The sequence below is a fragment of the Papio anubis genome, chromosome 10, assembly GCF_008728515.1.
Source record: "Papio anubis isolate 15944 chromosome 10, Panubis1.0, whole genome shotgun sequence".
In the NCBI taxonomy this organism is placed as follows: Eukaryota; Metazoa; Chordata; class Mammalia; order Primates; family Cercopithecidae; genus Papio; species Papio anubis.
The window spans coordinates 65134563-65419206 of record NC_044985.1 but is presented as its reverse complement, the minus strand read 5'-3'; the positions used below and the strand labels follow the sequence as shown (position 1 = coordinate 65419206).

The 284644-nt window shown below is 37.6% G+C and overlaps 3 protein-coding genes and 1 pseudogene across 6 annotated transcripts; 2 read left to right on the top strand and 2 right to left on the bottom strand.

Moving 5' to 3' along the window:
• Nucleotides 1-41896: 41896 nt before the first annotated feature.
• On the bottom strand, nucleotides 41897-44173 carry LOC101006806 (annotated as a pseudogene).
• A 12346-nt stretch (nucleotides 44174-56519) lies between these two features.
• NEUROD1 (neuronal differentiation 1) lies at nucleotides 56520-60921 on the top strand. The gene is made up of 2 exons (XM_003907683.2): nucleotides 56520-56961; nucleotides 58534-60921. The coding sequence occupies exon 2, from the start codon at nucleotides 58545-58547 to the stop codon at nucleotides 59613-59615; it is 1071 nt and encodes a 356-aa protein (XP_003907732.1). The 5' UTR covers nucleotides 56520-56961; nucleotides 58534-58544; the 3' UTR covers nucleotides 59616-60921.
• Nucleotides 60922-78911: 17990 nt separating this feature from the next.
• Nucleotides 78912-206591, top strand: CERKL (ceramide kinase like). Of its 4 annotated transcripts, none has more exons than XM_021923762.2 (14): nucleotides 78916-79250; nucleotides 132276-132518; nucleotides 163977-164108; nucleotides 171621-171684; nucleotides 179051-179193; nucleotides 186241-186315; nucleotides 187067-187244; nucleotides 187322-187381; nucleotides 188116-188141; nucleotides 188237-188345; nucleotides 191468-191564; nucleotides 196996-197168; nucleotides 198003-198070; nucleotides 202458-203312. In XM_021923762.2, exons 1-14 carry the CDS (start codon nucleotides 79013-79015, stop codon nucleotides 202487-202489), a joined length of 1638 nt encoding a protein of 545 aa, XP_021779454.1. In that variant the 5' UTR covers nucleotides 78916-79012; the 3' UTR covers nucleotides 202490-203312. The 4 variants fall into 4 exon arrangements, 3 of the variants coding, with proteins under 3 accessions (XP_031507250.1, XP_021779454.1, XP_003907730.2); XM_003907681.4 differs by lacking the exon at nucleotides 202458-203312 and adding an exon at nucleotides 206143-206591 and having other exon boundaries at nucleotides 78917-79250; XR_002516183.2 differs by lacking the exon at nucleotides 202458-203312 and having other exon boundaries at nucleotides 78912-79250; nucleotides 194916-197168; nucleotides 198003-199911.
• Nucleotides 197576-278410, bottom strand: ITGA4 (integrin subunit alpha 4). Its single transcript, XM_031651389.1, has 28 exons — nucleotides 277786-278410; nucleotides 277322-277443; nucleotides 260799-260905; nucleotides 260577-260706; nucleotides 257024-257091; nucleotides 255596-255725; nucleotides 254186-254271; nucleotides 253447-253509; nucleotides 253218-253355; nucleotides 249859-249970; nucleotides 243173-243267; nucleotides 241764-241854; nucleotides 241153-241198; nucleotides 240633-240787; nucleotides 237795-237949; nucleotides 226657-226806; nucleotides 224676-224752; nucleotides 214002-214152; nucleotides 212779-212874; nucleotides 212048-212127; nucleotides 211016-211105; nucleotides 208926-209016; nucleotides 206700-206807; nucleotides 205704-205829; nucleotides 204581-204700; nucleotides 201761-201859; nucleotides 201190-201309; nucleotides 197576-200675 (listed from the first exon to the last, which is right to left on the bottom strand). Exons 1-28 carry the CDS (start codon nucleotides 277980-277982, stop codon nucleotides 200580-200582), a joined length of 3099 nt encoding a protein of 1032 aa, XP_031507249.1. The 5' UTR covers nucleotides 277983-278410; the 3' UTR covers nucleotides 197576-200579.
• Nucleotides 278411-284644: the final 6234 nt, after the last annotated feature.

Below are 284644 nucleotides of genomic sequence, written 5' to 3'. Positions count from 1 at the left end.
GGCACATAACTGTGAGTCCCCTTAGTGTGCAGGGGGAGAAACTGCCTCTGGGATATACACTCCCACTGGGAGACCTGGCAATCCAGTCCCCAGAGGAAACCCTCAACCCTACCCAGAGCTGGAACTGATTTAGTGAGCATCGGGGAGTATATGAGAAGGAGTGGCATTGGGACATGCTTTGGCTCCCAGATGCCAGTGGGGACAAAGGGAAGCCATTTCTGATCCTACCTCACAGTGGACCTCATGGAAGTTGGCCAGTTAACTCAGGCGGTGGTCACAGGTGGAGAGAAGCTCCCAACTGAGATTCGTGATATAATCTCAACTAGGAACGAACCCCCTAGACCCCAGGCAGAAAGTGTGCTGTAGCCACAGGTGCAGAAGCTGGATGCCCCTGCTTCGGGGCCAGACTGGGAGAGGCATGACCTGAAAGCTGTGGTTTCTTTCTCAGTGGGGAAGGTTTACGGCCTGGGGCAGTTGTGGGTTCTGAGCACAGGCTGTCTGGAACGTAGCTAGCTGCTGCTAGTGGAACAATGTGGTGCGAGACCTGCTTTGCTAAGTGCATGGGAGCTGTGTGGGGCTTACTGCCACCTGCTATTCCCCACTCCCTGTGTGGATTCTTATGTGCAGCAGAGGCAGCTGCACTCTTCCCTGGAGTACCACCCCGGAAGCCAGAGAACTTCCCTCTGATCCCCACTGGGGCTGTTGCTTGTGCGCACACATAGGGAGCCAGAGCACAGACTTGCCTGACCCAGCCCCCACCTGGCTTTGCCCCTCCACCTGCCCTCGTAGCTTAACATAAAGAATGGGGACTTTGGGGAGCTCTATGGCCCTTCGCATTGACTGAGACATTAGAGTACCTCCCTTGGATAACATAAAGCCAGCACAAATCCCACCGCTACCGCCATAGCTGATGCTGTTTTGCAAGTATCACCTCCTTGCTGAAGGCCAACTGACACAATCCGTTACAGCATCTCCTGGTAGAATAACACAGCACCAGGGAAGAATAAAATGTATGAGTGACTTCAGCTATCACAATTGCCTGCAACATCCTGCCTAACCAGAAGGTTGTGAATGTGCTCATGTGACCAGTTTATTACTACTACAATGGACGTTTGTGAAAGCCAATAGTAAGGCTATTTATAACAAAGGAAATCTCTCAGCATCTATGTTATTCCCCTGCCACCTCCATCAGAGCTGGTGCTGGTACCTGCGGCTGGTCAGATCACATCACTGGATCCCTTTCAGATATTCCCCAGCACCAGTCTGGAGTGTGGCAGCCCCACTGGGTTGCTAGACCCAGAGGAGCACTAGGATTCACAGTAGTCTGGCCCTCAGGGACTCCTACTCCTAGAGGAAGCAGGAGTGCACCACATCAAGGGAGCACCCTGTGGGACAAAAGAATCCAGATGGCAGGCCTTGAGTCACAGAAATGTCTGCTTGTGGGAAGTGTCTTTCAACAGAGGTACAGATGCAGTGCTGGGCTCAGTAGGGAAAGTCTGCTACTCTATCCTAATATCAAGCAGCCCTGGTGCTCATTAAGGGTCATGGAGAAGGGGACTTCTCCCCCTTGCCCACCACCGCAGACACACCTAGGGCTTCTCCCATGGGAGTTTGGTGTGGGTGCACCTGTACATAGCCTTTGTGTGACATTTCAGCATTTCTACATCCACACAGGAGGAGTGCCCTTGAACAAGGGGTAAAGTCACAATCCCTCTCTACATGGAATATCAGAATTACAGCGAATGAAAAGAGGTGCCTATCTGATCTCAATACCTAGAACACTCAGTCGGGAGTGTGACTGGGAGATGGATCGCTTTCCTGCTGGCCTTGTAGGGGACTTGGGGTGGCTCCCTCCCTTCTCCCTGAAAAGACCTCAAAGTGTTTCACTTAGAGCTTCCCCAGCCACCACTGCCAAGGCTAGGACCTCTGCCCACCATTGGGTATTGCATTTACCACCTGCTTTAGCCACAACTGGCTTTTACCCGTGAGCATCTCCTGGCCTGAAACCTGAACTGCTCAAACCAATGAATAAAATACTGGGGAAAAAATAAATGAAAAGGACACCACTGGAGAATGGGATAAGCATCATGAGACCTCTGCCATCCCAACCCCACAGTATACAGTAAACCTGCTTACACACTCAGCACATCGTTAATACAACCAGCATCTGAGAAAGCCATCAAAGACTTCCTATAACCAAGGAAATCATACAGCGCCTTCACCACTGAAGGCACTCAGAGCCAAATAAGGTTACAGTAAACTATAACCTTTGAAGTTACATCCTTGAGGGGGAAAAAAAGAAAAGAAAAACACAGAATTTACTCTCCTTCTATATGTGATTTACTGCATACCTATCTGGAAACATCCGACACTGCTTCACTCTTCACATCCTGTTTTCTGTCTTTATTTATATATAGATATAGATATATACACACACACACATATACTTTAAGTTCTAGGGTACATGTGCACAATCTGCAGGTTTGTTACATATGTATACATGTGCCATGTTGGTTTGCTGCACCCATTAACTTGTCAGTTACATTAGGTATTTCTCCTAATACTATGCCTCCCCCGCCCCCCACCTCATGATAGGCCCTGGGGTGTGATGTTCCCTGCGCTGTGTCCGTGTTCTCATTGCTCAATTCCCACCTATGAGTGAGAACACGTGGTGTTTGGTTTTCTGTCCTTGTGATAGTTTGCTGAGAATGATGGTTTCCAGCTGCATCCATGCCCTTGCAAAGGACATGAACTCATCCTCTTTTATGGCTTCATAGTATTCCATGGTGTATATGTGCCACATTTTCTTTATCCAGTCCATCATAGATGGACATTTGGGTTGGTTCCAAGTCTTTGCTATTGTGAATAGTGCCACAATAAACATACGTGTGCATATGTCTTTATAGTAGAATGATTTATAATCCTTTGGATATATACCCAGTAATGGGATCACTGGGTCAAATGGTATTTCTAGTTCAGTCCCTGAGGAAACGCCACACTGTCTTCCACAATGGTTGAAATAGTTTACACTTCCTATTTCTCCACATCCTCTCCAGCATCTGTTGTTTCATGACTTTTTAATGATTGCCATTCTAACTGGTATGAGATGGTATCTCGTTGTTTTGATTTGCATTTCTCTGATGGCCAGTGATGATGAGCATTTTTTCATGTGTCTGTTGGATGCTTGAATGTCTTCTTTTGAGAAGTGTCTGTTAATATCCTTTGCCCACTTTTGATGGGGTTGTTTTTTTCTTGTAAATGTGTTTAAGTTCTTCGTAGATTCTGGATTTTAGCTCTTTGTCAGATGGGTAGATTGCAAAACATTTCTCCCATTCTGTAGGTTGCCTGTTCACTCTGATGGTAGTTTCTTTTGCTATGCAGAAGTTCTTTAGTTTAATTAGATCCCATTTGTCAATTTTGACTTTTGTTGCCATTACTTTTGGTGTTTTAGTTATGAAGTCTTTGCCCATGCCTATGTCCTGAATGGTATTGCCTAGGTTTTCTTCTGGGATTTTTATGGTTTTAGGTCTAACATCTAAGTCTTTAAACATCTCAAATTAATTTCTGTATAAGGTGTAAGTAAGGGATCCAGTCTCAGCTTTCTGCATATGGCTAGCCAGTTTTCCCAGCACCATTTATTAAATAGGTAATCTTTTCCTCATTGCTTGTTTTGGTCAGGTTTGTCAAATATCAGATGGTTGTATATGTGTGGTGTTATTGTGCCCAGAATTGGTGGGTTCTTGGTCTTGCTGACTTCAAGAATGAAGCTGCGGACCCGTGCAGTGAGTGTTACAGCTCATAAAAGTGGCATAGACCCAAAGAGTGAGCAGCAGCAAGATTTATCGCGAAGAGCAAAAGAACAAACCTACCACAGCATGGAAAGGGACCCAAGCGGGTTGCCACTGCTTGTTCCGGTGACCTGCTTTTATTCCCTTATCTAGCCCAACCCACATCCTGCTGATTGGTCCATTTTACAGAGAGATGATTGGTCCATTTTGACAGAGTGCTGATTGGTGCATTTACAAACCTTTAGCTAGAAACAGAGTGCTGATTGGTGCATTTACAAACCTTTAGCTAGACAGAAAAGTTCTCCAAGTCCCCACCCAATTAGCTAGACACAGAGTGCTGATTGGTGCGTTTATAAATCTTTTGCTAGACACAGAGTGCTGATTGGTGCATTTACAATCCTTTAGCTAGACAAGAAAAGTTCTCCAAGTCCCCACCCATCCCAGAAGCCCAGCAGGCTTCACTTGTTACTGGCACTCGTCCCCGGGACTTTGCAGTGCCTAACCTGGGCACTCTGGCAGCCCAGAGGGAGCTCATCCCAGACAACCAAGAAGAAAAGAGGGGAAGGAGAAATAGATGGAGACCTGCCATTGTGGCCAACAACCCCGTGAAGAGGGAATGGCAGTTCACGCACAGGAGCCAGCCTCTGATCAAGCCCAGCAGGTGCCAGCCAGCCATGCCAAGTGTGGGGCCTGCCAAGCCCATGCCCAACCAGAACCCGGGCCAGCCTGCAAGGGCCACGTGCAGCCCCGGCTCCCGCCCACGCCTCTCTCTCCACACTTCCCCACGAGCAGAGGGAGCTGGCTCCAGCCTCGGCCAGCCCCAGAGAGGGGCCCCCCACAGCGCAGCAGCAGTCTGCAGGGCTCCTTGAGCATGGCCACAGTGGACACCAAGGCCGAGGAAGTGCCAGGAGTGAGTGAGGGCTGCTAGCATGTTATCACTTCTGATTATTTCTAAGGACTCTGTTCTGTTCCATTGGTCTATATCTCTGTTTTGGTACTAGTACCATGCTGTTTTAGTTACTGTAGTCTTGTAGTATAGTTTGAAGTCAGGTAGCATGCCTCCAGCTTTGTTCTTTTTGCTTAGGATTGTCTTGGCAATGCGGGCTCTTTTTTGGCTCCATATGAACTTTAAAGTCGTTTTTTCCAGTTCTGTGAAGAAAGTCATTGGTAGCTTGATGGGGATGGCATTGAATCTGTAAATTACCTTAGGCAGTATTGCCATTTTCACGATATTGATTCTTCCTATCCATGACCATGGAATGTTCTACCATTTGTTTGTGTCCTCTTTTATTTCATTGAGCAGTAGTTTGTAGTTCTCTTTGAAGAGGTCCTTCACATCCCTTGTAAGTTGGATTCCTAGGTATTTTATTCTCTTTGTAGCAATTGTGAATGGGAATTCACTCATGACTTGGCTCTCTGTTTGTCTGTTATTGGTGTATAGGAATGCTTGTGATTTTTGCACATTGATTTTGTATCCTGAGACTTTGCTGAAGTTAAGGAGCAAAGTCAGCTTAAGGAGATTTTGGGCTGAGACAATGGGGTTTTCTAAATATACAATCATGTCATCTGCAAACAGGGACAATTTGACTTCCTCTTTTCCTAATCGAATACCCTTTGTTTCTGTCTTTTGCCTGATTGCCCTGGCCAGAACTTCCAACACTATCTTGAATAGGAGTTGTGAGAGAAGGCATCTCTGTCTTGTGTTTGTTTTCAAATGGAATGCTTCCAGTTTTTGCCCATTCAGTGTGATATTGGCTGTGGGTTTGTCATAAAGAGCTCTTATTATTTTGAGATATGTTCCATCTATACCTAATTTATTGAGAGTTCTTAGCATGAAAGGCTGTTGAATTTTGTTGAAGGCCTTTTCTGCATCTATTGAGATAATCATGTGGTTTTTGTTGTTGGTTCTGTTTATGTGATGGATTGTGTGTATTGATTTGCATATGTTGAACCAGCCTTGAATCCCAGGGGTAGCCGACTTGATGGTGATGGATAAGCTTTTTGATGTGCTGCTGGATTCGGTTTGCCAGTATTTTATTGAGAATTTTCGCATCAATGTTCATCAGTGATATTGGTCTAAAATTCTCTTTTTTTGTTGTGTCTCTGTCAGGCTTTGGTATCAGGATGATGCTGGCCTCATAAAATGAGTTAGGGAGGATTCCCTCTTTTTCTATTGATTGCAATAGTTTCAGAAGGAATGGTACCAGCTCCTCTTTGTACCTCTGGTAGAATTCGGCTATGAATCTGTCTGGTCCTGGACTTTTTTTGGGTGGTAGGCTATTTATTATTGCCTCAATTTCAGAGCCTATTATTGGTCTATTCAGAGATTCAGTTTCTTCCTTGTTTAGTCTTGGGAGGGTGTATGTGTCCAGGAATTTATCCATTTCTTCTAGATTTTCTACTTTATTTGCATAGAGGTGTTTATAGTATTCTCTGATGGTAGTTTGTATTTCTGTGGGATCAGTGGTGATATCCCCTTTATCATTTTTTATTGTGTCTATTTGATTCTTCTCTCTTTTCTTCTTTATTAGTCTTGCTAGCGGTCTACAAATTTTGTTGATCCTTTCAAAAACTAGCTCCTGGGTTCATTGATGGTTTAAAGAGTTTTTTGGGTCTCTATCTCCTTCCGTTCAGCTCTGATCTTCATTATTTATTGCCTTCTGCTAGCTTTTGAATTTGTTTGCCCTTGCTTTTCTAGTTCTTTTAATTGTGATGTTAGGTGTTAATTTTAGATCTTTCTTTCTTTCTCTTGTGGGCATTTAGTGCTATAAATTTCCCTCTACACACTGCTTTAAATGTGTCCCAGAGATTCTGGTATGTTGTATTTTTGTTCTCTTTGGTTTCAAAGAACATCTTTATTTCTGCCTTCATTTTGTTATTTACCCAGTAGTCATTCAGGAGCAGGTTGTTCAGTTTCCATGTAGTTTTGCGGTTTTGAGTGAGTTTCTTATATCCTGAGTTCTAATTTGATTGCACTGTGGTCTGAGAGAGTTTATTGTGATTTCTGTTTTTTTACATTTGCTGAGGAGTGCTTTACTTTCAATTATGTGGTCAATTTTGGAATAAGTGCCATGTGGTGCTGAGAAGAATGTATATTCTGTTGATTTGAGGTGGAGAGTTCTGTAGATATCTATTAGGTCTGCTTGGTGCAGAGCAGAGTTCAAGTCCTGGATATCCTTTTTAACCTTCTATCTCGTTGATCTGTCTAATATTGACAGTGGGGTGTTATGGTCTCCCATTATTGTTGTGTGGGAGTCTAAGTCTCTTTGTAGGTCTCTAAGGACTTGTTTTATGAATCTGGGTACTCATGTATTGGGTGCATATATATTTAGGATAGTTAGCGCTTGTTGTTGCATTGATCCCTTTACTATTATGTAATGGCCTTCTTTGTCTCTTTTGATCTTTATTGGCTTAAAGTCTGTTTTATCAGAGACTAGGATTGTAACACCTGCTTTTTTTTGCTTTCCATTTCCTTGGTAGATCTTCCTCCCTCCCTTTATTTTGAGCCTATGTGTGTCTCTGCACGTGAGATGGGTCTCCTGAATACAGCAGACTGATGGGTCTTGACTCTTTATCCAATTTGCCAGTCTTTTAATTGGGTCATTTAGCCCATTTACATTTTAGGTTAATATTGTTATGTGTGAATTTGATCCTGTCATTTTGATGTTAGCTGGTTATTTTGCCTGTTAGTTGATGCAGTTTCTTTGTAGCATTGATGGTCTTTACAATTTAACATGTTTTGCAGTGGCTGGTACCAGTTATTCCTTTCCATGTTTAGTGCTTCCTCCAGGAGCTCTTATAAGGCAGGCCTGGTGGTGACAAAATCTCTCAGCATTTGCTTGTCTGCAAAGGATTTTATTTCTCCTTCACTTATGAGGCTTACTTTGGCTGCATATGAAATTCTGGGTTGAAAATTCTTTTCTTTAAGAACGTTGTATATTGGTCCCCACTTTCTTCTGGCTTGTAGAGTTTCTGCCAAGAGATCCACTGTTAGTCTGATGAGCTTCCCTTTGTGGGTAACCTGACCTTTCTCTCTGGCTGCCCTTAACATTTTTTCCTTCACTTCAACCTTGGTGAATCTGACAATTCTGTGTCCTGGGGTTGCTCTTCTAGAGGAGTATCTTTGTGACGTTCTCTGTATTTCCTGAATTTGAACCTTGGCCTGCCTTGCTAGGTTGGGGAAATTCTCCTGGATAATATCCCGAAGAATGTTTTCCAACTTCCATTTTCCCTGTCACTTTCAGGTACACCAATGAAACATACATTTGGTCTTTTCACAGAGTCCCATATTTCTTGGGTGCTTTGTTCATTTCTTTTTACTCTTTTTTCTCTAAATTTCTCTTCTCGTTTTATTTCATTAATTTGATCTTCAATCACTGATACCCTTTCTTCCACTTGATTGAATCGGCAACTGAAACTTGTATATGAGTCATGTAGTTCTCGTGGTATGGTTTTAACTCCATCAGGTCATTTAAAGTCTTCTCTAAACTGTTTATTCTAGTTAGCTATTCATCTAATCTGTTTTCAAAGTTTTTAGCTTCCTTGCAATGGGTTTGAACATCCTCCTTTAGCTTGGAGAAGTTTGTTATTGCCGACCTTCTGAAGCCTACTTCTGTCAACTTGTCAAAGCCATTCTCCATCCAGCTTTGTTCCATTGCTGGCGAGGAGCTGCAATCCTTTGAAGGAGAGGAGGTGCCCTGGTCTTTAGAATTTTCAGCTTTTATGCTCTGGTTTCTCCCCATCTTTGTGGTTTTATCTACCTTTGGTCTTTGACGTTGGTGACCTACAGATGGGGTTTTGGTTTGGATGTGCTTTTTGTTGATGTTGATGCTATTCCTTTCTGTTTGTCAGTTTTCCTTCTAACAGTCAAGTCCCTCAGTTGCAGGTCTGTTGGAGTTTGCTGGAGGTTCACCTATGACCCTGATTGACTGGGTGTCACCAGCAGAGGCTGCAGAACAGCAAATATTGCTGCCCAATGCTTCCTCTGGAAGCTTCATGCCAGAGGGGCACTGCCTGTATGAGGTGTCAGTCAGCCCCTACTGGGAGGTGTCTCCCAGTTAGGCTACATGGGGGTCAGGGATCCACTTGAGGAGGGAATCTGTCCATTCTCAGATCTCAAAATCTGTGCTGGGATAACCACTACTGTCCATTCTTTGAGCTCACACACCATGCTGGGAGAACCACTGCTCTCTTCAGAGCTGTTAGCCAGGGCCATTTAAGTCTGCAGAAGTTTCTGCCACCTTTTGTTCAGCTATGCCTTGCCCCCAGAGGTAGAGTCTACAGAGGCAACCAGCCTTGCTGAGCTGCAGTGGGGTCCACCCAGTTTGAGCTTCCCCAGCTGCTTTGTTTACCTACTTAAGCCTCAGCAATGGTGGATGCCCCTCCCCCTGACAGGCTGCTGCCTCACAGGTCAATCTCAGACTGCTGTCCTAGCAGTGAGCAAGGCTTTTTGGGCATGGGACCTGTCAAGCCAGACACGGGATATAATCTCCTGGTGTGCCATTTGCTAAGACCATTGGAAAAGTGCAGTATTTGGGCAGGAGTGATCCATTTTTCCAGATACCATCTGTCACGGCTTCCCTTGGCTAGGAAAGGGAAATCCCCCAACCCCTTGCACTTCCCGGGTGAGACGATGCCCTGCCCTGCTTCAGCTCACCCTCCGTGGGCTGCACCCACTGTCCAACCAGTCCCGGTGAGATGAATCAGGTACCTCAGTTGGAAATGCAGAAATTACCCATTTTCTGCATTGATCACGCTGGGAGCTACAGACCAGAGCTGCTCCTGTTCGGCCATCTTGAAAAGGAATCTTTATCTGTCTTAAGTAATGTTTTCTCTCATATTTTACATTCTCCCATGGGGAAAATATAGATGAATAACTAGTTTGACATATCTAACCCAGAAATCTGAAAAATTAAGCACATAATGCATGCTTACAATGAGAATTGTGGCAAGTTGTATTGAGGTAAAAATGTTGCTACTCCCTGCCAAATCTTTCCCTTAAAGCCTGTCTCAATGATAAGATTGTAATTATTGCCCAAAGATTTCAGAATTAGTCATATGACTTGATTCTCCAATTATTTTTGAGCAGAAGTGACATAGGTCACTTCTGAACAAAAGATTTAAAAGCCATTGTGGGGCCCACCATTATTCTTTTTCTCCCCCCATTTTTTTTGAGATGGAATCTTGCTATGTTGCCCAGGTTGGTCTTGAACTCTTGCGTTCAAGCAGTCCTCCCACTTCAGCCTCCTGAGGAGCTGAGATTACAGATGTGTGCCACTATGCCTGGCTCTTTCCCCCTTTTGCCACAGGAAAGTCAGTGTTTCAATAAAGAGGTTCTCCTTCACCTTAAATACCCAGTAGAGAGAATCCATAGCAGATATGTAGTTTTAGAAATAACCCTTTGCTTTTACAAAGAGATTTTGGATTTGATTGTTCCTAAAGCATATAGAAAATGTTGATCATTCACTTATAACTCATGGTTTGTTGTGTAATAAAAAGCATGGCAATGGTGTTGCTTTACTAACTGTAAATGATTTCAGCTTCCTGCTTTTCTGGGTGGAAATACAGTAGGAAACAATTAGTGAGAAAGATATTCATGCAAGCAAGGATTGGGCTTGTATACATCTATTTTCTTTTAATTTAGAATAAACACAAATGTGGATGCAAATAAGATATATTCCTGAATACTGTCAAGTTTGGCACCTTGGAATAAGATATGTATTTGTTCTGTTTATTGATTAGAATATATAATTCTTGTTTTTGAGGCCTTGAATACATATAAAATAAGAGACTAAGAAAAGAAAATGCATAACTTATATGCTACAGCATGAGAAATATCTATTTGTAAAGGTTTTTCCAGGCTCATTTCATAGTTAGGGCATATGGTGTAGAGAGGCCCTGGACTGCAGGACCCATATGGTGTAGGACCAAAATTTGACTTAAAATGGACAGTGACTGCATTACAGACACATTTGGGGGTGCATTTGAGAAACAGTGGAGAGGAAAAAAATCTTCCCATTGGGCACAGCTAAGAGCAGTGTACCTGATTATTCTTTTGATATGCAAGGAGAAGTGGTTCAAGGTGAGAATATATAAAGATTCCTAGACAGTGGCCAATTGGTAGGGGCTTGGAAGAAAAAGGACTAGAAAATAAGATGCAAGAAGTTGTCAGGAGAGGCATGTGGGACATGTGGGAGTTGCACAAAATGTGTTTTTGTATTACATGTTAACAGCCACTAGAAAGCATCTACCATTGAAGAATTATTGAACAACAAAGTCCACAAAATGACTTGCCTGGTTGATGTTAGCTATTCTTTCTCATTGGCCACTCCAGCAACAGCCTGTGAGTACAAAGGCTGTGTACAAGTCCATCAGCATAGACTCCTATTTACAAGGTCAACGTAATTATCTCTGCCTCTGAATTTCAATACTGAGCCCCTGACATGGTACTATATTTGATAAGATCAACCAGCTACTTCATGGCAAATTGGCTACACTGGACTCCATCCATTCTAGAGAGGTCATTGGTTCATCACCACAGGAAAAGATACCCATTTCAAGTATAGATTTGCCTTTGCTTCTTACAGAGCCTTAGCCAGCTCTGCTATCTGGGGACTTATGAACTTCCTTGATCCACAGGCATGGATCCTGTGCAGCATAGCATCCAACCAGGGTTACCACTTCAAAACAAAGCAAGTACAGGACTGGATACACTGGATAGGATACACTGATCTTATCATATACCACCCAACTCAGAATGCTAGATCCATGACAAGACCGTCGCATCCACTGATCTTATATACCACACATGTGTAAGCAGCCAGCCTTAGAGAGTACTTGGATAACCTTTTAAGACATAGATGAAGCTTCAGCTCAGAGGCAATTCTCTGAAAAGATAGGGTACCATTCTTCAGGATACAGTAGGCGCATTAAATCAGAAATTTCCATACAGTGCTGTGTTCCTAATAGGAAAACTACATGGATCTGGGAACCAAGGAGTAGAAGCAGGATTGGTCCCATTTACCATCCTTCCCAATGATACAGTAGAGGGGGTGGTTCTCGTACTTCCCACAGTTATGAACTCTGCAAGCTTAGAAGTACTGGTCTGCAAAGAGAGAACTCTCATTTCAGGAGCTACAGAAATGTTACCGTTAAACTATAAGCTCTGGCTGCTACCAGGGCACTTTGGATTCCTTGTGTCCATGGACCAGCAGACCAGTAAAAGAATAACCTTTCTGGCAGGGTAATTTACCGTGATCAGTGGGAGGAGGTAGGGCTGCTTTTAACCAATAGGGCTGGGAAGGAGTATGTGTACGACTCAGGTGATCCAATTGGGCACCTCCTGATACATCTTTGGCGCACTATAGTGGTTAACAAACACGTAGAGCAATCTGGTCTGAGAAATGTATTATTTTCAGAAACCCAGACACCTTATAAATAAAGATTCAGATGATACCACCAGGTAAGGCAATTACACATGCCAAGGTGGTAGCTGAGAGTAGTAGCTGAGAATTTAGAATTCATAATAGAGGAGGAAGGGGATGAATACCAATTATAGCCCTGAGACCAACTGCAATGACAGGGACCATAATGTGTTCCACTAACTTCCCTCTAAGATCCTCTCATGAAGGGAGGCTGATGGGAGCCATGGAGAAATTCTCCCCCAAACCTGAATGGAGAAGTAGATGCTCGCAGTGCAAGCGCGGACTGTGGCAGATCTGCTGTGGGGAGCATAGTTGACTGATGGCCCCAATTCCTGCTCCTCTACATCCCTTACTGTGTTCACTCTGAGGCCACATCTTTCCCATGGAGCTGCCATCCAAAGACTGAGTGGAATGAGGGTAGTATTCCCAACCCATTCCCACTAGACACAGAATTCCTGTGACTGGCCATTTTGATTTGAGAACTCCCCAGCTTCTCAAACTTGGCCAAAACTTTCTTAAAACTCCATTGAACCTGAGACCCTTTCTACCTGACTCTTCTGTTTCCCCTCTCTTTCACAAGTGTAAGACCTGCATCATAGTCTGAGTGCTTTCCCTACCTTCTCCCCCTCCTTCCCTGCTATCCTTCATAAGTTTTTCACCAAACATATCTCTTGCCGGTCTAGTCTCATCTTGGTGACTACTTCACAGAAGACCTGAATGAACACAGGAACCAAATCTATTGGAACATTCCTCACTGTTGTCTCTGGCCAGAAGTGGTCAAATCACAATTTTTTTCAACAATGCTAGTACCCTGGCTCTTTCCACTAATGATAGGAATTGGAATATCCTCCAAAGAGAACCAAAACCCATTTTCCAATCTTTTCTTATAATTCTAATAATTATAAGGCTGGATCCGTGACAAGACCATCACATCCACTGATCTTATATACTACACATGCATATATCCTGCTAGTCTAAGGCAGCTGAAGGTGGGGGATGGAAAATAGAATTAAATTGTTAAAAATTTTAACCTAAGTTTTAGGCCTAGCTAAGTTCTTGCATGTCCACAATCTGTATCAGCAATGCCTTCCTTGTCTATCATCCTGTCTGCAAGTCTTCGACAAATATTTCTTAAGTAAATCATTGTATTGCTTCCCATATCACCAATTAAGGACTTCAAAACACTTGAGGTCATATATACCTGACTGCTTCACTTCCTTCATGTTCTCACATAGGAGAATTCCATCAACTAAATCCAACACTGTGCTCCGGCCATCTCCTTCCATTCTATCCCCTCATTTGGGACCCTCTCCTGAGGCACGCTACATGCTTTTCCTGGCTTGTCCTTTTCTGCGTGTAAAGCATACAGTGTACAGAAGTAGAGCAATTGCTCAAGTTCTCTTTCTGAAACTTATTCTGAAAATGTGGGCCAACCATTTAACCTGAGCCTCAATGTCCTCACTCATAAATGGAAGCAATGCTATCTCCCTCAGGTGGTTGCTAAAAGTATTAAATAAAATTACAGTTATAAATTTTAAGAGGGCACTCAAATGTTAGTTATTATTTATTACTTTTCTCCCCCATTGAAATGGCTCCTAAGCCACAAACTTTTCCTTCACAAACTTTTTTCAGTTTGATAAGATGGAGACCACTTTCCTCTATTTTGAACACGAATAAAACAATACTGCATACTTATCTGGAAACATTCAACACTGCTTCACTCTTCTCATCCTGTTTTCTATCTGTCTTAAGTGATGTTTTCTCCCATATTTTACATTCTCCCATGGGGAAAATATAGATGAATAACTATTTTGACACATGTAACCCATAAATCTGAACAATTAAGCACATAATGCATGCTTAAAATGAGAATTGTGGCAAGTTGTATTGAGGTAAAAATGTTGCCACTCCCTGCCAAATCTTTCCCTTAGAGCCTGTCCCAATGATAAGATTGTAATTATCGCCCAGAGATATCAGCGTTGGTCGTATGACTTGATTTGTCTAATCATTTTTGAGCAGAAGTGACATAGGTTACTTCTGAACAGAAGATTTAAGAGCCATTGTGGGGTCCACCATTATTCTTTTTCTCCCCCTCTTTTTTTGAGATGGAATCTTGCTATGTTGCCCAGGTTGGTCTTGAACTCCTGGGTTCAAGCAACCCTCCCACCTCAGCCTTCTGAAGAGCTGGGATTACAGATGTGTGCCACTATGCCTGGCTCTTTCCTCAAGTTGTCACAGGAAAGTCAGTGTTTCAATAAAGAGGTTCTCCTTCAGCTTAAATATCCAGTAGAGAGAATCCATAGCAGACAGGTAGTGTTATAAATAACCCTTTGCTTTTACAAAGAGACGTTGAACTTGATTGTTGCTAAGCTAACTGATACAGTCATGATAGCATAACCTCTTCATACACTATTCAATTTTAGTGTATCTGCCCACAAACTTAGAAGTGCAAGAAAAAATGCATGTCTTTATTTTTCCTGATATTAACTGGACTCTTTTCTTTGAGGCTTAAATTTTGGAAACCAAATTTAGGGTGATTTATAGCTGTTTGTGCCCTTCACTCTGATATGTACCTCCTCTCTAGTAGAACCACAGAAACTACTGCTGGAGTTAATACAGAAAAGAGAGGTAAACTTGAAAATATAAGGGTTAAAGCAAATGAAAATCTCAAATCATTATTTAGGCATATTATTAAAACATGGCGTAATATAAAGTGAGAAAGAAATACAGAGCATACTGAAATCAGATCAGTGTGATTTTTTAAAATTATAAACAATTCTTCTTTCATTAAAGCCCTAGGAATTCTTAGTTTACTACTGCAGACATACTGAAAAGAAATGTAAAAATAGTATTACTACATTTTGCTTGATTTTTGGTTTTATAAACTAAAATATGCTTGTAATTTCCAGTAGTCTACAGTTTTCTACAAAATGAAAGTAGAATGAAACATATGGATGAATAAAGAAAGTTTTATTTGTTGCCAAATATCTTCTTTACATAACATCTGGATACTTAGAACATCTGCATGACTGACAGTTTTTCAACTTTTCATCTGGATGTTTGGCAAATATGGAGGAAATGTTTCCTGTCTAAATCTAATTCTTATTCTCATCCAGTACTATTCTAATAGCATATTTGTTAATATTCCTATCATCCTACCATTTTATCAAATAAAATATGGATACAGTTTTGGAGCAAAACAATAAATTGTTTAATTTTATGGTGCATGCTACGATACAAGCTCTGAGTGTTAAAAAGGAAAATTTTGGGTGAATTACTTCTCCACAACAATCACTCTATTTCAAGAGAGATTAACAATAGAATATATCAAAGCACTCGCTCCACATTCAGTGGTCTCTATTGTATATGCCTTTTATGTGAGACAAGAGAATTATATTCTTTGGCCAGATGCTGATACAGTCCTATAGCATCTGCATGGATGTCTGTTTGGCACTTGGAGTAAAGGAGGATATTTGATTGTACTCTTGAGGTTATGAAACATGGAGACAAGCATCATAATCCTTTGCAAAAACTCTGAGGGGCTTAGTTACATGCTTTCCCCTTGTCAACATCTGTCAAGAACCACATGTCAATTACTACTCCATCTTTTCTCAGGTAATAAAGAAATAGAGAAGTCCCAAAAGAGCAGTTTTTATCTTTCCAACAATATGCCCACAGGCCTTTGCTTTTGGATCTAACCCTCATAAATGTTTGTCATTATCTGCTTACAGGGATCTTGGCAAAGAAGGAGGCTTGAATGGAAAAAAAGGTGTTACTTCTAGTACAGCAAACCATATGTGAATGCATGGTTTTGGATGTCTAGTGCAAAGAAAGATAAGGTAAATTTAACCAAGCTGTTTCGCTTTCACAAGGGGCATCCCTGTGTTTTACTGAAAAGATTACCCAGTTGCTGATTCCTATTCAGCCTCATAGTTTTATGCTTGTACAACTTTATCATCTTTTATTATTTATTTATTTATTTATTGGCTTGTACATGTGTGTGTGTATGCCTTACCTAGAAAAAAATCCCTTATAAAGTAGTGAACGATTAAGGGCTGATGCCATACTCTGTAGTCAAGAGTATCATGCCTAGGGTGAGCCCTTTTAGCCATCTGTGCTTGAAAATAGATCATGTGAGAGCCAACATATTTTTTTTATGTGTGCCCTAATCAATTTTGTTTTCTTCTAATAGACAGCCAACAAAAAAGGACATCATTTTAGCAGGATCTTTTCATGGCATTGTTAGTTCATTGTGCAATGTGAAATTATCACTTGCCCCAAATTCCAAATGTACCATTTTTTTGTGATTTTCACATGCAATCAGTAGACAGGCTCCATATTTCAGCTCAGACAAGTAGGTGATCAGTGAGCATCTAAGAGTAGGTGTGCACAGAAGCAGAGAACCCATAAAGGGATGTAGGTGCATTTCCACAGTTTCTCTGGAAAGAAAATGATGGGAAGGATTTATTTAACAAATTCCACAGGTGAAAAGCCTAAGATGTCCTGAGGGTCTCTGTTCTGTTGTGAGTGTTCTAGCTGCTTTTTCTCCCACTGAAATTTAATCGATTATGGTTTTTCTACTTTTAATTTATCAAAATGTTTTAGATCCATTGTGTGCAGAAGAGCATATTTCTAGCTGTTAAGAACCAATTGAAACATCAAGAAGTTCCAGATGTTCCCTTCAGGAGTTTAGTTGGATGACAGTGTCAGATGTTCCTACAAAGAATGGCATGTGGTGGATTAAAGGATGGCCACAAATTCTTTGCTGCTTCTTCCACTGAGCAGTGAAGCCTCTTCCCCACTCTTTTAATCTGAGCTAGCCTCATGACCCTGTTGACCAATAGAATGTGGCAGAAGTGATGCTGAGCCAGTTCTGGGCCTCGCCCTAAAGAGGACTGGGAGCCTCTATTTTCTTGCTGTTGGAAGACAGCCTCCATGCTGTAAGGAATTCCAGACTATTCTATTAAAATAGTGCATGTGGAGAGGTTCTGGAAGAGGAAAAGCTATGAGGAGAGACTCCACATGAAGGAGAATTTAGGTATCACAGCCGATAACACAAGGGCCTCAGGCATGTGAGAGGGACTTTCTTGGACCCTCCAGCCAGCCCAGCCAGCCACCAGTTGGATGTAGCTTCATATGTGACTCCAGCCAATCCCAAGTGAAAGAGAAAAACCATCCAGTGAACTGCAGAATCTTGAGAAATAACATCATTCTTGCTTTAAAGCTCGGTACTTTAAGAGTGTTTGTTACACAGTAATAATTGACCAATACAGCTTAGAAATCAACAAACATACCAAAATTTGCAGAGACATATAGGAGCATCAGATGGGTATACACAAGGATTTCTGAATAGAGGAATGATTAGAAGTTACAAGAAGCAGTAGAGTCTGATGGCTTTGGGAGCCAAACCTGCGTTTGCATTTCTATTCCACTTCTTTTTTTTTTTTTTTTTTTTTTTTTTGAGATAAAGTCTCACTCAGTTGCCAGGTTAGAGTGCAGTAGCCCCATCTCGGCTCACTGCAGCCTCTGCCTCCCGAGTTCAAGCAATTCTCCTGCCTTAGTCTCCCGAGTAGCTGGGAATACAGGAGCATGCCGCCACACCTTCCTAATTTTTTTGTATTTTTAGTAGAGATGGGGTTTCACCATGTGGCCAGGATGGTCTCGATCTCCTGACCTGGTGATCTGCCTGCCTCAGCCTCCCAAAGTGCTGGGATTACAGGCATGAGCCACCGTGCCCGGCCTCTATTCCACCTCTTACTGTCTCTATGATCTTGGGCAAGTCAGCACATTTCTTGGATGTTGTCTTTCTTGGGATTCAGTATAAAATAGAAATTCAGTATATAAAATAGAAGTAATAACTCCTACTTCATTAAGGTATAGCAGCCGTAAGTAAACTAGATGAATGTGTAAAGCTCTTAGCACAGTGCCTCATCCAGATTAAGAATTAACTGCTAGTTTTTGTTCTTGTAATCATGAAAGAGCTTTCCAAAGAAATTGAATTTTGATTTGCATAAAAATTAATTCATAGATCTTTATTCTGTAGTCATGAGATATATTGAGTTCAATCGTCCCTGAATCTCCAGATACAATTCAGTTTTCTCTTGTTCCTAGTTAGATTACAAATTTGTGTTATGGTCCCTATTTTAAAAGGCAATATAGTAACTTTATTCAAAAGTCTCCGGGGCAGAGACTAGGATCTGTTTCAAAACTCATGTCTTTTCCTCTTAGGCACACAATTAGACGTTGTAAGGTCATAGATTCTGACTAGTGGAATGCGGGTTAAAATGATAAGTGGCACTGCCAGGCCTGGACTATAAAAAAAAAAACCTCCCGCCTGCAGTATTCCATGTGATGTCCTCTTCCAGTTGGTTGGAATGGAAGTCCTCAAAGAGTGACTTATGGGATCTACATGTGGAAGATGGTGGATCTACAAGATGGCAGGAGATCCTGAAATGCAATGTAGGAAGAGAGTTACCTAACCAGGAACTGCTCTACTGGGCTCTGACGGAATTAGAAAATACTGTTGTGTTGAGCCACTGATATTTCAGCATTTGTGTATTATAGCAGCCAGCATTACCATAACTAATACAATTTTAATGCCATTCTTGCAATAGCCCACAATTAAGTATCTTATTATTTTTCTACCCCAACTATCCAAACTTTTTTCTTCAAAAGTAATCCTCCTTACCTTTCATTTCCTTCATTATCCACCTCCTCACCTTTGCGAATTCTTGTCTTTCTTGTTTCCATTAAGACCACCATATTATATATTTTCTCTCCTTAAGAGCTGTGAAGATTCTTCCCCAGTGAGCTTTCTCTAACTAAACGGAAATAGAAACCTGCTCCATGCCTCCTTCTTAACTGCCATTTCCACTCATTTTCAGACATATGACCTAACATGCATGGCAGGAGCTCTGGATATAGGTGATGTTTAAGTCTCTGTAAAATGGTAGATCATTTTTAAATGCTTAAAAATAACGATAATTTACAACTATTAATAGGTATTATTTATTGACTAATTATGCCCAAGGCACCATATATTTGACATCAATTAAACTGTATAGTCATCATAATAAATCTATGCAGTAGGAATCATTTTTGCCTCCATTGTACAGATAAGAAAACCAAGACTCAGAGTCTTTAGCAATTTGGCAGAATTAGACATCTGGTTCATGGAAGAGCTGGACAATGTGAAGCCAGAGGCTGTACTCTTACCATGCCCTCCATGGGTTCTCAACATGTGGACATAGACATTATGTCTTTTTAACGTATATCACATGAATGTATACAGGAAATATATAGGTTATGAAAAAAGAATATATTAAAATGCTTGTTTGTGAGATAGACCAAATGTCACTGGCATATCCAATTGCATACTAGGTATTAGCCTAGGCCATTAGTTGCATTAGTTCCCATGTTCTCTTTGACAGGAATTTTTGTTCAGTCATAATGTAACATCCTCTTGTCCATAGGGTCAGATGCCCTGCTTCCATGTAGTTGATCAGTGCTGGTGATCAGTTTGCCTTTTCACTGTGACTGATTACCTTGATTCTGACTCCAGTGGTGACAGCATTCTATGCCTTTTCAGCTGAGACTCTCTTTGCAATGCTAGCTATTTCACAGTCATGATTTTAATTATGACTTGGAAAAAACACTCAGAAAACCTCATCATCATGAAGGCTAGCATGCATCAAGCATTTATAATGTGCCAGGCATTATGCTAATTACTTTACATTTATTTCATGTAATCCTCTCAGCAACCCAATATAATTGGAATCATTTTACCATACTTTCAAAAAAGAGAAAATTGAGACGAAGATATTAAGTAATTTACCAAGTTCACGCGGCAGAGAGGTGACGTAGCTGAGCTTTGAACCCATAGTCTGCCTTTCTAACCAATAGAATGTCTCAAAGCACAATCTCCAGGAACTTGATCTGCAGATGGCACCTGGACTGGTGGATACTGATCCAGAGAACATTTTGCATCAAACTCTGAATACATCTTAGCCTCTGCTGTTTGTCACTGGGCAGCATTCCTGAGTTATACTGGCAGTGTGAAGCCCTAAATTTGGTGGCAGGAAGTTAAAAGTATGTAACTGAAATTAATGCACATACATTTTAAGGGATATTAATAGTATTGTAGTTTTCTTCAAAAGACAAATACCTTACGGGCACTAAACTGAGTTGGGTACATATGAATTGATCTTTATACTTCCTCCCTACAAACATACACCTAGGAAACAACTTCTCCCAAAATATTAATACCACTTGTTAGCAAACTTCTTTGATCTGAGATACGAGCACTCAAACTCCTGAGAATGAACAGGATGCTTTTTCTACATATATTCTAAGAAACAGCATTATATTTGGCCAAAGAGGAGGCCCCCTAAATGGGGGAGAAATGTGTTATATTTTTCAGGCTTTTTTTTTTTTTTTTTTTGAGACAGAGTCTCTGTCACCCAGGCTGGAGTACAATGGTGTAATCAAGGCTCCCCACAGCCTCCGCCTCCCGGTTCAAGTGATTCTCCTGCCTCAGCCTCCTGAGTAGCTGGGATTACAGGCGACTGCTACCACACCCAACTAATTTTTGTAATTTTAGTAGAGACGGGGTTTCACCATGTTGGTCAGGCTGATCTGACCTTGTGATCCACCCACCTTGTCCCCTTAAAGTGCAGGGATTACAGGAGTGAGCCACTGTGCCTGGCCATTCTTTAGGCTTTTTAGGACGTAAAAAGAACATGTACCAAAATCTCAAAAAAAAAAAAAAAAGATGTATGTATACAAATATACTTAAATTTTATATATATATATGTATATACATATATACACTTATATATACTTAAATTTTATGTATAAATTTATGTAGGTCAGTGTGCATTTATTTCTTTCTAATAGAGACATGGAACTTTGTCTTTGGCCTAAGTATTCAGCCAACATCTATGCTTTCATTTGTCTTTGGTCCAGGATTTTGGAAGACCATGAATAACCAACTTCACTGTCATTTCTGGCATCCCAGGACTTGTATATGACCAGTGAGATTATTGGGAAATTACTATCATATCAAATTGGCTTATCAAAACCAATAACATAAACAAAGCATATAATTTGGAACCGTTCATATCCGAATATTCACTTTCAAATGTAGGTAATCATTCTAAACGCAATCTGGAGTCTAGACCTCCTTATGGATTTTTGTTATTGTTTTTGTTGCTATCTTCTCATTCAATTAAAAAATTGATGTACAGTTGTTTTGCCTTAATGCAACAAATGTATTTCTTTAAAAAGAAGTGAACTCAAGTCTACAAGATTATACACTAAAAATAATAGAGGCAAAATAGTATCAGGGTGAAGTCACTCTAATTGTATGCAATTCCACTCAAAACATACAAACTTTATAATTAATGTGCTAACAGACATGATAATATTCCTAGTAAAAATGCCAGCACAGCTTTTGAAAAGTTAAATGACTATTAAATAAAGAAATACTACTGTATAAATAGGACTTTGCAAACAATAACAACAAAACCCTAAAACTAACCTGCGGAAGAGAATATGATGAAGGATTGGGGCTGCTGAGTTATGGAGATGAGGGCAAAGGACACAAACATCAGGGAGAACCATGCCATAAGTACCTCCAGGAAAGAGCATGTTGCCAGAAAGCCAAGAGGAGGATGGTGAATGAATGGGCACTGTGCAACCCAGCTCAAGACATTCAGCTGGGTTAGTGCACTTTGCATTCAGATGCCATTACACACTGGTACAAAACATTAATATGCTGGAAAATATCCCATGTAAACCAATGTGATCTCCAAGATAACACCATCCTCTGATCCCAGTGCACATGAGCTGATTCACAGTGCAGAAATACATATTGTAGTAGAACAAACTGTAGGTGTAAAATATGGCAATAATGATGATTCTGAAAGCTATTAATTATGTACAAAAACAATTATTAAAGACTTTCAAATTGTTACGGTGGAAACTAGATTATAATTAATATGGCTTTTAAGAGAGAATGTAAAGCTAGTAAACAGTTAAAATTGTAAAGTACGCTATATGTAGATCTTGAGTCAACAAATATTTATAGAAATTTGTATAATAATATGAGATATAATTAGTGACATTGTGAAGAAAAGATTATAAAGAAAAATCCTGTATCTCAAAATATCTTTCTCCTCCATCAACAGTAATGAATCCAAAGTGATCATTTACTTAGAATCATCAATATGCAGTAGAGCTGCTGAGATATTATTGCTCCTATACTATTACATCAAACTTTAGAAATTTGACTACTAAAATTGTTATCATAGATTTTATAATAAATGTAGATAAGATTTCATATTTATTCCCTTGTCCCAAAGTTTCTATTAGAATAGTGATATTTGGTTGTGACCTCAGCTCAATTTCCTTTTAATGTTGTTAAAAACAGCTTAAGACTGGTTGCGGTGGTTCATGCCTGTAATCCCAGCACTTTGGGAGGTCAATGCCAAGGGATCACTTGAGTCTAGGAGTTCGAGGTCAGCCTGGGCAATGTAGTGATACCTCGTCTCTACAAATAATAATAAAAAAAAAATTAGCCAGATGTGATGATGCCCACGTGTGGTCTCAACTACTCAGGAGGCTTAGGTGGAAGGATCACTTGAGCCCAAGTGGTTGAGGCTGCAGTGAACTGTGATTGAGCCACTGCACTCCAGCCTGAGCAATAGAGTGAGATGCCATCTCAAAAAAAAAAAAGTCAGCTTAATATTGATTTTAACACTCAGTAATATAACTTATTTACCTCTATCCTTTATTTTAAAAATTATTAAGATGACTTGTGAATAATGAAACATAGTTTTAAATACTCCAAAGCTGCACTGTCTAATATGGTAACCACTAGCCACATGTGAATTAAATTAACTGAAATTAAATAAAAGTAAAAATGCAGTTCCTCAGCCACACCTACCACATTCATGGGCTCAAGTTACTTGTGACTTGGGGCTACTATACTGTACAATGAAGATATAGAATATTTCTATTATCACAGAAAGTTGAACCGTTAAACAGTAGTTCTACTGACCGACAGCTCTGCCTCATTTCTGAAAAAGCACAATGATTCATGAGTCAAAGTTGCCACTAGACAGCATTAGCATACATTTAAGAACCACCAATCCACACATCTTTTTATTTCCTGCCTCTACAGTGTTGTTGAAAAATTCTTCTCTCCAAGTTTTGCCTTGGGTGCTAGGGAGAGATGGAGCCCACCCAGGCACATGTGGACGAATGGGCCAACCTTTGCAGATGCTGTCAGCACCCTGCCCAGTCCCTGGCTCTTTTGACATCAGTGTGCACCAGCCCCTTTCCAACTGCCAGTATCTCCATGTCTTTGACCAAGGCCCTTTTCAGAAGCTGCTGTGAGATACACTCTGCCCGGACACCTGGCAGGCCAAAAGTGCCTGGGAGTTGACACCCAGTCAAAGCAGCCTTCTATTATTGATGAATGGAAATTGGTATAAAAATACTCTAGCCCCCCGCTGCCTCAAGTAGAAAATCTCTGAGTTGTGTGTTTCGCAGTGTTTTCCAGAGTGGCATGTCATGGTAGTGGACTTAACGGTGCACCCTATATTGGCGATCTTGCCTCTCCTATGTCACCTTTTCTCACCTCATCTGTTTATTTGCGTCTCCAAAAAACCCCTTGTGTGCAGGTCCTTGCCTAAGGGTCTGCTTTTGAGAAAACCTAAACTAAGACAAAATCCAAATTAAGGGGATGGGGGAGAATTAGAAAGGGGAGGGTCTTACAAGAATAAAAATAATAACATTTACAGTGTGTATCATTAGATTGCAAACTTCTTCAGAGGAAGAACTGTGTCTTAATTTTCTATTCCTAATGTGTAGCACACACAAGTGAGTATTAAAGCTTACAGTGTTTCACATATGTGATTTCTCTGATACCCCAACAATCCTATTTGGTGGCTATTACAGCCATTTTTCAGCTGGGTAATTTAAATGAATTGCCCAGAGTCATAGTCAGTGACAGTGTTCAGCCTGGAACCAGCATTTCAGAGTCTAAGCCCTATGCTTGTCCCTGTTGCTGGTGCCACCCACGTGCTGGTCATCCCATTGACCTGCCTGCAGGCCTCTTAGCTGTCCTCAGCTACCCCTACCTCAGGGGACCATTGCAGCACCACACTCTATGTACCCACCTCTGCTTGAATGAATGGAGTGAAATATGTCATTTATTTCTGTTTCTGCTCAGTGTTGTTAAGTTTGTGTTGTCAACATTATTTTCAGAGACCACGGCTCTTTATCTCTAGGCTTGATCCTAAAAACATTGTGAAGAGGACAACAGTAAATTCCTGGATTCCTCTAGGCTCATCTCTGGCAGTGCCAATCTCTCCCAGACTCACCCTCTGAAGTCTCAAGGACCTGTGTTGTCATATGTGGCCCAAGCAGTTCCAAGATTCTGGAACCATTAAAAAGAACTTCTACACTTCAGAGGATCATTCCGGGTTCTGCCCTCTGCCCTCAGTTCCAAATCTTTTGCTCTCTGAGTGTTCTACCTGAATTATTGGTTTGATTCTTGATTGGAGCTTTATGTCAGGTCTGTGCCATAAGGATATTTTCCATGTAAGAGGTAATATGAGGTTTCTATCAAGCTTGTCGGGTTTAGAGGGAGAATGCCTGAGTTAGAATTCATTTCCTTAAGTTTACTTTAAAGGAGAGTGTGAGACCTTGGGCAAATTATTTCAGATTCTCTGTTTTTGTTTCCTGGTCTGTAAAATACAGATATTAAAAACACTCATTCACTTAAAAAGTGCCCATAGGTTGTTATGAGGATTACATGAAATAACCCATGTAAAGCACCTGGTCTGCTGTAAACATGTAATTACTCTAAGATACTATACCTTCTGTATATTCCCTCTTTCTGCCCACCTGTCATAAGCCCTGTTCAGACTCTAGGAAACCCAAACCCATCATTGATGGGGCGGCCCCGCCTCAATTTATATAGAAATGGAATTTAGATTAACATGTTACCTCTTTCAGGATTGAAAGGAACTCTGGAATTTAAGATTCCTCAACCCAAGGCATACATTCTAATGAAAAAAGTTTAGAAAGAAAGCCCATTTGTGAGTGAATGCTGCAAGATGGTAGAAAGCATTTGCCTCTATGTAAAAGCCAAGCAGTTTACCTCCCAGTTATTCAGCGAGGTCATGCCAAATGCTCAGTGTAGGTTAAACACCGCATCCAGTGCAGAAAGGTGGCAGATACATTATGACAAACACATGTATGGGTGTGTGTCTTTATAGCCCAACTCTGCACAAAGAAAAGGTAGAGCTTATTCAAATAGAATAATTAAAAGCTAGAGGACTTGAAAAATAAAAGTCATCTAGTAAGCTCTGTTTGTCTTTCTTATGTGGTCAGCTATGGTTCTACTATTGATTTCTTATTAACAACCTTTTATTTTTAAAGTGGAGACTGTATAAATCTATAAGACTGCCTTCCCTGAAGCAAAACCTTGAGTACAAAATCTGACAAATGTTTTTCCACCCTACTTTTTATATTCATGCATTTGTAAAGCATTGTGAATGCTTATAAGTTAAATTCCACTTGACCACATATTTAATGAAGCACCTAGTAAAGAACAGAACATAAATATCTAAAATCGGAAAATCTCCAGAGAATCTGAATACCAAGCCAAAAACCTGAAGGGACAGTGCTTTCATTTCTTGTTTGTCTCCTCCACAGCAAAAACTCATTTTCCAGCTCACAGACACTTTCAAATTGGAAGGATTTTGAAGAAAAATCTGCTACCATCTTTTCTATATCCTGTGATAAACTACAGTTCTCATGAAGACAAAGAATTTGGTCACACAATTGGACCTGGCAGAAACATTTTTTTCAGTTCCTTATTACCAAACAAGATGGAGTCAGTCTCGCTGGATATAGAGAAGTGTTGTGTCCTGAGAAACTTGCCTTTCACTCTGGTTGGTTTATACGTTTTTAACAAACTGTCCTGAAGATGGCGCCACGTGCTTAGCTATGTTTTCTACCTGTATCATTTGGTGATTTCTGAAATCACTGTCTAAGGAATAGATACACAGACTTGGAAGATCTGTAGGAAATGCCACCTTGAAATGATATTCCTGTGTTAAGTATAAATGTAAAACTAAGTCACCCAAGGAACAATATGATTCAGTTATCTCTAAATTTTCAGTTAGGAGATGGAATTACAGAAAAAAAAAAATACAGTCAATGCTATTTTGAGTTAGATCAGTGGCGTTTTCTGAAAGCCAGATTCCATCTCTAATCTTGTTATTTCTCCTTTGTTCCCTATTTGTAGTCAATGGCACCAGCCATCCATCAAGCGATCCAAGCCAGAAACTTGAATGATGTCTTTGATCCTTCTTTCTATTTTAACCTTCTGTACCAGTAACTCCGCATCCCAATCAATCACCCAGTCCTATCTATTCTAATCCCTAAATGTCTCAAATATGTCCATGTCTCTCCATTCCCACTGCTACCAGTAAAGTCCAACAGCACCGTTACCTCCTCCCTGCAGTACTGCACAAGTGGGTTAACTGTTTCCCCTTTCACACAGCTTGCTCCTCTCAATCTGCTCTCTTCATCTAGAGTGATCTTTCAGAAAGATAGACCTGAACATGTAATGCACCCCCCACCCATTTACAATCTTCTATGGCTCCCTAGTGCTTTCAGGTAAAATCCACACTCTTTTGTAGCCTACAAGGCTTTTTTAGAATCTAGCTGTCCCCCACTTCTAGAGCTTCATCTTGCAATAACTACTATCCCACTTGTTGTTTAACCTCGGTCATAAGATTTCTTTCCAGTTCCTAGTATGTTCACATCAGGATTGTTTATTTTTCCTGATCCTGCTTGTGCTCCAGCAGCAGTTGCAATTTGCTCTTCTTCCGTAGGCCCAGTCACCACACCTCCATCTATCTAACTCTGGTTCACGCTGTAGATCTCAGTGAGAACATTATTTCTTAATAGAAGGAGTTCCCTAGAGCACATTAGTACCCAGCACTCTATGACTCCATAGCATCATGTACTTTCCTAATTTTAATAGGCATCTCATCTTATCATTATTGTTTATTTTCTCCTCTACTCTATTATAAACTCTGTGAAGGCAGGGACGATGTTCTTACACTACACTCTTACAATGTCCTATAAGGTCTTTGTATTAGTCTGTTCTCACACTACTAATAAAGACATACCAGAGACTGGGTAATTTATAAAGAAAAAGAGGTTTAATGGACTCACAGTTCCACATGGCTGGGGAGGCATCACGATCATAGCAGAAGGCGAAGGAGGAGTAAAGACATATCCAATATGGCAACAGGCAAGGGAGCTTGTGTAGGGGAACTCCGCTTTATAAAACCATCAGATCTTGAGAGATTTATGCACTATCACTAGAACAGCATGGGAAAGGCCTGCCCCCATGATTCAATTACCTCCCACAGGGTCCCTCTGATGACATGTGGGAATTATGGGAGCTATAATTCAAGACAAGATTTGGGTGGGGACACAGTCAAACCATATCAGCCTTATATCAGCTGCCTCCCTCACCTTGCCTTTCTGAAAATGAGGCAGATGCAAAACTGGAAACCCTTGATAAACCATAAGATTTTGTGAGACTTATTCACTACCACAAGAGCAGTATGGGGGAAACTGCCCCCAGGATTCAAATTATCTCCCACCGAGTCCCTCCCCTCCCACAACACATTGGAATTATGGGAGTACAATTCAAGATGAGATTTGGGTGGTGACACAGAGCCAAACCATATCAATACACTTTCATAGTTTATTGTCTGTCTCCCTCCACTAAAGTATATGCTCCATGAGGGCAGGTATTTTTGTCTCTGATCTGTGTACCTGGAGTAGCACAAAGTAGTCAGTGGAATTATTCATCCTAGCTCTGTCCTAGTGCTTTCATGGACTCATTCTTTTCATCTTTCTTGGTACTAAATCATTCTAGTTTATGAGGGGTGGGGGAGAATTTTATCTTCACCTGAAAAGTCTTCCCTCCCTCTGATTACTTTAGTTTCCTATTTCTAGAACAAGAATGTGTTTTTGGAGGGTGGTAGTGGGGCAGAAAAATCAGAACTGAAAATAAACTTTCCCATGAAAATATAAAAGCAGAAATTTACTGAGGCCCTGTAAGTTTTAGCTGCTTCCAAATAATAAATTTCCTGAAAACTAACTGAACATGTGGCATGAGGCCAGAGCTGCCAATCTTATTTTTAAAAATCTCCACCTGGATAGTTCCAAGGGTCCCTTATTTTTCTGCTATTTGATGAGATATTCAGAGAAACTAATTCCCTCAAGTCACTGGGGCACCTCCTGTACTGAAAGAAATGTGTTTGCCTGGCTGTATGACCAGCTTGATCATTTGTATAGAAATGCGAGGTTTCTAAACACAAACCAGCTATGCATTTAGATGTAGCCCAATTTCCTAACGAGGAAATGGCAAAGAAGAATCAGCTTAAATGACAGCAATATAGGTATGTAGTCATTTTGAAAAATTCCAGCACCCTACAGTGATCTAGGGAAAAACAACATTCAGTCTTACCATATGTAAGACTGATTCATGGATAATGATTTATCACACATGTTTGATTCAGCTTCCACTTTCAGAGTTATAAGATAAGCAAACAGATGTTTAACACCCTTAATTTCAAGGAAATATCATATTGGAACTGCAGTTAAACACAGTTCTATTGAATATGTGAAATACTGTTACAGAGAGATCTGAGAACAATCATTTATAATACAAAATAAAAAAAAAAGTAAAAGTAAGTATCTTTATATACCAAAATTTGAATTTTTGATAGAAGATAAATATTTTAGTTAATTAAAGTCAAAAGGAAAAATCTAATGCTATGTTTGACTGGGTGTATGAGTACAAGATTTGAAAGATCAACTCGTGCCTTTTCATCTTTACATCTTTTTGTTGCAAGACTTAACAACAAAAAGAAGGTCATGGGATTACAATTTTAAAAGGAGGTTGAAAAGTCTGCTATTTAGAGACATTCTAACAATTATGAAGATATGGGTGACAATTAAGCTGTAAATGATCAAGATAAAGCTTGAGCCATAATTTATCATATCATTTAAAATAGTTAAAGGAAAAGAATTGGAATGTTCCCAACATACAGAAAAGATAAATGTTACAGGTGATGGATATCTCAATTACCCCAATTTAGTCATTACACATTGTATGCATGCATCAAAATATCACATGCACCCCGCAAATATGTGCAAATATTATGAATCAATTAAAGAAAGATAAAGTTTGAGGAAAGGAACAAGAGAACAGCAGCCATCAGTTGCTGGAGTGAATTCAACAGATAAGAAAATGCAAGTCTACGTGGTAATCTAATTAAAATAGCACCCAGGCCCACAAAAATGGAGGGGAAAGAGAGGGAGGTGGAAACACAAAGAATGACTTCCAGAAGAATTCTCCAGAGTCAGAAGAGGTCAGGATGAAAGGGTAGAGAGGTATGATCAAGGTTCAGGAGAAAGATGAAAAACGTGGCCAAGGGATGAATGAAATCATATAACTAAGATGTATAATTATCTTCTTTACTCTAAAGGAATGCTCTCTGGAATTGGTTAAAGGAGTTATATTTTTGGAGATTCTTCATATTAGGAGAAAGTTAAAGGCCAGGCAGAATGAAACAGAGCTTCTGTAACAGGGGTGTTACTTAAAATTCCAGTGGAGATTCCACTCAATAGAAGCCTAAATGATAAAACTAGAATTGTAATCAATGACAGAAAATTCTGCAATCATTTTTATTTGGTCTTGTAAGTGATTATCTTATATATTGATTGGAAAACAAAAAGCATATATGAGATCCACACTTGGTTCAAAGACAAACTGGGAAGAAGTATAAATCCTGGAAAAAATTGCCTGTCTGGTCCCGTGTTTGAAAAACTCTCCCTTATATTAATAACATTTTTTAAAAATGAAAAATAAAACATGGAGGAACCTAAAGTCAAAAACCCTGACCCACTTCCACTGTGTGAAGTCCAAAACTGTAAACAAATGGAAATTGACTTTCTCAAAATATGTTCCACTGAATGTTGTTGTCTAGTCAAACATACTGGGAATTTCTGGATTAAATAACAGTAAGTACGTTTTGTTACTGTTAGGAGAAGAAATCTCGTATGGTTCCAGAGCACCCCTGTATATTCTTGCCAGCTATGGCACCATTGTAAGACGCTGATCACTCTTTTCCTAGCACATGTATCATGGATGTATTGGCAATGGGTAACCATTACAGTGAATAATGAGGTAAAATCTCTCTCTGGGATAAAAGCGGGCTTGCTAAAAAAAGAGTTGGATTCCCCAAGCTTAAAGGTGAATTCCCTGGCTGCAACATAAACCCATTGCATGAACAGCATCCAGTGGGTCCCCTCTATACCTCCTTGTGGGTCTTAGAAGGCAAGGAGAATCAAGATAAGCATGATGCTCATGCTACATGCTGTGCCATCATCATGTTCTTTATTTCTGACCCAGGAATCTCGTGTCTTCTGCCAGCATCCATGAAAAGGTGACAGACTATCTTGTTAGTTTGGAAGTGAAGTAAATTCCCTAACCCTAACAGTTACTACAGGATTTCTTAGGACCTTTGCTTTGTCCTTGTGACCCTCCAAGGGGACAGCATGGCACCAAGCATTTTTTAAAAATTATCCTTTAAGTTCTAGGGTACATGTGCACAACATGCAGGTTTGTTACATATGTATACATGTGCCATGTTGGTGTGCTGCACCTATTAACTTGTCATTTACATTAGGTATATCTCCTAAGGCTATCCGTACCTCCTCCCCACTCCCCACAATAGGCCTCGGTGTGTGATGTTCCCCTTCCTGTGTCCAAGTGATCTCATTGTTCAATTCCCACCTATGGGTGAGAACATGCAGTGTTTGGTTTTCTGTTCTTGCGATAGTTTGTGGAGAATGATGGTTTCTAGCTGCATCCATGTCCCTACAAAGGACACGAACATAAAATGCTTGGTGCCTAGTATCACATATACACCATGGAATACTAGGCACCAAGCATTTTATTGATCATGCAAATTCATTCTCCTATACAGCAATTCCAAGTACTAATATTTTGCAACACATACCTTAGGAAGCCCTATTCTAAGAACACTGGTGTGGGTCCAGGTGGAACATGTAAAAAATTTGGAAAGATCTACTTTCCCAAATGTATCTTTCTATGGCCTGTTATACTACCCCAAATTCCCACCATTTGAATGACTCCTTTGGTAAAATGCATTATTTCCAGAAGGCCCTTATTTTAATGCAAACATGTTGCCTGGAGGTGTAGTACAGGAATATACATAGATTACATAAGAGGAGATTGAGCAAAAGTGAGAGATGGGCTCTGATAGAATGTGGAAAGTAGGTTCTAGGTTAGGAAATGTCCTGGAATTAAATTTGTGTCTGGGTAGAAAAGGAAAAACTAAAGCACTACAAGGATGGATCCTCTTTTTTTCTCTTCTCCAAATACAATACTTACAGCCAGGATTTATGTTCAAAATGAATTGCAAAATGTTTTTCTTACCCCTTTATTTTCTCTTTATTAATTACATCTTTCTGGGTTTTTTGTTTTGTTTTCATAGGTAAGGTCTCTGTTGCCCAGGCTGGAGTGCAGTGGCATAATCATAACTCCCTGCAGGCTTGAACTCCCGGGCTCAAGTGATCCTCCCGCCTCAGTCTCCCAAGTAGCTGGGTCCACAGGTGAGCACCACCATGCCCAGTTAATATTTTAATTTTTTGTAGAGATGGGGTTTCCCTATATTGCCCAGGCTGGTCTCAAACTCCTGGCCTCAAGCAATCTTTCACCTTGGCCTCCCAAAATACTGGGATTACAGGCATGAACCACCATGCAACACCCCCCAACACCACCACAATCCACCCACCAACCCCCCGCTCCAGCCAAGTCTTCTCTTTCTGTTTGAACTGGAATGTAAATTAGTCCTTAATCCCAAGTGAGTAGTTAACAATTTGAATATTAGCTTTGTTTCAAAAGGAGACTTGAATCATCATCGTTTGGGAGAGCAGGAGGAGGAACAGATAGGCCGTATGGCAGATATTTTCAAAACAAACTTCTCATTCCCTTAAGGACACATTTGGAGGTGTCAAAACAGGACAAGTAAGGTGCTGAACTTAAGTCTTATATTTCCTGACTCTGCCTAAGCTAGCCATCTGATGTTTTTATTTACATTTGTTTTATTGCATTTTGGCTTAGGCTTTTTTATTAAAGCAGGAAACTTAGAGATTTATAATAGATATGGCTCAATAATACATTCAATTATGACAATTTCTGCTTGGAAACAATGCGTATTCTAATGTTCTTACTTGAATCACAACTTTTTTGAAGCTGTTTATCACAGTTACTTAACTTGTGCATGATTTTGCTATGTTCTCATCACCATTTGGGAAAAGTTATTCAGAGAGAATGTACTAAGAGATTTTGTATTTTCTCTCTCTAAAAAAATGTTGTGTGTACTCAGCATGCAGGGCGTTGTGCTACAAGGAACTAAGATTTCCCCATTAAAAAAGAAGTCTTTCTCTTAGGTGTTTACAGTGTGTTCTACACACATCCGGCATTAGATCAAAGCCAGGACCACCACCGTGTTATCCTACAATGGTGTTTCAAACATCACCCTGCAATATAAGCAATCACAAGAAATGTGTGAGATGTTTCAGAATAACCAATTAAATTTCTTGGGCTTTTGTAGCCAGTTATAACATAATATAATCTCCTTCAAATAAAGTGTACATGGATCAACCAACTTTCAGTTCTTTTGTAATGGTCAGGTTTGGCTGCATTCATGGGAAGCCTCCGAAATGTCAGCAGAAAAGCCTGACCTTGGGGATAGACAGCTTATCAAATACTGGGTCATTTGAGTCTGATGTATTCTAAATCATCAGGGCACATCAGCCGTCCTTTAGCATAAGCCTCTTTTGGATTCCCACATGGCAAAATTTCAAATTCATTGAGAAGTATGACTACATATAGGTTATCAAGTTATTAAAAACAAACTCCACAAGCAAACTGTGAAAATCAGACTGCCAGCAACATATTTTCATCTCTGATTACAGATGTGGCCCTCCTTCATTTCCATATAATTCACATCACAATATACTAGCCCTTTCAGGAATTTAACAGCATTTTCTGGCATACAAATGTCAGACAAAAGATTCTAGTTCATCAACATATTGGCATTGAACCTAAGATAAGTCACTCACTAACGAATTATAAAAATAGGAGTACTTTCATTTTATCTTCCAAAATCTCGAAAGAATTTGTATTGAGAATGTTCCTTCCACTAAAATAGATGGAGCAATTTTTTCCTGGTTCGGGCTTGGGAGGGTGTACATGTCCAGGAATGTATTTATTTCTTCTAGATTTTCTAGTTTATTTGCAGAGAAGTGTTCATAATATTCTCTGATGGTTATTTGTATTACTGTGTGGTGAGTACTAATACCATCCTTCTTGTTTCTGATTGTATTTATTTGGACCTTCTCTCTTTTCTTCTTTATTAGTCTAGCTAGCAGTCTATATGTTTTATTAATATTTTCAAAAAAACAGATCCTGGATTCATTGATCTTTTCTTTTTTTAATTTATTTATTTTTTATTTTATTTTATTTTTTTAATTATACTTTAAGTTCTAGGGTACATGTGCACAATGTGCAGGTTTGTTACATATGTATACTTGTGCCGTGTTGGTGTGCTGCACCCATCAACTCGTCATTTACATCAGGTATAACTCCCAATGCCATCCCTCCCCCCTACCCACTCCCCATAATAGGTCCCGGTGTATAATGTTCCCCTTCCAGAGTCCAAGTGATCTCATTGTTCAATTCCCACCTATGAGTGAGAACATGCAGTATTTGGTTTTCTGTTCTTGTGATAGTTTGCTGAGAATGATGGTTTCCAGCTGCATCCATGTCCCTACAAAGGACATGAACTCATCCTTTTTTATGGCTGCATAGTATTCCATGGTGTATATGTGCCACATTTTCTTAATCCAGTCTGTCACTGATGGGCATTTGGGTTGGTTCCAAGTCTTTGCTATTGTGAATAGTGCCACAATAAACATACGTGTGCATGTGTCTTTATAGCAGCATGATTTATAATCCTTTGAGTATATACCCAGTAATGGGATGGCTGGGTCATATGGTACATCTAGTTCTAGATCCTTGAGGAATCGCCATACTGTTTTCCATAATGGTTGAACTAGTTTACAATCCCACCAACAGTGTAAAAGTGTTCCTATTTCTCCACATCCTCTCCAGCACCTGTTGTTTCCTGACTTTTTAATGATCGCCATTCTAACTGGTGTGAGATGGTACCTCACTGTGGTTTTGATTTGCATTTCTCTGATGGCCAGTGATGACGAGCATTTTTTCATGTATCTGTTGGCTGTATGCATGTCTTCTTTGGAGAAATGTCTGTTCATATCCTTTGCCCACTTTTTGATGGGGTTTTTTTTTTTTTTCTTGTAAATTTGTTTGAGTTCTTTGTAGTTTCTGGATATTAGCCCTTTGTCAGATGAGTAGATTGCAAAAATTTTCTCCCATGCTGTAGGTTGCCTGTTCACTCTGATGGTAGTTTCTTTTGCTGTGCAGAAGTTCTTTAGTTTAATTAGATCCCATTTGTCAATTTTGGCTTTTGTTGTCATTGCTTTTGGTGTTTTAGACATGAAGTCCTTGCCCATGCCTATGTCCTGAATGATATTACCTAGGTTTTCTTCTAGGGTTTCTATGGTTTTGGGTCTAACATTTAAGTCTCTAATCCATCTTGAATTAATTTTCGTATAAGGAGTAAGGAAAGGATCCAGTTTCAGCTTTCTACTTATGGCTAGCCAATTTTCCCAGCACCATTTATTAAATAGGGAATCCTTTCCCCATTTCTTGTTTTTCTCAGGTTTGTCAAAGATCAGATGGCTTTAGATGTGTGGTATTATTTCTGAGGGCTCTGTTTTGTTCCATTGGTCTATATCTCTGTTTTGCTACCAGTATCATGCTGTTTTGGTTACTGTAGTCTTGTAGTATAGTTTGAAGTCAGGTAGCATGATGCCTCCAGCTTTGTTCTTTTGACTTAGGATTGTCTTGGCAATGCGGGCTCTTTTTTGGTTCCATATGAACTTTAAAGCAGTTTTTTCCAATTCTGTGAAGAAAGTCATTGGTAGCTTGATGGGAATGGTATCAAATCTATAAATTACCTTGGGCAGTATGACCATTTTCACAATATTGATTCTTCCTATCCATGGGCATGGTATGTTCTGCCATTTGTTTATGTCCTCTTTTATTTCACTGAGCAGTGGTTTCTAGTTCTCCTTGAAGAGATCCTTTACATCCCTTGTAAGTTGGATTCCTAGGTATTTTATTCTCTTTGAAGCAATTGTGAATGGAAGTTCATTCATGATTTGGCTCTTTGTTTGTCTGTTACTGGTGTATAAGAATGCTTGTGATTTTTGCATATTAATTTTGTATTAATTTGTATTAATTTTGTATCCTGAGACTTTGCTGAAGTTGCTGATCAGCTTAAGGAGATTTTGGGCTGAGATGAAGGGGTTTTCTAAATATACAATCATGTCATCTGCAAACAGGGACAATTTAACTTCTTCTTTTCCTAACTGAATACCCGTGATTTCTTTCTCTTGCCTGATTGCCCTAGCCAGAGCTTCCAACACTATGTTGAATAGGAGTGGTGAGAGAGGGCATCCCTGTCTTGTGCCAGTTTTCAAAGGGAATGCTTCCAGTTTTTGCCCATTCAGTATGATATTGGCTGTGGGTTTGTCATAAATAGCTCTTACTATTTTGAGATACATTCCATCCATACCGAATTTATTGAGCGTTTTTAGCATGAAGGGCTGTTGAATTTTGTCAAAGCCCTTTTCTGCATCTATTGAGATAATCATGTGGTTTTTGTCTTTGCTTCTGTTTATATGCTGGATTACGTTTACTGATTTGCATATGTTGAACCAGCCTTGCATCCCAAGGATGAAGCCCACTTGATCATGGTGGATAAGCTTTTTGATGTGCTGCTGGATTCGGTTTGCCAGTATTTTATTGAGAATTTTTGCTTCAATGTTCATCAGGGATATTGGTCTAAAATTCTCTTTTTTTGTTGTGTCTCTGCCAGGCTTTGGTATCAGGATGATGTTGGCCTCATAAAATGAGTTAGGGAGGATTCCCTCTTTTTCTATTGATTGGAAGAGTTTCAGAAGGAATAGTACCAGCTCCTCTGGTAGAATTCGACTGTGAATCCGTCTGGTCCTGGACTTTTTTTGGGTGGTAGGCTATTAATTATTGCCTCAATTTCAGAGCCTCCTATTGGTCTATTCAGGGATTCAACTTCTTCCTGGTTTAGTCTTGGGAGAGTGTAAGTGTCCAGGAAATTAATTAATACCCTGGGAAAGGTACTGACTGACTCCAATTTCACTGACTGATAGAAATTGGTCTATACACAGGTCAGGTCTCTCATACTCATTTCACATGATTGTAAGTTTCCTGAGGCCTTCCCAGCCATGTGGAACTGTAAGTCAATTAAACCTCTTTCTTTATAAATTATGCAGTCTCGGGCATTTCCTTATAGCAGTGTGAAAATGGGCTAATACATACACCATGGAATACTATGCAGCCATGAAAAAGAAAAAGATCATGCCCTTTGTAGGAACATGGATGAAGCTGGAGGCCATTATCCTTAGCAAACTAACATAGAAACAGAAAACCAAATACCACATGTTCTCACTTACAAGTGGGAGCTAAATGATGAGAACACATGGACACAAAGAAGGGAACAACACACACTGGGGCCTATTGGAGGGTGAAGATTGGAAGGTGGGAGGAGTGAGGGGATCAGGAAAAATAACTAATAGACACTAGGCTTAATACCTGCATGATGAAATAATCTGTACAACAAATCCCCATGACACAATTTTACCTATGAAACAAACCTGCTCATGTACACCTGAACTTAAAATGAAAGTTAAATTTTTAAAAAGTACAAAACAACTACAAGAAGAAAAACAAGATGGAGTGAAATATTTTAGCAGTGGACAGAGGTTTTGGTTGCTTTGTTTCATTTTCTCTCAAGGACTGTTCTTTTTTAAGATGGGAAAATGTAGTTTTAGTCTACTGAGAATTAAGAGTTAGTAGTAAAAGCAGGAATTACTTTTCAAATGCCACCAAAGTTGCAGTTTTGTAGCATAGTGTTCCTTAGGTCTCTTCTTGCTGATACCCAAGATGGCTGGAATAATCTGAGTCACTGTAAACACCTTGTTACCCAGGATCTCAATCTCCTGCCCTTGTGATCTGCCTATCTCGGCCTCTGTGCTGGGATTATAGGCATGAGCCACTGTACCCAGCCATCTTAACCATTTTTAAGTGTGCAGTTCACTAATATTAAAAACATTCACATTGTTGTACAATCATCACCACCATTCATTTTCAGAACACTTTTCATCTTGCAAAACTGAAACTCTCTACCAGTTAAACAATAATTCCCTTTTTCTTCCCCCTATCCCTGGCAACCACTATTCTACTTTCTGTCTCTCTGATTTTGACTATTCTAGGTACCTCATATAAGTGGGATCAAATGGTATTTGTCTTTCTGTGATTAGCTTATTTCAGTTAGCATGTATCAGAATTTCCTTCACTTTTAAGGCTTGAATGGTACCCTATTGTATGTATGTATCATATTTTGTTTACCCACTCATCTATCTGTGGATACTTGGCTAGCTTTCATGTTTTAGATATTGTAAATAATGTTGTTATGAACATGGGTGTACAAATATCTCTTTGATCCTTCTTTCAATTCTTCTGGGTATCTATCCAGAAGTGGAATTGCTGGATTATGTGGTAATTCTATTTTTAATTTTTTGAGGAAGTGTCATACTGCCTTTTACAGTGACTGCAACATTTTATGTTACTAACAACAGTGCACAAGGGTTTCGGTTTCTTCACATCCTCACCCACCAATGCTTGTTCTGTTCTGTTTTGTTGTTGTTGTTGTTGTTGTTGTTTGATAGTAGCCATCTTATGGGTGTGAGACACCAGACATTGATTATCTTCTAAACTTTTTCCATACTGTAGTCAGAATTATATTCAGCAAACATATCATAATCACGTAACCTTCAGTTACATGTTTAAATCCTTCAGTGGCTTCTCATTAACTTCAGGATAGTCTGACCTCCTTTAACATGTTTCATAAAAACTCATTCATGATTTTCTCCCTGGCTAACTTTTCTAGCCTTGCTTCTCAACTGCTCCCTATTCCACCTCTTCCCCTATAGCTCATCGTCCACTTCCTATATACACATATACACTCTATGCATCAGTCACTCTGAAATTTATTCAGGTCTGTGAAAATGCTATACTTCCCCTCATCCCCAACACTATTCCTTCTGATAGATGCTCTTTCTCCCTCATCACCTGACCAGCTCCTGCTTATCCTTGAGGTCTCAAGATAGCATTTTCTCCAGGAAAATGTCCTTAATAAATTCCCTCCACCAAGCTTCATTAGTACCTTTACTGTGTGTTCCCAGAGCACTCAATCTTTGCCCTAACGCAGTACTCTGTGTCAATCACACTCTGTAATTGTCTGCTTACTTATCACCTTTCCTCTAATCCCATGCTGGCCTATGTGGCTCTTGGACACTAAATTGTAACTAGTATGACTGAGGAACTGAATTCTTAACTTCAATTTTTACAAATTGTAAATTAACGCCGATATCTGAATCAGTTATAGTAAGACTTTTAAGATGTTTGGAACCAACTTGGGTATGTGAGTCTACTTTTTCAACTGTAAGTTTATGAGATCTAAATACAGATGAGAATTAAGCATCTGAATTGAGATGTGCTGTAAGTATAAAATATATTGAATTTTGAAGACTTAGTACAAAATAAGGAATATAACTTTTTAGATAGGTTACATGTAGACATAATATTTTTGACATAGCAGTTTACATAAACTATTTAAATCAATCTTATTTATAATTCAGTCACTTTTTAGTATAGCCACTAGAAATTTTTAATTACATATGTGGCTTACCTTATATTTCTATTAGACAGCACTGACCTAGACTATAAATTCTGTAGACACAGGAATCACAACTGTCTTATTTACTTACTTTTAAAATTTTTATTGCGTTCACCATGTGTTGGGTGTTAATCTATGCATTAACTAGGAATTGCAAACATTAACTATCTTGATCCTTATAACAACCTTTTGAGCTAAGTAGTATCATTAACCACATTATACATATGAAGAAATTTACATGAAAAGATTCACTTAACTAGCTCTAGGTCACAGAGTTGACCCTATGGAGTTAGACTGTAGAGGGGATACATAAATTATACTCCCAATAACTTTCTTATACTGTTTCTTGTTTGTTCTCATATTACAGGTGTCCAGAGAAACATTTACTACTCAACTTTTTAAATTAACAGACATCATCATTCAATTACTCTTTTAAAATTAATCAATCTGTTCATTCCATAAGTATTAATTGAACTCTTAGTGCCAGGTGCTGTGCTGGGTAATAAGGACTCTAAGTTGAATGAAACAAATGCTTTATTTATAAAGAAACTCTATCTGATAGTGGTGACAATCATATAATGAAATAATAATACAATATTATACTGTACAACACAAATATACATGAAGGATCACAAATATACATGAAGCCTGGAGAAGAGGAACAGGAGGGAAAAAGTGACAGAACATCTTGAACAATGAGTAGGAGTAAACCAAAAGTGGATGAGTGTAAGGGGAGAGGTAGCTGAAGCAGGGGAGAAGGTGAGCAGAGCTAAGAAATAGCCTGGTGATGGCCGGGCGCGGTGGCTCATGCCAGTAATCCCAGCACTTTGGGAGGCCGAGGTGGGCGGATCACAAGGTCAGGAGATTGAGACCATCCTGGCTAACATGGTGAAACCCGATCTCTACTAACAATACGAAAAATTAGCCAGGCATGTTGGCGGGCACCTGTAGTCCCAGCTACTCGGGAGGCTGAGGCAGGAGAATCGCTTGAACCCAGGAGGCGGAGGTTGTAGTGAGCCGAGATCGCACCACTGCACTCCAGCCTGGACGACAGAGCGAGTTTCCACCAAAAAAAAAAAAAAAAAAAAAAAGGCAAATTTTATGTCATGTGTATTTTCACAAATCTTTTAAAAAACAAAAACAATGACTGGGCATCAAGTTATAAAGGTTATTGCTGAGATGCAGGCAAAAGAAAGATGGCAGCTGAAATGAGATGAGAAATATTGATGAAGAGAAAATAGGTTGAATTAAAAAATATTAGGGGTGCAACTAACAAGAGTTTATTGGTGATTAATTTTAGTCTTGGGTGAGGGAGAGTAAGGAGTTAAGTTATTTCTTAGATTTCTAGTGTGAGCAACTAAAGTGGATAGTGATGACATGCACTGAGATAGAGAACAAAGAGGAGATATAGACTTGGCTGGGGTTGAGGGTGGAGGACATAAGAGGTTCACCTTCAAACCATTGATTTTGAGGTATTTGCAGGGAATCCAAGGGGAGTTGTCTTGTTAGGGAACATAGTTCATAATTTCTGGACAGATCTTGGAGCCTTTCTCATGTGGAGGTTAATTAAACGTACAGGACAAAGGGTAGTTCGTGCATGTTTATAGTCTGTCTGCCAGCACATTCTCCTTAATGTTTTTGAGTATTTTGCATTTCTTCACCAATAATCTGTGATTTGGATGGGGCTCCACCCAAATTTGTCCCCAAGGATAGAATATGAAACACACCTGGCCACAGTGATTGGGGTGTAAGATTGGTAGCCTCAACTAGTAAAGTAAGTGTCAGTCTAAGGATGTGTGCAGGAGTTGCTGATTTAAAAATGAAAGTCTACTCCACTCAATCCCATTAGACTAGGAACTAATGAAAAATATGAACCAAAAACCAGGTTTTCCTAGGAAACAGGAAAAATATGAAATTAGAGTTGTTGAAGCCACCTTGCCACCATGAGGATGAGTGCAACTGCAGGCCATCACATTCAGCCTGAGAAGGAATCTAATATATAAGTTTGAGATGAAGGGTAATTGAGTTATTTTTATGTCATTTCAATTCTAAATCCAGCCATGCCTGAAGCAAAACCAAACACTAGACATTTCAAATATGTGAGCCAATGAAGTGCCTGCTTTTCTTACACCAGTTTGAGTTGTATCCTAATGAATATAGGCAGTCCTAGCTCTGCATAGTAGTGTAGAACCATAAAAAATGACTTTACCACCAGGTGCGGTGGCTCGTGCCTGTAATTCCAGCACTTTGGGAGGGTGAGGCAGTGGATCACTTGAGGTCAGGAGTTCGAGACCAGCCTGGCCAAGATGGCAAAACACTGTCTCTACTAAAAATACAAAAATTAACTGGGTGTAGTGGCACATGCCTGTAGTTCCAGCTACTCGGGAACTGAGGTGGGAGAATTGCTTGAACCCAGGAGGTGGAAGTTGCAGTGAGTCGAGAACATGCCACTGCACTCCAGTCTGGGTGAGAGTGAGACTCTGTCTTAAAAATAAATAAATAAATAAATAAAAATGACTTTACAAGCTGAAACTCTGAAGAGTTATCTTAATCAATGGGAAAAAATACAATTGGTCCAAGACCTTTAGATTTTTTTGTTAAAATATTAAAAAGACTCATTTTTATAAACTAAACAATTACAAAACTGATATTTATTTAGTATACTAAAATTTAAAATATTAGATAATTAGGCATTCAGGTGTTTTATTTCTTTGTAAAAATGTATCAAAAGTAGTTTGGACAAGCACTTTTTTCTGTCTTAGTGAATTATTATACTCCTTTATACGTTTGGATCACCTTCCAACATTTTGCCTTTTGCCCTTTCAATGCTGTAAAATATCTCTGAGATTTCCTTTAATTTGAAGGGTTTTTGTCTGTTTTTCTGTTGCTTTTTTAAATTACACACATATATTTAACAGTACAGTTTTACATAGAATGCTAAGAGCACTTTTCTTCATATTTTACAAAAAGGCTTGAAACATATGGACTTTCTATTAGTAATCATACAATAGCACATCCAAATCTAATTCCTCAATGGATGATGCATTATAATTTGTTTAGAATTCAAAGGCTTAATGACAATAATCCGGGGAGGAAAAAGAGTAAGTTTATTTTACATAACTGACCAAAAAATAAATACAAGAAATAGTAAATAGAATTTAATATGGCCTCGTGTGCCCTGAAGGAGGTGGTGCTCGATGTGGAGGGATAATTGCTATGTCCAAGTAACCTATCTGGAACTTCTGCAAGTGCAGTGTCATGGAATCATCAGTCCCCTTTCTGCCAGACATGGTGCTGCCAACCTCCTTGACTCGATAGCCAGGTCTTTCAACATCTGTAAAAACGATTGCAAAATTGAAGTGAGCGCCCTTCTTTCTAGCTTCTGGGTAGACTTCTTTTACTAAGTTTGTCAGTTCTTTCAAGGTTGCATCCATCCAAGCGTAGATCTACAACTCTCTGAGCGGTACGTTTCCCTGGAGAACTCGTCCGTTCGGTGGTGGTGGCCATTATTGGTGGTGAAGATGCTCAGCAGCCGCAGGCATGTTTTCTCACGGTCGATAGACTTCTCTGGCTCCTTCTTAATTTCCTCCTGGGTAATGCGCGACTCCACCACCATCTTCCTCCGATGGCCCGCCTGGTTTTCTTTACTGTGGTTACTTCCTCTGGGATATTGTCATCCTTTTTGTCACAACCACTTTCCTCTTTTAAGTCTATACATTTGCCTTCATGAAGTTCCTGTGGCTGCAAGCCTACAGTCTTTTGAATAGCAAGTGTCAACATTCCCAGTCAGCTATTTCTTCTAAAGCCCATTAATGTTCAATTCAAATACTGTGAAGTCATGCCAGTTTCTAAAACACTAAAATCTGCCTTCACTGGCAAGGAAATATTTATCTTCAGTCTCCTTGTAATTACTGATTCCTTTCAATGCAGCACCTGACTTCAGAGTTTGGCCTACATGGTAGTCGTTAAGCTGATTGGGTTTTTGTTTTCATTACACTGTTCAATCCTAAGCAGAAGTAAATGCTCCATTTCTACCCTAAGCAGCTTTCTGTTCTGAGTGCAACTTAAACTAAACAATGTTGAAGCTACATTACCTTGTTTTTGAATGATCTGACTTCCTCAACATCATTTGTTCACTAGCTTCAGGCAGGCCTAGGTCTCATCCTGTCTTTACTTTGCTGTCTCCATTTTCAAATCTCCTCATCACATTCAATTTAACTTCCAGCATTATTGTTTTTATTTGCTGCACTTTAATTGCTGTTGCTCACTTTTCTCTAATACTCACTTCTTTAATGTCATATGGGCTTACTACTAGGAAAGAAGGAGGCAACTCAGCTAAGGCTTTGCTCTCTATGCATGAACTGAATAACAGATGGGCAGTGACCAATCACTAACAGAATTTGAAACAACTGATGCGATTGGTCACTGATCATGATACATGTCTGTTATTTACATAGAGATTCATGTACCAAAGAGCTAGCAGTGAAGCTTATACTTTAAGCAATTACTCACAATATACACTGTGTAACTGAAATTTAAACCATGTTACTGGGGTCTAGTGTCATTTAACTGAACAGTAGTAAATTTGTGCATATGAAAATTGTTCAAAGCATTGACTGCCTTACTAACGAATGCAGAGATTGTGTAAGAAGAAAACAAGAAAGCCTAGGAGACAACCCTGAGAAAAACCAAAGATTTAAGGGATGAACAAAAGAGAAATCTGCACGGTAACTTATAAAGAGTGGTCAAAGAGGTAAAGAGGAAAACCAGAGCATATGGTGTCATACGAGGTAAGAGAAGACTTATTGCAATTGCATTTCTCACTCATATTTTTTTTAAAATAAACTCTAATTAACATTTCATAAAACTCACCATTTTGAAGTATATAATTCAGTGGTTTTTAGTATACTCACAGAGTTGAGCAGCCATTACCATTATCTAATTCCAGAATATTTTCATCATCCCCCCCACCCCGCCCCAGAAAGAAAACCATTACCAACTAGCTATTTACTCTCCATTCTTCCCGCCTTCCAGTCCCTGGAAATCACTAATCTGCATTCTGTGTCTATGATTGTAACTACTCTAGGTACCTCATATAAGTAGAATAATACAGTATTTGTCCTTTCGTGATTGGCTTATTTCACTTAGCGTAGTGTCTCCGGTGATTGTTTTTGTTGTAATATTTATTACTTTTTATGGCTGAATAATATTCTATTGTATGAATATACCAAATTTGTTATCCATTTATCAGATGATAGATACTTGGCTTGTTTCTACTTTTGAGCTATTATAAATAATGTTGCTATGAACATTCGTGTACAAGTTTTTATGATAATATGTTTTCTAGTTTCTTAGGGATATTTCTTCCCTATTCTTAGGGATATACCTAGGAGTAAAATTGCTGGGTCATATGTTAACTCCCACGTTTTGAGAAACCGTGTGAATGTTTCTACAGTGGCCATACCAGTTTACATTACCATGGGAAATTTGTGAAGATTCTTTTTCAAAAACCTTACATATAAATATTTTTACTCATTTTATTCTTCTAGTTTCTCATTTTATTTAACTATGCACATTTCTTCCTTGCATCTTTGACTTCCTTATTTCACATTTTTAAAGTTATCTCCTAACTATCTATACAATAAATTTTCTTCACACTGCAAATCATTTGTGGCTTTCCTATCCCACACTGTATAGAATTTATTCAAACTATGAACAGCACTAGGTCTCTCATGTTTCAAGCCATTTATCCAGGCTGTTTATAACCGCCAAAAAAAATCAAAAGTTAGTTAGATGTGGATAAGAACAGTGACTTTATTTAGCCTCCTTTCTCTTCAATTACATTAATTTAATCTAATTTAATGGTTTTTGGAGGAAACCTCTGCAAAATATATTAGTCATAGATGGTGCAAAGTGAAGTAAATTGCTTCTTATTTTGGAAGAACCTCAGTTTGCCCCATTTCATTGGATCCCCAGTATCTTCACTGAGGTAGCAGGACCCTAAATTTTCCTTGAATTTACTCCTCACTCTGTGTCAATCATGTGCCTTTCTATTGCAATTAGGGTGTCTGCCACTTCTTATATTACAAGGAGTGAAAGAGTTGGTATACCTGAAATAGAATGTCTCAAAGCAAAACTACTTCTTGTGCTCTTTACTTACTATGATTTTTCAAAAAGTTTTTAGTTTGGCATTATGGCTCAAGCCTGTAATTCCAGCTACTCAGGGCAGGAGGATTGCTTGAGGCCAGGAGTTCAAGACAGCCTGGGCAACAGAGTGAGACCCTTTTGCTCTTATAAAAAAAAATTGCCAGAACAAACGCTGAATGTCATGTGTCAGGATTTTGTTGATTTACTCAACTAAAAGATATCATGTGGAATAGCACCTGCTTTAAAAATCACCACTTGATTGGGAGGCCGGGGTGTGCAGATCACTTGAGGTCAGCAGTTCAAAACCAGCCTGGCCAACATGGTGAAACTCCGTCTCTACTAAAAATTAAAAATTAAAAAAAAATAGCTGGGCATGGTGTTGGGCGCCTGTAATTCCAGCTACTCTGGAGACTGAGGAAGGAGAATCTCATGAGCCCAGGAGGTGGGGGTTGCAGTGGGCCAAGAATAAGTTTACAGTAGTTCTATTGACATTCTCCAAGACTCTCATCTGCACAAGGCAAGGAAAGGGGTTCTATAATGGAGATGTGACAGGGGTCACTACCTATGTTTGCTAGCATATGCATTCAGTTGCTGGAGAGAGATTCACAATGATACAGGCATAAACAAAATAAAAATTTATTTCTCATTCAAATGAAAGTCCTTGTGTAAGCAGACTAGATCTAGTATGGTTATGCTATCAATGACCCAATTCCTTCTATCTTATTGCCACATTGTCTCTATGGTGGTGCCTTGGGTCTGCATTTCAGCCAACACAAAGGAGAAAGAAGAAGGGATAGACACATCACTTTATTTGAATGACAAGATCCAGGAATTGTTCTCATCACTGTCACTCACATACATTGGCCAAAACTTAGTCACATGGTCATATGCAGCTGCAATATGACAGGAAATAGAGTCTTTCTTCAGAATGGCTTTTACCCTAGGTAAAATTTGGAGATACTATTTCTGTGAGAGAAAAAGAGAATACAGATACTGGGGGACAACTAGTGGCTACTGTCATATCACTTCATGTCTTTCAAATCTTTGATGCTGACGAATCTCTGCAATTCCCCCAGTGTGCAGTTGTACTTTTGGTAAGAAGAGGAAGCTCAAGATTTGACCTTTTCTCCGATAATGACCCTATTCTGGGGGTCAGAAAGGAAGCATGGACATTCACTCATCTCTATATGAAGGAAATGTGGAAACAATCACAGGATGCTTTTACAGACCTGTAAGTGCCATTGTGACAGAATTAGGCCCGCAAATCCAATTGTCACCTAAACTGCATGTGTCCCAGATTCTGCCAGATACACCACAGTGACATTCTGCATTGTGTTCATTTATGTTTAGGAGCCAATACTCCCTGAAAGATCTGGCTATTTCCCATCTCCCACTACAGTTACCATGGTAAATGACCAAAGATACTTCCAGAGAAGGCTGGGAGAAAGATTTACAGGAAGTACTTGTGATGATATCACAAGGTCCTTCTTCAGGTTACCTGACTTCCTCTATATTCAATATTTGGAAATAAACTGAAGTTTCAGAATTGAGTGAGCAGCTATCATGACATCATGGTAATTCACGACAGGCCTTGATCAGGTTTTATCATCCCACGTGTTATTGTTGTTATGATTCAGACTTCATACAATTATATGAATCCCATGAAAGGTTAAGACACTGCCATAGGTTTTCCTGTGTTAGATCATCCCAATCACTGTGGGTTATAGTAAAAAATCCCACTTTGTCTCTAACTCTTATGTGTGCCCCCTGGACCATCATCCCAGAAACCAATTATCCCAATTTCTATCAGGGGTCCCATTCAACAGTAACATTGTCCACCTTCCTTCCCGGCCTGAAGGGGATTTTTCAAAGATACTGTCCCTCCCAAGTAAATGCACATGTGTTGGGGATAGTTAGGAGGTAAGTGAGAAGTTTGCCCATAATGAATTCACTCTAACCTTTTCTGTCTAAAACTTTGGGTTGCTTTTTCTACATCATATTGAGAAATTTTGGGTATTTAAGCTTCATGCAATGTAAGTCAGCTTCGAATGTATATTTTATTCAACCTTCTGAGCAGACAATGAAAATTATACCGAGAGGTTTCAGCAGCACTTGGAATCCAGAATTAACAACAATTACAACAGTATTCAGAAATTCAGCCTGATCTAAAGTAATATTCTATCCCCCCTAGGCTGGCATCTGCAAAATCTATACTCACACATTTGCCCCCACATTTAGCACAATAAAAATGAACAAAACCTTGCAATTACTTATTAGCCTTCTTCTAGGTACAAAATTGTTCTTGTCCTACCTGAGCCCTATTAGTCATAGGTTGGAAGCAATGGCAAGGGGAAGTAATGGGGTATAAAGAGGGTTTATATCCTCTTGCTACTTGAGTACGCTAGAGGAACCTTCAAGCAAACCAAGATCAGCCTCATTTGATATGGCAGGAGGGAGTGCTTACGTTGTAAAAGAAGGCTTTCAGTACAATTTGAGTATTCAGAGTAGCTGGAGCTATTTAAATCTTCCCAAATGTTGTCATTATAATTCTCAGTTTTTGCTCCTTGATATAAGAGATCAGAAGGTAGGTGTGGTGTGTTATTGAGAACCATTAGGAGTTTTCAAACTTTAGTGTGCCTCATCACCTGGAGAGCTTTACAAGAAATGTGTTAGGAGGCTTGAAGAAACAGACTCTAGCCTGAGATTCCAGGAATAGTATCAAAAACCATACCACAAAACTAGGCTAAGAAAGCTTCTACCTTTGCTTGAGTCCTGATCAGAAAGCTGTCACCACACTTGCTAGCTTTAATACCTTGCACTAGAATTTGTGTCAGACAAATAAATCTTCTGTCTCCTGGCTCTCTCAGGTAACTGGTTCTGAATAAAAGTCTAATGCATCCAATTAGCAGAATGTATACCACAACTAGGACACATAGGAAACTTTTAATTAATTTATTTGTTTTAATTTGCCAGACTGTTTACTCTAAAAAGGCATGCGAGAAGGGAGTGAGATTGGGTATTGAGTACTCCTGCACTGTTTGAAGTCGGTTAGGTACATACTTACTTGTGAGTAAACCTTGTTAAAGTCCATCTCTCCCACTAGAAAGAAAGCTTCAAGAGAGCTGAATCTAATGTCTATTTACTCCTGTGCCCCTAACACCTAGCAGCACAATGCCTGGTACATAATGGCACTCAATATAGATGTGCCAATATGCTTATTGTCCAATGAATCAGCAGTTTCTTAAAGGAGGGGAAGGAGGAGACAAGCTCTCTGAAGAAAACCTGAAGCAGTTTTATAGCCTTTGCTTGTGCTCAGCCCTGGTGCTCTCCATAGTGTCTACCACTGCAGCCTTGTGGACGAATATAAAAATTTAGGACTGTTATTTTTGTTTTGTTTTTTGTCTATTTGTTTTTCGTGAGAGACTATTAATCTAGTCCATGTGATTCCAGAAGAAGCAGGATCCAGGGTAAATTCAAAGGAGAAAGAGTATATTTGACTTAGCTGCTTTAATTTTTATGTTCTTTCCTGACTTTCGGGTTAACTTCTTTAAAAAACTGCCAGGCTGGGCGCAGTGGCTCATGCCTGTAATCCCAGCACTTTGGGAGGCTGAGGTGGGTGGATCACCCAAAGTCAGGAGTTTGAGACCAGCCTGACTAACATGGAGAAACCCCGTCTCTACTAAAAATACAAAAATTAGCCAGGTGTGGTGGCGCATGCTTGTAATCCCAGCTACTAGGGAGGCTGAGGCAGGAGAATCGCTTGAACCCAGGAGGCAGAGATTGTGGTGAGCCGAGATCGTGCCATTGCACTCCAGCCTGGGCAACAAGAGTGAGACTCCTTCTCAAAAAAAATAAAAATTAAAAATTAAATAAATAAATAATTGCCCACATCAAAGACAAATAAATGAAAACATCACAAAATAAATGACCTCTTCCTTTCACCACCTAAGTTTGAAAGGGTTAGTAAATGATGTCTAGAGAGAGAGAGAGCCTCCCTAGAGGCTGCACAATCCCCAGCCGTCACATACCCACCTGCCTCAGGACAAGTCATGAAGGAAGATGGAGGCTGCCACCTGCGTAGCACAAACTGAACAGAATGTCATGCCCCAGTCTCCATCAGAAATATACCTCTCTCAGCGTTTATTAATCTCGGAATGTCAATATTAAGTGTTTAATTTTTTTTTCTTTGTACCATGTGATTCTGCAACCTCCCCAGGTATAGGCGTCAGATTCAGCATCATTCTCAACCTCTTAAGATGCAAAAATTTCCAGGTTCCTTGCGACAAGCAGCAGGTATAGATTGGCAGGTAACAGAAAGAACATAAAGGTGCTGAGAGCACCTGAGGGGTCTCGGAAATGCGTCACTAGTGATTAGAAAACAAGGGCATGTAAAGGGTTAAGAGAGCACAGAAAACACCTGGGCCTAATTCATTATCTTGGCAAGATTGGTTGTAATCTGCTTTATCAAATTAAATAGTTTTCGAGAGAAAGAAGTTGTGTAAAAGTTTGTGCAGTGAACAATGGGAAAGGAAGAATTTGCCTCACATCACTCAACTGTGGGTGTCTGGCCTCACAGCTTCTCATCTGATGCTAGGATGGCAGGGGTGCCCAATTCCCTCTGGGAGGGATCTTAACATTCATATTCCTCTCCTTGATGCTTTTGTGGCTCTTTTCCTTCCAGAACTAGCTTGCCTGCCTGGGGAGTGGGTAAAGTCAATGAGTGTGAGTTATGTGAGAGTCTCAAAATATCAGATCATCTCACAAATGAGCAAAGATGTTACAGGAGGAAAATAGGCTGAGGTATTTATTGATAACTTGGGAAGTTGTTTTTAAACATCTAGTCCCATTACAAGTAAATTATCTGTTATTACATCATCGTCTGCAAAATGTGTCTAAAGCTTAGGCACATTTGTGTCACATATGCATGTATGTGTTTAACTATGTGTTTATTATTAGGCCTAACCTCATAATCAAATTGTTCTGTTGGAGCCCCTAAAGTGGCTTGTCACTGAGTGAAAGTAATTTCCCATGGCAGGTGCTCCCAGCAGGTGGCTGCTCACAGTACCTGCATCCGAAAGGTAGATTTAGTCAGAGATTTTATTTTAATAAGAAACCCGTATTGCAGCCGAGCCACCACTGGGTGATGTGCCAAAATTCATGTCTACAGCATGATTTATTATGTGAAAATACCACAGAACTAATCAGTGGAGTTACTAATTAATACAAATCTGCATTTTTTGCATAAGCAATTAGTGCAAGGAGAGAGCAGTGAAAGAGGAAGTTTGACTCCTTTAATCTCAGTGCCTACTCAAGCGGAAAGACCCACCAAGGCCAAACTCCGAGATCTACGTTTGGAATTTTCCCCCTTTGATTAGTTAAAGACATAAAAGGTCAAATTATCAATATTTAATTTGAGAGAAATGCATTTGTTATAAAGGAAAAAAACATCTTATTTAAAGAAGGTGAGACTCCAGGAATGAATTCTTTAATCAAAAATGATTATATTTCTCATTACGGTGAAGTGTGAATAATACTTGATGAGGATTTTGTTTACTACTAATGATGTTTTGAAAATTATATCAATAAGTGTGTGTGGTGGGGAGGGGGATATGGTATTTATTTCTCAGATGTTCAAATTGCCAAAGGAGCTTTCTCTTCTCAGTTATGTCTTTGCTAGATGTTTCCAGTATATGTTGGATAAGTTATGAGTACTCAATATGTAATATTTTAGATCTGGCATGATTTAGCTAATTGTGTGGCTCACTGAATCTGAGTGAATAATACCATTTGACTTCTGTTGGCTTATTTTTTCATTAATTTATCAGAGATTGTTTACAGTATGAAATAACTGAAGTGTTGATAAAGTGATGGTGAAAAAGATTTTAGATTTTCAATAAAATTTATACTCCATAAAACACAAGCAAAATCAAAAACATTTTGAGAGATATTTTATTATTTCTGTGGAGAGTAAACAAGAAATTCATTTTGGTTTTGAAGCTGTGTGGCAAATAAGTACAAATATTTGAATAATGACTATCTTTTTGAAAGCTATTCAATTTATGATTTCTGTCTTTGTTTCAGACTAGCCAGCTCAAATTATAGTTTAAGCTCTTTCCTTACCCCTAAATCTAGCTATCTAGTTTTCCAGGAAACTTACTGTGAATATTTGGCTAATTAGATGCAGACTTACAGGACTCTTTGACTAAAAGCTCAGTCATGGTGCCCAGTGTTTTTTGTTTGTTTTTGTTTTTGTTTTTGAAACAAAGCAAACAGGGAAGAGCGGAAAGGAGGAAGGGAAAGAAAGGAGGAAGAAGGGGAGGGAGGAAAGGAGGGAAAGGAGGAGGAAGGGGAAGGAGGAAAGGAAAGGAGGAAAGGAGGAAGGGTCGGAGGAAAGGAGGAAGGAAGGGAGGAAGAGAGAGATTTTGCTGAATCTGGTAGGCCGAAGGTCAGGGCCTTTGGAGTGGGAATTGTCCACGGTGCTGATAGGTTGCGGAAGTCGTTCCTTCTACAAGTCGCCTGGGGCCCTAAACCTGGTTTGCCCGCGTTCCTCCCGTGCCTTTAGGAACTTGTACCGGTCTCCTCTCCCAACCCACTGCAGCAGCCATTGTTATTGGGACGCTCCGGCGCCGTCGGTGTGTCTCGGCTCTCCACTCCCGAAGCTACACACAGCTACCGAGGATTTTTGTTTGCTTGCTTCTTTCTATTAAGGCAAAGGTTGGCAAATAGCGTGTGCTTGTCAGTTTCCTAGCCCTGCGATCCCCTTTGGACAGCAAGCTGTTCTTCGATCCCCGGGAAACAGGTGTGCGCCCTCTGCTCATGCTCCTCTCCCGAGAGCAGGTGCGACCGTGGACATACACTCACGGACACTCGCACACCCATCCACTTATGCCCACACTCACATACACATTCACATTCATTGACACACACCTGCACACACTCATATGTTCACATACACACTAACAATCATTTATATGCACACACGATTTGCACACACATTCACATAATCTTGCACACACACGGATTCACACACGTATATTCAAGTGGAATCACACACTTTTGCACACACAGGGCATCGGACGCACGAGGCCTTCAGCAATTGTGCCCGTGACCCACGCCTGCCAAGATGCTCCTACTGAGTTGATTTTACGTTGTTGGTTCTGCGTGTTAGATCGTTTAAGGAAAGCCTCTCGATCCTGACAGGGAATCAGAGACAAGTCCTCCCAAGGTCTGTGGGAGCCGAGAAAGGAGCCACCAAGGCCCCGTCGGGACCGGGAGGGCATAAATAATAAATAAAAAGGCCCAGGCAGGCCGAGCTGGGGAAGCCCGGCACTAAATCACTCCCCAAATCACAGTCGCGTCGTGCTCCATCCAATAGCTCTAAGCAATTTGTGGGGTTGGGGGTTGAAATCAATTTTTTCCGTTCTCGCAGGTGCAATATGAATCAATTATCTTAATTAAGATTATGCCGCAAGCCCTGGAGATTTGGGGAGGATGGGTTTTGCGCTCGGGGCGACGGCGAGGCATTTTAATAGCGTCTCTCGTTGCTCTTGACTCTCCCGGGTCGCCTGCCTGTCGAGCCTGGGCAGCTCCAGCCTCAGGCCAGGACCTGGGAGCCCAACTGCCTCCCCCGGGGCGCAGGCGCCGCGTCGGCGGTCTGTTCAGAACCCGCATCAACCCCCCTCCATCCCCCGAAGCTCTCAAGAGCCTCCAAGCTACCCGGCCTATGTAGGACCTGCAGCTCTCAGTCCTCCGTTCCTGCGGCCCCTGCGCCCCACGGTCTCGCGGGCCTCTCGGCCACCTGGCCCCCTCACCCCTCTCTCCCGCCCCTGGAACGCGCCCAGGCCGCGACATCCCCCTCCTAGTTAGGGCGGGAAGAGGACGCGGGAACCTCTCGAGGTCGGCCGGGCTGCCCTGGCCACACTTGATCCTTTCATTGAACGCAAACCTCCCTTTGCAAGAGCTAGCATCTGTTTCCCTGAGAAACAGGTCACCGCCAGGGACGCCGGCCCGGCCCCTGCTCTTTATCTTGGCCCTGTGAATGCTTCGCCCCCCACCTCCCGCCCCCCCCACCCCGCTTTCGCCTCCAGCCACAGGCTTCCCACCCCCTACGTTCGGGCCACACGCCTCCATCCCTTCCCCACCCCCATCCCTCCACACGCCTCCCCCTTCCCCTCCGCCCGGCCCACTCCCCTCTCCCCACCCCCGGCCACACGCCTCCTCCCGCCCCCCTTCCCGCGGGCGCTCCGGCTGCCGCTGTAACGGCCGGGACGCCCGGCCCTCGCCGCGCGCTCAGAGCGGGGACCCGGGAGGCGGCAGATTTGGGGCATTGCTCGAGGGCAGTGAGTCATGAAAGCGGCTTTTGTTGTCCGCGCGTGCGGTTCGCGTGCCGCTGGGTAGCCTGCAGCGCCCAGTAGGGACGGGAGCTGGGGAAGTACGGCTAACTGGCAGCGAGGGGAGAGAGAAAAAACTTAGGGAATCAGGAGGGGGAAAAGTGTGCAACCGTCCAAACAAGTCCAAAGAGAAGAAAATAAGGAGGCGGGGCGGGGCAGCGGAGACGGTCCTCAGCACTAAGCCCCGCCGCGCCTTCAGCTCTGTCCTCTCCCGGCGTCCGGCTGACTCTTCTCTCGCCCCAATTTCTCGCGCCTTCAACCCCAAACAAAACGCACCTCAATCCAGGCCGTGGTCCGGGCTCCTCCCTTTAGGGTCTTACTACCCTGCATCTCCCGGGAGCCTCGCGGGCACTGGCTGAGAGTCGCGATGCCGGCGCTCTGGGTCGAAATTATCCGCGCGGAGGAGGGTCACATCGGAGCGCTGCAGGCTGGAAAGCCCAGTGACAGCCACCGTGAGACCCAACCTCAGCCCGGTCTCTGAAACATCTTGGAGTGGCCTTTCCTTTGTAAAAATCCCCAGTCCTGAGCGAACAACGCGCAGTGGGATTAGAAATGAATTTATCAAGGGGAGAGGAGGAAACAGACTAGTAATTCCCGCACTTTAAGCATTTGAGTCTACTTCTGGCAAAATATTCGGGCGTCCCTCTTGCCCAAGAACATCTGACTCCACCATAATTCTCCTGTATTGCACAGGATGTCGCGAACTGGAGAAGTTTCTGCTTTCTGGGGGTGAGGACAAGAATTTAGCAGAGGGACCACTAGGCTACCACTGACCTCGAGGTTAGATGGAGTCCTTTCTCCTACTCCATCCCCAGATCTCCTCCGGAGCTCCCCAAAGTTGGAAAAATGAGAGCCTAGGCACGAGTTCCATATGCCTGCAGCACGGTGTGCTGCCAGTCGAGGCAGCTGCCGGGCGAGGGGCAGCACTTAACCTGGCCCTGCCGCAAATGTCCTCAGACCTCAGGCTGTGTACTACCTTCTAAGGGCTAGTACTCTGACGCCCTCGAGTTTTAGCCCAACACTGAAGATACATAGAGTACAGGGGTAAATCCTGGGACCAGGCCCCTGGATGACTTATTTTATCCTCCCCTATGTGCTTTGTCAGCCGAGTGAATGTAGAAAAGCAAGCAAAACTCCGGAACCCCACAACGATTCACGCCACGCTTCGGTGGCACAACTCCTTTCTTCCTCTTTTAGATTTGTACTGTACAGGGAAGGCTGCACCTGCCACCTTCAGACACCGGCGATCTGGCTAGGACCCTCTTCCTCTATCCCCACTCTCTCCTCCTGTCCCCACCCTCTTCCAGATGCGCCCCAGTCCAGCCGCTCAACCCTGACACTGTTTGCAAACTCGAGGGATATTTAGTGTAATTGCCTTTAAATAAGCAATTCACGTAAGAGGTATTTATTGCAGAGGGCTTCAGGTCTGGGAGGGGGTAAGGAGTTAGTTAATGAAGGATTAGGGGCAAAGCTGGGAAAGAACGAGTAGATAGGCCAGTTTCTTTCTTTTTTAAAAAATCTATTCTGGAAAACGCTTATTCGAAAAGAGTAAAGAATTGCTATTTAGGCAACTGTGGCTCCTTCGGAACTGATCGGGAATTTCTGTGGTCTTTGCTTGACCTACAAGGTGGGAGTTTCAAATCAGAGGCTTTGAAGTCTGGAGGAGTTCGCAGCCATTAATCCTTCCCAGGGTTGTGCTAAAGGCATTTCTAGAAAGAAATCAATCGGAAAGACCCGTTCAACACAGGCCCATTGCATCTTCTCTTTGAAAAGGCTTGTCTGAATCAAGTATCTTATACAGACCCGAGATTGAGGGGAGCAAGAGCGCAGGTCCGGCTGTGGCGAGGTGTCCACCACCGTACTCATGGTCAATGCCTGGACTAGAGAGCCGAGGCCATGCAGGGCGGGCTGGCCAGGTAACTGGAAGCGTCCCTGGACTGGCTGAGAGGAAGTGCCTTTTGCAGCAACCCAGTGGCCATGGCTGAAAGGCAGAATCCAACCGTCAAAGAAGCCCCCAGCTCCCACATAAGAAAGCGCAAAGGCTAATGGAGCCAAGGCCTCCTCGAGAGAACTAGCTCGCTTTGAGGACAAGATCCTGGGGATGGAGGTAGGGACTGACGTAGTGAGAGGGTCTGGAGGGACAGTGGTAGCTGAGAGTCAGGACACGAAGGATTGAACGTATGGTAGGGATAGAATGGCAAGTACAAATTTTCTGTACTTAAGGAACTGGGAGAGGACGATCCGGTTAGGGAGGTTGAGGAACTAATCTCAACGCTGCGTTTACAGAAGAAGCCGCTTTTACATGGCGTATATGTTTGCTTAGAGGGGACGAAGGAGATTAGGAGAAGCCATCCTTTGGCGCCAATGATCAAAGCGTCTGCCAAGGAGAAGAAGCCAAGGGATGGGCCTTTCAGACAGGGCAGGGAGTCATGCTGCTCTGGATGCCAGTGCCAGGACAAGAAATCGAAAGGAGCGAAGACTCTTCACTGCGTGCCTCAGTCTCCCCGCTTCTGCCTCTTTCACCTCTGCCCTACTTCCGGCGTGAAAGCAGGCCACTCTCTCTGATGTAGACCTACTCAACATTAGCTTTTCCCTTCCTTCCCTCAAATCCCCTCCCCCCTCTATCCCCTGTCCCTTCTGCCGCCTGAAAGGGTTAATCTCTCCTGCGGGTAAAAACAGGTCCGCGGAGTCTCTAACTGGCGACAGATGGGCCACTTTCTTCTGGCCACAAAGGGGCCGGAATGGAGCGCTCCGCGGCATACAAATGGGCAGGTCACGTGGTTCCAGGCTCTTGGCTGGACCGGGAAGACCATATGGCGCATGCCGGGGAGGAAGGAGAAGGGGCGGGAGTAGGGGTGGAGGGTGAGGGGAGCGGTTGTCAGAGGAGGGCGGGAGACAAGCAAGGCGTGGGGAGAAGTGGGGAGGAGGGGAGAACCGGGAGCGCACAGCCTGGACGCGTGCGCAGGCGGCAGGCGCAGAGACCTGCTAGCTCCTCAGCTAGCAGCCCCGCCCGCGCTTAGCATCACTAACTGGGCTATATAACCTGAGCGCCCGCGCGGCCAGGACACGAGGAATTCGCCCACGCAGGAGGCACGGCGTCCGGAGGCCCCAGGGTTATGAGACGTTCACTGCTCAGGACCTACTAACAACAAAGGTAATTACAATTCTTTCATTTTTTTGCCCTAGAATAGAAGCAATAACTGAAGACTGATGCACCTACATATTCTGTATGTGTGCGTTTGCGAGCGTGTGTATGTGTGTTGAGACCAGCATCCCTCTCCATAATTGCCCATAAGTACTCACACATAATGAGTCGTGTCACTCAAGTACCCCCTGCAGGCTTTCTAATTTAAATTTTAAGAATTTGGGTTTCTTTTGTGGATAGCATAGGAGCTTGGATTTTTTAAAAGAATACACAGTAATTATGATTATCTGCTAGTGCTGATTTTAAAGTCCTAAAAGCAATAATGACTTCATTTTCTCACTTCTTACAATAAGAAAAAAAAAAGCTGTGTTATCAATATATATTTTGTGTGCATGTATTTTACGCATATTAGGAGTGTCAAGCTGTGTTTTCAGTGAATGAAAGCGACATGGATACCTTGAGCATTCACACCATGGAAAATAAATCAGGTTCAGAGATAGTTTAGTTGAGAGGGGGGAAAGTGAAGAAAGGGAGAGGGACTCACTCCTGCTACCTGTTACCGCTCCAGAGGCGGCCAAGTCCCCAGCAGCCACTACTGGAGCCAGAAATGCAGTTGTTTTACTAACGGCTTTTTATTTTCCTTATTAGAAGCAGCAACTTCGCGGTTGCCAATCGCTGACCATTATAATTACTCAATTTTTTAAAGGGAGGTTTGAGGCGAACTTTGAAAAGCCTCAATAAAGAGCGGGCGGCCCTTTCAATGGGCTGTTTATTAGAGAGGAGCCTTCCGCACCTGATCCCCGGCGCGTGGGAGAGCGCTCTGCGCCGCGCCTCCAGCCCTCGCCCTGCAGCTAGCGCTTTTGTACAAGGTGGAAATTCAGCGGCGGGCCAGAGATGGAAGGCAAGAAAAGAAAGGCGAGGGAGGGGTGGAAGACCCTGTCCACTTTTGTTGCCAAATGTTACATTGATGGTGGAACAATTTGGCGGAAACTATTTTTCCTCCTTTCTGCATTTGCTCTTCAGTATCCCGTCTGTGTAATCTTCTTAAAAATCGCTGCCAGTATTAGTAAATTACGCAATGGCTCTTCAACTTAAATCGCTAAGTACCTAGAAGCCAGGACAAAAATGGAAGCAGAATGTGTGATTTTTCAGCTCATTTGTGTGTGTGTGTGTGTGTGTGTGTGTGTAGTTGTGAGTGACTTTGAACACATTTGGATAAACATGAAGTCACTGAAATGTACAGTCATTTCCACACACATTATCTTGTCGGGCAACCACCATAAACACATTTAAGTTAATCACTAGGATACAAACACATATGCGTGAGTGGTGTACACATATACATATTCACTGCCTTCCCCCAGTCCTGTCCTCACTCCTACGTACCAGCGGGGCACACGCACGCGCCATTATAAAACACTGCATTTAACTTTTTCTCGGAGGCATTCATTTTGTAATGGGCAGGTACTTTTCTCAAGCATTTGTACAGATTGAGGGAGTGGAAGCTGAAGGCGTATCTGGCTTTTGAATATAGCGTTTTTCTCCTTTTCTTTCTGTTTGCCTCTACCCTGTTGAATGTAGGAAATCTAAACATGACCAAATCGTACAGCGAGAGTGGGCTGATGGGCGAACCTCAGCCCCAAGGTCCTCCAAGCTGGACAGACGAGTGTCTCAGTTCTCAGGACGAGGAGCACGAGGCAGACAAGAAGGAGGACGACCTCGAAGCCATGAACGCAGAGGAGGACTCACTGAGGAATGGGGGAGAGGAGGAGGACGAAGACGAGGACCTGGAAGAGGAGGAAGAAGAGGAAGAGGAGGATGACGATCAAAAGCCCAAGAGACGCGGCCCCAAAAAGAAGAAGATGACCAAGGCTCGCCTGGAGCGTTTTAAATTGAGACGCATGAAGGCTAACGCCCGGGAGCGCAACCGCATGCACGGACTGAACGCGGCCCTAGACAACCTGCGCAAGGTGGTGCCCTGCTATTCTAAGACGCAGAAGCTGTCCAAAATCGAGACTCTGCGCTTGGCCAAGAACTACATCTGGGCTCTGTCGGAGATCCTGCGCTCAGGCAAAAGCCCAGACCTGGTCTCCTTCGTTCAGACCCTTTGCAAGGGCTTATCCCAACCCACCACCAACCTGGTTGCGGGCTGCCTGCAACTCAATCCTCGGACTTTTCTGCCTGAACAGAACCAGGACATGCCCCCGCACCTGCCGACGGCCAGCGCTTCCTTCCCTGTACACCCCTACTCCTACCAGTCGCCTGGGCTGCCCAGTCCGCCTTACGGCACCATGGACAGCTCCCATGTCTTCCACGTCAAGCCGCCGCCGCACGCCTACAGCGCAGCGCTGGAGCCCTTCTTTGAAAGCCCTCTGACTGATTGCACCAGCCCTTCCTTTGATGGACCCCTCAGCCCGCCGCTCAGCATCAATGGCAACTTCTCTTTCAAACACGAACCGTCCGCCGAGTTTGAGAAAAATTATGCCTTTACCATGCACTATCCTGCAGCGACCCTGGCAGGGGCCCAAAGCCACGGATCAATCTTCTCAGGCACCGCTGCCCCTCGCTGCGAGATCCCCATAGACAATATTATGTCCTTCGATAGCCATTCACATCATGAGCGAGTCATGAGTGCCCAGCTCAATGCCATCTTTCATGATTAGAGGCACGCCAGTTTCACCATTTCCGGGAAACGAACCCACTGTGCTTACAGTGACTGTCGTGTTTACAAAAGGCAGCCCTTTGGGTACTACTGCTGCAAAGTGCAAATACTCCAAGCTTCAAGTGATATATGTATTTATTGTCATTACTGCCTTTGGAAGAAACAGGGGATCAAAGTTCCTGTTCACCTTATGTATTATTTTCTATAGCTCTTCTATTTTAAAAAAAAATACAGTAAAGTTAAAGAAATGCACCACGAATTTGGTGTAGCTGTATTCAGATCGTATTAATTATCTGATCGGGATAACAAAATCACAAGCAATAATTAGGAACTATGCAATTTTTAAACTAGTAATGGGCCAATTAAAATATATATAAATATATATTTTTCAACCAGCATTTTACTACTTGTTACCTTTCCCATGCTGAATTATTTTGTTGTGATTTTGTACAGAATTTTTAATGACTTTTTATAATGTGAATTTCCTATTTTAAAACCATGCAGCTTCATCAATTTTTATACATATCAGAAAAGTAGAATTATATCTAATTTATACAAAATAATTTAACTAATTTAAACCAGCAGAAAAGTGCTTAGAAAGTTATTGTGTTGCCTTAGCACTTCTTTCCTCTCTAATTGTAAAAAAAAAAAAAAAAAAATTGCACAATTTGAGCAATTCATTTCACTTTAAAGTCTTTCCCTCTCCCTAAAATATAAACCAGAATCATAATTTTCAAGAGAATAAAAAATTAAAAGATGCATTCCCTATCAAAACATATCAATTCAACACATTAGTTGCACAAGCTTGTATATACATATTATAAATAAATGCCAACATACCCTTCTTTAAATCAAAAGCTGCTTGACTATCACATACAATTTGCACTGTTACTTTTTAGTCTTTTACTCCTTTGCATTCCATGATTTTACAGAGAATCTGAAGCTATTGATGTTTCCAGAAAACATAAATGCATGATTTTATACATAGTCACAAAAATGGTGGTTTGTCATATATTCATGTAATAAATCTGAGCCTAAATCTAATCAGGTTGTTAATGTTGGGATTTATATCTATTGTAGTCAATTAGTACAGTAGCTTAAATAAATTCAAACCATTTAATTCATAATTAGAACAATAGCTATTGCATGTAAAATGCAGTCCAGAATAAGTGCTGTTTGAGATGTGATGCTGGTACCACTGGAATCGAGCTGTACTGTAATTTTGTTTGTAATCCTGTATATTATGGTGTAATGCACAATTTAGAAAACATTCATCCAGTTGCAATAAAATAGTATTGAAAGTGAGAGCAATTGTTGCATTTCTTCTTAAAGGGATTTTGTTTTCATTTCTGGGGAAAATAGTCGCTTTTTTGCTGAGTTAAAAAATACTAAACACTACATGTAGAATAAAAGAAAAGAAAAAAGGTTTACCTTGGCATATGTTCTTGTCTGTTTATCTTGCACAGGGAATCACCAGCTCTTTGTAGATAATGAAAAGACCTAATTGATATTTCATTATTTGTAATATGGGACTGGACAGAGGTACAAACAGTGTGTTTTTTCTCTGTTTTAGGTAGCTTAGCCTTTAGGCTTTTTATTTCCATTTTAAAAAATGATTGTTACATGTTTTCTTCTATTTCTTTCTTTAAAAAGGTGGATTTTATTAATTATTAACAAACAAGACATAAACAAGTATCCCAGCATAGTTTGTCTATACATTTAAGACATATAAAACATTACTATTTTCTTGGTGTTCTGTTATCTGCACATTTTTCTGAACTAAACAGTTTTATCTCGCAAATAACACTGTCCCAGAGAAATTTATATACTTTTGGAAAGTACCAAAGGGAAATGAGTTAAAGAAGCCAAGAGAAGTAACATTTTATAATTGTTCTATAAACATCTTGTGATGATTTCCATCATTTTTCCATGAAAAAGCATAATGGATTATTTGTACTGAAGAACACACTATTTGTACTGTATTTTAGGAAGGTGTAATTATTTCCTCCCCCCTCCCCCCACCCTTTGGGGCACTATTCTGTTGTTTCATGAACACAACTCACTGGAAAAACTTATGGAAGATTCTGTCTATTGTTATGTCCACTTCAAAAAAAAAAAAAGAGTTTGGCATTTCTTTTCCTCTGGATGTACTGACTGACAGTCATGATTCCTAGGGAATATCATTTTGGCACTTGTGCCCTGGCTCTACCGTGGTGCTCTGATTACTGTCATTAGTAACTCCATTGTTTCTACTCTGATTCGGGTGCCACATTGGATGACTACCCCCCTTCCCAAGCTTGTTCCTTTAATCTCCTTCTCATTGGTGATTTAGGGGTTCCAGAAAGCTGACCTCATTTAGCAAGCTGCTCCAGAAAAATGTGAGTAATGTAATGGACAGGAACAATTAGCCATACTAATAACATTGCCAATGAGGCTGTGTCAAGCTGTGACAGTAGCAGTAAGGAATACTTCGACGTTAAAAAAATGTTTGAGAGCAATTTAAAATATATTATTTTAACATGTTTTCTATCAGCCTTCATCACATGACAGAAATACTTTTAAGTTAGTCCCAACTTTATCTAAAATGCAGCAATCTCATTCCAACTGAATCAGAGTTGTTATTTTGGAATCAAGCTGTTGCTTCTATATCCTGGATTGTTCTCACTGTTCTTACTTTAAGAGACATAATACTGATATGATAGTTGAATACTACCAGTCTTCCAGCATAGGAGGTAATGAAGTGAACATTCAGATCTGATCTAATCTATTAAGTAGCTCAATTTCACCTGCAGTTAAAATTAGACATCTTCATGCAAACTAAAATCTGTTGCTGTAGTGAAGAGAAGAAATAAAAGAATGACATTTTAGGAATTCCAGCTTTCAAAATAGCAAACAGGAAAATCTAGACTGTGATCTTTTGTAAGGTAGAAACGAACACTGAAAGTTAGGTTTTTGTTTTGTTTTGTTTTGTTTTTCCATTTTGCCAATAGAACTTCATTCTAAAACATAGGGATTCTTTCAGTCAGTCAAGGAGTAACTCACATGCCACCATCTTTTATTCAAAGGCAGGCACAGATGTTCCTTCTGCAGGGGAGGATTTAATTTATGAAAATGATATTGTTTATGCATGAATGAACTGCATGCACTCTGCATAACACATAGCACTTCCATCTGATCAGAGAAATGCCACAAAACCAGTGCCAATGTCAGAAACATATTCTACAAATTTACTCACTTAAATGTTTAATGAATATTTGGAAGGCACTTTCAAACCATAAGAAACATTTTAAATTATCTTCTTTTATGAATTCCTACCCATATTTAAAAAAGACTCTTACAGCTTTTGTAACTGGCTAATGATTATACCCAGTTTGTAAGAAAAGAACATATTTTACTAAATGAAAACCAACCAAAAAAAAAAAAAAAAGAAAAATGCTGGCAAGTTTGGCTTCACTGGAAAACATATTTCTTTTAGTTTTGCTGTTTAATGCTTGTCATGAATAATATTTGGGATTCTATGTGTTTCTTCATCTTGAGCCATGACTATTCCTATCAAATAAGATGCTTAGGTATACTTGTTTAATGTGAAAATCCTATGAATAGTTATTTCTAGAAAAAGCTGGTATGTAAAATCAAGGGGAAATTTCATAGTCTAAGATGAAATTGAGCTAAATAGTGTAACTGGTGCATAATTACTGTTGAATAGGAACACTTCACATAACATATTTTATTTTACATAACCAATTGCAGCTATATAGTATGATCTATATACTTTTAATACTTAATTATAAATAAATTAAAATGAAAGATTATAATGCCTTAAGAATGTTCTACTAATCTTAGGTTTATAATATGTTATAGTAAAATAACATCTGAAATACATTTTGTGTTCTAATTTATTAATCTTAAAATCCCTGTTTTTACATTTGAAAGTCCTTACATTCTTACAAAATTAATGCATTTTCTGAAAGAAGCTAGCAATTACTAAAATGATATAAGGATCATTAGCTAACAGTTTGAATCAAGCTGTTTTAGTTCTATAATTATACAAGAAATTTAAAGTGAAAATATCTATTAAGCAATTAATAAAACTAGGTTTCAAAATATTGGCTGATTTTCTCCTAATGGAAAATGTAAAACAGCAAAACTGTTTCTTAAACTACACAAAAACCTCCTCACTTCTCTTTTTCTCTCCCTCTAACACCACTTATTTCTTGAAAATCACCTAAATAAAATCTTTAATTCCAGGGTCTGATGAAGAATAAAAGAGCCAAAGCAACATCTTGTAGAACACCAGGACTGAGAACTCTTGTTGTTACCATTGCAAAGAGGCATTCTGGCGTCAGATGCACAGTGATTTGTATGGTGGCATAATCATTGGCTGCTGGCCAGGCATTATGTTTCAGAGGACACTATTGTCAAGAACCATTCAACCAGAAATCTGCACTGTATGCACTCAAAAGTTGAGATCATCTGCCTTCCTATGACAGGAAGAATTTTGTGCTGGCAATTGACTCATGGACTCTCTTCACACACACTAAGGCTTGGTCCAATGGCTCTGATGGAATTAACTGTGCAGCCAAACTAGTGGCATTGACAAGACAAGGCCACAGTCTCTGGGGACTTCTGGTTAAATTGCTAATTTTAAATTGCAGAGTATTATGTTAATGCTGGATTAAATCTTCAGATACATTAAATGTGGATTTGGCCATCTAAGCATTATTATGTTATTTGCCCAGTTAATTTAGAGGTAGATGGACAGTGACAATAACTATCTCTACAGATCCACAATTCTAAGAGATGGATCCAATTGTGAAATGACATGGAGAGATAAAGAGTAAGTTCCATCTAGCATATATGAAATAACTTGGTAACTGACTTTTCTGTTAACAAGATGAAAAGCTAACCTGCTTTACACTTTCACATCTAAGGACAGACAACCAGAGAGGTGGCTTCACACACTAGGCCAGTGCTAACTAAGTGCTTTTCATTCACTTGCGTATTTCATCATCAAAGCAGCCTCCTGCCTTGTTTATAGATGGGGAAACTAGGAAGTTGAGATACCTAGATATTTGCATTTCTGTCTTCCCTTCTTCATTCAGGTTTTTCTTTCATTGCCACTTCCTCAAAGAAGCTTTTACTGATTCCCATTTAAAATAGCAACTGACTTCAACTCCACCAAAATCACTATACTGTCCCTCCCTCTTTCCAGAGCATCTGCCTGTCAAATGTTATCTTACGTATTTACTTGTTTAGCTTATTTTTAAACTATTTGTTTATTTTTAAACTATCTATCTCTAGGTCTTCTAAGCACCTGAGAAACAGAGACAAAGTTGTCTCTTCTGTGTGTTGATGTTCCTCTGGTGCTTAGAAGACCTAGAGGATCCTAAAAAAATATTAACTTTCCAAGGGAATTGAAGAACACTAGGCCGGGCGTGGTGGCACGTGCCTGTAATCCCAGCACTTTGGGAGGCCGAGGCGGGTGGATCACGAGGTCAGGAGATCGAGACAATCCTGGCTAACACGGTGAAATCCTGTCTCTACTAAAAATATAAAAAAATTAGCCGGGCGTGGTGGCGGGTGCCTGTAGTCTCAGCTACTCGGGAGGCTGAGGCAGGAGAATGGTGAACCCAGGAGGCGGAGGTTGCAGTGAACCGAGATCATGCCACTGCACTCCAGCCTGGGCGACAGAGCAAGACTCCGTCTTAAAAAAAAAAAAAAGAAGAAGAAGAAGAACACTAATGTAATGCTAAAGCCTATGCTATAAGTCAAGTCAGTTGAGAATGGAGAGGACCACAGATTATTTTCAGTCCAGCAAATGTTATAAACATTAATTCTATGACAAGAAAACAATTGAAACTAATTTCTATCATACTGCATGGCACCAAACTCCCCCCACTTCCTTTTTGAGGATCATGAGTTGTCAGTTATTATTTCTTTTATTGATATCAATTGGTTAAATATAATCTAGAATCGGAATAAAAACAATTATAGGCTTTTTCCAGACCATGTATTTCAATGCATGTTCTTTTTTCCTTTCTGTTCATTATTCTTTCAGTAATTGTTTTTGTTCTATTTTTAGTGTTATGTAAAATTACTCTAGCTCATAATTTCTATTTTAAAGTGTTCAGTGCATAAACTTAGCACATCAATACTATCTTTTTAGTGTTCGCTCTCAATGATATCAGTTAAGAGATCATCATCACTTTTGGTGACGTCAGTGAAGGGGTATTACAATCTTAAGAGAACTGTTAATCCCTTTCCACTGGTGTCACTAACAATTGTAGTGCTTGTTTACTCATAGCAAGTACGTGACTAAGTAATGTTAACATCAAAGCAGAAAGAGGATAATAAAGTGTTCTAAAAAGAAAATTTGGTGGCTGGGTGCAGTGGCTCACACCTGTAATGCCAGCACTTTTGAGAGGCCGATGCAGGTGGATTGTTTGAGCCTAGGAGTTTGAGACCAGTCTGGGCAACATGGTGAAACCTCGTGTCTACAAAAAATACAAAAATTAGTGGTGCATGATGGCATGCATCTATAGTCCCAGCTACTCGGGGGCTCAGGTGGGAGGATCACCTGAGCCTGGGGAGGTCAAGGCTGCAGTGAGATGTGATTGCACCACTGTACTACAACCTAGGTGACAAAGTGAGACCCTGTCTCAAAAAAAAAGAAGATGATGATTTGAGATAACGTCACTTGTTACTGTTAACAGTTAACTGAATAATCTTTATTCTAGTCAGTGCCTAAATACATAATAAATGATAGTACAAATGCATAGAAATTATAACTAAACCTAAGTAGTGATATTTATCACAATATTTCTTTACTAGAAGAACTTCTTTGTTAATAGAGGCAAGGCTACTTGTTTAGATATCTTAAAATATCAACATAAGATTTTTGGATAAATAAATGAATGAATCCTTGACTCTGGCATATTAAAAATATTAAGCAAAGAGATCTTTGCTTCCCAAAGTTTTATTTTTGCCTAATTAACTACTGGTGCATTTATATTAAAACATATTGTCATATATATATATATATATGATACGTGTGTGTGTATATATATATATGCTATACTTGGCTGAGTAGTATCCCCTTCCCTTGCCCACCTCTATCCCAAATGTATGCCCATCTAAAACCTCAAAATGTGGCCTCATTTGAAATACTGTCTTTCCAGATTTAATTAAGATATAAGATGTAAATTGATATGAGTTCATGCTGGATTAGGGTGGGCCCTAAATCCAATCACTGATGTCCTGATAAGAAGCAGACAGAACACACAGACACACAGCATACAGGAAGGATGGCGTGTGAAGGTAAAGGCAGAGACTGGAGCAATGTGTCTACAAACCAAGGGGCCCCAAGGATTTGGGGCAAACATCAGAAGCTGGGAAACAGACAGGAATTCTCAGCTTCTCCTTCTGAATCCCTAAGAAGGAATCAACCCCGCTGATACCTTGATTTTAAACTTCTTGTCTCCAGAACTGTAATACAATACATTTTTGTTGTCTTAAGCTACGCAGTTTCTGGTGATTTGTTATGGCAGCCCTAGGAAACTGATAGGTATACTAAAATCTCTAATGAATTGATGTTAAATATATATAAGTATAGGGGAGTTCATTTAAATTCTTCTGAAAATGTCTTCTTAAACTTTTAATGATACAATATATAACAACCAGTATACTTAGCTGGTATCAGGTGTGATATTTAAACAAGCTGACAAACAACAGCTATTTAATAAACATTTGAATTATATAAAAGTTGTATTGTTTATTGTTCATGTAAATGACTTCAACTGACATCGACATTTAGTGAAGTGCAAATGGGCCTAGCCAATAAACTATGGGTAATTTTTTTAAAGTCTCATTTTTGAATTGCCAAAGAAAGTATCAAATATCAGCTATTATGTATTCTTCATGTGAAGAAAATGTCATATTTATTTGATTTGTGGAGCAGCATTATATTAATAGAGCTTCTGAAAGAACAAATGTAGCATTTTCCTGATTTTGCAGACACTCATTTAACACACAATTTCATATTTTAAAGTACATAATTTTTTAAAAAAATAATTCTAGTCCAGATGAATTTAAGTGCCATGACTTCTAAAAATTCTGTCTCTATTTTTGGGTTTTATAGGACCTTGAGCCAGTACTGTTCTGGTGAGCTTAAGAGGCTAAGACTTCAACTTTAGTTATATGGGGCTTTCATCTGGTTGTCTATTTTGTTTGCTCTAAATACAAGTAAGTGTTTATTTCATCTGAATGTATTTAAAGTTTTGGTTTTACGTAGATCTGGGGTTCTGTCTTGTTTTTAATCTTTATTGGTCTGTTTGTTTGGGGATAGTTGGTACTTTCATCTCTTATGCTTGTTTCTTTTTCATTTTGTGCCCACCCTTAGTCAGGTGAACATCAGTGAGGAATAAAATTTTATTGTTTTAAACGTCTGAAAAAATTCAAAAACCACATCATAATTCTGCCTCTGCCAACTGATAAAGATGCTAACTTATTAAGACAAAATGTTATGCAAGAAGACTTTATTGGAATAGAGAAACTTCCTTTTTTATGTAAAAAATACGAACAGAGACATGTGCCTTTCTTGTGACAAGTGTGATATGTGTGTGGATTAGAGGTCTGGAATGTGGCAGCATTTGGGTACTTGGAGGAGAGAATTTGAGTAGGGTAGAAAGATAGACAGGGAGCAAAGGATGATTCTCACCCAATAGAAAGCAGAGTGAAGAAAGAAACGGGAATTGTTTTTTGCATTTTATTATTTGAGCTGTCGGATCAAGTCTTTCCATAAGCCATCCTTACACCTCTAAGTACGTTTTATTATTCTAAGCTGGTTTGACATGGATTTTAAGCCACACACAAGAATTGCCTGATACAAGAGAGGCCTTGATTTTGTTATTGCTTGCTCATTTTTATACACTAAGATGGAGAAAACCCTGGACATACTGAAGACAAAATTGAGGAAGGTGTTGGGTTGAGTGGAGGGTAGAAGATCTGTAATATAGGTATAGAATTATATTAAACAGGAAGGACACTTATATCCAGATATAGGAGTCAGGGTACAAAAAGAGAATTTTAGGAGTAAGGGTAACAGAGTAGCAGAAGTTTATTCTTATCAGGTCCTGGTATATGACAGCGGAGGCATGCTGACCCTCTGAGTAGGGGAGTTAAAGGAGAACACTGAAGGTTTAGAATAACTTCTCTAAGGATAGAAAGAGAAAGTTTCATCAAGACTAATCAATAATAGGGCAGCAGGGCTTAGGGTCAAGCAAAGTTCAGAGACCATGATAATATAGTAGTTTGTAGTAGCCTCAATCCATCTAATTCTGCAACATTTTCTCAATGGCCCATACTTAGCAGTAGTAGTGTTTTATGGCATTTAGACAACAGAAGTGAAAGCACTGGTAAGAGAGAAGTTGGAGTGAAACACCATGGGGCTCAGAAAAGCAAAGTTGATCCATCTGATACATGGGCAAGGATGTTCCTGAACAATTCTGCAGTAAGTTGGAAGATAGAAAAATTACCTAATGAAATTGTAGATCTGGGTAAGGAGATTTTTGGTAGAATATTGTAAGGCTAATTGTCTTCTCTTAACCATATGAGATAGGGTTTTACAAGGGAGGGAGATAAGCAAGCATAATTTAGAAGAACTGTAGGGGGTCCCAGGCAGACTCTTTGGCTGGAAAATTACTCTGATAGCAAGAAATTAGCCCCAAAGCAAAGATGAAAAGTAGGATGCTTCCAATTAAACATGTGATAAGGTCAAACCTCAATCAAGAGTGTGGCTAGAAGGCACAGCTCACCTGGACAAAGATGCTTGTAAGAATATTAGGAGCATATACCACAACAACCTGACTTGGACCCAAAGTTGAGAGAGGCCAGTCTCAAAAAAATTTGTGGGAATGGCTTTTGCATAATATGATACTTATATACATATATGTTACATATCATATATATCATATTAAAAAGAAAAAAAACCCTGTTTTTTCTTCTGTTCTTTCATATAACACTTCTGACAACAAATGTGTAGTTCTTCCCACACCAAGAAATTCTCTAGTTCTTGGTGGACATCTCCTGGATGTCCTACAATTCAACTCAATTCTCACACAACTGCTCAGAGTCAGTGCAGATCCACAGAATAAAAGCTCAGTCCCGAAAGACTATCCCCCACTTCAGATGTCAATCACAAGTCTCGACTTCCTTTATTTCTGACTTACCAGCTATAAATTGGAGGAAACCCCTCTTTCATTCAATAATTTGCTAGAATGGCTCACAAAACTCTGGGAAACATTTACTTATGGCTACCAATGGATATAACTCAGAAACAGCCAAATGGAATAGATACAGAGGGTGAAAAATGGGGGAGAGACCACAGCACAACTCTCTCAGCATCTCCATGTGTTCACCAACCCAGAAGCTCTCAGAACTCCTTCCTTTAGGGCTTTTATGGAGCTTTATCAAGTAGGAATGATTCATGAAATACTGGCACTGGTGATTAACTCAACCTCCAACCCCTTTCCCCTCCCTCAACACGGGGGTGAGGCTAAAAGTTCCAACTCTGTAATCACAGGGTGAGCTTCCCTGGCAACTAGTCCTCTTATCCTTAGGGGGCTTGTGAAAGTCACCTTATTAACATAAATTCAGGTGTGGTTGAAAGGGTATTGTTTTGAATAACAAAAGATGTGCCTTTTTTTTTTCCTTTATCTCTCTGAGTTGTTTCAGGAGCTAGGGACAAAAGCCTAATACTATAATAACAACAATAAAAATTCAACTTTTGCTTTTATCTCTTGGAAATCACAAGGATTTTAGGACCTCTGTCCAGAAGCCAGCGATGAAGATCAAACTACATATTTCTTATTATATCACAATTTCACACATGTACATGATATCTGTAAGATAAGTGAACTACATAAAGTAAGTTCATAAAGTTTCTGTAGGAGTTTTGTCCATTTACAAACAGTTTGTAAGCTAAAAGTATCTGTGACAAGGCTCAATCAATTTAGAAGTTCATTTTTCCAATGTTAAGGACATGCCTGTGACACAGCCTCAGAAGGTCCTGATGGCATGTGCCCAAGGTGATCAGGCTACAACTTGGTTTTATACATTTAGGGAGACATAAGACATCAATCAATACATGTAAGATGACTATTAGTTCAGTCCAGAAAAGCAGGACTACTGAAAGTGGGGGCTTCCAGGTCATAAGCAGATTCAAAGGTTTTCTGATTGGCAATTGGTTGAGTTATTATCTAAAGACCTAGAATTAATAAAAGGGAATTTATCATGCAGATGAAGCTTTAGGTAGCAGGCTTCAGAGAGACGAGATTGTAAAGGTTTCTTATCAGACTTAAAAGAGTCTGTTCTACTAGAATTAAGGTCTCAGTGTTGATGTTAATGCTGGTCAGCTGTGCCTGAATTCCAAAAGGGAGGGGGGTATAATGAGGCATGTCTGAGTACCCTTTCCCATCATGGCATGAACTAGTTTTTCAGGTTAACTTTGGAATGTCCTTGGCTGAGAGGAGGGTCCATTGAGATGGCTGGGCAGCTTGGAATTTTATTTTTGGTTAACAAGTTCAACATTAAAAACCTCTGTACCTCCAACTTTGTATGGATAAAAAGAAGGCTGAAAAAGCTACTTGGCTGTAATCATGGGCCATTTCATTTTTCTAATCTGAAAAGGAGGATAAAATGGAGGGCAGAACCAAAAGCCCAGCAGCTGGAGCCAAGAGCTGCTGAGAATGATGAATTAGCGAACCACTCTCAGAGAGCAGATCTGGTTGTGAGATAGGAACATTCTCTATCTTAGGGTCTATGAAACTGGCAACACATGCCTCCTGAATTTCAGAATTGCTATGGACCATTTACTGTGATGTGCTTTCTATATTTTTCCCTTTTTGATGGGAGCATCTATCATGATTATCCTCTCCCTGTCTCATTATTGTATGTTAGATTTGTGTGGGAAGATAACATGTGTTTTTAGTTCCTAGGTTCCCAGAATAAGAGGAGCACACTCAAAGAGCCACATTCATGAGATACTGGATTTTTCACTTGATATCATAATTGGATGAGACTTAAAAGAAAGTGAGCATATTTTGCAAATGGGAGGGATGTTAACCACTGACAACCACACCCATAGGGTCCATTGTATTAGCCCGTCTGCAAAGATGGCTGCCAACAATTCCTTCTGTCCATACATATATTCCCCTTTTTAATGTGACTATTTCACCTGCCAGCTACTGAAGGGCTTTATTTCCATTTCCCCTTGTGACTTGTTTGACTAACAGCAAGAAGCAAAAGTAATGCTATTCCAATTCTAGACCTGGGCCTTAAGAGGCATGACAGCTTCTGCTTTCACTCTCTTGAAACTTAATGTCATTTTTTTAAAGCTTAGGCTAGACTACTCATCATGAGGGACCACATGAAAAGGGATAGGCCCAGCTAGTTTCCACCCATTCCAGCCACTCCAGATGAGATGCCAGACATGCAAATGAAGCCATCTTGGATATTTCAGCTCCAGCTGAGCTTCCAGCTAAATGCAAGTACATTCAGTTGATACCTCATAGAGCAGAACCACTGAGCTGACTTCACGCAAGTCACAGAATTGTAAGAAATAACAAGTCATTGTTGATTTAAGTCAATACATTTAAGGGGTTTTTTTTGGTTATCCAGTTGTAGATGAATTATACAGCCTGGGGGAAAAAGAAGATAGCACACTGTTAGTTGCCTCATCGATATTTATCCCCAACTTCTTTTTCCTTGTTAGTAGGTCTCATCTCCCACCTGGAAGCTGAAAACACCTTTCCCAGACTCTCTGGAAGCTACAGCACAGGCATGTTGCCCAATTCTAAACAATAGGACATGAGAGGAAGTCTGCTGGGTGGAATATTTGGAAACAATTTTTTTTCTCGTTAAGAAAAAAGAAATGCCCAAGGAAAACCTTGAAATGCCCCTTCCATTCTTGCTTTTGGACATTTTTTGGGAGAGGATATGATGCTTAGCACTCCTGCAGCCACCTTGGGGCCAACAATAGAATCCTTGTTGCTACCTGGTGACAGTGAAGTAGAAAGCTACAAAATTCTTGATTTCTAATGACATCATATGGGATGAACCAACCCAGTAACAGTCTGACTCTGGACCTCTTTTAATGTTAGAAATAAAATCTTATTTGTAAACCACTGTTAGTTGTACAGGTTGTTGACATAGGCACTGAAGTGTCCCCAAATGGTGATGAATAATGAAACAAAAGTCAAAGACAGCAAGTCTAGTGCCAAATTTTTTGATGCCTATGGGTAAGAAGCTGAACACAGTGAGCTATTTTTTCTTTTTTTATTTTTTATTTTTGTGGGTTATATATAGATGTATATATTAGTCTGCTATTTTCAATAGTGAGAAGGGATGTTGCCATTTAGTATAATGCCTTTTTCACAGCTATCGTAGAAACTGTATATACATGTAGTACAGAAAATGAGGATAGATTTCTGACTTAAACTGCCTATTTCATTTGTGTGCCTGGTTACACCTAATTTAAGACTACAATACAGCATTGCTAGCAGTTACTGTGAAAATATTTCAAGCTCCCTATTTGGTGGAAATACATTTCATTTTTTTGTTCCAAGTTTATGAATATTAGAACCTACCTAAAAAGGAGCTTTTAAAAATTTGAGGAAAGGAAAAGGGAGGGCCTACTCTTCTTGCCTGTGTTACTTCTTGTTACTGCTGATTGAGATGCTAGAGATCACATTGGGTGAGATGTGTCTTAGAATACAGCTGAGCAATTCACTTTTAACAGTTTCCATCTGAGTACAAAAAACTGGCATGTGCAGAAAATTCGATATTCTGACTTGGTGGGATTCTAGGATTTGTTCTATTTTTTTATTTCTGTAATTGTTGTAGGGACATATGGCCCTGTACCTTTTGGGCAGCAGGAGCCAGAATAGCAGGAACATTCAGACAAAATTCTCACTCAGCATGAGAGGGAAGCAGTCCCCTGACACACTGATGAAGTGCCCATTTAGCATTACAAGTGTTTGAGAGGTGGACACACAACTAAAACTCACCTCACTCAAAATATATATTGACACAGAAAAAGTAAATACAATCTGCTGTCATTAACCTTTCTTCTCACCAATGAGATATGTTAAATATCTGAAATTAATAAAGGAATTAAATTTAAAAAGTTTACTCATTCATGCATTTAACACATTTATTGAGCATCTGTTATATAAATGCACTGTTTTAGGCACAAGAGATAGAGCCATAAACAAGCAGATTCAATCACTGTTCTCAACTGAGGTACTACTCTGATATAAGAGAGGAGACAGAAATAAGTAAACATTATAAATCAACTACTTTTACACAGTGTAAAGTGCAATTAAGAAATTATTATTGAATAGAGGTCAATTTTGGAATGGTTGGGCAGGGAAGACCTTCGGAGGTGACATGAAGTTGGCCTGGGCACCATGGGAAGCTATGCCATAGTGAAAAGTGTTCCAGACAGAGTAGACAGCAACAGCAGAGGCCCTGAATGAGAATGAACTTGGCTTATCTGAAGAGTAGAATGAAGGCCAGAGTGGTAGGATACATACTAATAATAGAAGAAAAATGATAGAAAAGAGAGGGTTTGAGTAGGTGGGCAGGAATTGGACAACATGGTGTCTCATATGTCATAAAAGAAGTTTGGATTTTATTCTACCTGCAGTGAGAAGTTGTTAATAAAAAAAAAATCTATATACTGGAGTTTGAGAAAGAACTATGTCGATGATAGCATAAACCCTCAATCATTTGTCACATAAACTCCAAACTTCAGCAGAGACTTAGGGAGATCAAAGGGACTATCATAGGATTACCCACTGGCTAAAATTCAGATCCATGGCAGTTGGTCCTGACTGGAATTAGACTTCCTTGTCTGTTGCCCTCATTGCAGTGGGTCTGAATGTCTCTGTCGACTGTGAATTCGTCTCCCTCTATCTGTGGCATTGAGAAGGTGGCCCAGACTTCTGGAGTCTGTCCCATTGGCCTATTACCTGGGGATTTGCTGCCTTTCTTCTGGAAGTTTGGGTATTTGTTTTCAGGACATATTTAAAGGCCTCCTGAAAGCAATGTTAACAATAGCAGAATGTTTTTTATGGTCTTCTACTCAGACTTGGATTTCTAAGAACCAGGGATGGAGACTGTGTTTCCAGATCTAGTCAAATCCCTTCCAAACATAAAGCAACAAAGTGCCTTTTAAACTAGGACTTGTACTGTTTAATGTTCTGGAAACAAATACCCAAGCTTCAGCCAAAGGAGGGAAAGCAATGTTCAGGAAGCTTCCTGAAAGTTTTTTGAAAGCAATTTTCATGCATTAGTATTTTACACACACACACACACACACACACACACACACACACACACACACTGCTAATGAGACAATTGATCTTCAGGAACTAACATGAAATAATTGGGGTCTCTTGGTATTATTGTTATAGATAAATATTGAAGAAGTTCATTCATTCTTTCAGACATTAATTGAGCACTTACTGTGTACTAGGAACTGTGATAGATACTGGGAATTTAATGGTGAACAAGATAAATTCTCTGCCATCAAGGAGCTTATATTCTAACAAACTTAAAATTTACTGAGTGTTCTCCGTATTTCAGCATTGTTACTAACTGCACTAACTCAGTGGGGAAGCTAGACAATAAACAAAGAAGCATGTAATAAGAATTAATAGTAAGTGCTGTAAAGAATACTAAAGCAGGTTATGGTAGAGAGATTAATGGCAGCCTGAAGATGTCCATGTTTCAATCCCCAGAACCTGTGAATATGTTACCTTACAAAGCAAAAGAGGCTTTGCGAACATAATTAAGGGTTATCTGGGCAGGCCCAATATAATCATAAGAGTCCTTACAAGATGAAGGCACAAAAGTCAAAGACATAGGAAAAGAGATTTAAGGATAGAAACAAAGAGGACAGATGTTACACTGCTGGCTTTGAAGATGGAAAAAGTGAACACGAGCCAAAACAAATAAAACATAGAACAAAACAAAATCCACAGGTGACCTCTAGAACAGGGGTCCCCAATCTCTGGGCCATGGACCAGTACCTGTCTGTGGCCTGTTAGGAACCAGGCCGCCCAGCAGGAGATGAGTGGTGAGTGGCAGACAAGCAAGCATTATCACCTGAGCCCTGTCTCCTGTCAGGTCGGTGGCAGCATCAGATTCTCATAGGAGCCTGAATCCTACTGTGAACTGCATATGCAAGGGATCTAGTTTGTGCCCCTTATGAGAAACTAATGCCTCCAAAAGACTCACAACGCCAAACTGCCCCCATCTGTGGCAAAACTGTCTTCCACAAAAAGGTGGAAGTGCCAAAAAGGTTGGGGACCGCTGCTCTAGAAGCTGGAAAAGAGGAGACATATTTTCCTCTAGAGCCTACAGAAGGATTACAGGCCTGCTGGCACCTTGATTTTAGTCCTGTGAAACTGATTTTGGATTTCTGACCTCCAGAAATATAAAACAATGCATTTGTTTTGTTTCAAGTCACTAAATTTGTGGTAATTAGATACAGCAGCAGTAAGAAATGAATACACAGGTTTACAGGATGGTGAATTATGGAGGGTGCTCAGGAGTGGCCTCTTTGAGGAGCTGGCCTTCAAACAGAAAAATGAGCAAAGTGAAGGAATGGACCATCTGGTGAGGAGAAAAGCGTTCCAGCCAGAGGGAACAGCAAAAGCAAATGCTCTGAGAAGGGATTCCTCTCAATGTGTTTGAGGACTAGCAAGAAGGCTTTGTGTGAATGAGCAAGAGGAAAAAGTTGGTAGGTGATCTCAGAGACATAGCCAGGGTCCAGATTAGGGAGGACCTTTCGACTTGCTAAGCATTTGGACTTTATTCCAAGAATAATGGGAAGTTATTGGAAGGTTGTGAGCCGAGTTATACACTTTTGTTATTTTTAAAAGGCACAATGTAACTACAAAGTGGAAAATCGGCTCTGGGCTGTACATATCAGCACAGGGGAAAGGGAAAGCAGAGAGATGGGTTGGGAGAGCTGAGACTGAAGTTATCCAGCTGAGGGGTGCAGAAGTGCGGACTGCAATGACAGCAGGCAGAAAGGACTATCTGTTCTAGACAGAATGGACAGGAATTTGCTGGTAGATTGGATTGAAGGTATGAGACAAAGGAGACATGGATGATATCAAGGATTTTGATACTATAGATTTGAAACATTCTGAGAGGGACAGGTTTGTGATGGAAAATCATGAGTCTGGTTTTAGAAGCTTATTGGACAGCCAAGTAGAGATGTCAGGTAGGCAGTTGGACATAATACCTGAAGTTCAGGACAGTGGTTGAAGCTGGTGTCATCATTTGCAGAACCCTGGATAGTACATAAAGCACAGGACAGCATGTGTGGATAGATCCTAAAGACAGAGCCCTAGGGCATTCCAGCCTTTACAGTCCTGGAAAAAGGCAGCTTATCCAAGGAAAAAAAGAAAGAAGCAAACACAACTCTCATTACTTCCATCTTCAGGACAATTCAAAGCCACTGTTTTTGACTTCCTAGCTTGAGTGAAGCTTGAAAAATGGCAACTTGCACCTTTGCAAAACTCCTAATGAGTAGCCATTGGCTTGGTCTGTTTGCCCTGGCTCTGGGTGAGCTTTTAAAATGCCAGTGAGCTCTAATTGTGTTGATTGCCTAACAGCTGTGAATACAAGATGCTGACTCCAGAACTGCAACTCATTTTGCGAAGGGCACCATCCTTTTCCCACTAATGACTGCTGAGCAGAGCCACCTGAAGCCTGCATGGGGTTTAGCAGCAGCTGCCTTCTGCTCTAAGAAATAGCTCACTGCAGTCAGATCAAACTGAAGCTCTTCCTTGCTTTTCCTCGAAGCTTGGGTACTTATTGTTGGAGCATTAAACAGTAAGAGTCCTAGATTAACTGGTGCACAGTGCTTTATGTTTGATAGGGATTTGGTTAGGCCTACAAACCATCTGAACTAAGAACCTTGAGAAACTCCTGCTATAGTTAGCTCTTTCTGTGACTTTGCAGTGTGACCAGGAATGAGGAAAGAATAAGAATTTGCTGCCTCTATGATAGAACTGTTTAGGCACTAGAACACTGGAACTAGATCTACAACCCATGCATTTAATTTCCTCTTCAACTCCTCTACTCCTTTTTTCAATATGATGGTAATGACCTTGTTTAAAAAAAAAAAAAAAAAAAGCCTTCTGCTTTACTTCCTACTCTGCTCCTCTTCCCAGGCACTCACTTTCTTCCTGACTGCTCCCGCATTATAAATACTCAGCTCCCTGTGTTATCACCCTGCTTAGAGCAGCCATTATCAGCCTTGGCTGAACATTGGAATTACCTGGGAACCTTTAAAAATCCGGAAGTCTGGGTCTCGCCTCCAGAGATTCCAGCTTAATTGCCTTGAGGGTAGCCTGGATATTTGGGTTTTCAAAAGTTCCCCATGTAATTTTAATGTGCAACCACTATTGAGTATCACTATCCTCCAGACTCTCTTGTGTTTTCCAAATTAACGAGCAGCTGATATTAGAAATCTCACTTACCAGGAGAAAAGGGTGAACACCCCCCTCCTAGCCCCCGCGGGGTCGTCTCCTTTTCCAGGTGACACTTCTTTATAGCAGTGCGTGAAAGAGAAGCCCTGCTGCTTGTAATCTCCCTCAAGGGAGTGTAAGATCTAGGCAAAGACAAGATTGCAGAGGAGATACCTTGGGGGAAAGGTAGGATCCTAAATACTTACACCTGGAGGCACTTACCTTTAATACTGAATTTGTCAGATGCAAATTTGTCTATGCAAACCAGGGCCTTATCTCTAGCTTCCCCTCAGGCGTTTTGGGAAGTGCGCTAGTACTCCGTAACAGGGTTGTAAAGCACCACCTCTGCTCGCCAGGGAACCCTCTGGAAAGGAGGTGGAAAAAGAGGCTTCCACCCTTGCAACTCAAAGTGTGTTCCTTGGCCAGCGGGATCCATTACCTAGTATTTTCTTAGATATGTGGTATTTGGGGGCCAGTCCCACACCTATTCAATAAGAATCTCCATTTGAACAAGACGCCCAAGGGATGATATGCAAGTTTGAGGAGGGCTGGTTTAACTTGAGGGTAACGAAAAGTGCGAAACCGTACTTTGCAGGAGAAGCTAGGCGGAGGGAGCCACTTATTCTTCCTCTTGCAGCTGGGTCTTTTTGTAGTGAGTGGCGAAGCGGGACGCTGGCAGGCCAGGGTGCTGGACTGGGTCAGGCGCGGCCCCGCCTCCCTCCTGGGTCCTTGCCCTGCGCGCGGTTGCTGTGGCAGCGCAGGACGCGGCTAGAGCTGGGGCTGCCGCGCCCTCCACCTCCTCCTCCAAAGGCCTCCCCGTACCCCTGGCTCGGGCCCAGCCTGCGGCTCCGCCATGCCCTGGAGGAGGCGCAGGAACCGGGTGAGTGCCCTGGAGGGCGGCCGGGAGGAAGAGGCGCCCCCGGAGGCTGCCCCTGTGCCTTCGGCGCTGTTAACGTCCCCGCAGCAGACGGAGGCGGCGGCCGAGCGGATTCTGCTTCGGGGCATCTTCGAGATCGGGAGGGACAGCTGTGACGTGGTACTGAGCGAGCGAGCACTGCGGTGGCGGCCCATTCAGCCCGAGCGCCCGGCGGGTGAGTGTCAGGCCCCAAGCGTCTTCGCTTCCCTCCACGCCTCCTCCCTCTCCCCGGCCCAAGGCCTGCCACCCGCGCGCTTTCGCTCCACCCTCTCCTTCTCTCTCCTCCCCTCCCCGGGCTCTCCTCACAGCCCGGACTCTCCTCACAGCCTGGACAGGTTACCGAGTCCCCAAGTCGCCGCCGCCTCCTTCCCAACCGGGAACTCACGCCCCTCTCCCCACCCCAGAACCCCCAGGGATTCATTTCGCTAACTAGCCTTCTCCCGCCTCCGGGACCTTCTCCGGACAAACGTCACACTCAGCTTTTGTTCAGCGTCTCAGCAGAAAGTCTTGAGCCCCAAAGGGGAGGTGATTTACAAATGTGAGAAGGTCACCTACTCCGCCCCTCCAAGTTGAAAAAGTTTTAATCCATCAACTTTGATGGTACATTGAAACTATAAACATTTTACAGATTATGCATACACAGGAGTTCTGAATCCAACTCTCATTTTGCTGACTTGAAAATGTAACCCCAGAGCTTTGGGAGCGTTTCTGGATTTTTTTCTGCCCCTCACCTTCCTTGTCATTGTCAAGAATTAAGACTTCTTCAGGCTCAGTCTAGAAACTTTTGATTTTTAATATTGACCCTAGAATATTGGATCACAGTTTTGCGATACTTAGTTACGTCAAGCGGTTTGCTCACGTTTGCCTTTAGTGACTTAAAATTTTAGTTACCTAAAAAAGTTAGAATGCTGTAGTTTACAACAGAAATACTTGGAGTCTATTTTCACGTCTTAGTCAAATGGCTTTATAAACTTACAGATAACTTATAAAGACCATTTTACAAGTCTTGTAGACTTTCATATAGTCTTAGAAAGTCCAAACTCGAGAAATACTCCCCATTGTTGAATTAGCTCAGCTGTGAGTGGTGAAAGAGATGAAATGGGGGAGGAACTACATCAAGGTTACTCTACTTGCTAGGAGATGACTTGTGGGAAACGGAATTTGGTATTCAACCTCTTTTAGCTAAATACAAACTTATGAAATTAAAAAAATTTGCCTTCCCCTGTTGGAAAACAAGACACAGTGTGCTATTTATGTTACAGAATAGAAAGACTCACTGTCTTCAAGTTTCTTGCTCAAAAGTCTAACGAAATGAAACCAACTAGCCAGGGTCTCAGCACTGGTTGCGATTGTGAATTCTGCCTGTGCTGCATGTGCCATGGTCGCTCACTTCATGAAAACAGTCTTTGGCCTTAAAGTGTTTTCAGGTGTTCTAAAAGCCAAGGTGTAGTATTTTCTTGAACCTTTTAAGTTAAAAGCTAGGCATATAGCTATAGAATTATTTGTAAGTCTTTCAGGCAATTCGAGTTATGCAATATAGAAGTTTATAATTAGAGTTTGGATTAGCCCAGAGAGTCAATTTAACCTACAACGCAGCTGAAATACTATAAAATTAAAATGAGACATTGTGCAATGAGAGGTCATACAAACCAATGTTGCAGTATTTGTGTACAAAAAAAGCAAACAATGACATGAGAAAAATGCTGTTTTTTATTGAGTGGTGATTAAGGAAAAATAGGTTTAATTAGCGCACCCCTGGCAGTAGAGTTCTAAAATACATCTTGATAGATTTGTAACTTTAAAGGTTGTAAGCACTGATTCTTTGTTTAATTATGCCCTAAAATCATTTGATTGTCTCTTTCCTTCAAACAGGTGTACCCTTTTTTCTTTGTAATTAAGAGCTGGTATTCAAACTACTTTGGGCCTCTAAAATTGGGGACACAGAAGCCTAGAGCCTTAGTAAGTACTTCTATTTATGGAAAAAAACAAGAGATGTTTTGTTTAGGTAAAATATAGCCAGACATGGTGGTGCGTGCCTGAAATCCCAGCTACTTGGGAGGCTGAGTCAGGTGAATCGCTTGAACCTGGGTGGTGGAGGTTGCTGTAAGCCGAGATCATGCCACTGCACTGCAGACTGGGCAACAAGAGTGAAATTCCATCTCAAACACAACAAACAAAAACAAACACTGGGAAATAAAAAGGAGATATTAAGAGGTGATATATTTAAATATTAGAAGTACTCTCTGTTGTTGAATAAGCTTAGATGTGAGTGGTAAAAGATTAAATGGAAGAGGAGCTACATCAAAGTTACTGTACTTGGGAGGACGTGATATGGTAGGATGTGGTGGGGAGAGAGCATGTCCATTGCTGGTTGGCAAGTGACTGGCTGCCTCAGAAAAGGATGAGGGTGGGTAGAGGAGGTCACTGGAGATTATTTTAACATACCTATATTTTCAAGACTGCTTAGTTTTTAAACCTCATAGTACCTTAATTGTTTTCACTGATGAAATAAAATACTATGTGATCTTTTTCTAATTTTCCATCTTGAGTGATGAGCAAAGACATTAATGTATTTTATGAAGACTTTGACTGCCAAAATTGGGACAAATTGATGGTCTTGTTGGCAGGGTAAATGAGCATAACTGTAGTAATTGTAGTTCTTTTTATTGGGTTCAGGGGTGACCTGGAATAATGGATGTGTTACCCTTCCCTGTAGAAGTGAGGCTTTCAAAAAGAGGCTATAAGTCAAGTTGGGAGGCACAAAAGTATCAGCACTTTTTTGGGATCTTTTTTAGGTAGAAAAATATTTAAAATCAAACGTGTGATGTTATGCATGTGCTTCTTAAGCACGTTAACTCAACCAGATCCAACAGCTGGTCTAATAACTTTTTAATTGTTTAAAAAAATTTTAATTGACACATTGTAATTGTACATATTTATGAGATACTATTTGACGTTTTGATATTTATGTTGTGCAGTTATCCGATCAGAGTAGTGTTTCCTTCATCTCACACGTTCATCATTTCCTCACACGTTCATCATTTCCTTGTGGGTTAGAACATTCAAAAGACTCTGTTCTAGTTATTTTGTAATATACAGTATTTTACTGTTAACCATAGTCACCGTACTATGCAACAAAACCCCAGAATTTATTCTTCCTACCTAGTTACAACTTTGTGTCTGTTGACTAACCTCTCTCCATCCTTCCTTCTCCCCTCCCCTTCCCAGTCTCTAGTAACCACTATTCTAATCTCTGCCTTATCTGTATCAACCTTTTATAATAGAAAAAGATTCTACATGTGAGTGACATCATGTGGTATTTGTCTTTCTGTGTCTGGGTTACTGCACTTAACATGATGTCCTTCAGGCTTATCCATTCACAACTGACAGGACTTTATTTTTTTATGGCTGACTAGTATTCCATTATGTTTATGTATCACATTTTCTTTATTCATCTATGGTTGTATGCTTAAGTTGATTCTATATCTTGGCCATTGTGAATAGTGCTGCAATAAACAACGGGAGTGCAGATCTCTTCAACATACTGATTTTATTTCCTTTGGATGCATATCCAGTAGTGGGATTGCTGGATCATATGATACTTCTATTTTTGATTGTTTTAGGAACTTCTATGCTGTTTTCCATAATGACTGTACTAGTTTACAATCATACCAACAGTGTGTGTCCCCTTTCTCCATATCTGTGTCAATACTTATTTTCTTTTGTCTTTTTGGCAATAGCCATTCTAACTGGAGTGAAGTGCATCTTCTTGTGGTTTTGATTTGCATTTCCCTGATGATTAGTGATGTTAAGTATCTTTTAAATGTACCTGTTGGTCATTTGTGTGTCTTCTTTCGAGACCTGTCAAAATCTTTTGCCCATTTAAAAAATCAAGCTGGCCAGGTGCACTGGCTCACACCTGTAATCCCAGCACTTTTGGAGTCCAAGGCAGGCAGATCACGAGGTCAGGAGATCGAGACCATCCTGGCCAACATGGTGAAACCCCCGTCTCTACTAAAAATACAAAAATTAGCTAGGTGTGGTGGTGCATGCCTGTAGTCCCAGTTACTTGGGAGGCTGAGGCAGGAGAATCGCTTGAACCCGAGAGTTGGAAATTGCAGTGAGCTGAGATGGTGCCACTGCACTCCAGCCTGGCGACAGAGGGAGACTTCATCTAAAAAAAAAAAAAATCGTTATTATTTTTTCTGTTGAATTAAATTTCTTATACATTTTGAATTTTATCCCTTTGTCACATGTATAGATTGCAAATATTTTTCTCCCATTCTGCAGCTGTTTTCACTTTGTTAATAGTTTTCTTTAAGGTGCAAAGGATTTTAGTTTGATTTAATCTTATTTTGTCTGTGCTTTTGAGGTCTTATTTTTAAAATCCTTGCTCAGCTCAGTGTTGAGAATAATTTCCCTTTTTTCTTCTAGTAATTTCATAGTTTCAAGTTCTACATTTTAAATCTTTAATCTATTTTGATTTTTGTATATGGTGAGAGGGAGGGGTCTAATCTCATTCTTCTGCATGTGAATATCTAATTTTCCTAGTACCACTTGTTGAAGAGACTGTCTTTTTCCCAGTGTATGTTCTTAACATCTTAAAAAAATCAGTTGGCTATTGTAGGTGCAAAAATGTATTTCTAGGTTTTCCGTTTTATTTCATTGGTCTGTCTGGTTTTATGCTAGTTCCATGCTGTGTTAATGTAGTTTTATCGTATATTTTGAAGTCAGGTAGTATGGTGCTTCCAGTTTGGTGCTTTTTGCTCAGGATTGCTTTGGCTATTTTTTTTTTTTTTGTGGTTCTATATGAATTTTCAGATTGTTTTATTTCTGTAAAGAATGGTGTTGTTCTGATAGAGATTGCATTAAATCCGTAGATCACTTTGGGTAATATGGCCATTTTAACAATATTAATTATTTCAATCCATGAACATGGACTATCTTCCCATTTATTGATGTGGGAAGATAATTTCTTTCATCAAAATTTTATACTTTTCACTGTAGAGATTCTTTCACTTCCTTGGTTGTTTATTTCTAGGTATCTTTTTAAAAAAGTACTATAAATGGAATTGTTTTCTTGATTTTTTCACATAGTATAATATTAGTGTATAGAAATGCTACTGATTTTTATATGTTGATTTTGTGTTCTTCAACTTTACTAAATTTATTCTAACAGTTCTTTTGTGGAGCATTTTGGATTTTCTATCTATAAGATACTATCTTCTGCAAACAGGGACAGTTTGACATGCTTCTTTCCAATTTGGATGCTTGTTATTTCTTTCTCCTGCCCAATTTATCTGGCTAGAACTTTCAGTAGTATGTTGAATAGAAATTGTGAAAGTGGGCATCGTTCTCGTTATTGATCTTAGAATTGATCTTATTATTGATCTTTTCCCATTCAGTATGACGTTAGCTGTGGACTTGTCATATGTGGCCTTCCTTGTGTTGAAGTGTATACCTTCCATACCTAATTTGTTGAGTTTTTAATCATGAAATGATGACAAATTTTGTCAAAGGCTTTTTCTGCATCTATTAAAATGATCTTATGGTTTTTGTCTTTCTGTTAATATGATGTATCACATTTACTGCTTTGTGTGTGTTAAACCATTTTTGCATCCCTCTGATCCCTCTGATGAATCACACTTGAACGTAGCAAGTTATCTTTCTAATGTGCTGTTGGATTTGGATTGCTAATATCTTGAGAATTTTTTGCACCTATGTTCATCAGGGATATTGTACTATAGTTTTCTGTGTTGTATTGTTATCTGATTTTGGAATTAGGGTAATGCTTGCCTCATGAAATGAGTTTGGAAGTATACCCTCTTTCAGTTTTCTGAAATATTTTGAAATGAATTGATACTGGTTTGTTAAATGTTTGGTTGAGTTCAGCAATGAAGCCGTTCGTTTCTGGACTTTTCTTTGATGAAAGAGTTTATTACTGATTCAATTTCTTCACTTATTATTGGTCTGGTCAGATTTTATATGTCTTCCTAATTTAATCTTGGTAGGTTGTAAGTGTCTGGGAATTCATTTTTTCTGTGTTATCAAATTTGATGAAATTTGTTGAAAACTAACTCTAAATTTTGTTCATCTTTTGAAATTATTTTTAGTCTCTATTTCGTTTATTTCTCCTCTGAATTGAATTATTTCCTTACTTCTACCAACTTTGGGATTAGTTTATTCTTTTCTTTTTTCTCTTTTTTTTTTTTTTTTTTTTGAGACGGAGTCTGGCTCTTGTCAGGCTGGAGGCAGTGGCTGGATCTCAGCTCTCATTGCAACCTCCGCTTCTCCCGGGAGCTTATTTATTCTGCCTCAGCCTCCTCGGGAGGCTGGACTACAGGCGCCTCGCCACGCCGCCTGCTGTTTTTTGTATTTTTAGTAGAGATGGGTTTCACTGTGTTAGCCAGGATGGTCTCGACCTCCTGACCTCGATCCGCCCATCTCGCTTGAGCCATCACACCAGCCAAGCTTCTGCTCTTGTTGCCCAGGCTAGAGCGCAATGGCTCGATCTAGGCTCACTGCAACCTCTGCCTCCCGGGTTCAAGCAATTCTACTGCCTCAGCCTTCCTGAGTAGCTGGAATTACAGGCATGTGCCACCATACCTAGCTAATTTTGTATTTTCAGTAGAGACAGGGTTTCTCCATGTTGATCAAGCTGGTCTCGAACTCCCGACCTCAGGTGATCCGGCCACCTCGGCCTCCCAAAGTGCTGGGATTACAGGTGTCAGCCACCGTGCCTGGCTGATTAGTTTGTTCTTGATTTTGTAGTATCTTGAGGTGCATCATTAGGCTGTCAGAAATCTGTTGTCTTTTTTGATAGAGGCATTTATTGCTATAAGCTTACCTCTTAAAACTGCTTGTGCTATGTTTCACTATGATGTATTTTCATTCTCACTTGTCTCAAGAAAAATTTTATTTTCCTTTTTAATTTCTTCATTGACCCATTGGTTGTTTAGGAGCATGTCGTTTCTATGATTTGTGAAGTCGTCAGTTTTTCTCGTTGTTGATTTCTAGTTTAGTTCTTTCCTTTTCTTTCTTTCTGAGACAAGGTGTTGCTTTATCTCCCAGGCCCAAGTGCAGAGGCACAATCTTTGCTTAGTGCAACCTCTGCCTTCTGGGCTTAAGCAATCCTCTCACCTCAGCCTCCCAAGTAGCTGGGACTACAGTTGTGTGCCACCGTGCCTGGTTAAATTTTGTTGTTGTTGTTGTTTTATTTTGTTTTGTTTTGTATTTTTAGTAGAGAGGGCTTTCACCATTTCACTGTGTTGCCCAGGCTGTTCTCAAACTGCTGGGGTCAAGCAACCTGCATACCTTGGCTTCCCAAAGTGGTGGGATTACAGCCGTGAGCCACCACACCTGGTCTGATTTCTGGTTTTATAATGCTGTGGTCAGTAAAGATACTTGATATTATCTTAATCTTTTACAATTTGTTAAGACTTGTTTTGTGGCCTAACATGTGATCTGTCCTCAAGAATGTTCCATGTGCATTTAAGAAGAATGTGTATCTGCAGCTGTTGGCTGGAATGTTCTGTAAGTGTCTGCTAGGTGCATTTGGTCTATGGTGCAGCTTAAGTCCAGTATTTCGTGATTTCTCTGTGTGTGTTTGTGTATGTATGTATGTCTAGATAATTTATTCATTATTGAAAGTGAGCTGTTAAATTGTCTTACTATTATTGTATTGGAGTTTATCTCGTTAGATTGAATATTTGCTCTATGTATCTGGGTACTTAGGTATTAGGTACATGAATGTTTATAATTGTTATATCCTGTTGTTGAAATGATCCCTTTATCATTATATTATGACCTTCTTTGTCTCTTTTTACGGTTTTTGAATTAAAGTATATTTTGTCTGATATGAATATTGCTACTCCTGCTCACTTTTGGATTCTGATTGCATGGAATATCTTTTTCCATTTCTTCACTTTCAGTCTGTCTTTAATGGTGAGGTAAGCCTCTTTTAGGCAGCATGTAGTTGAGTTTTTTGTTTTGTTTTGTTTTCCAGTCATGCAGCTACTTTATATCTTTTAATTAGATAATTTATTTACATTCAAGATTTTTATTGATAAGAACTCATATCTGCCATTTTGTTAATTGTTTTCTGGTTGTCTTGTAGATTCTCAGTTCTTCTTTCTTTCTTGTTTACCTCTGTGGTTTGGTCATTTTCTGTGGTCCTAAGCTTTGTTTCCTTCTATCTCTTGTTTATGTATCTCTTGTAATTGCTTTCTTTGTGAATACCATGGGGCTAACATAAAGAGCCTTGTAGTTATAATAAACTGTTTTAAGCTGATAACAAGTTAACTTTGGTCACATAAAAATACTCGACTTTTTTCCCCCCATCCCTAATTTATATTTTTGTTGCCTTTATTTCTTTAGCATGTGTTCCTTAGCCATTGTAGCTGTTGTTGTTTTTGACCAGTTTTACTTTAAACCTTCATCCCAGAGGATTGAGAGATTTACATAGTAACATGATATCACTGGGACATTCTGAGTTGGATTTATAAATTTACCTCTATTGGTGAGGTTTATACTCTCACATGTGTTCATGATAGTTACCATGTTTTCATTTGCAGCTGTAGCACTCCTGTAAGCATTTCTTGTAAGGCTGGTGTAGGGGTGATGAATTCCCTCAGCTTTTGCTTGTCTGGGAAGGCCTTTAGTCTCCTCCAGGATAGTTTTGCTGGATATAGTATCCTTTATCCTTGGCTGATAGTTTTTTTTTGTTTTTCTTTTAGCACCTTGAATAAATTATCCCTTTCTCTCCTGGCATAAATCAGTAATTTAAGGTTACTGATGAGAAATCTACTGATAGTCTAATGAGGATTCCCTTACATGTAAATTGATGCTTTTCTCTTGCAGATTTTAGAATTCTGTCTTCAACTTTTGACAGTTTGTCTATAATGTGCCACAGAGAGAATCTTTTTGGGTTGAATCTAATTGGGAATCTTTGTGGTTCCTTAATCTGGATGTCTGTATCTCCCCCAATATTTGGGAAGTTTTTAGCTATTATTTCATTAAATAGGTTTTCTGTGCCTTTCTTCAACTTTTCTTCATCCGCTAGTTCTATAATGCAAAAATTTGTTTACTCCTTTTTTAAAACTTTGTGTTATTTCACAAAACGTATTCTCGGATTTTGAAATTCTTTCTTCTGCTTGATCTGGTCTATTCTGGAAGCTCTCAATTGTGTCTTTTATTCACTGCATTCTTCAGACTTCTGTGTTTTAAATGATAGATCTTGTTTTAATTTCTCATTTTATAACTTTCCTGATTTCTTTGGGTTGTTTGTATTCTCTTGTATCTTGCTGAATTTCTTTAAGATCATTATTTTTAATTTTATAAACACCCTTTTCTTTGGGGTCTGTTACTAGAGACTTACTGTGTTCCTTTGGTGGTGTCATGTGTCCTTGCTTTTTCATGTTTCTTGTGACATCTGCACATCTAGTGGAATAGTCACATTTTCCGGTTGTATGCAGTAGCTTTCATAGGGAGAGACTTTTCTTGTAGGTGGGTCCTAGAGTGTTGGTTGGATATGGTACATTGGCTTTGGTTTGGGGTGGATTCAGTAGCATGGTCTCTGTGTAGTTTCTTCAGCTGTAATCTTCATCAGCAATGTCTGTGATTGCTTCAGTGGCCTAGGCTGCAGGAGTTTTTGATGGTGGTATAGTTTTGGTCGGGACAGGCGTGTCATGATAGTTGTCAGGCTGGACACTTGCAGGCTGGGAGGGGAGACAGGCTGTCTTTTGGGCTCCCAGGGAGGAGAAAGTATGATTTTCCAGCTTTTTTTCTATGTTTACTTAAAACTTTGTTGTCTGGCTCACAGTGTTCGCTATCTAAAGTCTGGCCAGTGGTGGTGGTCATATTGCAATCATTACAACTTCAGATTTTCTAGACCTTTTCCATTTTAGTGACTTTCAGCCTTCATTCGCTTCCATTCATGACCACAGAATAGATGTCATCTCTATTGAAGGCAAACTCATCCCATCCCTTCAGTTTCATCTAGAAATTTGTTTCATCTGTTACACTTTCTTTCTTCGGTTTTTAGCCTTCACTTCTACCAGCTTTTTCACTTAAGCACAGAGATATGTTCAGGACTCTCCCATTCTAACAGTCTCTGCCTTGATCCTACAAGATTCTGTCTCTAGCTGCTACCTTGCTTTTTATTTTTATTTTTTTCTTACTTGCTCTGATAAGCTGCTAGAAAAATTGGCTTACTCTCACTACCTCCATTAGTTTACCTCTTAATTATTCTTCAACTATCTGAGACCTGGCTTTGTTCTTTCTCTGCTGAAACTCTTTAGGCAAAGATTAGCAGAAGTCTTCTAATTGCTCAATCAAGTGGGAACTTTCAGTCCTTATCTTTCTGTATTTCTCCTTCATTTGACTTTGACTTAACTCTCTTGGTTTTTGTAATACCACCAGCACCTAGTTTATCAATCTCCCATGGGGACTTCATTCTATCTGCCTGCCAAATGGGAGAGTCCCAAGGAGTGTGGTCTGATCTGCTGTTCCTCATTACATGCTTTCTGGTCAGCATTGCCCACTGTGGTTCTCATCTACCATCATCCACCTCCAGGAGTGCCATAAATTTAGTAAATATACAAGAGAAGCATTTTTTTATTGCTCCATAGACTAACTCTGATCTTTTGTTCCCTATCATGGTTATGGAACTCACTATTCAGCATCAGCTGTCAAACTATTTAACTTTGCTATTTAGGTTTGTGTAAGTTATGGGACAATAATTAGGATAACTAGAATTAGCTTGTAGCTTATATAGGATAGATCATAGAATTGCATATGTAAATAGTGAATATTTTGGCTTAATATGTGAAGGAGTATTTAGGAAGCTATCTGGAATGTTATCTAAGCCAGGATTCTGAAGGTAACTCCAGCTTCACTGTCCCTTACTCACTATTTCTAAACACCCACCAATCCTGCCTACTTTATTTACTTAGTATTTCTCCAATCTACCATCCTTCTCTGTTTGACCAATCACTGCCCTAACTCAGGCCTTTATAATCTCTCATTTGACCTACTCCTTCACCTCCTTTGAACCTGTGCACAAATATTAGCTTCTTAGGCTTTCTCTGATCACCTGTATAAAATTCCCATCTGCTACATACATCCTGGTTCCCTGTACTGCCTTATATTCCTCAGTGGCATTTATCTTGTATATTATATAATTTCTAATCTCTGTCCTTTATATCACCACCCCACTTCAAGATGGCAAGAATTTATCTGTTATATTAGTGACTGTCCTAATAGGAAAAAAAATTGGCACATTTATATTAGGGTAACTTGAGAAGAATTTTTAAAAGTTAGTATTTATAAAGGTGTAGATATAGAGATAGTGAAGTACTCTTGGGACTAGTAATAATTGGGCAGTTGATACCATTTTTAAGCCCAAAAGGGCATAGTGAAGGAGCAGGTGCCTGAACCTGGATTCAGAGAGACTATGTAGAGGAGGCCACTAGGCAGGAGCTGTGGCCTTTGCCTCAGCTTGGCTGATTACCTCCCTAATCCTCACTAATCCTAAATTACCCAAGTTCCTTCTTTTCTGGCCCATTTCACAGTCCAAACCCAACTTTAAGCCAGAGGACAAGGGGAGCACTTGATGTAGTCCATGCAGTACGGCCTCCCAGTGCACAGGGCAGGTGGAGGGTGGAAACTAAATCTACATAGAGGAGAGGGAAGGTATTCAGAATATCTTTTTTCTTTACTGTCAGCACCTTGAAGAGTGCCTGGCATATAGATAATATTTGTTGAATGAATGAATTTGTTACTGCTTTACTGGCCGCATGAACTTTAGTTTTGTCTATTCTATTATAACTTGATGGCTGCATTCCTACATACTTGATATCAACTCCTCATCAGCTACAAAAGCAGTATTCCCCTCTCCCCCTTTTTAAACATCAAAACTCTTTTAAAAAAACATTCATAAATGCATCCACAATATATAACAGATAAAAGTATAGTAAACAATCCCAAGTCTGTCTGCTTGGGTTCCCTCTTTGCCTATCAGGAATATGACTGTCTTGTTTGAAGCCCACTGAAGTAGAAAATGGGATGAGAGACACATTCTTCAATGTGGCATAAGATTTCCATGCTTGGCTCCTGCCTATCTCTGCATCCTTATTTCTCAGTAGTTTCCTTATGTTTTACTATCCTGTAATTGAAAGAATTACAAAACTAGTTCTCTATACACGCTTTCTTTCTGTTCCAGCTGCTGGGAATTAGCTTCCTTTGTGCTTTTTTTAAATTTGAATGATTACATGTTTACATTCATTAAAATTAATAAAGATTCATTACAGTTGTTTTCTCTTTAGGCATAATTGGATCTCCTATACTGAGACATTGAATGAAACTTTGTTTTTTCCCCATTATATGTTAAGCTCCTTGAGGTTCTTTTCAACTTTGCATTATTTCAGGATTTCTATCGTTAAGAGTTAAGGTTGGCCCACTTCTCTGATGTGAGGTTCACGGCAGGAAGGTTCCATGTCGTTCAGCTGCAGAGTGGAAAATACTGAGCAGGGCATAAATTGGGATGCTGCCATTATAATATAAACTGTGTTTATAAAAGGACATCATCAATTCAGAAAATACCTTTTTCATTGACTGCAATGGTGCCTGGTGATCTTTCTATTACAATGTTAAATTATGGTCATTTTAATTATAGAATCATACATGAGTTTATTTATGTTAAAGTAATTATCAAGCTAGCTGTGACCTATGAGAAAAATCCTGAAGAAATGACAAAGGGATCAGGTGAGTGTTTTTGAAGTCAAGTGTGAAAAGTCAGACCACTCCGGGTCATGGGACCCTGCCAAGGCAGAGCAGGTCAAGTGCTGTGCCCAGTGGGACCAGCCCCCAGTATGGTGCCAGGGACTGGGTGTGAGAAGCCAAAAATTGAGAATACACCTCAGAAAGGGGACATGGGCAGATACCACAAACTAATTTGCATATCTCATGATTTAGCCCTAAGGTTGTGCTGATAATGGATCAGATATTTTCAGAGTTCAGTATTTTCAAAACCATCACTGATCACCTGTTGGCATTGTTTTACATCTCAACCAAGGACACACTTTTGGGACATTTGTTTAACAAGTGGTAAGCTTTTATTTGAAATGTTCGATTAAAGCAGAAGAGTCAGGCATTTTTTGTGCCTCCCCAAAGAAAGGTTTGTTTACTGTCCTTTGTGAATAAATATAATGTCATTATTTCCCATAAAGGAAAAGCTGATAGGGAGAGTAATGGGTAAGGTTAGGCAATGTTAAGCTCGTATATTAGTATGTTTAAGAGTGATCAGTTTAGGGATCTCTGTGACAGAGATGCCAACGCTCACAGTACTGTCTCATGTTGGAAACATGTGTCTCCTCCACTTTTCCTCAGTCCTCTGAAATGATGGCCCTTTAGGGATTGACAGATACCATGCTTATTTCTGTGCTGATATGTGATTTGTCTAAAACAAAAGTTTCACAAAATAATTCTTACCATTGCCATTTAAGAGTCACTCTGATATGTTCTGTTTTCATTACAAATGCTCATTATGATTTGTGAAATTAACTTCATAATTTCCTAATGGATAACACCTTGAAGTATGAAAAGTGCTACAGGATCTTTTATAGCTTTCCTCCTCCAGCTCTCTGTAATCTGCTAACATCTGTGGTGTAGGAAAGATTTCAGCAGTGACCACTGAAGGCCCTAAGATCTTGTCTCAACAAATAGCAAGTATGTAACGGACTTTGGACAGGTTGTTTAACATCTCTGAGTTACAGATTATTCACCGGCAAAATGAGGGGCTTATATGATATTGTCTCTAAGTACTATCAGTTCTGACCACCTGTGAACTTTCATTTTAAAGAAAATACCTATTTCTATGGCCTTTAGGCATTAGGGAATTTTGTCAAATTAAATAAATCTCAGTCAGGTTTGATGGTCAATGGGGCCCACTGTCTGGTGTGTGTGGAGGGGTGTTGTATTTTACATCAGGAACTTCACAGCCCCTGGGAAATATAGGTCAAAGCCCTTTGCTCCCCTTACTCAGCTTTAGGGCGCAGTGACTAGAGGTGGGCAATCGCTTTGGGGTAGGTATTGTCATTGGAAAGGAAGAAACCATTTTCTGGAAGAAAACAATTGGTTGAGGCTAGCTTTAAGCAGCTGTTTCATAATGGACAAAATAACTAGCTCATCCATTCTTCGTTTATTTCTCTGTATCCTCTATCAAATTTCTGAGTAAAGATTTTACACTATGCTTGATTAACATTCAAATATTATGTTTCAAATATTTTTTAAAAATAAAACTAGGCTTTCAAATCATAATTATGGCTTATAACTCTCTATTTTTCATATACTTACTATGTCAAGTTACCAATTTCATGTTATGTTTTTTCAAAAGAGTATTCCTGCCACAACTCAGAGCTCAGCTGAATCAGAGCAGTGACTAGAAAATCTGAGAAAGCTGAGCTTCAAAATAAGGTCTGGAAAGTGTTTCTTATTGTTACAAGAGAATCAAAATGATTTTCCTGAGCTTTAAGTCTATATAAGTATTTACTTGAAACTTAGCAGTGTAAAAGATAATGTGCAAAAATGTGAAAATGAGAAAAAACAGTTTCAAAACAAGAGTTAGTGATTATGTGAGACTTAGCAGAGCAGAATATAGTCTAAGTATTAATCTGTCTAAGCTGTTTGGGAACAGATGTATGTGAAACAGATACCCGGTGTTCTGTTGTGTACACCCCAAGTGAGACATCTGTTGGTAGACCGTGTGGTCAAAAATAATGGAAGCAGGGGTTAAACCCCAATATGACCTATTACTCATGTGAATTATTGAAGGACTAATTACTCAGTAAAACATGATGCTTTGATTCATCAGTCTACACATTAAGAAAAAATCCTCTTTAGAAAAAAATTAATTCTGTTCCTAAGCTGTCAAATTTGAGGAAATTTTTAAAAGATGGATGCATAGACTCAAATTTCCATAGTAACTGCAAATACTATCTGCTTATAAAGTTTTAAAATGTTTTGACAGGTCTACTAATTTATCATAAAAATAGCCTCAAAGGTTTTAGCTTTTTGTTAAGGTAGGTTGGGTCTCACAGAAAACAAATGTAGAGTGAATTTTCTAAAGCAGGGCTGTCCAGTTAGACTTCCTGAAATGATGAGAGTGCACTGTATCTGAACTGTTGAATACAGTTGCCACCAGCTACATGTGGCTATTGAACAGAAGCATGGCTAGTGTGACTGAGAAACTGAATTTTTAATTATATTTAATTTTCATTCAATGACTGCATGTGGTAAGTGGCAACTGCATTGGACAACACAGCTCTGACACATGAAGAGTTGAAAATGTTTACTTTATTCCCAAGCTTTCATTTTAGTCTTTGTTTCTACATAGAAAGGAAGATATAGCTTTCAAAAAATGAACCTGAATGTAGAACAGGTATGGTTATGCAATCTGAACTGCCTATTTAAAGATAAAGCAACTGAGTTGAGAGATTTCAAAGTGTCAGAGTCCTTTAACATATTTCGTGGGCTGGGCATGGTAGCTCATACCTGTAATCTTAGCACTTTGGGAGGCTGAGGTGGGAGGATTGCTTGAGCCCAGGAGTTCGAGACCAGCCTGAGCAACATAGCAAGACCCCATCTCAGGGAAAAAATGTGTGTATATATATGCATACATATATATACATATATATACGCATACATATATATACATATATATACATACATACATATATACACACACACATATAAACATATTTTGTGTGTACAAAAATATTTTATGTGTAGATTAGTTGGTTACTAGTAAAGTTGAAGTCTTGTCTATAGAAATCATTGTATTTTTCATGGTCATTGTGCTACATTGTTTGAACTGAAATTTGGCAAATTCAATCTGTTTCTTACTGCAAGAATAGTACATAGATTTGAAATGGCACGTCTCTTAGTCTGTGTACTCTGACCCTGTGAACGTCTGGAAACTAATGTTATTCCTAAATATACTGGGACCACATGGCACCATCTGAAGGCAAACACTTTTTAAAACTGTTCTACTTTTGTGGACCCGTCCTCTCTTTCTTTCCTGCACCCCACATGGGGCCCTTTGGGGCTGGAACTGGCACAGAACTATTCCCCTAGGAGTGGATTCATTGAAGCCAAGGGACATGCAAATTGAGAATCAGATAGACTGGACCAAGGTCATTAAACCAGAGAGGTCAATCCAGATGGGGTTGTCCAAAGTAGGAAGTTCTGAAGTGAATTGCAGGGATCTAAACACGGTAAAGCTAAAGGAATAGAGAACCAGGGCAATGGATATAGAGAACAGAGCAACTGAGTATGCAGGAAGATGCTATTGCTTCGACTGGACGTTTTTGTACCCTCTGTAATTTGAGAAAATGGACCATCCTTGGCTGGGCACGGTGGCTCATGCCTGTAATCCCAGCACTTTGGAAGGCCAAGGTGGGTGGATCACGAGGTCAGGAGATCGAGACTATCCTGGCTAACAAGGTGAAACCCCATCTCTACTAAAAAAATACAAAAAAAGAAAAATTAGCCAGGTGTGGTGGCGGTCGCCTGTAGTCCCAGCTACTTGGGAGGCTGAGGCAGGAGAATGGCCTGAACCTGGGAGGCGGAGCTTGCAGTGAGCCAAGATGGCACCCCTGCACTTCAGCCTGGGTGACAGAGCAAGACTCCACCTCAAAAAAAAAAAAAAAAAAAAAAAAAAAGAAAATGGACCATCCTTGTTGAAATGGTCAGGGATGTAGTAGATATAATTCATTAAAGTTGTGTAATCTCAGCACTATGCATAACCATATCGCTTGTTATCCCACCTAGCCTGCCACTTGACTGGGTTATTAGATTACATTTCAGACATTGACAAGTCTACAAGCATCATTAAAATCCTAAACACAGACTTCTTCAAAGCCTTCTGACTGTATTCCTGCCCAAGTTTTAGAAGTACTGTGCCAATGATGGTGGTAGTATATGCTGAGGAAGTGAGTTTTGATTGTGTGTGTTTGCATGTGTATGTGGGTGTGGTGAGCACCAGGAAGGAACTCTCAGCCATGGCTCTAAATGCTCTTGTGTTGGCCAAAATCGGTATGAGCTAGGAGGAGAAAAACAAAGGAGAGAGAAGCATGAAGTTGAAGGACATTAAACCATTTGCCAACTTTTGACATGCAAACCAGAATTTGAGGAACCTTAGTGTAATGGATGACTGAATTCAGAGGTAGACAGGCAAGCAGGAAGGTATAGTTACCAAAAATATTTACCATTGGTGAGCATCTTTGTCATTGGCATGGTGTTATGAACTTATATTAAGCCTAAGGGTAAGTCTAAAATGATGAACCAGCTGGCATCAGGGAATTCCCGTGTCCATTCCTAGATTTTCATTAGAAACAGTGTTCTGGAAACTAACACTACTGCTACACAGCAGTGCCCAGTGCTTGACTGAAAATAGTGAACACTTATATTTGTTTACTCTGCTAGGTTCTGTGCTAAGTATCTTACCTTGTTTAATCTTAGCAAAGAAACTATATAGTCTAGATAGGATTTTTATCCCTAGGGTGCAGAGGTATTAAATAACTTGCCCAAGATCATAGTACTAATGCAATTGCTGGGGTTCAAAGCTAGGCAGTCTGACTCCAGAGCCTGCACTGTCCCCATTGGGTTATGTTGCTTCCGAAGTCAAGCAAGCAAGAATTCTCCCTAATGCCAACAGGAGTCCGTCTGACATCTGAGTTGGTGGTAGTAAAGCATCATGGTCTGAACCAAAATAATAAAAACCTTTGAAACAACATTATCTGACTTCTTTCAGGCTTTTAAGACAGTTCTGTCATCAACAGCTTATTCCATTTCTCTGGCCACTTCCAATTTCTGAACAAATGAAGAAAATGGGAGTGATAAATTGGAGTTTTTAACAAGTTTTTTAATCCAATATCTTTTCATGGAAACCACCAAACATACCCAAATATAGAAATAATTATGTAATAAGCCTTCCTGTTCAACCCTAAGAGGGGCGAGGCTCTATGTGACCCATTACTGAGTTTAAACAGTTTTCAATTTATGGCCAGTCTTATTTCATCTATACTCTACCCACATCCCTTCCTCCCCTGGAATGATTGAAGTAATTCCTAGGCATCATATAATTTCATCCATAAGCATCTCAGCATGTATCTCTAGGAGATAAAGATTTTCTAAAAAATCATATTACTACTCTTCAAATTTAAAATCATCTTTATAGTTTTACATATCCAGTTAGTGTCCAGATTTTCCTGATATTTTCTCTTTTAATATGTCAGTGTTGAAATGAGGTCCATATTATAGTTGATGGCTATGCCTTTTAAATTTTCTCATCCACAGATTCTTCTTCCTTTTTTATTCCATTCAATTTATGTTTTGAACAAACTAGCTTGGCCTGTAGTTTCTCATGGGCAAGAATAACCTTCGGACTGGGATGCCCATCACGCTGATACCTGTAAAGGGGATGAGGCAGGCTGGGGAAGGGAGAGCCTCAGAGCATGATCAGATATCACAAGGTCTTTGCTTACCTAGGGTGAGGACTTGGGGAAAAAATTGCCCATTAGGAGTCCTGCCTTGGGCGAAAGTTGCCAAACTTCAGCTGTGCTGTCACAGGCTGTGGGCTGCCTTGGAAATGTAGGACTTCAGCTCCTCTGAAGTTGAGGTGGAGCTTGAGGGTACCAATCCCTGGTGGCCATTACAATGATAACTACACTCATTGCCATGGCATGGCAAGTTTCTCCTCAAAGGTGGATCCTAGCATCCACCATGACCAGTGAGGGTTTTTTTTTATTGTTATGATCACTATAAACTCAAGGATTTAAACCTATTAAATATTTTTCAATTCACAGCAATGAATATGTTTACTGATCTTCAAATTGTCACAATTTTGGATTTTTAGACCAATGGGAGCCCCTTCATCTTGACTTCTGAGTTCTTTTGACATTACCTCAGCTGTCTGATAGCTTCCCTGCTTTCTCGAATGGCAAGATAATCCAGGTTCATCCTGAACATTTCATGCTTGAGATACGGAATCGAGCTCATTTTCAGAGGGGCCTGCTTGCTTTTACTGGGTAGTGGTATTAGAGACCACAATTTGAGAACTAAGCAACATCATTGCTAAAACTTCCCCTATGTGTACCTTGTTACTTAGGTTTCTCAAAGAACAGAGCTAGAAAATATGTTGGGCTTTTTTGTTTTGTTTTTAAAGAAAAAATGTATCATAGGATTATGCTGATACTTCCAACTCAAGTGCAAGCCTAAGCTTTTCACATTGTCTCTTTTCTCCTACCCTTAAAGTCCTGATTCCTAACTGTAACAACATCATTACTCATTTGCTTTCTTTACATTATATAGACACAGTAGAGTAACAACACCAGAACTGCCAATCAAAAGTATAATTACTGAAACCCACTTAAGATAGTTCTGCAATTTTTTTTTTGTTCATGGAGTGTACAGTACTAGGGAGGTGTAGTCAAATTAGTATGTTTTAAAGACACTTGGAATAATTCATATCTGTGAAGTTATACCCCCAACTTATTTGTTTTTTCTACTGTTTCATTTTGCTTTTGATGTTTAGGCTTTTCTTTTTAAAAAACAATTTTATAATTACGTGAAATACTTATATGGTTCCAAAGTCAAATCTACTAAACAAACTATATTCTGGGAAGTATAGCTTTTATCTGTCTCCCTTCTATGCTTTTCCTCCTTCCTGTAGGGAGGAAAGCTTATTTGTTCCTCAAAGCTCTGGGTTGTTCTTTTATTTTATATAAGTGAACATGTGCATATATTCTTTTCGTCACCCCCACAGTACCCACCTACTTAAACACATGTACCATGTATGTGTTTTTCCACGTTGATTTCTTTCTTACTTAACAATATGCCCAGAAGATCACTCTGTAGTGCTTTACGTCGGCACCAAAATCCATTATGTACTATCGTTTATTGAACTCTCTGTTGGAGAAGTTTGGATTGTTTCTAGTCATTTTTGTTATCACAAATAGTGGTTTAATAAAGAACTTTTACTTTCTGTTTTTTTCAATATGCTTTTAGGATAGATGCCTAGAAGTGAGATTGCTGAGTCAAAGAACAAATGTGTTAATAATTTTGCCCAATATTATTAAATTCTTTCAAAAGACTTGTGTAGCTTTGCTTTTTAAAATCATTATTGTAGAAGGGCATCTATCTTCTGAAAATTTCTCCAGGAGAGTTTCTTGCCAAAGTTTAAAAAAACAACCTGATACATAATAAATGGTATCTCAGCATAGTTTAAATTTGCGTTTTTCTTATTAAATCATTCATGTTTTTAGCCTATTCCTCCTGACATTTAGGGGGCACCAATTATGGGGTCTCTGGAAGGTTCCAAGATGCTGTAATCAATTTGACATGATTTCCGTCTTAAGATATTCACAATCTTCAGGAAGATATATTGACAAAAGAATAACTACATGATCTGTTTTGTGTGCAGCTTAGGTAGTACTTACAGAGCATTATAAATGCACATGGAGAAATAGGTAAAGGAGAAAATCATTCTGTTGGGTGGGCCAAGGGGGAAGTCAGGAAAAGCTACAGAGAGGTTCGAGAGTAAACTTGAATGTGGGCCTTGAAGTATGATTAGGAGTTAGCAAGACAAAGGAGCAAGGAACCCATTCTAGAAAAAGAAAATTTTGAAAAATCTCAAAAAAAAAAAAAAAAAAAGGATGCTTTGTCCTATTTGGAAAACAAGAACATTGTCTTGTTTATGGGGGAGATGACAGTGCTTTGTTTTTAGTCAGTAGTTTATACAGCATTTTGAAATGCCAGGAAATTGGCGTCTCAAACTGAGAGTTGGGGAAGGTGTGACAAAGGCTGGGCATTAGGTGAGATCAAGTATTTTTTATTTTTTATTTTTTTTGGTAAGGTAGGTAGCAGGATAGATTACAAATGGGCTCCACACTGAGGAGTCCAGTGTGATGGCTGATCCAGCAGATCAGGAGGCAGTGGCTGCAAAGCAGGGAGAAGGGTGAGGTAAGCCTAGATGCAAGGGATATTGTCAAAGACAGAATTTGGAGGATGTGAGGCTTAAAAAGGAAATAAATAATAGTGATGCTGAGATTTCTAGCTTGAGCAGTGGGATAGTAGACACTGTGCAAATTAATTTTTAAATCAGCACAATGAGAAGCATCTTATTTAAAATATATTCGACCAAATCTTAGCATCAGATGTGCCAGTGACTTGCAAAATGTGTGAACAGAAGAGAAGTAGCTTCAAAAGTGCACAAACTGGAGAAATTGCTCCTGAAGGACTGTAAGTTGAACCCTTTTAAGCCTATGATCTGTGTTTTATGAGCCCTAGGCTCTTTCCTTCTGTATCCTGTTTCTTATTAGAGTAGAGGCTACTTAAAAATAATCATAGTTTAAAGCTCTCTATTTTCAGAAAATATTATTCATTAGATGTTAGTAAATAATGTAATCTTTGTACATTCATAATTCTGCATTATTGGAGTGTAAAAAGTCAGTGGAATAGTAATTTGTAAATATGTCAATTTTTATCTGTGGAAAATAACTGCTCATACCATTTTAAGCTTGAAAGTTCATTTACTTCTTAAAATATCCATGTTGATATTATTTTGTCTAGTACAAATAATTAATATTTACCCCAAATTAAGCTTTTAAGTTTACTAAATGTTACAAACATAATTCAAAGCACTGTTTAGTGTCCATCTGTGCAGGAAAAATAAGATCAATACAATTGAGCAGCTGTTAGCATGTATTGGTTTCCTTATATTTTAAGTATGTTTTCATGTTTTGAAGGTGTAAAGGGATGACAGTATGTTTTGTTGTGGTTTTCATCATACAGATAAAAATTTACTACAGTTGAAATCTTGGTGAACATAATACATTTTAAAAGTTCCATTCCTCGCCCATTTATCTGGATATTTAAACACAGTAAAATAAATAACATGGATACATTTTTGTCATGTGATTTGATTTATGTTTTTTAAAAAGTAGAAATAAATTTCTAAAAGTTATTTTTATTTTTTTAAATTTAGCATTTTTCATATTTGAGGAACAAACACTATGTCTTGGTACCCTAGCTTCTGTACTAAAAACACATCTGTCATGTTACAGGTTGTTTTAATGTTTTTCATTGGGATCAGACCTACTCTGGAAATATCTCATGGGTGAGCTTTATTTTTATGAAATGTTCTTGGCACTTGAAGACCTTCGTAGGTACATGCTTGACTCATCTGCATCCAGTTCTTCTGCATGGAAAATATGTGCATTGAGATTCTAAGTGCCTTTTCAAATTTGGCCTTCTTAGAGAATAATATGAGTCCCAACAATTAGGAAAACTATGGAATGCCTTTTGGCTTTGACTTTACAAAGATTTTTAGTCAGTAATGTTTAATTAGCATTCTCTGTGTACATTGTACATTTTTGTGTGATATGACTAGTTCCAAAGGAATATTCTAGAATATCTCAGCCTTCTGCTTTTGAAGGTGATAATATACTACTAAGTTATGCGTTGCTTTACATTAAAATAATGTTACAGCCGTTACTTATTGCTTAACTAGTGGGTATAGGACATCAGGTTGAAATAATTGATTTTGAAGTGAAGAATTCTTGTTTATATCTTAAACTAACCAAGTATGTTCCTTAACTTTGAGAATAACAATGATCTTTTTCATTATTCTTGAGTAGACTGGATAAAACAGAAAACCCATGTTAGAGTTCCCTGTAAAAACTTCAGTCTTATTTGGTAAGTGTTCTTCCTTTATAAGAGTTTCAATAAAATCAGGTAAATTTAAACTCTGAAAATTCTACGTACTGTCTATCACGTTCAATTTACTGTTAAACAATACTATGCACTGGAAAATTTTTTTTCACCTTAATGAAACCGCTGGTCATTACTGCTGCTACTGATGCTCTTTTGTCTGCACATACTGTTGCAACATAATGTGTTGTGCATTTGATACGGATATTATCATATTGCCATAAGGAGCTGCTATTATTTTAGACACCAACTGATTCCATGATAGTGTCAGATTTCTTTAACATATGCTTATGTTTTTGTACAAATGACCCCAAGAAACATCTGCTAGTTTTGTGGTGGTATCTACTGTTTCTTTTTTAGAATTTGACCTGTCAGTCACTTTTTAACGTGAATCTACAATATTAGAGTTGTATTCCTTTCTAGTTTTTATGCTATTGATATTAACAAAATTGAGTCAATTTTATGGCATAATGCAAAGAGAAACTGAAGCTGTCTATGGATGTTATTTTAAAAATACCCTTTTCATGATTGTGCCTTTAAAATTTTATCATTGGTTGACACTTTAAAATTGAAAAGTGCCCTTTTAATGGATCTTTTAGGTTCCAAAATCTTAAGTCGAAAATTTCTGTCTATTGGTCCTGAAATTACTCTCTGAATTTGATAAGTATGTAGTACTTGTGGTATATCTTTGGTCAGTTTATATCCTGTGCTAATGGCTAATCTTACTTAGTTTCTTCGATGGGTGTGTGAGGACAGGCAAAGAAAAAGGAAGTGTAATTTCTATAAAACTGAAATCTTTACTTCATGGAGATTAGAGAATTTCCTAAATAAAAGAAGCCACTCATTCTGTTGTAGTTAGGATCACTTCTTTTACTTGCTTTTCATGATCTTGACTGAGAAGCAACAATTGAGATTTCCGTTGCCCGACACTTTCTCTTCTGCTTTTCTTTTTGTTTCTCTTACATTTTTAAAGATAGCTGTTTATTCAAAAACAATGTGAACTTTTATTTATCGGACTTAAACCTGGAACATCAACAAAACAAAGAACAAACAAAACTCTTTCCAACTTTGTTTTATTAGAGGATGCTATCAATACAATTTTGTATTACATTCACACTTGATACCAAACCTAAACCCAAGAAAGTGTGTCCTGTGTTGCAGCATATCCCTCTGTTTAAGATAATAACTAGAACAATTTACTTTTATTTTCTACTCATCTGCTCTCTGTGCATCAGCTGTTGTCCTCCCTCAGCCTCGAAGCATGTCATCATTTTCATCTCCATGCTCATTCAGTCATCCTTGCTGCTCTTAGTCCCCTTTTTGTCCCTTGGGTGACTTATGTCATTAGGACAACCTTCTGTCCCCACTTGGCTGAAACTGAGCTGAGGCCCTTGCCAGTTGCATTAGGTGTGGCACCTTTCATGGCTCAGTTTGGGTCTCTGTGATATCTGTGTGCCTTATACTCCAAAACGCCATTCTGCCAGAGGTGGCAGGGTGACTGGAAGCTTTAGTTATGGTGATAAAACCCAAGCGTGGCTATGCTGAGTGTCTAAGTAGCTTTCATTTAGGCCTTAGATGAAATAGGAGAGTCAGGTGCCTCTGTGACCCTTGAGAAAGAGAGATTTCCCGCAGCTCTTTGGGCCCAGCACTCAACCATTGAAGTGAGCTGGTTAGTATAATTTCCCTAAATTGTGGTTTAGTTTCCCTATGTGTAGGACTGGAGTAGGAGAAAGTAAGGGGAGTCCCTAGTGACCTTTCTGCCTCCTGAGGAGCAGGCCATTTACTTTCAGTTGTAGCTTCCCATCTGTCTGTCCCTACTACGCTATCCAAGGCCCTGGAGGAGCCACAGGATAAGGGAGGAGATTCATGGAAAAGGGCCTTCAGGTACTAGGTATATCTGGAGTAACATTTAAAGTTTAAAAGACTCTTTAACAATTTTCCTCTGACACTTATTACTGCCTATACTGGTTTAGTTTTAGTACAGTAAATTTTGTCTATCATGGGGGTGAAGAAAATAGAAATATTCACATTAACTTTGTATGGTGCTTGGTATGATACTCTGAACAGGTGCACCCATAATTGTTTACTTGATGTTCTTTTTAATAAGTCAATTATATCATGGGAAATTGAAGAATAGCAAAGTTAATTTGTTTAATCATTCTATGGGAAATCTTGCGTGCTCGTTTACTAGAGGAACATTGGGTTTCTTCCTTAAAGGACAAGGCTTTGTTTTGTTTTTAATAAGACACACTCTTTATAATTAAAACAAAATCCCAGTGTTAAGGGATTACTGTTTTAAATAATTGGATTTCTTTCCTTTGTTTCTCTGATCCCTATATATGAGAAAAAAATCTAATGGTGTCTTAGGATAATAAATATTTCTAGATTAAAAAGTTCTCTTAACCACTGACAGTTGATAATACTTCTCAAAGTTTATGGATGATACAGAATGTAATGTAAGGTTGAGAATTTTAGATTTGGAAAAGGCAGGGATACAAAAACTAGTGAAAAACAACAAACTGGAAACACTTTTAAAATAGTGATGTATTTATCTTTGCAATAAATTATTCAGAAATATAAATAAACTCACTATTTACATAGTTTTATTTAAATTTGTCCTCAGAATACTAAATTTAGTACTATACATTTTCTTCTTTCAGATCAATGCTTTCCTGAAAATGGTATTTTAATATCTGCAGATGGTTTAGTTTAACAGTGGTTGCGGTAAAGATGACATAGGGAAGCACAATGTGACAGCCCAGTGCTGTTACCTTTAGAGAAACTCTCAGAATAGACTCTATTCCCCTTTCCTTCTCTTTCCCCTTTCCATACTCAAGAGCCCTTTTCTGAGTCTCTTAAGTCATGTGTGGACCTTGGAGAGGATAAATAGCAGGGTGAGTGCTAAGAGGGGAGAGTGCTTTGCTTGAGGCAAAGTTTTCCTCCATATGGGACCTTCCTCAAGCCCTCCCTTCAAACCCCTTAAATGAGAGCAAGAACTCCTAGGACAGAGGTCATGTGGAAAGCGGCATTAGCACGTAGGAGGGTGGTGTGGAGGGATGAAAGATGCAAAAAGCAGCATTAGCATGGGGGAAGGTGGGGTGGAGGGGTGTAAACGGAATGAGAAGTGAAGTGGTTGAAGGGCCATTTTTCTAGTTGACCTGTGGGCTTTGATGAACCTTTTCCAATGGACCTATTTCTCCACTTAGCCCTGGGCTAATCTTGACTCTTAACTTTCCAGGTATATGGTTATGCTGATTTCTCCTGGGTTTGGAAGCTCTGAGGAGCGCTGGTTCTAGTTCAATCACAAGACTTAAAGAACAAGAAAAATAAAACAATTTTTAAAAATAATAAAAAAAATACTTTTAAAGAACCAGTGAAAACTTGGGAGTAAAAATATCGAAGACTTGAGAAATTTTTATCTTTACCCTTTGAGTGGGCAGCATGAGAAATTATTGTAAATGGTGCTTTCAAATCTTACACAAGGTTCTCAGTTACCTTCATCTGTATTCCCTAGACCGTATTGCATCCCTTGCTATCTTGACTAATTCCCACCTACAATAATTCAATGGTCTCCCAATATAATCTGGTATTCTAATTAATAAGCTAAGAAATTATTTGTTTTTTCTCTCATTGGCGTTAAATATTCTTCAGTGCCCACATTTGGAAATATTGGAACACAGAAATGAAAAAAGATATGATCAGTTTCTCTGCTTGCCACGTTTTTCTTGATACGGCAATATGACAACAGGTCACTCTTTGAAGAAAATTCAGAGATGCTAAAATAGAAGTTAAAACTGAAGACAAGTCAAGGCAGGATAGAGTAGCAGTCTGCTAGGGCTGCCATAGCAAAATACTACAGCCTGGGAGGCTTGAACAGAAATGTATCTTCTCACAGTTCTTGAGGCTGGAAGTCAAAGATCAAGGTGCCATTGGGGTTGGCTTCCGAAGAGGGTTCTCTTCCTGGCTTTCAGGTGGATACCTTCATACGGCATCCTCATGTGGACTTTTCTTTTTGCCTGCATGGGTAGAGATCTCTGGTGTCTTCCTTGTAAGAACACCAGTCCTATTGGATTAGGACCCTACGCTATGACCTCATTTAACCTAATTACCTTATTTAAGGCCCTATCTCCAAATACAGTCACATTGGGGGTTAGGGCTTCAACATATTTTAGAGGAACACAAGTCAGTCCATAACAGGTGGATTTGCTATAGTTCTTCTTTACCTAAATCTTTCTTTTCCAACCTTGAGAGTGGGTTTTCACCAGGTGTGGTGGCTCACACCTGTAATTCCAGCACTTTGGGAGACCAGGGAAGGTAGATTGCTCAAGCCCAGAAGTTCAAGATCAGCCTGGGCAACATGGCAAAACCCCATCTCTGCGGGGCGGGGTGGTGGGGGACGGGGAAATTAGCTGGGCTTGGTGGTGCTCACCTGTAGTCCCACCTACTCAAGACGCTGAGGCTGGAGGATCGCTACAGCCCAGGAGGCAGAGGTCACAGTGAGCAGAGATCGCACCACTGCACTCCAGCCTGGGTTGCAGAGTGAGAACTTGTCTCAAAAAAAAAAAAAAAAAGTGGGTTTTATTCTTCCCCTTAAATTCCTATTAATAGCGAGGTGAGGCTTTTTGTGTTTTTTCAATACAATGGTTAATGTATGATTACTTAAAAATGATATATAACACCAAGAAATAAAGAATTGTTAGCCAAGTGAGAAGGAACATAAAGGAACACATTAAAATGGCTTGGAAAGATGGGTAAATTTTTGCATTTTAAGTAGGTTTTCTCAACTACAACTCTGCAGAACTTGGTCAATCTAATCAGTCTAAATGTAGCATAAATAATAATCTTAGTTACATGGACAGGAGAAATAGCAGTAGTAGCTCTCAAAGTTAGTGAAATACATCTGAATATCACTAAGTGTCATGAATTTGCTTGTCCTAAAGTTTTCTGAAAGTATGAATTCATAACTGAGATTTTTTTTTGTCTGTGACTACTGATGTTTGAGGAGAGAGTAGTGTCAAGCCCCCCCATTTATTACATGTTTATTTCATATTTTGATATTGAAATCAGTGTTCATTTTGTGTCTTCCTGATAAATCTTGCCTATAAGTAATTACCAAACATATTGAAAAGTTCTTAGGATTATCAGGTTGCTGGGCGCAACCTTAAAAAGCCATGCAGAAAAGTGACTTCGGTGGCTATTACCCTGCTTTATTTAAGTCTGAGCATTTACTTTCCTAGTACAATCAGAAATACTGACCTACATTTAAAAGTGCAACACTGCCCTATCTGTTATCTAAATCCATTGTTTTCCTGAGAGGAAATACCAGAAAAGAGGGCACCAATATTATTTTTCTGCTGTTCTTGATCATAAGTGATTACCTTTTTTTTTGGTTAGGCATTCTGCTTCTGAAAGATAACTGAGGTTGAAGTTGGTAGAACTAAGATTCTTATATAAAATCATAGGAAAGATAATTTTCAGGATTATTGAATCATATTAAAAATGATATGACCATGTGAAACGATGATAAGGACTAAAATGAGTTAATTCAATTAGGAAATAGTTATATTAGAATTTGCTTCTGTTTTTGACGAATACTGCTTTTTGAAAATTCTGAGTATTTAAGCTTTTACTACAGTCATTCTCCCTAAAGTAGACATAGAAGCGTGTTCTTATCTTGATTTGGTAAGGCTCTGAAAATGCAAAGCAACAGATGTTGTACCCAGCATAATTATATGTATCCTGGAAACACATCTTTATTGAGTGGGATTTGTTCTTGGGGAAACAAAAATTTGGCAAACAAAGGGCATTAACTTGCTGATCTCAGCAGTAATTACTTGGGTTAGATTATAATAATCTTGTGTAGGTGGTAACTGCATGCATGTATTAAAAAATAATATAATTCTAAAATACGTACATTAAAAGGAAAATGAACTTGTGTAAACTTTAGCTCATTTATCCCCTTGAAGAGCAGAAAATATCTCAATTTCATTATCTGAAAGTTCTTTGAACAGCTTTTTGGAAGAGGTTTCCAGGATTCCAAATCCTAATATGTATATTGATACTAAGGTTTTGGACTAATCCTTTGGGGGTTACTGCCTTTTTTTTTTATGCCCACTGAAAATAGAGCATTTCAAACAAATGAACTGATGTCTGATCTTTAAGCATGCCAGTAACTCTGAAACAAATCCATAGTTATTTTTACCAATGACTGTATTAAAGCAGTACTTTCTGTATTCTCTCTTCCATTTCAAGGCCATTTTAAAACACCCTCTTTCTTCTCTCCCAATAGGTAAAGTAAAGCAGAGCTGCTTAGGTCTGGGTTATGGAGGAGTTATCTGGAGGTCAGTTTGAGAACCACTGTGCAAACCATTTCTTAAACAAGTAGCTACAAAGTTGTGAAGGCCTCACAAAAATTTCTGAAGTTGGTGGTGTTGGTTTTTGGAGTCTGAAGCTTAAATAAGAGTTTGTCAGTAGTCCTGGTCTAAATAGCTGGTTGCTACCAAGGCCATCTAATATTTTTTAAAACAAATATTCTGAACACAAATGAAACCTGCAGGACAAGGCATTTATGTTTTGAGAATATTCTGAAATGATTCCTGTCATGTATCTTATTTTATATATCTTAATGATGAGCATGTATTTTTTATTGTTGATGATGATCTTATAAATGAGCTATCACTTAGTTTCTAATTCCGAACAGCTCCTTCATCAGTAGAATATTGCTGTAGCAGTTTTCCCATCTGTTAAGAAAAAATGATGACTAATAAAGAGTGGCACATTTCAGGGCTGGTGTGCTATTGCAACATCTAGTGTTTTAGTACTGAGGACAGTGATGTATGCAGTGTTCCTTACGGTCATGGAGTGTGGGAATGTTTTCCTCTTCGGCAAAGTCTGTGTATTTCCACAGCTGAACTCAGGATCCAAAGGAAAACCACAAGATGATGAAACCAGATGGTTGTGTTCAAATTTCTATTCCCCACTACATGATCATTAGTTTTCGTCAAAAGAAATACTCATCTTATCCTGGGTTGAAATTGGTAAAGAAGTTTGCATTATGAGTAGGACACGTAAAACTTTTTAGGACGAGTACAAATGGAATTTGGTAGATTTCCCCAAAATGTTTGGGAACAGATTTATTCCTCCCTAGGAACAGCAAGAGTAGCAGCATCACATGAGGCAACTCCTAGCAATTTTTTCTGCTTGCTCTTATTTCAATTATACCTTTTCATTTTCTGTATCTCTCAATTTCTGTTTCTCCTCTTAATGTATCCTGTAAATTTCTTAGTAGAACCTTTTTACCAATTAGGATTTCCTAGTTCGCTTTAGGAGGCCCTCAGGATGCCCCCTTTTGTAAGGTAGTAAGTTGGAAATAAGAATTTGGTGAAGGTCCACATGACAGTTTGTTTCCATTCTCCGTTGTACCAAACTGCTACAGGGAAAGAACCATATTTAATCAACCTCAAATCCTCAATATTTAGGTCAGAAAACACTTGGCATGGAAGAGACACTCAAATTTTGCAGCTACATAGATTACTGATAGAAAATATGTTTCTCGCCTTTACAAGCAGTATGAAACCAGTGTTATCTCTAAATATCTTCAGACTACTGGGGCAAATACTGTATTATAAGAATAATTCTTCAAAAAGGAAAATCCAGCTACTCTTATATCACCACTCTATGTTGAAAGCTAGGGAAGATAAACTGGCTTCCAGACAATGCGAGTCCATGTGGACCTAGTGCTGGCTGGAGATCCCTGGTCCAAAGGCAAGAGCCAGATACTGGTTGTCTGCTGAAAATGAGAAGATGACCTCTCTGGTAGTAAGGCCAAGTGACTCATCCCTGCATCTTTTCTCCTCTTCTGGTTTCTATAAGGATCTCACCTTTTTCCCCAGTACCTACTCTCAAGAACTGCTTTCCCTTTTAACATGATCATACCAAAAAGTATCAAACGGTACCTTGATTTCCTTTCTGAGGTATTTAGGGAGCATATTTACTTTGTCAGACTCATTAGAAGTTTAGCTTCTTGGTAAGGTTGTTAAATGAACAACATGTTTGGGTGATTCGGGAGAGAATAGGAGAAGCCAGTCTCCTCTGATAGAGCAAACCTGGGGAGCTGTAGTTGACCCACCTGCCAACTGTCCTTTACAGTTAGGCGTGTGGCATCAGTGGGTGACTGACCAGAGTCACCATCTCAAGGGCGGCTGTTCTTTCCTTCCTGTGCCTTCTCAGACCTTTTTTTTGTTCTTGTTACTCCATTATATTGGTTTCTCTTGAGTTTTTTTCAAACGAGTATCACTGTTCACTTCTACTGCAGTTCCTCTTTTATCGTTCGCTTTTTCTCTTAGTCTTCATTGTTTTCCATTTTGAACATTCAGAGGTCCATCAAAAAACAACAAAAAGCAAAATAACAGAAAGGGAGAGGTAAACACCAGTCAAATGAAGTATTATCGTAGTATGTTACTATACTCTTTAAAGTGATCGAAGGGTGGTTTTTTGGAGCCAGAATATGTTAGAATTTGGAATTTGCCACTCTTGAGACTGGGGCAAGCTATTTAAACATGAAGCTTATCTGTGTCTCCTCACAATCTGTAAAATGGATCGTAATAATAGTACCCAGTTTATGGTGTAGTGAGCATTCAGTGACACAATGAATCTAAACTTATTTGCACTACATAGAACAGAATTTTTGTCTATTATTAAACAATATAGCATTTTAGGCATGAAAGAAACTTTAGATTACATTGAATATTTATCATTTTTCTTACCAGAGGGTAAGTTTCTGTTTTGTTTGTCCCTGTTTCTCTAACTCCTAGAATAGTTTCCAGCACATAGAAATTCAACAAATATTTGTCGAATGAATGAATGCATCTATTCTAATCCTCATATTTTAGGAATGACCTGTCAGGCTAAAAAATGAAAGCATTTTACTCAAGATTGGTGACAGAGTTTGGGACTAAATCTAGGGCTTTCTCTTCCTACACCAGTGTCCTTTCTGGGAACACGATGCCATTTTCTCAATATTTGTTTATTTTTATGGTGAATTGATGGGAAGCTGTGTGGTAGTATAAGAGGATAAACTTTGATAATGAGGTATACTTGCTTATCAGATTCTAAATTCTCATTTAAAAAATGGCACACCATTTATCTTCTACATTTTCATATGTAAAGTGAGGTGATTTCTACCTTATAGAACTATTGTGAGGATTAACTGAGATAATCTTTGTAGAGCACCTGGTGCCCCCCACCTTTTTTTTTTTTTTGGCTCACCCCACCCCCCAACTTTCTAGCTAGACGACTTATACATTCACTTTATTTTTCATTCCTTCTTGAATCTCCTGTGGTCAGACTTTGACCCCTGTCACTCCACAGCTCACTCATCAAGGTCAGTCCTCATCTGATTTGACCTGTTAAGAGTCTGACAGGTAGTCACACGATGCTCCTTGATACAATTTTCTTCACCTGCCTTCTTGGATGTCATTCTTTTGGTTCTCCTCCTATCCCACTGGACTTCTTTTTCCCGGTCTCCATACTTGGGTATTCTCATTTTCCCATGTCTGTCCTCTGACTTTTTTTGTCTCTATTTCTGTTCTTTTTCTGGTTAGACCTCTAGTTTCTGGCTTCAAATACTATCTAAATGCTCATGTCTTTCAAATTTATATCTCTAGACCTCGCCTCAGAATTCCAGTTTTATAAATCTTCTACTTAAATATTAGAGGTCTAATAAACTTCTTAAACTTATGTTCTACAACCAACTCCACATTTTCTCCTGTACTCTCTAAATATGTACCTCCTATAGATTTTCCCATTTCAGTAAGTGGGAACTTCATTATTCTGATTGTCCAAACCAAAAACACTTGGAGACCTGCTACATTCCACTCTTTGTCTTTCATTCTACATCCAACTCATCAACAAATCCTGTTGCCTCTTCCTTTGAAATATATCCATGTTTGAGCAGCATCATTGTCACCACCTTGGTGTTATACATTCTCATTTCTCACCTGGAGTATTGTATTTCTCATTTGGAGTAGTGTCTGTCCTCCATGTAGCAACTTTGTTTTTGTTTGTTTTAAGATCGGGTCTTACTTTTGCCTTGGCTGGAATGCAGTGGTGATCATAGCTCACTGTAGCCTTTAATTTCTGGGCTCAAGTGATCCTCCTGCCTTAGCTTCTCCAGTAGTTGGGACTACAGGCACACAACCGCACTTGACTAATTTTTTTTTTTTTTTTTAACTTTTACTAGAGATGGGGTCTCTCTTTGCTGCCCAGGCTAGTCTTGAACTCCTGGCCTGAAGTAATCCTTCTGCGTCAGCCTCCCAAAGTGTTGGGATTATAGGCATGAACCACCATGCCTGGCCCAGATGTTAATTTAAAAGTGTACATTAGAGCACATCATTCTTCTGCATGTTCAGCTTAAAATCCAATGTCCTTAATGTAAGTTTATATCACACCACATGGGCTACTTGTGCCTGACCCCTCTACTCTTATGTCTTATCCTCCAGCTTTCTTACTAGCACCAGCCACATCTTACTGTTCCTTGAACACACCAAGTATGCATTTGCCACAGGACCTTGATGCTTACTGTTCCCTTTGCCCAGAAACTCTTGGAACCAGCTATGTGTTAAAATTCAGATATTTACTGATTTTAGAGAGCTAAAATGGGGTATATATATTACATAACACAGCTGGTTTGTGGTAGTGTTTCATAATTAAACAATATTTCTGAATGAAACATTAAGAATGCCCATGCTAAGAGGGATGAGTAAAGACTCAAATCTCATTGTCAGTTCAGCTGCAGAATGAGGTCAGCTCAGGATTTGCTGCCAAATGACTTAAGAAAAAAATGTTTTTGGAGCTTTGGGGATTTCAGAATTGCAGATGAGAGATTCTAGACCTGTACCTACACAGCATGCTCCCTTATTTTGTTCCAATCTTTGTTCAACGATTATTGGGTAGTCAAGGAAGATCTCTGTCTAAAAGGCTTCTCTGCGTAGAACGAGACTGGCATGTGGAAGGTTTCCAATTAACAATATTAAAAGAGTGAAGCTCAAATCATTTTTCACTCAAATACATACTATTTAGACCAAGACAATGGCCAGTTTAAGAATAGTTAATCATTATTGGAAACAAAGTACTATTTGATTAGGGATAGTTAACACAAACACTTGTTAGTTTTAGGGATATGTGAAATACTTAATGGATGAGTCATCTGCTGACATAAAACCCATTATCCATTTTAGTTCCTGGTAGCCTACCTGGTTGAACCTTGTTTTATTGATCTGTTATTGATTTGGCCTGTAACTTCAAGTTACATTTTAATGTAATTTCATCCTTTTCTGATCGCCCTGTGTCTTCAAGCATTTTTAAACAGTTGATAGATAGTTGAAAGATGTTATCACTATTTCAATCTAAAAGATATTATCACTATTTCAATCTACTTAAAATTTTTAATACATTCATTTTAAGTATCACTTATGGAACTAATCGAAAATACAAGATAGTGAAAAACTTTTGTGAAGATCACCTGAAATTTTAACAGTCGTTTATTTTCCTTACATAAAGGAACTTAGTCTCTCTGAAGAATTATGAGTAAAAAAGTATCATAATGATATTTGTCTAGTTTTGGTTGAGTACACTCCACAGGAGAAAATTAGGCATGAGCAGGAATGATTGTAGTCCCACATTCTCAACAGTGCTCTAGTAAGAAAGATTTTATGTATTTCCAGAAATCATTTTCCTCCTCTTTAGAGCTTCGGGACCATAATTGTATTTAAATTGCTAATCTGTTTTAAGGAATCATAATAAATTGTTTAACATTTATATTCAATCAACTTTGTAATTTGTGTGATTTTTTCAGGGCAACATTTGGAAAGTTTTTAAGAAAATGGGAAATATAGAAGTATTCTTAGTTTTACTATATTTTTAAAAAATGACATCTGATCTGACTGAAATACTTCAATCATTTTTGTTTTTCTCCCCAAGATTAGCTAGAATGGATGTGATTTTATTTTTTAATTTGCATTATGCAGAGTACTTTTTGGGGGGTTTTATGAAAAAGACTTCATTTATTTTGTTAGTGATACTTCAGTTGCATAAGAAAATGTTCTTTTAAATATAAGTGGTCATTTACGTGCAGCCTTAAAGTTAGCAAACATGCCTATGAGTAGTCACTATTTTTGAAGGTCTATTTATATCTGATTGCAATGGCTTATATTCAATAGTACTCCTACTAAATGAAATAAAAATGGATGCCTCTTCTGCCACAGAGGCACAGGTGGACATCTTGGTAGCAAGCCCCATGCGGTGTGACACATGGCACAGCCCAACATGGGGGCAAAGAGCATGCGGCTTGAGCTAGGAGTCATTTTATGGCTACTTCACTGTAGATTTGTGTTTTTCTGTGGAACAGCCATTATTGAAGACATTTATATAGTATGATGTTTGTTTTTCATTAAATGCTTATTATGATTTCTTAAAAATAGTCAAGACTTGATTAGCAGAACCTATTTAGAAGCCAGAGTTCCCCTGCTCCACCCCTTGCTATCTATATAAATGATATTTTTGACTCTGTCCTTTATAATGTTGGCACCCTGTGCATATTAGATGTAATCAGGGCTGAAAGGAAACTTGAATCCATCTGGAAGCAATAAACTTTTCTAAAAGACTGCACAGTGTTATTTAATCCTGTGACTTCTTACTGTGAGTGAAATTAAGGTTTGATGCAGTTGTGTCACATCGTATTGATATCAAATTTATCTTTCTAAAAAAAACCTGACAGTATTACAGCACAGAGAAGATGGCTTGCTGTAATCCTATAAGCTGTTTTACATTGATTACATGCTACATAGTATACCTAAGTATATAAAATACTTGATCTAGAATTTTTTCTCTAAAATTTTCTCATCAGGTAATACTTTCTCAACTTCACCTTTAATTTTGGCTTCTTATCATAGTACTAACTATGCGGTAGTAATTGTGTTATGATGAAAGGCATGGAGAAGAAATTATTATTTTAAAACTATTATAAAATGGAAACAACACTTGTATAACTACCATCTATGTAGAATGCCAAGGTATAAACATTTAGCTTATTTTAGTATCAGACTGTTTGAATCAATTTTCAATAAAATTGGCTTCCTCTAATTTCTACTCCAAAATGGTTTTTAAAATTTTGTTTTACTTCAAATATGTTGGTAGCGTATCATATTTCATGTGACTAGGAGCCTAAATTATATCAGCTGACTGGCATAATTTGTGAAGTATATGTGTGTTTATTAAAATTCAAAGTTTTTACTAAGACTTAAAATTTTATGAAGACTTAAATTTTTTCCTTATATTTTGAGTAAGTCCAACTGAAAATAACTTATAGACTTAGGAAATTTGACTACATTTTATAAGTCATTTCTTTGTAATTTTTCTTTCTTGTGAAATCAACTCTATCTTTCTTCAATGGCAGAAACGAAAACCAAATATATTTGTCAACTATATTCTTTTAATTGGAAATGAAAGGTTCGTATCCCCCATTTGCCTAGCATATTAAAAATAAACATGACCTTTGTCCTGAATGTTAAGTTGGATTTTAGAAATCAAACCATGATAAGCTATATTAAAATTGCTTATCACCTTCCCTTTGTCTCCAGTAAGTCTAGGCCTAAAAATACTCATCATATGAATAACGTTTTACAAATACTTTTTAGAACATCTTGAATTATATGTGTGATTGAAGCTTACTTTTGGATGTTCAGTCAACAAGGCTTCTGACAGTTTCTTTTTATCTTCCCTTTCTTCCCTGCCACTGTGTACCCCAAAGTGATCCCTGACCACAGTGGTCCCATTGCTGGCGTCAGGAAGGTGGACTGAGGAGTTCAGGTGTCCTAGAGGCTGTTAGGTGAATCTCTTCCACCTCTTTCCTGGTTCTAGGACCAGTCTTCAAGTAAAAATAACAATTACTTTAATCTCTCAGGTAAAGGTTCTTCTCCTTTCCAGCAACACAGATCTGCCTGTGCCGAGTTCAAATACTCTGAACTTTGAACAGTTGTTCTGAATACATTGTCATCTTATGATTAAGTAATGAGAGCATTGAGGGGAGAACCGAATGGGCATGGTATAAAAGTCAGACTTTAGTGTTTCTAAGTAGCAGAACCCTTTGGATAATTTAGAGGGCTGTGGATATCCTCACCATGACTGCTGGGAAGTAATGGGATCTGACCTGCAGTGGTACTACATTGGCTGACAGTAATGACAGAGGTGAGAGCAAAGTACATATGACTATCCTTGAGGTTCCCAGGAAAAAGAGTATTAGTGAGTTGAACTGTGAGATGTAAGGGCCTTTACCAATAAGGAGTCCCATGACCAGACATAATCCTTAGACGCTGGCAATAGAAGCCATCATTGTGCTTTAGATCTCATTCTGTTCCTGCAGTCCAGCAAGTTCAGGCCACAAAAGGTTTAAGCACCTTTTCCTTTGTTCTCATAGAAACAGTTGCCCATGGAGATTCAGTTACATTAATATTAACATTTTAATATACACAAAGAAGTGCCTGGAATGCAGTAGGTATTCAAACTTGTTAAATTTAGACTTACCTTGAACTACTACAGTTTTATTCTTTCTCTAACCCCTCCCACTACCACCATCTTAAAACCACCATTTAATTAGTATTTTATAACAAGTTATTAAAGGCTTTCAAAGACCTTTGAACCTTCACCCTCTGGTAAGTTAATAACTTCTGATATGCGATTAAATGTTAACTGAGTAGTAGTGGGCCTTAAGAGTTCACAGGGACTGAGAAATGAAGGTTATTATTTAGAAGAGTGGCTCAGTGTACTTTGACAGTTGGTTAATATTTGAAAAGACTGGAGTCAAGAAGGCCTTCCATGTGCTAGGAAATGAAGGAGCAAAGGTCCAGAGGTGGAAATGCATACAGTGTGATTAAGGGATCTTCTGATTGACAGTAAATACAGTCAATAACAAACTTTTATTGGAAGCCTAGCCTGTGTTTGAAGCATTAAGCTAGGTGCTGGGATACAGAGATTAGAGATGAGGATAATGATGAAGATATTGTTGAAGTGAATTGCTGAGACACTGGAGAAAGGACCAATTACCATAATCTGAGGCTCAGGAGGAATTGGTGCAAAGATCGTCTGGTATGGTGTATATGAACTGTATATACAAACTGATATGTGTAGCTGAACTGATAATGCCAAAAAAAAGACTAGGTTTTTTATTAAGATGAATCCATTAAGGTCATATTTTCTGTTGGTGCCATTCTTGGAGACCTTCCCCAACCCTGTACATTTATCAGTGTTTTTCTTGAGGGACTGAGATGGAAGTGGACATATAAAAGAAAGATCTGGGCAAATACATAAGTAGCTAGTAAAATCAAGGAATAAATGATCTCAACAGAAGTGCCCTTCTTGAATGAAAATGGTGAAAGCCAATCACATTGCATGATGAACTTGGGGTATAGAATATTAAATATTTCAAATTGCTTTATTTCATGATTCAGATGTAATAGGAACTTACTGCACAGAAAGTGTAAAAATAATCCAGTAATAAAATCTTAGGTATTTAATACAAGGTGATCAAAGATGCAATGCATAAATCATGCCATTTTAGGCTTAATTTTCATAATGGTATGCCTGTCTTTATAAGACTGTATACCAGAAGTTCTCAAGTTTTTTGGTCTTGGAACCCCTTTATACTCTTAAATGATTGAAAACCACAAAGACCATTTATTTAAGTTATAACCATTTATATTTGTTATATTAGAAATTAAATAGACATTAAAAATATTTACTATTTTAAAATAACAGAAAAGCTTAGCATGGTGGCCCACACCTGTAATCTCAACACTATGCAAGGCCGAGGTGGGTGGATCACTTGAGGTCAAGAGTTCAAGACCAGCCAATATGGTGAAACTCTGTCTTTACTAAGAACACAAAAATTAGCAAGGCGTGCTAGCGGGCACCTGTAATCCCAGTTACTCGGGAGGCTAAGGCATGAGAATTGCTTGAACCCGGGGAGATGGAGGTTGCAGTGAGCCAAGATTGTGCCACTGGATTCCAGCCTGGGCAACAGAGTGAGACTCTGTCTCAACAAAATAAAAATAAAATAAAAATAACAGTAAATAAGTTCATTGCATATTAACATAAATATTTGTATTAAAAATAACTATTTTCCAAAACAATAAAAAAAGCAGTACCACCCTTCTATTTTAAATTTTTTCACATTTCCCTTTTCTAAAAAAAATATTGTGTAAGTTTAAGGGGTGCAAGTGCAATTTTGTTGCACAGACATATTGCTTAGTGGTGAAGTCTGAGAATTTCACCCAAATAACATATGTTGTACCCATTAAATAATTTTTCAACACCCACCCCCCTCTCACCCTCTTGAGTCTCCTTTTTCTATCATTCCACACTCTGTTCCTATGTATACATTATTTTGCACCCACGTAAAGTGAGAACATGTGGTATTTGACTTTCTGAGTTTTTTCAAGTCTAGCTTAATAGAAGACAGCTGAAATCTCAGAATGCTTCTTCATTCGGTCTGTTGTGAATATGTTGCTTTGATTGAAGTATGTAAGGAAAAATCCAGTTTAACACAGATGTGCAGCTGAAAAGGAAATGTCTTTTAATGTGTTCAGATAATTGTGGATATTCTCCTTTGATACTATAGCAAAACTTGTCAAGTGCTAATTCCTTAAAGGCTGGTTATAATTTGAAATCTGAAAACATATCAATTTAATTGTAGTCTGCTATTTGAAAATGTATTGGTCTGTCTTGTACTTTGAATGGATATTTTGCCCATGTATGATTTTGTAACATTCTGTATTGGCCTTTTTGGAAAATTTAGTTTACTAAATGTTGACAAATCTTATTATAGAATATTTTAAAAAGTCTAATATCACTGCCAATCTCATCAGAAAATTAAAGATTAGAAAGCTGTTAAGATCATCATTGCACTTACAAGTTTTACAAAATTCTAATTTTACTCAAAACCTTATATTTTATCAATGACAAAGTTCTCAGTTGCTTTCCTTTAGTTACTGCCTCACTTTGTTCATTTTCCAGAAAATGTTTACCAAATGCTGCTGCCTGAATACCAGAGTCTGTATTGTCAGTTGATCTTTCAAGTAAAATGGTGCTCTATGAAAAACAGCTGGTTCAGCTGCAACTGAAATGGTATAAGTGTTTCTCCTGGAGCAAACCACCATTTCCATTTGTGGCAGAAATGCTGTATATATACTTTCCATTGTTATTACCCATAACATTAAAAAAAATGTACTCAAGGGTAGAGATTTTTAAAAAATAAGTGTTTTAAAAAATAAATGTTTCGTCAAGAACAGTTGATTTTTTAAACTGAGTTTTTAAACTGAGATTTTTAAAACTGGATTTTTTAAACTGAGTTTGAGTTAGTGAAGAATGCAGCCATTAGTAAAATGTGGTGCCCCACCTTGCTTCACACTGACACTCCAGGAGTTTTACCCACTGTTTCTTTTGCACCTTTAGTGCAAATGTTAATATGGTAGGAAAGGTAAATGACATCTTTAGTATTATTATAAAAATCGTTTTTACCCTGTATACTCTCTGAGGCTACACACTGAGGATTGCTGATGAAGGTGTTTTAGTTTATCATAAGCATTGAAAAAATTTACTTAATTCACCAATTTCTCCTGAATGTTTATATAAAACAAAACTATACATATAGACCTACCCTTTTGCTAATGGTAGAGATCTAGGAAAATTAATTTCTAAGAACTAGCCAGGATATTTGGAATGTGAAAAATATATATCAAGAAAAAAGCTTTAGAAGATTGTGATTGAAAGTCAAACAGTTCTCATTTTCTATTATAGTGTTCTTTTTCAAAGAATTTACCAATTTTATGTAGTATTTATGATTAAACATAGACCATGTAATGTAACATTGTTAATGTCACTTTGTACATCATAGGTATTAAATGTTTTGAATAAAGATTAGCATTTTTATTGTGTATATTTTAAAGCTCAAAGAATAACATTTAGGCCGGGCATGGTGGCTCATGCCTGTAATCCCAGCACTTTGGAGGCCGAGGCGGGCAGATCACGAGGTCAGGAGATCGAGACCATTCTGGCTAACACAGTGAAACCTTGTCTCTACTAAAAATACAAAAATTAGCCGGGCCTGGTGATGGGCGCCTGTAGTCCCAGCTACTCAGGAGGCTGAGGCAGGACAATGGCGTGAACCTGGGAGGCGGAGCTTGCAGTGAGCCGAGATGGCGCCACTGCACTCCAGCCTGGGCAAGAGAGTGAGACTCCGTCTCAAAAAAAAAAAAAAAAAAAAAAGAATATAGATTTTGACTGTTTCATTAATTCATTTTAGACTTCATGTGAAAATATCTGTATATCCTCAAATGCTTACATTCTTAAGTATCTCAGCTGTTTACACATGAAAGAAATAACTACATGGAAAAAAGATGGAAATTCAGTATTTTTTATTTGATCTGATAAAAATGTGACATTTGCGTATTGGACCTGAATTTTCTGTCTTTCTCTCTGAAAATAAGTTGAAAAATTTCTCTCTAATTCTTTTACTAGATAAGAAGCCTACTTTGTTGTAACTCTTGATATATGTATGTATTTAGGAACTTATGCTTTTCTGCTAACAAATGTTTTGTCATAATTCTTGAGGATAGTAATATATTGTGATGAGTTTTCAGTAAACTACAGGAGCAGTCCTATTTGTTTAAACCCTAGTTTAACCTGATTATTAACAATTAAATTGTGTTTTCTTCTAACAATTAAAGTGTATTTAAATTTATTGGTCCCTTGCTTCACAGATTTATCTCAGTATGTGGTGTATTCAAACAGAATTTTGTATTTTTAATTAGGGGATTAGATAACTAATTCTGAAGAGCCAAAAAAAATTGTTAGACATCACATTGCTTAACCATCTAATATACCATAAGTGTGTGTATACACTATGTTGTGGGAGCCATCTATCAGGCAGGCCTGTTTTTCAGGCAGTATTTTAAAAAGTGGACATGTGCAGAAACTGTGAGCACAATTAGCGCCAAGCAGATAAATCCAGCTCTAATCCTGTTTACGGTCTACATCAGACAGATGTGCCAAGATTGATTTAGACAAGCCCAAGGCTTACAGTAATATTTTTAAAAGTGCCATTCACTGTTCTATTTTTGTTAAACCTTTGCTAAATATTCTTAAGTCTTGTTGGTTTTGCTCTTCTTATTAACCACTGTAACCTACTTTAAGCAGGTCCCGCTTTGCTCTCATGGTGACAAGGTAACCTGCCAGGAGAGGTTATCTTTATTCCCTGTAATTAAGTTGACTTTTCCCCCCAAGAAAATACAACAATAGGAAGTGGGTGCTGAATTAAATAAATAGCATGATACCCAGTAGATATATACTTAAATCCCTTGCAAGAACAGATGGTCCCCAGTATCTCTGTAAGTAATGTGAGAGGACAGTTAATGTTCTGAAACAACTAGCTATAACCAGTATGATACTAATGAACCAGTAGATTTCAAATAATAAACCACATGCCGCCAAGCAAAATTATATATCATTCATAAGGATTTAATTATCATAACTTGCAAAAAAGTGTCAATACATGATTTCTATATTTTTATCTACCGATGTCAAATATCAATTTATGAAGAGAGTTTTACTTCATATTTTTTACCAATAAAGGTATGTTTTAACATTAAAGTAGAATTAAAGTTATATTTAAAATACATGCCCCAAAGTATGTGGTGATTTTTTTTTTTAACTCCTCTTTTACTATACGTCTGTATGTATTGGGCTGTATATGGAAATGTAGCTTTTACATACAATTAGGAAAACAGTTGCTTTTATTTCTGGCAGAAACTTGTACTATAACAGAAGTGGCCAGCGTGGGAGTCAGAATAGTTATCTTCTAGATGAAAACTGGAGCACACATAAAAAATGTAATATTTTTTCAGCACTTAAAAATTTATAAGTAAAATTTTATAAACAAAAAGCAGTATTTTTCTGATTCATATAGAAAATAAAATGAGTCTGAGTCATTCTTAAGGTGATACAGCAAAGCTGTATAAGCAGTACATTTTTAAATATACCCGAAAAAACAGTATTTTCTCTCAATATGGTTTGTTTTCCCTTTTTCTTCTTTAATCTTGTTTCCCATAAGTATTTGTATATTCTAAGAATGTCCAAAGAGTAAGTGTTTTGGAGTGGGGGTTGAGGAGAAAGACCTTTTTAGATTTCAGCTGATCCTATCAGATGATCTCTAGAACCTTGAACCTTCAACCTTCGCTGAGGTTACCTGGAGGGCTTTTCACCTGGAAACCTGAGAAACCTTAGAAACCACTTGCCCTAGCTCTCTCAAGTCTAGGAAGCCAGTGGCCTGCGGCCCCACAGAGCCAGCTGGTCCACTCTTCATATAAGAACTTCAGTAACAATACAAAGACATAGCAAAGCACCATCTGATCTGATAACTGATTAAACAATATTTAGATGGCTCTTTTATAGGATACTAACAAGTTTTATTCTCGAAGACTATATTCAGAGTGAGAAAACAATTTTCCTTAAAACTAATACACATGTTCATATATGTTAGGAACTAGTTATATGCAAAATCAAATGAATCCTGTGATTGGAACTGGTCAGATTTACTCATGTAATATAAATGGTTAATGTTGTCAAAATGAGTAATAGATCAGATTTTCTATGTGAGATATTGACACCTAAGAGATTTACAGTGTTTCACTGTTGTGAAAAATGGAGTGCCGAAGAACATTTGTCTATTGTTATACATTTGTAGAAGAATTCATAAATTAGTAATTTCAAATAATAACAATATTTCTTCTAAGCCTGTAGTTTTTCTTTTTAATTTCTTCTTGTAACATTAGCACAAAGACCATTCATGTGAAAACCTCAGATTTTGATCTGTACACAAATGCAGGAGTAGAGATTAGAAGCTTGAGCCGGAAAAGCGGGAAATACTGCTCAGATCCTTACAAGGATTTTTAGAATTTTCACTTCTGGGTCCTGCTGGTTGCTGTAATCTAACCTCCCATCTCCTTGAAGGCAGCCTCAGTTTCTGATGAAATACTACTCAGTTAATTTATACATATACTGTCTTGCTGTTTTCCTAAGGACTACAGGAAGAACTGTGATTCATCTACTGTTTTAAGTTTGGCTAGATTTAAAAACAGATTATCTCACTTATATGTAGAATCCAAAAAAGTCAAACTTATAGAGGCAGAGAGTACAATTGCAGTTGCCAAGAGCTGGAGGGGAGAGGGAGACAAGGGGATGATGGTTAAAGGTACAAAATTTCAGTTAGAATGAATAAGTTCTGGATCTGTTGGATAGCATTGTGACTATGGCTAATAATGTGCTTGAAAATTGCTAATACCTCAAAATCACTGAGAGACTACATCTTTTTTTTTTTTTTTTTTTTTGAGATGGAGTCTCGCTCTGTCGCCCAGGCTGGAGTGCAGTGGCCGGATCTCAGCTCACTGTAAGCTCCGCCTCCCGGGTTCACGCCATTCTCCTGCCTCAGGCTCCCGAGTAGCTGGGACTACAGGCGCCCGCCACCTCGCCCGGCTAATTTTTTGTATCTTTTAGTAGAGACGGGGTTTTACCGTGTTAGCCAGGATGGTCTCGATCTCCTGACCTCGTGATCCGCCTGTCTCGGCCTCCCAAAGTGTTGGGATTACAGGCTTGAGCCACCGCGCCCAGCGAGAGACTACATCTTAAATGTTCTCACCACACCAAAAAAAGGTGTGAGGTAATGAATATGTTAATTAGCTTGATTTAATCATTTCACATTGTAAATATGTATCAATACCTCACGTTGTACAGCGTAGATACAATTTTTAGTGGTCAATTATATTGTAATATATACATAAATATATGATTTTTATTGGTCAATTATACTGTAGTAAAACTGCAAAAAATAAAGTTGTAATTTAAAAAACTGGAAGAAAAAATTAGCAGGTGATTGGAGATTGAGAAAGATGGGACCAATAAGTCCTCCAAGGAGAGACATACATTCGTTGTTTTTAAAGTCCATTATTAATCTTATAATTTTTAACATGTATAATTTCTTGACACTTATTAATCCAATTAAGTATGAGAACACTGTGGATAAATCTAAAAACCTTAAAGTTGAGTAAAATAAACCAGATACAAAGAAACACATGCTTTATGGTTACATTTATGTGAAGTTCTAGAAAAGGCAAAACTTAGCTATAGTAAAAATCAAAATCATGGTCCTGAGGGAAAAACTAGAGAGTGGCATGAAGGAACTTCCTAGAATAGTGGGAAAATTCTTTATCTTTATTGGGATAGTGATTATGTGAGTGCATGTACTTAACAAAACTCATGGCATTGTACCCTTACAAATATGTAATTTTTTTTTTGGTAATTTATACCTTAATAAAACAGATGAGAGGGTTAGTGATTGTTTCCTTGAAGAAGGTCTTTACATGGGTCTATTGTTAACGAGTTGCAGTAAAAGCCATCCAAAATGCTTGGATTCAAAGCTTGGATCTGTTCCTACCAGATGTATGACCATAGACAAGTTACTTACATTCTGTCTTCAGTTTCTTCTCTTTTAGGAAAAAGCATCTACTTTTTGTTGTAGACATTAAATTAGATAATAAAGTGCAGAGGGCAGTGTATGGTGTGTAGCACATGTTCATTAAGTATTAGCTACCCTTATTTTTTAGGAAATGGAAAATTTTAAAACTAATCAAACTATTTTAGGATAAGCAAGTGAAACAATCTTTTTTCAATTGATCACAGAAATATTTTCACTGAAGACAAATTAGACATTTATATAAGCAAACTACAGTCTCATTACCATTCAAATTTTCATATGCATATTCATACTTACATGCATATGAAAGCATTACACATATGTATTCCATAAATATATACAAAACAGTAATGGAAATGTGCTGTACTACTTTGAACATCTTTCTCGTCAGCTCTACATTTTATTTACTTTTGAGACAGGGTCTCACTCTGTTGCCCAGGCTTGAGTGCAGTAGTGTGATTTCAGCTCACTGCAGACTGGATGTCTCAGGCTAAACGAATCCTCCTACCTCAGCCTCTTGAGTAGCTGGTACTACAGGAAAGCACCACCATGCCCAGCTTATTTGTTTTTTTTTGGTTTTTTGGTTTTTTTTTTTTTTTTGTAGAAATGAGGTCTCGTTATGTTGCCCAGGCTGGTCTCAAACTCCTGGGCTCAAGTGATCCTCCTGCCTCAGCCTCCCAAGACACTGGGATCACAGGCATTAGCCACTGCACTGACCTCTATATTTTAATAGCTAAGTAGCCTTCTATTATATGAATATACTTTTTTTTTTTTTTTTTTTTTAACAGAACCAATACTCTATTATTGTACACTTAGATTGTTTCTAAGTTTCATTCAAATAATGCTTGGGTAAGTGTTTTCATTTATCATTATTTTTTTGAGATGGAATTTCACTCTGTTGCCCAAGCTGGAGTGCAATGGTGTGATCTTGGCTCACTGCAACCTCCGCCTCCTGGGTTCAAGCAGTTCTCTGGCCTCAACCGCCTGAGTAGCTGGAATTACAGGTGCACACTATCACACCTGGCTCATTTTTGTATTTTTAATAGAGATGGGGTTTCAACATGCTGGTCAGGCTGGTCTCAAACTCTTGACCTTGTGATCCGCCCACCTCAGCCTCCCAAAGTGCTGGGATTACAGTCCGTGAGCCACCGTGCCTGGCCTGGATAAGTATTATTTTAGCTAAATTGTGCATATTTATTCCCTTAGAGTAAATTCCTGGAAGTAAATTGCTGGATCTAAACCAGGTATACTTTAAAGAAATTTCCTTTTCTACATTAAAAATAATTATAATTCTGATTACAGGAAAGGGAAATTATGGAGCTTCATAAGAAAAAATTAGTCTCATATTTCATGCCTCATATTGCATATTTAATAGGTAGCCAGTGTTAAATTTGTTGTGTGTTTTCCACTGGGATTTCTTTCTATCTCCTTTAATAAAAGCAGGATCAGATCCCTCAGATTACTTTGTAACTTGCTTTTATTCTACTTTTTCATACCTCTTAGCATGAATGTCTTTCCAGACCAGAATACAGAGATTTCACTCATTTATGAGCTGCAGATGACTATGATTTATTCAACCATTCTCTTATTGAAGAACATGAACATTGCTTCAGATATTTTTGTTATTATAAATATTACTGCAATTAACATTTTAAAGTCTTTTGATACATATTCCCAACTTGTTCTCCAGCAATTACCATTTTTCATTCCCACCAGCACTGGGGCTACTTCCCTTTAGTTGCACCATCATTTAGCATTATTTTTGATCTTGTGCCAATCTAAAAGGCAAAAAGTGGTATCTTGTTGTTTTAATTTGCATTTCTTTGATTACTAATTAGATTGAACTTTTTCATATGTTCATTGGTCAATTTGCATTTCTTCTTTTGTGAAATGCCTGCTTGGGTCTTTTATGTACTTTACCATTAAAGTGTTTTTCTTGATTAAATAGATTATGTAACTGTCATGTTGCAAATATTTCTGTCCATTTGGCCTTTGCTTATGACTTTTTATGAGTTTTTGGGACTTTATAGGTCTTTATTAGGTATTAAATAATTTTAACGTTAAATATGTTGATCTCTGTCTTCCTTTGTGTCTTAGGGTTTTTCTATTTATGGTTATGTAAATTTCTAATCTACAAATATTGGTGTATATTATGAAATAGGGCCCTATTTTTCTTTACAAAAGATTACTCAGTTCTAAATCATCCTTTGCTATTTCTAGCTGAGCTTAGATGCCAACATTATCACATCAGTGAACTTTTAAATGTGTAATTGTTTCCTGATCTATTCATTTCTCTATTCCTAGATATTTTTATTGTAATAGCTTTACGAAATGTATCTGATAGGGCATGTACTCCCCCTCATTACTTTATTTATTTATTTATTTATTTATTTAGAGATGGAGTCTCAGTCACCCAGGCTGGAGTGCAGTGGCACGATCTTGGTTCACTGAAACCTCCACCTCCTGGGTTCAAGGGATTCTCCTGCCTCAGCCTCTTGAGTACCTGGGACTACAGGTGCGTGCCACTACATCTGGCTATTTTTTTTTTTTTTTTTTTCGGTAGAGACACGGTTTTGCCATGGTGGCCAGGCTGGTCTCAAACTTCTGATCTCAGGTGGTCTGCCCTTCTTGGCCTCCCAAAGTGCTGGGATTACAGGTGTGAGCCACTGCACCTGGCCCCCTCATTGCTTTTAAAACATTTTCTTACTGTAATAATTACAAGATAATTTTCAAATAATTTCATGAGATTCCTTATCCATTCCTTACATCAAAAAATACCACTGAGATTTTGATCGAAGGTCTATTATAAGTAGTTATTAATAAAGAGAATACTGGCATGGAAAATATGTAATCTTGGAACTTGTTGTATGTCCACTTATTCAGTCCTTTGTCTCTCAGTGGATTTTGAATGGCTCTTTATCCCACATGAGTCTAGAATCATTTTGCTAGGTTTATTCCTAGACATAATATGGGAATTTTTTTTCTCTCCATTATACCTTCTTCTTGGGTATAGACATATTTGCAGCCAGCTTCCTCACTGCATGTTTTTATTAAGCCTAATCACATTAAGTTTATTATTTTGAATTTTACAAAAAAAATTATAACACCTTTAAATAGTTACAGTTTCCACTCCTCCTTTCCCCTTAACTCCATCATTTACTGTCTTTTGTTTCACTTTCCTTATGTATTGACTAGAATGCCTACAATAATTGAATGGTATGAGTAATAATAGGTATTCTTGTCCTGTTTTTGGAAATCCTTCTGGATTTCAGTAAGCGTGATGTTGGCTCTTGGTTTAGTATCTTTAAATTTGCAATTTGCAAGATACTTTACACTGGAATAGTCATTGAATTGTTAAGTAAAGCACAAACATGTTAAATTCAGACTGAAGCACAGGACTTCAATGAAAACTGGAAAGTTTATTTCATTGCTTTCCTTTTTTTCTTTCCCTCAGTGGCTATTTGTCTCCACCCCCAATCCCAGCTTCCTTCCTTTGTGCTGTTATTGTTCTAGGTTTGACTACATAAAAGGAGACTCTAAATTTATATGTGATACAAGAGCATAACTAGTATTATAAAATTAGCCTAGAATAAGTTATTTGCAACGTATATAATAAGGGACTAAATTCAAGATTATTTGAAGGACTTTAAAATTTGGTAAGAATAAAATGGACAACCATTTAGAATAAGGCAAAGCATGTGTAGAGGCAACTCTTAAAAAAAAAAAAAGTGAGCTGGGTGTGATGATGCACACCTGTAGTCCCAGTTACTAGGGAGGCTGAGGCAGGAGGATCACTTGAGCTCAGGAGTTCAGGGCTGTAAGTGCACAACAATCACATCTGTCAATAACTACTCCACTCTAGGCTGGGCAAACATAAGAAGACTGTGTCTTAAAGAAAGAAAAAGAAATGAAAAGATATTCAGTTTTGTCGTTTGACTAGCTGATTTTTGGAAAATACCCACAAATATAACCAAGCCCACAAGTTTCTTTAGGTGGGTAAGAGATACATCTTATCTGTATGCATTCACCCATGTGAAGCAGACACCTAGTAACACCCCTGTGTAGAAGACAAGCTTCCTTCAACCTCATAGGACAGTATTTTCCATGTAGTCCGTCATTGGGTGAGGATTTTTCAGGACCTTTGGTAAGCCTGCTTGCTTTCATTCTTGAGGGTAGAGGAAGGGTGCAAGACTTCCCTGGTCTCTCCCAAGCGTTCTGGGGACCCTGACCATAAGCCTATTTGCTCAACAGGTGCAAATGACCGGTAATATGCTGACCAGATGCAAGTGTACCACCAATGATTTCTGTGACTGAGTTTGGTTTCCTTTGCATATAATATCATACTCTCCAGCTTTTCATTTCTAATATATTCTTCCTTAAAGGAACCAGGACTTCTTGGAGAATCCAGATGGCTTGAAACACTGTTTTTATAAGAGAAAGGCTGTTTTCAAAGACATCTAAGTTCATAACAAAGGAGTTAGATTGAAGGGACTCTCACAGTTCAGTCCATGACAAGCATGGATATTAAAATAGAGACAAGAATTTTAGTTAATTGGAATGTTGAATATGTAAAAGGCTATAACTTCATAATATGATCAAGAGGAACAAACAATGTAAAATAACACTTTAACACAAAGTAGCATTTTCAAAGTGCGGTCCAGGGGCTCTCAGGGTTGGTGAGGTCACAACTGTTTTTATAATATTGCTAAGAATGTCTTTCACTCGCCTTCTCTCCAAGGATACGGTGGAGTTTTCCAGAGGCTATGGGATATGTGGTAATAGCCTTGCCCTAATGGAGTGTGTGCTTTGTGCTTTGCGTTTTTGTCCTTTAAAAATGTTTGGTTTTAATTTTGAATACAGTAAGAATAGATAGATATAACTTACATAAACCAAAGTTATTTGTGGCCCTCAGTCTTTAAGGGTGCACAGAAGGGCCTGAGACTAAAGAGTTTGGGAACTGCTGTTCTAGAGAAAAGTCAGTCTTACTGATGGGGGGAAATCACTAGAGAGCGATGGATTGGGTTAGGTAGTATCGATGGAGAAGATAGAGATTATTTGTGTGAAGATGACGATGAAATTGTTGTGGACAATATCAGGATTTCGAATATCTTAGGAGAGATCTGATCTTGAGCTTTTTCCAGAAATTAAAGACTTGTTAGGCTTTTATGAGAGCATTTATCCCATGATTATTACATTTTTAGGTTGTTTTTCTTGATATGTTTTTCCTTTCCTCTTCTCTTCCTTCCTTTTCCTTCTTTCTTTTTCTTTTCCTTTTCTTTCCTTTTCTTTTCTTTTTCTTCTTCTTCTTTCTTTCCTTCTTTTTCTTTTTCTTCCTTCCTTCCTTCCTTTTCTTTTCTTTCCTTTTCTTTCTTTTTCTTTTTCTTTTCTTTCTTTTTCTTTTCTTCTTCTTCTTCTTTTTCTTTTCTTTTTCTTTCTTCTTTTTCTTTTCTTTTCTTTTCTTATAGGAATAGGAATAGGAATAATTATTAAATTGCCAAATTTGACTGGATCATGATGCCGCCTTATTTTATTTTTCTTTTTATGCCGTGCGCATTTTATTTTGATTCAACTTTTTGATTTTCTTCTTTTTCAATTTTCACGCCCATCACGCCGCCGCCGGATGCCGCGCCGTCGCCGTCGCCGCCCCAGCGCCGCGCCGTCGCCGTCGCGTTTTCTTCCTTTTTCTTCCTTCCTTCCTTCCTTTTTCTTCCTGTTTTCCTTCCTTTCTTTTCCTCTGTCTTCCCATCTCCCCTCCTCTAGTCCCTTCTGTGTGTCCCCTTCTCTCTGTCTTGCTTTTCCTTATGTCTTTTTCTCTTTTGCTCTCTTTCTTTCTCACTCTTCCTTATTTTAGACTTCTCTATTTATTTCTGCTTTCTTTTCTTTTCTATTCCTTCCATTTGCTTTTGTTTAGTGGTGTGTATGCTTCGTGAGCAATCAGACTATAGCTTGCAGAATAGTTGGGAGAGGCCAAAAATGCCCCTGAGAATGCAGACAAGGAACTTCTTAGTGAGCATATGAACATCCTCACTCCAATCGGAGGATAACATTGTTTGTACTTCAAGGGCTAAAAAGCTGAGAGAGGGTCTCTGCTTTCTGTTACTTTTAGCACTCGAATCATTTCTGCATGTGTTTCTATTGATTACTTTTTCTCCTATTTTGGTTCATATGTTTGCTGCTGCTTTGCATGTCTAGTGATTTTGGATTAGATGAGTGATACTGTGAATTTTACCGTGCAGAATTGCTGAAGTTTTTTTTTTTTGTTTTTTTTTTTTTTTAATTTCTGTAAATATTTTTTTGGCATTGTTCTAGGATGTAGTTACCTGGAAAAAGTGACATCCTTTTGAGAGGCTTGCTTTTAAGCTTTGTTAGGTGGAATCACAGCAGTCTTTAGTCAGCTCACTAAGGACCAATACTCTTCTAAATACTTACCATAACATCATATGAATTTCCATGTTTTTCCACTTCAGCTGGTAGGAACACCTGTGTCATCTCTAAGCATTGTTCCGTTAATTCTTCTAGTAGTTCTTACCTGGCTTCACACATCTGCTGATCAATACTTTCAGCTAAAGTCTCAAGGGGACCTCTGCAAATCTACAGTGTTCACGGTTCAGGCTTCTCTTCTGTAGTAAATTGCTCAGTGAACTCTAATTCCCTTAGTCTTCCTGAACCCCCAATTCTCCTTAACTCAGGGAGACCACGAGGCCCCCAGGATTCCCGTATCTGCCCTGTGACCTGGAGACTCTCTGCAGGCAATAGGTTGGGGCAGTCATAGGGTTCACTTTGTTTTCCTCCTCTTCGGCTTCACTGCCCTGTGTTACCTGATGTCCAGTGTCTGAAAACTACTATTTCACATATCTTGTGTGCTTCTGCAGTTTTAGGTGAAAGGTAAAACTAGTTTCTTACTACCCCATGTTGGCCAAGGCAGAAGTTTTGGAAGTCTTTTTAATGTCTAAGACACTTCTACCTTGAGAGTCAATTGAAATAGTCTTTTCCACAATAATTATTTTCTGACCTATGGTTTAAATATAAGTCATGAAAATTTTATGCCACTATTTTTTTTAAGTCTGATTACAGATAAATTCGGGGGGCTATCTCCTCCTTGATTGACAGAGTTTATAATGTTTCCTACTCGCAAGTACTTCTGCTTCCTCTTTGCATGTGTTACTATAATGGGAATGTATATTTCCTTTTTGTTAAAGATGCCTTCAACAATTTGTCATGAAGTCACTTCTATTAGTGAATTCTATTTTTTCTGTTACGTTACTTTATCCTTAGTACCAAAGAGCTCCTTGTGTGAAACCAATTTGTTACTAAAATGTCGCTTTGTTTATGTTCTTGGAATTCTTCATACATTGACTATCCTCGGATGTTGAGTGTTGTAGGCCTGTGTGGCAGGGTCTCTCTTCCATTCTATTTTTAATCTGATTATTGACAAAATAAACCCCATTTTTGTTTTCATCCCCTTTCCTTCTCATGTAGGGACTGGCATAAATGGCAATCCATAAAATTACAAGTGAAAAGTTTTTTTGGTTTTAACTATTAGTTAGATACGGGCACAATTATTTTTTCTTTCAAAATAAAATGAATATTCAAAATAAAATGAATAAAAAATTTTATTTTTTAACTTTTAGGTTCAGGAGTACATATGCAGGTTTGTTATATAGGTACATTTGTGTCATGAGGGTTTGCTGTACAGATTATTTCATCACCCAGGTATTAAGCCTAGCACCCATTATTTATTTTTCTTGATCCTCTCCCTTCACCCACTTTCTACCTTCTGGTAAGCCCCAGTGTCTGTTGTTCCCCTCTATGAGACACAATGGTTTTAACTGGAAATTTTAATTTTTTTTTCAGGTGATTCTCAGTATGACTTGCTATGTAAAGAAGAATTTATTGAACTCAAAGACATATTCTCTGTGAAACTGAAACGGCGTTGGTCTGTTAAACAGCAGAGAAGTGGTACTTTATTAGGTATCACACTCTTCATCTGCTTGAAAAAGGAACAAAATAAACTAAAGAATTCTACACTTGATCTTATTAATTTAAGTGAAGACCACTGTGACATATGGTTTAGGCAGTTCAAGAAAATATTGGCAGGTAAGTACTTCTTATGGGAATTTTTTAAATCAGCCCAGTTTCCTTAATATAGGTGATTAATCTAGACATGTTTTGAATAAAAACAACTTTTAGTGATGTTGAGGTAGTTTCCTTCTGTTCCTAGTTTCTGTGTGTTTTTGTCATGAGAAAGTGTTGAAATTTGTCAAATACTTTTTCTACATTAATTGAGATAATCATATTTTCCCCTACATCCTGTTAATATGGTATCTTACATTAATTGATTTTCATATGTTTAACCATCCTTGCATTACAGGAATAACTCCTGCATGGCCATGGTGTATAATCTTTTAAAGATGCGATTGAATTTGGTTTGTTAATATTTTGTTGAGGATGTGTGCATCAATATTCATAAAACATATTGTTCTGTAGTTTTTCTATACTGTTTGACTTTGGCATCAGGGTAATACTGACTTCATAGAATGAATTAGGGAGTAACTCTTGAATGACTGTTTTCATGAAGAAGCTTCAATAATCTGAAATGAAATAAATAATTTAGTTCACCTAAGAGTTGTTTTTAAAAGCATATTTATTTTTCTATTAATGTCTCTTTTGAACTATATAAGAATGTATTCTCCTTCCACTCATACATTGATGGCAAGTGTGTAATGTACTCTGTGGCCTGAAAATAAGAATTTTTTGAATAATCTTAAGAGGCCATGCTTTATACTCTGGTAATTGAGAATTACCTGTTTCACAGTAGCTTTTTCTAAAGGTTAATTTCCAGAGAAAAGAGAACATGTTTATTAGGATATATCTCTTAATGAATTCAGTGTATATGAAATTTCTAAATGACATTTTCATATTTTGCATACTAAATAAAATTCATAAGTACAAATATGCAATTCCTAAGTACAAATATAATGCAATTTGGATTTCTAAAAGTAATCTAGTTAAAATATGATCTTAGGATTGATTTTTTTTTGGTCTGAGATTTATGAATCTTGCTTGTTTTTCTGTTAACTCATTTCTTCTTGTTTGCCACATCTATCAGATCAGAGTAGAGGCAACTTGTATAGTTGATGGCACAGTTTAGGGTTAGATGGCACAAGATAGAAATGGATGCTAGACAAAGAGCAGTCACAGAGCGATGTTAGAAATTTCCAGTTCCAGCATCATTGATCAAGAAAACCATGAGAACCCAAGTTGATCAAAGGCAGCCAGCCAATAAAGTTCTGCTCATGGGAGATGAGCTGACGTGACATTACGTTAAAATTGGAAGACCCTCTTACTGAGTGGCTCATGCTTCCCTGCTACCCTCTTTGGGACTTCCAAGATGACTTGATTATTTCAAGAAGGCAAGAACCCACAGAGGCTGTAGTTGAGTTGATCTCTCTGGAAACATAGAGAATATGTATAATTAAATAAAAACACTTTAATAGTGAATCCTTTACAGTGTTATTTCAAATTTATGTCAAGTGATTTAAAAAGTAAAAATAAAAATGAAAATAATTTCAGTGGAAGTAAATTTATTAACATGACCAGATATACATAAAACTTGCATGGTCTTGTCTATAAAATAAGAATATGTCATTTAATTAGAGAGTCAAAGCTCTTTCTTAAACTTAAGGTCTGAGGAACTCTTCTCCCATGGGGCTTATGAAGGGCTAGGCTGAGGTAACTTCCTCAATATATCTTAGTCATAAAACCAAGAGAAAGTAAGAAGCAGAGGACATCACAACAAAGCTCAATTCAGTAAAAGCAATTTTATAGGAGTAGAGGGACTTGTCAAAAACAACAACAACAAAGAACACTGTCCAAATATTTATTCAGCTTAATGAGTGATGTTTTGGTTCGATCTAGGGTTAAAATCTAGACAAATTACAGAGATGAATAAACTACATATCCTTTAGTCTACCATCCTCTGAAAATGTTACTTTTCGAAACTTTGATTTTCATAAGAGCTGGAGGCCCTTAGGGAGTCATTCTCTGGCCTGATCTTGGAGTACAGAGTGATTTTGCTGATTAAAAGCAAATAGATTGACTTTTAAAATCAACTCATACAAACTGTTAAAATCCTCTAATGAGAGTGAAGAAACCTAACCAAGACTGATTGATACATTACTGCTCCATCTCTATACCAAAATGGACTCAGGGAGGCCTATAGGAGATGCCAACTCCTTATCCTACTCCCCACAAAGACGGTTCTTGGCTATCTTCATCAGACACAAATGAATGGTTGAGGCTCCAAAGCTCTCTACCAATTCTTGTGTTACACTGGCACTTTTTAAACTGTTTAAAACATTTTTAATTTTTTTTTGAGACGGAGTCTCACTCTGTCACCCTGGCTTGAGGGCAGTGGCATGATCTTGGCTCACTGAAACCTCCGTCTCCTGGGTTTGAGCAATTCTGTCTGCCTCAGCCTCCTGAGTAGCTAGGATTACAGGCACCTGCCACTACACCTGGCTGATTTTTGTATTTGGTAAAGATGGGGCTTCGCCATGTTGGCCAGGAGGGTCTTGAACTCCTGAGCTCAGACAATCTGCCCACCTCGGCCTTCCAAAGTGCTGGTATTACAGGCATTAGCTACCACACCTGGCTGGCACTTCTCTTTTAAAATTAATATCTCAAGAAGTTTTTTCTTTAAGAATCTTCTTTCAATTACAGGTCCATGTAGTTCTGGTATTCATTAAAGTGCCTATCCCAGGGGTTTTGGTATGTTGTGTTTCAGTTTTCATGTTTCAATTTTTTTTGATTTATGCATTAATTTTGTTTATTCAAAATTTAGGTGCAAGTTGTTTAGTTTACATGTATCTGTGTAGTTTTGAGAATTCGTCTTGTTCTTCATTTCTAATTTTATTTCATTATGACCTCAGAAGATGCTTGATATGATTTTGATTTTTTTTATCTTATTGAGACATGACTTACGACTATGTGGTCAATTTTAGAGAATGTTCCATGTACAGATGTGAAAAATGTATATTCTGTGTTGTTGGGTGGAATATTCTGCAGATGTCTGTCAGGTCCATTTGGTCAAGAGCCTGATTTAAGTCCAGAGTATACCTTTGTTAGTTTTCTGCTGTGGTGATCTGTCTAGTGCTGTCAGTGGGGTGTTGAAGTCCCCCACTATTCTTGTATTGCTATCTTTTTCTGTAGGTCTAGTAGTATTTGTTTTATGAACCTGGGTGCTCCAACATTGAGTGCATATTTATGTAGGATAGTTACATTTTCTGGTTGAATTGAACCCTTTATCATTATATAATGCCCTCCTTTGTCTGTTTTTGATGTTGGTTTAATGTCTGTTTCTTCTCATACAAGTGTAGCAACATCTGTTCTGTTTAAATTTTCTATTTGCATGCTAGATCTTTCTGCATCCCTTCACTTTGAGCCTGTGGTTGTCATTACATGTGAGATAAGTCTCTTGAATTCAGCAGAAGGTTGGGTCATTTAAAAAATCTAATTTGCCTCTCTGGGTCCTTTAAGTGGAGCATTTAGGCCATTTATGTTCTAGGTTAATATTGATATTTGAGGTTTTGTTCCTATACATTTGATATTTGAGTATTGTTACGTAGTTGCTTTCTAGTCTCAATTGCATAATTGCTCTATAAGATATCTGAACTTTGTATTTTTGTGTGCTTATATGGTAGCAAGTATTGTTTTTTGGTTTCCATGTTTAGAACTCCTTTGAGTATTTCTTGTATGGCAGGTGTGGTGGTGACAAATTCCCTTAGTGTTTGCTTGCCTGGGAAAGACTCTATTTCTCCTTCATTTATGGAGCTTAGTTTGGCAGATTATGAAATTCTTGGCTGGCTTTTTTTTTTTTCTTTAAGGAGGCTAAAAATAGGCCCCTGATCTCTCTTGCTTATAAGGTTTCTGCTGAGAAGTCATCTATTAGTCTGATGGGATTTGCTTTGTAGGTAATTTGGCCCTTTTCTTTAGATGCCTTTCAGATTTTTTCTTTGGTGTTGACCTTGCATAGTCTGATGGCCTATATTCCTTGGGGATGGTCATCTTGTATCTTGCAGGTGTTTTCTGAATTTCTTGCATCTGGATGTCAACCTCTCTAGCAAGATTAGGGAAGTTTTCCTGAATTATTGCCTCAAATATGTTTTCCAATTTTCTTACTTCTTCTTCTTCTCCATCAAGAATACCAATAAGTCATAGGTTTGGTTGCTTTACATAATCCCGTATTTCTCAAAGGCTTTGCTCATTTTTCAGATTCTTTCTTTTTGTCTAACTGGGTTAATTTAAAAGGCTGGTATTCAAGCTCTGAAATCTTGTCTTCTGCTTGGTGTAGTTTATTATTAAAGCTTCAAAATGTTGTTGTTTTTTGTCTTTGTTTTTTTTTTTTTTTTGAGATGGAGTCTCACTCTGTTGCCCAGGCTGGAGTGCAGTGGCATGGTCTCGACTCACTGCAATCTCTGCTTCCTGGGTTCAAGTGATTCTCCTGCCTCACCTTCTGGAGTAGCTGGGATTACAGGTGCATGCCACCACATTTGGCTAATTTTTGTATTTTTAGTAGAGACGAGGTTTTGCCATGTCATCTGGGCTCGTCTCGAACTCCTGAACTCAGGTGATTCACCCACCTTGGCCTCCCAAAGTGCTGTGATTAAAGGTGTGAGTCACCATGCCTGGCCTGCTTCCAAGTGTATTTTGATGTTCCCTTTAGTGAGTTTTTCAATTCCAAAAGTTCTATTTGGTTTTATATTAATATGGCTATCTCATGTTTCATATCCTGCACTGTTTTCTGGTTTATTTGAGATGGATTTTAAATTTCTCTTGGATCTCACTGAGTTTCCTTGCAGTACATATTTTGTTTTTTTAATCTGTCATTTCAAAGTTTTCAATTGGTTAGGGTCCATTGCTATAGAGCTAGTGTAATTCTTTAGAGGTATGAAGACACTTTTTTTTGTAGTGTTGGAGTTCTTGGGCTGATTCCTTCTCATCTAAGGGAGCTGTTGCTTCTTATTTTTGAATTTCCTATTGGTTGGACAGGACTCAAACGTTTTTTTTTTTTTCCTTGAAAGTATGACTATGGTGTATGTTGTGTGTGATCATTCGACTTTGTTTCTGGGTGCTTTCAAGGGGCCAAGGCTCTTTATGGATTCCGTGGGTGTGGTAGCTTTCTTAGATGCTGCTTGTTGTAGCAATGTATTGGATATATGAGCTGACACACATATCCAATATCCACATAGCCCCATGTGGGGCTGAGGGTGCAGAAGTCTCAGGAAGCTTATTTTGTGGAGTAGCACTAAGCCTTTCTGGTAGTGGGCTTTTTATTTGATAGTACAGTGCAGGCTGCAATACAGTAGGTGGCACTTAAAAAATAAGAGCCAGCTTGCCCTCAGTTAGGCTGATGTCCAGTAGAAGCACCTGTCCTGACAGGGGAGTGGCAGGAAGAGATTGTGCTGAGGCCTTTGGGGTCACTGGTTGGGGGGCAGGGGGAGGTGCACTAGCTCCTTATCCAGTGCTGGCAGGAAAGTGATCTGCTTTTCTATCATACCCCATCACAGGGCTCATGACCTTCAGTTCATAAAGATTTTATCCTTTGGTTCCTAGCTGTAGCGTGGCTGTAGGTTATGCATATGCCCCTCTGAAGACAACCACCAAAATGGTCTTGGGGCAGAGCCTCTTCCCCCAGTCTAGGCAAGCAACTCCATGACTCGTATGTCCTCCATTGCTGGGACGCTGCTGCTCTGTGTAGGGATGGGGAGTTGGGCCCCACCCTTTATGTAAGCCTAAGTAGCATTGGCTCACTTTCAGCAGGGGTGGAGCCATCTTGAAAAACATGAAAAACTCTTTCTTCAAGTACCTGTGCTGGCTCCCAATGGGAAGAACCACTGCTGCATCTTCAACAGTGTATGGGGTGGGAGGGTATTGCCAGAGATGACCCCTTCTCCGTATCCATTCCTTGACATGGTGTTGCCCCCTTTAGCGATTGGCACTGTGCCCACCTTTCCTTTGTCCCAAAGAGGTTTTGGCAAGTTGTGCCCCTCTCCCTTATAGGTGACCTACACTGGGGGTTAGATCTTCAGAGGTTCCACAGCACCCTGGGAACTTGCACCCTGGGCTTTCCAAAGTCAGAACAGGTTATGGGGTTTGTTTGCAGGGGATCTGGTGCTACAGAGATTCAAGGGTGGAGAATCCCTGGGCAGAGCAGAGGCCCACGACTGGTGCACAAGCAATATGGTGACCACCATCTCAGTTTGGGTCTGAGGGGAGTATGGGAACACCTGCAGGAGCTGGCCACCCAGTTCTCTATCCCTGGGAAATTCCCAAATTGCCACCAATAACATTGCCCTGGGTCATAAGGGTGGGGCCCTGAGTTCTTTGGGGGTTGATCTCTGCCAGACTCTAGCTGCTTTTCCTTTCTGCACCCCAGCTTCTTCCCATGGGCACTCCAGAAGGTCCTGGCTCTCTTTCCCCAGTTTTCCATTAGAAACTTGTCCATTTGACAGTAACTTTGATCTTCTTTCTAAGAAGAATTGGCATCCAAGGTCTGTGGTCAGCCATGTTAGAAAAAAGAAAAAGAAAAAAACTAGTTTGTATTAAATTCTGAAAAACTAGTGACACTGTTTAACTCTTCAAAGGATTGTTAAGAAAAGAAAATCTTTTTAAACCAAACTCCTAATTTTATCAAAATTGTAACTGAAAATATAAATGTATGAAAACATAGTTATTATGTAAAATTTGCTTAATAAAAGAATAGGAAAAACTACTATTTATCTTGGACCGAGAGCATGTTAGTTTGACCTTTGAACCCTTTCTACTCTTGTAAGTAGTGGTGGGAAAAATTCATTGTAGGAGTCTGCAGACATAACAAACTATCATTAGACTGCCAAGACCTCCACATAATAAAGCAAGCAGAGAATGTCACATAAGTATGTTAAAAATGATCAAAAAAAGAGAAATTGAAAACATAAATAGGGTGCTATCAAAAAAGGATAGCATTTATGTTATGACATATGTACACATGAATATCACTTCTTAGAATTTCATCCTTCTTAGGACTTATTCCTGAGTCTGAGGATTGAGAGGTTCTGATAAAACAGGTCTGAGTGGGTTCCAGGCACGGGCTTTCTTTAAAAGTCTCTCCAGGGATTCTAATATGTTGCCAGGACCAAGAACCATGGATAGCCAAGATCTCAGCAGCGCAGTTTGATTGAATGAACTTATGTAGAACCCTGAATGCCACACTTAACCAAAGAAAGCTTTCCAGGGATTAATTATAGGTGACAGAACATGCTATATTCTTATTAAATATTGTTAAAAGTTAACCAATACCCATTCCTGATTCATGTAAAGTTCTCACTTATTTTCCAAGAGTTTTACTGTATGACTGGTTTATGGGATCCTTGGAAAATGTTGACAGACATGGCAAAGGTTCCTGCAGTGTTTCTCTTTGTCCATCAACAGCCCTAGCTCATAACCTCTACCCTTTCAGCTGAAAGCAATTAGCTCTTCAGAAATGATTCATTCTATTTATACTTGGGATAAGTAACATCAGACAGTCTTCCCCAGGGCTTCTCACGGGCCCTGGTGGCATTTTTATTCTAAGGGAGGGATACATTTTTATATGTAATTGGTCATAATTATACTAAAAACAAGTAATTGGTGTCTTATACAAGAAAAGTGTATTTCTGCTTTAGTCATTGACAGAGTATCCTGAGAACAGGAGTTAAGAAGTACATTCATTGTTATCTTATTTCTATTTCAAATTCTTTTGCTAGGAAGAGGCCCTTTTCACTGTACTTTGTATAACAAAACTTCTTTGGGAAAACAATTTAAATAAACTTTGTCAGATCTTATTATGTGATTATATTCAAAATGCTAATTGAAGATTCTCTAAATATTTTCAGTAAAATGTTGAATTAAGTTTTCATGCTGTTAAATAAGTTAACATTTCTTCCTTTACTGAAGTCATTATTATAAAATTTAAATCCTAATGATAATAGCTGACGTTTATTAAGCATTTAGTATGTACCCTTTTTTTGCTAGCAACTTTTATGAATTATCTCATTAAATCTTCATTATAATAGCATCAAGAACTACACATATGTTTTCATGTAAGAAGGGAAATAAAATTATGAGTTTTGCTGTGAGGTTTGAAGAATGAAAACAATGCATGACTTAGAAAATAGTATAATTAAGTGAATTTTATTATTATCAAAAATCATCTCTTAGTTTATAAATGAAAAAACTAAGGCTTAAATAATGTAAAAATCAGTTAACAAGGTTAAACAACTGGTAGGTGGTAGAGGGAGCTGGGAACAAATCTGTACCTGTCTGAATCTGGAGCAGGAACCCTTAACTGATGTGTCATTCCAGCAGGTCATCAGTTACTCTACAATACCTATTAAGTATACTTTATTTACCATATTTAGATTTATAGAAGATTTAGACTCTACTGTAAAAACAAGGACTTCAGACACCTATTAGAAAGTATCCATATCATCTTGTTTGAAAATTGTCCCTCTCTAGTGTTCTTTTCTAAACATAATGATTCAGAACTCCAAACTCTTGAAGTAGGCAACCTTTAGGGTCAGCGTTAATAATTTCTCAATATTTAAAAAAGTTTCCTCATGACTGTCACTATTATTGAGATTTCTCAAATGCCTTGGCCTGAATTGGGTGTGCACTATGAAAAAAAAAAAAAAAAAAGGCAGACATTTCTTTTTGTTAACCTAAAGGAATTTTAAAAACACATATAAATACACTGATTTGTGACAGATTACCAGACTTTATGTTTAGCAGGATTTCCTAAGCAAAACACAAATTCTGTAAATCTACAGAATTAGATAAAACATTGACTCAATCCTTAGATGAGAGTATAATGGATTGTCACTTAATAACTTTTTTCACTGATAATAAATGGTATAAAAAGTAATGAAGTTCTACTCTCACAGTATGAATAAATAGGAAATACATAATATTTTAAATTAGGCAACAAATCGTTAAGCCCTTTAGCATTCATTAGACTATCATTAATGATAATAAAATTGTGTGGTATTTATACAGATATTATATGTTACTCCAGGAATTTTATTATAATTGTGTATGAATATATTTGTTGTTTGAGGCAGGTAGTTGGATATTTGCAGTGGCTGTATGCTGAAGCATTCTGGTAATAGTTTTCAAATCAACCATTTCTTTCTCCTTGTCTATCATCTTTAAAGCAAAGGCACCTTTTTTTTTTTAACTATATTTTTTGAAAAAATACATTTGGTGTAAAATTATATATTTTGAAAAATGTTCATTTTCTGTTTTTACTAGTTTCACACCTTTGTTATTTTTTCAATGGAAAGAGCAGAAATAGGCAAAAGTGAAGCCTGTGTGTGTGGTCAGGTTCCTGGGCCCTTCATAGCATCTAATGCCAAGCTGTGTTCTCTTGTATGTCAGTGCCTTCTCACTTGCTAATTAAGTGACAGAGCTAGGGACTTCCCTCTGTCTAGAATGCCCCTCATCTCTTGTTTGCCCAGCGAAACCTAGTTTGAAGTTCAAGGTCTGATACAAACCAGGTGATCCTCTGCAAAACTAACTGTACCTGAGCAAACCAGGCACTTACTCTTTTATATGTTCCTGGCACTGCTGATACTCTGATAGAAAATATCATCACTTAATGCTAATTGTGGGCTCACAAAGGGTATACTTTTACTGTAAGAAGACTGTAACTCTTCTTAGCACAGAGATTATTAAGTACTTGAAACAGAGTTTCACATATAAGTGTTCAATACTTTTTTTTTTTTAATTTCTAACACTTGGCACAGTGCCTAGCTCAGTAAATGTTGGTGAAGTGAACTGAGTATACTGCTTACCTGTTATGTGGTAGGGATTATTCTAGTTGCTTCTGTTATAAACCAACTCATTTAGTCCTTATCACAACACTTTTATTGTGGTCAATATTTTTTAATCCTCACAGATGGCTAAGGAATCAGAACTCTGAGAGATTGGTTGAGTTGCTTTGGATCGAGTGCTAAGAAAGCGGTAGAACAAGATTCCTATCCAGGTATTCTAATTCTAAAACACACTGGTGTGTGTGTGTTTTTTTTTTTTTTTTTTTGGTTACAGTAGTGTTTTCTTGAAAGGCAGGGTATAACTGACTATGCTGTATATTTGGGACTAAGTATATTATTGTCAAGTATATTAAAAATGTCATAACACTGGAAAGGAGTCCATCAATGGGCTATGCAGGTTGAAGGATTTGTAGATGAGAAACTGATAAATTTGGTTAGCAAGGAAAGCCATCTAGTTGTGAACCCTTGATATCGGCAAAAGAGAGGGTCCTTTGAAACCTAAGGGAACAGAACTTTCCTATTCTCAAAGTTCGGAGCAGAATAGGTAGGCTCCAGACAGTCTAATGCCCAACTTTTACCAGTGGTGTTTTAGTTTTTTTTTTTTTTTTTCCAAAAGGAAATAATGTAATTATTTATATACTTCTGAATTGTCTATCTTATCAAAAATAAAAAATTTCATTTTGTAGTACATACAGAATCAAAAGACTTTCACGTCCTAACTCCACAAATGTTTATTTTGAAGCTCTTTAAACTGTTTACCACAGATATTAGTAAATCTGTCAGAAATGAGGTGACTTACTTATCCTTGTCCCACCAGATAGGTGGGAAGGATGATCACACTAGATAGCATGGATGGGTCCTCTATTTATCTCCTTATACTTGAATGGAAAATACATCATTCAGATTAATCAATCAGTCATTGTGACTGATAGAATTTTTATATGGATAAGCTGAGTTTGGTTCCTGGCTTTACCACTTACTTGGGATCTTTATGTCTTCTATGGTCTCCTATCTGTAAAGTGAAGTTGATAATGCCAATGTTGCTTAAATATGTAATGTATGCAAAGCAGCAGGTACTCAATAAAGGGTAACTCTTACTATTATTGTATAGCTCTCCAGCTATGTGTTGAGCTTCTATAGAATCCATAGCCCCAAACTCTTTAGCCCTTTGAGACCAAGATTAAGCATTGTCTTTCCAGAAGAGAGGGTGAGAGAGAGTGGCATTATACTAATAGAATTCATCATTATCACCATCATCATCATGATTTCTTGGTGTGTCATGGAATGTGCTGTGTTTCACATTACCAACAGATGTTAATTTTCACAACATCCCTGAGACAAGAAACTATTATTACATTTTACAGATAAGGTCGCGCAGCTATGAAGTTGTGGAATTGGGATTCAAACCCAGGCAGTCTGTCCCCACTGTCCATGTTCTTAACCCACCATGCTCTCCTGACACTTGAAAAGTTAGGAGGCATACTCAATAGCTTGTAGTGTTGCTGCAAAGAGAATCTAATTTTAAATCCAGTGAAGTTTATTAGTTGCTGTCTTTGATATGCCATTCAGATTGTGCTATCCTTATGACGCCTACCTTGGTTGTATATGTAACTAGGCATCAAATATATAAACACTCAAAAAGTGATAGGTGCCAATAAAATATTTTACAGTTAATACTTATGTAATCTGTGTTCTATATGTTTGAGGGCTGGTTCCAAAATATTCTATATTTGGCTTTTAGTTAAAACAATATGCTTTGCTCATATTAATTATACAGTTGATACCATTCTCATGTTGGTAACATGTCTGTAAGTAACAGTTGAAATTGATCTGGCAATTTTAGAGTTGTCAGACCCAGGAGATGAGAGAAAAATTTAAAATGTTTATAACATTACATCAGCTAAGTCAAGAGAGAGAAAGAGAAAGATGATTCAAATTTCTTGTACTGGTGGATGTAAGTGCTTGGAACTGAAATAAAGGAGAAGGTGTAGGGAGGGAGAAAGATAAGTCTTCCCTTTACGCAAGTTGAAATTGAGTTTCCTTTGAGGTATAGAGGTGAAACATTTTAAGAAGCTCCTTAAAACTCTCTAATGTGGGTTTTCAACCTGTTTCCATCAATTTGGCAACATTTCCTCACTTTTTGGCACAAGAGAATATTCTAGGTTTATCTCACACCTTCTTTGTTCCGGCCCAGGAATCAGCCATTTCTCTAAGAAACTCTGGTTCCTTTTGGTGGGAAACAGTACTGGGAAACCAAGATCTGGGAGCTGAATATACTCCTAGTGATTAGGAGGTCATAACTTGTAGACTCTTGCAGCCGACGGAGTTAGGACATATTTATTAGAAATCATGAGTTTATATTGATCTTGCCAGGATCTGTCCAATCCTACAAGGTTCTTCCCCGAGTCCCTCCTTTCTCTTTGTGTATCCTTTCTTCCATATTAAGAACTGGGGCTCCCAACAACAAGGCATCTGCCCATTTGCCCAATCGTATGATGTATAAAAACTAGTTTCAGAAAAGTGGCAGCCAAACCACTAAGAAAAATAAACTTGCTGAAATGAGTTCAAGATTTATTGGCAGCTCTTCTTTTGGCCCCCTAGACTGAAAGTATGTATTTCAAGTATTGTGCTCAAAAGTTACTTGGGTTAGCTTTTTCCACCTTTCATAATAGTAATATTTACTTGAAATACAGTTGGCTTAGTTTCCATATTCAGTTTGTTTTTTTCTATTTCATTAATTTCATTATATATATTTAATATGTAGGACATTAACATGTCCCCAAAAGAGGAAAACACTCCTTCCTGTGTCATTTTCACCTCATCTCTCTTACCCCTTATAGGTACGCACTGGTTTCTGGTTTATCTTATACTCCTTTTTGAAAAGTTACCATATATATGTATGTTTTTAAAATTTTTATTTATTTTTTTACACAAAAGGTAACATGCAGTATATACTTTGCCACTTTCCTTTTAAACTTAACAGTGTATACTGGAAATCACTCCATATCATGTTACAGAGAGCTTCCTTATATTTTTTAATAGCTGCATAAGACTTCATTGTGTTGTCTGTACCGTATTTTATTTACTCCCCCATGTGTGGACATTTTGACTGTTTCTAGTATCTGCAATTACTAATAATGCTGCAGAAAACTTTGTGCGTATTGTATCTTGGTAAATTTCTAGATGAGGATTTCTAGGTTAAAGGTTAAGCACATGTGTAGTTTTGTTAGATATTGATAAATTCCTTTCCATGGGGTTTATAACATTTTTTTTTATATTTACCAGCAATGTATAAAAGTGTCCATTTCTTCAAAGCCTCACCAACAGATTGTATGTTTTATGTACTTTTATGTTTTAGAATTTTTCCAATGTGATGGGTAAACAATGGTATATCAATATAGTTTTAATTTACATTAAAGTTGAGCATCTTTTCATGTTCAGCTAGTCTCAGGGCTATTCTTAATATCTTGTGAGTTGTCTTTCATATTATTTTCCCATATTCCATAATACTTCTGGTCTTTTTCCTCCTCAATTCTTACAAGTTCTTTATATTTCAGGAATATTAGCTGTTTTATTTGATATGTCACACATATTTTTCTCCCAATATATAATTTTTCTCTTATAACGATTTTTTTTCATGCAAAGTTTTTAATTAAAACCTTTTATGGGCCCAGGTGCAGTGGCTCACACCTGTAATTCCAGCACTTTGAAAAGCTGAGGTGGGCAGATCATTTAAGGCCAGGAGTTCGAGACTAGCTTGACCAACACAATGAAACCCTGTCTCTACTAAAAATAGAAAAAAATTAGCTGGACTTGGTGGCACATGCTTGTAATCCCAGCTACTCAGGAGGCTGAGGCATGAGAATCACTTGACCCCAGCGGGTGGAGGTTGCAATGAGTCAAGATCATGCCACTACACTCCAGAGTGGGCAACAGAGTGAGACTCTGTCTCAAAATTCAATAAATATATAAACAAAACCATTATGGGCCAGGTGCAGTGGCTCATCCCTATAATCTCAGCACTTTGGGAGGTCGAGGTGGGTGGATCATTTGAGCCAAGGAACTGGAGACCAGCCTGGGCAACATGGGAAAACCCCATCTCTAAAAAAACCCCCAAAAATTAGCTGGGTGTGGTAGCATACACCAGTAGTCCCAGTTACTCAGGCGGGTCATATGAGCCTGGGGAGGTCAAGGCTACAATGAGCAGTGATGGTGCCATTGCACTCCAGCCTAGGCAACAGAGTGAGACCATTTCTCTAAATACATACATACCTTTTATGGAGTTAAATTTACACACTTTTTCGTTATTGCCTCTGGCTTTTGCATTTTAGTAAGACTTTCTTTACACTCAACTTGTAGATATTCGCCCATGTTTTCTTCTAGTACTTGTATAGTTGAATTTTAGATCTCTAGTCCATTTGGAGTTTATTTTGTGTATGGCAGAAGGTATTGATCCTATCTTTTTCCAAATAGTTGTTATCCAGTTGTTCAAAAAAAAAGTTGCTAAAAAGTCCATCTTTGTCCCAGATAGACTGGAACAAAATGAATTAAAGACTTAAATATAAATATTTCTATTTGTGTATTCCTTCTTCCTAGAAAGAGAACACAGGTGGAAAGCTTCATGCCATTGAATACCTCAAGCCATTGGTCTGGCAATATACGAAAAGTGGAAAAAGCTAACCCAAGTAACTTTTGAACACAATACTTGAAATATATACTTTCGGGCAGGGCGCGGTGGCTCAAGCCTGTAATCCCAGTACTTTGGGAGACGGAGACGGGCGGATCACGAGGTCAGGAGATCGAGACCACCCTGGCTAACATGGTGAAACCCCGTCTCTACTAAAAAATACAAAAAACTAGCTGGGCAAGGTGGTGGGCGCCTGTACTCCCAACTTCTCGGGAGGCTGAGGCAGGAGAATGGCGTAAACCCGGGAGGCGGAGCTTGCAGTGAGCGGAGATCCGGCCACTGCACTCCAGCCTGGGCGACAGAGCGAGACTCCGTCTCAAAAAAAAAAAAAAAAAAAAAAAAAAAAAAGAAGTGAAAAAGAAATATATACGTTCAGTCTAGGGGGCCAAGAAAAGAGTGGCCAATAAATCTTGAACTCATTTCAGCAAGTTTATTTTTCTTAGTTGTCTGGCTGCCACTTTTCTGAAACTGGTTTTTATACATCATACGATTGGGCAAATGGGCAGATGCCTTGTTGTTGGGAGCCCCAGTTCTTAACATGGAAGAAAGGATACACAAATAGAAATATTTATATTTAAATCTGGCAATCATTTTTAAGATGTAAACTTAAAAGAACAGGCAACAAAAGCAAAAATAGGTACGTCGGATTTCATCAAACCCAAAAGCTCTGCACAGCAAAGGAAACAGCTGAGTGAAGAGGCAACCTATGGAATGGGAGAAATTACTTCTAAGTCACACATCTGACAGAGGGTTAATATCCAAGGTATATAAAGAACTGCAACAGCTCAACAGCAAGAAAACAAATAACATGAATAAAAAATGAGTGAAGGGTCTGAATAGACATTTCTCTAAAGAAGACATACCAATGAACAACATGGAAAAATGCTCAACATCACTAACCATCAGGGAAATGCAAATTAAAACCACAATGGGATGTCACCTCACACTTGTTAGACTGGCTGTTATCAGAAAGACAAAAGATAAGTATTGGTGGGGTGTGGAGAAAAAGAACTCTAGCACACTGTTAGTGGCAGTGTAAATTAGTATAGCCATGATGGAAAAGAGAATGGAGGTTCCTGAAACAGTTAAAAGTAGAACTACCATATGATCCAGCAATTCTACTACTGGGAATATATCCAAAGGAAATGAAATCAGTATATTGAAGAGATCTGTATTTTAATGATTATTGCAGCATTATTCCCAATAGCCAAGATAAGGAATCAATCTAAGTATATATCAGTGATAAAGAAAATGTGGTGTGTATTCACAATGGGATATCATTCAGCCTTTGAAGAGAAGGAAATCCTGTCATTTGCCACAACACAGTTGAACCTGGAGGTTGTTAGCTGAGTGTAATAAGCCAGGCACCAAAAGAAAAATAACATGATTTTTCTTATATGTGGAATTTTAAAAAGTTGAACTAATGGAAATAGAATAGAATGGTAGTGACCAGGGGTATGTGATAGGCTGAGGGATCAAGGAGATGTTGGTCACAGGATACATGATTTCCATTAGATAGAAGGAAGAAATTCAAGAGGTCTATTGGATACCATGGTGACTATAGTTAAAGTATACTTGAAAATTGTTAAGAGTAGATTTTCTGTTCATACCACAAAATGATAAGTATGTGAGATAATGCATATGTACATTGGCTCAATTTAGCCATTTCACAAGGTATATATATTTCAAAACAACATGATGTACATGATAAATATATAGTTTATTTTCAATTAAAAATTTTAAACTCTCTAATTGGTCTTCAACATATACTACACCAGTCTTTTCACTACTCTTTATAATGGAACATATGTTCTTAGAATGCTAAAATGTATTTCTTTGGAGGCCCTGCAAATAACTAAAAATTTTTCTAAAAAGCCATACCTAATTACTTACATATGATCCAGAAAGGATACTTTGAAAAAGCTTTTTAACTGATAAAATCATTAAGGTAAAACATATTCGTAAAAGTATTCTCTAATATTTTTATAATTTTCTAGTTCATGAAGGATTAAATGTACAATTATCTCACTTGAACTGGATTTTTTATGAGGTTAATTGTATTTAAATGCTAATTATTTTAACCAATTTTGTGGTTGACTTCTATGTAGAATAGGGAAAATAAATTCCTAAAGTCAGTTACATTTATCTCTTTTCAGTCTGGATTTTTAATTAGGAAAAGTGATATAGTTAAATAGTTCTACTCTATAGCATCTTCTAAAATGAGTAAAAATTCATTATATCAGGATAAAAAATGATAAAGATATATGGATGACACGTTTGGCTGAATTTTTCTTCTTTCTTTCTTCACTGTTCTCTTACTGTCTATTTAAATAGCCTTAGCTCTTTTATCATTTAAATTCTGAAGTATTGAGGTGATTATTCCGGCAGCAGGTGATTCTTTCTACTAATTACTGTTCAATCAGTTTTAGCTATTAGAAATAGAGATAAGTTTACATTGCTGGGCTGCATGTAAATTTAGAAGTTACATGGCTTTGTTTTTACTTTGATTTACAGCATTAAAATTATTTTCATCTGTATATGTAAAGATCTGCATCTATAAGCTTTTGTGGATAATAAGGTGAAATTGATGCATTTTAATATAAATTGCCAATATAAAATATCTCTAACTCAGACCTCTACTGGAAAGTTGTCAAATCTTATGTAGGAAAGGCTTTTACCATCACTGTTACACATTAACTGGGCATAGTTTAATATTAATAGCTCCTGAGACTTGTGGTTAACTGAGGTTTCTATTTCCTGTGTTTGGGTTTTATCTTTGCAACAACTTGGTTGCTTTTCTGTGTAAAATAGTGGTGAATATACACAAGAGTATGACAAGGTTCTGGGCTCTTAACTTTGATGAACACCATGCCATTCCCATCGTGCTGCACTCAAAACAGCACAGATGTGAGTCTGGGAGTGGCGTCCCTGCCGCTCTCAGGAGCCTTTGTTTGGAGAACACCCTGATTAACCCCCACCCTTCATGGTTCATTGACTCACTGATAGATCAAGTTTAAACTAGTATATATTAGCACATTTGTTACCAACAGAGGAACAGTTGGCCATTCTGTTTTATGGTGCTGGTTCATTGCAAACTGGCGTGCTAAAAAGGTCTATACTCTAGAGTATGAATTGGGAAGTTACCAAAGGACTGAGAACCAAGTCAGTTGCATATTAATGTTGAATTATACCTGTATTTTAATCTTGGATTATCTACTTGTGGGATGCTTATACTTTTGTCAAGTTATGAATAAATGATAATTACCACTTTGAAATTCATCTTTTTTTTTTCAAGGAGTTTAGGGGATTTAGGTGTCTCAATATAGCTTTCATATTAAACAGTTTGTCATAATTGAGAGCAGAGCAAGGTCCTGACTGCCTGATGCCTTGTTTTGGAGCATTTTAAAAATGTTTTCCAGAGAGTTTTTTGTACCTAGTGACTTTACATAAGTCCTTACATTATACTATATTTCTAGGTCACCTAAAAATGTTAATCGTTTAGTCAAGAGGGTTAGGATGTGCATCTATTTTCTCATGAAAAAAAATTAAGCTGTTCCCTTTTTATCAGTTTTCTTACAATCTAAAGTTTTTTATTTTTCTTCTTCTTACCTTCCTAACCTAGTTACTAAAGTCTTCTTATTGTTACAGTTCCTTTCATGGGAGATAGGTTTACTGCATCATTTGGCAGTTTCAGAGGATGGATTTTGTCTTGGCTTCATCTTTCCTTACTGGTTGCCATCCCCTGGGCCACCTGCTTTTTTGCGTTTTCCTTTCTCTTGTGAGATGATGAAGCTCCATATCCCGATGGGGCTGAGGGACAGCACCCTGAGTCCAAGCCTAGGATAAGGCAAAGGAATTGCTTTTCAAAACAAACTAGTGTCATACAGGCTGCTGCTTTCAGGTCCACTCTCTGATTTTTATTTTAATTGATAATTTGTTTTTGGAAGGCAAACTGATTTAAGTTCTCAGCAAAAGGGTCAGTATTTATTTTCAATGCTGCTATTAATTTAGGGTTTTAATTTAGAAAAGATTTTTACCAACTCTCAAATATGATTTTTCTAGTGACTTTTTTTGTAGATATAAGGAGTAGGTATGAGATAGGGATTGAATTACTTTTTTGTTTTTAAAACTTAACTTGGCAGTAGTAAGACGACGTTGCTTGTTTTATTCATGCTAAATATTTTTTCTAAAGGGATCTAGATATCTATTAGAAAACTTACTTTTGATAACTGGTTCTTTTTTAAGTATTTACCTTAGCCTTTTTGTCTTGTAGGAATTAATAGAAATAGTTGTAATTTTAGACTTACTTTATAAAACAACAATTTAAAGAGAAGTTTTTTGCTTGAAAGATTGTTTTGCAGTGTTGCACTTTTGTTTTCTTTAGTGCAATTGAAATTGCAGTTTTGTAATTTATTTTTTAGTTTGGGGTTTTTAAAAGAATCTATATGTGTATTTATTGGGCATCTACTGAGTGCCAGACACTATTCCAGGAACCAGTAAACATAGCAGAGAGCAGAATCATGAAGTTCTTGACCTCGAGGAGTTTAAATCCTAGTGGTAGAGGGGGAATTCAAAAAATCAAATAAATACATTTCTATTATGTCAAGTGATGGTATGTACTACCAGGCAATGAGATGAAAATATTTCCTCTTCTATACAGAGTGGGCAAGGAAGGCTTCATTGATGGAGTTTTTGAAGAAAGCTGGAAGTAATGGGGAAAGACAGCCATATAGATATATGAAGGAAAACATGGTCCAGGCAGAGGGATCAAAAAGTGCAAAGAATTGAGCAAGAAAGTCATGTTCAAGTGAAGTCAGCAGGGGAAAGAGTAGGTCACAAATGAGGCTGAGGGGGGTCATGAAGGGCCTTACTAGCTTTGTATGAGTTTTTACTTTTATTCTGCAAAACAAAACAAAACAACAACAACAACAAAGAAAAAACAAAAAAACAAAAAAACAGGAACTATTTGGGGATTTTAAGAGAAAAGTAACATAACTTCCTTTTAAAATGGATATGTGGCCACTCAGTGTAGGGAGTGTTCTATATGAGTGGATGGAATAATTGAAACAGGAAAGCAGGAGACAGGTTAAATAGAAAATGGATTAATCCAGGCAAAAGATGGTGACTTAAATTAGGTTGGGAGTGGGAGAGATGGTGAGACATGCTTTGGATTCATTTTTTCCAGATAGAGCTGGCTGGCAGAAACATGTCATTTATTGACATAGATGTGGTAGATTTTTTTTTTTCGTAGGCTGGGTCTTGTCCAGGCTGGGGTGCAATGGAGTGACCATAGCTCATGGCAGCCTCAGACTACTGATATCAGGAGATCCTCCCACCTCAGCCTCCCTAGTAGTTGAGATTATAGACATGTGCCACTGTATCCAGCTAACCAAATTTTTATTTTTGTAGAGATAGTATCTCTCTGTGTTGCCTAGGGTAGCCTTGAACTCCTGGCCTCAAGCAATCCTCCTACCTCAGCCTCTCAAAGTGTTGGGATTATAGGAGTGAGTCACCATGCCTGGCCAATATGGGGGTTATTAAGAGGATAAGTCAAGGATGACATTAATATTCTGTTATGAAAAGTGTCAAACATATAGAAAATATAAACAGTGTTCCAATGGGCACCCATATTTTTATCACCTTGATTCTACAGGTCTTAACATTTTTCTATATCTGCTTCAAACATTTTATTCTGTTAACGTATTCTAAAGTAAATTGTAGACATTGTGATAGTTCTCTCCAAAATGCTTCAGCATGTAGTTCTAAAAATAGGTATTTTTCAGATAACCAAATATCGTTATCCTGCCAAATAAATAATTGCTTATGAACATTTAATACCTGGTCCTTAGTCAAATTCTCCATATTTTCCACAATGTCTTTTATAGTTAATTTTTACCAACTAGTGTGTAATCAAGAATCATTCATTTAATTACATTTAAACTATAACATTACAACATGTTTTCTCCTATGTTTTATTCTCTCTGACACTGACTTATGGAAGAGACTAGATTATTTGTCCGGTAGACATTTTATTGTACATTAAGAGTCCCTAGGAGAGCTTACATTACTAGTCCCCACTCTCAGAAATTTGGATTCAGTGGATCTGAGGTGGCTGTTTCCAATGAACTGCTGGTGATGTTGGGCTTTCATTCTGAAGCCCATACTTTGAGCACTACTGCTGTACCACTATCTCATGACTGCTTTGTGATGTCGTTTAACTTGTTGTTCTGTTGCTTGTATTTCCTATAAACTGAATTTTCAATCTAAAGGCTTACTGAGATTCATGTTTGGTACTTTGGGCAAGAATACTTCATAAGTTGTAGTGCTTAATGTTAGTAGCACTTAATTCTGACTATCTCACTATTCATGAGGCTAAGCTAAGGAGGTGACAGCCCGGTCCCTCTACTGTAATGTTTCCATTTGAAACTACTAGATAATTTGTTGAGTGGAAGATAGAGACCAGGGGGGATATCTAGTTTTCAATAAATATTTCACCTGATGATTTTAACACTCATTGATCATCCTTGCCTGAACTAATTATTTAATTAGGGATGGCAACATGGAGACTTTCTAATTCAGTCTTCTTTTTTTTTTCTAAATGAATGACATTCTTTTTATTTTTAAATGGATGTTACTTTGCAACTGGGGTTATTTGATTACCCAGAAATATAGTGCATATTAAAAAGGTAGGATTAATGCTTAGTTAACTAATTAAGCAATTTTTAATTACCAGTTTTCAGAGTAACGGACTAAAGTTTCTGACCTGAGCAAAGATAAAGTGGAAAGATAAAGTGGTCATTTAGTGAGATGAGCAAGACTGGATAGATAGACTAGATTTGATGGGAAAATTAGAATATCAGTTTTGAATATGTTAAGTTTGAGATGTCTGCTAGAAACATATGTTGACAAGGCTGGGTACGATTGGCGCATGCCTGTGATCTCAGTACTTTGGGAAGCTGAGGCGGGCAGATCACCTGAGGTCAGGAGTTCAAGACCAACCTGGCCAACATGTGAAACCTTGTGTTTACTAAAAATACAAAAATTAGCTGGGTGTGGTGGCATGTGCCTGTAATCCCAGGTACTTGGGAGGCTGAGGTAAGAGAATCACTTGAACCCAGGAGGCAGAGGTTCCACTGAGCGAAGATCCCTCTAGCCACTGCACTTCAGCCTGGGCAACAGAGTGAGACTCCATCTCAAAAAATAAATAATATATATATATATATATATATGTTGAAAATTTTTCAGTTGAATAAAATAAAATATTCTAGCTATTTTAGGTAGAATGGCATTTTATACAGATACTACTACTAAAGGGTAAGAGGATATGACTGTAGTACATTAAGTATACTGATGGCCTACAACTGTTGCTGTGTTGCTTTTTCCTCTTCACCACACATATGCAGTCTCATGAAACATTTTCTATGACCAGCACACTGAAGGAAATAAAAGGAACCTAGTTTAGAGATGGTTCTGCATGATACAACAAAAATGAGCTTACTAAAGCATTACAATCCTACTTAAGGGTATTCCCCACCTCAAATAGTAGGGATGGTCTTTCTGGTGGACAGAACTTCAATCAGTTGATACTAATTGTCAAGGTGTGATGGCCAAGGATTGATGTTTCAGTGTATGGACAATGGTTCAGAGTTTGGTGAAATAGTCAAGTTAGAGGAGAAAGATTGGTGACAAAGATGTATGAGGTGGAAAGTATACTTTCACAGAAGAACAGAAAATGAGATTTATGGTTTTTTGTAAATGTTCAACAAACTTTGTTCAGAGGAAGAAATATATGGCAAGATGCCCCATCCTACAGATAGTAGTCAGCATCACTGCAAAGCAACTCCAGGGCTTATGTAGTGGACACTTAAACACACTGGTGCAGGGATGGGAGAAATAAGAGGATTTAATAAGCACTGCTTACCAAGGTTGATTGAATTGCCACTATTGCCAAGTGTTCTACCTGCAAACAGATCAACCTTGAGCCCTGGATATGGCACCATGTCCCAGAGCAACCAGCCAGCCAGCTGGTGGCAGGTTGATTACATTGGATTTGTTCTGTTATGGAAGGTCAGTGGTTTGTCACTACTGCGATGAATGCTTACTGTACATATGGATTTGCATTCCCTGCCCCTCATGTTTCTGCCAGCAGTAATATTTATGGCCTTATTAAAAGCCTTATTCAATAACATGACATCCTATACAATATTGCTTTTGATCAAGAGACTCATTCACATCAAAATAAGTGAGGCAATTGATTGACAACTACAGGATTCATTTGTCTTACCATGTTCCTGTTGTAACGTATTGTATTCTACCTGGAAGATAAAACCTTATGACATTAAAGTAGTTTTTAGTTCCATAAACAGAATACAGGGGTCTATGAATCAAGAAGTGGAGGTAGAAGTGTCATCTTTTACTTCACATCTAATCACCTGTTCAAAATACTTTTTCATCTTGCCTCTGCAACTTTGAACTTTGCTGATACACAGAAGTTTTAGTGTGAGGAAACAATACTTTCATATGGGAACATGGTAGTTGTTCAATTGAACTGGACATTTGGAATAACCTGGCCACATTGCTGAACTATATAACGGAAACAACAGATAAAAAAATGAAATACTATGCTGGAAAAGATGATTAATTTTGATTATTGGGAGAAATAGTGTTGCTACTGTTAGGAGGAAGACTATATATCTAGAAACAAGGAGGAAACCTGGGTTGCCTCCTTGTAGTAGGGTAAAATGACTGAGTACATTGTCTAAGAAAGGGAACATGGCCAAACTGAACCCAGAAGACATAGGAAATCTAAACAGATCAATTAGCACCAAAGAAACAGGCATTTTTTGGTACTTGTAAAAAACTACCAGACTGATATTTTCATGGAGATGTCTATTATACCCTTAAGGAACAGGAAACTTCAATACTATTTAAACTATTTTAGAGGATAGAGAAGAAAATTCCAGATTTTATTTATAGAACTTGCATGAAATTGATATCAAATTCTGACAATGCAAGGAAAACTAGAGATCAGTGTTACTTATAAATGTCAAACAGCTCTTCATAAAATCATAGATGGATATGGTTATCAAAATGATAAATATGTTTATCACATTTTAGAGCCTACATGGAGAAACATTTGAGGTTTTCTTATTCTAGAACTGGCAGGAATGTCCTTCCTCTATTATGAGCACTACTAGTCATATTTTTCTGGTGGGACTAATGTAAGTAGATACAGAAGAAAATGAATGGTATGAACATTGGAAAGGGGAAATTCAATGATTATTATTTTCAGATAAAATAATTAACCTGGAAAATCCAAGAGAATAAAGGGAAAGCCTACAATTAAGGAGTTAAGGAAAGGGCTAGGTATAGACATCAATAGTTTTGATATACGCAGTCTATAGCCAGTTAGGAGATGAGTTAGGGGAAAAAACATGTTGACAGCAGCAACAGAAAAGCAGATAAACCTAGAATTGTTCACCACTTATCTTAAAATATTTAACATGGTACTGAGGGACACAGGAGATTATTTATATGGAAAAACATACCATGTTTCTATACAGAAAGATTGAATATCACAAAAGTATTATTTGGTCTTAAGATAATTTATATTTAATGTAATCTCAATGAAATACCAGGAGAATGTTTTTAAGGTAGACAAACTTATTTCAAAGATCATATGTAAAAATAAGCAAAAATAGATGTGAAAAAGTCTTTAAAGTAATGAGGAGAGACCAGTCTTTTTTTTTTTTTTTTTTTTTTTGAGACGGAGTCTCGCTCTGACGCCCAGGCTGGAGTGCGGTGGCCGGATCTCAGCTCACTGCAAGCTCCGCCTCCTGGGTTTACGCCATTCTCCTGCCTCAGCCTCCCGAGTAACTGGGACTACAGGCGCTCGCCATCTCGCCCGGCTAGTTTTTTGTATTTTTTAGTAGAGACAGGGTTTCACCGTGTTAGCCAGGATGGTCTCGATCTCCTGACCTCGTGATCCGCCCGTCTCGGCCTCCCAAAGTGCTGGGATTACAGGCTTGAGCCACCGCGCCCGGCGAGACCAGTCTTATTGACTATTAAGTCATTATAAAACTGTAATATTTAAAACATGGTACTGACATATGAATAGATCAGTGGATCTCAGATGGGCAGTTCAGAAAGAGATCCAAACACATTAAAAAATTTAGTACCTCTAAAGGTGGCTTTAAAATGTGTGGGGAAAGATGGATTTTCCAATGAATAATGTTGGGATAGGTAGATAGCCATCTGGAAAAAATGAAAGTCAAATCCCAACTTTTTACCTTTTATCAAAATGAACTTCAGATACAATTAAAAATATAAAATTGAGACCATAAAAGTATTAGAAGAAAAAAGCAGTTTTTAAGTCTCAAAAGGGGACTCTTAAATATGACACGAAGTCCGGAGGCCATAAAAGAAATGATTGATAAATTAAAATATAGGTCCATATAAACAAAAACTTTCAGTATGGAGAAAACACCATAAATTATAAAGGCAAATGACACAACTAGGAGAAGCATTTGTAACCCATAACACAGAAGCCTAGTTTTCTTACTGTATAAAGAACTGCCATCATTAATGATAAAATATGAAGAATTGGCAAGTGACATACACAGAAAGTTCATGGAAAAATAACTCTTAAACATTTGCAAAATTTTATAACTTCCCTCAGAGAAATGGAAATTAGAGTCACATATAGTATTTCACTTTTCATTTGTCAAAGATGAAAAAGTTTGAAAATACTGTAGGTTTATGTTTATAAGGATGTAAGAAAACAGGCAATCTAAATTCCTTGTAGAGTGTAAATTGGTGGTAATAAGAGAAAAATTTACTGAATACTTTGTGCCGGGTGCTTTTCTAAGCACTTTACATTTAGTTATCACAATTAACTTATCCAGAAAGTACTATTATTTCTGTATTACACATGAGGAATTTGAAGAAATGTTAGACAAGTAATTCAAAGTCACACAGTAAATGACAGAGTGAAGATTCGAGACCATTTACTCAATTGTGCACTTTTGGTTGCAACTCTGTTGTTTCTGTAGTGAGTGATTTAACAATGTATGATAAAACCTTAAAAGTATATACTCTTTGATTCAATGATTCTACTTCCAGAAGTGTGTCCATTTTGCATCAAATAGATGGAGAACAGCATTCATTGCACTGTTATTTGCAGTAATGGAAGATTGGAAACAACCTAAATATTTATCCTCAAGGACTCATCCATACAAAAGAATTGAAGTAAATTCATCCAGATGAATATGAGGCAGTTTTAAATAGAGTGAGATGGCATTCTATGTAGTGATATGGAGTCATCTTTAAAAATACGGTAAAGCCGGGCGCGGTGGCTCACACCTGTAATCCCAGCACTTTGGGAGGCCTAGGCAGGCGGATCACGAGGTCAAGAGATCAAGACCATCCTGGCAAACACGGTGAAACCCCGTCTCTACTAAAAATACAAAAAAAAAAAAAAAAAAAAAAAAAATTAGCCGGGCGTGGTGGCGGGCGCCTGTGGTCCCAGCTTCTCGGGAGGCTGAGGCAGGAGAATGGCATGAACCCGGGAGGCAGAGCTTGCAGTGAGCCGAGATAGTGCCACTGCACTCCAGCCTGGGCGACAGAGCGAGACTCCGTCTCAAACAAAAAAATAAAATAAAAAATAAAAATACGGTAAAAGGAAAAAGCAAGATACAGAACAGCATGTAGGGAAGCTGCTGTCTATGTGAAAAGCTGTAGAATATACATGCATTTTTTGTATATGCATATAATATTTCTAGATGAGGCCAAAAATGGTGACTCATGCTTGTAATCCCAGCACTTTGGGAGGCTGAGGCGGGTGGTTCACTTGGTTCCAAGAGTTCAGGATGAGCCTGGCCAATATGGCAAAACCCCATCTCTGGAAAAAATATAAAAATTAGCTGGGCCTGGTGGTGCATGCCTGTGGTCCCAGCTACTTGGGAGGCTGAGGCAAGAGGATTGCTGGAGCCTGGGAAGCAAAGGTTGTAGTGAGCCAAGGTCATGCCACTGCACCCCAGCTTGGGTTACAGAGCAAGACACCATTCATCTCTCTCTCTCTCTCTTTCTCTCTCTCTCTCTCTCTCTATATATATATATACACACACACACACACAAATATATGTATAAATAGATATCTAAATATATGTATAAATATAAATATATACATAAATATTTCTAGAAGGATTCTCAAAGTGATACCAGTGATTGTTTTGCAAGAGGGAAACTAGATATCACTGAATTAGCTATTTAAGGCGATTTTTGAATTCTGTAGCATATGTATGATTTACCTGTACAGAAACCAGTCAAGCTTGTGTTTCTCAAATGTAGAATGTTTGCAGTGAGGTCACTTGGTGAAAAGTATGGCTATGTCAGACAGATGTAAGTTCAGATTCCAGGACTTCCAGGACTGCTGAAAGGGAAAGGGGCTTTGGAGCTCCTTCAGCTCCAGTTAACATTGCTCCTTTCCCAGCTTTGACATTAGCTGGAGGGAAGACAAGTTCTTAGAGCTCTATGTGCTTGGGGCAAGACCCCTTCCCCCCACTGCCTTACTCTTCAACCATAACTGCTGCAAACAATTCTTACCTCTTCCACCCCATGTTACTTCCTAAAAACCTTCATCACCTGGACTCCCATGCCTCTAAGTCTCTGTACATCCCCTAGCCTGACACTGTCCCCAACCCTCCTCAACTCCAGACACCATTTCACTCTACCCTCTGGAATTGAATAGTCCATTATTAGCAAAATCTCCTAATTTTCAACCTCCTTTCTAAATATTTTCCCCATGTTCTTGCTGTAGTAGTGACCCAGCTTTACCACTTTTGCAGTCCTCTAAAGTGGTAACTGGTTTCTCTGCCATACATTTCATACCACTGGTCCTGGAGATATTGTCAATGTCTTAATGTCTTCCTTCCATCTCACTTAAATTTTGAGACCATAATCCCTTTTTCCGCTCTTAAAAATTCTCAGCGTTGAAGCTCAATCCATTAGATACCTCTAGCTGGCACTACTAGTTGCAGTCCTGTGCAGACTACCGAGTCATTTTCTTTACTCCTTGAAGACTTAAAGTCTATCTTACTCTCACTCTCTCTGACACTACTCCTATTAAAATATTATGTTTCTTTAACTATTTTTTCAGTTTTTGGTCTCCTCTCCTTCAATGAGGATGATTTCTAGAATGTTGGTTCTCAAAATGTGGTCCCTTTTGCAAACATCATCAGCACCTGGGAACCTGTTATAAATATGAATTCCCAGACCACACCCCAGACTACTAAGCCCAAAACTCTGGGGGCTGGAGCCCAGAATCTATGTTTTAAGAAGCACTTCAGGTGATTCTGATGAAGATGTCAGTTCCTTAGATGTTGTTATTGTCATTACCAACAATTTTCTCTGAGACCACAATTTGAGTCTCTGATTTTTCACTAGTTCTCAACCCATTTTAAGTCCTTACTTTCCCCTTGCCAGCCAGACATTTGAATATTCCTTAACTCTTCTCTTTCACATACCGTATCCAAAGAGTCAACAAATACTGTCAGCTATACCTTCAAAATACTTATAGAATCTAACTTTTAACCTCCACTGCAGTCATTCCAGTCCAAGCACAATCATTTCCCACCTGGAGTGTTGCAATTGTTCTTATTTGGTGGCCCTTGGCCCTACTTTATCTACTTTCCACAAAGCAGCCAGAGTGTTTCTTTCAACACCTAAGGTCATATGGCTTCATTGATTGAAATTCACCATGCGTCACCTCTTTCTCTACGAAAGCCAAAGTCCTTGTAAATGCCTGCAAGGCTCTAGGGTGACCTGATCTTCCCTGGCCAGGAAGTCATGCCCACCTTTGCCCTCCCTCCCTCCCACTACTAGTGATCTTCATTTTTATTTTTAGAAAGTATTACATTACCACGTGACATACTCTTGTTCCTTTCTGTCTTGTGCCATTAGAGTGGAAGCTTCACTAGGGCAGAAGCTTTTCTTGTTCACTGACAGAGCCTCCGTTTCTGGAACTCTGCCTTGTACTGAGCAGACATGCAGTTATTTGTAAATAAATGAATATAGGAAGATAAATTTGTAGGTGTGTGTGTGATAACACTGTCCTTATTGGGACTACCCCTGCTTGAGAAGTAAAGCAGGGCATTCCAATAAGTTTACTAGGTAAAGTAAACTTAATCAGGATACTTAACCTAACACTTGGCCTCTGGTCTTTAAGCAAGTTTCTTTTCCTGTCGCGTTTCATATAAGTAAGCTCTAGGTTACTTTTAGTAAGCTAAAAGTAAGCTTAGTCCTTCATGGTTAAAGGACAGCAATATTGTCCTTTATGGCATTTAAAAAACCCAATCCGGAATCACACATTGCACTTAATTTTCATGCCTTTAGTCTCCATTAAATATGTTGCCCTTTGTATTAATAATTAGAGTGATGAGGGACAGAGTTTAAGAATATATAAATATTTTGTCCCCAACTGATTGTCACTGGATGGCTTTAGCACCCATTGGTGATTCTTGCCTGAATCAATAATTATTGCGATGACCGAAAATAGTGATTTTTCTCTTTATAATTCTTCTATATTTATTAATTACCCTAATATTATTCTATAGAACAGAATGTTCTCATCTTTCGTTTGTTTAGTGTCAGTATTACTCATGAAGTTGGGTGTTTTGAAAATTCAATTGTTGTATAATCTATTACTGTTATTATTCCGTTTTGTATTGTCTCAGTTTGGGTCTTTCATCTGAGTCCTCTCATGTAAGTAGTATAAAGATCAGCAATAGAGGAACCTAGAGTAAAGTGTGAGCAGAGAAGCCTTACTCTGAGACAAACTCCAGAGAGGTGAACTCTGTTGCTGATTAAGAAAAGCTTCACTGAGGAAGTGTTGTTTGAAGTGAGCTTTGAAAAGTCATAAAATTTTGACAAAAGTGGGGATGGGGTGGAGCATAAAGGAAAAACTGTGTTAAAAAAGGAAGGTCTGGCAGACTAGGAATTTGGCAATAATACAATGATTCTGGACCTTTGATGAGGAAGTTGAAATGGAACATAAAAACCCTCCGCATTTCACTTCATTTATTTGCTCAGGCAGCTCTCATTGCCTAAAATTTTCACCCCTGCTGTTTTGCTAAAGGGTGGGATAAGGGGTAATGAGGGAGGAAATTTTAGGGGGTGAAAACAGCACAAGCCAAAAGCCCCACTCAGATACTCACTTCTCTTGAAGCCTTTTCCGGATCCCTAATAAGAACTAACCACCCTCTCTGACACACTCTGTTGTACTTTGTGCTTCTCTGTTAACATGCCTCTGTGTTTTGTGCTGTCTGTATTTGTGGATACATCTTCCTCCTTTAAAGTACAAATCATATCTTAATCCCTTGGCCCTTCTACCCAGTACTTAGCACAAATGCTCAGTAAATGTTTCTTTTTTTTTTTTTTTGGAGACAGAGTCTGGCTCTGTCGCCCAGGCTGGAGTGCAGTGGCCGGATCTCAGCTCACTGCAAGCTCCGCCTCCCGGGTTTACGCCATTCTCCTGCCTCAGCCTCCCCAGTAAATGTTTCTTTAACACGTGTGACAGAGAAAGGAGAGGAGAGTGATTGGGATTGGGAGCAGGAGGGTTCTGAATGTCATTTTAAGGGGTTTGGGCTCGCTCTTGGCAGCAATGAGCCATAGCCGCCTTTGAACTGTGCAGCACTTATCAGAGCTGTGATGCCAAAGGATGCAGTGGAAGGGGAGGACAGCCAGCATGCCTGGGCACGGTCCCCAAGTCAGAGGACATCAGTGGGAGAAGGCATGGAAGCAAGTAGCTACCATCTTATGAATCTGAGCACCCATTCAAATGTGGCAAGGAAAAAGGAAGGCATTGAGCATGGTGTTGAGGTTTCCAGCCTGGGTGATTGGAGGCTGATGCAGGCTTCTTACCAAAAAGGGCCCTAGGCAGTTTCACTAGGAATGTTTAAGGAGTTTATCATGACCCTATCTCTTCCTCATCTAAAAGTCTTCCTAAAATCAAAACAGTATGTCCTGTGGAAATATTTCATTGTATCAAATATAATGAGAAGTAAAATATTCTCTCTACTTGACGTATGAAACACTGACTCCTTGTAGTGGACAATTTTCACTTGTCTTTTTAGTAATGGATTTTATTAAAAATAAATGTTAATAACTGCTTCTTTAATCTTTAAACGTGGTCCTCTGAGAGCAGCTTACCATAAAAGAAACGGTTGTCAGCTTTCTTTTAGCTCCTCAGTCCCTCCTGCCCCTTCCTAACAACAGAAAATTTGCTTTGCACCTGCTCCAACTGGGTTCGAAGAGATAAGCATCTTGCAAGCCCAGAAAATTGTAGTATCAAATCTCAGCCCCAACTGTGAGGCAGCACTGTCATCGAATCCCTGCTGAGAGGCGTTGCTTTCCCAATTCCCAAAAGAGTTCTTTCTCCCCGGCCCCTTTTCAGGCTTGAACTCTGACCGAAACCCTCTTTTTAACTCCCAGCATGCACTGCACTTGGTACTGACACTGACCCATCCCTGCTTCCTCTATTCTGCACTGGACTCATCAGTAGGTCAGGCGTTGGTAGCCCCGGGGTCACTGGGGTGCCCAATTCCAATAATGAGCACATTTAGCCAAGGAGAGGAAATGTACCCTTCTATTTGTTACAGTCCATTGCTTTTTTCCAGAAACAAATGCTAAAAGAACACTTGATATATTGTGGTTTGGTAAATACACATATGCACTGCCTAATATTCACAAAGTTGCCTCTCTTTTTTGCATCTTCATAAAATAAATGTATTGTTCTAACTCATGATTTATTTTAAGAGGGATATACCTATTTCACAGCTAGGAAAAATGTAAGTGTTTTAAAATAAAGTTATATTCAGAATTCTCTTGCAATAATTTCAAATAAAAATAGCAAATACTATTTAAATGCATATCACATTCTAACAGACTTGTGTGTCATTTTAAAGGGAAAGAAAAAAATGCTGACAAGGACTTTACAACGTTGTCTTTAAAATTTCTTCTTAGGCTTTCCAAACAGACCAAAGTCATTAAAAATACTCCTTAACCCCGAAAGTCACAAAAAAGAAGCTACCCAGGTTTATTATGAGAAGGTTGAACCTCTGTTGAAGCTTGCAGGAATAAAAACTGATGTAACAGGTAAGTAATTTTCAGAATATAATTTCACCATTTACAAAAATGTACAAAAGCAAGATAACCTGAATTTGTTCTTAATGCAAACTTGGGAAACTACTTGTAATATCTACAGCATTTTTATGTCTTCATTACCTACTGGAGCCAGCTTGAGGGTTACAATTTAATTATTTTTATTAGAATGTTAATATTTTCTCTTTAGAACTTTTCAGATTTTTTTTTTCAGATGTAAACAATTGTTAGATATAATTCTAAAGGAAGCTATATACTTGTTTACATCTTCATTGAGATGTTTGCTATTTACATGTTAATTTTGCAGTTAGGCAAGCAATTGATTTTTTGCTCGCTTATATAGTTGATGTCGTTCCATAGAATTCTTCCTCGGGTTGTTTTCGTTCTGATTCTGACCCCTGCTGGTTAGGTCAAAACTAAGCACTGAACTGCTGGTTTTATTAATAGATGAATTTAGAGAGGCTAGAAGTTTAAATTTGTTGTCTAAACTAAGAAGTGTACTTAGGTTTGTGCCAAGGAAAATAGAAACTTGTTAATGCTAAAATTATTACATGATTAGTAATATCCTTTTTGATTTTTTGAATTTGGTGGCCACATTTCTTTATTTCTTTAAGACTTATTTTTGTATGGTGGGGAACTGAGTAGAAGAGTCGATGCTATGGAGAATCACAACTTTCCTAACTTTATTTCTATGTGGCTTCACTAACAGTGGAAATTTGCAATAAATTGTAATTAATAAAAAATATTATAAAATAAGCCTACTCAGGGGACAAGCCCAGAGTGCAATTGGAATTTCCTAGTCCCAGTTATAAATTCCTAAGGAAGGGATTCACAGTGATGTGGCCTTACTCAGGTGTAAACAAAGGAGATAGGTTTCAAGACGTAAATAATGTCATTGAAGGCTACACCTAGTGATTTGGTGGATTGAGGTAGAAGAAAGTTCCAAAAAAAAAAAAAAAAAGCAAGTTTTGTAGGAAGTTCAGCCCCCATGAAGTGTGTTTACAATTATAGAGGTTCAAGAGAAACTACCATGAAAACTCAAGGGGAATTTTTGAATTAAAATAAAGTTATAGTGAAGAAATTAACTTTCATGTTTGTGACCTTTGGCTTATTTAGAGGTGATTTACAAGTAAAAGAGAAGATTCAGATTTATGTTTTCTTTCTTTTGAAGATTTCCAAAGATGGGCTGAAGGAAAAGTTTGAGATTTGTATTAGGGTGAGACAATTAAAAGTTGAATAAACATGTTGGCATACTAAATGACTATTTTGTGTCGTTGCTTTTACATGTGAATACTACAAAGCAAGCTTGACATGGATATTGCTATATAGCATTCACTTCAGGAATCTCATTGTATGCTTGCTCTGTGTTCAGCATTGTGCAGGATGCAAGATCAGCAGTTGGATGACTTTCTATGTTATTAGGGATTCAAAGAGATACTTAAAATCATTATAGCTGGGGTATACATAAAATAACTTTAATGTCTCAGAGGTGAGATTTTGATCGGAAGGTTCAAGAAAAGCATTTGAACTAGGCAGTTTTTAAGAGGGAGACAAAAAATGAGGGAAGGAAGTCAGGCTAACAGGCATGTACTGTAAAAGTGGGGCGGGGGAGAGAGAGAGAGTATGTGTGTATGTGTGAGAGAGAGAGTCTGGGTGTGTTACACCTACACGTCTTGAGAGTTTGTGCCATAACTTTGCTCTACTTTCCTCAGTTTTGACATTATCTGAAATCTTATCCTATCATCATAAAATAGCTGCCAGTGGATTTGATCCTTTCTTATTAATATCCAGTGGGATGGGGAGAGGTGTGCATATGTGTGCGAGAGAGACCCAACATGCTTTAATCCTGAAGATGAATTAAAATTTCCTTTTTTCAGTTTGGGTACAGATACTGTATTACTGCAGTCAATCTGGAATAATCATTTATTTAACCATCAAGACTCTTCCCAGGGGCTGAGGGCAGATCCCCTTTTCCTGATGGCTGAAATGCCTCAATTGAATCTGGATTCTGTTAGGGATAAGAAAGGGCAAAATGACTTCTAGGAAAGCTCTCAACAATGTATACTACAGGAGATGTAATTCCAGGTTATGAATGAATCCTAATGCTGCACTCAGCAGTTTACTCATCATGTATTGATCCACAGTTGGTGTAAAATTTTTTTTTTTATCATAGCGTTGCAATCTGATTTGGCAAGATGACTCCACCAGCAGAATTAAAATTTAAAAGGAAGAGAAAAAGAGATTGGAGACAAGAAAACTGGTATACAAAGCCTGAACTAAGGCAGAGGAAATCATCTAAATGTGCTTTCCTTCTTTCTTGTATTGGAGACAAAAATATTATGTCTAGAATTTTGTTCTCTAAATTTGTAAATATTACTAAGTACCATATTTAAAAATAAAACAATAGAATATTCCATAAAGCAAATTTAGAATTTACTTACATTTAGGCCGAATGGCTAATTATTAGCTGCCTAACACTCCTCCTACAGGCAAATTTATAAAATTACATCCTTCACTTATAAAACCATTTTAGTATGCATATTGGCTCAGTATTTATGAAAAAATATTTCTTGAATAAACCTGAATATTTGAAAAGTTTTAGTCTTTCTGCCTATCTTACAGTGTTATTTTTGTGGTTGAAATAATATATTTGAAACTTTGTATATTATACTACAGAAAGATGGTCATAATACTGTTTCAGTTTCAAAAATTATGTCATAGTAAGATTGAATTTGTATTTTATTTGAAAAAAAGAAGCATATGGAAGAGTAAAGCAGAAAGAGGACATATCTTCTACATGTCCAGTGGGACATTGTTGTAATGTATCCTTGTGTGCATGGGTGAATCCAAATGGAATTGGAATTACAAAATAAACCCTATATGATGAGTTCATTAGGAAATAGTGCTATATAAATATGAAGTATAATATGAACAATTACAGCTAGATATATACACAATAAGGTATTATAATTTTTTCATAAATTTATTTTAAAAATGGATCTTACCACATTAATAAAAATATACTTCTTTCAGCTTGGGTTGTGCCAGAATCCTAACTACTTCTGAATATAGATCAGCATGTTTCAAAATATTTGTGCTAAAGTTGCATCCCCACTCTGCTACAACCACCAATGTAGCATCTTATCTAATTGCATCAGAAAAACTTCTGAGAGAACCTGGGAAGAATTATTTTTTCCCAATTACCTATTCATACACAAATCAAAGAAGAGTATGAACTATAAGCCCACGCTGGCATATGGTATCATTTCTCTTGCTTCTAAAACAAAGCAGGTTTTAGAGATTGTACCATTAAAGGTGTGAGAGATATTTTGAGGATCAGAGATCCATAGGATAATGCATAGAACAATAGAGTGAAAAAGTTAAGGCAGCAGAGAAATCAGACTGATAAGAACTTTTGAGGCCATATGGTTCAATTTTTTCCTTGTGGGTGGAGCACAGATGTATGGCGCTCAACTTTGGCTTGGCCACCTACACTAGAGGCAGAGTATGTTGTTACTGGACAGTACTGTTTGACATTCTTTTTTTTAAATTATACTTTATGTTCTAGGGTACATGCGCACAACATACAGGTTTGTTACATATGTATACATGTGCCGTGTTGGTGTGCTGCACCCATTAACTCGTCATTTATGAATGTTCAGAGTTACTGTACCTTTGGGCAGATTAGAAAAGGCACTTCCTCTGTGCTAACTTACAAAAAGTTGCCCTTTCTTCCAGGCTAATTCATCCTTTGCTTATAAAACCATTTTAGTATGCATAATGCATTTAGTATGCATATAGTATGCATAGTATGAAAGTATTTCATACTTTCAAAATATTCATATTTCAAAAATATTCAGCCCAAGGTCACTAGATTCAGCCTAGGGTCATTTGTTAGATTCCAAATTCATCATTCCTGTTGGCCAAGTACCTTCGTGCTAGGCATAAACTGTACAAAGTGAGAACTTGTGAGCTGACATTTGCCTCTTTGTAATTTTTGTCTACTAGAGTTAATGTTATCTTTTGTAGTAATATGAAATCAATGTGCCCCATCTATTGTATAAGAGTCATTGAGATATTTGAAGACAGATACCCTGTCTGTCCCTCATCTCTTATTCATGATAGGTACTTTCATTGCCTTCAGTTACTTTTTTGCATTAACAGAGCTGCTAGACTTTATCACGGTCATTATCATTATCATAGTCAAAGACATTTATCTGAAGGAAACCTTGATCTGTGCCAACTCAGGGCTCTTGGGAGTGCCTAGTCACCAGATAATTTTACCTCCTGGGCAGAGGTGTCAAGAAAGTGGTGTTTGTTATCATTTTCCTCTTCCTTCTCCTAAACTCACGCTTCTAACATGACTGTTAACAAGTCTCTTTGTAGTGTTTCTGTGGCTGCTTTTGGCTCTACTTGAAGCCTTCCATTTCTTGGAAATGCCTCTTGCCATTCTAAATCTCACCCAGCAGAAAGCTAGGCCATCTAATGAAACTGTGTCACAAAAGATTCCAGTAGCCTGAGACATCACTCCTTCCAATTTTACCTGCATTTTAATGAAAAATCTGAAAAGTAAATGTTCATGCATCATATCTAGCTAGAGAGAAAGATAATTCTGTGTAAAAGATTCTTTGTATTACCTCTTAAATAATTATGGGTATATATGGCCAATCCTGTTCCCAACATTCAGATGTGAGTTAGGAAGTTGGAACTTTATACCTGGGGACAATGAAGACTCATTAATGGAGTATATACAAAAAAGTGATATGATTAAATATGTGTCTGAAAATGGTTATTCTGGCTAGAGTTGGGGAGAGGTTTGAGGGAGATAGGATAAAAGGCTATTGTAGTACAGGTGGAGTATCTCTTATCTGAAAGGCATGGGACCAGAACTGTTTCAGATTTAGGATGTTTTTAGCTTTTGGAATATTTGCATTATACTTAACCAGTTCAGCATCCCTAATTTGAAAATCTGAAATTGAAAATGCTCCAGTGAGCCTTTACTTTGAATGTCATGTCAGTGCTCCAAAAGTTTTAGATGTTGAAGCATTTTGGATTTTAGATTTTCCGGTTACAGATACTTAACTTGTCTACACATGAAAGACATTTAGTGATCAGATCTAGGGAATTAGCTGGGAGAAATGGAGGAATGCTGTGGCATAATTTAAAGACAGAAACAACTGTCCTTGGTCATGGAGTGGTTCTGGAGAGTGGAGGAAAGGGACAATATAGAAAGAAGTCATTTTCCTGTCTTGGAGTAGATGATGGAACACAAAAAGAACAATATATTTGAGAGAGAATATATTTGAAGGTTTACATAATGGATTTTCTTTTGAGCTTATTAAGTTTGAAGTACCTACAGGACAGGAAATGACATTTCAGTATCATATCCTGCACTAGAATTTTATCACCAAACCAAGAAATATTTATGTCCAAATCAAATCTCACCTGATTTTATTTCAGCTGATTTTCTCATCAACATTCAGTATCAACCTTAAGACTTTCTCTTGTGTTCCTGAAGTTACATTTGCACCGAAAAGGGGAGGGGGACATTCCCAGCAGTGAGAACTGTGTTCAAAAACCTGTAAACTGTGCAGACTTCTCATCTCCTATTTAGAGAGAACACAGGTTGGCAATCTCATAGGAAAAGGCAAATAGATTGAAGAAGAGGCTAGGTTACATTTTTTGAAATTACATTTGTCTGGTAATCCTCTCCTTATGTTTGTTTGGAGGGGGATGATTTGAATCTGGCTGTCACTGATTCCAGGGCCCACAATAGCCTGTCTAAATACATATTTGGTCCTTTCTACTATATCTAAATAGCAATCCAGATCACTCTTTATCCTTTTGCCTAACATTGTTTTTTATAACCACCTATTACTTCATATTACAATTCATCATTTAATTAGCGTATATTATCTATCTCCAGAATGCAAATTCCTGAGGCCAAAGACTATTCATTTTGTTCATTTTGCTAATATAGTTTATAAATGTGGATAGTCAGGTTCTTTTCATTTTCTCTGTTCCAGATCTTTGATTTTATTGAACTTTTACAATGTTACTTAAAACATTGCTGTTTTCAGACAGGTTGCATTAGTGTATAATCAAATTCCATCCACAATATCAAAACACTATCACAAATTTAAAAAAGTAAAAATAGCATTTAATAATAACATAGTTCTAAAGCTCATTATTGGATTTGGAAAACTTTACCAGTGTAAGCTTTTGTATAAAAGTAAGGCTTGGTAAACTGATTCTTAGCATAAATATTTTTTCATAATATTCTTAATTATTTTTAATGTGTATATGTGAGATGTTTTATTTTGCATTTTAAGGTTGTAACTACTTGCTGTAGTTATAAATGAATGATCAGCACACATCCTCTATGATAACCTTTCAACTTTATTAATATTAATATTTTTATGTAGTTTTATTATGGCTTTCTTCTGATTAGAATTTAATATAGCGAGGTTTTATTCATGTGAGTGTTAATGACATTTTGAATAAGCTATGGGAGAATTACAATGTAACACTGCTGGATACAGAATGATTCTTTGAGACACCAAGACTAATAATTTTTAACAATATCTAAAAACATTGTAGGAAAAGCTTGAACCATGCTGGCACCAGGGACAGACAGGCATGAAAGATTAATGTAATCTTGCATATAATGACACACATTCTTACACAAAAAATCCATCTGCAATGTCATGTCAGTCAGCAGAAATCTTTGATGGGTGGATACAGCTGGGCTGTCTCTTCTGGCAGAGCTGCCCTGGAAAATGCTAAATGTGGTTGTGATGCTTGGTGCCATCTGCAGTGTGCCCGTTTATCCTGTCTTCACTGGCATTTACAATACTGCATAGGGCATCAGTGACTGTGGAGACAGAGATATGGAGTGACAGATTCATTTCCTCGGAGGGTCTGAGCTCTGGTGGGCCAGTGTGCCACCCTCCTTCTTGGGTCTGGGTCTCCTATAATTGGTGTTGGCTTTACTTTGTATTTTCACATCCAACTCTTCCTCTTTTTAGTCTAACAGTTCCAGTACACATTCTTCTGGTTTGTAAGTCTTACACTAACCTTTCGACTAATTTATTCATGTAAGGTTGCCAAACTGATTTGACATTGACTGTTTGATGCCAGCTAATATGCTTTATTTTCAAAATACTGCTCCTCCTAAGCCTCTGATTTAAGGGACATGTGTCTTATTTAGAGAATACTAAACAGGCACCAGGATAAATTCTGTAACCACTATGCGTGGGATATTCCCAAATGACTTATGTAGTTGAAACAAATATATGACCTTCTTTTACATAAAGCTATAAAACACATCAGGCCACTAACACTTAGTCCTCTTGCCCATGATTAAAATATAAATATTCAAGAATAATTGTTGCTTTATGACTCGACTATATGTTTATTATATTATTTTACCAGAACAAGTTAAAAAGTGTAGATCATTGTTTAAAACTTTCACTTTGTCTATGTGTGTGTGTTTTTTTTTAACAGTAATGGAATATGAAGGGCACGCCCTGTCACTGCTTAAGGAATGTGAACTCCAGGGATTTGATGGGTAGGTTATATTATTAATATATATCATGTCATTTATGTATTAAATGCCTTCAGTAGTTTTAGCCACGTATTTGGAACTAACATTTAAAAATATTTGTAATGTATGTACTCTGGCTTTATCTTGTTCATAATAATTAATGATAATATGTCATCTCTCAGGATCTGGCATAGGAAAGCAAAGAGAGGAATCTAATTATAAATACTGGGAAATGACAGTGTACTACCCTATACTTATTAATGTGGGTCCATTTGCATCTCTAATTATTGGCTTTTACCATGTATCTAGAAAAGTACTGATGGGAGATGTTATACTGGTCACATGGCATAACTATATGATGATCCTCTTTTACAAATTAGTTGATAGGTTTAATAGCTACCCATTGGTTAATTTGTGATAGATTGAAGGAAGATATTTTATAAATACAAGTAAATAAATACATTATTTTCAGAAAGAATAAGAAAGAATTTTAATTATCTCATAATGTAGTGACTACAATATAGGTATGTTATTCACAGTGGGCATTGGAAACCATTGTTTGCAATACATTGAAGTGTATAGAGATTGTTCACTGGCATGTAAACATTAGAACCAAGGCAAGTGATATAAATTAAATTGAGATTTTTAAAAATTAGGTTTTTAAAATTTGCTAAAGTGTTGGATTGATGTGTAAGACTAAAACGTATCATATTCTTTTAGGGAAGATGTTTTTTACATGAGTAGATATTTGAGAATTTAAAAAGTTGACAAGTGTGTGAATTATTTGTGTTACATGGGGACGGGCAGCGGGCAGCGGGCAGGGGCAAAGACCCATAAGGTCAGGAAAGGGAGTTAGATCTGTCCTTTCACCAAAGTGAAAGGCATTAACTTTCCCAAAGAATGATTTGAATGTGTTGGGGAGGGAAGCGATGCAATCAAAATCAAGTATTGGCAGGGCTGTTTTTCAGAAATGCTTATTTATTTATTTTTTGGATGAGGAGAAAACAATAGCTGTTGAGAAAGAAAATGTGGTAAAACATGATTTTTCCAAAAGGAATCTAATTGAGGGAAGTAAATCTAGATAGCAATACTGTATAAGCATTGGGAATGAAAAATATGGGGTAAGAGATTACTTCAGAACTTTATACTTAGAGGTAAACAAAAACATTAATAGGCGTCATTTAGAACATTGTCTTATAAGTATACAATTTAAGAAAAGTCCTTGGGGGAATCATGCCCACCAACTACCTATTTGAATATGCTGCATAGTCCCTCACTAGGCCTCATGAGTACATGAAGGTAGCGGCATTGCAAATGAGTCCCTGCTTTCAAACTTGATTAGATCAAGAATGAGAATGAAGATATCACAGATATTAAACTTGGTCTTACACAGCAGCATTACAAAATGTTCTGCTGAATGCAGTATCTATCAATATGTTTTACTGGTATTTGTACTGGCTAAAGGGATGAAAATAACTTTTCAGAATGAAGAAAGACTATTGCTGAAGTGTAGTATAGTAATATTTTTCTCTTTACCTGAACATATTTAATCCTTATTTATTTTTCATGGCAAGTGTTGTTGTTTTTCAGTGTAGAGCTAAAAGATATATAGATTTTTCAGTTATTACTTACATCTTACAAACCAAATAGTTTGGCCTAACCGTTATTTGAATTATGTAAGTGTTTCTAAACTCTAGGGCATGCTGATTTATTTCAGACTTACAATAATTTAAAATTTCTACTGAAAGTCATCTTCTGTGTTCTAAGATTCTTTAGATCAGGGGTCCCCAACTCCCAGGCTGCAGACTAATATCAGGCAGTGGCCTTTTAGGAACTGGGGGGCACAGCAGGAGGAGTGGCAGAAGAGGGACCATTTCCACCTGAGCTCCGCCTCCTGTCAGGTCAGCAGGAGCATTGGATTCCCGTAGGAGTGCGAGCCCTATTGTGAAATGGGCATGCAAGGGATATAACTGGGAATGCGAGGGATCTAGGTTGCATGCTTTTGATAAGAATCTAATGCTTGGTGATCTGAGGTGGAACAGTTTCATCCTGCAACCAAACCTCTCCCACCCCACCCCACCCGCCAGTCCATGGAAAAACTATCTTCCCACAAAAAAAGGTCCTTGGTGCCGAAAAGGTTGGGGACCACTTTCAATAGCTTATTTATTTTTGTGGGTTCAGTTTTCCCAGTAGAAGCTGATATGGTAGTTGGAGTAATTGTCTTAATAAAATGGCAATTGTAAGTCACTGTACTTAGAATTATATAGACAGATATATGAGGAGAATAATAGAAACAGTTTCTTCAGGTACTTCAAAGGAACAATTCTCTTGCAAGTAAAATTGTTTGAAAATAGAATATTCTACATTGGTGAGTTTTCTGTTCCTGAACCTGTTCTAAAGAGTGGCTAAAGGAAAATTTTGGGGGAAATTTATAGAAGAGGTACAGAGATGAGAGAAGGTTAACCCCAAAATGCTATGACATTTTGATGAGAGACAGATTCACATTCCTTTAAGAACTTTAGCCTGAAGTACCTCCGTCTCACACTAGTGGAGCTATTCATAGGGAGTGATTAGGAAATCACCTAGCAGTTTGGTTTCTAGATACAGGCTGAGGAAGTTAAGAGCCAAAAAAGATTCTATGTATAGTATTTAGTAAAGCAAAATGATTTGGTAAGTAATGTTGAAGAAATGCTATTTGCTAAGATTTTGGAGTTTTTTTTTTTTTTTTTAATGAGTTCCATATGTTTCTATGAGACATCTTGTGACATTTCTAAACCCAACAGAACAGTGTATCAGCACTTACCACAGCTGGTTCTCCACTGCAGTGTGTCCTAGGAAACACTCTCAGATCCACTGTTAAACCTTGTAAGAGCTGAAGATTCTATATTGCTCCCTATTTTACCAGGCAGGAGTAGGAAGTTTTATGAAGGAAAATAAAAGAATACCAGTTACATAGACTTGAAGCAGTAATACTTGCATTTGTAAGTGTGAGTATAGTTTTAAAAATCTGTAGATTTTATGCAATTGTAAATATATGAATTCCTTGCTATTATTTGTTTCACAATTTTTTAAAAAATTGTTGAGTTATTTTTCTCTTGTTCATTTCACCATTAATTAGACCCATAATGATCTAGACATTATTTGGATTATATTGACTTTTTATCAGATTGAACATATCTGTATTACTTAGTAAGGTAAAAAACAAAAACAAAAAAAAAAAACCCTTTTCCAGAAAGAAAAAAACTGTGAATCAAAACTACAATAATATATTGAACATTTCATAGATGATGGGTTCATAGATAAGTATAAAAACATTCATTAAAAAAATCTTTATCACTCTTTAAAAAAGGATATATTATCACCCAGTGGTTCTTTTCTAGACAGAATCATTCTGTTTGGAGTCCACGGCAAGGAGTTTACTTATTTTAAAAACAAGATTTGTCACATGGAAAAACATTTGTCACATGCAAAGAATGAGTTACTCGAAGGTTTAGGTTTTAGAGTGGCACAAGTGTGATTAACTCACATAAATGATTGAATATTTTGCTTTTTGCCTTTCTTGTAGTATTTGGACTCTTGTGGTATTTTTGTAAGAAGCTGTTGATGAAAAAAGCCAAACTGTAAAGTATTTAAAGAGGTTTATTTTGAGTCAAATATGAGTGACCACGGCCTATGACAGCCCCAGGGGGTCCTGAGAACATGTGCCCACAGTAGTTCGGTTACAAGTTGGTTTTATACATTTTAGGGATACAGAAGTTATAGCCAAAGACATAAATCAATAAATGTAGGGTGGTATACATTGATTTGGCCCAGAGAGGTGGACATCATGGAGCTGATGGTGAAGGGCAGCTCACAGGTGAATTCAATGATTTTCTGATTGTCAGTTGGTTGATAAGCTTTGCTGAAAGATTAGAAGTCATCAGAAAGAAATTCTTGAGTTAAGATAAACAGAGTGGTGTAGGCTGGGTGCAATGGCTCACACCTGTAATCCTAGCGCTTTAGGAGGCCGAAGAGGGGAGATCACCTGAGGTCAGGAGTTTGAGATCAGTCTGGCCAACATGGCAAAACCCTGTTTCTACTAAAAATACGAAAATTAGCCGGGTGTGATGGCATGTGCCTGTAGTCTCAGCTACTCAGGAGGCTGAAGCAGGAGGATCACTTGAACCCAGGAGGCAGAGGTAGCAGTGAGCTGAGATTACACCATTGTTCTCCATCCTGGGCAACAGAGTGAGACTCCATGTCAAAATAAATAAATAAAATAAGAAATTATAAAAATAAAGATAAACGGAATTGTGGAATCACAGGTTCTTATTATATAGATGAAGCTTCCATATATCAGGCTTCAGAGATAATAGATGGTCAGTATCTCTTATCAGACCTTAAAGGGTATCAAACTCTTAGTTAAATCTCTCATGGATCAGGAAAAGACCTGGAAAGGGAAGGAGATTCTCTATAGAATGCAAATTTCTCCTGCAAATTATGGCTTTGCAGGGCCATTTCAAAATATGTCAACAAAATACATTTTGGGGTAAAATGCTTTGATTTCCTCTAGGGCCTGCTATTTGTTATTTAATGCTATACCAGAGTCAGGTTGGAGTTGGGGATCTTATTGCTACAAAGTCTGTTTTGTCAGTCTTATGATCTACTTTTTTTTTTTTTTTTTTTTTTTTTTTGAGATGAAGTCTCACCCTGTCACCCAGGCTGGAGTGCAGTGGTGCAATCTCGGCTCAGTGCAACCTCTGTCTCCCAGGTTCAAGCGATTCTCCTGCCCCAGCCTCCTGAGTAGCTGGGATTACAGGCATGCACCACCATGCTCAGCCAATTTTTTGTATCTTTAGTAGAGATGGGGTTTCACCATGTTGGCCAGGATGATCTTGAACTCTGACCTGGTGATCCACCCTCCTCGGCCTCCCAAAGTGCTGGGCTTACATGCGTGAGCCACCACGCCTGGCCTATAATCTATATCTTAATGTCAGTGCTGGTCAGTTGCACCTAAACTCCAAAAGACAAGAGGGTATAAGGAGGCATATCTAACCTCCCTTCCTATTATGACCTGAACTAGTTTTTCAGATTTTCTTTGGGATCTTTGTGGCCAAGAGGGGAGGGTCCATTCAGTTAGTTGGAGGGCTTAGAATTTTATGTTTGTTTTACAAAACTTATTTCCTAGGTTGAGTCACTGTACATGAACATGATCTTAATGACTGAATAGTTGTTAACATAAATAAATATTTTTTTTTCTAACTCACTTAATTTCACATTAGTTCTACTGGTAAACTGTTTTTCAAAATAACAAAATTCTCATAAGGCTGTTTTTATTAGGTTTCATATATACAAAAGGTATCTAATATATTGAATAATATTTCAGTTTCTAAGGCCAAATTGTCTTATTTCAAATCCCTGTTCTCTTACTTACTAGTGGTACAATCTTGAAAAAGTTTACTTAATCTTTCTATGTCTTAGTTTCCTAATCTGTAAATTGAGGGCAATAGTACCTATTGCTTAGTTATTTTTCCACTTAAATGAGTTAATACATGGAGAATGCTTAGGAAAATGTCTGATATATATATATATATATATGTAGTAATTATTCACTAAATATTTCTTTATTGTTATAATTGTCATTTGTATTAGTTTCAAAAGATTTAACATAGAATGTATTAGGGCAAAATTTCAGATGTTTCAGAACATGCTCATAGGGAGGCCACCTCTAATAACTCTAGTAATATGTTAACATATGCTTGATGCTATAACTGTATGTAAGATTCTAGGAGTTAAGTGTTCACATCCTATGTATATAAGGGTCGAGTTCTTTGGTGCTAAATTAGATTTTTTGGGGTATGATTTCACATAGTCTTTGTGGTCACACCCATATGTCAACATTTAGACAGCCAGGGATCAAGTGTTACATTTAAGTTCATAGATTAGAAATCTCATGGAGATTTTCAAAATCAGGTAAATTTCAAATAAAAGCTTGGTTTTTTCATTTATAAAGATGAGGCTGTTGCCTATTTTGCAGACTTCTGAGGATATAATAGAAATTAGTAAACATATTACCTGATATATAGTTTGTCCTTAGTAAATATCCTTTTTCTCTGACTAGGTGGTCGCATTGCAAACCTCTGGAATCAGTTTAGACATAAGAAGAAAACAGACCTAATCAAACATGACCTGGATCATATCTTGAGTCTTCTAACCAGAGTCGACTTGGATTGCCCAGGCTATGTGGAGCTAGTGGGATGCGGAAGATGGGGACTAGAGGGAATAGATGGCTGAGAGGAAGATGGTGGGAACGGACTGAAAAGACACTTTCAGCCTCCGGTTGCCACCCTCCAGAGCTTCCTAAACTTAGAGAACCAATAACTACTGCTGACTGTGGCCCATAGGCAGTTTCATCTGAAATACAATGTTTTTAAATATATTGAATGCTAGGTGCTAGTATTTACAAATTAGGAGATGCAGCCTTAAATCAGAATCTCTGGCTTCTCTAGAAAAACCTGATCTGGTTCCATTAGGCCTCCCACATGATGTGAGTGGGCCACAGTGAAGAAGAGGCTGCACCTTTGGATTGAGCCTACTCTTCCATTCCTGCTGGGCCCTTGTAGTGCTTGAGTTGTGACATGTGCTTTCACTGAGGCAAAAATTCACTTTCCATTGGGTAAATTGGCGACATTTTGATACATAAAAATATTTTGCATCCTTTGAACACAAATGATTGTGAAACGAATTTCTAGTATCTTATGTGTTACTTTCATGGATTCCACTCCCATAGTCTACTTAACATAAAGTTTTAAAAACTATACTAGTAGTACTATCTAGGATCAAAGACTAATAATATTAAATCTAGAAGTACCATATAGCACTAATATCAAGGAGATGAAATTCAGGTCAGGCTTGTAATTACTACACCCATATGCTAATGATAATTAGCAGTTTCTTAAAGCTTCATATTCTACATGATTTTTATTGCTATCTGTCTTTTCAGAGCTTTATTGAGAATTAGCAGGATTTTATGACTTTAGCTGGTGTTAGTTAAATGGATTGCAGATGACAGTATTATTAACAAAAAATGAAAATGATATGATTTTGGATGTTAGCAGAGCAAAACGCTGGTCAGATGTGAGTTAACATGTTCAAATGTTTTCATATCTCTTAACACACTTAAAGCTATTTTGTCTATGGGGAATTATGTAGTTATTATATTTGTGAAGTAGACATAACTGTGTAGCATTTGTGTCTTACCCATTGACACATATTAACATGTTTGAAGGTACATGTGAGCAGTCATGCACATAGACTACAAATTAGTAAACTATTTTGAAGTCTAGATTTCATGAATTATTACCAATCATATTGAAGTTTTGCCTTCTTTGCTTAATTTATATTTTTCTAGTGTTGTCTGTGTTGGTGGAGATGGATCTGCTAGCGAAGTAGCCCATGCTTTGCTTCTGAGAGCTCAGAAGAATGCTGGGATGGAAACAGACCGAATCCTGATTCCTGTCAGAGCACAGCTTCCACTTGGCTTAATACCAGCAGGCAAGGGAGTGGTTACAGATTCATTAAACTGACCCTTCTCCCTCTTTTCCTTTCTTATTTGCTAACCTAGACAGCACAACACAGAATTAATGAACGGACTTTGAAAGATCCAGACTTCTGGCGTCCCCACTAGCAAGTGTGAGACTTTTTACAAGTCATTTAATCTCTTTGAGCCTTATTTTTCTACTCTATAGAATAGGGATCACAGATATATTACTCACTTTATTACAAGGTTATTGCAGTACTAACCTTTGGATTAAAAAAGGGTTTAATATAGATAAACCATCAGTATATGGAATGGTTATTATTCTCCCTTCCCATAAAAAGATCTAATGATTACACAGTACGAAGCAGGAAGTTTCAAAACAGGGCCCCTCCAGTCTAGCTTCTTACAATTCCATATGAGGTGAATATGGTAACTTGCATAACTGAAGTATAACCAGATAACCTTGAGAATGCCAAAATTACTTGTGACTGGAAGGAGGATAAGGTTTGGAAGGGTGAGATTCTTAATGGCAAGGCTTTTTAATCTTTCTACTCACTGCCATTTTTCAGCATCTAGAATAGACTATGCCACAGTGATGCTCAGTGAAGCCTATTAAGTGAATGCATGTAAAGAAAACTTTATATAGTAAATGATACTTGGATTAGGCCTTAAAATGGGTTGGAGCTGGCCTGAAAAGGTAAGAATGATTTATTTTCTTGGCTGCAGAAGTAATAAAGCAAAGGCAAAACCCAGGAGTGTTTGAGGAATAGTGAAAAGGCCATTCAATGGAAGATAATGGTATCAAAATAGGCCCAACCATGGAGGCTCCTGCATGCCACAGTAAGGGCTCTGAATTGTATTTCATCAGCAGTAGGGAATAATGGGATGTTTCAGAGCAAGGGGGCAACCTGATTGGAGCTTGTTCAAGGATTCATTTTGCCTCACTGTGTGGAATGATTAGAGGATGGGGGCAGGAGAAAGTAGAGGTCAGAGACAGGGAGAACCGTTAGAGCAACACTGTGATCCAGAAAAGACGAAAACATCATTCAAAAACTGATTGTATTACACAGTCACTCATTCCAAATAATTTAAATAAATGATAGTGAAGGAAATTATTCATTTTAAAAAGTCATACATTATCACTAAAAAAAAGCAGAATATTTTCCACTCTGATTATAGAAAATAATGCACATGGTTGAAAAATTCGTATTTTGATAACTTTATTCATTTAGTGTGGATTTTAGTATACTTAGTATTGTTGATAAGTTGACAGAGAATAAGATATTCAAATGCCCTTTTAGAGTGTAAAGTCTTTCAGAAAAGTCAGAATTTAGAAGAAGAGAGAGATTCAGAGATAATCTGATAATTCTAGAGTATATAGGAAAACCTAAAATGGTTTCTAAGTAGAAGACAACAAGAAAATTTTGACTCAGAGAGAAAAATGATGCATTTTGGGCCATCTTTTCATGACATTTTATTTCTTGACCTTTTTATTTTACTTTAGTAGTTCTGACTATAATGGTGGAAACTTTCCACCATTTCCCTCCATGCAAAGTGGATGTGCTTAGGACACTTCATTAGTACTTAAATTCCTGAGGTCATTCATTGACTGCCATACATCAGAAATAGAAAGATGGGTGTCCCTACAGGTATGCATTTGACATAAATTTGGTGGTTGGCTATAAAAACTGGTGGTTATTCTTATGTTTTTAGTATGTAATTCAGATTTTATAAAGGAATAGCATTGAGTTTTATCACTATTATAATTTTTAAGAGTATTTCTGAGTTGGGGAGCATTTTATGTATTCTTTGGATATTTGTAGTAATGCCATTTTAACATGTCTTGTTTAGAAGACACAGTATGCTGCCAAAACTCTGGTCATTGTATAGGAGTTCTAGCATTCTAATTCTGTCTAATAGGAGGGGAAAGTCATGTATGGGATATGTTTAATATGAGGACTCTATGCCTAGTCAGGGCTTTTGATAGAGAATGGGAACAAGAACAAGGCAGGAAATTTTCAAGCTGAACATGAGGAGACAGTGTGCCTTTGAAGCCATTTGCCTCCTGGAGAGAGACACCCAGAGGGAGAGTGTTTAGTAAATTAATCCACTGAGCCAACAGACTAAGCCACTGAATTATGGTCAGACTCAAATGGATCAGATGTGGGGAAGCCTGTATTTGAACTGCTGGCCATTAGGAATGGTGTTTGTTGCTATGGGAACTGGTACTAAGGAACTATACTGAGAGAATCTGATTAAAGGGGGAAGGGGAATGGAGAAAAAAGCCTGAGAGGACATAAAAATAAAAAAGCAATCCAGTTGTTGTAAAACAAGGCTCAATCCACATACTGATGGCTGTGAACCATATATTCCTATAGAGTTTGCATAAATAAATTCATGCTTTCCAATTAATTTGAGGAGAATAAAATATTGCCGAGGGACTGTTAATTTCTATGATATTTCAGGCAAAGAACCAAAGTGTAGGTGCCGTTTTCATGAGAATTTTAGATATGCTTGACTAGGAAGTCATTACATCACATTTATCTGTTTGGATGTGGGAGACATTAACAGCCTTATGAATATTCATGGTGTCTGGTTAATTAAGTTAATTGTTCTGCAGAAGTGCTTGCACTTCCAAGGACAATTTTTTTTTTTTCACCTCTGTAGTTTCTCTCTGGTATTTCATCAGTAATTCTTTACATGAACTGCTACTTCTGTCCTTATTTTTTGTATTTGGAACATTTTAGCAGCTCTCGGGAGGGAGTGGTGGGCAAAGTTTCTGGTAGTGTTAAGAAAAATAACTTTCAGGCTAATTAAAATGTTTACCTTGAAGTAGAACATTTATAGCTTTTGTGAGAACATTAAACTTACACCATTGTTATTTATGTGAGCAGCATGTTCTTTTGGCATGTAGACATCTTTTCAAATAGAGTACAGTTTCCTGAAACAAAATGTAATCCATCTTTCAGATTATCCCAACAAAATATGTAACAAGCTATCATTTTGCAATCTTACATATACTTTCTCATAAACTTTCCTTTTTTCTTCAGAGTGTCAAAAACCACATTTAAAGACTGAGGTTCAGATTAATGAGTAGTCAATGACTAAAATAATTTTCTGACTTCTAGTCATGTCCGTTATCACTGCCAGCTTCTACAGAATTTAGAGGAAAGTTGCAAAACCTGAGAAGACATGAACAATTTTTAAAGCCATCTCTAGCATTCTAAAGAAAATTTGTACTTGGGCATACTCAGCATACTTCAAACTCACAGGGAATAAATGGTCTATATTTTCTTAAGTCATGATATGTGTCATTCTCTATTGCACATGACATTACATTATGTTTTTTAATAGCCTTTCTAGAGGAATGCTTTTATGGTCTACTCCTAATTAACCATGGTAATGGAGGAAATGTGTTTCATGGAGTACTATGATCCATCGATAATCCTAAATATCTCACTCTAATTATGTGGCCTCCTCCAAAACCTTTACCACAAATCTGATTGGGAAGCACAATGGATTGACTTGTTTCCTCCTTTTCTCTCAATCCATTCCAGATTTATTAGCAATTGGATGGTCAAAGGGCAGGCTGTAGAGGGCCACAAGATCATTGGCAAGGCCTGGATAAAGATCCACTGAGTAACAGGTTTCTACACTACTTGTTTTCAAAACTTAGGGTCCATAGACTCACCTTGTGAACTTGCTAAAACAGATATCTAGGTCCTCCCTCCTCCAAACACATTCTGATTCCATGAGTTGCAGGTAGAACCCAGGAATGTACGTTTTTAACAAGCTCCCAGGTAATGATGCTGCTTGGACTATGCATTCCAGAGAAGTTTCTCACCAAGTCACTGTGCATACAAACCACCTGGGGATCTAATAAATTGCAGACTCTGATTCAGTGTGTCTAGAATGGGGCCTGAGAGGCAACATTTTAAAAATATTTGTTTACTTTCATTCATACTTCTATTACTGTTTTAATACCCATTATCCTTATTTTTAAATGGACAAAAATTATATATATATATTATGTACAATGTGATGTTTTGAAACATGTATACATTGTGAAATGGCTAAATAAAGATAAACATGCATAAAATTGATATAATGATCACATACTGATTTTACATTGAGAACACTTAAAATCTCTCTTAGAAATTTCCAAGTATATAATGCATTGTTACTTAACTATTGTTTTAGCCTGTTCTCACGCTGCTATAAGGAGGTACCCAAGACTGGGTAATTTGTAAACGAAAGAGGTTTAATTGACTCACAGTTCAGCATGACTGGGGAGGCCGCAGGAAACTTACAACCATGGCGGAAGGCAAAGGAAGAAGCAAGGCACATTCTTCACAAGGTGGCAGAAAGGAGAAATGCTGAGTGAAGTGGGGAAGAGTCCCTTATAAAACCATCAGATCTCATGAAAACTCACTATTACAAGAACAGCATGGGGGAAACCGCCCCCATGATTCAGTTACTCCTACCTGGTCTCTCCCTTGACATGTGGGGATTATGGGGATTAAAATTCAAGATGAGATTTGGGTAGGGACACAAAGCCTAATCGTATCAACTATAGTCACCAAGTTGTATAACAGATTTCTTGAATTTATTCCTTTTAACTGAAAGTTTATATCCTTGACCAGTATCTCCCCAATCCTTCCCACCCATTAGCCCCAGTAACCACCATTTCACTGTTTGCTTTTATGAGTTTAAGTTTTTCAGATTCTACATAAAAGTAAGATCATGTGGTATTTGTCTTTCTGTGTTTGTCTCATTTCATAATGCCCTCCAGGTTCATCCGTGTGTTGTAAATGACAGGACCTCTTTAATGCCAAATAGTATTCCATTGTGTATATAAACAAGCTGATTGTCCCTAATCTGAAGGCCTAAAATCCAAAATGCTACAACATTAGAAATTTTTGAGTGTCAGTATGATGTCACAACTGTAAAATTCCACACCTCATGTGATGGGTAGCAGTCAAAGTACAGTCAAACCTTTGTTTCATATAGAAAAATATTTTAAATATTATGTAAAATTATCTTTAAGCTATGTGTATAAGATGTATAAAACTTTTATGTTTAGACTTGAGTTCCAACCCCCAGATATCTCATTACACCAACAGTGTAAAAGTCTTCCTGTTTCTCCACAGCCTTGCCAGCATCTATTGTTTCCTGACTTTTTAATAATTGCCATTCTGACTGGTATGAGATGGTCATTGTGGTTTTGATTTGCATTTCTCTGATGATCAGTGATATTTAGCTTTTTAAAAAATACATATATATATGTTTATTGGCCACGTAAATGTCTTCTTTTGAAAAGTGTTCCTATCCTTTGCCCACTTTTTGATGGACTTGTTTTTTTCTTGTAAATATGTTTAAGTTCCTTATAGATTCTGGATGTTAGACCTTTGTCAGATGGGTACATTGCACAATTTTTCTCCCATTTTGTAGGCTATTCACTCTGATGATAGTTTCTTTTGCTGTGCAGAGATAGTTTTCTTGATTTCTTTTTCCGATAGTTGTAAGTGTACAGAAATGCTACTGATTTTTGTATGTTGATTTTGTGTCCTGCAACTTAACTGAGTTTGTTTATTAGCTCTGACCATTCATGGAGCCTTTTTATGATTTGGAAGCCTTTTCTTTCTTTCTCTTGCCTAATTGCTCTGGCTAGAACTTCTAGTACTATTTTAATGAGAGTGGTGAGAATGGGCATTATTGTCTTCTTGAGGTACAAGACATTGTTTCTCAACTCCTGCAAGTCATTTTAATAAGCACTCAAGTATTGTCATTCCTGCTTGACAGTAGGCCGTATTTTGAGTAACAAGGGTCACAGCATAACTTGCCTTTTGGTGAATCAGTTGGAACCAGTTTGCCAGTTCATTACAATACACTTTTCTTTGCATTGGTATTACTAAAAGTAATTGTGCTTATTTATTATTAATAATTAAATATGTTTATTCTTAGATAGTTACCTAAAAAATTATGATTTTAATGACCTCTTGGTTGATAATGGCTAAGCTGCCTCAGCTTCTCCAATTTAGTAACCCAAGTACATATCAGTTCAAAGTAACACAAATGGAAGCAATTATGTATGATCACATAGAAATGCTTCTGATTAGCAAAATCCAGAGGACTGGTCTTTGCCTTGATAACCGGAACACACCACATCCATGCTTTCACAGCTCTTGGCTATTACTGGACTTGTTATATCCTTTAATTCAAGAAAAATTGTAGCTTCATTTATTCTGTTCTTAATAATTTTAAATTCTCTTTAGCCTCCTGGGAATGGGAGGGGCTGGCTGGTATTGTCCCCTGTATCTCAGATTTCAGTCACACATAAACATTAAAGGGGCCTGACTTGGGGAGCTCTTTGCCTCTGTGGACTGGTGGGGAAAATCCAGGTGTGTCTTAAATTCTAATAATCACGAAAATCAGAAATCATAATGTTTCAAATACAAATCTTCATACACGGAAAATACAATGGAATTAAACATTTTCTTCAGTGTAGGAGACATTTGTGAGATAACAGGGGATTCTCATTTGGCTAAGAGCTTACCTCTAAGACTCATTAAATGTATTTAGACCATATTTTTTGTAGCTTGTAGTTATTTTATTTTTCTGAGTTATTATTTGGATTATTTTCTCTTTTATTTATGTATGCATTTGTCTCTGCTCCCCAGAGGCATCCTTTTGCTGTTGATCCTTATTTTGGCATTGAAGCTAAAAACCCATTCATTAAGGTTGGATGGAGTGGGCTTTGATATAGCTAGCATTTGGGAAGTAGAAAATAGACATTCGTGATCAAAAAAGCTGTAAGCGCTTACTATAAACTATTTTTAAATTCCTAAGTAATTTAAATATTCAAATAATTGTGTAGACATTTGATGTGCGTCTATAGTGTGAATAAGAACTTCTAATATTCACATTAACTTTTCTGATTTTATAAATTCTCATTTATTTTTCATCTGAACATTGCAGAATGACATCTATATAAAGTAAGAGCAAATGTTAATTGAACACATTCTACCCTGATAGTGCATGTTTTAAAATTGCTTTGGCAGGATCTACCAATGTACTGGCACATTCTCTTCATGGAGTTCCTCATGTGATAACTGCAACGTTGCACATTATAATGGGTAAGAATTCTTCCAAAGCAGTTCACATTTTATAAGGAAATTTTGATTTATATAAGGAAGGCTATCTTATTTCCATCAGACTTTAAGGAAAGGCAGGTTCTTTGTCTCTCAAAGTAGAGAAATGTTTGACTAAAAGATAAAAAAGTAGTGCTTCACTATGTGGACTGCCTGTCTTTTCAAAATACTTGCTTTGTAAAGAGCAGTAAACTAAGTTTTACTATAATCTCTATAGAAAAAGAATGTAGTGTGCTCAAAATAATTTTATACCAGATGAAGAAAATTAATGCATACTCCTTAAGTATATCCAACACTGTTGTAGGACTGTACCAAGACTCTAGGACTAGGATTATGTTATTAATGAAAAACATACCAGAAAAAAAATTTCAGCCAGTGTATATAGATATTTTATTATCCCAATTAGTAGAAAGCATATAAGCTCAGGTGTATGTAATACCAAACTACTGCTAAATCTAAGTTTACCTTGCCCATCTACTTTTCTTTGACCATGTTTCATAGAAATAGCAATAAGCTGAAAAATTTAGTACTCTGTGTTTCTTCACTAGCACCTGAACAAGTTAAAAAGGGTAATTGTTGTAGTTATAGATAAAGGGAACTGAAGAGAAAGTAAGGATGTTCATGGTCTACTGTACCTTGAGATATTCTCCTATAAGCCAATAAATATGCTCTCTTATATTTGCTGTTTTGATACAAGTCCTATACTCACTGACTAATATTTAATATAATATTCAAGGGCATGTACAGCTGGTCGATGTCTGCACCTTCAGCACCGCTGGCAAGCTTCTTCGCTTTGGGTTCTCAGCCATGTTTGGCTTTGGTGGAAGAACTTTGGCTCTGGCAGAAAAATATCGATGGATGTCCCCTAACCAACGGAGAGATTTTGCTGTTGTTAAGGCACTGGCAAAACTTAAGTAAGTCTTTTTCTTAAACCAATAATTTTGTATCCCAGGTTCAATGACTGTTAATAACAAATTTCATTATATTTTAGGGCAGAAGACTGTGAAATATCATTTTTACCATTTAACAGCTCTGATGATGTGCAAGAAAGGTAGGTAAAAACTCAATGTAATACAGATAACCTGTATCTTTCTTTAAAGCATAAAACATTCTGACAAACAATTGATCAGACTTAGGATCTTTGGTTATTTTTCTAACACAGTAGTAAAGAATATAGAATCACAGACTCTTACAGGTCCTAGTAAGCAAACAACCACTTGCTCAGCCTTTTTCTCTTCTTCCTTCTTTCTTTTCTCCCTTCCTTCCCGCTCTGTCCCTCCCTCCCTCCTTCCCTTCTCTTTTTCCCTTCCTTTCCCTTTTCTTTCCCTTTTCTTTCATTTTTTTTTCCTTTTTCATTTCCTTCTTTTCCTTTTTCCCTTTCTTTCCTTTTCCCTTTTCTTTTGCTATTTATTGAGTGCCTATTATATGCCAGGCACTTTGAATACAACAATGCATCAAAACATGAACAAAACACATAGTTTTGTCCCTCATGATAATTTTGGTCTAGTGTGTAATATAAATATTAAAGCCATACTAAAGAAGGGTTATAGACTTTAAAGAAATAGTAAATTATTGTTCCTTATAATACTAGTTTATCTTTAAATGAATCAACATATTATGTTGGCAGCAACAAAATTGTACACGTTTTTACTTACTATCTAATCAAAGAAAGTAACATATGTAATGAAGAGTTCACTAATTTTCTCATATTTAATCGATTTGTGTGTGTGTGTGTGTGCGTGCGCGCATTACCTGTTTTATATCTTTGTTTTTTCTTTCTTTTAGGAGGGCACAGGGATCTCCCAAATCTGGTGAGTACAAAAGTATCTCCTTGAGAACTGTGCCAGGTTCTGTTGACATTTTGCTCTGGTGAGGGAAAATAACCAACCACTCTCATTACCTTTAGACTGTAATGATCAATGGCAAATGATCCAGGGTCAGTTCTTGAATGTCAGCATTATGGCAATTCCTTGCCTGTGTTCAGTGGCACCTAGAGGCTTGGCACCTAATACCAGGTTAGTAAGCATTTTTATTGAATTGTTGATACATTTCTTTTTTTTTTTTTTTGAGGCGGAGTCTCGCTCTGTCGCCCAGGCTGGAGTGCAGTGGCGCGATCTTGGCTCACTGCAAGCTCCGCCTCCCGGGTTTACGCCATTCTCCTGTCTCAGCCTCCCGAGTAGCTGGGACTACAGGCGCCCACCACCTCGCCCGGCTAGTTTTTTGTATTTTTAGTAGAGATGGGGTTTCACTGTGTTAGCCAGGATGGTCTTGATCTCCTGACCTCGTGATCCGCCCGTCTCGGCCTCCCAAAGTGCTGGGATTACAGGCTTGAGCCACCGCGCCCGGCGATACATTTCTTATAGACCATTTTTTTTCCAGGATATCCAATTAACTGTTGGATAGCTAGAAACTTAACTGGTAGTTTATCTTTGTATATTAGAGTCTAAGGGATTTGTCATCACAGTAGGTTGAGAACAATTGTTGAACTAGAATAATTATCAGATAATCATTGACTATGTAAGGTCACTGAGGCTAAAATATTTCCTAAGTTTCATTGATATAATTTTATGCCTACTTTGCTTGATTTATTCATTTAGTTGTGGAGAACATTATATTAAATGCTGATATTTCTTGTGAATGTCTTTGCTTTCCAACTTTAATGCAAACATAAACATCCTTAGCATGAAAAATCACATATATGTATATTTGATACTGTATTAGTCTGTTTTCATGCTGCTGATAAAGACATACCCGAGACTAGGTAATTTACAAAAGAAAGAGGTTTGATGGGCTTACAGTTCCACGTTGCTGGGGAGGCCCCACAATCATGGTGGAAGATGAAAGGCACATCTCACATGGCAGCAGACAAGAGAGCTTGTGCAGGGAAATTCCTATTTTTAAAACCATCAGATCTCATGAGACTTATTCATTACCATGAGAACAGCACAGGAAAGACCCACCCCTTGATTCAATTATCTCCCACCACGTCCCTCCCACAACACATGGGAATTATGGGAGCTACAAGATGAGATTTGGGTGGGAACACAGAACCAAACCATATCAGATACCTTTAGTCAAAAGAAACATTTCAGTTCTATTTAATGTGAATAGTAGTGCATATCAATCTCCTGCCCACATTTGCAATGGAATGAAATGTGAGACGTCTTATATATACCTTTTTATCCATAGGATATAGACATTCCTTCTCTTGCACATTCTTCTTAAGCAGCTGTCCATTATGGGGCTGAAAATATTTCTTTCCTAAATCCAATCCTGTAGAGCGTAGGAGAAAGGATCATGTGTGTTGTGAAATATAGCCAATAAACAGGGAAATATTCAAAGTTAGAGAAGAAAACAGAAAAACTTCAAACTTGGATATTGAAAACCCAGATGGCAGGGTCCTCATTAATTACATCTAGTGCTAAAACTTGAAAGGAGTATTTTGAACCTTGTGTGATTTAGAAATTGACCCTGGTGGTTTTCCCCCACACCCTCAGAAATCCTAGATAGCTGTGTGCTTTTGTAATGTAGTTTCCCTGACTAAACTTGAAGACATGGCTAGCTGACCAAGGAGCTATGTTTGGCAGGACTTGAGACAATGTTTATCTAACCCTGCTTGTTCAAGGACCTTCTTGGGAGGGTAGACCTCTTCTGGGAGCAATTGATTCATAGCTCCTTCAAAGCCACTCCGTAAATGTTCAGCTTGACTAGAATTCCACTGCTGACTTTCCAGGCTTAATCAGTATTGATGAATTTTTCAGAGAAGGATGACTAATTAGAGATTTCTTCTGTGGTTTATAATCACAACATGCCATCTTTGCAAAGGCCTTTCGATCAAAACTCATTTGACCAGAGATTTTTTCAGAGATGTAGCTTCTGATGATTCAGGATGATTGAACAGGAGATTTCACTTTCTGCTTTTTCCCCCACCATGATAAATAATAATTTATGTTAAAGTATCTCAGTGCAAATTGCCAATAGGAACTAATATTCTTGTATTCTAAGTATTCTAAGATTAAATATGTTCATAGATGTGAGACATTTAAAGCTGTGTCAGCCATGTATGTTGTGTTTCTATTTCAAGTAAAGATTGCAAAGCAGGCATAGGATAATGCTTTTAATGTTTACAAAATTATGCAATTAAAAAAAAAAGATGCACAGTAACACTACCATGAATGTTTTGGTGCTGTTTATTTTTAATTGGGAAGCAGCAGCATGATGGAAAGAGTGCTGAGCACCTGGGGTATTGGTGCTGATGACCATTTTTTCTCCGTGTGCCTTTGAACAAATCACTTAAACTTGGAGTTGTCTTTTCCTTCTATGTGAAATGAGTGAATGATGAGATAATCTCTAAGGTCCCTTACAGCTCTGACCTGTGCTTCCATAAGATACTAAGAGCTCTTTTTTTATTTTGTTGTTAGATTAACTTCATGTTTGCACTGAAATCAAGCTAGAAGTCATTTGTATGTATTTCTGCAAACTGCCTTCTATAGCTTGATGCATTTGCAAGTGGCTGTTTTGGCACTAAATCACACCTCTGAATTTTCAGTCTCATATATTGGATGGAACAGTTATGCAAGATTAAAATGTTCAGTCATTTAACTGAACATGTGTGGCAGCATTTGTTCACTCCATTTCATCCACCCAAAGGCCACTTTGATTTATTTCATTTCCTATGTCACTTAGACCTTCTGTCCATAAATAAATATTTAAATCACACTTTAGATTTTAGAAAATGTTGAGCTATTTGTTACACCACTTGTGCATATTAACTATTCTATAATACATCTTTTAACAACATAGTTTCACATTTAGAGTTTCTAATTACATTGTATTTTAAATTATGTCTGATATGTGAGTAGGAAGCTTGATGGTTTGTTTGTAAAATGCTTTAATGTAAGAGCTTATTGAGAAGGAAGCCAATGATTTAATAAAACTCATTTGAAAGCCTGCATCATTTAAAAAATAATAGCAAGATACGGTTTATGAATTTTAGGTAAATGTAACATGGTGATTTATCTGTCTTGTCCAATACTTTCAATAAACAGTATACTTGTTATAAGGAACAGTGTGTCATAATTTTTGGTATAATCTCTCAGTAAACTTCTTAATGTCTAATAGAAATATTTAATTTCAGATTAAATAATGGAAGTATGGCTCTTATAATTGCCCGAAACACTTCTCGGCCAGAATTTATAAAACACCTGAAAAGATATGCCAGTGTAAAAAATCAGGTATAGTAAATTTTTTGTTACTTATTTGTAAAGCTATTAATCATGTAGAAGAAGATGCTACAAGAGTTGACATCGAGTCCTGCCTCCTAAGAAGGTTTTATTTTCTTCTGAATATATTAAACTTTTTTTCCAATCTGTTTCATCCAAATTTTGAAAAGCATCCACCAGTATTAATATAGATTGGCCTTTTTTGAATGATGAATTAGTGGTTATGTATATATAACCACAAAGATAAAATAAGAAATGTAGTGTTATCTTGCAATGTGAAGTAAATTAAAGATAAAATTACATACTCAGGCTGTTCTTCAGAATGAAAAGAAGTGAAACTTGAGAGTGTAGCCTTCTTGATATTATGGCAGCAGACTTTCTAAAGTTATGATCTTTAGATCTTCCTGACATTTGTTTGCATATCTGCCTATGCTCATTGATTGAAATAGATCTGTAGATATGTATTTAAAAATATGAGACTTTTATATAAATATTCATTCAAAATGAGGATGTGTGAAGATATATATTTCCACTTAAGTGATTTGCTTTAAAAAGAAACAGTAACTGTTACAAACCATATTATTTTGGCAGATATTTTGACCTGATTATTAGGAAAATGATCCTAGAAATATGAGAATTTCTGAAATTGTGAGTCTTTCAAGTACATAGGTATGGTTGTAAAACCCTATAGTTTCACACTTTTTGTTTTTTTTTTGAGATAGAGCCTCACTGTGTTGCCCAGGCTGGAGTGCCATGGCGTGATCTTGGCTCACTGCAACCTCCAGCTCCCGGGTTCGAGTGATTCTCCTGCCTCAGCCTCCTGAGTAGCTGGGATTACAGGCTCATGCCACCACGCCCAGCTAATTTTTATATTTTTAGTAGAGACAGGGTTTCACCATGTTGGTCAGGTTGGTCTTGAAAGTCCTGACCTCGTGATCTGCCCACCTCAGCCTCCCAAAGTGCTGGGATTACAGGCGTGAGCCACCACGCCTGGCCCACACATTCTTGAAGTTATAAAATGGTGCTTGGATATAGTTGGGAGAGCACAGATGGGAGGAGGAGGAGGAGAGTAAACCCAGCCAATGACTGGCAGCTGAACCTTGCTTATGTACCATAGCCATTGCAAGTCTCTCCATTTTTGCCTCATTGTATTTTCAAACTTTCTTAGGTCATCTTCATGAAGTTTGATCTTCTGTCTATAACATTATTTGATCCTCATGTATTGAACAACTAAGTGGGCTGCTTAGGAACGTAAATCATAAAAAAATTAGATACAGTCCCACTTCCTTATATGTCAAAGTAGATCAGCAGAGATAATGTAGGTCGTGAGCCTGCGTAACAACTTTATGTATGTGTTTGGGTGGAATATGGAGACTTACTGATTTTTCAAAGGAATGTATGCATTTTCACATTTTACTAAATTTCTAAAAGTTAAAATCAATTTTTAAAAAACCCAAAGCACTATATATTCATTGCTGTTTTTAAGTCAGAAAATAGAAACAAGAAAATGATTTTAAGCACTCAAAATTCCATGTTCCTCAGGATAAGTATCATTACATTGGTAGAAGTTTTTCCAAATCCTTTTTTATTACCTAAATGAGAAGTTAAGTGACTATTAACCTCATTCATGTACCCCTATTTGAGAACTCAAATCGTCTTAACCTATTAATGTAACCCTGAGAAGTTCTGTACTTATTTTGGGGAGGTGTATGTTGCACAAACTGTTTATGGAGGATCTCTTTTGAAATTGCCCATGGGGCAAGTCTCTTAGGCAAGTTTTGTAAACATTCTTTTTTTTTTTTTTTTTAAATCAATATACCTTTCTTCTGATTTTAAAAGCAGTGGTTCCCTTACACATAAAGACAGACATACAGAAAATAATACAAATCTGTGTCGATAGGAAGATGCCTTCTAAAAGAGATATTATGCAGGATTTATCATATTTTCTCATGTACTCTACCAGGCATATCTTGCTTTTGACACAAGAAACAGTTGCCAGTGTGTGATTCACTGGCCTTAACTCTGATTTATTTATCAACTTTCAAAAATTAAAATCCATGCTATTTTTTTTTTTTTTTTGCAAATAATTCTAAAATATTTTGTATAGTGTATATAGTAAGAATAATTAGATTGATTCCCAGGGTGACTGCTTTCAAGCAATGTTAATTTGATTTGTTAGTTATCTACACAGGTGTGTGTATTTAGGCTCTTTCCTTCATGGTGACATTAAAAATGTGAATTTATATAAATTTTGTAAGATTATGAAAATCAGATCTATGTAAAAATCATATCTACTGCATAATTCGTAGCAGTGCTGGTATTCAGGAAGGAAAATGTGACAATTCAGTTTAAGAAGAGTAACATCTGCTTCTCTGAACCATGTTTACCAGGTTGAATAAGCGAGAGTTACTGTATAACACTGTAAAACAGATTGAAACCACCATGTGCAGAGTGGCTCCTGTTCCTTCCCCATCTCTATGTAAAATTAGATAGAGGGTGAACATTACCCTTCAAAGTCCTTGCACCTCCATCCTATTGCTTTGCCCCCCTTCTCACTGTCCACACTTTTCTCTTTCATTGTGACCATTTTTGGTAGGGAGTTTAAAACCTTAAATGTGAGTGCTTCCCCCAGGATTTGTTTACAGCGCTCTCGTCTTCTTAGGATGCCCTCTCTTGGATGGCCTCATTGCCCCTCACTTTTGAACTATCTGAACATCATACACTCCCAAAGGTTCTGTCATCTCATCTTATCTGCAGAACCTCTGTCTTCTTGTATGCCACAGAGGTTCTGAAACTCACAGGCATCTGGAGGCCAACATGTCTACAGCTGACCTTATCTTTTCCCCTAAAGTTCCTTCTGTGTTGGTCTGTGCGGGTCAATGGCACCACTTTCTGCCCATCCAGGTTACCCTGGATTGTTCCTTCTTCCTCATTCCTCAGTACCAGTCCCCTAACTTATTCTGTTCGTCTCCTCTTAAATGTTTCTAAAATTTCTCCCTCACCTTAATTCAAACTTTAATCCTTTCTTGCTTATAGTAGCCTCCTTTTGGCCTTCAGGTTCTCTGGTCTTGTCTTCCATACCTCCTTTTAGAGATACTTTGTTCTAAGACACACATTTGATCTCTCTCCTGCTTAATTCTTCAGTGCCTTACTCTTGTTGTCAGAATAATATGGAATTTCCTCAGTCTGGAATATGCGGCCTTTGTATCCAGGTCCCTGCCTGTGTTGCAACCCTATCTCTTATTTACACCCTCCACCACATTCCCAGTGTTTTGGCATTTTATTCATTGTCTAAGGTTTCCATAAAAAATACCATAGAAAAGATGGCTTAAACAAACCAACGTATTTCTTTCATGGTTCTAGAAGCTAGAGCTGCAAGACGATGTCAGCAGGTTTGGTTTGTCCCGAGTCTTCCCTCTCTCGCTGGCACACGGCTGCTGTCTCACTGAACCCACAAGTGAGTGGTCTTTCCTCTGTTCATCCCCAATGCCTTTTCCTATGTCCAATTTCCTCCTCTTATAAGGACACCAATCGTATTGGATGAGGGCCTGAAGACATCATTTTAGCTTAATCACCTCTTTAAAGATCTTATCTCCAAATACAGTTACATTCTGAGGTATAGAGGGCGAGAATTTCAATACAGGAATGTGAGGTCCAATGGGCATGATTGAGCACCTAGGAATCACACTGAATTCTGTGTAGTTGCTTGACCATGGTTTGCCTCTAGTTTTGTAAATGCTTCCTCTCTCCAGACTTTCTTCTCCAGGCTAAATATTCTGTGTTCTTTAAGGCTCAATTCAAATGGGAAGCTTTCCCAACATCCATAGACTGTTTGCCTCCTCTTGTTTCCTGCATTGAACTCCACGCTTGCACCATCATGGCACTTTTGTGTATCACAATTGTAACTGCTCACTTCTCCTCCCCATGCCCCAAACATACCCTCACACAGGATACTAAGCTCTTGGCTCCCTAAAGTCCCACTTTAACAATGTCTGTGGCTTCACAGTTAAAGCATTTGAAGGATGGCTAGATCTTCATTTTGTGAGGTGTGCACATGATAACTGCTGATTTAAGATAATAGACTTACTGGTGGGGGCTGTCAATTCTTGGCATTCCTTGGCTTACAGCTGCATCACTCCAGTCTCTGACTCTGCCATCCTTGGCATTCTTCTCTCATAAAGACATCAAGCATATTGGATTAGGGCTCACCCTAATGACCTCATCTTAAGTTGATTCTACCTGCAAAGACCCTACTTCTAAACAGGTGACATTCACAGGCACCATGGGTTAGGACTTGAACATAGTTGGGATGGGGGAGGGAAATGTAATTTAGCCCATAACAGGCAGTTGTTGATAATTCATTTAACACACACTAACATGAATGATTATGTAGATAATTCTACAAGGATGAGGCATGTAGCCAAGGCTTTATACCAAGGTGGGAGATCTAATGCAGTTACTGTCAAACAGTTTTGCTTGGGGCCCTCTAGTTCTGAACCTCAGTCACAGCAGCTGATGCCATGATATCATGTACTGTTTAACTGTGTTTATAGTATAAACCAGAAGGTCAGCTGGACTTTGGTATCTACATATGTAAAATATGGGTGTTGGGGAAAATATTAGTTTTCTGTCAACTTTTAAAACTATGTGTTGCATTGAGGTTTATATGTGGAAAAGAGGAAAAACTATGTAGATGGTGTTTAATTAGGAATATATCTCGTCATTTATCTGAAAACTGAAATGAGTAGTTTTGCATTCCTGCTAAAGTTACTTGGCTATATTTTCTTAATTATTTCAGAAAATACATAGTGCTTTTTCAGTATAGTTTCCTTAGGCAAACAAGAAAAAAACGCAAGTAGAAGTTTACCTTGCACCATTCTACAGTGGTAAGTAAACAGTGATCTTGCAGCTCATGTCCATTGTTAAAGTGGGAATGGGGCAAGCAAACACCTGTTAAAATCCATATTTAATTGGCTTCCTCTTTTAAAAGAAGACATACATCCCATTTTATCTTCAGAGGTTTAGACCTGAGTTCTTCCAAATTACATTCCAAGTGTGAAAGTTGCACTAGTTTGCTTTATGTCAGCTAAACTAATTGACAAGTTGATAAACTCAATGGATTATATGTCTTTTGTATCTACAGGCCAGCATTAAATATTATCTTTAATTGAAAAATCTACAGTATCATTATTGTATGCAACTTCTCACAGATATGTACTATTTGTCATAAAACAATATTTCTAGGTGCTAGATCTAAACCCAGAAGGCTTTGGATAAGAGATTCCTTCTTCCAAAAAAAAATTGGAGATCCCTGCTCATAGTCTCAAAGCTATTAAAATGTCAGCATACATGTTGATATTTACTTGTGAGAGAGGACACAGTGAACTTTGTGTTAGTAGCTAGAGATAAACCAAGTATAATGATTATTTGTATTTATTTTTAGTTCAATTTTCCATTTGTTGAGACTTACACTGTTGAGGAAGTAAAAGTTCATCCAAGGAATAATACTGGTGTATATAATCCAGAGGAGGAAGAGGATGAAACTGCTTCAGAAAATTGTTTCCCTTGGAATGTAGATGGTGATTTAATGGAAGTTGCATCAGAGGTCCATATTAGGTAAGTCTTAATTATTTCACCGCTTTATATGTCAACCAGTAAACGTAAATCTAATGGTACAATGAAAGCTCTCTTCTCTGAATTATCAAAGCAGGCAGTCGGTTAGTTTTTAAAAAATCAGTAAATCAGGGAAGCATGAAGAGACATGCACAAATTTCAACAAATAAAAAGTAACCTTACATTTATTCACCAACTGTTTCGTAGAGTGTGGTTATGCATGTCTACATTGCCTTTCTAATTTATTGTTGTGCAGAAACTACAGATAAGGTCTACAACTTCCATTTTGGATTTTTAAAAATGGATCAAGATCTTAAACCTTTTAGTGGAGCCATCTGAGTAGTCAAGTGTTAGATTTTAATCTTTCCATCTTAGTTTCCTCTCACTCATAATTACTGTAACACGTTTTGTTCAGCAATTTGCTTTTATTAGGCCTTTACAAAGCATTCAACTTCCCTTCGGAACAATTTTACATAGCAACTGGTAGAAACAGGTTTAGGAACCTACAAACTCATCCTTGGTAGGCATTGTGACACTCAGTGGTTAGAAGCAGCATGCAGGGGTGCCCACTAGACATGGGTGTTCTAGAGGCATGACTATTTTAAAAAGGCAATGGAGAACATTAGACACTCAAGGAAGTCAGTTATTACTGTTGTTGATGATTTTTCAGACCTTCTCAGTTTTCTAGATTACAGCTGTGTTTTCTACATGACAGCTCTTGTGAATGCTATGTTATGAATTTGTATTTGGCATTGTGTACCATACTTATTAGGTATATGTGTGAAAAATAACAAAATATGTTGATGAAATAATGAATTATACATGTTTTCTTTACAGATTGCATCCAAGACTTATCAGTCTTTATGGAGGAAGCATGGAAGAAATAAATGATTCCAAAGTAACAAGTAATTGTTTCTAAAAGAAATGTACAAACTAGAATTTTAATATAAAGAAATATGGCCATGCTTTAAACCTGTGGTCCCCACCCTTTTGGGGACCAGTTCCATGGAAGACAATTTTTCCATAGATGGGGGAATGGTTTCAGGATGAAACCGTTCCAACTCAGATCATCAGGCATTAGAGTCTCATAAGGAATATGGCACCCTAAATCCCTCACATACCAGTTCACAATAGGCTTCGTACTTCTGTGAGAATCTAATGCTGCTGCTGATCTGAGAGGAGGAGAAACTCAGTAATGCTCCATTGCTTTAACTTTCTGCTGTGTGGCCAGTTGGGGATGCCTGTTTTTTAAACAGATATTCTAATATAAATTGCTATTTTTTATGTTACTAACAATTAGTCTCTAGGGCTTTAAAAGTCAAGATGAAATACCGATTCAAATTCTGGTTTTTACAATGTGTTTGTTGGACACACAGAAAACTTTGCAACCATCATAATACATCAATATTTAACCTAAATAATTTGGATTCTTTTATTTTTCAGGATTATGTTAAATTTCCTATAATATTCTGGTATAAACATAATACAGATTTCATAAGTCTACCTTGATTTTACTGCTCCCTAATACAGAGCAGTTAAATTTCAAAATCACATAGTGTGCCAAAAAAGAATAACCCATCCCTGTCTTCTTAAAGTGGTAGGGTTTTAAAATTCATCGTACAGGTAACAAAGTTGATAACAAATATTATTTTGAACTGGGTGTTGGACAATCATAGTACTCTGCTTTTACTGTGCTCAAATAACCTGAAATATATAGTTGTTTCTGAGTAGGAAAGAACCAAATTTAAATTTCCTTAGTGACCATCCTGGAGAAGACACTTCTAAATCGGGGCTTACATTTTTCATCTATGATCCTAGATAGTCTTCTGAAAGAATGACTAGACTTTTTATAACGATACAAAGTTTTTTAAAAATACATAAAAGTTTAGTCCTGTGTATACACACTCTGGGTTCAGGAGGTTTTGTGCTTGTGTTTCACTACTCAAATGCCTTTACAAATCTCAGAACATTCCTCACCATCACTGCAGGCCTGTGAACAGATAACTTTCATCAATTAGGATGACTGGCTAGTGGCAGGGACTTCATATAAAGAAATCTTTTCCAGAATTGTTTTTCCAAATTGCCCTCTAGGATGTTCAAAATTCGGCCATAGCTCTCTTATGAAGACAGAATCGGGTAAAATTATATTCTGCAATTATCTATCATAAGCATAAAATAAATATTACAAAAATGATTGTATTTGCAAATAAAAAGGTATTTAAAGATATTAAAATCCAGAAAGTTATTTCATTTAAAATAGAACCTCATATAATATGAACAAACTATAAAAATATTTTAGCTGTCACTTAACATTTCATGAAAATTTTATATTCACTGTATACAAACTGAATCAGTATCTTTCAGCTAAATTTATGAATTTTGTTTCTTCATTTCCATGCAAAGGAACACTTACATTTGTAAAGAGTAACAAAGAATTGCATCCAAGCAAATATTTGTGTGATAGTCAATATTTTACATAGTACATGATACATATGAAGTATAGGCCCCCTAGTCTTTGCACAGCTTTGATTTTAAAGTTATTAGTGAGGTATGGTTTCCATATTTTTAAAATCAGTGTATATGAGCTAAAGTGCAACACTCACACGATCTTTTGTTTCAGAATATAAATTCGAATATTTTATAACAAAAGATTTGAAGATGGTTCTTAACTATTTACTCCTGGGTATGCTTGATAAAGGTGTGTAAATATATACCGAAACACATGTATATATACAGAAAGATGGGGAAATCCATAGCTGTATAAAAATAATTATCCAGAAGTCATTTCATTAAGCTCAAACCAGTGTACATGTTCAGTCTGAAGTTTGCCCATTAGGCCTATAATATTCATAGTCTGCTAAAAAAACAAAACCCATAGGAAATGTATTATAAATAAAGGGCTTTAAAGTGATAATGGTCCACTTCCACTCATTAGAAAATTTGGGAATAGCTCTCTAAAAAATTATATTTTTAAAGAACATATTTTGAACAAGTCTCAAAGATGTATTTGAAATGAACCTCTGCCTACCCAGCGGGGTTCGTTTTACTGAGGCAAGCACATATGGTAAGTAGTATTTCAAGTCTAAGACTTCTCCAGTATGATTTAACTCAGTTATACTTTCATTTCAAGATATCTTCAAGGATTTACTTTTCTTGAATAAATTGAATGCTTTAGTGTTTCTCTACCCATTTAAAAGCTGAGAGATTATCTTCGGCTGTATTATTACCTTTGCAGTTCTTCTTTCTCAAAGAGTAATCACTGCTGAGATTTCCCTTTGCATGAAGACATAATATGTCACGAGATCATGAGTAAAAGAAGTCCGAACAAAATTCATTTTTTCTTGTAAACAGTGTCTTAAATTTCTTTACTACAACCTGAGTCTGTTTTCCATTCTCTCAATTTGAAAGAAGTCCTTAATCATCATTGCTTTTACTGTTGATGTAACTCCAACTGTCTCTTCTGTTTTCTTCTTGTAGGATAGATTTGTATTGTCTTTTAAAGAAGCCGGCCTGAAAATAGCATTACAAAATCACTAGTGTATAGTTATAAACACTCTAATCTACTATACTCATTTCTAATAACTAAGCAGTTAACACCAATATTTCTTAAACTGCATCCTTTGTAACATCAATCATAAAGGTTTAACAGAGGTAATCAGTAAAAATTAGTGGGCACATACTGGGTTAAAGAAACATTTTTGTTTTTAATGCAGAAATTCTCAGTGATACATACCACATTCTCTTCAAAATTGACATTCAGTATAATTTGCAATCTTTTCCAAATGATTTTTTAAAAGGAACATCTTTCAAAACAAATTAAGAAGGCATATTTTTCTAGAAGGATTTTGGTGTTAAGAGAAATGTGAGATCAGTACTGAGCAACATAAAAAGTTAACATTAAAATAGTGAAATATTTAAATCTAAATAACTTGGAAGTCAAATAGGCTTTGAGAAAATGTCATTTTGAGTAGTTTAATGTTAGTAATTGTTAGTAGGTTAATGTTGGTAATTGTTAAATGCTTACCTTCCACATAACATATGAGATCAACAGAAGTACAATAAGTCCAAGTAGCAAGCTACTTGAAATAATCACTATGGTGAAATAACGTTTGGGTCTTTGATGATGTAGTCCTTCCAGGAGAACCTATGTGAATTAAGAAAAGTAAAACCCAAAAAGCAAAAAAGCAAAAAAGAAACAGTTTAAAAAGTTGCTTATATTTCCTTTAAAGCCCTGCCATAATCCCCAATAGTATTTAGAAGTACCCACCCTGTTTTCTTGCTGGTTCTAATATAATTGCAGGAAACACTGGTAACTGTTTAGCAGAAACAGTGAGTGTAATGGGCTCTATCCATGACTTTTCCTCCAATCTATCCAATTCTCACTGCTGCCCAATTCACCTCTCTAAAAGAACTGCTGTGTTGTTCCCTCCTGCCAGTTGTGGAAAATGCCAACTCTCAACCAAGTATTGAGGACCCTCCATGAGCTGGTCACACTCTACTTTCCCAACTCAGTTACTCAAAAGGAAGTAATTATAGACGCCCTTGAAATGTGTTTTCCTATAATTTTAATGCAGCAGTTAAGAAGGTAATCTTACATGTGCAACATTCTCATCCTTGTTTAGTTCAATAACTCTTGAATTTGGCTCTGGAAAACTTGTTGCTCTTATTTCAAATTTGAGTGCTGAAGTCTCATCCTGTGTAATAAAAGAAAGATCACCATAGCCTGGTTTGTTTCCTGAAGACATATTAATAGAAATAATTTGTCAGGATCTTTACCTTCTATCTAGAGGTTTTCACAATTTACCTTCCCCAATTTACTTCACCACTTAAAATTAACTGCAGTGCTTCCTTTGGTTCCCAAAGTGTGGTCTTGGTATTAATGTATATAGTATCATCTTATTGAAATCCTTTGATTAAATATAGCTACCTTGCAAATAACTTGATTTAAATATTAGACTACAGCAAGAGGTAAGTTACCATTTACCAATGTTCTCCACCCTGCCACCGCATATTGCATCTATCTTATTTGGGCTTTTTATTTTTTTCTAAATTATAGAATTCAAATATAAAATCAGTGGATGAACTCAGAACTTTATTATCTAAAGCAGGGATTTTATAATGCAGAATCCATGAAGCCTGGGGACGTGTAGATGGGCTTTACGAGTTCTAAGAATCTTTAGGAGATGTTTTCATGTGGGCATTTGCTGAGGGAGATGAGAATATATTTAGTCAGATTCTTAAAGAGGGATATGACCTTTAAAATTACTGTGTAAATGTTATTTAACATTTTAGAGCCAAAAATGACAAGCTTCATACAGATCTAGAGCAGTGGTTCTCAGCAGAGAAGTGATGAAATCCTAAGGGACACTCAGGAATGTCTGAAGAAATTGTCAAGTGTCAGAATGTGGGAGGTGGTACTACCAGCAGTGAGTGTGTAGAGGCTGAGGATGCTACTAAATATCCTACAGTGCACAGGACAGCCCCCAAAAACATCTGGTTCAAAATGCCAATTATGGCTGCTGATGGGAAACCTAGACCTAGAGGAAAAGAGAAGGCAAACTGCAAAAGGTTAAATGACTTGCTGATGGTCCAATGACTTTGCTTTTTGCACCGTTGAAACTAAAATGGATATTTCTTCTTTGCCTGTCTACTGTATCTTAAGCACTGTTTGACAATTTCAAAAATTCCACTTGAACAAAACAGCTGCCATTTCCTTTGGCTTCCTATGTTCCATGAACTAAGTGCTTATAAAAATCATCTCATTTATCCATATTGAACAGATGAGAAAGCTGAAAAACAGAACTCCACATAAAACTAGTTTCATCTCAAACTACTCCTCATAAATATACATGTTCCCCTTTGTAGGAAGAAGTCCAAAATATATTTAAGTATGTTTTTGTTGATGTTTTTGATTTTATGAAATCCTTAGTTTTTCTTCTTAGCTATATTTTAAAAATAAAAGGCCTTCAATAAAATTCATCATCCCTTCATGCTAAAAACTCTCAATAAACTAGGTGTTGATGGAACATCTCAATAAGAACTACTTACGACAAACCCATAGCCAATATCATACCGAATAGGCAAAAACTGGAAGCATTCCCTTTAAAAACCGGCACAACACAAGGATGCCTTCACACCATTCCTATTCAACATAGTATTGGAAGTTCTGGCCAGAGCAATAAGGCAAGAGAAAGCACAAAAGGCCGGGTGCGGTGGCTCACGCCTGTAATCCCAGCACTTTGGGAGGCGGGCGGATCACAAGGTCAGGAGATCGAGACCACGGTGAAACCCCATCGCTACTAAAAATACAAAAAATTAGCCGGGCACGGTGGCGGGCGCCTGTAGTCCCAGCTACTTGGGAGGCTGAGGCAGGAGAATGGCAGGAACCCGGGAGGCGGAGCTTGCAGTGAGCCAAGATCGCGCCACTGCACTCCAGCCAGGGGGACAGAGCGAGACTCCATCTCAGAAAAGAAAAAAAGAAAGCACAAAGGGTATTCAAATAGGAAGAGAGGAAGTCAAATTGTTTGCAGGTGATATGATTGTATATCTAGAAAACTCCATGGTCTCAGCCCAAAAACTACTTAAGCTGATAAGCAACTTCAGAAAAGTCTCAGGATATAAAAATCAATGTGCAAAAATCACAAGCATTCCTATATGCCAACAATAGACAAGCAGACAGCCAAATCATGAGTGAATTCCCATTTGCTACAAAGAGAATAAAATACCTAGGAATCCAACTTTCAAGGGATGTGAAGGACCTCTTCAAGGAGCACTACAAACCACTGCTGAAGGAAAGAAGAGGACACAAACCAATGGAAAAAATATTCTATGCTCATGGATAAGAAGAATCAATATCGTGAAAATGGCCATACTGCCCAAAGTAATTTATAGATTCAAGGCTACTCCCATCAAGCTACCACTGACTTTCTTCACGGAATTAGAAAAAACTACTTTAAATTTCATATGGAACCATAAAAGAACCCATATAGCCAAGACAATCCTAAGCAAAAAGAAAGCTGGAGGCATCATGCTACCTGACTTCAAACTATACTACAAGGCTAACCAAAACAGATATACAGACCAATGGAACAGAACAGAGACCCCAGAAATAACACCACACATCTACCTAGGAATACAACTGGTCTTGAACTCGTAGCCTCCAGTGATCCTCCTGCCTTAGCCTCCCAAAGTGCTGGAATTACAGGCTTGAGCCACTATGCCTTGGCTATTTTAGCCTTTATTACCTGATAATTTCTAAAGCCATTTCACTTAGTTGAAGTGACAGAAATATAGTTTTAGAGTTTTACTCCAAAATTTTATTTGTTGAATGGCTTCATACTATCCTGCCTATATGACTGAATTTATGGATTGTATGTAAACTTAGCCACCAAGTTGTCAATATGTTTTAGACTTACCATTTCTAAAATGGATGGTCGGCCTTCCAACTGGATATGAACACTGGCTTCTTTTCCACTTTCCATTTTCCCGAAATTACATAGGAAATTTAAACAATGTGGATCAGCTTTTATGCAGTACTTGAAAGGAATAAAAGTGATACATTAAAATTTTCAACACTGGAAAATATTTTTAAAATATTTTATATAGAATTTAATATATACTCTAATGGTATTTTGAAAATCAATCTTTCCATAAATATGAAATTTAACATCTGCTTTCCTTAGTGGCATTTAAATTATCTTTAAACAAGACATGAATGCTTATTTTCTAAATTATAATAAAGTATTTAAAGTAGAGCATATGTTCTTATTTGTATTAACAATCTTCTGGGACAGAATTTTTTTAAAAAATGTTCTAATCAGAGTCTTGCTAAGTTACATATTCTATGTTTGTTGTAAAACGTGGATCATTTCAAGGTGATGACTGCTTCTCCAGTTTCTTTTCATACATTCACTAAGCTGAAAAGAATGAAAATTAACCCATGCCACAAAGGCTGCCCAGGTGAAGACAACATCTTGGTGTCCTGAAGGGTTTGGAACAATGTCTTGTTGGCAAATAGTGGGCATTTGTTAGATAAAAAAATGAAACTGTATAACTTTATTTTTCTTTTTGACATGGAGTCTTGCTCTGTCGCCCAGGCTGGAGTGCAGTAGCATGATCTTGGCTCACTGCAACCTCCACCTCCCGGATTCAAGCAATTCTCCTGCCTCAGCCTCCCATGTAGCTTGGATTACAGGCACCTGCCACCACACCTGGCTGATTTTTGTATTTTTAGTAGAGACGGGGTTTCACTCTGTTGTCCAGGCTGGTCTCAAACTCCTGACCTTGTGATCTGCTCACCTTGGCCTCCCAAAGTGCTTACAGGCATGAGCCACCATGCCCAGCTAACATATTTATATATGGGATAGACCCTAGGTCTTTCTTAACTCTCCAACCGTGCTTGTTCCTTCCATGCAAGACTACCACCTAAACTTGGCTTCCCTTTTATTGAAGTGACAGCTCAAACCCATTGACTTGATTTTAAGTGTTTCACTTCTCTGTTGGAAAGCAGGAACTACAACCTGAAAAACTGAAACTTACCAATAGCCTCTTATCAGTCTTGGACAAGAACTGGAACATGCCTTTCAAGATGTGCATTGCACTCTTTTGCTGCTCTAATGCACATACTCTTTGATAATTTTCAAAGTGGCATTCTCCAGTAGTAGTCTATGAAGATAGAAAGGAAGAGAAATCTTATCTTTCATCATTGGAAAAAACAGCAAAAAGCAACATGGTTTTAAAAGTTCCAGTAGCTTATCTTTGCTAAAATATATCAAGTACCTTTGAAATTGTAGAATTTTTTTTTTTTTGACAGATTTGGGAGTGATTAAATGTCTGTGGCAGAAACACAAAAACCCAGCTGAATTATAGAAGGTTGGATATAGGTTCTAAGCTGATAACATGGCCTTAAACCTTGCAGAAATGTAAAAATTGATATTGGAACATTAGCATGATATTAAATATTTCTTTTCCTTTATAGGGGAAACAATATAACACCATATTCTTCTCTCTGAATCCGGAATTTAAGTAGGATTTTAAAAAATCAGACCTCAAACGTATTTAGATTTGTTGACTTCTGTCTTCAACCTGGCAAGCTCAAAACAATTCTGATGGAACCATCAATGAAAGAATATTGGTTCTTAAGAAGTGGTTTGAATAGTGCTTCCTTCAAAAAAGGCTATAATCCTCATATTTGCACAGTAGTTTCAAGTGCTATGAAGAAGTCTACCAATCAAGTTACTTCTGTAGGTCCATATCACACAAAAATGTATCTTAAAATAATTATTCAATGGAGATGGTAGAATATGGTTCTGTTATTTAAATCGAATGTAAAAGTTGCACTGTAAATCTATAGCTGTAATGAAATATATAATATTCAAAGCATAACTCAATAAATGCATGGTGAATTCATAGCTTACAGTGTGACTGAAAACAGTTATCCATTTTCACATTATTACTTGAATAAAGGATTGGTTTGCATTTATTTTAGTATTTAAGACACACAATAAAGGTCAGGTGGAAGAAATACATTTTTACCTGGACATCCAAAATGTTGAACAGCTTATCAGTTTGGGGGCTGAAAGAATTTGGTACCATTATTTCCACACTAACATTAGGAGCCATGCTATTGCCAGTGTTGATAACCTGGTAAGAAGGAAAAATTTTTAACAAATGTTTTCTATAAATGTAAGTGCAGATATCAATGAACTTTGAGGTGATCCCATATATTCCATGCAACATTTATAGTGGTGGAGGTTTATAGTTGGCAGCTGCACAAAAAAGGGAGACAAGATATCCATAGTCAGAATTTTTAAAGTTTGCTAATTTTGAATGAGTCATTATATTTAACCTTCTAGTTTTGGTATTGTTGAAAACAAAAAGTACAGGCTGATGGTTTATTGGAGAAACAGTCTTAGGAGACAAACAATATATATTTGTATGTTACATTACATATTTTAAAAATATTTGGTTCTCATGAGGTGGGCCAACATTTTGGCATTCACCAGCTAAGGGAAATGCTAACAGATGTTCTTAGAGTTCCCAAGACAAAAGTTAAAAAATGACAAGAGTTATGACCAAAACTCAGATATTGTAATTCTAAATCCTATGATGTTATTGCAAAAGCATTCTGTGCTGAGAGGATAATCAGCAGGAGAAAGTGAATAAAAATGTATTTTTATTCAGGATCTATATGCTGATGCATTCAGAAAAAAGTATGTTGTTGGGTTTTGAGAAAGCACAACAGGTTTTTAACAATACTTGTCAAAAAATGCATAACAGGATGATAAATCTGGGGATTGAAGATTCCTGAAAAGGGAAATGGGGCCAAAATATAGCCTACCAAACTGGCAGCTTAACTATAAAACCAATACAGTAAGTCAGAAAGAGATGCATCCCAATACCTCGATTAAAAAATGACCTGCAGACCTGCAGTCATTTTATGAACACGTGACAAAGATGAAGAAAGTGTCTCCAGATTGGGAACAGGTGGTAATTGCTAATCCATAAAAGAACAGGGCAGTTGCAGAAGGAAATGTCAGCAACAGATACCTAGCAGTGCCCAGTACTACAGACAAGGTCTTCTCGATGCCATTAAATATCAATCTAAATCACAAACATCTCTGTTTGCCTAACAAAAACCTCTAAGAATATCTACATAGTTGGCTAGACACAGAAATCCTATATACCACAAGTTTCTCTAGTCCCAGCCACTACATTATAAATTTAGTAGCAAATACTTAACTATTAATTGTAAATTAATAAATCATCTAGAGTACAGTTTGGTTTCTGTTTTAGTTTATCAAAGCACAAACTCCCATTGGGTTTTAAAGAGCATTTCATAGGACTTCAAAGTGGAGGAGGACTAAAATTTTTCAACATTAGTATCAACTAGTATAACAAAAATTGGAATATACATAGAGTCAACAGAATTTCAAGGTCATTCTTTTTCCACAGATCTGGGGCAGGGCCCAGGAATTTGCATTTTGGATAGGTACCCCAAGTGATTCTAATACGCATTTTGAAAAGCATTGTCTTACAAAATATTATACCTAAGCCAAGATTTACTCGCATATATAGATTATAAGAATGCTTGGAGAGTGCTTTTGGTTCAAAGAATTCTTTTTTGGAAATTACTGATCACCAATATCTTTGATACAACAAAAATATCAGTTTGACAGCAAAAAATGTTTTTAACTTAGGTTTACATCAGTCTCCGAATACTTCTGAATTATGATAGTACTCTTTACTTTAAAAGGTTACTTAATAATTGATAAAGCACTTGTCACAGGTCGTAAACTTATGGCTTGAAAGGCCGACCAATGTGATCTTAAATGGAGATGGGAGGTAAAAGCCTCCTTTACTTTGTAGTGTTGAGGTTTTTATAAGCTTGAACCAAGAAGAAATTTCTCTGATTTGCACCCAAAGATGCCTTCCCTTGGCCTGTCCTGCTTTCTGTGTGCGTCTCTAGCAAATTCAGCTCACCCCATAACTTTGCCTGTTTCAAGGCATTCTCTCTGTTCCTGCATGCTGTTTCTCACCTGTCCTGTAAGGAGACATGGGCTTGAATACCAGAGACAAGACAAGTGGAAGGAAAGCAGTAGGGGTCTGAGAGGCAGGAGTACCACTGCTGCAGCCCCATTCCAGCCAGCCGTGGTCTACAGAGGCTGAGGGATATCACAGGTGTACAATGTCGCTTGGAGCAATGCGTCAGTGATAGCCTTTTAGGTTGTTACAAATATCAACACAATTAACTTTTCTTACATGGAAAGTTAAGTTCATTTTCTCCACCATGCACATTTCAGGCTCATTTTCATCATTTGATCCATACACAAATGAAGTTGGGTTTACAAACCTGGTAGAAACAAATTCAAATTTAATTAACTATCTTATTTGACAACATATTATAAAGAATCTTTCTATAGACTGGATTATAGCATATTTAAAAGTCACCATGGAATACTTTTGGTTTTGTGGTCATATATACATTTTATTTAAAAAGAAATTAAATTGTGGCCAGGCATGGTCGCTCATGACTGTAATCCCAGCACTTTGGGATGCCAAGGTGGGCGCATCACCTGAGGTCAGGAGTTTGAGGGCAGTCTGGCCAACATGACGAAACCCCATCTCTACTAAAAATACAAAAAAACTTAGCTGGGCGTGGTGGTGCATGCCTGTAGTCCCAGCTACTAGGGAGGCTGAGGCAGGAGAATCACTTGAACCCGAGAAGCAGAGGTTGCAGTGAGCTGAGGTCACACCACTGCCCTTCAGCATGGGCAATAGAGTGAGACTCTATCTCAAAAAAAAAAGAAAAAGAAAAAGAAGGCCATATTCTCTGACCTGGGTGACAGTATCTGTCCTCACTGATATTCTTTTCTTGCTTTCCACAACACTACACCTTGCTCATTCTACTGACCATTCCTTCTCTTTCAGCCCTTAAGTGGTTTATGTAAATTTGGCAAATGTGGGATAACTTCTTAGCTTTTTCCTAAGGTTCTCATACCTCAATTTCTGTTACCCATTTTTGAGTTATTTCTTCCCATCTCATGATCCCTGCTGGCTACTTATAATGAACCCCAAATCTGGGGAACAAGTCTAACATTATTAAGTATGATAAATTTTTTGTTACAATACAAGGCTGTCACTCTCTTTTAAAGGCCTGTGATTCAACATTTTTATCTGCAATAAACTTTAAGAAATATGTTTCTAGGGAGACCTCTACTCCATAAGGTGCTCACATTTGGCAGCTAATATTAGGTAATCCCAAATTAGAAACTCATGAAACAGGAAAGGAATCAGCATAGATTTAGGCAGTTTAACAGTGAACATTCCTTAATCAAAATAATGAGATGTGAATAACAGAAAAATAGGAAGACACTCATCATGAGCCAGGAGGAGTGGCAAGATCAACACTGAAAACCAGGAAACATGCAGTGAACTTTTTATTTGCTTACTCGTGATTCTCTAGGTCTTACTCTGCTGTGAATGGCCTTTTTTTTTTGCCTGTTTGCTTTATCTCAAACTTGATACTCAATTCCATCAGACACTGACATTTTACATTTACATGACTGTATATCACCTTTCTAAGTGGATAAAATGACTGGGGGACAGTTTAGATTTAGAGCAACAGGAAAGGCTCATCTGTCTATTTGTTTTGTAACTCATATCTTCTGTATAAAAATGTAGTTCTAAGGACTAACAGCATGAATAAGTTCCAGTGGAATTACTGAAGGTTTCCGTAAGCCCCCTTTAATTCTTTCTCCACACATCTCCTTCTTGGATGAGAGGGGGGTCCACTCAATCATTAAAATCATGAGGAAGCAATGAATTCTGGTACTTGGGCTGTAGTTGAGGAATCTGGTGATCCCATAGGTATAAAAAGTGGACAAGGGACACCTTGCAACCAGATCTCTCACATCGCAATCCATTTGCCACATGTGTAGATATGGGTCTGCAGAATAGTGATTTGGCTAAGTTCACACTTCTCTGAACTTCACATTTGACATGGGCATTGAGTATGATTATGCAAACTGCACACTTTCTAATTCCTGATTAGGATTACACAGTGCACAACTGAAAGGCTCAGTGTGGCCTTGCTAGCTTACTGGGGCTCTCCCAGTAAGAAATCTCCTCCAACAGGGTACTAGTTTGATGTAGTATCAGTGATGATTATAGAGTGCATTATTATAATGGACAGCTAAGTAAGGAACTATAAAAACGAGGTAATTATTAAAAGAGTATAGTACCCTTTTTATTTTAAAAAAGTTCTAGAGTACAGTTTTTTCATTAATGTAAGAAGCAAGGGAACTGTAAATCAGCTCTGAATTTGAAAGGAGGCCTTTGTGTCTACTTACCCATGAACAGTCAGCTTAACCTCATATTTTAAAGGTATTGCTACAGTCACTCTGCTGTGCTTTAGATTGTCCATTTCCCCTTCATTTTCACTACACAAATAGAAGACACCCTGTTAGAATTCATCAAGCAGAAAAATCTTCAGAGAGAACTAATTACATACCCTGTATACCTAATATACTCAGAGGTTTGCTTAGATGCTTTTTGACGAGTGGGGATAAAAGCAGATATGGCAGTAAAAATTTTTTAGGATAAGGTTGGCAGAAAATTTCTCTCATTAAACTGTTATCATTTGCTTCTAATGCTAGAGGAGTTTTTTTTTTTTTAACAAATAGTTACATTTATTAGATTAAAAGTTGTTTTTTTAAAACATTTATGTTCTAGGTAGTACAAAAACCAAAATAAATAGGTAGTTTAGAAATAAATTTATTACTCTCTTTAGATTGAAGTATTTTTGCAAGACTTAATTCAATGATCAAAGAAAGCACATCAATCATAAAAGTTTTTAAACCGTATAGCAAGTGTCGTACTGCCTTAACCTATCTTTATAATCAATTTTACTTAGAGATTTTGAGGATGAGAGGGTGACCAAGTTGTTGTGTTAGGTAAAATGAAGTCCATCTTGATGTTTACTCTGAATTTTTAAAAATATGTTGAAACTTCACTCATGAAATAGTCATTAACGATTTCCTATTTACTCTAGGAGATATATCTATGTCAGTCATTGCCCTCACTTTTAAATCTTGTAGAGTTATTACTGTTTATTCTGTTTTTGATTTCAAATACACAGAGTGATTCATGACACATCATGTCCACTCTAATCTAATCTAATAAATACTTAACATAGCTCAAGAGCTAAAACATTACCAGTCACTCCCATTTAACTATGTTGTTTGTTTTTTTTTTTTTAAAGCAGACCATGTAAGGGAAGTTTTCTCTTACAATTAATGGAACAGAGTTTTATGGTTTTCCTAATTCCCCCCTCAAAATATGGGGGTACATTTCTAGTTCATTTTGTTAACAATAACTCATACCAGGTAGCATGCACTGTGATATTGAGGTCCTCTTCCGCTCTGCTGAGTGAGCTCACATCCAGGAGAAAGCTAATCTCTATCTGTAAAACACAGAGCAGGAAAGCCCATTAAAAAAAAATCTTAAGTACATTTTTTATAATCTGAATTTTCTTCTTAAAAGTTTATGTTCTATGGAATGTAGAATTGAACCTATTCTAAAGGCATCAGCTACTCCTCCCTTGGCAGTAAGATTCAGGGAAGTTGTTGGGGTTGTGACAATTTTAAAGTACACACATTTACACAAGTAACATTCAGAGACAAAGGCGTCTCTGAATGTGAACGCAGGCAAGTCCAGACTGACAAAATTAGAAATGCTTTCACAACTTGAGTGAAGACTCTTGCCAAAAACACCTTTTTGTGTAGCAGAGGTAACATGCCTGGCAGACAGGACCACCTGGGGTGGGGGTGGCGGGGTGGGGAGTGTTGGGGAAGGGTGTGTAGGGGGAGCAAAATTCTGATTGACACATGCACATGTCCATTTCGATGTAAACATGCCACCCCCTTTAAAACAGCAAACATTGCCAAGAATATAAACACAAAGCTCAAAGATTTCAAGAACCAGTTTTATTTCATCATTCAGCTACCTACCCTAAGCTAAAATATTTATAACATTTTATATGCAACATAAAGATAGGGAAGAATAGAAAAATATTCATGATAGTGAACAAAAGGCATAAATGCAAAACACTTACCCTTGAGAGATGATCTACATATATATAGCCAATACTGCAGTCAAGTTGTACCATGCCAGAGTTATCTGTGACTTCACAGTTTATTTGCTTCTCTTCCTAATGGGAAAAATGAAACAACTGTTTTGGACAGGAAGGAAATAAAAAGTTTGTAACATATGTTTAAGGATGGTTATGGAAAGGAATATCCCAGAAGCATTTGCTTTCCTAGGAAAACTATTTTCTATTTATGTTTATGTTTGAGATACATAGAAATATAAATAAATGATATAAATATGTGTATATGTGTGTATATATGTGTATGTGTGTGTATAATATATACATATATATACGTATATATACACGTATATATACACACATATATGTACGTATATATACACATGTATATATATACACACATATATATGTATAGATGTATACCCTAATATTCAAACAGATTCTCCACAAAAAAAATTTCTGGACTTGTAGCTTTCATTCATCTTGGGATAGTCCCTATTTAATCCAGGGTCTGAATTCCTTGAAAAATCATAAGCCAAGGAATCCATAAGGTTCATATTTTAATGGCCCTCTTCTGTCTGGTATGTGAGAATGTGTTTAAGGTATTTAATCAAAATGGCTATAATCTCAATAGGTGTAATGAGGTTATAATTGCAATAAGTATAAAATGCTTTAAAAATAAAGTCTGAATATCTGAGTTTCCACGGTTACTTTTGCTAGTATTGCAAACACTAGAGAAAGGAGGTAATAGATATTCGTGAGAGGTCAAAGGTCACTCCTGGTGTGAAGGTGTGGTCCCTGGACAAAAGACGAGTGAATTTGATAAAGGACAGAGAAAATTCCATTAATTGTCTGAGTGTCACCTTAAAATAAAGAACAGTAACTCTGGAGTCCAGGATGGAGGATCAATGTTACTTGTGCAAGGACCTCAATCAAGGGGCATACTATTTCAACATCAGACGTGTGCTGGCTACGGCAGTGAGAATGTAAAGGCACCCAAACAGCTTCCTCCTACTCCTAGCACTGGAAAACAGGAGGCTGATGCCTTTGGACTTTAGACCCAAGAACTTGCCATTCTGAGCAGGGGCACGGAAGAAGTCTGCAAATAACTAAGAGCCTAAATACTAAGACTTATACCCCAAATCAGTGAAGTGAATTCTACCATTTACTTTTAAAAAATTAAGTAAAATACTAAGTAGTATCATGCTATTGTGGTTTACAGTACTTACCAGCTCTAAAATCTTAATGAAGTAAAGACCCATGGGTAGTTTGACATGTAGAGTCGTTTCATATGCATCATCTCCAGCATTAAACAAGGACACATTCAACATTAATGTCTTCATACTCCCAACAGCAAGGTAGGTTTTATTTTCATGGGGCCTAAAAATTAAGTAATATTATTTGGTTCTTGTTTAGGTAATAAAAATCCCCCCCCCTCTCTGTATATAGGCACACAAGGATATATGTATGTAATTTATGCTGAACATAAAATACTAATTTTCTTGGAAAAACAATCATAGGATTGACCCTATGCAAGCAGATGTAAACCCATATTAAAAAGAACTCTTTCTCATGTTTTTGGTAAATTCAGTCACCTATTACCCAAGGAAAGTTTAATGAGCTATAATTAAAATGGCATCTTTTCTCATTTCTTTTCTGCGTAACCTCTCACTTCTATAATTTTAACATTTTCCTGATTTTTTCATAACGTTTTCTAAAGGCAAAGCAGTTTTTCTTTTCTTTCTTGCAAGCCTAAAATAGACATTGAACTAACTACTGCCTGAATCAAGGGAGGAAAATGGAAGGAACTGGTAGAAAGGAGAAGACTAAAAGGAATGCTTGGTAGAAGTGAGCAAGGCAATGAGGAAGAACTACTATGTCCACCCACAAGTGCGTGGCACTAAAATCTGTGGGACTAGAATTAAAGTGTGAAGCAGCTGGTCACCCCCACCAGTAACTAGGCCAAATTTAAAAACAGAACTGGAGAAATGCTTCATCCTCCTGTGTATTGCAAAGTATAGATTGCTGCAAATCCACACATATGCATGAGTTCAAGTTCTGGCACTGCCAGCAGTTCTTTCCAGTGGGGAAGTAATTTAGCATTTTTAAGCCTCAGTCATCCTATTCCATACCACCTACCATTCAGTGAAGATCTGGGTCATGTATACTGTATGAAACCCTTAGAACATTTTAAATATGAAGTATTTGAGACATAAGGAACTTATTAAAAGGCCATAGCTAGAATGTTCTAAAGTTCTGAAACAATTGCGAATTTCTACACAGTTCATTCTTTTTTCCCAGTGAGAGGGTTAGAACTGCTAGGTGCTAAGGAAAACTTTGTTACAGCATGTCATTTTATAAACTTTCCACAAAGACAGAAGTTCTTAGATCTCTAGTAATTTAAAAATTGGAAAAATTAGTTCAAAGTCAAGAAGCATGTTACCCAAAGCAAAATATCTGGTGAGGATAGATAAAAAAGATAAATATCCACTTAGCAGTGCAGAATTTAGAAAGTTTCTTCAATAATGTTTAAATTGTGTCCTTTGAATCAACATTTGTAGAGAAGATTCGTGTTTGAAGAAACTTTTCATGGAAAGAGTAAAGATACAGTAGGAATTTAGTAGTTTTTGTGAATTGATTAAAGACAGAGTATGTAAGCACAGAGTTTAAGAACATGTTTCAAAATTTCTGCTTTTAAGTATTACTTGAAGATTCATGAATGAATATAATTGAAAGTTTCCATACAATAAATCAGGCACTAAGTTCATTGTTCCCAAATACCAACACACTTCACTCCTTCCTAGAGCTGATATAATAAAGGAGAGATGTGTAAATAAACGTAAAAAATAATACACAGATGAGCAAGAGTTATGAAGAGAGCTCTGAGAAACCACTTTTTGCCTGAGATAGTAAAGACATGGTATTTTTTTCTTTCTCTACTACTATGGTTAAATTGGCTGCTCAAGAAACATTTTTTAAGTCTGAAAATGTCATGTTTGAACCTAAATTCACTTGGATTGAGTTTCTAATTGATTTATCTGTCTCAAGTCATTCTCCTCTCCTTTAATCCAATCTTCACACTACCAGAGGGTCATTTTCTTTTTTTTGTTTTTTTTTTTTTTGTTTTGAGACGGAGTCTCGCTCTGCCGCCCAGGCTGGAGTGCAGTGGCCGGATCTCAGCTCACTGCAAGCTCCGCCTCCCGGGTTCACGCCATTCTCCTGCCTCAGCCTCCCGAGTAGCTGGGACTACAGGCGCCCGCCACTGCGCCCGGCTAGTTTTTTGTATTTTTTAGTAGAGACGGGGTTTCACCGTGTTAGCCAGGATGGTCTCGATCTCCTGACCTTGTGATCTGCCCGTCTCGGCCTCCCAAAGTGCTGGGATTACAGGCTTGAGCCACCGCGCCCGGCCCAGAGGGTCATTTTCAAGAAAGCAAACTAGAGAATGTGTCTGTTAAGAACCTTACATTGCTTTCGAGATAAGAGTTCTGACTCCCTAGCATGACACAGAGGCCCTCCAGAGTTGGCCCCTGCTTCATCACTTTCACTGCACAATTCATTTTTTTGTTTCACAATTTTCTACAAACAGGTGTCTAATACATCAAGATGTTTTGTGTCTTCCTTCAAACTAGCACTCTGACGTCAACATCTCCTCTTCATGCATCTGACTTGTACTTATTCTTCAAGATTTAGCTTGGATGTCAATAATTCTTAGTTGTTCTTCCAGCTAAAACTCACTGTTAACCACCTTCACCTTGCACTGCTCTCCCCTAACAGCATAAGGTGGCAGCTTCTCACCTCTCCCAAAGTATACTGGGCACCTCTATAATAATGCGGTATTTTCACAATGTCAAGTCTCTGTCTGATTCCTCTCACCACTAGACTAATTTATCTTGGGGAGAAGATGCTGGATCGTGATTAACATGCTTTCTCAGAGCCTAAGAACATAGTATTACAAAAATATAAGCAGGTATGTACATGTCTGCATTAAACATAAAGAAGGGTTTGGTGGAGTCTAAGCAACATGTCAGAAAAAAAGGGAAATTATTGGATAAGTTATTGACTGTTAGAAGGTTATAAAAGTATCAGCATAAATACTATCACGTTATAGCCTTAAGCCATGTTTATCTGTTCTATGATAGTATACAAATTCCAAATGCCTCACTAAGTAAGTAAATATCTAGTGTTACCACATTGTGATCTGTACCTCATCCAGAAAACCTAATGTTTTAGTGGTGATAAACCTACTGACATGACTTATAAATTAATGACATCATATGACCATGGCAAAATCAAAACTGCAAATGTGTTATGGTTTTTGAGAATTATTCTTATGAACCTCGGAATACGCAAATAAAATAACTTTAGACATTTTTCCCTACTTTTATAACTCTAATTTAACTTCTAAGAAAACAGGCACTTCACTTAATGCTTGAAAGTTCTTTTTTCTATTTTAAACTTATCAGAGTATAATACATGCATAGAAAAATGCACATAACCTAATTGTACAGCTCAATATTTTTTATAAGATGAATACATGTGTTAAGCATGCAGATCAAGGAAAAAAATATTAGCAGCCCTACTGTAAAACCCTCTGGGATTTTTTTCTTCCAGTTATTGGCCCCACCCTCCTTGATTTTTAATAAGTTGGCTTTGCTCAATTTTGTACTTTATATAAATGTAATCTTTGAGTATCTGTTCTTTTGCATGGCTTTTATTCAAAATTTTGTGAGATTAACATATTGGTGCGCGTAGTTGTAAAACGTTTATCATTGGTGTATATAGTCCATTTTATGAATATGCCACATCTTATCCTTTCAATTATCCATGGGGCTTTTGACAATTTCCAATTTTGGAACTAATATAGTTTTTTGTTCGACATATACATGTAATTCTGTAGGCTAGATATATATTTATATCTATCTTTATGTTCCTATCTAGGAGAGATTCTTATAATTTTTTAACCCAGGATTAATATTTCTTTAAAATATTTGAATCTTGGCTTATTTTGGCAACCAGCCTAAGTTATACTGACAAACTACGTTTATAAAACAAAATATACTATCAGGAACTTTTAATAAAAATATATATACTTTAGAATTTCCATGTAAAAAGCAAGCATATCATAGAGTAGAGGTCTGTAAACTACTGCCTGAAGGCCAAATTCATATGTCTGCCTACTTTAGTAAATAAAGTTCTATGAGAACACAGCCATGCTTTTGCACTACAGTGACAGAGTCGAGTACAGAGTCGAGTAGTTGGGACAGAGATCTCTGTCCCACAAAAACTCAAATATGTACTATCTGTCCTTTCACAGATAAAAGATGCAGGCAGTTGCTTCAGAGCAATCCGATTGATGAGTAAATTAATTACAAAATAAACATATAACATATTGCCATATTTAATTGAAATCTATTTGTACTATTCTGACTATCATAGAAACTTCATTGTTTCAGATGGCATAGGATGCAGTTCTTTACCCCAATAAGCCATACAGAATTAGAGAAAATGATCCCCCAGTCCTCATAACTCCTCCAGACATGGAGAAGAAAGGAAAGAATGCTACTTCCATATGCATCATCTCTACGTTGGGATCCTTGATTTGAGCAGTTGGATATGCTGGAAGAATGTGTAATAACAAACAAAGCAGTAATTCTAAACCCTGGGCACTACTGCAGGGTGGAGGAGTCTGAGTGACAGTGTGCTACCACAACATTTTAGGGAATGGCTGTGATTTACTCATGCCTGTGTTGTAAACCTTGGGGTTAAGTAGTATGCATCTGCTTGGTGTCACTGTTAAATGGGAGAGAGGAAATGTGTGGGAATATGGCTGTCCCACATCACCCCCCTCACCACCCCAACTCTATAATCATGTTAGGACTAAAGCAACCTAAGAGGTTCTAAAAGTAAACTTCAGCTTGACATTAAAGTTTAATTAAGACTTGTAGAAGAGCTGCCCAGAAATAGACATTTATAAAATATTCTGGCTTGTAACCAAAGCATTAGTCACTGAACACCTTTGGGAAAGAAGTTGGCACTTAGACAAGCAACAGAAGGTGAAAGCACTGCATAAACAGCTAGGTTCCAAGACAACAGCAAATTAAAGAGAAACACAATGTTCACATTTCAGCAGCTAGATTCCTGGTTTATTTTCCATTTTTAAGCTATTTTGCCACATTACCATAATTACAATTCTACTTTTTTTCCCCCAAATATACATCTTACTGTAAATTGATTCATTAACAAGATGCTCTCAGAAAGATACCTACCAGCTTCCTCTGTGAGACATAATAAAGAACCAGGTGCACATCTGGAAGTGTGACAAGACTGAATCAGAGCTGTCCCCGGGACTCATAGTTCATTCTTCATTAAAACATGCATAATGCAGACTTGAAATTTACAAAGCAGCCTAGAATCCATGTAACTTAAACAAATCAAGGTACTGTGTACGTACAGAATCATAACTTAATAAGTGACAGAGGAAAAACAGAAAAATGATGTACTGCAGCACCAGGCTCTATGTTTTTTTTTCTGAGTGAATAATAGAGCTTTATTTTGCAAGAAATGCTCCCCAAGTCTTAGTATAATGAATTCATCTTGTCTGCCTAAAATGAATTAGGGCTTGATAGCTAACTTGTTTTTAATCAAGATGCTAGAATAAAATATAATGTAAACTGATACCACACTTCACTATGTCAAGACACATGACTCATTTATTTGACAAAAGAGTAACCTGCAGCAAGTAGCCTACAGGCCTAAGCAAAATTTTTATCTTTTTTTCCTTTACTACTGACTTCAGGGAAAAAGACAACACTGAAAAATTCTTGCCCATTGGAATAGACAGATTACCTGACATTTAGGAATATTTTATTAAAGACAGGCAAACTCACTGAGGTTAAGGGGAGAAGAGCAGAAAAACCTAAATTGAAAGATTGAACCAGTAATTAACATGTCTTAGTTTATAAAGCATATAATTCATTCTCCCACAACTTTATGTGGTCAGTGAGGCAAATATTCCTACTATTTCCATTTTAAAAATGGACAATTTCATCAGACTAGCTCTTTGGGGGATTAACAGTATAGTGACAGATGTTGCTCATTGCTCATTGTCTAGCCAACAGTGATTTCCCTTCTTAGCTGCCAACAGAGCCCTGGATTATGCAGGTGACAGGCAGCATTCCCTTAATATTTCAGAAGACAGACCTCTAGGTTCAACTCCAGAGAATGTATCACAATAACAAAATAATTGAATCAGGATCAATTTACTGTTATCATGATGACTCCATTCTCCTTCAACCATGACGGAATCAGGGATAAACAGGTAACACAGGTCTGGTTAATCAGCATACATCTAATGAGGCACTGCCCTTCCTGGAAGGGCAACTTAAAGGGGACAAAGCACTTTTGCTCTTTTCCCTTCTCTCCTGCTTGATGCTGCCCAGCTGTACTGTGATCATGAGGAAAAGCTGAGAGAGCTGAAAAGATAACCATCAATGTCCAGTCTTTGATAGCTGTTCACCAAACCTGTGAACATCCTTCCTCAAGACTGCTTATTATGCAAAATAATATCTTTATTGTCGAAGTCACTATTATTTAATACTCTAAAACTTGCAATTAGAAGTATTCCTAACAGAGACAGAAGCAATTGTTCAGGGAAAGCTTACATCACTCATTCTGGAAGCACAACTGAGGTGCAGAAATGTATTGCGGTGTCATTTACATGAGTAATCTGTATCGAGGATTTGATTTTAAACTTCCTATGTGGTGGCTAATACCTTCTATTATATTTGCAATCTTGAAGTCATGTTGGTTCATCTTTACTTTGCACTGGAAGTCCTTTTAAATGTAGTTTATTGTCCTAAGCATTTAGACATACAGGAGGAAGCCTCAACTTAATGAAGAGATGAGAGACAGTGGATAAGCACTGCTTAGTGTACTATTGACAGTTTATTATTGTGGTCTTCAGAAACTCATGTTCTTTACTGAGTAAATACATTTACCTAAAACAGGTTTATAGCTCTGGGGCGCATAAATACCATTAGTGCCAGCAGAGTTATAGCTGGGAGAATGCATGGAACATATGGTCACAATTGTCCTACTGTTTCTGAGAAAGGGGAGAGGACACCTCTGTGGGAGAGACATATTTTTGTCTGATAGAGTATAATTTACTAGAACACAAAGCACTTTGTTAGAACCTTTCACTGTGAGTCTAAGAAATTAATTAGAAGCGCTCTCAACCGAAAGTTCCTCAAATAAATTATCATTTATCTAACAGAAATACATAGCCTGTAACTTTCTTAGTTGATTAAAAAAACATGGTGCCTACTACTTTATATGGACATTCATGCCACTTCAAACCTTGTAAGACTGCAACTACTGAGTCAGTCACAGCCAGCTATATTTTCAGGATATAAAGTTTATATGCAGAATTATGTATAGAATTGGCAATGTTTCATTTTATCGCCAAACTAAAAAATCTTATCTATAGAAATTCCAACCACAATATATCAAAAATAGTAATGACTTTTATTGAGCCTTCGTGTAAATCAGGCTTTGCACTAGACACTTGGTCTGCATTATTACCCTTTAAGACAACCTTAAAAAGTTGGTACTATTTTTATCCACTTAGCAATGAGGAAAGAGGTCTAGAGAGGTTAAAAGTCTTCTCTGAAAAGGTCACTAGTAATACAGTAGATATGGGATTTGAACCAGGTCAGCTTGACTTCAAATCTGGAAGCTCTTCACCACCACCACATTGGTTCTTAGGTTTCAGTGTGATAAGAACTTGGAGCTCTATTAATTGTGAAGATCTGTGGCCCGGTCCCCTTTAGTTCTGACTTGGATGGTCTGGGGCCTAGGAACCTGCATTTTTTTTTTTATTATTATTATTATTATTATACTTTAAGTTCTAGGGTACATGTGCATAACGTGCAGGTTTGTTACATATGTATATTTGTGCCATGTTGCTGTGCTGCACCCATCAACTCGTCAGCACCCATCAACTCGTCATTTACATCAGGTATAACTCCCAATGCAAGCCCTCCCCCTCTCCCCTAGGAACCTGCATTTCTTTCAAGCATCCAGGTGATTCTCATAAAGGTGGCTTAGAGACAACACCTCAAGAAACACAGCCTTACACTCCATTTAAAATCATTATGCCATTTAAAATCATAATGGGTTTGATAGGCTACAAGAAATATCGCTCTCAATTAAAAGTGCAAAGTAGGTATTTTGTTGTGAAAAAACATGTAACAAAGAAAAAGAATTCATTAAGATGAATTTTCATTCTTCAGGAAAGAAGCATAGTTAGTAATATTTTCTTATAAACGTCAATGTCTCATTTTCTCGTAGGCCAGAGACTGCAATGAAAGGTGATAGCACAAGCGTCTGATTTAAGAAAATGAAAACACTCCTTTACTTGCAGCTTAGAAAAGATTTCCCCCACACAACTCATCTTCTTATCAAAGACCCATGAGGGTAAAAACACCAAGACAATTAGGCAGTTTAGGAAGAAAATAAATACAGAAATGGGAAGATTATAAGTTATTCAACTAAGAAATCAACAAAGGCACCGCCCTACATGCTGGGATACAAAGTAGTCAGTAGTCACTGTTTTTGGATTATCTGAGCAGTTAATCTGGGTAACTTAAGTATAAAGTCCAATCATCTATCAAATAGGTCAAGGCTTTTTGGCCCTGCACTATGGACTCTCAGGCTAAACTGACATTACCTAAGTAAAAATAATTGATTCTCGGCCGTATGTGATCCTACCACAGTAGGGTACTGAACCCTATTTGTCAACTTTTTTACTTATTCCTAGTTGACTCCCTGTCCTTTATCATAATAGCTATTTTGATTTTTTTTCCATTCCTTTCAAGTTCCCAAACATATCTTCAATGCCTTCAATTACCATATATAAACTTGCTTTTTATCCTAGCCATCCATGAGTTCTCTGTATTTCCCTTCCTTCCACACTGAAATTTCTTAATGTCAAGCACCCTTTCATAGCTTGTTAGCTTAAGATAAAGAGATTCTTAACTAAGGCTAATTCCTCTACCTATGAATCTGATCCCTTTTGGGATCTTGTTCCATTCTCAGCAAACCTCTCCAGTCACCTGCAGCACTTCAGGCACTGTTAGGCATTGGGAGCACAAAGATGAAAGGACAGGACCCTGCTTTGCAGCAGCTTCCAGGACAGTGTGGAGACAGACTCTCAATAATCGTGAGCAGAGTGCCATAGGACCAAGGGCACAACAGAACTTAAGTTTAAGTAGCTGAACACCAGGGGGCTTCCCCTAGGAAACAGCTGAGATTTAAAAGATAAATAAAAGTGAATCAGGTAGATAGGCAGAAGAAGTGAGAAGATACAGAGGTTCAGGAGAGCACGGCACAGCCAAACAACCGTAAGTATTCAGACATTGATGGAAAAACTCCCTGGGGACTTGGTGAAAAATACCATCCAGGAGTTTAGATTTTAAGTCTAAAATGAGCCACTGAAGCACTGTTATCACATGTGTATGTTAATGCAAAATCAAAGGCCAGTATCCTAGAAAGCAGGAGAACTTAGTGACCTAGGTAGTATAGTGAGTGCCTAGTTTGGAGTAATAGTGCTGTAGAGATATCAAAGCATGATGGATAAGAAAGACATCTAGGTGGTAGCATTGTAGAACTTAATAGTTCTGGATATCAAGAACAAGAAAGAGAAAAGAATGCAGATTGAGCCCTAGGTTTCTGGCTTTGGTAACTTTCTAACAGCCATGGCATTCCTGGATAGTGCCTGGGCAGACTGAAACTATAGGGCACCCAAAAGGACATGTCTAATAGGGAATTTGATATGTGGGTGGGTGTGAAACTCAAGAGACACTGGTTTAGGCTCATTTGGCTACTTCTGCACTAAGAGTTCTATCTTGGCATTTGCCAGTGATGCCCATTTTTTTTTGCCACCAGTCACATTTTATCAATAACTGCTGACTTCCATGACCTTTCTTTAGACATTATGCTATCTGATCTTTTTACAAATTTTACAATATTGTCTCCCTTTTTATATTCTCCATTGGCTATTTCACCAGGGACTTGGTTCTATTTAATTCCTTGAAGATGCCTTCTCAGTCTCCTACAGGGACTCCCCATTTTTAATCTCCTTGAATAAAACTGTTCCCTAAGATTTGATCCATAATTTTTTCCTCTATAAAATTCACATTTCTATCCCTTGGGCCATCTCACAAGTCACTAATGGATAGAGGAACTTCCAAACATAATCCTGAACTAGATTTTCAAGCGGAATGCCACATATAAAAGTCCCTCCAAATTCAACATGCCCCAGATTAAAGCTGCTCCATTTATATCCCAATCTCCCAAAAATAGTTCTCTGTTTTCCTGCCCTGCACTGATGCATCTGCTTCCCCTCTTTCACTTGCCTTCTATGATCAATCCTCAACCTGAAGTGTTCATTCTGTCTCTCTCTCTGGTCCTTGTTTTCACATCATCTCTTTGATATGCAAAATGATTTGAATATAGGGGATCCAGATATGATACAAAATTGCAGTGGTTTATTTGCCATCATAAAATAATGACAGCAACCAACAATTATCCAGTCTTTGCTTTGTGCTGGATGCTATTCTAAAGCACATCACATCTATTTCCTTTTTCTCTGTTTCCCCTTCTATGAATTTAGAAGAGCAAGATGGTTTATTCCTTTTTAAATTTGTCATACTTGGATTATGTATCAGTCTGAGTGATATAACCAATTTTCTGGGCAATAAAAAACTAACCATTGTGTTGCTAATTCTTTAAATGCTGTTAATTTTCAAGGGTTAGCTCTTATTCCTTTTCTTTTGGGAATGCAAATGCACACACTCATTACCCCCCCCTTGATGAACAACAGAGACTATACCACATATACTTACTTCAAAAACCCAATCTTTGCAGAAACCTGTAAATCAGCAGAACAATTTTCATGGGCACAAAACCTTGCAAAGCTTATCTGGAAATAAAATGACAATGTTTTTTATTTTGATTTAATCAGCAAGTATATTTATATATATATTTTAAAGAAGATGACATCTGTGATGCATGAGAAAAATAAAATTGATACATCAAATTGACAACTCTTTATTTTATCTCTTTTAAAAAGTTCAATGTAAGAATTAGTAGGGTTCAAATGACAATTACTTGCAGGGCTAAAAGAGCTAAGTTCTAAATAGGTAAAATTTAAAGCCCAAATTTTATAAGTGAAATAGATTTGGAAAAAAAGTTAAAGGCATTGAAGGAGCCTATTAGCTACCAAGATTTTTTTTTTCATTGGGTTCCTCTCAATTTTCTGGTGCTGCAGTATGATCCCATTTATTACACGTAAGTAATGGCACTTAATTTTGGCAGATGTTGTGACAGTGATTTTATATTCACTGAAATTAGCTACATGGAGATACTTAGAAATTTTACGTAGAGGAAACATTGAACAAAATTAAATAAGGGTTCCAGAATTTAACTAACTCTGAACTTTTTAATAAGATCAATAAATACTACAAAGGACCTAGGAAGACCCAAGGCATAAGCTGGACAAAAGGAAAAAATGGAGAGAGATAAAAGGGAAGATAATGGGAATAGGTAAAGAGAGACAGATGCAGAAAGCAAAGAGAGATCTAGAAAGTCAGAAGGAGCCAGGCTCATTAAGTGTGAAGTGACTAGAGTACTGTCAAATAGCGTGCCTACAGTTGGGGGAGAAGTGTAAATATCTCTCTAAATAAATATGATTTTTTTTCTCTCATTTCTATTGGTAAAGCAGGTTGTTCTAAGAATCAAAATATAAATTAATATAACTACAAATTGCTAAGGTTTTGGCTTGTGTACTTGCAATATTGATTTTCACTATTAGAGACATTTACAAAGAGCTGATGTTGAAGACTGAAGTTTAACAGAACAGTAAAACAGCCCCTGACTTCCGTAAATATTTTCATATGAGGGTATAGGGAAAAATATGCTCTTCAGTTATCTTCATTTGATCCTGTATTCTAGACTAGACTAATGGTGATTGTAAGCTCAATTATCTTAAAGTGACTATGGGGCAATTTTGTCTGGACAGGATATGAACTAGACCTTTAAATGTCCCTTTCATCTTTTACATTCTGTGTGTCATTAGTGAACATTTTAATGAAGGCTTTTTACAATGCCCAGACACATCCTGTTTTTGGTCAAACACTATGTCTTTGTGTTGGCAGACAGTAAAGGTCTGAACAACAGGACTCCTGAGAATAAATACATTGTCAGTGAAACTTAAATATTTTGGGATAATTTAGAAAACGCTTCACTGGTTAGACTGTAGGATCCATCTCAAATGCAACTGATCCCGGAATGTGGCTGAAAAGCATATAATGGATTTTTTAAAAGAAATTATTGTATTTAACATAAACACATGTGTCTGTAAATGGATAAAACTAAGCAAGGAAATTTGATTATGAAGACTTGAGTGAATCTGTGAGTAAGATGAAAGCAAGGGAGACAGAGAATGAGAAGAGGAAGATAAACTGAGGACACATGATGACACTGAATAACTAACTTATATACAACCTTCTCCCATTATGATTTCTCTCTAGTAATACCTCTCTTCACTGGCAAGGCATCAAAAATAGAACAGTAGCATTTTATATGATAATCTACTGTTGTGATTAAATGCATATTTTAAAATGTTCAGTTCAATATCCTAAAGGGAATATAAACAATTTAAAGAAATGAAAAACAAGACACATCATAAATCTATTTTTATGTTTTTAAAAATTCATAAAATTAAAAAAAATTCTGACATATAGTTCACTTCTTCAGGATGATGCCATATTTTAAAAATTTAGTTAAATGCCACATAATAATTTGGATAAAGGAAAATATTCCTACTGTTTTTTTAATTATGTCTTTTTCTTTCTTCTGCTGAAGAATTGGCTGAAGTGGTGGGAATTCCTCTGTGCTTCGTTTACTGATGACGTGAGGACCAAGGTGGTAAGCAGCTTCAATCTGAATTGGGGTGAGGATGTCCCGCACATCTTTCTAAGGAAAATAACAACCATATGAATTAATAACAAAAACAAGCATGTAGATTAAAAAAATATAAAACTTCTTTCCTGAATAAGGCCAAACACTGTACATGGAAGACAAAGCAAATACTTATCTTTCATCTAAACTGTTAAAAAAATGAAGATGTATGTTTCTTCATATCACACAAAAGCATTTACGTTTCTTATGAAAAACACAAAAAGAATAAAAATGAAAAATAATACCATCCAATAATAGTTATAAAGGTCTATACTTGGGAGTATTTTCTTCTGTGCTATTTTCTATGCATTTAAAAGATAACTTGGTATTATATGCATTTTTCATGATAAACTTTTTATAAATCATTTCAAAGTGCTTTTTATCCCATTTAACATTACCCTATATGTTTTCTATCTCTCAATAACATTTCAATTAAATTTGATTCATTTGACTCCAGATATTATAAAACATCCTTTTTAGTTATTCCCTTTTCTTTTCTTCTTCTTTTTTTTTCTTTTCTTTTCTTCTTCTTCTTCTTTTTTTATTTTTTTAAGAGATGGGATCTCCCTCTATCAGCAGACTGGAATGAAGTATAGCTCACCACAGTTCTGAACTCCTGGGCTCAAGCGATCCTTCTTCTTCAGCTTTAGAGTAGCTAGGACTACAGGTGTGCACCACCATGCCCAGCCAATTTTTTCATATTTATAGAGGCAGGGTCTTGCAATGTTTCCAGACTGGTCTTGAACTCCTGGGCTCAAGGGCTTCTCCAGTCTTGGCCTCCCAAAGAGCTGGGATTACAGGTGTGAGCCACCATACCCAGCCCTTTTCTTTCTTTATGGAACTCTTCTATCATATTTTCTAACAGATATTGAATGGTATATAGGCAAAGTATTTGTTTTGTACATCTAATTGTATATACTGGTCACTTTACTGATTTTCTTATTAGTTGTTAAAGTTTTTTTTTTTTTTTTTCGGTTTTGAGTCAGAGTCTTGCTCTGTCACCCAGGCTTGAGGGCAGTGGTGTGATCTCAGCTCACTACAATCTCCCACTCCTGGGTTCAAATGATCCTCTCACTTCAGTCATCCGAGTAGCTGGAATTACAGACATGCACAACCACATCCAGCTAATTTTTGTATTTTTAGTAAAGACCAGTTTTCACCAGGTTGGTCAGGCTGGTCTCAAATTCCTGACCTCAAGTGATCCGCCCCCATCGGCCTCCCAAAGTGCTGGGATTACAGGCTTGACCCACTGCAACTGGTTATTTTTTTTTTTTAAGTTTATTGTGCTTTTGTACTTCACAAAGAACTCTTGAATTTATTTACCAATTACGCAGAAATTGTAACCCATTCACAATCCATTCTGCCCTGTATAACATTCTTCTACACTTAATATCTTAACTAATGTCTACACAGCATTTCTTACTCCTATTCTTGTTGATATGTGGTCACAAGCTTTTTTTTTATAATCAGATTTTTAAAATTCATTGTCTTCTGTCTCCAAAGAAACAGCTCAAGTTTATTACAAGTGATTGTCAATTCTTGTATTTTAACCTTTATTTGTATATGCAGACATTATTTTCTTTTAAAAATATTTTCTATCAACTTACAAATGATTTTTTCATTTGATTATTTGCTAGCATCACTAAAAAATTCCATATTTTCAAAATTGTGTTCTTACACACAGTGAAATAATCAACAAGAAAATATCTTTGAAAGCATTTGTCATTCGATTAAGTAAGCACTTCATTAGATAGTAAAAGTGTCCTAGACTCTCAAGTCTATGAAAACAAAGAGAGTCAGCCCTCTGTACCCATCAGTTCCACATCTGTGGGTTCAGCCACCTTGGATCAAAAATAGTTGGCAAATAATGGATAGTTGCATCAGTGCTGAACATGTACAGATTTTTTTCTTGTCATTATTCCCTAACCAATAGAGTATAACAAGTATTTACATAACATTTACATTGTATTACATATTATAAATAATTTAGAGATGATTTAAAGTATATGAGAGGATTTACAAAGGTTAAGTGCAAATATGGCACAATTTTATATAAGGGACTTGAGGATCCTTGGATTTTTGTATCCAAGTGGGGTCCTGGAATAGTATCCTGGAACCAATCCCCCATGGATACTGCAGGATAAGTGTATATGAAAATCAAACAACATATAAAACAATGTCTCTTAGAAAGCACCTGTTCAAGCAGTCCACAGTCAGAAATGTGATTTTCAAAGGGCACTCAACAAAACAAACTTCTCCTTTTCTAAAAGAGTAAGCTAAAAAGATTTTACTACTAAAGTAACCTAAGAGGATTTATAACAGAATTCAAATGAGAAATTACATAAAGCCATGTCGATGAGAAATCTATAAAATAAGATTTTAGACACTGCAAAAATTAAAAGTAGAAATGATCTCAGGATATGAGAGAGCCGTTCACATCACCACATATAGCCCACCTACACAGAAACTAGTGGAGAAAATCTATGCAGTTTTTGTTTTTCTTGGTATTAGAATTGTTGCTATACTCAGGAGATAATTTGAAGAATTAGTCACAGACTGTGATGTCTTTCATACTAATAATTTAAGGCTCAATTTTTACTCTACTTTTCATATGGCCATTTCAATCTATAGGTTCTTCTCATTTTAAAAAATAGATTCAACAAATTCCCTCTTGACCATTAAAGAGTCAAGTGTTTTCACCCAGGCTAGACATATTAACTTAAACCATAACTGAGGTTTATATTATGCTAGATGAGTTCCTCAGGGTAGACCCATGACACTGCAATTGACAGACCTCCTACTGAGTAATGTCAGTGGACCAGGTTTCTATTTATCTATAGACATTTCAAGATTGCAATATGGCTTAAACATTACTGCCCCAAGGCAGGTAAGGAATAGATTATTTTCAAAGCTCATCAATTAATAATCCTTAAGGAATAGGGAAAAAAATTCCTATCACACAGATTATTGCTGTATTGCTATATTATTTATATAGTAACTTTTGATAAAAATCAATGAAGTAATTTAACAAAGAGGATACACATCACATAAAGGACTATTCTATATCTTTGTGTAATTATAAACAAAAAGGATGTAATTTTTTTCTCTTTTCATTTACAACATTATCAATTTATGTGTTAAAAGCAATAGTGGTCTAAAGGTGAAGCACTGGTGTTCAAATCTAGGGTCCACCAGTTATTATCTATGTAACATTGGGCAAGTTTCTTAATTTGTCTATGGCTTAGTTATCTTATCTGAAAATTGGAATAATAACAATTATGGTGGTTATACCTATACCTTATTGTTGTGATGATTAAATGACATAGTGTCCATAAGGCAGACATGACAAAATTTGTATGTTGCTTCAAAATGCAGGCATATAAGCCAACTAAGGAATTACTAAATTTCAGTTTCCTAGAATAAGAGATTCTGGTGAACATTTGGAAGGAATAAGAAAACTGAACTACTGCCAACCAATCAACATTAAATAGAAAATTAGTTACAGAACAAGGAGTAGACCTCTATTTATTAAATGATATTTAGAACATTTGGAGCCTGAATCAGAGTACTCAAGATCCCTGATTACTTTTCCATTCTTATACAGAGATGATTTTATTAAATTACTTGGTAAGGGATCATCTCAATATGAAACCTTGACCATATAGGAATGCTGCGAATCAAGGCCAAATCCCAAGTTATCGACTTGTGAAAACCGAACAGCTTGAAGCTCTGAGTATTACAATAGCAACCTTGATTAAATTATTCCCTAGGTGTAGGAGCTAGACGGCCACTGATTGTCCCTCCACATGTCCACTGTTTTAATTCTTCTCAACAAGCTTGCTTTGACCAAATCACATGCTATCTAATTCATACTAATTTTCCACAAGGTCTTCTCTACATCTGGTGTATATTACTTTCATTATCCTAATTAGCTATTAATTACACTTTTCTTGCAATATATAAAATGTACATGCACTCTTGCAAAAACTGTATTTGACGGATATACACACTAACTTTAGCAGCTCCACCTAAGGACAAAATCTGTAATATCAAAAATGTCTTAAAGTGATTAAATATTTAGGAGTAAAAAAGTAGATTTGTTTAAATTTTTAAATTTGGATGGGCAAGTGCTATGTATATTAAAAATAATGAAGATTCCATGCCACATTTTTATGGACAATTACATAAAATAGGGTGCCCACAAGCATGCAAATTAGCACATGCCTGAAATTATATAACGTCTGTCTTCTTGCTTGACTTTCATGGAAATCTGTATTTCTGGCCAGCTTGAGAGCTGAGCAACAGGCCCATGTCCTCCTGTTAATTTATTTAAAGGGTGGGCCAAAAAATTTTATATCACTAAACAATAATGTCAGGAATAAATATCTGAAGCTATCTATTCATGGGTCTACTGTGTCCAAGGCAGCTCTAGGGATACAAAACTGAAAGTCAGTGCCTGTCCCAATCTATGTTCCACAAATCCACATAGACAGTGTGGGGGATGAATATTCTGATACAGACATGCCCAAATACAGAAGAAGTAGGGCCACCTAATCGACACATAAAAGGGGTTGGGGAGGCTCTTACACAGGAAGATTTTAAGCAAGGAATATTTTGAAATACCTCTCTGGTGCTTATGTAGGGCTTGGGAAGGAAAAGCTGAGACCAAGACATAGGTTGGCACCTGAACCATCACCATCCTGTAAAATTGCAGTCCCTTTATGTAGTAAGCTTGTCTCAAGTGGTAGAGAACTGTTAAACATCTGGCACTACAATTTCCTGAGAAAAGACAGCACCCCCAAGACAAATGCCCTAACCATGATACCAATAGAACATTCTCAGATTTTTCTTATAGAATTTTTTAAATAGCACCAAGAACATAGCATCCATAAATGTGTTAAATATTTATTTTCTGCCTTATGTAATGGATTGTGCTAGCTCTAAGAATACAAATATGCAAAAGATAATATCCTGCCTCAAAGATCTTGCAACCTAACAAAAAACTAAAATGTTATAATAATCAATTCACTTCTAGAATACCATAATATTGGTACAATTATATAGTTTGCTCACACTTAGATTTTCAGCAGAAATGGCTGCATATATGAATTAGTCCATAGTGTGCTATCATTAAAAAAATGTCTTCTTTGGAGTAAATGACATTTCATTAAGCTATGTGCATGTATCACTCAATAATATAAGCAAATGAAATTAAAAAACACACAAAAAAATTTACTAATCAAATACACATTTGTTTTCCTGAAATTACTATGGAAAAAAGATGAGTTTTAGAAGTCACCTAAAGATTTACATAGCAAAATAAACTCCCTGTATTTCAGAAATCTAAAATTCAGGAATTTGAGAAATCAAAGAAAGAAAAGAATTAACTAATCTACACAGGTAGGTTGATATCATGATTTTAATAAAACACGCTAAGGCCACTGAATTCACTGGCTCTCAGAATATCTCTGGGGACAGGCATTCTTTGTTCAGCAACTAAGCCAGTAGTTCTAGCTTTTTCGGAAATGCAGACAAACAGGTAATCTTTTGCTTCTTTTGTTATCCCAATGTAGCACCCTTCTCTTCTCAAATATCAGGGGATATTTTGATGCAGAGATTCCATCAAGATCAACCAAGAGATATCATCCGTCAACATTTCAAGGGAAGTTTCACTACCATGGCTGCTCTAACATGTCTAAAAACTGTTTCGAGTTACAGTTTGGATTTCTCTAAATCAAAACTGCATCAAAATTATCCCTTGTCCTAAGAAATCTCTAGAATTTGATGAAGTTGTATATTTAAATAAAGCAAAAGCAAAGATTTTCATATACTTACATAAATGGGGAAACATCTTTTCCATAGAGGAAAAAGCAATGTCTAATAGAAGAGGATTTAAATAGATAAAACACTAAATGGTATAAATGAAATTAACCATTTCCCTTATATTTCAGAAATATCATTATGAACTCTTTAGCAAAAGCTAATAATTGTATGGCTCTGATGGCAAAAATTAAAGCTTGGCCTAATTATAATCAACTAAAATACAAAGGTTTTTTTTTTTTTAAATTAAAAAAAATAAAAGACAATTTCTTCCTTATTTTTTGAGGAACAAATTTTGACCAGTCAAGCAAAGTAATCCTGTGTGATACTATTTTAATTATGATTAGACTTAAGAAAACTGATTCCCCTACAAACCAGATAAATGAACACATAGCCTCAGAAAAATAACATGCCAGAACAAAAATCTACATGACAGTGATATAGATCCTCATTAGACTATTAAAAATGCACCTCTAGTCCAAGAAGATCTAGCATAAAACTAAAGAATTGTGATTAAAAGAGAATAAGTTTTTAAACGTAAATTTTATATAAACTTAAGATCTGGAGTCTTTTTGACAGCCGAATTCCCCACCATCAAAGAACACAATGGATTTTGTAATAAAGTTTAAAGGCTTTCATTTGCATAAGGTAATCAAAGAATTGTCAGCAAAAATAAAAGCAAAATTCAATCTTTTCCTCACTTTTAGGTCTCCAAGGCTTTTACATTTTATATCTGTGCCATCTTTGCAGCTCAATCCCTTTAACAGTCAATTCCAACAATTTGCTGATTGTACTGGGATCTCCGATTGAAATTTCTTTCCTGGTCCTTCACCCTCTTGGTGTGACCCCTCCCCTCCTTAGCCTGCTTCAACTTCACGACCAAAAATATAACCATTCCCTTGTATATTCCCTCCTGCTGCATGCTCCTTGCTTGCTTCACTCTCTTGATCAAACCACAACCCTGGTTAATTGTAACTCTTCATCTACTCCTGCCTGTAAGGTTGAACGTGACTGGGGGGAAAAAAAAAAAAACACACAAACACACAGGCTACACTCAGTTTATGACAATGAGTGCAAGTGGTCCCAGACACCATCTGACAACCACCCTGTATTTTGTTACTCTCACATTCTCCTGGAAGACTATTTCACATCTTCCCAAACTCCAAATACCAGTTCCTTCATCCATACTCTGGTTGATGAGTTTGCTTCTTAGTTCACTGAGATTATTAAAGCAATCAGACAAGAACTTCCATAGTCCCAATCACATCTACTCAGCACCTGCAAGCACATACTCAGATGAACCATGCACATACCTATCTAGAACCAACCCTTTCACTTGTACATTTAATCCTTCCCTTTTTGCCTTCAAGAATTTAGTTCCAGCTCTTCTCCCGTCACATATATCCCAAGTTTTTCACTCTATTGCAGCATGCCTATCAGCATAAAAACATGCTAATGCTTCTCCCGTCTTAAAAGACAAAAACCCAGAGAACTCTTCACTCCACTTCAGCTACTGACCCCCAATTCCATTTCTTTTGTCACCTTTGAGGCAAAACTTTTGAAAGAATAACCTATAACGCTTCCAATTCCTTTCTTTCCCCCACCCCCTCCACTACTGTCTGAAATGCTTTTGTCACCACCACCAACAGCCTCCACATTATAAATCCAATGGCGAGTTTTCAGCCCTCGTCTTATTCGATCAAGCTGCCGTATAGAAAACATCATCATGCTTTCCCCTTTGGCTTTATTCACTTCACTTCCAGGATGCCAAACACTGTTGATTTTCTTCCTTTCTTACTGATTGGACCTTCTTATCTCCCTTGTGGGCCTCTTCTTGCCAACCTCTTCATGTTGCAGGGGCCCAGAGTGCAGACACTGACCCTATTCTGATCTCAGCCATCTTAATATGATTTTAAATACCATCCATATGCCAAAGATATATTAAGTTACCTTTCCTGTTCTCTGCCTGTCCTCAACTCAAGATGAGTATATACAAAGGCTTAGTTGATATTTACACTTAAAATAGGTCTCTCTAGCTAGCAGGCCCATGACTGAACTCTAGAATTTTCCACTCAAAAGGTGTTCTCCTGCAATATTGTCTCAATTGATGAAAACTACATTCTCCAAGTGGCTCAGGCTAAAGACCCTGGAGTCATCATAGAGCCTTTCTCAGATGCCAGACATCCAGTCTGTCAGCAAATTGTAAATTGGATGTCAGCAAATTGACTTCGACTACTTCTCACCATATCCACTGCCACCACTTTTGTTGGAACCATCTCTCACCTGTGTTACCACAGTAGCCTCTTCTCCATGTGTCAACTCTTTATCTCCTACTCTATTCACAACACAGCAGCTAGAGTGTTCCTTTGTATACCTATGTTAGATCATGTGACTTCTCTGACAAAATGCTGTTATAAATCCACCTTTCTCTCAGAGAAAAAGCCACAGGTTTTGCATAATCTCTCCTTCCACCATTCTTCCCTTTGCTTACATTTCTAGCCATCCTTGCCTCCCTATTGTTCTTTAAAATAACCAGGTACATTCTTCAGGCCTTTGACTCAGCTTTTCTCACTGGATTCTCAAAGGATGGGTCCCCTGGGAACTTTGCAGAAATGCAAATTCTCAGGCCTTACTGCAGACCTACTAAATCAGGGATTCTAGATGCGGCCAGCAATTTGTGTTTTCAGAAGCCCTACAGGTGTTGCTATTACACCCTAAAACTAAGAACAACTGCCCTAGATATCTACATGGGCAACTTCCTTACTTCCTTCACGTCTTTGCTCAGCTGTCACTTTCTGAATGAAGCCTACTCTGAGTATCCTGTTTAAAATTGTACATTTCACTCCTTCTCCAGCACTGCACATTTCTATACTCTGCCCTCCTTTTTTCATCACCCGTATCTTCCAAAATACTATAAAATGTCTATTTTTATCTTTTTTTTGTCTCACCCCAGTAGACTATAAGTTCCATGAGGGTAATAATCTTTATATGTCCCATTCACTGGTATATACAGAATTTGACACAATGTAAGTACTCAATAAATATCAAATTAATTGAGTGAATGGCCAGTAGGGACAACTATACGAGTAAAGCATATCCAACCAACAGGCAGGCAGGGAGTCCTCTGACAAGTGGGGATTGTGGGCGGAGTATATAATTAACAAATGTCACTTCATTTCATTGTAAGGAATGCAGAGACAAAATAGATACATATGTTAACACTCCCACTCCTGGTACCATGGTACCAGATGTGTTTTATGGAACACAGGAACAACCCAGGCATCCCAACCACTATGCATCTTCTTTTCTAGTATTAGGAAGACGGAAGAATTCAGATTGCTGTCTTATGCTTTCAGACTGTAGAAACTTAAGAGTGTTAATGTTTCCTAATTCCTTGGGCTATCACCCTGGTGGAGGTGGGAAATACACTCATTACATTCCTATACCTTCTTAAGTAACAGCTACAGCTCCTTGACAGAACTCAAGTTCAGGGTAGCTGCAACTATGGTTCTTATCTTCTGTGTGGGTTTGTTACAAAGGAGAGGGTTGGAGTAACTTTTTGCCTTTCTATATGAGTTTTAAAAGTGTTCCAAACACAAGCAAGGTAACTTAGGAAGAGAAAAAGATACTGAAGGAAATGATCATTTTTAAAAAGTCAGCCTTGGCAACAGACCAAGACTCCATCTTAAAAAAAAAAAAAAAATGGCTTTCTAAAATTTAATTATAGACCTCTATCTTTCTCGTAACACAGAACATGTACTGGTTAGGAATACTGGCTCTAGAGTTAGAGCTCTGTTATTAGTTGTGTTTGCCATGTACAATCCCAGCAGTAAGTGCTATCATTTAATATTTGCAATATGGTACAAAGGCAATAGCTGAATCCTGCTACCATCAAAATCATGGCAACACTACAAATATACATGCAACAAAACACTTACCTTTGCTAATCATTTCTGCTACAAATTTGCTCCAAAAAAGGTGTACAATTTTGATGATCCCTTATTTATAGGAACGATGCCAAGAAACACAGGACTAAATAAACCAGATCACTTTTGCAAATTTTTAACACAATGTGTTTCTTTGTGAACATCTAATGTTGGCCCTTTTATTGCCTTTAAAACGATCTCAATATTTGTCTCTACAATTGACTAAGGTAAGTAAAACGACATCTATGAAGCATGAAAAAAAGAACCTCTTTAATTCCTACCATATAAATGATAGTTACATTAATATTCTATACTTTTGGCTCTGAACCATCTAATAGCTTTATTCTAGTACAATAAAAACTGTTAAGGGAAATGAGGAAATAGCATGGGGATTATTGCTCTTAGCATTTAATAGTATATTGAAATCTTGATGATGCTTGCTTACATTTGCTTGGAATAAGTATCTAAGGGAAAATTAAGCCCTAAGCTGAAGCTACTATTTGAAATCCCAGAAAGGGCTCCTGGGAATAGTTTGGCTTTTTGTGACAATAGATTTTCTGATGAAGTACACTGTTCCCTAATGAAAAAGACCTGGCACGGCTTCATATGATAAAATTTGACCAATGTGAGGAGTGCGATGATCAGTTTGGGAATGAGTGTTTTAATAAAAGAAACATGAAATCGACTGTGCTTTGGCAGGACATACCCCAAACCATCATGAGAGCTGTCGTCCTGGCCCACAGATGATCCCCACCATGCTACAACTGTGCGAGTTCCCACTGACATCACTGACAAAGCTGGCACGGAGACAAAGACATAATCCAAAAGCAGCCATGTTGCATTCTGCTTCATTGGAGTCCTATGAAAAACAAACTAACTTCCCCGCCTCCCCTGACCCACCCCAAAAAACGTACCATGGAAAAGATTTGAGGTTCAGTTGAGCTACTGAAGATGTGTATTTCTAGGCAAGTAGATAAAAGGGATAGGAAAAATGAAATTTTAGAAAGGAAAAGGCAAGTGTTTTCAAATGATGAGGTCAAATGTGATAAACGTGAAAAAGGATGATACAATAAGAGGACTCTGAATTACTTGGGTTGAGACTGTCTAATACTTTAACTGGAGCAACAAGGTCATAGTTTACGAGGGGTAACAGTTGCTTTTATCTACGTTTTATAAAAAGACACCAATACGATAAGTTGCTCTCTATCAACAACATTGAAGTTCACATATTCATTAATAAAAAATAGCTTACATTACCCGCATAAATGCTTGATGTGTCCTACAGTTAGCTACTCCGCTGGACACTTGTATGCTTCCTGTAATCACGTCAGAAGTTCCATTAGAAGAAAAATAGAATCTTGGTGGAGACTCTGTCTTTCTGTTCACATCCAAACTCATGTTATAAAACAAAACTGCAAAAATATAGAGAATTGCAGTTAATCTATTTACTGAAATACATCTATTGTTATTTTTGAAGTGCTAATAGTCAAAGTTATATAGATTACTGGAAATAATATCTGGAATTCTCTTTATTAAACAGCTTTTTAAAGACTAACCTGAAATATGAAAGAGGGAACAATTAAAAATACAAATTTAAAAAATTGCTTTTATAAATAAAGATTTATGAACTTTCCTCTAGATTTCTATTAACACTAAAATCTTTAGTTATTTGCTTAAACCTCCTATATATAAAAATATAAACATTGTTGCTAATAAAAGTCTTGCATAATGGTTCAGATTCCTTTGGAGTCATTTTTTCCTCAGAACATTGACTAAGAAAGTATAGACACAGCGCTTTGCTCAAATGTTACTTGGAAAAATTCTATCTTATGTGGTTATATGACTAATTTTATATATGACTTTTTAAAAATTTTAGGTTTGTTTGATCTGAAGGCTTATTTTTTATACACGAAGTGAACACATGATTAAGTCAAATCTATGTATATGGTTTTCTTTAAAATGTCATCTTTCCAGTCTTATGCCCTGATTATCTGTCCTTCCTCTACATGTTATTGGTTTCTAGTTTGACCTTCCAGTGTTAATTTGTGCAATTTTTAAAAAAATTCTCTCAATAAATATTCTAGCGGTTTGGCAGGGTTTATTTCAAATCTGACATAGTAAATATTCATCTGCTCATGAAGATCTCCAAATTATTAAAAAAAAAAAGAAAGAAAGAAAAGAAAAGAAGAGAACTGTTAAAAGCAAACGAAAACTTCCCAGCCAGATCTTACCAAGAAAGTGAGACCCATTTCACGAATGTAAATGGGTTCTTTGCCATGCAAGCTAAATATAATATTCTTCTGAGGTGTCACTCATTATATAGAAGCAATAATTCATATGTGATAGTTTAAAGAATTTATGTAATTCTTGACATGTTCCTTTATATTTTAGGAGTAACTTACACTTCTAGAAGAATTTTACCTACTTATTTCAAGGAAACAAGCATAAAATCTATATTATTCTTTATACATTTCAAATAAATCCTTCAGTCATCTTTTTAGTTGGAAAATAATGAAGTCCAAGTCAATTGGATTTCAAAATTATAACTGAGATTCAATACCTCAGAGAAATAGCACTGCAACTGAAATAGCTATCTACAAGTTCATTGTCCTGAGTTAAGAAAAAGAGTAAATGAAAATGAGGTGAAAAATAATCCACTACTAGTAAGAGTCAAAATATCCTGGTTTTATTAAACATGCTTGCCATGTGAATTATTTCTCCTGGGAGTAATTTTGTGATAATTCTAAGATATGTTTCTCTAATAATGTGATGATTATTTATGTGTTTCATATGTTTGTCTTCAACTATTTTTAAAAATATCTGGTCACAATGGAATTGTTAGTAGAGAAAACACTGGTTTTACATAAAAGGAAAGTGCCCCATCTACTCAGTGTGTGTCTTTCAGATTATCCATCAGCTTGTCTGTGTTAATGTGTAATTTACTGTGTGGTCAGGTTCTCAAACTGCCATTTTCAAATCAATAACTAGATGAAGGCTTGCCCACCCTCTTATTACTGTAGCTCTGGCCATGACTTTTCCAGGGCACTATTAAAAATAAGTCTGATCTAAAGCAGAGATACCAGAGTCATTGTGTACCTTTCAGGTACAGGCTCATTGTGTACCTAATGCATACTGAGACATCTATTACATATCCATGGTATTATTTAATAAGTATATGGGCCCTTCACACCGTTTAGATAACAGCAGCCTGCAGGGTCATGAATACAATAAACTCTTGACAGGTCCTAATAGAGGATCATAAATATTGTGAATTATTAATCTCTAAATGATATGCCCAGATATGCTCTTCTCCTACCACAGGCTAGTTTCACTAGTAGTTATTTTCATATTAGCCTAAATAAAACAATTAGGAACATTAATCTGCTAGCAAAAATGCTTATAAAGTCACATATACATGATTTGGAATTCGCCACCATGATTTTGGATGAGCTGTATCAATGATACATTCTCCAGAGCAGATAATTGAGAGTTGTCTATACATAGGGAAATGGGTATGGTTCTTAGGAGCTTGTAGTCGCAGTAAATTGTTAACGGGCATATTATTTATATAAGATAGAATCAGGTCTAGCTTCTTCAATTTTTAAAATATTTTTATGATTATTATTTTTTTGAGACAGGGTCTCATTCCATTGCTCAGGCTGGAATGCAGTGGTGTGATCATAGCTCGCTGTAGCCTGGACCTCCTGGGCTCAAGCCTCAGCCACCTAAAGTGCTGAGATTACAGACATGAGCCACCATGCCTGGCTTTCTTCAATTACTGAAATTGGATAAAATATGAAGAAAGAGATTTCACGGGTTAAGCTCAGTTGGTTTACCTTAAACTAACATAGCAAGAGATACTATGTCCTTTGCTTCTCATAATCTCTAAACAACTACAGCCTTCTAATGTGCCCAACTCATTAGTTAGAACAATGCAAGAATCTGGACGATGGAGAGGAAAAGTATGCATCAGCTAGTTTCTTGCCCCTGCTCTAAAGATCTCCATGGTGAAAACCGGTGAGGGCTCCAAACAGGACTGTGGGATTAATGAAAGAACCGCACCCATGAAGGATTAATTTTGTAAGGCATACTCACCAATGTAACCTGGAACTTCCTTGCCCTTATATGAGAAACAAAGTGTTAGATCCATGCACACAGAAGGCCATCCATTTTCAACACAGTCAAATTTCGTTCTATTTACTGACTCAGGGTGGCTTAAAGAAGCTTCAACAATGACTACAGGTCTTGTCCTGAGAAGGAAATAAAATTAGCAATGTTAATTACAGAATTATTTTTCCTTAAGAAGTGTATTTGTTTTGTCAGTTTACATTGGCCAAGTAATTTCATGAGTCTTCCTTATTATGTGTGTACATACTAATTACATTTCTGTGCACAGGGAAAAATAACTTTTTATTTAAATGTCCAAAAATATTGACTTTGATGATTTAATTATATCTCTGTAAGGTGAAAAAAAATACCCTAAAGTGCAATAATTAAACTTCAGAATACCAAAAGAGTATCATGAGGTCACTACCACTGCTGATTTTAAACACTGCCTCCCATCATTTACAATTAAACCAAATTGCCATTAACCAGTGAAATATATCAATCTTACCTTAGCAACACAGCAGAATCAGACCGAAAAGCACCAACTGCTACATCTGGAGGATTAAAAAAAAACACAGATTAATGATCATCATTAGTCAAAGAGAATTACTTTTCAGCCATAAGTACTGAACTATGTATCACCTTTGACTACCTAAAAACACTACTTGTAGAAAATTAGAGACTATATGCTAACATCTTACAATTCATTCCTCTTTTCTCTGAATCTACTCATGTATAACAGTCATCCCATTATGATATATCATAAACTTTATGATAAAAAGAAGTTTACTAAAACAAAATTCAATTTTTGGACTAGAAACATTCAAATTTCCTTTCTAAATAAGTTTTCTTTCTTTTCCTCATTATCTATTTGATTTTCATGAGTGCTTTCATTTTTTCAAAAACACAGACTATAACATTGAGTAACTAACACTGTTAAGCTGAGGAATTACTTGATCATTTTAGGCCCATCCTTGAATTAAGGAGAACTTTAAAAATGAATAAAAAAATTATCAGTAAGATGAAGTCTTTCATACCAGTATTATGTACTTCACTATAAAGCAATATCTATAATAGAGCTTATTCCAATTTATAAATTATGATAAACTAATTACTCACCTACATATCCATTATTATCTGCATCAATTTGTCCTGATATAGACTGTCCAAACATACTTAACGATTTGCTGATCTGAAGTCCTTCAATTCTCTGAAAAATAGGAAAGTTGAGTGGGAAGTAGTTTTTGAATACTAATATACCAGAGAAGCAATGATTTAGCTAAATAATGAGCTTTCCCAGGCATGCCTTGGCACATCTACTAACAAAGTTGCATTTTAGTTAAATCAAATACTTCCAAGAGTGACAAATTTTCCAGCTTGAAATGAACAGACGACATTTATTTTGTGACTAAAAAAATTTACTTTACTTTGTGAGCAAAGGGAAAATTATGTTGTACAGATTTTCTAAAATAGTCCTGACTCCCTCTCAAGTCTTTTCAGAGATAGGGGTCTCACTATGGCACCTGGGCTGGCCTGGAACTCCTGGGTTCAAGCAGTCTTCCCAGCTCAGCTTCCTGAGTAGCTGAGATTACAGGTGCACACCACCATGCCTGGCTTCCTTAGGTCTCTTCAGGCTCTATATTTACTTCCTTTCCCAACATGAACAATTAAATAAGTAATTTGGAAAACAAGATGTCTATAATCACTTAGTGGAGCCTATGACTGAGGCTTTTGATAAAAGCCGGCTTTTTAACAAGAACAATCCTAGCCAGATATGTACTTTCTATTCCACATGTCTAATTTCATGTTCACATACAGGTTTATAAATATTAAGCTGATATTCATACTAAGAAAATTACTATTTTTGTTTACTAGGCAAATACATTTCTTTTATGTCAGTTACAGAGAACCATTTGCTCATTTTTGCCTAATCAAAAATAACTGCCAGCTAATATTTCCATGCAAATATCAAGGGAAAAACTTTTCTTCTCTGCATATGAATGTCATTTTTTTTCTAGGCACTGAAATGCCATGATTTTTCAACATACAAAAGTGAAGTCAGAGTAAGATTCTGAGACATGATTAAAGTGCTGTCATCTTACTACTCAACAGTGAAAGAAACCCAGAGTATCATATGTGTGTTTGATCTCCCTGTGCAATCTTCATGAAATATGGAGCTCTAGCCACAAGGCGAAGACACAGTTAATCAAATCCAAATGGGCATATTTTAGAATCATATGGATATTACCTCGGAATACAATTTAATGAAATACAAAGACAAATATTTAATGGTTAATAGATAAGCTAGGGTGGAAATGAACTACAACTCTTATTTATGGAAAAAGGGAGTTTGAAGAATTATTAATCCCTTAAAATAAGATCATTTGTCACTGTAAGTAAATGGTGAAATGAAGTGTGAAGTATTTGAAAGAGAAAATTAAGAAAAAAAAAAAGTCGACATAATCCTGGAAGTTTTAAGGATACGCATTATAACCAATGCTTCTTTTGGAAATAGAATAGTATCTTACCTGCGAGAAGGCTGATGAGACCCCATCTGCACGGCCATTGTAAATATAAATAGCACCTTGCAAGTCATCTTCTTGCGGAGCTCCAATAGCAACATCTATCCAAGAATTTAAACAGTGGAAAAATAAATTCTTGATACAAAGAATGCAACTTCGAAAACTAACCTAATGAACCTTAATTCATATCACGTAAGAAAACTCTCTTTTATGAAAAACAACAGTCTTCCTCAGACAGAATAAAATAAAATACGATCATCATCATATACAGGATTGCACACAATAGTTTGTACATGGAAGAAAGCAGAGTGGAAGCATCTGAGAGGCAATCTAACAAAATGATTAGGGCATGGGCTCTACAGACAGACCACTGGGGTCTGATCCAAGCTCTGCCACTGGGCACTGCCATGCTAGGCTGGGTCCATTTCTTAATCTGTGTTTCAATTCTCTCACTTACATAATGGGATCATAATAAAAAACACTCTCAGCATAAAAGGATATAACTTCTGTAAAGTGCTTAGAGCAGTGCCTCGCATGTAATAACTTCTCATAATCTATGAATATTTTGATCATAAGAATTTTTACTTTGGGAGCCCAGACTTACCTTATTTGCAAAATGACTCAACTTAATTCCTATTCCAATGAAAATGATTAAGGTATCTGTTAGAGATATCTGCACACACATACACACAGGATTTCAGAAAAAGGATTTGTTCTGTAAAATAATGATTATATCACCTTTCTGTATATAATTATGTCAGACTATGATACCAAGGGAAAAAAAAGATCTGATCAACTAACATAAGAAAACCTGAGTAAATGACATGGTTAAGTGCTATAAATATATAGTACAAAGGAGAAAAATAATATTCTACAGTTGCAAGAGCATTTCATTATTTTACCAAGTATTGTCTATTTATGTACATATTTATTTATATGCAATGGCTTTTTATTACTTTAATAGAAACCTAAAGTAGTTTGTCTTCATGATATTACTTATTACCATCAAACTGAAAACCTTTTTATAAACAGTGGTAATTTTTGGCTACTATTTCAATGAAGATAAACATATCGTTGATGTACAACTCCATGCTAAACAATGTAAAATTGTAAAAATGCAAAAGCTTTTCTAGTTTCAGTTAAAAAAAAATGGTAGACACCTATATTTATTTTGTTTATACATACTAAGGCTAGCCTCTTTTGACTTGTATGAAGTTTTTCAAACTTTCATATGCAAACATGCCCATTCATTTATTCATTCATTGGACAGCTAGTGAGCACCTATTATATTCCAGGCATTTGCCAGGAGCTGGCAAAACAGGGCAGTACCACAGAAGGAAACTCATTGTTTAGTGGGGAGGAATGGCAAGTAAGAATAGACTAATAACATAGCATGTGAGGAGGAAGTGGTGGAAATTAGGGAAGGCTTTTCATAGAAGATGATGCCCAAGATAAGATTAAAGTATCCATAGGTCATAGCCAGGTGAAGAAAAGGGGAAATGCAATTTAGAGAGGGGGAAATGCAATTTAGAGATGGGGAAATGCAATTTAGAGATGGGGAAATGCAATTTAGAGATAGGGAAAAGCCTGTGCAAGGGCAGGGAAGCAACAGGCAGCATGGCACATGTGAAGAACGGGAACTCATTTGGAATAACTAGAGTCAGATTTGTGCAGAATATATACATACAGGAACAGAGGAGCAAGAATCGGAAGGAAGAGAAAGAGAGGAGGAGGAAAAGAGGGACGTGAAAAGCAGGAGTGGAGAAAAGTATCTTATAGCCATTGAATGGAAGACAGCAATTTCTTTAATCAGGGCTGGGTTTATCCTTCCACCACTGTGGTTAAAGCTGTAGAATTTGCTATACATTGATTCTTAACACATGAAAAAAATAACAAGCCTTGTTCATGAAGTGGTTGATGTAATTCTTACAGTATCTGTTATTAGCAAGAGTGATCTAGATTAAGGCAAGTATTTAGGAAAAATACTGATGAGTCTTTTCAGCCAAAATATTTAAAAGGTCCAAATAAATTTTTTTCCATACAGAGGACACTTCAATCTTTGGCTATCACATATATAGATTCAAACTCTTGCTTCCTGGATTACACTTGGATATGTTATATAATAAAGTTCTAGCTATCATTATTCAAATGAGAAAGATACATTTTGAAATATATATAAATGTTTTCCAAGCCTATGCAACTTAATTTGGGACACAATATACAGAACACAGATATTTAACGATTGCTTTTACTTCTTATCTGAACATTTTCATTCTTTTAATATAAATCAAAATTATTAGCATTAGTGTCAGCCAACACTTATGTTTACAATGTAGGTACTGTGATATGGGCTTCGTGCACATTTACCCAAGTAACTCTCACAACCACCATATTAAATAAATACTCTGACTCCAACTTTACAGATGAGGAAACTGAGGCACAGGGTATAACCTGCTCAAGGTGACAGAGCCAGGATGTCATGGAGCTGGGATTTAAACCCTGCAGCCTGGCTTCAGAGCCTGTGCTATTGCCATGCTCTATGAACTCATTAACAACAGAGGTCATACCCCCAAATTTCCCTTCCTAATACTGATTCCTGTTCTGTGTCAAAGAGTTTCTCTCTCTCTCTCTCTCTCTCTCACACACACACACACACACACACACACACGAATACTATTCAGCCATTAAAAAAAGGAAATCATGTATTCTGCAGCAACAGGGATGAACTGGTGGGGGGTGTCATTATCTTAAGTGAAACTAGCCAGGCACAGAAAGTAAAATAACACATGCTCTTAACTCATAAATCAGTGCTTTAAAAATGTGTTCACATGGATGTATAAAGTAGAATGATAGACAATGAAGACTCAGAAAGGAAAGGGGTTGTGGGGGGTGGATGATGAGAAATTACTTAATGGGTAAAAATGTATGTTATTTGGATGATGGATACCCACAAGCTCTGACTTGATCACTGTGTAATCGATACATGTAACAAAATGGCACTTGTACTCTATAAACAAATAAAACAGAAGTGCTCACTTAATGATTTGATGATATATCAATATTTCAGGTGCACACAAAGTAATAGTACAGCTTGTAATTTACAATTGTAGAACTTATGGTTCTGCTCTAAAAATATTCAAACATATTGTCTAAAAGTCAGATAATAAGGCTCAAGGTGAAAAAAGAAACTAAACCGATAAATAGCAGTCTTGTCAAGTCTATTTTACATATGAAATAAAAAAATGCTATCTGCTGTTGGTCATGTCAGGTATATTAGTCTGACCAATTTTTTCATGCTTTTGAGGAGTTTTACACTAAACTTTTGTCAAATCAATTGGACATCTTTTTAGAAAATGGCTTGTGTTGCTTTTCTAAGGACACAGGAAATACAGTCTGATTTTTTTTTTCCATTTGAGAACAACTGAAAAGTGATGACAAATGCCAAGATAACTTAGGTTTGCTACACAAAGTACCACAAAAATTTGCAAAATAAAGACATTAAGTGTGATTTGCATCCAATATTGGAGTCTCTTTCTACATAATCCTACACTTCTTGCCATGAACACAATGTATCTTTACCCATTCACCCCAGAAAAATAAAATAAGACAAGATGGGGCAAAATAATAAAGAAACACATAAAGAAAAAGAACTTGTAAATTCCTGCTGTCTCATGCAGGCAGACATGGTGGAATAGGACACACTCACCCTGTTTCCACATCAGCAATGGTCTTGATAATATCTAAAATATAGAAAATGCCTACTTATGGGCAAAATAGAAGATAAAATTAGAACTGGAGGACCGGGCACGGTGGCTCACGCCTGTAATCCCAGCACTTTGGGAGGCCAAGGCGGGCGGATCACGAGGTCTGGAGGTCGAGACTATTCTGGTTAACACAGTGAAACTCTGTCTCTACTAAAAACACAAAAAAATTAACCAGCAGGCATGGTGGCAGGCGCCTGTAGTCCCAGCTACTCGGGAGGCTGAGGCAGGAGAATGGCGTGAACCCGGAAGGCAGAGTTGCAGTGAGCTGAGATCATACCACTGCACTCCAGCCTGGGCGACAAGAGCAAGACTCTGGTTCAAAAAAAAAAAAAAAAAAAAAAAAAAAAAAAAAAAAAAAAAAAAAAAAAAAGAACTGGACCAAGTAGAAAAAGATATATGGCATTATAAACACTCACTGAAGTGTTAATGTAGCCACTAAATGTAAATATGCTGTGAATTATAAAAGGCATTATAAATAGCACAAAAATATGCAGAAATACTTTAAAAAATCATTTGCATAATAACCTTCCAGACATAAAGGTATTACCTTTAGGAGTGGCGTGCTGAGGGCTTTTAGCGAAACAAGAGTTATGTGAAGCCCAGGGTCTCCTATACAAACTAAGAGACTGCACTGTCCCCTGAAAGTCCCCTCCGAAGTCCTCTTCCTAAGTCTCATTGACAGAATACTCTGTCTGTCCTTCACACCACTGGAAAATTACTTGGGCTTTTCCCAGGTACTAGAGTAATTCTAATAAGGGAATTTGCCTATTGCTCATGACAGTTTTACAGCTCTAACTATAACGATAATTCAAATTTGTCATTGACATTTTGATGCCACAAAAATAATTTCTATGTGTATATACATATATTTTTCACATTCAAAAGGGTAAAAATAGTGGTCTTCCTTAAATGTGCCAATTCAAACAAGACAGAAAAATCATAAACAAAGTGTTTTACTAAACAGTGATTTTGTGTTTTTAAAAGAAAGAACTGGGTTGTCTATACAACACACATGACATATCAAAATGCATAAACATGGTTTTATCCGCAGGTCTTTATTAGGTAGAACCCTTAAATTTGCCACTAAATAAGGCTTACGTTTTCAAGTATTACTTTTATTTTCTACTTGATTGTAGAACTATGAAAAAGGGTGCCACTATTTTCTTCATTTTCATTTATTATGGTACATATTCTGTACCTGATATGGCACATCTGACCCAAAATAAATGTTCAATAAATATCACAGAATTGCTGGTTACTTATGAGAAATAACATCAAACATAATACAATTTTTGGTTTTTAATCAAATCAGACTTTTAATAAAAAGATAATAAAATAACAGTTTCTTATTGCTGTACATTAAAACTGCACACTTCTGAATGGAGAGATCAGTTATCAGTGAATTGCTTTTCTATGACACTGGATGGCTGCATAGGAGCAGCGCTGACCTGAATTTATACAAACTCTCAAGGGATGTGAACTCAATGTGATGAGTGACGGCAGCAATGGCCAATACAGGAGTGCAAACCAGGTGTCCCGCCCCCTTTCCAGGAAGGGCATAAAACAAGACATGATCCCTCTTACAGCTCTAATTAAACAAAATAGCCACAACACCTTCCCTCACCCCTGTCCGGGAGGAGGTTATTTGTGAAAATGAGCCAGTGCCCAACCTGGGGTTCTGGTAGGGTAAGGGAAGTAGGGGGAAGCTAGTGATGGGTGGGGTACAGAGAGACTCCCCTCCATACATGTTTTATTAAAATATTATGTGTAATCATAATAACCAAAAGTATATACATATATTTTTTCTCTCCTTTCAGTTTTAAAATAGGAAACAAAAAATCCAGAACAGTAATACTTGTATAACATAGTTACACTATTTTACGTTTAAGAAGGTTCCCTGGAAGCATGTATTCAATAACTGACTTTTCGTGTAGAATAACGCATTTTATATATTTAAAGTAGATTCTGGTATCTAGGTACAAGAAGACATTAAGAAGATGAGAATTTATAGTACCCCATCACTTTAATCTCTGAGAAAGCTGTAGCCTAAAATTACCGTATACTAATTGCCAATGGCCTTATCAAGAAGACAATTATGAACCCTAAAAATAAGTATCAAATACTTATGTGCTGAACTCCAGGAAATTACACACTCTCCTCTTAAGCCTATTCATCATTTCATGCACAATTTTAACAGACTCAGTTACTTACCACTTAGAACTAGATTGATAAAAGCAAATTTTTAATAGAGAATGCTAGTAGATGCAGGGATTTCAACAACAGGACTGACATCCATGGCGATATGCACAGTTACCACACTACCATCTATTCAGTTAGTGAAAAACTTCAATATCAGTGGGTAAACAGCCACTGTCCCCAGGTCACTGTCCCCAGAATCTCTTCTCGAATTCCCCAGATCCTCCCATAACATGGCTATAGGGAATGCCTGGCAGAGCAGAGGGCTTCCAGAACCCTGCTCCAGCTCTGCAGCCAGCCTCTGTTGGGTTTGGTCAGTGTCTTTATTGTACTGATAGTTAAATACCATGGTCCAATGAGTCTATGATACACATTTCCTGCCCATATTTTATTATTTCTGAAATCAGGGTCTTCCTTAACATGAAAAAATAGTGGGCATTAACAGCTTAATAGGCAGCTTTTAGGGACACATAAATAACAATGCAGTTTCTAATCAATGGTGCCTTAGAATCACTGAAATAAAGTATTTTGAATATCATCCATTATTAACAGTGGTAAAGATCAATGGGTGACAAACTGAGAAGTCATACATAACACTAAAGAAAAAACTTAGCATGCCATTATGGCTCCATTTTCTATAGGAAGGTAAACAACACAAAACTTTAATCATATTTTCTTCCATAAACCATTTTAAAAGCAGAAATCAAGCACCAAATTGATAATTTTAATTACCTTCAAAGCCATCATTGTCAATGTCACCAAGATTAACTATACATTCGCCAAATCTTGCAGCATATTTGTCACTTCCAACGAGATTTGTTTCCATTTCATTCATTACTGCTCCCTAGATAGAAAGGGAGAGAAACGGTATCATTATAACACTCCCTGACAACTTTACACAATTTACTGTTGTAATTGGATATGGATTTTTTCTAATGCATCAAACAAGTTGGACAAACTACAGACTGAGCTTTAGTACACACATCTCAGTTCAATTCAATAAATATTTATTGAGTCTGTCAACACATAATAGTATGATTAGAGCTCGGAGGACATAAAAAATTGTCAAACTCATGATCTCTAGCTTTGAAAATCCAATAAATCATTTTGATAATTCAATTTAGCAAATATTTATTGAGCTTCTACTAAAGACAACACACTGTGCAAAGAGTGAAAAGGTGAAAGGGAGCAAGGAAGTGTGTGTATAAAACACACTCCCTTTCTTCAATAAGCCCACAGTTACAGGGAGGGCTTAGCCCAAGCATACAAATGACTGAGAAGCAGAAACTGCTTTACCATATCAAGAAGCAAAAATAAATAAATAAATAATCTAATTATAACAGAAGAGACTTCATAAAGGAGATGGCATGCCAGGTGGCTATTGAAGGATAAGCGTAATTTTGATACACAGAGACAACCAGCAGCAAAACAAATTCCAAAGAATTTGGCTCTAATGAATGGCATGTATAATGAATGAGACAAAAATGTCAGATTGCAGTCTTATAGTGTAGCATCTTGATTGTCAAGGAAAATTTACTCTTAATTTAGGGAACAACAGGAAACACTGAAGGTTTCTGAGTTGAGAAGTGACATGCTTGAAATTGGTCTTTGGAACCAGCAGCAGTGGAGCATAGATTAGTCAATGGATAAGTAGGAAGGAGGAAGATGAGTTACTACAATAAGACATTCAATAATGTAATAATTAGCTGTTACAATCACAGCTATCAGTTCTCTTCACAAACTTTGATCATGTCAGTCCTTTGTATTAAAAAGAGAAAAGGCCATATCCTTTCTTCTTCTCAAATCTACTTGGCACTCCTTAAGCATATACACGTTCTTTCCTTGTCAAGTGTCTTCATTTGTGAATTTTCCAAAAGAAAAATTCTGATTTTTGTCTTTCTCGAACACTACTTCCTCTGTAAAAGCTTCTTGACCCAAAGGGAATCACTTCTTCCACTTCGTATGTACTTACAATGTGCCACGTATCACGTCGTAGTCAATTGTTTACTCCCATTGGTGTCTTCACAAGATCCTGAAGTCCTGGGGACAGCTCTATGATTATTACCTCTTTTTATAGTCCTGCTTACATTTCAGATACTCACTAAATGTCATTTATTTTATTTTAAATGAACTAAGATGACTGGGAATCATCTTTATAATCACTTGACGCTGAAGCAGTGAATGATTGATTCAAAGAAGTCAGGGATAAAACAGCTTGGCTCCTGGGCAAATGTCTAAATTAAAGAGCAGAAGGGTGAAAAGGCTCCAGGGAGAACAGACAAGGTACAGACTTAAGACAGTGCAATGGCTCTCAAGTTCTGGAAGGAGAGTTTCAATAGGAAGAAGTGATCACTATTCTTCAAGTATTCCCTAGTCACAGAGAGTGGTGACTGAGAGTTCACTGGGAACCCCTGAGAGCTATTTTAGTACAAGTAGGTAGAAGCCAGAGTCACTCAAGTATCATTCTTTCTTGAGTTCATTCAAAAACAATTTCACCTACTTGTCTAGGACTCTTTCAAGCTCTGATGAAACAGCGGTAAACAAGACACAATATCTCTCCACATGGCATCTATACTACAGAAGAACAGACAACAGCAAATCGAATCAATGTAAATAAATGCCACTTAGTGGTTAGCGCCATTTCAGAGGGTTGAGAAATTAGAGGTTAAATGGAACAAAGGAAGACTATATCAGAGGATTTAAAAGCTGAAATCACTTATTAAATTAATTCAAGTGTTTAATAAGAGTAGTGCCTCGAGGTAGGCATGATGGAAGAACAGGAGGGTAGCCAAGTGGGTAGAAGGGCTTATCTGTTTTTTCTTTTTTTTTTTTTTTCTTAATGAGATTAAGATTGCAATGGGGGAAAATTATTCTATGTTGCTTTACTTTAGGTATACATGTGGATGTTTAGTTGTAAAGAGGAAGATAAGAGAAAGCTGCAGCACGAGGATGTAGCCAGTACAAAGACCACTATTTTTGGAAATGGAAATGTGAAATCTATGGAAGAAAATTATCTGATATCACTATTAATGAGATTTAATGATCACTGTGTAGATAATTTGCTTTTACTATTAAATGTAGGTTAAATACAGTCTAGGAAATTCCAAAGCATAAATAACTTCCCTGCTCTGTATTTTAAACTTTGAGAATCTTCCATTTATAAGACTAGATGTTTTCTTTCTTAAATTGTAGAGTTTAGTCTGATGCTTAATATAAGAACTTGCTAAATGCTCTGAAACCATTGACTGAACATAGTTACAAATACTTTCTTGAAACAGAGTCCACTTTGTTGAATCCTGACTGAAAAATGCTATGCCATTCGAAATGAACTGGTCTTCTCACAAGCCCACTCTTGTTTTCAAATCAAAGGAACAGGCCAAGAAGATCTCATTAAGACTCCATAAATTTTTTGTTTTGACCTAATGTCAAGAATCTAGGCTGGCAAGATAAGGCCAGAAAGTCTTTGAATTATCAAGTGGTCAGTTTCTACCACAATAATTTAAAATTGAATTATAGTCAGTAATTACCTATTTATACAATTAATATATCCACTGTGGAATAAACTCTGCCAATTTTATATTCTTATCAAGAGCATAATATATATGAATTATGAAAATTAATGTTTTAACAAAACACATCTTGTTTCTAATTGTTTTCAAATTAAGAAATTGAAAATACTTAATTATTCATCTTCTAGTCCTAGTAATGTTTTATAATTTATATAAGGACCTTAACCAGAACTATTAAGAAATCTATATTTTGAAGGAAGTATAAAAATTATTCTTTCAAATTAGATTAGTATCAACATAAAACTGAAAGAAATTTCAGCTACCAGAGTGAACACACACAAGCTGTGAACAGAGAAACTCCCTAACAATCTATTTCATAGATTGTTCTAGAATATCAAAATGAGATACTTTCCCATTCACCTGCATATTCCATTTCATTTTTACGGCATCAGTACAGTATTAGAATTTTAACTTTTGTCAATTAAAAAAACCTGAAAATAATCTCAGATCTCTGGAATAAGACCAATTTCAGTTTTGATCATAATTCCATAAATGGCTTCCAGTTAGGACACTTGGACATACCGAGCCGGAGTTGATGTACACAAACACTCTTCCTTCCTCTCTGATGGTGCTCTGCATGGGCGCTCCCACGAGCAGATCTGAGAAGCCATCTGCGTTAAGGTCCACAGCACAGACAGAAGCTCCAAAGTACGATCCAAGCTGTCCCAAAACAAACCAGATCCACTCATTGAGAAAAAACCAGGGTTACTTGCAAAACCCCACAGAGATACTAAAGGTGGAGACATATTACCTTTTTACCTTTCATTTCATGTAAGATATTTAGTTCTTTTTCATCAATGCTGAATATATATGCCTGTAATTGGGGAAATAATTACAAAAGTTTTTATGAATACCATATATATTTTAAAACCCCACTCATTTCTGTTTGATCGAAACATGAATTTTTACAACTTGCAGTTAATTGCTCAAATATAAAAATAAATCCTTTTAAGAGTGACACAAAAGGGTTTGGGATCCACTGTTACATTAATATGCCTTACTTGCAAAAGTATTTTCTCAGGAATTATTTTATTGATCCTATAGAGGGGACACAGGAAGTGTTGTCTGCCTCACTTTTCAAAAGTAAGACTCAGAAAAGCTGAGTGACCAATGTTCACATAGCAACATAGCAAAAACTAAAACCAGAAATAATATTTCCTTCTTTCTAGTCTTACCACAAAATATATAGTTGCCTCAACTTCTTTTCAGCTGTGAAACTGTTCACCATATACTCCCTGGACATTTTTAGATTGTTTCCTTTAAAAAAATTATAAGATAGAACTAAGTCTCATTTGACTTTTGTAATTTTTCAGAAAGTGTTTTGCTAAATTTCTTCTAAAACCATAACATCTTTCACCAGTTCCACTAAATGTAATAACCTGTTCATCATTTCTAATCTTTCTTTCCTTACGTATGCAGTTTCTCCTTGAATATCTTATTCATGCAATGTCACCTTTGTGAAGAAATAAATATAAAAATGTAATTCTTACTTTACCAATCTGCTCGTGTTGAGGAGCTCCTCCGACTACTTCAGTAGTATGCTGACTCCGAAAATGACCAGCTCCAACTGAATATCCTTTAAGGGAGAAAGTATGAGAGTCCTGGGTAAAGTACATCATATGGTAATATGGGTAAAATAGATCATAAAATTAAGTGATACCCAATTCAAAATGACTACATTAAGCAGTTAAGAATATTTAGCATAGAGATACTCAAAATCAGTCATTCATTATGTTTTATGCAATTTTGATATGTGTTACAAAACTGCAATCATATGGTTTGTATTTCCAAGTCCTAGAAATTGAAAATAGCATCTTTACATCTGGTGCAGTATAATCAGTTTCTAGGATTACAACAGACATATTTTAGAGTATATTAAATATAACATCTTAATTGGGAAATGAAAACTTTAAACCTTAAATAAAAATCCTGCTAAAGTTCAGCTTTTTTGCCACCAAATCTTTCTTTTGTGATGACTTTTTGATGACAAAAGGTAATTTTATTTTATGTAATAAAAGGCATATCAACTTATATTTCTTGAACTATTTCAAAGAATCCTTTAATCATAAACAAGAAACATTGAATTGTAACAAATTCTTCTACTTGAAAGTTCTTCTGTTTGAATGGAAAGAAAGAGTGCTTGTTTTATAATTATTTCTGAGTGTAAGATGCTCACATTTGACACACATACAGTTTAAACAAACATGGATTTTCTGAAAATCTATAGGAAAAGCATTTGTTTTCTTGTAATGGACATTAATGCAAGAAAACTTTGCATTTCTGTTGAAATACAGATGATAAAATATCCTACTATTGACTTATGAGATGATAGTGAGGAGGAGGAAGATGATAAAAATAGTTAAGCTCTGGGAAATACTCTAAGAACTTATGAGGTGAAGGTCAATGAGCCGTTTGTAGACCCATATGCTTCACGGAGTCCCTCATCTGGAATGTGGTGGACAGTACCACTGGCTTTAAGTTGGTCCTTAAGGAAACTATACTTACACAGATGTTTAAATGAGTTAATTCACGTAAAGTTCTCACAAAAAGTTCCTGAGATATGGGAGGCACTCAACAGAAACAACCTGTATAATCGGTTGACTACATAAAGATACAAACTTACTAGTGTTTCCTAAAGTGAACTACAAAGAGTAAACTAAACTAGGAGTTCTATTAAGAATTATATATTGATTATTTTAGTCACATGTGTAAATGCAAAATATTAAGTTAACTAAAGTTTCATAAATCCTATACTTAAGAGACAGTTTCTTAACTGCCTAATTATTACTGTAATTATACTAGCCACTTACATCTTTGGAAAATATATTTTCCTTATTTATAATTATAGTACTAGTATTTGTAAGGTAGAGATCATTTAAGTTTGTCCATTTTTATAGTACCTAAATAACTTCCAAATTTTACTTGATTTTGTTTGTCTAAAAAAGCCTTGTATTTATTTGTAGTTATATTGTAGACAAAAAGAGAGCCAGTCCAATAAGATGATCCTGGGGCTCCCATCACAATTAAATCCTGTAGGGAAAAAAAAAAAAAAAAAAACAACTATTATTATTTAAAGTTTAAGCTCACCACCCCAAACCTCCTCCAGATACACAATAGATAGTGAAAAGAACATATTTTTATAATAACAAATTCCTGAAGTAGGAATATTCTGTGAAGTTAAAACATACAAAAAAAAAAAAAAAAGCCAGAGAAGTTGGCTAATGGATTTCTACCTAAAAGTGAAATCTCAAGAAACTCTGAAATTCTCATTTAACACATTTATCAGTGGATTTCAAAAGTTGAAGGGAGAAGTACTGAACTCTAGGGTAAGCTTTTGGGAGACAGGCAATATGGTTCCTATTAAAATCATATGTGGGTAATTCATGAGTGCTAATTACGGAGATGATCATGTGTTGCCAAAGAATAAAAAGTGGACTTAATTTATTTCAATTTGCAAAGAACCACTAATTTTTCTAATAATGTTAGCTTAGGGGAAAAAAGTCCAATGGAATATGGGGCACATTTTGTTATACATAGGAATTTAGGAGGAGAAGATTGGAATGACCATGCCCTTGTCTGGTGTAGTATGAAAACTCTCAGCAATTAAATCTCTTTAGCATATTTCTATATTCCTAAACAATCCTAAACTTTAAAAAAGTCAACTTAAACTGAATAAAGCATTTTCTTTGTAAGCATTTTAAGCATTTTAATATAACTGTTAATATTTGCAGACACTGTCAACCCCAAACTTGATATAGCCTGATCTTCATGGACTCAAAAAACATTCCTGAATTCACCGTGTGTTTTTAAGAAAAACTGAGAGATTTGGGGTTGAGTACAACTGTGCCCTTTCATAGGTATCCTAGAATGTTAAAGAGAGTAAAAAATCTTGGGAATATTATCTATCTGATTTAAGGGGATATTAAGTTCTTAAATTTCCCAATTATAATAATTTTAATGAAAAATATAGACTAATATGCTTTCTTTGCCCCGCAACTAGAAATTTAAAATAACACACTTGGGTTATTTTCAATACCTAAGTTAACAAGATAATTAACTGTAGCTACTTTTTTCATTAAATTATTGAAGAAATATTCTTCACTATAGATTTTAGTTCATCTTATGTAGCATAGCCATCTAAATATTGATATTTTATTGAAATATATGTGGAATTTTTGAGTGGCAAAAATTAAGTTGTAATACTCAAATTTAAAAGACAGGAAGATGTTGCACAGTTTTTACTTTAAAACATATCAGTCTTCCAAATCATGAGAAGAATTAAGATTCTATATGTTAACATTTATAGCAGCTATTTTTTGAACAATTACCTTTGTGTAAAAACTAGATATTCCAGCTTGACATGATGCAAAATTTTCTCCAAATTTTTTCACATAATCTAAAATGAAATATTAAAACAACTCAGAATTATATCTTAAAATAAAGATATAATCTTCATAATTTGTTTCTTAAATAAATTCTTACAGAAATGTACTTTAAGGTCTATAGTTTGTACTTTTTAAAAAATAAAAACCAGTAACCTTGATATAATTTAACAAATCCCTTCCATGAATATTCAAAATATTCCTATAAAATGGCAATTAAAATATCTCCCTCTGCTTCTTCTTCATAGGAAGCACACACAGCATATACTCAAAAAAATTTTGTAAAATAAGACAGAGGTAGGATTTATGATTTTGAGTCCATGTTTTCTTTTTACTGTATATATCTAAGGTGTGCAACATCATGTTTGACATATATATACATAGTGAAACAGTTACTACACTTAACATACATATCTCCTCAGTTACCTTTTTTGTGCATTGAGAATGAAATCTACTCTCTTGGCAAACTTCCAGTGCACAATAATTAACTCCAGTCCTCATGCTGTACATTAGATCTCTAGACTTATTCATCCTACACAAATGCAGCTTTGTACACTTTCACCAACATCTCCCCATCCTAACCCTCTCTCTTCTCACCTTCTTCTCTATGTATTTGACTTTTTTAGATTCCACAGATAAGTGAGATCATACAGTACGTCTTTCTGTGCCTAGCTTATTTCACTTAAAATAACGTCCTTCAGGGTCATCCATGTTGTCACAAAAGTCAGGATTTCCTTTTTTAAAGGCTGAATAATACTCCATTGTATATGTTTATGTATATATGTGTGTATACATACATCTCACAACTCCTTATCCATTCAGTCATCTGTCAATGGACACTAAGGTTGTTTCTGTAACTTGGCTATCGTGAATGCTGCTGCAATGAACATAAAAGCACAGATCTCTTTATGTGGTACTGATTTCATTTCCTTTGGATATATACCCAGAAGAGGGATTGTTAGACCATATGGTAGTTTTATTTTTAATTTGAGTAACTTCTCTACTGTTTTCTATAATGGCTGTACCAATTTACATTCCCGCCAACAGTGTGCAAGGGTTCCATTTTCTCCACATCTTCGCCAACAGTTGTTATCTCTTAACTTTTTTCATAATGACAGTTCTAATAGGTGTGAAGTGATACTTTATCGTGGTTTGTAATTTGCATTTCCTTGATGATAGGTAATGTTGAGCACCTTTTCATCTACGTATTGGCCATTTTGATGCCTTCTTTGGAAAGAAAGTCATTTGTTCTCTTGACTATTTTTTAATCAGGTTATTTGGTTTTTTGCTATCGAGTTGGTGAGATCCTTATATATTTTAAATATTAACCCTTTATCAGAATTATGCAAATATTATCTCCCATTCTACAGACTGTCTCTTCACTCTGTTGATTGTCTCCTTTGCTATACAGGAGCTTTCTAATGTAGTCTCATTTATTTTTGCTTTTATTGTCTGAGTTTTTGGTATAATTTCCAAAAACTCATTGTCTAATGTCAAGTAGCTTTTCTCTTATGTTTTCCACTAGAAGTTTTGTGGTTTCAGGTATTATGTTTAAGTCTTTAACCCACTTTAGTTGACTTTGGTATATTTGCTAAGATAAGGGTTCAATTTCATTCTTTTGCATGCGTATAGCCAATTTTCCCAAAGGCATTAAAAAAAAAAAAAAAAAAACTTTCAGGTTCAGGGTTCATTTGCAAGTTTGTTGCATAAATTGTGTGTTGCGGGGGTTTGGTGTACAGATTATTTCCCCATGCAGGTAATAAGCATAGTACCCGATGGGTAGTTTTTTTATTCTCTCCCTCCTCCCATCCTCTACCATCAGGTAGGCCCTAGTGTTTGTGCCTACTTTGTGTCCCTTGTGTCCATATGTACTCAATGTTTAGCTCCCACTTATAAGTGAGAACATGTGGTATTTGGTTTTCTGTTCCTGTGTTAGTTCGCTTAGGTTATTGACCTCCAGCTCCATCTAAGTTGCTGCAAAGGACATAATCTATTTATGTTTTATGGCTGTGTAGTATTCTACAGTGTGTATGTATCACATTTTCTTTATCCAGTCTGACATTGACGGGCATTTAGGTTGACTCCATGTCTTTGCTATTGCTAATACCATTTATTGAAGAGAGTCTCCTTTCTTAGATTTTGCCCAACTGAAAATATAGACTGAATCAAGATCTGCATGGACATAAAGGTCTCTTATTACAAAACCCCATGAATGAATGCTTTTGGAACTTACTAAGGGGGCAAAGCTTTGCTTCTTCCAAAAAACTGATATAAGTAAACTTCTATGAAAATAAGAATTGGAACCACAGCTTCCTTTTGGCTTTGCTAAACAGAAAACTTAAATAAATTGGTAAGTCATTTATAATGACCACTTATAGTCAGGAGTTTTCATCCCTTTTAAAAATATATATCTTACATGATCCTGTATTTTACAATTGTAGATGTGTTAGGTTTATGGCATTTTGAGATTTTTACAGTATGTGGCTAGGTATATCTGAGAAAAATAAAAAACTCTACTATGAAAATGTTTTAAAGATAAACTGAAAACTATTAGGTAAAAGAAGATAGCAAACAATCAGAAACCAAGACTGAGTTTTATTGCAACTGAGAATCAATATTCACTTTTTTACCTTTTGGGTATCCAAAGGCAAAATAGGAATATATGTAATATAAGCTGCTTTGTGATGTCACATTCCAGGGAAGAAAGACCCACATCTTATTAGCATCAATAATTGAACTCAAATACCTGGCCAAAGTTTTGCCAACCAGTACAATTTTTCTTTGGGTGCTGAGGGATTTGAGAGTGAAGGTGGTTAGAAAATTAGAAATTTGCATTCATATGTTTCTTAGCTACCTAAAGACACATTGTTGGATTTTAGTTTTGCTGCAGATATCATCTGACATGCTCTGTTGATATTCACCCCAATTCTGCTCACTTCTGTTATGTCCTAGCTCTGTATTTGCTGATGCTACCTATAGCATAGAGTTACCATGAGAAAAATGTTTCAAACTCAAGACACCAATCTCTTACTGCTTAAAGGAAAACACGTGAATTAGAAAAAGAGATAGTGAGTGTGAACGAAGGATTTGCTTACACTGATTGTTCTTCCTGATTACTCCTGGAAGCTAAAGGTAACAGAAAACCTAAAGTCTTTCTTATTAATCAGACTTCCAATATAATTTCACAATTTAAATGTCCTTTATTTGCTGGGTACTAGTCTCACTCACACCAAATTGAAAGTAAATTTAATGCAAAAGTGGATAGTTACCAGCTAGATTTCAGAGTTATTCAACTTGTAGAATTTTTATAGCAAAGTACATTTATGAAAAATAATGCTATTGCAATTAGGTAAAGAAAGAAATTGAGTAGCTAAAAAGAACATAATTACTCAGAAGATCTCCCTCTCTTCTGAACATCTAAACTTGAACATACATTTAAAATACTAAGAGATATTCACTTACTTATCTTTATCTAATTAGTATCAAAATAATGCCTTACCTTGATAACACGGAGCTATTCTTTTACTCAGTTCTGTTCGTAAATCAGGGGGCATTCCATAGCAACCACCAGTGGGGAGCTTATTTTCATTCTTTATGTAAAATATATTTTTCCATCTATGCCCACAAGTCTGAATAAAATAAAAGTAGACCAAATGATGTGAAAGCTGCACCCAGGATAGCTGATTTCACGATGGATCAGTGGACCAGTTCCAATACCTACCACGATGGATCCATTTTCTCCTGGCTGTCTGGAAAGTGTGACCCCCAACCACTGATTGTCTCTCTCTTCCAAACAAGTCTTTCCACAAGGTTCTCCATTAGGGCTACCTATAGCATTTGAAAATAATTTTATCATCAGTTGTATTGAAAACACTCTACAAAAGCAGATAAAACTGTGCACTCATCCCCAGTATTTTTCCGTTAACTACTTCTCTATCTTATATTCAGTGCACAATGTGAGGATAAATGTGAATTACTCTGTGCCAACATAATTATTCTCTAATACAAGGTGACTTTTGTTGTAGAAATGACCTCCGACTGGTAGCACCATGAAGAGATAGACTCAATCATATAAGAGATAGCTAACAGAACTAGGAGTGGGAAAACCAGTTAAAGCTAATACCAGGTTGTGCAACTACAACCGCTGTGTCTAACGTTTGGAAAAGATTTAGCCATTTATCTAACAATGTAAGCAATATTATCAGAGCACTTTAAAAAATGTTTCTTCTACTGAGATATTAAGAATAGAAAGACTATAAAACATTCTCAGCAATTAAGGTACAATTTATTGGAGCTGGAAGGTGATGATTAAGCATGCGGAAAGTGGAACATAGAATTAGCATACCAATAAAGCCTTGTGTTTATAAGAAACTGTCCTATGTTTACATTTATTGGAATATGACTCATGTTTTCAACAGAGATAAAGTGATTTGGAAAACCAGATTATCTCAGTAGTAAATAAAAAACTTCAATAGACACTTTGGCAAATGCATGAATAGCCAAACATAAATAAAATACTCATGTACTAGATAGTGCTTCTATACGATATAAGAAGTGGTCTTCACAGTGATCATTTTTTTGTTAGCAAAAATTCTTTGCGTTATAGCTGGGTTCCTATTAAAATCCTATGTTGCCGAGCGCGGTGGCTCAAGCCTGTAATCCCAGCACTTTGGGAGGCCGAGACGGGCGGATCATGAGGTCAGCAGATCGAGACCATCCTGGCTAACCCAGTGAAACCCCGTCTCTACTAAAAAATACAAAAAATACAAAAAATTAGCCAGGCGTGGTGGCGGGCGCCTGTAGTCCCAGCTAGGCGGGAGGCTGAGGCAGGAGAATGGCGTGAACCCGGGAGGCGGAGCTTGCAGTGAGCTGAGATCTGGCCACTGCACTCCAGCCTGGGCGACAGAGCTAGACTCCGTCTCAAAAAAAAATAATAAAAAAAAATAATAAAAATAAAATAAAATCCTATGTTAAGTAATTTCAAGTAAGTTACTTTAGGGGAGAGTAAGATGCAGTATCCTAAGATTCTTTTTGCTGTCTTTATTTTCACCCTCTTTAGTTGGCATATGAAAATTCTATTGCATCTGTTCTTAATTCCTGGCAGTTAAATACATTAGCATCAATTTGATTGGATAAGGATGTGGAACTTGGGTTTGTTAATTTTGAACACTGGCCACTAGGTACCAAGTTTTCATGAATTTATGGTGACCATTCTCTCTATATCATTGGCACTTTGTCTCCTCCTATAATGTTGACCCCTAATGTAGTTTCCTGGGCAAACTCAGAACCCTTACAGAGATACAGACTAATATTTTTACTTATTTTTTTGGGTACCAATGGGGGTCTCACTATGTTACCCATGCTGGTCTTGAACTCTTGCCTCAAGTGATCCTCTTGCTTTGACCTCCCAAAGTGCTGGGATTACCAGCATAAGCCACCATGCCTGGTGAGGTAATATTTGAGAAGTGAAATTATTTGCACTAAGTCTTCTGGGTAGGAGAGATTTTGTTTAAGGAATGTGGGAAGATGTTTGTTTATACTTTTGTTTTCCAAAATGTCATTGAGGAAAAACAAAACCTTTAATCACAACTGAAGTGAAGAAAATGTTTGAGCCCCTCCTCCAGAGATTCTGCTTCAGCAGGTCCAGGTGAGGCCCTGATTACCCTAGGTCAGCGGTTCCCAATCTTTTTGGCACCGAGGACTGGTTTCATGGAAGACAATTTTTCCATGGGCAGTGGTGAGGGTTGGAATAAAACTGTTCCACCTCAGATTATCTGGCATTAGATTCTCCCAAGGAAAGCACAACCTAGATCCCATGCCTGCGCAGTTCACAACAGGGTCTGCACTCCTACCAGAATCTAATGCCACCACTGATCATCTGACAGAGGCAAAGTTCAGGCAGCAATGCTCACTGATCCACCACTCACCTCCTGCTGTGCAGCCCAGTTCCTACCAGGCCACGGGCCAGTACCCATCCACAGCCCAGGGATTGGGGATCCCTGCCCTAAGTGGTTCTCATGGTCAGGAACACTGTTACTGTGAAATGCAGAGAATGTTTTTCTGGACAGCATACACATAGAATAATGACAACTCCCACTAACTGGTAATGGCTTCCTGGAGAACTAGACTGAAGGGAGGAGGACTAAGACTAGGTCTGGACAAAGAATGCTAGGGCTGAATGGCAATGGTTGCTATTAGATTTGGAAAGGAGCCTTGCTGTGGCTCAAACCTTGATAAAGAATGGTCCAGGTGGACACATAAAGTCTCCGTGTTAAATTGAGAAAGCAAGGGATGAAGACAGAAATGACAGGAAAACAGAAGGGGAAAACAGGGAAGATGGTAGGAGGAAAAAAAAATTGTGTGTGGGAGATAAGTAAGGTCAGAAACAGGGAGTTGTTATTGTGGCTACCTGATGCCAAATCAATAGAATTTAAAGTAAAACAGAATGACAAACAAGGCATTTTCATTTTCATTATAATATAATTTTCAGTTTTCATTAAAATTGATTTTTTACTGTCAAAAATAGATAACAAATGGTAGATTCAGTCTACACGAAGTTCCTGTTATTTACTACAAGCCACGTTAATAAATACCCTCTGAAAATACTAAAGTTTTTGTGAAGTTATAGTCAACACTCAGTTAAGACAATTGAGCAAGAGGAAAATCAAGGACAGGAGAGGATGGGGCTCACAAAAACATGGCATGTTTAATAGACACTTTCATTACAATTACATCCAATATTTAGAAACAAATCTATTTTTCTAGACAAAGCCACCCAGAAGATTAAAAACAGACAAATAGTTTCGAACCACAAAATACCATGTAAATAGCTTGATGGAAATGGCCAAAAAATTATGTGCAAAAATAGTGTATTGTTATCTGCTTCTTAGCTGAACTGTTTTGTAAATTTCTAAGTGAAGACTAGACAAACTCTTGCATTATGAACTGTTATCTGTTTAATATTCTGCATTGCCTCCTCCTCGTTTTAGTTTTAGCTCCATCAGGTGGCATCACAATGTCATCACTGCCCAGGCTCACACTGAGGTTTACACACATCACAAACTACTCACTTTCCCACTTACTAACATCACTTCCCTGAAACTTCTTTCTCTCCATGTGAGTGCCTCTCAGCTCTCTGGGAAAACAGCCACTAAATCATTAGGCTATTTTAAGATGTGTCCCATGTAGTCTCACCAAAGTCCTGGGACTTTAATTCCAGTGTGGCTCATGCCCTTCCCTTCTCCTTACTGTAGGTTAAAAATAATGATTCTTAGAAACAGGAGAAGAAATAGCCCTCCAGAAGCCACAAGAAAGAGATGTTTACCTAAGAATAAATGTGGGAAGAACTTTCCCAGGAAGCCAGTGATGTGGTTCATTCACCCGTGAGCAGAAGAGATTTCAAATAGAAAAACATATGGCAGGTTTGTAAGTGGGAAATTGGTAGGGTGGGGGTCAAAATGCCACTAGATGTAATCTCATATCTGTCACAATGTGGTTCTAAATAATGGTTGCCTTCTAATATATAGATAAAATTTCTGATTCATTAATTTTCATATATCTCTTATACAGTTGTTAGTTAATCCACTCTTAGATACTGACAGATGACTCTCAATATCAGTACTCAAGGGTTCTCAGACACACAGGATATAATCACTCAGAGGAAATTATGGTAAAATTGATTAATATCCTGTAGGAAGAAGTATTTTCGTTTTTGTTAGGGTTAACTACATTTATTTATTTACAATGTTTCTGGCCTACTTCCAAGGCTTAGTAAATAGTGACCTCATTCATCTTGCCCAGGACTGTATCTTTGTCATAATCCCACCCCCGACAAACAGCCCAGAAATGGGTGCTGAAATGGAAAGGTCAGTAAATGAAAAACAATTCAAAGCTTCTATTATGGTTTGACTAGGCATCTTCTATTTGTTTGATATATATCTTAATTCAAAACATGTGTAAAAAGAATGAATGCACAGCCAGAAAGAAAGTTCATGAAAATAGTCATGAAACAACGATTCTTCCACAGAAGAAAAACCAATCTTAATAAGTGAGCAAATACATATACTACATTTAGATATGTTTCCCCTTTTCACTTATTAACACTGCTTTTACCATAGAGGCAGCCCCCAACAGCAATGATAATACTGAGGTAACTTTCAAGTACTGGTTACAGGCTAGAATCTGTTCAGAGAACATCCTGTAATTCCCCCTAGTGTTCTGGTTTTTTTCTTAATTTCTGGGACTTTTTCCTCTTTTTATTTTTTAAAGAGTGAGGATCTCACTCTGTCACCTAGGTTACAGTGCAGTGGCGTGATCATAGCTCACTACAGCCTCAAACTCCTGGGCTCTTGTAATCCTCCCACTTCAGCCTCCTGTGTAGCTGGGGATATAGGTGCCCGCCACCATGCCCAGCTTCTCTTTTCTTTTGTTGTGCCTGCAGAATCTTAGCAGAAGAGGTAAGACCTTCACATGATCAGCTTGTGATCATGGCCTTCTCCAAAGCTTTTCTCCCTTAACCTGTGTGATCCTGAGTCCACTCCTTTCCCACTCAGTACTCAGCCTTGGCTGGACATTAGAATCAATGGAAGGGAGTTTGAAACCAGTACCTCCACCTGGGCCCCACTCTTAGAGGCTCAGACTTGACGTGTCTGGGTTAAGAACCAGACATAAGAATTTTTTCGAAGCCCCCCAGGTAGTTCTGGCATATGAATGGGCTTGTGAACAATTGCTCTACGATGTAGCTCAGAGGTTCCCATATTTTGGCTTCCCTGGGTCATACTGGAAGAAGAATTGTTTTGGGCCATACATAAGGTACACTAACACTAATGGTAACTGATGAACTAAAAAAAAATTGCAAGAAAAATCTCATATTTTAAGAAAGTTTGCGGATTTGTATTGGGCCACATTCAAAGCCATCCTGGACCACATGGACAAGCTTGATGTATTAACAGATGGTTATGCCTTTTCTTGTATTATATTATTTAAAAACCTACTGTTTTAAAAATAAAAGTAGTATCTTTTGTTCCCCCTTGTGTTTAGTTACCTATTGAAATAGCAAATGTTAAGCAAATTGTCTTTGGGTAGAAATACAATATTTAGAACTGCCACTAAAGCTAATTCTCATGAATTTCTCTGACAGAACACCATAAATAACCTCAGATTATCTTTATATTTTATCCAAATGTCATGCTGAAGTGATTTATAATCTGGTTTTCAATTCAGTTCATACGTTACTCATCTAAACTCTTAGTAAATCAAATCAGCTCCATAATTGAAAAAGTACTTTACGTGGTTTAACATAAAAGAGGTCAGCAGAAATTAACATGTGATAATTTTCCCTGCTTTTAAACAACTAGAATGACTAATTCTTTACACAGTTGAATGCATTTTTCCACTAGATATTTAAAAAACAAAGCCACATTAAAAACCATCTCCTTTTAAGCCTATCTTTCTCTTTCCTATTTTTTTTTTTTAATTTGGGAAAGAAAATGTAAAAATGCATGCTTACTACTTCAGTTTCTTTCTTCCTACTGATGTGTATCAGCATATATAAATGTGTATATAAATGCAAATAAACAGCAATTTTGATCAAAGAAAAAGTTAGTACAAAGCTAGTTAAGTACATTCTTTACTCCTCCCCCTTTCATTGTTATTCATGTCACCAGTTTTAGTGTCATTGCTCCAAGTGTGACAGGGACTACAGGAGATTAGATATTTGACCTTTTATGTCACCTCCATAAGGGCAGATTGACTTTTGTTGACAGCAGCATTCCCACAGCTCAAGATAGTGCCTTACATGCAGTAGGCAGGAACTTAATATGTATGAGGGAGGGAATTTTGAACTACATTATATCATCACAAAAAAATCCTTTAACTAGAATGTACTACTGCATAATTATCACCAGACTTTCAGGGATCTAAGCTTTGGAGAGGTCTTTTCTCTTTACTATGATTGTTCCCTACTTCTCCTTCCAAAATATTATTTTCTTCAATTTTAAGACAGTAACAGATGGTCTGAAAGGAAACAGTCTCTGAGTTTGAAGATCTTTACAAAGGATAATTTGTGAGTGGGATGACTTAAGACAGAATCAGCTGGGGTCCACAGAAGATGCCTATCTCAGAGGGTTTCTGCAAAGACTGTGGAGTAAATGAGATATGTGTATCGTGCTTGGATGACAGCCTGGCAGAGAAAACATGCAAATGTTAGTTGCTATTGACATCATTATATTAAAGATTAATGTCAGCATATTAAGCTGCACATGCATTGCAGCATACAACCTGGCTCGTAAAATATATGTGGCATATCATTATTGGGGAACTGGAATCATACACATTAACTCATTTTACGCCCACAGTAGTAGCAAAGGATGACTGTATTATTAATTCTATTCTACAGAAGAGAAAATTGAGTCTTAAAGAAATCAAATAACTTGCCCAAATCCATAAGTGGAAAGATTAGAATAAAAAATATCTTTGATCTCTAAGTTATTTCACCCTATAGCATAGAACAATAAAACTCTAGAAATATTTCAGACATATGAATTAACTGAAATCTATTCCACTTTCTGAAGCTTTTAGCTGAAAATATATAAAATATAGCAAATCTGCCTACAGACTGTACAATCAGCTTTCACTTGTTCAAGAAAAAGGTCACTTACTTGTTCCCTATCTTGCCCTGCTTTTTTTCCTCCCTTTAGAATGGTTCTCAGTATTTTGGCATTTCCACTAAAGAAAGAAGGACCAGGGAAAAGGTCAGACTCTAAGGTCTTCTTTCTATACAACTTTTGACAATGGAAGTGAAATACTTTGTGGCTGGGAAAGCCTGGGACTTTCAAATGCAAGTAAATGTCTGCTTTATCTACCTGCGTCATTGTACTGTGACTTCCCCACCAATTCAGACATTTGACTGGGGCTCTCAGTCTGGCTTTCTGGCTACTAAGACAGCATACATCCTTACCTGATCTTTCAAAACTCATGATGTGATGTGAAGTTTCAGAAAAGCAGTAAAAGCCCTTACCTTCCACCAACTGCCTTTTTTTTTTTTTAAGCTGAAGCTCTATTCCATTATAAGACAAATCCTATACATTTCAAACTGTTCCACTCTAACGTTTTTCCTAAATAAAATAATCCTGAAACATGAATGACCCTTGTTCCAATTCCATGTTTTATAAAGAGTCATTCATTCAAGATATTTTCTATAAAAGCAGTAAAGTATATAATCCCTTCACTCACATAAATTCAGATTAGGAAAAATATGGGATTACAAGTGAGAAAATCAATTCAAACATGACAACATGACAAAATTTACCATTGCAGGGCTATGAGGATGACAGAAAATTTATGCTTGTGTATGCAAGAATGCCTGGCACCTAGTAGGTGGTCAATAAATAAATGATCAATGCCTCTGCTCCTCAGGATACGTACATTATGGTGCTTTAAACTGAGCCAGCAGAGGGCGCTCACAGTGCTGCAAGAATTGATCAGCCGTCTTCAGCTTTTTAATTCAAATGCCTCCTTAGTTTTTCCTTTTAAGTCCTAATACTTACTAAATCCATTAATACTAATCCATATAGTATTTGACTATATTAAACTATGTACTCTTTTCACACATCTAGTTACACCTGGTGGCAATGTTTCTAAAAAATAATGATGTTCATGAATTCTACCATAATAAAAATAATTTTGGGTAATGAAAAGTAAAATATCCAAGTTTTAGAGGTGATAAAGGACATAAAAGTATTAAACTTCTAGAACTCTTTTCTTCCAGCTAGCCTAGTGGCAAATAAGAGTCAAAAGAGCAAAACATCAAAGTTAGAAACCAAAGTTAGGTTTTTTTTTTTTTTTTTTTTTTTTTTAATGTGTTTAAATGTCATATTTTCATATTGTCTAAACAAAACCTGACAGTAGCCAATAATCATGCTCAATTTATGTGAGAAACAGTTTATATAATTGTAGGGCTGAAAAAGCCAGTTATTTCAGCTCTCTCTCTCTCTCTTTTTATCTTATTCTATTTAGAAAGAGTTCAAGAGGTAAATGTCCCCAGAGAGTAGTGCCAAGCTTTATGGTTGTAATTTTATAAATCTGGGCTGATCCTGAGTCATCATGAGGCCTCAGAACTCTATACAACTAGGTCACTTGTGGGTTTGATTTTAGGTTTGGGGTCTCTGCCAGGGACCTTGTTCTCAAACTTCTTCAAAATCCCACAGAAAATGTACACAAGTCTTTTTAATAACTAAAGTCAAAAATGTGCCCCAGCTGATATATTTTGTAAACATAATTTAAACAGGGAAAGTTACTCTCTAATTACTAATACTTATTGCATGCTTACTACATACCACAGTTTTAATACATGCAAAGACAGGTATTAACTCACTTTTCATAACATCCCTATGAAGTAGATTATCATCCCAATTTTGTGGATGAGGAAGCCAAAATAAGGGATGACTAAGCACTTGCCCAAGGTCACGCCACTTGTAAGTGGGGAAGGGAAAGGATTAAAACTCATACTATCAACCACCATCCGATGCTGCCAGACAATTAGTTGTTAGCACTTTTCCATTATTTTCAAATATGGACATTTTGAATAATCCTATACTATTCTGAAACAGCCTATTAAAAGAGCATATTTCAACCTCTAACATTAGAAAACAAGGAAAGAAAATTCTGAACCTCCATGGTTTTCAATTGATCTCTTGGATTTAAAAATTCATTTGAAAAAACATCACACTAATGTGTGGATGCCACTTTGTATATCTTTGAAACAAGAAAATACAAAAATGTAAACAGAAAATACTCCAGGGAAATCTGCTTGGTGGTCAGTATTAAAGTTCTATGCTTGCTTTTGGAATTCACAGGGTAGGATGGCTGAAAAGAAAAAAAAAGACAGCAACGAAAGAATTAAAGGAGGTCAGGAAGATAGGAAGGCTTAAAAATATAGTAGAGAAAAAACAGTGAGGAATGTATCATATTATCGCGACCAATGGAGGATCAGAATGAGATGAAGAGTTACAGATACCAAAGGACGTTTCTCTGGGCAGAGTTTAAAGGATAAAATAAGAGGTTATATTGACAATGACTGGCAGACAAAACGATAATAGTCTATTGACTTCTAGAAAACTTTCACAAGAAAACAGACTAGTATTGTGGTGAGGTAGACTTCAAAGGGATTCATAAACAGATGGTACACATTGACCAGCATTTTCTATACAGGGCATAATGTCAAAAGAACATTTCTAATCCACTGTACACAAGAAGTCCCATAAAAGGGGTTTTTAAAACTAAGTCTACAATCTTACTATTTTCTGAACATTTTTGTGAATTATAGTATTTTATGTAGTTTATATAAAAAAGATTTTCTATGATTTTTTAAAATTCTCAGAGGTAAACTGAGAACAAGCACACTGCATTACTGAGCCTAGACCTGTCACCTGTATGTCCACTTCCATATTCTAATTTGATGTTTCCAGCTAATCTTAAAATTAAAAATCCCTGCTTTTAAAGACAGTCATTTTCAAGCTCCTATTTCAGGAGTAGGTGTTACTGTTTGAACTACCTGATATGAGCCTTTGGAACCCAAAGCGGACTTAGATACTTTGGAGTAAGGCTGAAATGTGCAGCAAATCCCAGGGGATTTTGCCCAAATATAAAAAACATGAAAATTATTTCATGTTTATTGAGTCCTTACATGTGCTCTTCAGACACAGAACTGCGTCCACTACTCAGATTTCACTCCTCCAGGACGCCTTCTCCCATTCATTTCTTCTCATCACTGTGTGCCTGTCTATTGTCATGCTTATTACATTATCTCATAATTATCCATTTACCTGTCTCTCCCTTCATCTCAACTGAGTTATTCAAGGGCTTCAACCATGTCTTATTCAACTGTGTATATCCAATACATAAGTAATAAAATGTATTAATGAAGGAAGAACCCAGTTAAAAGTTATTGATGCTTGCTATCATCTCACTTCTCAACCCTCTGCAGTGGATTCACCATTAAAGCTTGTCTTACCAAGGTTACTAAGGAACTAATTCTCTCTATATCTAATGAGACCTCATAGTTTCTCACCCCGGTTGATGTCTTGGCAACTTTTACTACTGCCAACCACTCACCTCTTCTCAAAACAGTCTCTTCCTTTAATCAGATTAATGTCACATTGACCTGATTTTTCTTGCTACCTCCTTGGCTTCACCCTCTTGGTTTTTGTTTTGTTTTGTTTTTCCCAGTTTCTTTTCTTTTCCAGCGGTTCTCAAGCATGGATGAATACTGGAATCATCTGGGGACCTCTGGAAACTACTGGTGCCCTATAGACTTACCCCAGAGATTTTATTAGTTTGAGGTGGGCCACCAGAACTCTTAAAGCGCTGTATGAGAATTTAAGTTGCAGCCAGACTTGAGCAGCACTATTCTAGCCACTTCTCAAACTGTAGGAATCCTTAGAAATTTGCCATTGGCCATTTATCTACTTACCCCAGAGAGACGATAATCAAAGCCTTGGAGGTGAATGGGGTTATGTCAATTACTCTTACCTCTGGTTTGCTAGTACAGACCTCTCTACTGTCTACCACACCCATACATGGAACTGATCACTAGATATTTACTTCTATATCTCACAGGAATCTCAAGCCAATGAAACTCATCATTTTGCCAGAAAACTTGCTGGTCTTCCCTTTTTCAGTACATTGCACCATCAACCATGTCACAGCCCAAGCTAGAAACTTCAGTAACATCTTTGGAACCTTCTCACTCAACTCTTGCATTCAGTAATTACCAAGTGCTATCTTCTAAATATCCTCAGAATCTCCATGTTCCTCTCCATTGTTACTGCCAGTGTCCTTGTACAGACAATTGTCATCTGTAGTCTAAATTATAACAAAGTCTTCCTACACCTGTCTCACTGCCTTCAGTCTTGACCCAGTTACTCCAAAGCGTTCACCAACCTGCAACCAGAGAATATGTCAAACACACAAACCTGATCATGTCACGCCCCAGTTTTAAATATCCTAGGGTAAATTCACACTTAGAGTTGTATCAGAAGTAATCCCTGCCTGCCTTTCTAACCTACAGTTTAGTTCACACTCCATAGTGCAACTGTACACATTTTTTAGTTCTTCAAAAGCATCGTGCTCTCAAAGACTTCAGGGTCTTTATACACACAGTTTGCTCTTTCTGGCAAACTTTTCCATAGCCTCTTCTTCTGCCTAACTTCTGGTTATTTTTCAGTTCCCCTACTTGAACACCAATTCCTCAGGAATGCATCCCTTTATTGTCTTACCTAGATTAAATCTCACCATACTTTCCTATAATAACCTCTCTTATAAACTTTAAAGCCCTTGCGACAAGGAGTATGTTTCTTTTGCAGGCCCGGGTTCTGGCCCTTAGGCATTCCTCAATGAACAACGGAATGGATAAATCACCCATGTGTGCAATGGATTTCCACATCTGGCCCTAGAACCGTTGCCAAGGGCATCTATTTTCAAGTCATTGGGTATATCACTCAGTGACCAAGTAAACTTAGGGCAAAAACTAACGTGCATTTAGAAAGTGTCATCTCTCAAATTAGGTGGAAACCTCATCCTTTTGGAGATAAAGTTTGGGAAACTGCTGGAAATAAGGAAACTTCTTTCCAGTAACCTGATAGTTTATTAATGAAGCTCTCCGTCTTGATTTTCTACGTAATTGTATAACAGCCTTCGTTCAGGATGATTTTTCAAAATGACCAATCTGCAATCTCAGCTTCATAAGATACAATTTAAAGCACATTGCAAATGAAAAAATTAAAAGTTATCAAGAAAAAACATATTTGAAGTTTCAACAGTGAGATATTTGCTATTTAATGTTAAGCTAATAACTCCTATGAATCAAGTAGAAGTGAGGATTAGGTAATCATTAGTTTAACAATGCAATGCTAATTAAATTCTTTCAAATAGGTTATATAATATGAACCAGGAGGCTGGCTAAGGTAATAAAATTTCCAGAAAGAAATCTAAATATGGGTAATGGTGACTAACTTGAGATGGGTCTCTTCTGTAAGAAAGAGAGGCACAGGCAGGCAGCTTGAAGGCCCAGTAACTATAGAACACTTAGTCTGGAAAAGAAAGTAAAAGTTCTACTCATTTATGCATAAATACCAGGAAAGTATCTCCTAAAAAGTTAGTGTTATTTTACAGAGGGAACAAATGTTTCTCTACAGCAGTGCCGTCCAATAGAAATATAATACAAGTCCATTGGAAATTTTAAATTTTATAGTAGCCACATTAAAAAAAATAAAATTTTATTTAACCTGATATTTTATTTAGCCTAATAAATCCAAATTATGTAATCAATAATTTTAAAATGTTTGTTTCAATATATAATTAATATCATGAAAATTAATGAGCTGTCTTCTACTAAGTATTCAAAAGCCAGTATGTAATTTACATTACAGCTCTCTCACTGCTGACTAGCCACATTTTGTGTGTTCAAAGCCACTTATGGTTAGTGGATATTATACTGGATAGCGTAATTGTATAACTTTAGACTATTACCCAAATGAGAGTCAGTGTGTGTATAATGCTTTCAGTGGTAACTCCAAAGTAATGAAAGATCTGGAGTGTTTTTCGAATAACCAAATAAAGACCATCTTTTTAGTGTAATTTGATAATCATTTCTATGTTTTATTATGTTCTAATTATTTAAATATTGATAGTCCACAGATGGACTACGCTTAACTATATTAATTGAGTCATTATTTGTGACACCTTAATTTAAGAACCAGCTATGATTAAAGTTTCCTTTAAACAAGCCTGATGATGCAGAGTACCCGGGTGGAAGGTGGACCTGTGGAAATCACCTGGGTCTCCTCAGACATAGTCTTCATGAGCAAGTCTGGGCCCAGACCCTCCTGACAGAGACACGACTTTCCTCTGGTACAAAAGAAGTGAGAGAAGAGATGTCTCGGGGAGTCAGGGAGGTAGGAGGCGGCCAACAATATATATACAGGAAGAAAAGCACCTTGTGGTACTATCCAGGAAGAAAAGCACCTTGTACTCGCCTAACGTCTCTCACCCTGGGCATTCTAGATAAATGAGCAGGCTCATTTCTGCTTGTGGCACGAATATACCATGGTATGGGACAACTTGTCCACAGAGGGTAGGGTGGGGGAGATATGGACCTCCTCTTTTGAGGGGAGGGGTCTATCTGAATTAACCATTGATCTGAAATTCTACAGAGACTCAAAGACGAGTACATGTGGATATTTTTAATTGCATGGGAGATGGGCGCCATTTGAAGACCCTACACCTTCAGATTCTTGATAGCAAGTAAAGCTATTCCAAAGGAAAGAAGATACCTTACTGACATGGCAATCATAGATCAATCTTTAGTCATTATAACATTTTTTCCTTCAGCCAACGAAATATTTCTCATTGTGTGTCATTTCAACTTCTACCTTTTTTTTTTTTTTTTTTGAGACGGAGTCTCACTCTGTCGCCCAGGCTGGAGGGCAGTGGCACGATCTTGGCTCACTGCAAGCTCCGCCTCCCGGGTTCACGCCATTCTCCTGCCTCAGCCTCCCGAGTAGCTGGGACTACAGGCGCCCGCCACCTCGCCCGGCTAGTTTTTTGTATTTTTTTAGTAGAGACGGGGTTTCACTGTGTTAGCCAGGATGGTCTCGATCTCCTGACCTCGTGATCTGCACATCTAGGCTTCCCAAAGTGCTGGGATTACAGGCTTGAGCCACCGCGCCCGGCCTCAACTTCTACCTTTTAACGTATTACCTTTTAATTTTTAAACTTTTGGTTCAGTTTATTAATTGTCCCTATTAACCTCAACCTGCTTATTACAGGTAACATACAGATAATAGATTTAAGTAAACAATAAAGAAGAACCGCTATTTTTTGAATGTCTATTTATGTGTCAGTACTGAGCTAAGCATTTTCGCAACATTAGAGTCACCCACATTTGAAACAGGACAACTGAAGCTATTTTATACAGAAGATTCACACACACACACACGCATGCACACACACTTCTACAGAAGATGGCTTATCTATATTTACACATACTCTTGAAACTTCTTCATACAAAATAGTGCACAGCCCACAAACCTAATAATCCTAAAATATGTTTATTACCAACGTAATGTTTTCAGTGTTTTATTTCTAGACCGTAGCCTCAATCCCTATTTTATACCTTTAAGCTACCACTGAATTTATTCTGAATAGAAAGAGGCAGTTTCTTTACATGAAGAATAAAAGATATCTGTATTCTTTAGAACATCACATGAGAAATAACTTCAGTCAACTCTTCAGCAAATACTCAAGGCATTACTATCGCTGTTAATGTTTTAACTCATTGATTGACCAGGAATCTTGTCTTTTTTCCTTTCATCTCAGTAAGTACCCTGTAGATTGGTCAAAATTTTGAAAGTTAAAAATATCACTTTGGCTCATTTCTAATCAATTATCTTACCCATAAATCTGGTTAATAAACTTTCCCTCTACTTTTATTCATTCATCCATCCAAAAAAAAATCTTCATTTAATTCCTATTACATATCGATCATGTTTACATTTCTCTGAGAACAGTCAACCCCCATGCTACACATGCCCAATTTTTCCCTTCCATGGACAGGCATCATCTTAAATTTAATATATTATGTCATGATGTATCCAATTAAACACAGACATCCAGAAATAGATTCTGTGTCCATCCAGACAGGAAGTAGACACTAAATACCAGTAGTTATAATGTCATGGATCAGGAAACTATGACAGGACAACAGAAATAAAATTGCTCCCTCCTGAGACCTTGCCAAGATCCTCTGGCAGATTAAAGTTGTCAGCTCCACTCCCTAATTCTTCACCCACAACTCTCTCATGCAATGAAAATTATGCTTTGCAAAATCATTCCAAATGTATGGGTCTGTGAATGTTTTATACATTCCTACTGTGATTTCTGGTATTGAGGATGCTTAACAAGAGGCTAGGGCTTATTCTACATGCTACAGACAACTCGTGGACTTTTATAGGTGTTCGAAGTTAAAAGTAAACATTCCATTATGTTTATACTCTATTTGAATTCATTCGAAAGAAAGGAACCAGCTTCGCTGTTTGAAAAAGAGCAAAGACTACTATAAAATGCAAAAGAAGTTAAAGATCCAATAACCAATCCCAAAAGTCCCTTTACAGCAAAGAAATATAAAGTACCAATTTTATTCACCATTTACAGATGACCCACCAGCTCAGCAGGCAACATATTAAACCATTCACTTAATTTTATTTGCATTGAAGATGCATACATGGAAGAAAATGGCTTAGACTTTGGACCCATTCAGACCCTAGTGTGACTTTAGTTCCCACCTATCACTCACTAGCTCATAACTTTTAAAAAGGTATTTGCAACTCTGAGCCACAGTCCTCATACATAAACTAGGAACAATGTCAACCATGACCCAGGGTTGCTTTGAGGGGAAAAAATTAAGCAATATGTATAGCAGTAACATTTTGGAATAAGATAGGTCTTGTTATTTAATATTCGTTCCTCTTTCCCCACTTGTCTGTGTGCAAGAAACTTGTCTGAAACATGAAACTTCTCCCCTCTATCAGTACACATTTTTCAACTTGTCACAAATCTGAGACATTGAGAAATGACTGCAAAAAGATGGACCCATATAACATGAGAGTTTTGGATGATGGTTTTGAGAGTGGAAAATTATACTACATTAACAATGAAGATGCCAACTTTCCTTTTCTTTTACATTGCATATTCTAAGTAAAACTATCACTTTTTTTCTTTAGACCTTTAGGTTAAACGACGGGATATGGGATCAATTCCAATTGCTATTCCTGATATGCCCTTTAGCCTGTTCTTTAACAAGGTTGATAGGACAAAGATGGAAATAAAATTCTCAAGTCTTGGCTTAGCTGGATTCTATCCTTAATATGCTGAGACACGCTAAAATGTGCTTTACACACGGAGAGACGGGGGAGAGATGAAAAGAAAGTATCATAAGAAATTTCCCTCTACCATAGTTTTGGTCAGCGTACTGCAATCATTGCCATAAGGAGAAGGGAGAACGATATTAACAGAAAGGGAATCCCTTTTACATTAAGGAGGGAAGATGAGACGGAGTTGAAACTGAAAACTTTAAGCTCTTTAAACGAGAAGCAACAGGCGACTTGAATCTTTCCAGGACTTGCCCTATGGTGGGGTCCACATGGGGGGTCGGGAGGTCGCTAACTCCTGGTTCCACACCCAACTCACCCAGCTGGAGCTGTTCGCACGTCCGGCCGGGATTCTTCCCGATCCTGCATCTGTAAATCGCCCCGGGATTGATCACTGAAGCGTTGGCGAGCCAGTTGGCAGTGGGCGCACCCACCACGAGCCTAAAGAGACACGTGCACGTGCGCTCAGACGTGAGCTGTGCTGCCCACTGAGCTCCCTGTCGGAACAGATGTGCAGTCGGCAGCAGGGCAGCTTCCCCACCTCCTCTTCCGCCCACCACCCCCGACTCGAAGCTCCAAGGTCTTGCGCCAGAACGCACCCGGGGTGCTGCCACCCCAAGATAAGTTAGTTTCCCTGGCAGATCTCCAGCGAGCTGGCACTCGCAGCGTTTCCCTCCTGCCTCCTTGGGAGGGAGAAAAGTTTGAACCGGGCAGGGAATCCCTTGGGCGCCGTTCTCACGCCGCTCTGAGCTGCTGAGGGCTCATTGGTCCAACTCTACTCACCATCGGTTCGCCCCGTGGCTGTGCAGCACGACCGAGTAGCCGAACAGCGTGTTGGGGGGGCCCTGGTAAAGCAGCGCGCTCTCAGTGTCCACGTTGTAGGGGCGGCCGGTCGGGACCCCCAGGCACAGCAACAACATCACCGTCTCCCGGAGGGCGGCCCTTCGGGGACCAGGTTCGCGCCTCGCTTCCCAAGCCATGCGCTGTCGGTGGGGAACATTCAACACTAAACGGCCACTACCCCAAAGTTGCACGGGATGCGACGGTTGGCCAACGGGGAAGAACGCCCCAAGAGATGAGGCGCAGCGTGTCCGGCGCCGGCGGGCTACAGGAAAGGAAGGAGGGAGGGAAGAGGAGGGGAAGTCGGCCCACCGCGGGCGGAGCGATTCGGCTGGCCTGGGATGCCGCGCACTCGCCCGGCCCCACTCCCGGTTTCTGCTGCTCGCCGGGAGCTTCGGGTTCTCGCGCTGATTCTCCGGGTACGGGCCGCTGGGTGGGGTCCCGGGCGTGGTGCGGAGGCGCAGGGCCGGGCCCCGTCTCCCCTTACGCGCGGCTGCAGGGGGCGCTGGGGAGCCTCGGCTGCGCAGGACGCGCGTCTCGGCCCGACCTCCCAGCCCGCAGAGCGCGGGATGGCTCTGGGCTCAGTAAGAGCGGACCTAAATGGAGCACGGGCTTCCCCTTTTAACAGTAGTTGGGGCCTAGAAGCGGAGCTGTGTGGCCCCAAACCGCGTGCCCCTCGCTGTGACCGCCCAGTCTCTAGCAGGCAGCCCGGCGTGGCCCAAATGCCAGTCACAAACTCGGGGACTGGGACTGCGGCGGGGAGCCGTCCAGTTCTTTGGTTGAGAGTCAAGCACTGTCTTGTTTTTCAGGTGTAGGCAACCACTAGATAAATTATCAAGAGCCACAAATTAAAAACAAAACCCCAAAAAACTCGCCGAAGGCTCCTGGGGAACATTTTGGTGACAGAGACGTTATGGCTATTCTCTTCAAAACCCACACTGGGCACCCTTCTATGCCCACTTCCTTCCTCCCCACACTTCCTCTGCACCCCGGGCTGTGTGCCTGAGCAGGCGAGCAGCAGCCGCTCAGGTTGAATGGCAGGCGGTTATAGGCTGTGGCCGACCCCAACAGAGAGGTTGGGTTAAGGAAGCACTGTGACTTGATTCACTTTAACCGATTCTGATTGCTCCAGCTGGTTCTTGATTATCCCCTTTTCACGTACCCACTCAGTTGCCACGGGACACACCTGCTATTAGGGGTGTAAACTCCAGTGTGGGGTCAGGGTCCTAATGAGCCTCTGAAATGTGCCGGAGACCCATGACGCAACACACCTGAACTGGGTAGTGAGTTTCATTCTAATGCAATCCAGGTGTGCCCTGGATTTTTTTTTGTTTTTGTTTCGTTTTGTTTTGTTTTTTCCCTTCAGCAACCAGAGAGACAGTCATAGGTGATTATTAGACTGATATTTTCAGGAGATGAAGGTCTAGTTTTTTTATTGTTGCTATATGTAAAAAGAAAAGACAGAAAAAGTCTGCATCAAAGAGTGTGTCTGTGTGCTAAAACCCTGCTGGAATAACACATCTGACACTAACGACAGATACTTAATTAAAATGCTTATTCATTTATTCAGCACATTAATGGAGCAGGCACTTGGCTAGGACCACAGGATTCCACCAAGAGTAAGGCAGGACTGATACAAACTTTCAAAAAATGTTTGCTCCAATGTTAGATAGAAAATTTGTACTAACTAGAGAAAGTTCCAGGTGAGGACACCTAAAGAGAGATGTGAAGGACCAGGAATCTTGAATCAGGCTAAGAACGGAATGAGCAATAAGGAGGGCTCCAGCGGGGCCAGGTAGAAGAACTGAAAGAGCTTCCCTGGCTAGTGTATTTAGCCACCCTACACACAGATTGGTGTGATATGAGCCTGACTTAGAGAAGCAGGAATACATGGTGAACCTCATAAGCCAGGTTAGGAATTCTAAATCTATGTTGGGGCTGACAGGAAGTTGAGGAATTTGTCTGGGTCAGCTCTGGGTTTCAGAAGTGTGAACGCAAGACTGAACACAGAAAACCTAATTTTGGAAGCCCCTGCAACAATAAATAGAGGATAAGCCCAAGGGGAAGTATTTCTCTTTCTTGAAAGACTCTCCTCTCAGGGCACCACTTTATTGAACTTTTTTCTCCTCCCTTCCTATCTGGGCACTCTGAGTCTCCTCTGCTGGCTTCTTCCACCGTAATTGTTGAAAATCCCCAGGGCAGTTTTGGATTTGGGGACTGGGTGTGTGGTGATACCATTCACAGAGAAAAAAACACTGAGAAATGAAGTAATATGCATGTATGCAAGCATGTAGATGGGGGCATTGATGGGTTAAGTTTTAGCCATGTGGAGTTTGAGATATTTTTGGAATGACAGGATATTCTAGCCAAACCCAATGCAATTATTTTCACTCTGTCAACAGACAAAATATGAGGAATATTAACTTTCTCTTTACAGTAAAAAGTCGATATGGTGTGTGATAAATCTATTGTAAAAATGAAATGGCTTCCAGAAATGAAGGGCCTGTGGAGAATGGTTCTGATGTTTCTCTCTGCAGTAGTGCTGAGTGTGTTTCTTAGTAGATCTACATGCTGATTTTAACCCAGTTCCACAATTAGCTTACATTGTCGTTATTCTGAACTACGCAATCCTCCTTGTTTGCAGCTACAAAACCTCCAGTTGAGGCCAAGGACGTAGGTATATTGAAGCCATTCTGACACCCTCCAGAAACTGGCAAAGCCAGATCTTCTGATCTGAACCCCTACCAGTTTCTTTCCCTCCCTTCACCAAAGTCTTTTACAATGAAAGCCACTCAACACAATTTGTTTCATAGCGTAGTTTTGGTGACTAGCAGTCAATGGAGTGGTTGATAGGGCAGGACTTTTTTCCACAGTTATGGTTATAGCTATGATTCACTACCTTTCAAGAAATAGCCACCCTACATTATCTCACATGTTAGCTGAATTTCCTTCCTCCAAGGCTTAGAAAACAGCTCGCCTTTCCTAATGTTAGCAGGAATAAAGTGTGTTTCATGATGCTTTAAAATAAACTGAAGATACTGCTATCTCTCTAATCAGAAGGATGTTGAAGAAAGACTCATGCCTATCCCTAGCTCTCAACCCGACATAAATATTTGGGCACTCAATTACTAAGTGTCATTGAATGAATACTTATCAAGTGCCCACTATGTGCCAGAAAATGCATTATGGACTAAAATTATAGTAGACAAAATACAAGTGATCTCTAACCTTGTGTAGAAAGTCCTCCCCAGTAGCGAGGATTCTAATGTGGACTCACCCTATTTTTCAGTTGTTATCAAGAGTAAGCATTTCTCCTTCCAGAAAGACTCTCTTCTCATGATACCACCTTATTAAGCTTTTTCCTCCCTTTCTATCTGGCCACTCTGAGTTTCCTCTGATGTCTCCTTTCCCTCCACCATAAGTGCTGGAAATCCCCAGGGCTATATTCTGGACCCTCTTTCGTTCTCTTTCCATCTTCCCTCTTTAGGAGATCTAACCCATTTCCTATGTCTTTAAAAACAATCTAAATATTATAAGTCATTAACAGAAATGGTATACTTATTTCAATAGATGCTGAAACAGCATTTGATAAAATTCAACATTCCTTTATGATAAAAATTCTCACCAAAATGGATATAGAAGGAACATATTTCAAAATAATAAAGGCCATATATAACAAACCTACAGTCAACATCATACTGAACACAGAAAAAATGAAGGCCTTTCCTCCAAGGACTGAAACAGACAAGGATAACCCCTCTCACCACTGTTATTCTACATAGTACAGGAAGTCCTGGCCAGAGCTATCAGGCAAGAGGAAGAAAGGAAGGGTATCCAAATTGGAAAGGAAGAAGTCAAATTAGCTTTGTTTGCAGACTACATGATCTTATACCTAGAAAAATCTAAAGAGTCCACCTGAAAGCTGTTAGATCTGAATCAGTAAAGTTGCAGCATGCAAAATCAACATACAAAAATCAATAGCATTTATATATGCCAACAGTGAACAATCTGAGTAAAAATCAAGAAAGCAGTTCCTTTTACAATAGCTACAAAAATATACAATACCTAGGAATCAATTTAACTAAAAAAGTAAAATATCTATTCAAGGAAAACTATAAAACTCTGATAAAAGAAATTGAAGAGGACATAAAAACCCAGAAAGAGATTCCATGATGATGGATTGGAAGAACTAATATTGTTAAAATTACAGTACTACCTAAAGCAATTTACAGATTCAATGCAATTCCTATCAAAATACCAATGACATTCTTCACATAAATCGAAAAATTCCTAAAATTTGTAAGAAACCGCAAAAGACCCTGCACAGCCAAAGCAGTCCTGAGCAAAAAGAACAAAGCTGGAGGCATCACACTACCTAACTTCAAAATTTACTACAAAGCTATAGTACCAAAACAGCACAGTCCTGGCATAGAAATAGACAAATGGAACAGAATAGAGAATCCACATATAAATCCATGCACATACAACCAACTAATCTGTGACAAAGGTATAAAGAACATACAATGGGAAAAAAATAGTCTCGTCAATAAATGATGCTGGGAAAACTTAATAACTACATGCAAAAAAAAAAATTAGAACTTTCTCACCATACACAAAAACCAAATCAAAATGAATTATAGACCTGAAATTATGAAATTACTAGAAGAAGACATTGGGTAAATGCTCTAAGATATTGGTCTGGACAAAGATTTTTTTTGTGTAAGACCTAAAAAGCACAGGCAACCAGAACAGAAACAGACAAATGAGATTACATCAAGCTTAAAAGCTTCTGCACAGCAAAGAAAACATCAACAAAATGTAGAGAGAACCCATATAATGAGAGAAAACGTTTGCACACTCTCTATCTGACAAGGGATTAATAACCAGAATATATAAGGAGCTCAAACAACTCAATAGCAACAAAACAAAAACCCAACAAAGAATGTAACTTCAAAATTGGCAAAAGATCTCGATAGATATTTCTCAAAAGAAGACAAACAAATGGCCAACTGGGATGTGAAAACCTGTACAACATCACTAATCATCAGAAAAATGCAAATCAAAACTACAATGAGATATCATCTCACTACAGTTAAAATGGCTTATATAAAAAAGGCAAAAACAGATGCTGGTGACAAAGTGGTGTCAAAGGGGAACCCTCATACAGTGCTGCTGGAAATGTAAATTAGTACAGCCACTGTGGAGAACAGAATAGAGGTTCCTCAAAAAAGTAAAACTGGAACTATGATATGATCCAGCAATTCTTGTGGGTATATATCCAAAATAAAGGAAATCAATACATGGAAGAAATATCTCCACTCCCATGTTTATTGCAGCACTATTCACAATAGCCAAAATATGGAATCACCCTAAGTGCCCATCAATGAGTGAATGGATAAAGAAATATACATACATAATGGAATATAATTCAGCCATAAAAAAGAATTAAATCCTGTCATTTGCAGCAACATGGATGGAACTGGAGGCCATTATGTTAAGTGAACTAAGCCAAGCACAGAAGGACCAATATTGCATGCCCTCACTCATATATGGGAGCTTAAAAAGTGAATCTCATGAAGATAGAGAGTAGAATGGTAGTTACTAGAGGGCAGGAAAGGTAGGTGGAGGGTGATGAAGGGAAAAAATATATATAGTTATTACCACTGGACTTCACACTTAAAAATGGTAAAGATGATAACTTTTATATGTATAGTGTACTATAAAAAAAGTTTAAAAGGAAAAAATATATTCACAACTAATGTCAAGTAACTGTATTGGATGGTCAGTGGGGGATACAATTAAAATACGTGAAGAAACAATCCTCTTAAATGATCCGTGATTGTCTTTTTTTGGTGATAAATATCCTCATAGAAGACTACAATAGAAACAGTACATAGAAGGTACAATTTAAATTATATTCTCTTACTATATTTTACATACCCAATAATTGGCTTCTAAATCCTTGAGGAATCCTTGTTTTGCTTTTGCATAACATTCTTTTACTCAGTAGGTTAAAAAAAATCATTTAAAAATAAAGTTTGATTTTTTATATACATGTTGAAATATCTGTTAATCGGCTATTTCATGAGTTATTTAAATATACCCTCAATTGTTTGACATGAAAAAAGTAAATATCATGAGTCTCCAGTTTATGTCTCCATCCTGGACCTTTCTTCAGAGCTCCCGGTTCATTTGTTCTACTGCCTACCAGACATCTCCACTTGGATGTACAGTGGGCATTGTGCATGTAACATACCTAAAACTGAGTTCTGGTTCCTTGACTTCTGATCTAAATCACTCTTCCACCCACTCTCTTTCTTTCCAGAACAACTGGGCACTCTATCTGACCAGTTGTTCAAGCCAGAAATTTGGAAAGTAATACCTCCCTCTAACTTCAACAAACAATCCATCAATCACAAGGTCCTATCAATTTGACCTCTAAAATGTGTCTCAAGCCCATCTTATGTTAATCTTCTTTTGCACAGCTACTACCATTTCTCAAGATAATTTCATGTGGGCTACTTAATAATCTGCTAGGTGGTCTCCCTTTTTCATTGCCCCACCTCATCAAATTTCTGCACAGAAGCCAGCGTGAACTTTCAAGATTCTAAATGAATCAGGCAACTAATTCCTTGCTTAAATCCTTTAAACAGTTTTCCATCGCTTTCTTATAGTACAAACCACACTCAACATGGCCTAAAAGGACCCTATGATCTGGCCTCTGACTACAGCACCAGCCTTGGCATTGGCCACTCCTCCTGGATCACTTGGCTTTTGTCGTATCAGCCTTTCTTAATTTCCT

Bases quoted from the DNA above. Each gene is read 5' to 3' on its own strand.
- NEUROD1 (XM_003907683.2), top strand. From the start codon at position 58,545: ATGACCAAATCGTACAGCGAGAGTGGGCTGATGGGCGAACCTCAGCCC.
- CERKL (XM_021923762.2), top strand. From the start codon at position 79,013: ATGCCCTGGAGGAGGCGCAGGAACCGGGTGAGTGCCCTGGAGGGCGGC. The intron at 186,316-187,066 runs GTAAGAATTCTT...ATAATATTCAAG, and splicing joins AACGTTGCACATTATAATGG to GGCATGTACAGCTGGTCGAT. The intron at 191,565-196,995 runs GTATAGTAAATT...ATTTATTTTTAG, and splicing joins ATGCCAGTGTAAAAAATCAG to TTCAATTTTCCATTTGTTGA.
- ITGA4 (XM_031651389.1), bottom strand. From the start codon at position 277,982: ATGGCTTGGGAAGCGAGGCGCGAACCTGGTCCCCGAAGGGCCGCCCTC. The intron at 241,855-243,172 runs GTAAGATACTAT...CCTATTTTTCAG, and splicing joins TCTCATCAGCCTTCTCGCAG to AGAATTGAAGGACTTCAGAT. The intron at 211,106-212,047 runs GTATGAGTTATT...CTATTTGTGTAG, and splicing joins ATCACAGTGCATGCTACCTG to TGAAAATGAAGGGGAAATGG.